Source organism: Pituophis catenifer, unplaced genomic scaffold, assembly GCF_029215685.1.
Source record: "Pituophis catenifer annectens isolate HBS135680 unplaced genomic scaffold, rPitCat1.0.hap2 SCAF_3, whole genome shotgun sequence".
In the NCBI taxonomy this organism is placed as follows: domain Eukaryota; kingdom Metazoa; phylum Chordata; class Lepidosauria; order Squamata; family Colubridae; genus Pituophis; species Pituophis catenifer.
In genome coordinates, this window is record NW_027256883.1 from 54,042,586 (window position 1) to 54,306,899 (window position 264,314).

General features: G+C 37.9%; 5 protein-coding genes across 10 annotated transcripts; 3 read left to right on the top strand and 2 right to left on the bottom strand.

Annotated features, from left to right (window-relative positions):
* The first annotated feature begins 87,601 nt into the window (after nt 1-87,601).
* GNAL (G protein subunit alpha L) lies at nt 87,602-194,177 on the top strand. Of its 2 annotated transcripts, none has more exons than XM_070942382.1 (12): nt 87,602-88,157; nt 130,368-130,440; nt 131,178-131,232; nt 131,351-131,470; nt 170,890-170,987; nt 188,531-188,585; nt 189,125-189,198; nt 190,265-190,323; nt 191,902-192,022; nt 192,500-192,630; nt 193,345-193,412; nt 193,865-194,177. In XM_070942382.1, exons 1-12 carry the CDS (start codon nt 87,602-87,604, stop codon nt 194,009-194,011), a joined length of 1,557 nt encoding a protein of 518 aa, XP_070798483.1. In that variant the 3' UTR covers nt 194,012-194,177. The 2 variants fall into 2 exon arrangements, with proteins under 2 accessions (XP_070798483.1, XP_070798484.1); XM_070942383.1 differs by lacking the exon at nt 87,602-88,157 and adding an exon at nt 129,844-130,088.
* A 2,965-nt stretch (nt 194,178-197,142) lies between these two features.
* On the bottom strand, nt 197,143-210,864 carry MPPE1 (metallophosphoesterase 1). Its single transcript, XM_070942384.1, has 10 exons — nt 210,740-210,864; nt 206,752-207,143; nt 204,896-205,004; nt 203,534-203,637; nt 203,258-203,338; nt 202,303-202,411; nt 201,145-201,216; nt 200,928-201,050; nt 198,742-198,882; nt 197,143-197,537 (listed from the first exon to the last, which is right to left on the bottom strand). The coding sequence occupies exons 2-10, from the start codon at nt 207,024-207,026 to the stop codon at nt 197,355-197,357; spliced, it is 1,197 nt and encodes a 398-aa protein (XP_070798485.1). The 5' UTR covers nt 207,027-207,143; nt 210,740-210,864; the 3' UTR covers nt 197,143-197,354.
* Nucleotides 210,865-212,341: 1,477 nt separating this feature from the next.
* Nucleotides 212,342-222,186, bottom strand: LOC139315895 (uncharacterized protein MCAP_0864-like). Of its 4 annotated transcripts, none has more exons than XM_070942389.1 (8): nt 222,087-222,186; nt 221,115-221,202; nt 219,922-220,064; nt 218,788-218,874; nt 217,118-217,208; nt 215,521-215,680; nt 213,272-213,369; nt 212,342-212,609 (listed from the first exon to the last, which is right to left on the bottom strand). In XM_070942389.1, the coding sequence occupies exons 2-8, from the start codon at nt 221,115-221,117 to the stop codon at nt 212,448-212,450; spliced, it is 744 nt and encodes a 247-aa protein (XP_070798490.1). In that variant the 5' UTR covers nt 221,118-221,202; nt 222,087-222,186; the 3' UTR covers nt 212,342-212,447. The 4 variants fall into 4 exon arrangements, with proteins under 4 accessions (XP_070798490.1, XP_070798489.1, XP_070798488.1 ...); XM_070942388.1 differs by having other exon boundaries at nt 222,031-222,186; XM_070942387.1 differs by lacking the exon at nt 222,087-222,186 and adding an exon at nt 221,784-222,020.
* A 7,572-nt stretch (nt 222,187-229,758) lies between these two features.
* On the top strand, nt 229,759-243,535 carry IMPA2 (inositol monophosphatase 2). Of its 2 annotated transcripts, XM_070942390.1 has the most exons (8): nt 229,759-230,298; nt 235,554-235,687; nt 235,845-235,949; nt 237,047-237,092; nt 238,496-238,604; nt 241,163-241,271; nt 241,773-241,924; nt 243,109-243,535. In XM_070942390.1, the coding sequence occupies exons 1-8, from the start codon at nt 230,191-230,193 to the stop codon at nt 243,222-243,224; spliced, it is 879 nt and encodes a 292-aa protein (XP_070798491.1). In that variant the 5' UTR covers nt 229,759-230,190; the 3' UTR covers nt 243,225-243,535. The 2 variants fall into 2 exon arrangements, with proteins under 2 accessions (XP_070798491.1, XP_070798492.1); XM_070942391.1 differs by lacking the exon at nt 235,845-235,949.
* Nucleotides 243,536-249,781: 6,246 nt separating this feature from the next.
* On the top strand, nt 249,782-257,168 carry CIDEA (cell death inducing DFFA like effector a). The gene is made up of 5 exons (XM_070942392.1): nt 249,782-249,916; nt 253,413-253,560; nt 254,034-254,180; nt 255,287-255,471; nt 256,662-257,168. The coding sequence occupies exons 1-5, from the start codon at nt 249,873-249,875 to the stop codon at nt 256,786-256,788; spliced, it is 651 nt and encodes a 216-aa protein (XP_070798493.1). The 5' UTR covers nt 249,782-249,872; the 3' UTR covers nt 256,789-257,168.
* Nucleotides 257,169-264,314: the final 7,146 nt, after the last annotated feature.

The window sequence follows — 264,314 nt, forward strand, 5'->3', positions numbered from 1 at the left end:
ATTTAATATCTTTTGCACTCTTTAATCTTTATTTATTTTTCCAACAATTTCCTAATAATACATGTCACTATAGAACAGGTAATCTTCCCCTCCCAAATATCTCTGATTCCATATGCAGAGGTTGGAACCCAACTATTACTACATATCATCTAGGGTATTTAATAAATGCATAAAATAATATTTTGTTGAATTAATGGCTTCTTTAGATATTTTAACATTCTTTAAAATGCTAACCTCTTAGCTTGTTGAAACATGATACCCTGATTCATTCTCCCAAATTGCCTGCATATTTGGTGTATCTATCCTGATACATCTTTTCCATCACAGATTAAAAAATAACTGTATAATTAGAAACATCCAAACTTTTCAGACTAATTTAATAGTTTAGAAGTTTCAGATGCTATTAATGCATCAATCCAAATTGTAAATGCAAGCTGTTTTAATTGATTAAATTAATATATTTAATTCTAATATATTGCTACTCAGCTACTCCCGGCAATCTAAATTCTTTTTCTAAAAATCAACTGTTTGATGACTGGTTAGCAATAAGCTGATCCAAAGCATTGGTGCCACATTTTCCCATTAATTCCAGAATTAAAATGTATTAGAAGTCTCAAGCTAGACTCAGCCCCATAATATCAGTTTCTCAAGAGAGTTAGGATCAAATTTAAATACTCTTATCGTCATTATCCATTATCCAAGTATGTCTTGCAGACCTGAATAAAGCAAAAATAATACTGATAATTAAACCAGGAAACAAATTCTTACTATTAAGGTGGTAAGATAATGATTCCTAGCTGCGCCCTTTTTATTTTTTATATGGATTGCTAGAAATCAGGGAAATCCTTCCCTGCTCCCACATTATGAAAATCAAAATGCTGACAAATGTAGAGAAGAAAACCTAACTTAACCTAACCTAAAAAAAGATTGGAAAAGCACCAGACCCAGATGTAGTAATTCCTTGCTTGAAAGTCTGTGCTGATCATCTGGGCCCCATCTTCACCCTCATCTTTAATAACTCACTGGAGATGTGTTATGTTTCTTCTTGCTTCAAACACTCAAACAGTCTACAAAAAGAACCCTTGCATAGGTCCTTGGGGATTCAAGATGTTGCAAGATGTAGAGCAGAGCCATATTAACAGCATCATGAGCCAATCTATTTGTGTTGTAGGCAAACTGCAAGAGGTCTAGCAGTGGATATGTGATGATTTTCGAGTGGGCCAGCACTAACCTTTCAAAGGTGTTCATAACTACAGATGTCAGACCAACTGATCTGTAGTCATTCTGCTCCTTGATGGAAGGTTTCTTGGGCACTGGGATGATAGTAATCATTGCAAACAATTGCAACCAATCTGCTTTATTGAAGACCTGTATACTGCACAGTTCAGAAAGAGGGCTGAGAAAATATCTACAGATCCTTCATCCTGGACATAAACTGTTTCAACTTCTCAACCAGGATGCCACTACAGGACATTGCAAGCCAAAACAAGTAGATACGGAGTTTTTTCCCCTTCACTCTGCTGAACAAATAATTCCCATAGCACTGTCTTATGTCTAAGGATATTTACCCTTGTAGCAAGGCTGTATTACTATTGTCCTTCTTTCATCTTTTCTACTACCTTCTCTTATTGGTATCATTATTATGATTATATTACTTTGTTGTTTGTATGTACTTTGAAAGTTTATGTACCAGAGACAAATTCCTTATGTGTCCAATCACACTTGGCTAATAAAGTATTCTATGCTATGCCATGCTATGCTATGCCATGCCATTCTTTTTCAATATCAAACCAATTTTATAGATATAAAAGCAGGGATCCTTTTTATTAGAAAATTTTAACATAATAAAAGATACCATACAAAAAGAACAAAGGTAGAAAATCAGAGATAAGCAAGAAAGAAATTTTTAAAAGCATACAACTATGCTTTTTGCCCTTTTATCTATCAAGTAATTATTATCTTAAACTCTTCCCCCAATCTCTTCATCTAATGTTTAATCCCCATTTACATAGCAATTCTCGAAAGAGTAAGAATTCCCCAATGATTTACGAAGATTTCTATCCATCTATTTACAATGCTATTAATTGAGACCGAATTAGAGATGCTAACTACCAACAACAGCCTTTCTGATAATAATTAATTATTCTAAGATATTCCAAATTGCTTAAATGTCCAATAAAACATCAGATCCCATTTCTTATAAATATTCTATTAATGGAATAACCTGAAAAATTACCAAAGTTTAGAAAAGTCAGCTATAAAGGAAGAACATAGTTAAAGTATGAAAATACAAGGAAAAATAGTCATTTCTGAAACAAATATAACTCAAAGGCTTTACATCACAATATAATTAAGCTATTTTTCTTAATTATTTTATGGCAATATGAATTATTTTGTTTCCTGTGCAAAACTGGCTGAATAGAACAGACCAGAATATAATCAAACTTTAATTTCATGGATCTTTAGATCATTTTTCCTATTATGTGTGTAAATAAATAAAGCTGTTTTTCTCTCCTCAGAGTCCAATTTCAGCTCTTAGTTCAATCAGAGCAATCAGCAGCCTGATCGAGCAAAAATACCATTCTATTGGATATTTTATTACTTATTTCTTGTTAAGCATTGCAAATAGCCTCTTAGGATACTTGTTGATTCGGCTGTTGCTCCAAGCTGAAGTGCTTTGGTGCAGAAGCCATAAAGTGGAATTATGCAGTTTTAAATCTCACAAGAGATTCCATTTCATCTTTAATTTAAAATATAGCTCTGCAAAGCACTACATTCTATCTTGCAGGAAGTTTGCAAACTGTTACATAATAGTGAAGCATATCTGAGTCAATACCAAGAGAAAAATGGTTTAAACTAGCAGAAAAGTAGGTTTAAAAAGCACATTTCTGAAGCCTGATTTTGTATGCACTATTTAACCACACAAATATCAAATCTGAATTCAGTTTGTTCAGCATTAATGTGGTAGGCTCAATTTTCTCCCCCTGAGGTTTATGGTTCATGCAGTCAATGTAAAAGAATATAGACAAATTCCTCAACCATTCCATTACTAAATTCTTTATCACATTTTTCTCTTTCTGAAAAGAATTTTTTGTATAACATCCAAATATTTATTGCACAGATAACATATCTACAACATATATGAACTTCTGGGTTATATTGTACAAATCTAAAAATTGAAAATGCAAATAACAAATTCAACCTGAATCCTAAAATAAGATTCACGTTGAATTAGCTATTGACAAGAAGCAATGGATGGAAATTAATCAAGGACAGAAGCAACCTAGAACTAAAGAGAAATTTCCTGACAGTTAGAACAATTAATCAGTGGAATGACTTGCCTCCAGAAGTTGTGGGTGCTCCAAGACTGGAGGTTTTTAAGAAGAGATGGAATTTATCTGAAACAGTATAGGGTTTCCTGCTTGAGCATAGGGTTGGACAAAAAGACCTCCAAGGTCCCTTCTAACTCTGTTATTCTGTTAATAGGTAAAGTATTTTCAAGGAACGTGGTATTACATAATTTGTTACACTGGTAACCCGAGATAAAGCGATTATTGGAATAATATGAATAATATCAGAACTTTAACATAAGGGTATTTCATAGAGGGTGAGAGAATTCCAGGACAAAACAAGAAGCAATAGATGCTCAATAAATCTTTTGATTGTGTCTTTTCCTTTCAAATACAGCTGAACAAAAAATCTTATTCACTTTTTTTCTCACATTAAAACCATTTTAAAAAATCCTCTATTTTTTATTTAAATATTGGCTTAATTCAGCATTCTCACCTGATTCAATTGTTACAACTAGGTATTGAACTCTACTTGGGAATGTAGAAACTACAGTATTTACCCCCAGCTAGTGATTCTCAACCTTGACAACTTTAAGATATATGTACTTCAACTCCCAGTTCAGATTTGGTTCCAAAAAGATGCTTCCAAGTACATTGAGCAGAAAATATAGCATCTGTCTGCAATTTATTAAAGCAACTGTGCAATCTCAGAAAAAAGTATAAGCACTTTAGAGCTGAAGACTGATGGTATGTCTGAACAAAATCTTCCCTCAACTTGATGCCCTCCATGTGTCTTGGACTTCAGTAATTCTCAATCAACATGAATATATATCTAGAATTGTTCAGTCCAACTATTCAATACACTAAGAATACAAAAGTATGTCTTGCAGTGCATACTTCTGAGGAATTCACTACTAGAAGGCATAGATTTAGGAATGGTGATTGTCAGAGTGCACACAGTGTGATTATGTGAGACAACCCAGGAGCAAATACAGTAAGCAGAGGTTTGTATTTAAATAGTGGTTTTATCTACAAAGAATATATACATACATGTACTTTAGTCAGACTTCAAACAAACAGCAATCAGCAATTAAAGCACAAAGCACAGAGAGAGAGAGAGAGATATGCCCCAACAGTCCTCTTATTATTACAGGCTCTTAAAGTGATATCAGCCAAAAAATCTTGCTGACTTATTCCCAGCATTACATCATCGTAGCAGCTGGTCAGCTCTTAAATTATTACCCTGACAGGACTTCTGGGTTGGCTCCGCAGCGCCATTGACGGTCTTTTTAGACCGCCGCCCCCGTGATTCCGTTGAGCCGTTCTGACAGCGTTAATCAGCTGTCAAATGGCTTGAAAATCTCCCCTTCGGGAAAAGAAGGGGAGGAGAGCAGGTGGGTGAGGGTAGAGCTCCCTGAAAACTCCTGGATTAATTCCAGGGGTTAGGAGGGTGAGAGCTCCCCGTTCAGCCCACTGAAGCTCCGGATCCGGGGGGACTCTGTTTTTTTTTTACAGAGCTAGGCGTTGCGTCCAATTTCTGCTGTCAAACAGAAGATTAAATGATTTCAAAAAAGCAGGCGGAACAGAAGCAGGAGGACAAGCTTTTTGCAAGTATAACACTTAACTCCAGGGATACAATGTTTCTAATTGGATTTTCTGAGCTGGAAGTTAAGATGGCGTTTCTTTGTTGCGATTTTAAAAGGGAAAGTTAGAAAAAGTTTTTGCTAATAGACTCGTGCTCAGAGACTGGCTTTAAGTTGCTGGAATAGATTTTGAAGAGCTGTTTGGGAAAAGATTGTTTATAAAGAAATTGCTGAATGCTGCTCAAAAGGATGGCTCTGACTTTATGATTTTATGGTTGTGGGAAGAAAGAAAATTTCTTTAAAATAAAATGGCTTCTAAGAAAGGAGATCTTGAAAGCGCTGGATGCTATTTGGAGGTGTCAGAAACGAAACAGTTGTCTGATTTACAGAGTTGTAAGGATTTTGATGCAGAATTTACAGAATTTATAAAAGAAGCCATGAATAATCATACTGCAGCTATAAGTAACCAAATAGCAATTCTTAAAGGGATAACAACAGAAATGACTGAGGAAACCAAAACAACTACGGAGCATGATGACAACTCAGGAGATATTGCAGCAGAGAGGGTGGAAGAATCTTCTCAAGAATTTTCGAGCTTACTCTCTGCTCTTTTCGGAAAAATTGATAGAATCTTTCAAAATTATGACTTGGTTTGGAAAAAAGTAGTAAATGACCAGACTTTCGAAGTTTCAGAAGATGAAGGAGACTTGTCAGTGGCATCTATACATTTAATAGAAAAGAAACAATTGAACTTTTCTTCACAAACTTTTGACAAACTTTGGTTTTACAGACGAAGGAATGAACTGATTTATATAAGCATGAAGAGGCGATTTGGGGGCTCTAAATCAGAGGAAACTTTCTTAAAAAGGGGACAATCTTTGCAGTTATATCAACCTCAAATTAAAATGAAAAACCTCCTCAAAATAGAAGTAGGAGGGATGCAGAAAGATTGGAAAAAATATAAAAAGAAAGCAAGAATGGAAGATTAACCTTTTCTTTTGGCTTTGTAGTTGTTCTACTCATGGTTAAAAATGATTATGTTGTAGGTATTATAACTACTGAGGGGGGAAAAAGTATAAAGTTAAATACTGATTTTTAAATATGATGTACTAATGGTTGATTAATCCTTTTTGTTTTTTTTAGTTTATGTATTAATGGTTAATTATGTTGTTGATTATCTTTCAAATTTTAAAAGTTGGAGGGAGGAATAATGAAGGGGGGAAATTTAGAAACTTAAAAAATGTAGAAATTTAATTAGTGAATATCTAAGGTTTATTTTTTGTTATGAGATTTCAAAATAAGAAAGCAAGAATGGAAGATTAATTTTTTTTTTTTTTTGGCTTTGCAGTTGTTCTACTCATGGTTTAAATTGATTATGTTTTAGGTGTTATAACTACTGAGGGGGAAAAAGTATAAAGTTGAATATTGATTTTTAAATATGATGTATTAATGGTTGATTAATTTTTTTTGGTTTTCTAGTTAATGTACTAATGGTTAATTATAAAAATGTAGAAATTTAATTAGTGAATATCTAAGGTTTATTTTTTGTTATGAGATTTCAAAATATCTGAACTTTGAGAAAAGTAGGAGGGGGGAAAATGTTTTTAGGTTTGAATGTTTAAGATTTGTTAATGGTTTTAAAATTCTTAGAGTTATTGGATTACATGTTACTTTGTGTTTATATAAAGGGAGGTTGATGAAATTGTAAAAGGGGAGTTAAGGGGTCTTGGGAGTTATTAAATCTTGCAGTTAGCTAGTTTATTTTAGCGAATGTTTGGTGAAATCTATGCCCTGTTTTTGTTCTGGGAAGTCGGGGGTGGGGGGTGGTGAGGAGGGGTTGAAGATTGAGTTTACCAAATTGATTTTTTTTCTTTTTTTCTGATGATAGTTTGAATGATTGTTTATATTGTATACTTGTTTGATCAGAAAATAAAAACTTTTTTATATAAAAAAAAAAAAATTATTACCCTGACAGTGATTATTCAATTAGTCCAAGAAGTGAATGAATTTTTGTGAATATAAAAGAAAGGTCTTATTTGATGGAACTGAATTTTAAAAGAAACAACTAATATGTCAGAAATGTTGCCCTTTTGTAGAAATTTGATAAGTAAAAGGGGTCTGTTGGAGGAATATTGCTATAAACGTTCATTTATATTCAGTTTATATAGACACAGATTTTAAAAACCACTGCATCACAGTAATGCTGTGTCATCTTATGTCATCCTTCTAATGATTCTGGATATTGGCTAAAGAAATTTCTTGCCACCCAGGAATGTAGTGCATGCATATATCGGTAATTTGTTCTGAGTGTAAAAAACTGTAGAAATCCTGGGGTTCAGGTTTCTTAGGAGAGTATTGGACTTTTCTCATATTTTTAGATTAACTGGTCTCAAGCATGTCTGGATCCAGTCCATTTAAATGGACTCCATTTCAGAAAGAAGAATGTGCTCCAGATGCACCCTCCCTTAACTCTGCAATTAGGGCCAAAGTAGACAAGACGTGAAAAATCTATGATCAGATTAACAGTGACTCACAATACCTCTCAGCATACATTTTCCTAGTAAGTTCAGAGTGAATTATAGCTGGGAAAGTTGCCCCACAGTATTTGAAAGTGGTATAACTCAAATCACACCATCATAGGTTCCAAGAGAGCTTGTGCCAATTCACAGATGTTTTCAAAACATACACTTCAGCTAAGATGCCCATTAGCTCTATTTACAATTGGCTTTGATCCAACAGAGAATTACTTGAGCAGATAAGCAGATAAACTCCAATCATTAAAAACAGCTGTAAAAGAATCCAAAGCTGAAGCTATCTGAAGTAAGCAATTTAAGACATTTGTAGCAATAGTAAGTAACACTGCCATAACCAACTACCCCATTTTGACAAGAAGATATTTTACCAAGCTCATTTTGTTTAGAAAGTTTGAGAGCCAGTTTGGAGTAGTGAGTTAAGGCATCAGGTTTAACATGAGTCCTAGTCCCACTTTAGGTACCAAGCCAGCTGGGTTATCTTAGGTCAGTCATTTTCTCTAAGCCCTAGGAAGGAGGCAATGGCAAATCACTTCTGAAAAACCTTGCCAAGAAAGCTGCAAAGATTTGTCTAGGCCACTGGTGTCAAACTCGCGGCGTCACGTTGCTGTCACGTGACGTTTCATGATGCTTTTCCCCTTCATGGAGCTGGGGTGGGCATGGCCTGCGCATATGCATCCAGCCCGCGAGTCACCAGTTTGACACCTCTGATCTAGGCAGTCTCCAAGAATTGGACAAGACCCAATAAAAAAAGCAAAAAGCAAAAATAACACTGCCATAATTAACCATGCCATTTTGATAAAATATTTTACAAAGTTTGTTTTGTTTAGATTTGGCAATTTATTGGACATTTAGAATTAAACCAAATTATCAGTTATTTAGTTGTTAAACTGATATGAACAAGACCTTCTTTTGTGTCAATATTATAACAGCTAATTTTAGTAAATGTGTTATTTTTGGAGCTCTAAAACGATGTTTGTTCAGTTTTTGTAATTTTAAAAAATTAGCCCCCAAAAAATCAGCTGTTCTGGGTCTGAACTACATTTAGAGTAGTTTTCTTGGTACTATCCTAGAGAAATATAAAAAACTATCTTTGTCCCTCAGGCAACAGTTACCATCAGCCCTAATCAGTTTGGCAAATAGGCATGATGGAAAATATAATTCTAAAACAGTGAGCACTCCACTACATACTGCCAGATCTTGAAGAAAAGGCATTACTATCCATACTTTCATGTGAAGAGATGCAGTTTGGCTTCTGGAGAAATTACATTCCCTTTTAAACAAATGAAATGAAATGAAATTAATTAAATGAAGAATTGGGAAAAGAGTACATAGGAATTCAGGGAAGACTACGTTTACATTTAGGATTCTGAATACTGTATAATCATCCTAACCAAACTAGTTATTTCCTACCTACTGCCTAAATCTTGGTTTAGTACAGGGGTGTCAAAGTCACGGCGTCACGGCAGCATCACATGACATATCGGAACTTTTTTCCCCTTTGCTAAACTGGGCCTGGGCATGGCCAGCGCGTGATGCATCCAGCCTGCGGTCCAGGAGTTTGACAGCCCTGGTTTAGTACATGCTCAAAATTCAAAGCAGAGAGGATAATTGGAGGGAGGGAGGAAGAACACCTGGGCTTCCCACTTGGACATTGTTATACAAGTTTTAGCTGCTGCTTTTGAGCAGTATTTTCAGCCTCTTTGGGGCGTCTGTCCAATCAAGTCAAATGCTCTGTCCTTGACATTGTGCATCTGATTAGCCACCTTGTTAAAAAATTGAAGCCACTTTTCTAAAAACCTTTGGTTAAATAGAGCTGAAGAAGCTTCTTGGATGAGAAGCGAAACATCTTCAAAGAAAAACCAGAAACCAGAAACCAGTTGTCTCTTGAAAAAGCGCCTTGGGACAACCATGACCTGGATTCTCAATCTCTATAAACCTTTGGTTAAATAATAAAGATTCTGGCTAGTTTTCAGTAGATACATAGTATATATTTTTAAAAAGAGTTTGGGAGGGGGAGGGGGTTGATGTCTTTTTTCTTTTGGAAAACAGAAGATGAATGTCATCTATTTGCACCTATTCTTATTAGATGCCATACCAAAAGCTAGGAGTCTGTCACAGAGCCACATCCCAGGGTCATTGGTAAAGTGATCTGGATGCTTAAAAGACCTCAAAAGAGCCTTATAGCAGCCATGCTGAGTCTTCCAGTGGCTAAGGCAGTTTCACAGCTTTGAGTAATGGATCCAACGAGCAGAGTAACTTAAACTATATAGCCTGGCCTGGTAAAAATGTATTTCTTGGAGAATCTCTTTCTAATATAAATAACAGATGAAATACAGTAGATATCTCTTCTAAACTCATTAGCAGAGGATGCAAAAAATAATCACAATAACATTCACTTCTTCTTCCTAGTAGTTCCTCAAGCTTTTTAGCATGGCTGTTTTTTTCTGAATCAAAATAGAAATTCTGAGCCAGGACATCTTGATACTATCCAAGCGAAATGTAAGAAACAGACTATGTAAGTAACAGAAAGCTAGTGCACTGCTCCTCCTTCATGAAGTGGTGAAAGGCTAGGTTCAAAAGCAAAATGGTATAAATTATTGATCGTCATTTCAAACTACTCTGCAGCCAAGTTTCTGTTGATTTTGAATTTTCAAGTATAGAGCCGCAAATAACTTTTCAAAGTTCAAAATCAAATTGGTTTCTGGTTTTAGACATTGGCCTCCAATGACTTTTGGTGGGTGCTTTCATTTGTTTATTGGCCCATCATCTCTAATATTGTGTATCTTCAAAGATGAGATATAAAATTGGGGGGAGGGGGAGATTAGGGAGGTTTAGGACAAAAAAAATCAACTGCAGTAATAAATCAGTGATAATGCTTTCAGAAGAGCAAGAGTTAATTGTGTTTGTGTGATATTCCATATGACCATACAATAAGGATTCCATCAACAATATATTAATTTCATTTAATATCTTTGAATAAACAGCTAAAGCAAATCTATCAGCAGCATTGTTCAGAAACTTGAAAACGTGACAAGAACCCAGACAGCTCAGATCCTTTAACATGTTGCTTCTTGTGCAATTTTTCAAAGAATGTGATCTCAGTATAAAAGGGGGTGCTGAGGCATCCTGAAACCAGTTACACAAGAACTGAGTGTAAATTTATATTGATGGAAAAAAGAAGACCAAAAAAAAAAAAAAAATCAAAACTGCAACAAATTGTCAGTTTTGGTTTTTTTACTATACAATTACTTTTGGCAAGAAAATTAGTTTAGTCTCCATGTTGTCTGTATATCTAATCCATAGTCTTCTTTAGACCAGGCCAAAGCTCCATGTTTCTTTCCTTTCTTCTTCCAGCCAAATCTGCTCCCACAGTGAGTGGTAGATCAAGGCTCTGGTCTTGGGAGCATAATGCCAAATAAGTCTGCTGGGAGAACTAAAAAAGAAAACTTGAAGGCACTACCAACAAGATTCAGACACAGTGGCCTCTCACTAACGCAACTACTTCCAGCCAGACTATTTGGGGCCTGTTGGCTAGAGAATGGTCTCGTCCTTCCTGCCTCCCTCCTTGCTCTTAGACTAGATCTTGGAGTAAGAAGCATATCTACCTGCTGACTTTCAAAAACTGCTGTTTTAGTCAAGGCAAATAACCTTTGCTGTTTTTTTTCTTTTTATATGAATTGTTCAACTGTTATGAGGGCAGGTGTGTTCTGTAGCAAAAAGGCTCTGTGGGAGACAGTTCTGTTTTTGGCAATCTGATTCCAGACAGCAGATCTAACTTAAGCCTCCTCGCTTCTCTAGTGGCTAGAGGCAAAACAGAAGGGAACAAAGATGAACAGATTAAAAGGGGAATTTTGGGAACAAAAGATTAAGTGAAAAGAGGAATGTGGAAAAGAGCAGTCTGGGCATAAGAATGTTTGAAAAAGTGAATAGAATGTTGGGGGTTGTTAAAATGGAGGAAGGCAGAATGAAAAAAAAACCCTTAGACACAGGCTTGTGAGCTCCACTTGCAAGTTATTATTGTAAGAAATGGCAGCTTTCAAATGAAAATATTGTGGTGCCACTATGAAATAAAACATGGTGTTGCTTCTGCTGCTGTCTGCTTCTGAGACAAAGACAGAACACAATATCCTCTTATGCATCTTTTTCAGGTGCAGCCTTTAAAACTTTCTATTTGCCATGCAAGCATGAATATATTATCAGTGTCTGAAACAAGAAGCACCTTTTAAATTCTAACAGACAGATGACTCCTTGCTTTATATTGTTTAGGCTTCTAATAAGCAGCCAATATCTTGGAGGAAATGATAAATGGATCTTGGATCCATAAAATAGTACAAGTTAGATCAGATCAAATGTAGGCTTCCATTCAGATATTTGCAATTTAAAAAGTCTTTGCCAGATGGTTTTTCAGGTGCATTTTAATCTTTACCAGATGCCTTGCATCTTCCTCCATCAACAAAGCAGGAGCACAAGAACTGGATAGATTTAGATTTTAGAGACATGTGGAAAATAGCAATTTTTATTTTTATTCTTTTTTAATCTTTGTCCTGTTGAGTGGCAGCTTCTGTTTGCTTTTGCACTGCATTCACCTTCTTTCAGCAAAGCTCATCAATGTGAAATGGGCCAATGGTTTTATTTTTCAGCCAGCTTGTTACAGAGTAGGGTTGTTTGGGTGGGACGGGGGAAGACCAAAGAAAAAGTCAAGATGGCACTCAAGAAGCCCTGCCCTTTTTTACCTTGCTTGAATTTGCATTGTGACTTATGCAAAAAAGGTAATAAGACTTTCATTTACATGACTGTGGTTAGCATCTTAACCTATTTTTGATATATACTCCTATTGTAGTATGTAATGCTGATTAAGGTTGAAGGCTTGGCTTCAACCTTCAGCCTAACCAAGGAACAGAAATGAAATATCCCTGTCCCTAGATTAGCAACTTTTCCATGACACCACACACTGGCTCTCACGGACAGCAACTGTGGTAGAATGGATAAAATTTGCTTTGTTGTTGGACTTACAGATGTTTTACTTACAGATTTCTAGTATATGGACACCATTTCACAAGGGTGGACATTCTGCTGTATTCTTTTGGATTCCACATTCCAAATTATTAACTTTCAATAACAAATTTGCCTTGATTTTCAAGTACTAAACTCATTAGGGAGGTAGCTGTAGCCCAGATATCTCCATGTTTAATATAGCTTAGGTATATTAAGGGTGAGTAAAGCAGCAATTAAAAACAAAAGAGAGAGAGAGAGCAAAGAAGACCTGGTGTTAACTGGATGAGCAACTGTAGTATAATCTCTATATTTGTAATATCAAAATATATGAGAAGTCTAGAATTACATTTCAGGGTTTATTTTGATTAAATATCATATCTCTTCTTCTTCTGAAGAACACAAAACATTACACCTATATTGTTGCAGAAGATGAAAGGATGAGAAATAGGATAGATGTATCATAACTGGGGAAATGAGATATTAATATCCATAGCCTGAAACAAAAAAGTTTGCTTTTTGGAACCTTAGCATTATAAATCTAAGAAAAATGTTAGCTGCATCAGCAACAAACCGATACAGGCGTTCAATGATATCTACAGAATAGCATTCATTACAACTCTTTGCCACCTTTTTACAACCACCAGAAAGTCAGTCTTTGTATTGAAGTAACAATAATGATATTTAATTGACTTTTTACAAGGCAATAATGCATTTGTCTTACAGAACCACATCCTTTTGAAGATTTAGCATTCTATGCATAGGACTGATGATGCAGTGATATTCCATTTATAATTATGTTTTGTTAACTACAGTACAATATGTCATACTGTTGCTCATTAAGATGATGCCAGAGCTAAGTTAGAAATCTTTCCAAAAGTTTTTTATTGCTTAACAATTATAGAAAATGGAGATTTTTATTTTATTTTTATTTTATTTCTAATTTATATACTGCACCTTCTCCCAAGGGACTCAGGGCGGTGTACAGCCAGCTAAAAACATACAATACAAACATTAAAAACAATTAAAAGGATATATTAATTTGGCCCCAATTTAAAATGGCAAACCAGTTAAAAATGTTTTAAAAAAATATTATGTTAAGCCAGCCCGGCTTGCTGGAAAAAGAAAGTTTTAAGGGCACGGCGGAAGGCACCGAGGTCTTGAATTCTCCTTATCTCTGGGGGCAACTGATTCCAGAGGGTAGGTGCCCCCACAGAGAAGGCCCTCCCCCTGGGGGGTCACCAGCCTACATTGTTTGGCTGATGGCACCCCGAGGAGGCCCTCTCTGTGGGAGTGCACAGGTCAGTGGGAGGTCATCGGTAGCAGCAGGCGGTCTCGATGATAACTAGGTCCTATGCCATGGAGCGCTTTAAAGGTGGTGACCAACACCTTGAAGCGCACCCAGAAGACCACTGGGAGCCAATGCAGCTCACGCAGGAGCAGTGTTATTACCTGCGCGGCCGCATTCTGGACCAGTTGGAGCCTCCGGGTGCTCCTCAAGGGGAGCCCCATGTAGAGAGCGTTGCAGTAGTCCAGGCGCGAGGTGACAAAGGCATGAGTGACTGTGCACAGGGAATCCCAATCAAGAAAGGGCCACAACTGGCGGATCAGGCGAACCTGACAAAAGGTCCCCCTGGCTACTGCCGTCAGATGTTCTTCTAAAGTCAGCTGCGTATCCAGGAGGACACCCAGATTGTGCGCCCCCTCCTCGGGGGCCAAAGACTCACCCCCGATAGTCAGTGATGGAGTCAACTGACTATATCGGGATGCCGGGAACCACAGCCACTCAGTCTTGGAAGGGTTGAGCTTGAGCCTGTTCCTCCCCATCCAGATCCGCACAGCCTCCAGGAACTGGGACATCACTTCAAGGGCATCATTGGGGTGGCCTGGGGTGGAGATGTACAGCTGGGTGTCGTCAGCGTACTGATGGTACTTCACCCCAAAGCCACGGATGATCTCACCCAGCGGCTTCACATAAATGTTGAACAGAAGGGGCGAGAGGACCGATCCCTGAGGCACTCCACAAATGAGAGGCCTCGAGGTTGACCTCTGCCCCCCTGCCAACACGAACTGCGACCGGTCAGAGAGAAAGGCGGAGAACCACCATAACACGGTGCCCCCCATCCCCAACTCAACCGGTGCGGCATGATACCATAGTCGATGGTATCAAAAGCCACTGAGAGATCTAACAGGGCTAGAACAGAGGAGCAACCCCTGTCCCGCGCCCTCCAGAGATCATCTACCAATGCGACCAATGCCGTTTCCATGCTGTGCCCAGGCCTGAAACCCGACTGGAACGGATCTAGATAAGATGTTTCCTCCAGGAATTGTGGAAACTGTCGCACGACCACACTCTCAACAACCTTCGCCACGAAGCGAAGGTTGGAGACAGGACGGTAGTTGGCTAATACTGCCGGGTCCAGGGAAGGCTTCTTGAGGAGAGGCCTCACCACCGCCTCTTTCAAGGCAGATGATTAAATATTTCATATTTCATATGACCATTTGTTCAACATTAAGTCATAATATAAAACATGGGAAATTGCTTTATGCTTAGACCATTGAGTATTTTGGTCATTGTAGAGTAGCATGGAGTTGTACACCATATAAATTTAATAAATTATTATGGCTCAGTCATTCAGATGTTTAGAGCTGCTTTTGCATTTTTATCCACCTATCAAGTCCTTCCCAAGGACATGGGGTAGGCAGATAGTGCTGTTTAGATAGTATTAAACCTACTGTTGCAGGATGTAAACAATTCGAAGTAAAGCTGACTTTTGTAATTGACTGGTGGTGATTTTGTCAATACCAATGGTATTCATGTGATGCTCCAGATGTTTGGGATTGCACCCAAGGTGCCTATTACTATTAATACTACCTTTGCTTTCTATTGCCACAGTTGTTCTAGTTCTATGTGCAGGTCTTTGTATCTTATGATTTTCTCCAGTTCTATTCATCTTATGTCCAGGTAGTGTCATATGCACTATCAGAATTTTTTTAGTTATTATTATTTGTAGCAATGAGTTTTAGACAAGAAACTTTCCTAGCCTACTTGAATGCAGAGATTGAATCTGGCTATAAAAATGATTTTAAATGTTTTTTTAAAAACATTAGCTTTTCAGTACTCTGTATAAGTCATTCAATCAGGTTAAGTATGTTCAGGATTAGAAACACAATTAAAGGAGAATATTTGTAGCTCAGGCTTGAAATGAGGAGTCTAGGAGCTTGGTTTTTTTCTTGTTGACGTTTCATTACCCAAACTAGATAATATCAACAGCACATTGATGATGTTACCTGGTTTAGGTAATGAAAGCTGCAAAAAAACAATAAAACTCAGACAGCACCAAAGAAACCTCAGAAATACAATTATTCAACGTTCATTTCCAAATGAATTTAATAATGTATCTGCTTTTAATTTGAGAGTACAGAATTCCTCATTAAATTAAGCTTTCGAGTTCTTTTTTTTTTTAGATTATTTTAATGTTACATCAGATATGACATGGAAAAAAAATCACTTTTGCTGAAATCTATTGTTAGCCATGAAACTGCAGCTATCTATAGAATACATATGTAGCAACTAAACCAGGATTATCACTGTGGAATCAATGAAGTAGTCCTGAAAGTTTTTGCACTATTTATACTTTATATGAACCTTGCATACCAATTTATACCAACAGAGATGGTATAAGTCCTATTTCTTCCAAGAAAGAAAAACGGTTCCTAATTCTTCCAAGAAAGAAAAACAGTTCAGCAAACTGTACTTTGTACAAACTGTACTTTGTACAAACTGTACTTTGTACAAACTGTACAAAGCTGAGTTAAAACAAATTTCTCAATGTGATTTGTGTAACCATTTTTTAATTACAAAGGTCACCTCCCTTCAGTTTAATTTTTTAATTATTTATTTATATATCTCATTTCTAAACCACCTATCTCTCACAAGCTTCCTCACACCTGTTATGTATCATTTAAATCCATTGAAGACAGCTATAATAGAGAGAGAATATCAGTTCATTAATAATTATGTCAGTGGGAAGTGTGAAAGGATACGAAATATAGCATGTTTGTCATTGCTTTCCTGAATATGTAGTCTCTTTGGAGCCTGTACTCTTTTGCACTCAAAGAACAAAGTTTACATTTAAGAACGTTAATAAAATTGGCATTATTCTCATAAGGATGAGAGTATTGGGAGAACAGTATTTTCCCTGATGTATTCTGCTCTCAAATGACTGTACAGATATGAAATGAAGTAATACATAAGCAGGAAGGTTTGTTCACCCTCTTCTCAAAACACATCTAGTCATTTCTGATTTTAACAACTGATTATTTCATACTCTTCAGATTTCTATAGGCTAGACAAAAATATTCTATGTGATAGAGGAGCCAAATAGATGTAAAATTAAATAATAATTAGGAAGCCTACAGAGATTTCTGTCAGGAGTTCAAGTCATCATGATTTCCCCATTATGAGTCCTATGAAAAATATCCTGCATTCACAAGAAACATCAAAGATTTATTAAGCTTTAGGTCTTATATGGAGTAAAGCAGTCTTCCATAACCCAACCCTTTCTCATAAATTCTGGGAGTTGCAGTCCCACTTAAGGAGTAGGGAAGAGTGCCCAGGTTGGGGAAGCCATGAAAAAAATATAGCCAAGTAGCTAGAATTATCTATTGTTGTTTATGTAACCTTCTGAGTGCTTTTTATTCATCTCAGGCCAGCCAACAATTGCCTCTGGCAGAAAAAGTCAGCTTCATCCCCAACAATTGATAGCTCAGCCTATCAAACATGATTAAACTACACTATTTTCTGTTTATTGTGGATCAGAAATAGTACAGCTGAAACACACATTGGTCAAGTTCTGCTTAAACATTGATGAAATAGAGTCCTCTAATATATGGGACTTGAATGTAGTCAAACACTCTGGTCATTACTCTGTGACTGGCAGAGAAAACCATTTTTCTTTCCTCATCTATTCCCATTTCCTCAGATTTGGGAGGAACCACATTATTTGAAGATCAGATTTCTGGTATGCATTGGCTTCAGTTTTTATACCTGATTGTCATACGAACAAATGAGATGCATTCCTGTTGGGAAACACTAACTGAAAAACCTCTTAGGCACATTCCTTGAAAAGATTGTAATGACAGGAATAGTCTGCAGTGTGTTTCTTGACAGATGAAACAATATGGCAGAGATTTCGTGGAGGGAAGAATATATGTCTGTGATAGTCAGAAAAAAACCCAATTAAAAGGATGACAAGGTGAACATTGGGAATTTATTTTTCAATTCATTCTAAAAGTGGCTGACAGTGGAAATAGAGCAGGGATCTGTTCACATTGAGAGGGTGGTGCAGAAGTGAAATTATGCAATCATACTTACTGATTAAATATGGAAGACATATACTGCAAAATATACCTTTTAAATATCTTTGTGCAATTTATACTTTAAAAATATGTACAAAAATAAATATATGAAGTTATGGAATTAATTGGGAAAGTTGATTGGATTAAATGATTGGAAAAGATGCCTAGAAAAAAACAAGAGCAAAAAAGAACAATATTGACAAGTTACATGAATAAGGTTTGTATATATGTTCTTCCTTTCTCCTTTGAACTCAAAAGATGTTAGATGGTGGAGGAGTTTACCAATACATTTTAATTAGGAAACTGAATAACTTTATAATTTCCCTATCTGATTTCCAAGAACAAAGTATTGAGAAAACAGAACTGGTTACAAACAATGTTTTCTCACTAGCTTAAACACTGCACTTTGTGCAAATTTATTCAATCAGTTATTCCTCTTTATTAATAAAATAGCAAATGTACATAACAAAGAAAGCACTAGACTTGTCTTTTTTTAATATGAATCTATAATTTTCTCAAATGAACAGTAAATATGGTTCTATAAGGAACATATAAAACACCCAACAAGTGCTTCAAAAAATGCCTCCTTTTGTGGAGGCTTTATGTGGGCAGATGCCTCCAAAAAAGACAGGAATAGAGACTCTCCTGGAATCTCAGTCAAAATCGCCACAGAAGACAATGCCCAGGAACTAGAGGGTAGAAGATGCTCACAATGTCCAAAAGAAGTTGAGCAGATCCCAGCCGATAAATGTATCATCACAAGCACTTTGAGGAAGCAACATAGATCATGTTCACAGCAAGAAAAAATGTCAAGAGAAAAGACAATTATAACTGTAAAATGTATGTCGCATTTTTGGTAGGCTGAGGATTAGATAAAAACATGTCCTGTAAAATGGTTTGTGAGGCATCTTCATGCCGCAGTTAGAGGAAACATAAGGATTAGCCCCAAGAGACTAGAATACAGTTGATGAGCTAGGAAAGTATACATAAAAAGCAATGATGCTATGGGAAATTCTAGAAGAGATACTATTTTGGATTATCTAGGATTACTGTAAACATAAATCAATATAAGAATAGTCGTTTCTGTCTTGGATTCTGATTGAACCTTTAATGCATTCTCAGTTAATGACACCACCATATTATATTGTACTTTTTAAAACTAATAGTTATTTATCCATGCAAGGAGGTTTATAGCTCTTAAGTATAGTACATTGTGCTTTGGCACTGTATCTGAGTCAAAATAATATTTAAAGGGTGTATTAACATTGGTTTTTCTAAGATAGTTTTCCATAATCTGGTGACCTTCAGATAAATTTAACTTCAACAACAATACTGTAATTTCCAGCCAATATGAGAGACGTTTTTCAGCTATTTTATCTCTTTCTTTTTGCTTCTTTTTCTTCCTTTTTTGTTTTGTTTTACTAAAGGCAAAAATGGACTAAAAGTTGACTAGAGAGTTACAGAAATGGAAGTCTGTAAAGGTCTGGATTGATCAAAGCGTGCCTTCCGCGCATGGGCATGGTATTGAAAAACCGGCGATTACATAGGATGTGATAGCGCCAGGGCGAGTTGGCAGGCCCAGCCGCTGGTCAGAACTACCAGTTTGCCTGAACCAGTCCAAACCAGCTGCAGCCCACCACTGGGCAGAAGTGATAGGATTTTGATGGAGGCAAAAAGCTAAAAGAAAAAAGAAAAAAGCCACACATACCATTGTGATCTATCTAATTCAGAGCACTCAGTTTCACCCATTGAATTCTTGGGAGGGGCTGGGAGGGGGAGTTAGGCTGGTTTGGTGCAAGCCCACTAGTTATGCAAGGCTGTCACAAGGATTGGTGCCACATTAGGCTGCTACTTTTCTCTTTTGCAGTCAGTGAAAGCCTTTCTCAACTGGACAGCCAGCAAACCCCCTCTGTCCTTTTGGCCCTAGGAGCCTGGCCACTCCTTAATGGAACAAGTGTGACAGAGATATCACCGTCACCTATGGCAGTGATGGTTAACCTTTTTGCCATCGTGTGCCAAAAGTGGGGGGAGCACTTTGGGGTCGTGCGCATGTGTGCCCATACCCATAATTCAATGCATCTCACCCCCCATGCTCCCCCCGCTTTTGGCACATGATGGCACAGTGGGCATGGTAGGCCCGTTTTTTCGCCCTCCCTAGGCTCCAGAGGCTTTCTTGGAGCCTGGGGAGAGCGAAAACAGCCTTCCCCATCCCCTGGAGGACTTCTGGAGGCCGGAAACAGCTCATTTCCCGACTTCCGGTAGGACCGGAAGACCTGTTTTTTGCCCTCCCCAGGCTCCAGAGCCTTTCTAGGAGCCTGAGGAGTGAAAACAGCCTTTCCCACCCCCCTGGAGGCTGGAAACAGCCCGTTTCCTGACTTCCGGTGGGCCTGGAAGGCCCGAAAATCAGCTGGCCAGCATGCACATGTGCCCTGGAGCTGACCTAGGGCAACGCTCATGTGCCCACAGATATGGCTCCGTGTGCCACCTGTGGCACACATGCCATAGGTTTGCCATCATGGACCTATGATAAGCTGGCACCAAAATTTATCCAGTGTGCCTTACCAAGGGAAGCCTGGCAGAGGGCTGAAATACAGAGGTGGGCGTCACATACAGTAACAACCAATTCACCCAGAACCGAAAATGTGAGAGTGCGTGTGCCTTCTGCACATGTACATGGCATCAAAGAACCGGCGATTATATAGGACGTGATAGTGCCAGGATGAGTGGGTGGGCCCAGCCTCTGGTTGGAACTACCGGTTCGCCTGAACTGGTCCGAACCAGAGCAGCCCACCACTGCATTTATCTACTTATCCATTTATCTACTTATCTATCTGTATTTTGCCTTTATTATTTTTTACAAATAACTCAAGGTGGCAAACATATCCAACACACCTTCCTCCTCCTATTTTTTCCACCTGTGAGGTCAGCTGAGCTGAGAGAGAAGGTGACTGGCCCAAGGTCACCCAGCTGACTTTCATGGCTAAAATAGGACTAGAACTCCTGCTTTTTAGCCTGGTGCCTTATTTATTTATTGGTTCGATTTATATGCCGCCCTTCTCCTTTAACCACTAGACCAAGCTGGCTTTCTCTCTTATACATGGATCCATAAAACAGGAAGAAAGTGGAAGAGAAGCAAAAAGTGGATGAGAGAGAAAACGATACAAAAATAAATGGAATTAAAGAAGAATGAGCTAGCCATTTGTAATATAAGCCTATAAATGTAAGCATTCACCAGTAAACATACCATATTTGTTACTGATAAAATACTTTTACATCCCTTTAGGAAACCTAATCTTTCTCTGTGGGGTTTTAATATTGCAATTTTATTCATGTGTGAGGGAGATGGATGGTTAAGAAATATGAAATATAAATAAACAAAAATAAATATGTACCATAAATGATTCCATGAAGCCAGGAACATTTTAATCTCCTAGAACTACTACTAAATGTAAAATCTCATTTTGTGTTCTTAAAATTTAAATATTAATTAATTCTGCAGTTTAGGTGTAAAATAATCCTCAGATGTTTAGTGCAGTGTGATACTTCAATGACAGAGCAAGAAAAATCAAACATATTACACTAATAATTTGTTGAACACCTCAAATCCTGGGGTCTTCGCTTATCCAACTTTGATTTCTATTACACTTCACACAACCAATAAAAATCAAATCTATTCAGGACTAGATGACATTTTGTTTTGTGGTTTTCCTAGACACAGTAAATGCTCCTTTGTATTATTTATTAAACTCTAATATATTTCAGGAAGATAAAAGTATCATATATAGGCAGTCCTCTACTTACAATCACAACTGAGCCCAGAATTTTGTCACTAAGTTGTTGTAGTTGTTTAGTGAGACATCTACATTTCTGCCTTGCTCACTACCACAATCCCAGTTCTTCCCATTGTAGCCATTGATCCCTCAGGAGGTGGGAGAGGCCTTGGAAAGCCTGGCACCCACTGGCATATGGATACCTGCCACAGGTTGGAAAGCTTTGGCGGCTAGACCCAGTAGTGCTCTGGTCTCCTTCCTCCCAACTCACTACTCCCAACACCTGGCCTCCTCCTTGTTCCACCATACCTGGAAAGCCTCAGCTGGCTAGGCCCAACAGCAAGTGGGCCCCCTCCTTCCCCTCCACTCCTGAGGGAGCTAACCTTCTCTAAATCTCATAAGTAAACCAATTCCACCATCATGACTTGAAAAATTCTGCCAATGTAGATTTGTAAAGTAGAATTAGCTTATCTGGTTATGATTCCTATCTGGTTTATCCCACAAGGTTAACCTCAATCTTGCAAGTCTGAAAGTCCAATTTTCCCTCTATTCCTATCTCATTTACAGCCTGAGAAACTAGGGAAGGTCACTTTTGAGCCTCTTGCCCCACCTAATATCCAGCTACTAGCTATGCTGTCTCTTATCTGACCATTCCCTTAGCAGTGTCTCTCTCAAGGTCTTTCCCGTATATCATTACAGAAACTGAAGGATTGTAATGCGCTCTATATGGAGCTATCTCTGAAAACCCCTAAACAGCTAATCCAGAATGCGGGAGACCAGCTGTTGATTAGTGTCTGTTGCCATGAGCATGTTAATCCTAAAGTAAAAGTTTTTACAACTGGATCTATTAAGATGCAATTCAACAATTGCCTGTATGTATATTTAAATCTCTGGCTCATATTCTCAGATAAACACAGCTGTGTTTATTCCAGTATTTTGGTTTCCAGATGTATGTGATCACATGTTCAAAAAGAGTTCTCTACCTTATAATGTTATACATTTCCCTCTACTGTATATTCTTAAACAAAATTTTAATGTCATAGAGATCTGCTCATCAACCTCAAATACAACATTGCCTATCTGAATTAAGAGAAGGGCAGTGATTTCTGCATCTCTAACATATTGTATACTTTGTGCTCCTTTTAACATTGGCATGAGGTATAGGATACTATACAGTACTGATATGAAGAAATTCATTCATTGCTTTCCAAATCTGAAGTGTATATAGTATAAACCTTAACCAAACCTTGCACTAAATCACTGTACTGCGTGTGTGTGTGTGTGTGTGTGTGTGTGTGTGTGTGTGTGTGTGTGTTTCCTCTAGCCAGGTTTTCCCTATGTAACCAAGGTTTTTCTGCAGCCCTAGCTCAGTAGAATCACATCCACTCGATTCTGGGCTTTTTTCTTTTCTGGTAAAAACCTTGAAAAGAGGTTTTTACCAGGAAACCAAGAAAAACCTTGGTTACGTAGGGAAAACCTGACTAGAGGAAAAACACACATAAACCCTACGAAGAAGTAAGAAAATAGATACTATACCTTTACAGGGAGGATACATAAGATGTGGGTGTGGCTTACTGATGAAAGCAAATGAGCTAGAAATAGATCTATATAAGTCTCCCACCTAGCAGGAAGAACTTTCTGGCTACCAGAAAAGAAAAAAGCCCAGAATCGAGTGGATGTGATTCTACTGAGCTAGGGCTGCAGAAAAACCTTGGTTACGTAGGGAAAACCTGGCTAGAGGAAAAACACACATAAACCCTACGAAGAAGTAAGAAAATATATATGTATATGTATATGTATATGTATATGTATATGTATATGTATATGTATATGTATGTATGTATATGTATATGTGTATGTATATAAAAGACTGCTGACATAAGCCTGATGATGGCAGATGGGATTCTGTCGAAACGTCACTTCTACCCTTTTAGGGATATATCCACAATTACACCAGAAGAAACCCGAAATATTATCTATACACACATATATATATATGATATATATGATATTTATGTAATTATGCTGAGTGAATTTATGAAAAAGAACTTTTTAAATTCATTTTTTAATTTTTAATTAAATTTAATCAGGATTATGCTAAATGAACTATTTTGACTTCAAGCATGCATTTTCTTTCACTTTCAGTGTGAAATAGTTCCTGATTCAAGACATTGTTTTGCTAATAAAACTTTTATGTTCAGAGATCAAGTGTGACTTTTTCCTAAGTAAAACTCTTATCTCCAGTGGTGGGATTCAAATAATTTAACAACCGGTTCTCTGCCCTAATGATTTCTTCCAACAATCAGTTCACCAAACTGCTCAGAAAGTTAACAACCGGTTCTCCCAAAGTGGTGCGAACTGGCTGAATTCCACCACTGCTTATCTCCCCAAAATATCCTATGGTGTAGCAAAACTTCCCCAATCTTGCTGCAATCTAGATACATGGACTTCCAATGCAAGTATTTTCAGTAATGATACATGGATTTTAAGGAATTACGGTATGCAGGGAAGGTTGGTATTGCAGTTTGATTTATTGACCACAGTGACTTATTCAGGAACTAGATCATACATATATATCAGGGTATTCATTGTAGCTCTCTCCTATTCTTAGGTTGATATTTTAGTAATTTGATAACAGCTTATTAGATCAAATGACAATGCCATGGGTTGAAACTATTAAATACTGGAAAATATTTGTAAATAATTCAGTCTTTATCATAAAATATTCCACAATATCATGCAAATGAACATTTTAGTAAAATCCTGAAACTTATATTTTAGAATAAATTAAATGTTAAAAAGTACTTTTATAAAAGTAAATTGTAAGTTTTAAAAAGTCACCTTGGAAAAATATTTAGAGCATGTGTTTTTGCATTTTGTTTCCTTTTCCAGGTCATTACAAGCTTTAGAAAAGTTTTACCTTTTAGCTGGTTACAGCTGTTAAAGTTACATTAAGCTACTTTTGCTGGAACTATTGAACCCATATCATGTGGAATTGTACTTAAAGAAAAACTAATCATACCCCTAAGATGTATTATATTTTCTGGAATGCATATTTGACACAAATATACTTTTCTTTTCTCCATTTAGAATAAAACATTTAACATACAGTATTTATTTTTCCAGTGAAAACCTGCATTTGAGCAATAATAACTTATGACATTTCCCCCCCAAAGAAACGATAGTAGAGATGAATCATTGCAACTGTCAATGAATCTACCCTGGTATACTGAAACTAAAATATTTTTATATCTTGGTTCCTTTAATTGTACACTGTTTCTGACATTTTAAACTACATTAAAGGCATCATCTACAAATGTATCAAATCACTCCTACTAACAGTCTTCGATTTGATAGTCCACTGAGAGAAAACTTGAGAGCATTCAATAGTGCCTCAAAATTTAAGTGCATAATGGAACCCTTAGAAGAACTTGATTTTTATCATATCAATATGGAATCTAGCATGGCTCATTAATCAAGCAAATCAAATAATAAATTATATGAAAACCTCTTAGTCTAATTCAATATGATGCAAGATTCTTTAATGACTTTGTTTTAAAGATGGACCTGTTAAGAAACTACCAACTTTCAAATCTACCATCTAAATGGCAAACTACTTGTTGAAATACTGTATATGATCGATTTAAGATTAAAGTATCAATAAGATTAAAGATTCTAATAAGATGATGGTGCCATATCATTTATAGGTTAATGTTGCTACTTTATAGTGAATCTAATGCTTTTGGAAAGTGCTGGTTTCAGTCACCGAAAGAGAATACTGGCTTCATAACTTTTTTATAGTATCTCCAAGCCATAAAGAAAGCTGGGACTTAACCGTTTTGGCTTTTTCAGCTTCTGTAGATGTCTAAGAGACTACAACCCCACTGTGACACTTTCATTTTCCATGTGGCAGCCAACAGTTCAACAAGAAGTTGAACTTGTGAATCTCAATTCTTATGTTTCTAGGAAACCCATGTTAATGCTTGACCAGTGACCTAAAAAATTCTGAGACAGATTCTAAATTAAGCTCTACATGCAACTCCATTCTCAATTAGCAGAAAATCATTGGTGCAAAAACCTAATAGGATGGGAAAACATTTTCCCACTGGAGCTGTTCTTTCATATATGCTAACAATGAGCCATAGCCAGTTTCTTGCTCTCTCTGCCTTGGGAGCTGCTGGGCAAACAATGTATTGGAAAACAGCATGGAATGGGTTGGTCCCACAAAGTAGGAATTCCCTGCTCTGGATTTTTCATTAATCAAACAAACCTGTTCAGCTGTTAAGATTAAGTACCCTTCCCTCCTCTCTCAAGTGTATTTCTAGCACATAACAGCTGATAACAATCATCTGCTCCTATGTATAAGCTTACCATTAACTTTTGTTATGTCCGAAAAGTATCCTGGCTTATTTCAATGTTAATCATAATTCTTGGTTTAGACAAAACAAACTGCAAAAACTAAGAAGTAAATGTTTTCCGAAGTGGTTTGCCATTGCTTCCTTCTTAATTAAGACTGAGAGAGAATGACTGGTCGGAGGTAACCCAAGTGGCTTTGTGCCTAAGACAGGACTCCATGATAATCTTCCTTTTCCCACCAGTATTAGGACTGGGGTGCTGGGTATACATTTAGAAATATGGGTGGTTTGTCAGATATCTCAGCACTTGTATTTATTACGTTTGCTTTGCTTTACTATTTAAAGTAAATAAAATATTTTACTATTAAAATAATTAAATAATATAAAAACCAAAATTCTACATTGGATTCTAATAATTGAATAACACAAACAGAAGCAACTGATAAGCATAAGTTAAAGTATGATAGGAAAACTTTCTAGTGACACATTCTTCTCCTCCCTTCCATTTATTTCTCCAGCTGCTAGGTACAATTTAGATATATATGCTTTATATTAAACATTAAAGATTATTGCCAGTATCTATTTAAATCCTTTCATGATTTATTTTTGATCAGTGTCATAATTTTCTTCCTAAAAACCATATTTAAATGGTTTTTAAATGGTTTGCTGTATAATATGTCATTTAACAGGAGATATTTTGCTTAAATTCTTGCTTAAACCTTAAATAGATTAGACTTCTATTATTGATATATACTGACAATTTTGTCAATATTCTCCGATTTTGGTTTCCCAGTTGTATGTCCTAGAAAGTGTTCTTGGTTTGAGTAAGTGTTTTGAATTCTGTCATCATTTATTCTTCCAGCAATTTATAAATATATCTACTGTGATTAATTCCTACTTTCATTTACTGTGTTTGCTTTTCACTATATTTATCATTTGGTTTTATATTTTTATTCATGCAGAATTGTTTAAGATGGGTTTCGTATACATTTCTAAATAAGCAAATAAAGCAAAAAATGAATATTTTACCATGTAGCTGTTATTGTTGTCCTTTAATGTTAAGAACAACAGATAAATTATCCTGAATGCTTTTGCCCTAGCAAGATCCATCAATTCCTACACACATTCTGCAGTACTGTTCAGCAGACAGAAGGGAATTAGTTAATGAGACCAGTCATTCAATGATTCATTATATTGCAATATATGGATTAATGGACAGAGATTCAACTGTCTACAATCCTAGTAAGCTTGACAAGTAGCTTCAGTTCCTAAAAAAGAGGTTGCCCCAGAGAAAAACACTGGGGTTGGTAGCGAAGGACCACACCAAGCCTTGATGTTTTTTCATGTATTCTGTGCACCCAAATGGGAGGGAGGAGGGGAAGGAAGGAAGGAAGGAAGGAAGGAAGGAAGGAAGGAAGGAAGGAGGGAGGGAGGGAGGGAGGGAGGGAGGGAGGGAAGGAAGGAAGGAAGGAAGGAAGGAAGGAAGGAAGGAAGGAAGGAAGGAAGGAAGGAAGGAAGGAAGGAAGAAAATACATCATTGTGGAGCAGCAATATCTTAAAAGTTTAGTCTCCAAGATAATGACTCTTATAATTGCTACCCAGCACATAGGCCAAATGATCCATTACTGAAGTTGCAACAAACACAGGTACTCAGATCTGTTACTTACATTCAAAAACTAAAGTGTTCCTAATGTAATTCAGAAGGGTGTGTTTATAAATGTTTGAAACTACTTTGAGGTTGACAGTTTCAAAATTTTTGATAAAAAAACATGTCAGTGTTTTTATATATGTCAACAAAAGAAAATCCAATGGTCTGTTTTGAGATTAATAGTGTTTTATTCTGGATTTTCTATCATTTTTTTTGAGAGGCTGGGAGATTCAAACCAGAGTTTCAAATTTTAATTTCAATAAAGTAGGAGAGTTTGGTACATAGTTTGGTGCAGTGGATGCATTTCAAGCACACCAGTAATTTCAATGAAAAAGGACGTTGACTTACCTGAACGTCCGTTCTGAGAGTGGAGAGGCCAGTGGTCACACGTGGGTTGATGACGCGATTCAGCCCAGATCGAGTCTGATAGTTGAAAGACTCCTCCTCCTGTTGCTGTCTCCCAGCTTTCGGACGAGAGATGATCAGACTGACGACGCTCCAGCTGAACTGAAAGAAAGAGAGAAAAGTACACCGGGCGAAACGGACCGGCGGAAGGGTGGGGGTGACCACTGGCCTCTCCACTCTCAGAACGGACGTTCAGGTAAGTCAACGTCCTTTCTAAGTGAGGGAGAGGCCAGTGGTCACATGTGGGACATGCCAAAGCCCACAACTTAATGGGAGGGACCCGCCCGGGACGTGGAGACCCCCCCCGCACATACTTGCTGGAGAACCCGGCGACCGAACGCCGCCTCCGCCGAAGCAAAGCTATCGATTTTATAATGGCGGATGAAGGGGGTTGGAGACATCCAGGTGGCGGCCCGACATACTTCCAGAAGAGGGGCCTGGGTGGCCCAGGCCGCCGTGGTGGCTGCACTCCTGGTAGAGTGGGCAGTCAAGCGGCGAGGTACCTGTAAGGATTGGGCCCCATAGGCGGTAGTAATCGTGGCCCTAATCCAGCGGCCTACTGTCTGAGGCGAGACTTTAAGTCCCAGAGTAGCAGGCTGGAACGATACCAAGAGGCTCTCCGAGCGACGGAATGATGAAGTCCGCCGGAGGTAGATTCGCAGAGCCCTGCGGACATCTAGTAAATGCCAAGTACGTTCCTGGGGCCGGGAGGGATGAGGGCAAAAATCGGGCAGGATTAACTCCTGAGCCCGATGAAAGTGAGTGTTCACTTTAGGAAGGAAGGTGGGATCTAGACGGAGCACGACCCGGTCGGAGTGGAAGATGCAGAGGTCGGCCCGGGCCGAAAGAGCTGCCAGATCGGATATTCACCGAGCGGATGTAATGGCGACTAAAAATGATACTTTGTAGGAGAGGAAGCGTAATGGCACCGTCCTAAGGGGCTCGAATGGACCTTGAGTGAGTGCCGAGAGGACTTTGGGCAGATCCCAGGATGGGTAACGGTGAATGGGAGGTGGGCGGAGGTTTGAGGCACCCCGGAGAAAAAGGCGGATGAGGGGACGATCCGCTAGAGAATTCCGGGAACCAAAACACAAGATGGAAGACAGGGCGGCTACCTGCCTCCGTAAGGTGTTGGGGGCCAACCCCGCATCCAACCCCTGCTGGAGGAACATAAGTACCTGTTTCGTCGACGCCAAACCTGGGTCCTGGTTCCGCCTCGAACACCAGAGGGCGAAGGATCGCCATGTGGAGCCGTAGATCCGTCTCGTTGTGGGCCTCCGTGCCGCCAGAATGGTGTTGATGATATGGTCCGGCAAGTGGGATCCTCTCAGGAGGCGCCGCTCAACCTCCAGGCGGTTAGTTGAAGCCAGTGGACATCCGGGTGTAGAATGGGGCCTTGACGGAGGATGACCTTCGCTGGTGGAAGACGCCACGGAGGAAGAATCGACAGCAGTTGGAGGTCGGCGAACCACGGGCGGCGGGGCCAGTGGGGCGCGATGAGGATCAGCTCCGCTTGTTCCGCTAAGAGTTTCCGGAGCACCTTGGGAAGAAGGGGGAGGGGGGGAAAGGCATAGAGGAGGCCCGGGGGCCAACTGCTGTGGAGGGCGTCCACCGCCTCCGCTCTCGGATCCGGATATCTGGAAAAGAAGCGGGGTGTCTGCCGGTTGTCGTAATTCGCAAATAGGTCCACCGTCGGATTCCCGAAGCGGGCCGTTATTTGTAGGAATAAGGCAGGGTCGAGCTGCCACTCGCCCTGGTCGACGAAGGAGCGGCTGAGCCAATCGGCTTGTATGTTGGCTTGTCCTGATATGTGGGAGGCCCGGAGGGACCTCAGGTGAGTCTCCGCCCAGGCTCCCAGGCTCTTGGCTTCCTCCAAGAGGTCGCGAGAGCGGGTTCCCCCTAGGCGGTTTACATGGGCCTTGGCGGCCACATTGTCCGTCCGGACAATGACATGACGATTCAGGATTTGTGTCTGAAAGATGCGGAGAGCCAGATGGATGGCTCGGAGCTCTAGCCAATTGATGTTGCGGCCCTGGTCCTCCTGGGACCAGTGACCCTGGGCCATGGTGGATTGAAGGTGAGCCCCCCAGCCCTGAAGGCTGGCGTCTGTCGTTACGATGAGGGGATTGGTCTCCCGAAATTCCCTCCCCTTGAGAAGTGCTGGGGACAACCACCAGTGAAGAGAATTTCGAACGAGGGGGGGAAGGGATACCATCCGGCTGGTGGCCGATAAGCGGCGCTTCTGATACGGGAGAAGAAACCACTGCAGGTCCCTGCAGTGGAGACGGGCCCATGGAACGATTTCTATACATGAGACCATCTTTCCCAGCAGTTGGGAGAGGGTCGCCAGAGAGACGGGCCGTCTCCGGGCGACCGACCTGACCAGAGACCGCAAGCTGATCAGGCGCTCCTGGGAAAGGTAGACCCTGCTCTCGACCGTATCGATGACAGCTCCCAGATGTTGAATACGGGTCGTGGGTACCAGATGGCTCTTGGCATAATTGATGGAGAAGCCGTGAGCCGACAGGACCTGGAGGGTGGAGTCCACGTCCTGTTGCGCCATCGCCTCCGAGCTCGACTGGATGAGGAGGTCGTCCAGGTAACATTGGATCCTGACCGGCCGAGCTCGGATGTGGGCCGCAAGGGCGGCCATCAATTTTGTGAACACTCGGGGAGCCGAGGAAAGGCCGAATGGAAGTGCGCGATACTGGTAATGCCGGCCCGCATGACAAAACCGCAGGAACTTGGAGTATGCCGGATGGATGGGAACGTGTAAGTACGCCTCTGTCAGATCTATCAACGAGAGGAGGTCCCCAACCCGAATGCCATCCAGAATGGATTGCAATGACTGCATTTTGAATCGTCGGTAGAGAACCCAACGATTCAAATTCTTGAGGTCTAGGATTGCTCTCCATCCCCCGGAAGACTTCTGCACGATGAACAGGCGAGAATAGAAGCCGTGTCCGCGCTGCTCCTGAGGTACCGGTTCGATGGCCCGAATTTCTAATAAATGCTGAATGGCCGATACCACCAGAAGTTGGTGCGCCCGGTCCCGGGGGGGAGGGCATCGGAGAAATCTGTCCGGAGGGGTGGAGAGGAATTCCAGGGAGAGGCCCCACCTGACCGTCTCCCTGACCCAAGAGTCCGATGTTGTCGACTCCCATTGGCTGGCAAAGAGAGCCAGGCGGCCCCCAATGGGAGAGGAGGACCTGCAGTCAGCGGGACCTGCGGAAGGGACGCCCCCGGCTCCCTCTGAAGGAGCGTCTAAACTGGCCCCTCTGGGCCTGGGGACCTTGGCGTTCCGGAGGACGGGAGCGGGGGGGGAAAGAATCTCTGGTTTCTCGGGCCCGAGAAACCAGGTTCGGGGCCGCGAAAGGAACGAAAAGGAGCAGCCGGGCGGTGCTCCGAGCGCCGGGAAATGTTAGGTAAGATCCGCCTTTTGTCCCTGGTTTCAATTAAGAGGGGCTCGAGAGGAGCCCCGAAAAGGGAAGGTCCTGCGAAGGGGGACGATGCCAGACGCCATTTAGACTTGGCGTCCGCCTGCCATTGGCAAAGCCAAAGCAGGCGACGGGAGGTAACAGAAGCCCCAATTGATTTAGCAGCAAACCGTGACGTATTTAATGTCGCATCTGCGGAATATTCCAGGGCGGCCAGGATTTTGTTAATGTCCTGCTGGGACCTGGAATCTGTTAGAGGGAGGCGTTCCTTTAATTGGCGGAGCCACAGGATTGAGGCCCTATTGAAGAAAGAGGAGGCCAAGGAGGATCGAACCGCCCAGGCGGAGGCCATGTGTGCCTTGACCAGAGAATGGTCAAGGCGCTTGTCCTCGGGGCGGAGGCTCTCCTCCGGAGGGGCTGCCACATTGGAGGGGCTCGAAAGAACCACCACAGGCGGGTCTACCGTTGGAACCTGCAAGAGGGACGTTAGGTCAGGGACTAAGTTGTACAGACGTCTGTCAAGTGAATTCGGGTTGGGGCCCGAAGCGGGATTAGACCATTGGCGGTGGATTACGTCCTTGAAGAGCTTAGGACCTGGTATCTCTTCTATTTCAGAGAGAGGCTCTTCGAATAGAGGAATCGAGGCCTCCGAGGATTGCCCCGGAGGCACAGGGTTACTAGGGAGACCCAAGCCAGTTGTGACCTTAGCCTTATGGAGAAGCGATCTAAACAGTTGTGGCTTAAATAAGCCCACAAATGAAGGCTGGTCTGGGGCTAGGTCTTCATCTTCAGATAAGTCCTGTTCCCTAATGTCCTGATCTAAGAGGGAGGGATGTTCTGAGGGAACGGAAAGAGCTACCCCCCCTGTAGGATTAGCGGACCCCGCATACTGGGATCCCTCAATGTCCACTTGAGAGGAATCAGATTCAGCCACCCAGGAAGCGGTACGCTTCTGTAGCTCCAGTTGGACCCCTTTTTGAATGGCCTGGTGCAGAAAAGCCGCTAACTCTGGTGTTAGGACGGAAGCGGAGGGGGAATCCTTGACAGCATCTGAAGGATGGGAAGATGCTTCAGGGGGGTCCAGTGGACCCGCCCCTTGCAGAGAAGAGACAGATGGAGCTCCAAAAAGGGCCTCCTGAACCTCAGCCTGTAAGGCCGGTACAGCAATGTTAGCATCAGGGGACAATTGGGAAATGGGGGTTCCAGGAGGGACCCTGTCTCCAGATGGGGTGGATGCTGTGGGTAGGGGGTCTGGGATTGGTGCTGGAGAGGTCCCTGATTGAGGAGGGGCCTCCCTGAGAGAGGTTTCCCTGAGGGCCTTTTGTATCGAGCGCTCAATCGCCTCATGAAGGCGCTTTTCTTCCTTGGCTTTCGCTGCTTGGGCTTTAGCCTCCTTAGAGGCTTGGGTCCCTTTGGGCTTCTTTGGAGGAACCGCTGAAGAAGGCCCTGGTAAGGGCTCCTCGTGGGATGCCCTCTTCGTGGCCTTGGTAGAGCGGGAAGCCATTAAACCTGTTGAAAAATGCAGCAGAATACGATTAAAATTTTTAAGGCCCAAGGGTGTTAAGCAAAATGGATGCCGTCTGCCTCGTGGAGCAGAGAGGCTGATGCAAAATGGCGGCCGCCTGCCTCGTGGAACAGTGAGGCCGTTACAAATGGCGGCCGCCTGCCTCTGTAGGCCAAGGGCGCAAGCAGGCTTTAGCCACGGAGAAGCCAGGAGGGGTAAAAGACCCAACGTCTTATGTTTCCACCCCCCCCAAGGGTTCACGCCCGCTCTGCCTTGCCTGAGGATATTGTCCCTCGAAGATCTGCGTTGGATCCTGTAGATCTAGCAAGGCAGGGCGCGTGGGGAGGAAAGCCCCAGGGGCGCCGAAGAGGCGTTGCGCTGAGGCGCTAACGCCGCCGCTCCGTCAGGGAAGGCAGGAGCTGGTAGGGACACAGCCAGCCGATCTCCGCAACCGCTGTCAGCTGGAAGGCGCCAAGATGTGGATTGCGCCGGCAGAGAGGCTTCTGAGGCGGAGAAGTGACGGGCGGCAAGCTCAGCCTGGAACCTGCTACCAGCAACGCTGGGAGGTTCCGCAGCGGTCTCGGGCGTGAGCCATTCGCACTGCTGAGGGGAGAGACTCAAAGGGAAGTCTCAATCCCCAATCGCTGAGCTGTCCCTGGGAGCGCAGGGCGCTGGCCGCTGGGCGCGAAGCCCTCGATTTTGCTCCCACTGTAATAGCTCTGGTACTGAGAAACTGCCAATTTGTCAAAAGGACCAGAAATTTGGAAGGAAATTGTTTAAGAGGCTCAGTGGAGCGTCCGATCTGGTTCAGATCGAGTCTGAAAGCTGGGAGACAGCAACAGGAGGAGGAGTCTTTCAACTATCAGACTCGATCTGGGCTGAATCGCGTCATCAACCCACGTGTGACCACTGGCCTCTCCCTCGCTTAGAAGCAAACTATTTCGTTTGTGATTTGCCCTACCAGAATGTGGGCTGAGCAAATTTATACAGAGGTAGCCGTATTTTATTTATTTTATTTATTTATTTCATCAAGCATGTAATAGGTAACAAATATAAGTATAAACATAATTATGAATACATGAAATGGATACATATAAAAGGGAATATTAGAATAGGGACGGTAGGCACGCTAGTAAACTTATGCATGCCCCATTAAAAAAACAAACAGCAAAACCTGACCCTCTCTGTCTGCAGAACTTTCCCATCCTGTCACACAAATGGCCTTTAAAGTTGCTTCTCATATTCTTTTGGAAAGGCATGGATCAACTCTGTAAAATTATACATGGAAAGTCCATTGTGTGTCTCAATTGCTACAACAGAGGGCAGCCATGTAAAATTCCTGGCAAGTGCTTCTTGCAGTTAGGGACACTTGGAGATGCAGTCTTACCCTCTCTGAATTGTTCAGCCTGTACTTACATGCAAATTAGATACAGCTAGGCTTACCTGAATCCAAAGTATTTATCTGTTACCTAAACAATAATCTATTGAGATAACACTGAAGGGTTCTTCCTAACAATATATTCCAAGCCAAACATACATGTTTCTCAAAATCTGATAATAAGCATCCTATAATGAGATATTACCTGAAGATAATATAATGGAAACAAAAACCACAAAAACATGACTGATAAAATCCTAAGAACAATGAACAACCACAATAAATATTTATTTCTGACTATTAAATGAATTGCACTGTGAATCTCCTTACATTCATTGAACTCAATAGGACTTAAATGAATATGATAATAATGCAATGGCTAAGGATCTTAGCTACAATTATCTTGTCAGTCCTACTGACATTAACGAAACGTGCATTGATTTTAAAATTTTTAATGTTCAGTTGCACTGACTATTCAAATATAAGTTTGTATAAGGAAAGGTGATATGTACATATATTAAATTTAATTATTAGTAAACTTAGTTTCAATAGAATATTAAATCATCCCTATCAGGATATATATATAAGGTATGAAAACTTACATATGCAAACAGAAAATAGAAAACTTTATTTCTGCATTTAATCTGCATATTTTCTATCTTAAATTAAAAGCAGGAAGTTTAAAAAGCTAAGATTTTACTATGAATATGCTTTGAATGTGCTGGTAAAAGAAATGGTGGTAGATTTTAGGAGAAACCACCTCTTACAATAATAGACAACACAATATCAACAGTAGAGACCTTCAAGTTTCTAGGTTCTATCATATCTCAAGACTTAAAATGGACACCTAATATCAAAAACATCGTCAAAAAAGCACAACAAAGAATGTTCTTTCTATGCCAATTCAGAAAGCTCAAACTGTCCAAGGAGCTGCTGATTCAGTTCTACAGAGGAATTATTGAGTCTGTCATCTGCACCTCTATAAGTGTCTGGTTTGGCTCTGCAACCAAACAAGACAGACACAGACTTCAGCGGATAATTAGAACAGCAGAAAAAATAATTGCTACCAACCTGCCTTCCATTGAGGACCTGTATACTGCACGAGTCAAAAAGAGGGCTGTGAAAATATCTACAGACCCCACACATCCTGGACATAAATTGTTTCAACTTCTACCCTCAAAACAACACTATAGGGCACTGCACACCAGAACAACTACACACAAGGATATTTTTTTCCAGAATGCCATCACTCTGCTAAACAACTAATTTCCACAATACTGTTGAATTATTTACTAAGACTATATTACTATTATTCTTCTCATCCTTCCTAGTACCTATCTCTTCCCACTTATAACTATAACCATGTTGCTTGTATCTTTACAATTTATATTGTTTTATTTGTTTCCTAGTACAACTTGATTGCTTATTAGTAACCTATGACTATCACTAAGTGTTGTATCTTTTGATTCTTGATGAATGTATTTTATTTTTCTTTATGTACACTGAGAGCATATGCACCAAAGACAAATTCCTTGTGTGTCCAATCACACTTGGCCAATAAAGAATTCTATTCTATTCTATTCTAAAAATAAATTACACTTAATATAATGCAGTGTTTAGCTTGATTAATATTAAACCCAGATGTATAAAAAGCCAAGTACAGACAGAGAAAATAATTCATTGATTTATTCAAATAATGTGGGAATTTCAAAGAAAACTTAATGGAAGAGCTTTTGTGTTTGTTTTGTATTCAAAGGGGGAAAACCTACTACTAATGCTGTTGCCATAAGCCTTAGCATTAAAGCTTCATCTTCCATCAACACACTGCATAATTAACTTACGGAATTCATGGCCACGAAATGTGGCAATCGGCCCTAAGTTGAATGCCTCTATAAATTATTCATCAAAATTATTTATTATTAATCATAATGTAATGGCTTTAAAAAAGGCATGAGAAGTTTGTGGAGAATAGACATATCAGTGGCTGTTAGCCATCAAAGCAAACACAAAAGATAAAAGATGGCCACCAGATTACCAGTTGCTAAGAATAAAGAGGGGGGCAAGGTTCCCTATATATACCTACCAATAGAGACTGAATGTATTGAAATTTTCTAGTGTATGTAACTCTGGATGAAGTATCTGAGAGCTGGACTTCCACATACTGTTCCAGATACCAGCATTTCTCAGCATTCAACAGCCTGGCCAATGCTTCTGGGGTTTACAATTCAGCAATATTTATTTATTTTTTTGTATATCATCATTTTAACCTTTTGTCTGAATTTTCTCAGATTTACTGAAGCCACTCAGAAGAAATATTTTTTGAAAATTACTTTCAGAGAAAGAGCAATGGATTCTAGTTCTCCAGAATTATATACAAGGAGTGCTTGCAGAGTTGAGCTGGGTTTCGTAGTTTTTAGCGGTGTTTATATTTTTGCTTTCTGTGAGACAGATTTATTCTGGACAGACAGAGAAAAATTAGGTACAACAATAATCACTGTGGTTATCCCATAGCCACTGAGAGCCAAGAGATAATGCTGATGATAGAATTTCTAAGCTGAATCCTATATGGCTAAATATCTCAAACTATCTGCTATGGCCATGTCTGGTGATAAACATGAAGCAGTTAGCAAAAAATCCAAAAGTTTAAACAAGGAGATTTAAGAAAAGCTCAGAAACCTATTGTGATTTTGTTACCAAGTAGAAAAGATAATAAACAAAAACATGACAATGTATTAGCATGGCAACTGAAGTTGAAGAGAAGCTGCCAAATGCATCATCAACTTCAAAGATTGCTCCAAAAATAGTCAGAAGCAGGACAGAGAGAAGTACTACAGCACATGCTTCAGGCTTGATCTGATTCAAAATTAATCCATGTTCAGATCTAGTTTATTGACATTGATGGAGACTATAGGTTCCAAGCAAAAAGGAAAAAAAACCCTGCTTTTGGTTTTGTCTTGGATTGATATTTACACGGTGATGTAAGATACTAAAATATTGTAAATATTAAAGGAGATCTCTGAAGTATGGGGCCATAAATTAGTAGCCACAATACTAAAAATTTCATTAACAATGACTGCTTCTATGAAGAAACTATGTTTAAAGTATATTAATGAAGAAATGATGGATACAAAACAATTCTTGCTTGATGCAAAAATAGTAGAATCAGAAATATTGGATTAAAAAAGAATATATGGTTGAAAGAATTGAAATTTACATTATGTTATAATCTTAAAGAGAATTTCTCGTCATTGCATGTCCCTGGAAAAATTGTCTAGAATCGTCCAGCTTCAGTTATATGCTGGAAATGTAAATTAACAAGACATTTTGTCATGCTTAGTGGATGTGTAAAAAAGCTAGAAAATGTTGGACTCAAATATAAGAATACAGAAGATTTTAAAGATTAATATACAATTAAAACCAAAAGGTTCTTTTCGGACTGATGGATAAACAGCTGGGAAAAAAACATGGAATTTTGTTTTTGTATATGACAACTACAGCAAGATTTGTACATAGGTGGAAAGATTCGACTTTACCGACAATGAAGGAATGGATAGCGAAGATGATGGAACTTGCTGAGATGCCAAATTCACAGCTTTAATTAGAGATAAGACATTTTCTTTTTCTTTATTTCTTCTTTCCTTTTTCCTTTTCTTTCTTATTTTTTTCCTTTTTCTCTCTTTGCACTTTTTAATACTTTAAAAAAAATTCTCTGAGTTTACTTTGTATGTTTTTATTATTGTAATTAAAAATTACTAATAAAAATTATATATTAAAAATGACTTACAAAATTATTTCAGTTTCCACAAAATTTTTATAGTTCGTTCCGAAATTCTATAATAAAACTTACAATGTTCCATATTTGTCTGAACCAGTGGTGGGATTCAGCCAGTTCTGTCTGGTTTGGGTGAACAGGTAGTGGCGAATGCAGGAGGCTCCGCCCACGCACGTGGATATGATGCATGAGCACTGTGCATGCGCAAAAGGCGCGTGCTCACATTTGTGAACCGGTAGGGAAGGTAAGTGAATCCCACTTCTGGTCTGAACCCTTAAATCATTTAATATTTTCTTATTCAAAATCTATTTTAAAACCTATATTATTTTTATTATATTTTTTATACCACCCTTCTCCCGAAGGACTCAGGGCGGTGAACAGCCATAATAAAACAATATACAAGACAAATTTAAAAACCATATTAAAATAATTGAATTTTGGCCAAATTTAAAATTCCCATTCTAAAACCCTTATAAAACCATATTAAAACCCATATTTAAAACCCAATTAAAATTATTGTCCCATCAGACCAGCTTGTTGGAATAACAGGGTCTTCAGCGCATGACGGAAGGCACGGAGGTCGGGGATCCTTCGTATATCCAGGGGCAATTCGTTCCATAGGGTGGGAGCCCCCACAGAGAAGGCTCTCCCCCTGGGAGTTGCCAGTCGACATTGTTTGGCCGACGGCACCCTGAGGAGGCCCTCTCTGTGGGAGCATATCGGTCGGTGGGAGGCAGTCAGTGGCAGCAGGTGGTCCTGTAAATATCCAGGCCCTATAGGGTTTTAAACTTACAGTTAATATTTCTTTTGATCAGAAATGAAGATAGACTCACCAGGTGACTTTTCAAACTTGTTATTCAGAAGATTCCTAATAGCTTTTAGAGGTTTAGATTAGGAATTTCCAAAAATCATTAGGAGCGAAGTTAGTATCCTTTAAAAGGCTGTGCTGTGGTTTTGAGCTTGATGATTGATCCCTTTGTGCTCCAACCCATGGGAGACCACTGTCCGCAGTCTCCTTGTGAGGAGCAGCCATCCAGAGCACATGTAGGGAAGCTCCCATTTTCTCCTTGTCCAGAAAGGTCCTGATGAAGCAGGCTGCTAACTGCCACAGTCATTGTTTTCTGTTCCCTTGGAGATGTGTTTAGCTCACAATGCTTCCATCAGAAATCCAACAACTGTATTATTTTCATGCTCAGAAGCCATTTTACTTCCCAGCCTCTTAAGGCAGGAATTTTCTCAATCTTGGGGAAGCTGTCCTTTTAACTGATATGAGAGAAATGCTCAGGTATATAAAATGGGAATGTTTCTTAGGCTCTGAACATATCATTTCAGTTACAGTTTATGGCATTTTCAAATTACTGAAAAATCTATGATGGCCATATTGGGTTGGCACCACAATGGCCATTTGTGTTACTCCCAATCCTGCTTAGTATATTGTGCAAAAAAGGTATTGGTTGTCCATAACAAGTGAGGATAAATGGTAATAATAAGGAGAACAACAACTTTGTGAGACAATTTTACACAATGATGAGCTTAATTTGCCCAGACAAAATCATTTTTAAAAAAACTGATTACAAATGCTAAAACTCTACTAGTTTGCATAATAAAGATGCAATTGTATAAAAAGAATTACCTTCAGATTTCTCCAGAGAAAACTAATGTATGTTTTCAAACCATTTGGGATGCTTTTTATGAGATATAAACAATTGGTATGCCAAAAAATTGAGTTTCATCATTAGCCAACAATAAGTTATCCCTTAGAGCTTTCCAAGCATTGTGGGATTGTGCATTTAAACCCTATTAAAACAGATTTCTTACAGCCACTTGTTTTAGATGAACATCTGAAAATTTTTATCATCTTTCTAGCAAAAACGTTTTCTACAGTACAATCATCTTCCTTATGTTCTTTTCGCAGCCAACCTCAGCAATGGAAAAATATAATAATAAAATGATAAGGTACATATTATAGAAATTGCTGAGGATAAAAGTTACTTTCAGGTTATTATTAGCTGAAGCCCAACCCTGAAATATAAACATCAAAATTCTATAAATTTTGCTCTAGCACTAGTAAATTCATACTGGAGATCTATAATACAAGTCTATATGATCTGTCATCACTCCTTTTATTTCCAATTGTTATGCCTGACACAGTCAACAAATATGCCCAGTTCTTCCTAAGTAAAAAAGAAATGCTCTGTTTATATTTGGTTGCTAAATCTTGAAACTTTTTTTGTGTACAAGGATATAGTAGATACCTTAAAAACAGATATAATTTCTTCAAAATTATTCTAAGTTGGATCATTACATTAGGGGGCATTTTTAAACTTCTCAGATGCATTATTGTAATTTGTTTTGTTTTTTTAATTTTAATCTATACTTTTATTTTAAATATATAATCATGGGAATTTTTTTAAATAGGAGGAGTAAAATTTAAAAGTAATTTTAAAAAACTCAAATAAATAAAACCAAAACCTACCACTTATTCTTCGCTGGTAGAAAGCACTTTCTAAGTGCCATAGCTCCCTCTAGTAATAAAAAAAAGCTGCAGAGTGTGTTGTCCTTTCCTTAGGAAAGGTGCAGCAACTGAGCTGAACAGGTAGGCCTGGCAGTTTCTTCTGTACCTCTATAGTCATGTGACTAAAGCATTGTCATCCCAGCCATTGTAGTTTGTCAAGCATGGTTTATGACTTAGTGTAATGCATAAACCAAGACAGTTCAAAAAAACAGTTGTAAAACAAATCTGGATTAGTGTGGTATGTGATAACTTGAAGTAGAGATTGCTTGTGGTTCATATCTCAGCAAGCCACATGTACCATATTCCAATAAAACTCTCTCCATTCCCTTTCATGATTTTCAATCCTTCTAACTTCAGCAGGCAGCCAGACTTTGAAATGGAGAGAAAATAGTAACACATTAAATTTCCCAAGAGTGATGCCATTTTTCTCTATTGCCTGCACCCCACTTCTACAGTGTCTATTAGCCATCATGATATTTACTGTTCATCCTTAGCAAACTACATTAAACAAGATGTCCGTAGCAAACTGCTAAATAAATGTCTTTGTGAGCATTGAAAATGGTACTTACTAGAATACTGGAATATATTTTCGTTGCTCTCTGTTTTCATCAGGCTCTGTTTGCATCCAACTTAGCAGTGCAATGGGAATGTTGCAGCCGCCTCTCCTTATTTATGTCTGTAGCAGTGGTGTTTTCCACAAGTATTTTTGGATCCAGTTGTAGATAAGGTGATAAGTGGACAGTAGTAGTTATATTATTCCTGTATGGTAAGAACTGGTTGTTACAATAGGCTAAAATTCAAAGGTATCCACTTTTATTCACCAAGATATATTTGCCAAAAAGTAGAAATAAATAGATTTAATTAAAACTATATGATCCAAAACCATATCACTTATATATCAATTCTTAGTCCTTTATTCAAAGGAAGTTTTCATTAATGAATGCTTTTTATACAGACAATTCTTTGCCAAGAGAAAATAAGACATTTTTACACAAGATTATAGTTCCCACCAGAAAGATTCTGAAATGTCATTAACTAGTTTGATTTGGAGGGCATTTGATGACTGATTTTCAATAGTATTATTAGAGTTGTTTTATTGAGGAGATGGATGGTATATAAATTTAATAAATAAATACATTATTATGTTGGTACGATATGCCTTTTTGGTATATGGCCTGATGATAGATAGATGATAGACAGAATAAATAAATATTCATTCACTAATACATATTCTCCATACATCCGTACAAATCAGCATTTATCAAACGAGAACTTATGTGCAATGATGTTATGACATAATGACATCAAAACACGAATGCTATTATTGCATGTACTTAAAATATATACAATATATGATAATATTTGCATGAAAATATCACATTTCCCCCTGTACCACCATCACTTGCCTTCCTTTGCAGATGTTGTTAGCATTCAGGATTGAAAGATTAGTTGGTGCATTTTTCAAACTGACCTCCATACACATTTTTAAAATAACTAAAAAAGAAGGAATGCAAAAAATATAGCTACTGTAATCCAATTTAATAAGCATTTCAAATTCTGAGAAAATATATTTATAAACATATATTATAGCTAGCAACCACCTATTTTGTGTGTGTGTGTGTGTGTGTGTGTGTGTGTGCATGTGTTTATCTGTGTAGATGGTTTTTATGCCTCTTAAAAGTCTTAATGACTGAAGTAGCATATATGCATTCATTTTATATAGGTATATAACTCATACACACAAAAACACACAAGCTATTACAAACTGTTATTACCGTGTTTCCCTGAAAATAAGACAAGGTCTTATTTTCTTTTGAACCCTGAAATAAGGGCTTGGCCTTATTATTGGGGGGTCCAGCAGAGAGAGGCTCCCTTCATGCGCCATGAAACCCCACCCCTCCTGCAGGGGGAGAATGCGAGAGGCCCGAAGGCACAAAGCCACGCAAGTGCCTGTTCCCTCCCTCGCTTGCACGCCTCGCAGGCCTCACCATGTCAATGTGGGTGAAGCCGGTGAGCACCCAGTTGGAAGCCGCTGGAAACAGAGAAGATGCCAGTTGGGCCAGCTACCTGCTGCCAAGTCTTCCAGCAGCCGGGGCAGAGAGTCTTCCAGCAGCCGGGGCAGAGAAGCGGCGAAGGGCAAAGTGAGCTGCAGCCCCACATGGAGAGACTGCACCGTGCCACCACCATCCAAGCACTGAGAATGGTTTCCTCTGTGGCTTCCAAACCCCGCTGGATGCCGCTGGAAGCGGAGAAGAAGCTGGTCGGGCCAGCCACCTGCTGTTGAGTCTTCCAGGAGCCAGGGCAGCCGCATGGAGTTGGCACCATAGAGCAGGAAGCGCGCTCCCAGAGCGGCTGCTGCCAAAAGACTCTGCGTTGGTAGTTCGAGAAGTTTGATTGAACTCACCAGAAGGTTTTTTTTACAACGTGTTTCCCTGGACACAACGGCAAGGAACGCGACGGAGCTAGAAAGGTAAGATGTGTGTCTCACTTCTCCCTCCCCACCTGCCACCCCCAAATTGCATCCCTAAAGAGGGCAGGTGGCTAAGCAAGGGGTAGGAGTAGGGTGCAAGACGCGTCGCTGGCCTGCCACTCTTTTTACAGTGGCCATCAGTGTTACTGGTAGGTACGGTAAGGGCGTGTGGGGTGCGTGGAGCATGTTCCCCCTTTCCCCGCCCTCTGCCCTTGCCTCCTCACATCATGTTGTTTGCGCAGCAAGCAACCAGAAGATGGCAGGACCAGCTGCACATGTGTTGGTGGGGGGCTTATTTTCCAGGGGGAGTTATTTTATCGCATGTGCTGAAAAGCCCAATTGGGCTTATTATCCGGAGAGGTTTTAGTTTCGGGGAAACACAGTACATATTCAGTATATACAGGAATAGTTGACCATTTTGTTGGCAACATGGGAATAAGGCTCTTCTGCTTCTCATATTCAATCCACACATTGATTAAATATCTGAGCAATGATTAAGGGTTGTAGTTGTTTAACTGAGAGACTTGAGCAAGGCTATTGCTCTGTCTTACTATCTCACACTTGTAATACTCTGCATCACATGGACAGTTCTTAAGATGAAAGAGCCTACATATCTGAAAGTTAAGCTCATGATTTACCCACATGTAAGCAGAGCTTTAAAAGGTTGCCACTGAAATTGCTCACCATTGCTTTTTACTTATCCTCCTGTTAATTTATAAATGCTATTTTGTACCAGGCTAACAACTTCACTACCAAGATGTGTACCCAAGAGCAGTTTTCTTTCTATGTGAAATTTATATAAGCCATATACATGCTGACTGAAACAGGAACCCATTCTGCAGATGTGTCTTTTGAATGTCTTACTGGCAGTGTAACTTTTTTTTAACTTCTGGTAATTGCTTTAGAAGAACAAAGCTCTTTGTTTAAGGAGAGCTCAGGGAGATCATAATTGCCATAAGGTACAATTCTGTTTCCAAGTATTTCTGAATTGCTTTTCTTTCTACATTAAATATTTAACATCTAATCTTGGGCCAAATTGTAGAAACTCACTAAGGTCCATGGGTGATGACATCAGGAAGAGAATGGAGACCTGCCAGTGAAATGCTCTCTGAGATTTTTCACTATATAACCACGACCGAAAAGTGTCTGCCTTAATTCAAAATAATATCCAACATCAAGAATATGCAAGGTTGCTGAAATTGAAAAGTGTGCCATTTTCTATTTGTTCCATATGTCTGTGAAGAATTAAGTGTTCAGAAATGGGTATTAAAATACAGCCAATCCGTTTTTTTCTTGCTGAACACTGTACAACAAATATTTATTGTTCCCTCCATCTACACTGTCTTCACCTCTTGTGGGTTTTCATGTGAAAGACATCATTCTTAGTACTTTCTTGCCAGGACTGGCTCTATCTAGAAATATCCAGCAGTGAAACTATAATTGGTACTGTAATTTTTTTTTTTAAAGCAAGCATTGACCAAAAAATTTTGCTAGGTCAGCTAAAGGGCACCTGTTTTCTCAACTGAGATCTTAGTGATTCCAGATGCTCTGCTTAATCCAGACAGAATAAGCTATTATGTTTTCCAAATGATAGCCTAGTGTGAATTTAAATGGTACAATGAAATCAAAATCCTCATGGATTGCCATAATTTAACACAGTTAAAACTGTGGGGTTGGATAATTTAAAATCTTACTGGCAAGCCCTTTCTTCAAGGATTCCAAGTAAAAGATACCGATCAATGGTGGGTTGCCTCCAGTTCGGACTGGTTCGCAAGAACTGGTAGTAAAACCGGCGGGAGGTCCCTCCCACTGCCCCGGATGCATCATCAACGATCTGCGCATGTGCAGAAGCAAGGCAAGTGCGCAAGCAAAGCGAGTGCAAGTGTGTCAGCACTAGAGTAAATGCAGCTTGAACTGCTGACATCGTGCATGATCCCGTTGCGAACCAGTGGTAAAGGTAAGTAGAACCCACCCCTGATACCGATGGTAGGTTGCCATTTTTTGGTGTTACCCGTCTAGATGGGGAGTTTTACTACCTTTAATGAAGTAATTGTCCATTCAGCCAGATACAGAAAAAGCAGGAAATCAGTTCTGGATTTTCCAGTCTAAAGCCTAAAATGCAGAATGTAATAACCTTGTACTAATATTGAAACCCAAAGGGCTCCTGTGCCGCTGTGCAGCCTTTGAATGGGGAAGATTTAATGAAAAGTATCCCCTTTAAATCAATGTAACCATGATAATAAAAGCATTATATTGGGAAAAGCAGAATATTGAGAAAACAATGGATGGCAACAATCGTCCGTTCAGAATTCTAAAAAGCGGGTAGTGAAACTACTTAGTTACCACCTGCTTTCCTCATACCTTAAGTTTCTGGCCATGTTCAGAGTTCATTGCAGAGAGGATAGCTGAAGCGGCATTATTTATTTATTTCTACAGTACGTATACATTATGTATACATTATACATTATATATTCACATTTATACACCACCTATCTCACCTAAATGACCTGGGTGGTTTACAATAAAAAACATAGCATTGTTCTGACCCAACCTTCACAAGCAATGAGAAACCACTTACTCACGAGTAAAACAAACCCCTTTTTTGTAAAACAGGGCATGAACAGTCTTTATTCACGTTGGACAGACAAAACCAAAAATAATTAGTCATAAATGAAAGTGTTTTCCCCTTATGAAACAGGGCACAGACAGTTTCTGTTCACATGAGAACTCAAGATCAAAAAGTCCTTCAATGATTAAGCCAAGCAGAAACAGTCCCTGTTCTCACCCACTGAGGCACATGCACTACCTATTGTTTCCAGCAGGGAGACTCAGTTGTCACCTCAAATACAGAGCAATTAGTCCCGACAAACCTTGTTCTGGCAAAGGAATCCAACTTGATTGATGTATACTGGAAAACAAACAGTTGTCTGCGACAATAGGCCACTCCCAAACCCCTACTATTTATTTCCCAGCCAGGGAGGAGCTGGCTAGTGTCTACGACTTCTTTTCTCTGAGAGCTGGCTTATTGCCTTCCGTTGCTCTCCTCTCCTATCTATGCATACGTGCACCTGGGATGGGCTCCACTTGTTCCTCCCCCTCACTCAGCTCAGGCCCCAAAGACAGCTGCCTCTCCACCTGGGGCCGGAAAAGAAGGCCCCAGCTCTGCATCTGCCTCTGCTTCTTCATCAGAGCCTTCCAAAGGTTCCGGAGCTGGCCCAGGTTCCCCTCCCCTTCCCCCTCCTCCTCAACTGACTCTGCTGCTAGCTCTGCTGGCAGCTGATGGGCCACAACAACCATAGTATAAAAAGCATAAATAAAAACAGTTAAAATAGAATTAACAATAAAGCTAAAAATTGAATTATTAAAAAGTTAAAGAGGCAGAGGGAGCACGCTCACATCATCAACCCTCCTGGAATTTCATATTCCTCTTAGACTGCCATGTCAATTGTCAGAGTCTGGTTTTAACACTCTTTCGAATAGCCAAAAAAGTGGGGGCCTGCCTCACCTCTGGAGGTAAGATATTCCAAAGGGCAGAAGCAATGGCAAAGAAGGCTCTTTTCCTGGATCATATCACTCAAAATTCTTTAGTCAATCCACAACATCTCCCTACCTGATCAGATAGGATGGGTGGATGTGATTAGGATGAGATGGTTCCACAGATAACCTGATTTTATGCCATGAATGGTTTGAAAAGTAATAATCAGTGTCTTGAATTGGATCCAGAATGCAACTCATGAAGCAGAGGTATTACACGGGCAAAGCTAGGGGGTGCCTAAGATTGCTCACAGTGCTGCATTTTGTATCATCTGCACTCTCCAGATACTCTTTAAGAATAGCCACATATAGAACACAGTCAGTAGTCAATACAGTGGATGACCAAGACATGGTGACTGTGGAAAGGGCTTCTTGATCCAAGAAAGGGTCCAGCTACTGCACAATACAAAATTGAGTGAATGCCCTCCTAGCCAAGATTGCAGGAGTCATAAATCCAGGAGGACCTCCAGATTATACACCAGGCCCATATAGGGCAGTGTAATCCCATCCAGGACCCAAGATACAGAGGAATTTCCTATCCAGAGTCACCCCATTTTACCCAGGGTTCAGTTGAAGTCTCTTGTTTCCCATCCAGATCCCCAAAACCTCCAAGCATCCACAGTATCACTTTTTCACTGGAATAGAGATATAAACCTGGATATCATCAGCATAGTAATCATTCCTCATGCCATGGCAATGAATAATCTTCATCCAGTGGCTTCATGTATGTGTTAAAAAAGCAGCAGAGAGAATATCAAGCCATGCAGCACCCTACAAAGCAAAAGCTGCAGGCTGAATCTCTTATTCCTTATCAAGAACAATTGAAACTGGTCTTGGAGGAAGGAAAGGAAACAGCCCAAAACAGTATTCCTACCTCCAATTCCAAAAGTCAACTACAAAGGATACCATGGTTGATAGTATCAAAGGATACTGAGAGGTCAAGAAGAGTCAAATGGATATATGGGATATATCCCATGGCAATACTCCCATCCCACTCCTGTCAGAGGTTATCCAAAAGTGCAACCAATGCTGTTTCTGTCCCATATCCAAATCTGAAACCTGGCTGGAAGGAGTCCAGATAATCCATCTCATCCAGAATTCTCTGGAGCTGTAGCACTCCACCTTCACCACCAGCTTCCTTTAAAAAGGAGATGGGACATGAGAAGAAAATTATTCAGAACAATTGAGAAGGTGTACAGGAAGTCTTTAAATGGTGTCAGGGACTTCCCCTCTCTCAGGGATGAATTAATCATTGCTAGAAGCAACCAACGTCTCACTTCTAAGTGTCCTTGACCAACCAGAAGGAGCATAGATTTAAACCACAGGAAGCTGCATTTACAGTCCCAAAGACTATGTCCATTTCCAACAGGATCAAAGATAACTGAGTAAGAACATTCCCTAGGCATCTCCATCAAACCTGCATTATACTTACTGTCCAACTGAGAACAGATCTGATCGATTTTATTTGCCAGGTAGATGAAAATTACTCTATGCATCTCTGAAGATGAAACTCAGAGTCCCCTTTATCCAAAAGGGATCAGGCTAAACAGGGCCACTAAGAGGAACTCTGCAGATGTTTTATCCTGGCACCTGCATAGTATTATTTGTGTAAATTTGGTCACAGTTTATTAAAATTGCTTGGAAGTGAAAAAAACAATAATTCGATAGGAAAGTTGCTCTTATAATAGCACAGTTAAGAGGTAGTTGAATGAAAACCTAAGACACTTTGACTAAGAAAATGCTTTCAGATTGTTTTCAGTTGCTTTAAGCAAAATGTTAATTCAAACAGTAATAACATCCATGATTTAAAAATAAGCACTGGGCAACAAATCACCATATAGGTTTTCTTTTCCCCACCTTGTAAGTTGTTCGGCGTCAAACTAGTTCCCTAGGAAACATTTTAAAAGTTGTAAATAATGTGAAGTAATTGCTAAATATAAATTCTAAAGTATTCTAGGTGGAATTGCTTGGAATGCTAAGTACCATATACAGACCATTGCTTATTGATTCTGAAATAATGGAAGCAAAAATGTTGGGCTGAATGATCAGCAATAGATGAAAGCTAGAATAGTTATGTAAACTAAGGTGATAAGCCTCTTCCCTTCCTTTCTACTTGAATGTTGAGTGGAAATTGAAGTGGCTTTCACTTTTCTACTCAACATTCGTCACAAATCAAGATCAGATAAGCTTTAAAGTAGATTAATGTTATAGCCATCTTGTTCCTTACAGCCATTCATTTCAGTGTATGACTATTCTTCAGCATCAGAACTTATTTAGTTAGCACATCTCACTTATTGCTAACATGTGTATGGGTGAGGTTTTTTTCCTAAAGAAAACTGAATCCAGAATATATTACAATTGTTCAAACCAACATACAAGGAAGAGAATTTGGATGCTAAGAGTAAAAACGGTGCGAGAGATTTTGTTCTGTTTTTCTAACAATACTGGATTTAAGATAACGCATTGACAAGTGTAGGGCATATTTATAACTACTGTATTTTAAACTGATCTTTTATTTTGTTGGGAAGTTTAAAATGTGTGCTGTGTCTAACTGTATTAATTTTCTGGCTTTGGGAAAGGCATGTCAGAAACATAAATACAATTTGAAAATGCTTTAAAAATATTCTATATAATGCTGGTAAAGTCTTAATGTCCAGTCCAGCTATCATGTACTAGCATGTTTTTTAATCATTAATGAAAACTGTTATTTTTAAAAAGATCATTATGTCTTTACATTTCTTGGCCAACAGACACTGTTTCTCTCAAATTTAATTTGATTCTCAATTTCGGTGTCCAGTTATAAGAAATTTTTTATACAGTTTCAAATTTGAAAACTAATGTTATCTTTACTATCATCTTTGAGTAAAGACCCAACAAAACTAATATAATATAATAATGTATGTTCTTAAAATAAAAATGAACTAATTTTTGACCGTGGCAAATTTATTTGCCACGGTCAAAAATCAGTTATTTTTTTATCTTAAATTCTGCCAAAAGTTCAATCAAAACTATCAAAATCAAATTAAATAAGCTACCAAGCAAATGTAGTTCTGTATGGACAAAAGTTTGCCTTAAGCCCCAGAGAGAATATATGCGTCAAGGAGAGAAAGATATTGGATTATGGCTCAAATAGTTTTGTAGGTTTTAGTGAAATAAAATGAGAGAAGTGGCTGCCAGCAACAGTAACCAGGAATCTACAGTATGCTCTGTGGGTTCTTGCCTAGACCTTGATTTTCATCCAGGACTATCACATTTGCTCCTGCCAGATGTTCGGGCTTAAGCCAAAAATCCCATATAGGCTCACAGGAAAAACAAACCTGTATCCTAATGCGTAACTATGAGATTCTGGCTTGGTTTACTATACAGCTTAAAGTTATCCCATGACTGCAGCTGGATCTGCAGTTTTGTTTGGCTTTTAAATCCTTTCTTAAATTTTAGTCTCATATCCCTTTATGATAAAGAAGGAAATTTCTGGTTCTCAAGTTGAGGTTCTAAATGGTATTGTTAAATTCTGGTTCAATAGAAGAGACAAGACTTTGTCAATAGCTTAAAAGGGAATAGATTTGTTTTTTATATCAACCAAACCCCTAAGTTCTTAGGCAGACAGGAAATTCTGCAGAATCCCTGAAGTTTTTTTTATTTTTCTGGTGCATAGCACTAAAATAGCTGCTTTGTCTATAAAGGCACAGGGGCAGAGGACAATGCAATTTACATTTTATTTAAAAGATTGTTATTCCGTTCTTCAGTAACACTGTTAAGGCATCACAATTAAAATTCAGCATTAATTAATACATCAAAATCACTAAAAATTATTTCATGGGAGAAAAAGAAGTAGAATTGAACTGTCAGCAACTTACATTAAGTGTTGTAAGTACTGGGGCAAATAAACTTGCTTTCTCTCAGAATATAAGTGACTTCATAGTTGGCTCCTAGACAAGATGCTAAACTCTTGACAACTCGATTAGATGATAGATAGATAGATAGATAGATAGATAGATAGATAGATAGATAGATAGATAGAGCGAGCAAGCCATTGCTGAGGAATGACTCTCTTTGGTCACTAGCAACCTAGAAAGACAGCTTATTCCACTGGAGAATCTAAGGCAATTGCCAGCCCAACCAGGTACATCAAACCAGAAAATCAGCTTCACAAGAAGACCAAAATTACACTGTATTGAAATTGACCAAAATGAATCTTGTAAGTCTGACTATGTTGTATTGTCTCCATCCCACTCCAGTAATTAGTTTCCCAGAACTTAATGTTTCAGTCCTCTTTGCCTAGGATACAATTCTTGCACATTTCTCTCAGGCTCACCTCCATTACTCTCTTCAGTAATGGACAATGTTCAGACAGGTTTATGTGCAAGGGCGGGTTTCAAAACCTGTTGCTACTGGTTCGCTTGTGGATGTGTGCATGCTTGCGCGCATGCAATGCTTCTGCATTGTACATACGCAGAAGCGTCCGGACAGGTGGGCGGAGCCTCCCGCTGCCGCTGCTACTGGTTCACCCAATCCTGGGCGAACCGGTAGCAACCCACCACTGTTTATGTGTCAGAAAAGTGTCAGTAATCAACCAAGGTCTTGATTGTTTAGAACTTTAACAGCAGCACATTTCCCAGAAATGGCCAAATGGCTTGCCTTTGATATGACTGATATAATTGGTTATATTATGAAAAAGATATTATTTGCATATTTTACAGAAATCAAGTGATTAGGCAGACATGATCCACATATTCACATTCTTGCCTACCCTGGTACCCTTCAATTAATGACCAGGTATTGGCTGAAGTCAAATATATTGGAGTATTCGATTGAGAAACACTGAGCCATCATGTAGTTGAATGACAGAAATTTATTTAATTAATTTCTCAAATTGTATTTCTAGCAGGATCCCATGAAAGAAAAATGTTTGCTTGTTATAAACAAAGAGATATATTGTAAACTTAAGCCGTAACCTGCTAAAGAATTCTTTCTTATTCACTGTACAGTTTCAAGTTGTTGTTTTTTACATTTCCTTTATGGGTCTTTTAGTCAGGACTGATTCTTGGCAACTGTCTCGATTAGTCCCTGCAGTTTTCTTGACAAGATTTTGGAAGTGGTTAGCCATTACCTCCTTCCAAAGGCTGAAATAGAGTGGCTGGCCTAAAGTAGCTCAGCTGACCATTTCCCAATTTCTAGCCTGGTACATTGACCACTAGACCAAACTGGCTCTCTTCAAGCGTATACACCTACTCAAAAATGAATGATTGACTTCAGTAGAACATTGTAAATATGCACATGCGATTGTAAATATTTTGAAAGTTTTAAAAAGATAATTAATAATTTACTAAATTTATATTCTGCCCAATTTCCAACAATGTTAATAATTACACCTTTGAAGTTTTTTTTAAACAAAAAATTACCATTTCTCCTATGAACAATGGAATTCTAAATAGACATGTAAAATTCAGTGAGATATCACTGGAGGCAAGGAAGAGCGAGCTATGAAGAAATCGTTTCATTAAGACTGAGAAAACACAACGCTAACATTCAAATCATGCCAGGAATTTGGTTTCAGTATACCATGGTATCTCCATGAAGCAAGGAAGTTTAAGGAATTTCACAGAAACTTCTTTAGGCATTTCTATTAAATATGCCTGATATTATTCATCCCTAATTATGTCTCTGTATCTTCAAGGTTTTTTTCTTCTTCCTTCATTTGTATATGTTCAAACGTGTTCATATATGTTAACGATCATCAATATTTCAAAATAGTGGTAGAATTTAGCATTTTTGGATGCTGCTGTTAGTATTGTTGTTGTTGTTGTTGTTGTTGTCCTCATGATGGTGACATTGTTGGTGGGTTTTCAAGAGCGGTGCATTGAAATTTCATTTTAATGTGTGTCACTATGTATACAGATGCATAAAATGAGATAACTATCAATAAAAGCCTGACTAGGTGACTCAGTGGCTAAGATACTGAGCTTGTCGATCAGAAAGGTCAGCAGTTCATTGGTTCGAATCCCTAGAACAGGTCTCCTGCATGAGCAGGGGGTTGGACTAAATGACCTCCAAGGTCTCTTCCAACTCTGTTGCTGTTGTTAAATTTTTTGTCAAGTAACTGAGGGTTCATCACTGCCATCTATTCCCAAAGCACATTGTCAGAAGAACTTATGAAATATAGACTCCTCCGTTACATGTCTCCTTGGCTACAAATGGCTGCAATTTTAAGTCCCTTCCTTCATTTGAGAATGGGACTGACCTCTACTGAACTGAGAGGAACTATTTAGTAAACATAGTTAAAAATATGTGGTATTTCAGTCTTTTTGGATGAATGGTTTTTCTCCCTTGCAAAACTGGGGGAAATTATAAATCTCTTAATGGAATCAGGAAACAGAATTAAACAAAGTAAAGACTTAAAGTGAGTCTGTTAATAATATAGAAATGATGTATGTGTACAGCTATTTATCAACTTGCAATCTCATTCTGAAAGATTGTTCACATTTATGTGATTAGCTGAAAGATTGTTCACATTTGTGTGATGTATTTTAGGGCTAGAGTACATAATATATGAAATAATTGGCATGCAGTTGTTGGTGTGCTTTTTCTTAAATCTCAGGACCAGTAGCTCACTTGATATGGATCAAGACCACCATGGTTAGATGAGGAAAGAAGCTTAATCCTTCTTTCCAGGCAGCTTCTTTTGCAAAAATGCAGCAGCCGTCAAACAGACCTACGTAGGCTTCTTTTCTTTTTTAACTTAACAGAACAGTGGTAGGTTTCAAAAATTTTTACTACTGGCTCTGTGGGTGTGGCTTGGTGGGCGTGTCATGGCTTGGTGAGCGTGGCAGGTGAAGGATATTGTAAAATCTCCATTCCCACCCCACTCCAGGGGAAGGTTACTGCAAAATCCCCATTTCCTCCTGATCAGCTGGGGCTTGGGAGACAGAGAAGAGAATTGCAGTAACCTTCCCCTGGATTGAGGAGGGAATGGAGATTTTACAGTATCCTTCCCCTGCGACGCCCACCAAGGCACATCCACCAAGCCATGCCACGCCCACCAAGCCATGCCCACAGAAGCAGTAGTAAAAAATTTTGAATCCCACCACTGACGGTATGTATAAACCCAGTTAGTTTGACTTTAGCAGCTGCCTGTTTATTCCATGTTTCAGCCTTACTAGATCCTTCTCTTTGAGTATAATACAAAGAGTTATATAAATATGAATAGCACCACAAAACTGAGGCTAATTGTATGCCAAATTCTGGATTCATAGTTGAAAAGAGGGTTAAGCTCATTTATGAGCCCTTGTTTTCTGGTTCATTTAACCTTAAAACAAAAGGCTGGTCCTCACATATCATCTATATCATAACCTTATGTATTTTTAATCTTTTATTTTTCAGGATACAATAAGCCTATCAGATTTAAATTGCATAAAGTTGGAGTTTCCTATGTTTCTTGGCTATTTTCTAGTCATCTGATAGCCCTGTAAAATGCTGAAAATGAACTGTAGCGTCACATGTCAAAATAATCCTGAATCAGGCTTTCTTATTCTGCTAGACTGGGCATAATTTTAAACAGAATCTACTACAGTGAGTATAGTAGCATACATACTGGCTGACCTTGTATGTCTTCAAAAGCAAAGTTCAGTCAGACCTGCTTAATACTTGAGTGACAGACTACAAGGGCTACAAACTACTATGAGAAGATGAAAAATATCCTGGAAAATGCCAATGAGGAATCACCTCCATATGTTGCCGATAAAATTGTGTGCCTGTTTTGAATAGTCACAAGGAGTTGAGTACAATTCAAGGACATATTTAGCTTTGTAAATGTCAGTGGGCTCTGACATTTATTGTGTTACGAAAGTTAATTTTAAATATACGATTTTGCAGGAAGGACTTGCATAGTACTTTATATTTTTAAAAAACATGTTTTATTTATTAAAAATCTGCATCATTCAGGCAATTGTTCATTTTAAATCAGCATTACTGCTACCTCACCATAGATGAAGGGATAGATACAGCTAGCTGTCATCAGCATGTTAACACTCAATTTCAAATTCCAAGGAAACGCGCCGTGGTACTTCCATGCAGAAGTTTAAAAGCTTTAGGGACAATACAGAATTCTACCAGTTTTTATACCACACCAGCAGTCCTGGAGCACCATCTTCTGGAACAGATTCTTTCAGAAGGAGTATCAAAGTTTATAACAAGAACTGATAAATGAATCAAAATCAGGATCACAGAAAAATTCTAAACGTCTGTAAATAGTTTATATTAGTCAAACAAAGGTGAAGTTAGAAACTAACATTTATCTGTCCTGCTTCTATTTCTTCAAGAAATAATGGAGATTTTGGCATTTATCTCAGAGAGTCAAATCCTTACTCACCCTGTTAAAATAATTTAATGTATTTTTTTAAATATCTCATCAACAATATATTGAGTTATAATTGTACAGTCTTGTGACACCTTTGTCCACCTATAGATATTATAGTTCTTTTCTCCTCTTCCTTACGTGTTCAGTCTTCTTTTTTTAAAAAAAACTATGATTAATATATAATACTTTAAAAAAAAACAAAAAGTACAAAGTTTTTCATGCAACATATGTACCATGGTATTAATGGAAGTAAGCAACTATATAAACAATTGCTGATGTCAGCAAAGTGATAATAAGTGCCAAAAAGATTCTCATGACAAGGTCTGATTCAAAGTCTAGAAATTGCTGTTTTCTAGCCAAATGTTACAATATTGAGCATAAGTGCTAAAAGCGTCTTTTTTTTCCCTCTGAAAAATATTTGTAATGTGATAGCAATATTTAGGGGAAACCCAGTCTCAAACTCCTTTTACAAATCAAAAGTCAGATTCCCATATAGTGTATATGAACTGTGGAGAAAGTGGAGGCATAATATAAAGCTAGAATCTAGGACATCCAGTGAAATTGAATGAAGACAGAAAAGAAAGTACTGTTTTATAAACCATTGTTAAACTGCAATGTGCTATCACAAGATGTAATCAAGCCCTTTTTCCTGGCAATTCTTAAGGAGTATTAGAGAAAATTCATGGAGTTCATGGCGAAGATATTTTTTGTGCTTTTTCAACTGGCAACCACAAGGAAAACACATGTGCTCTGTCCTGCTTGTGGACTTCCTAAAAACATCTGGTTGGCTAGGAAAAGAATGTTAACTTGATATATCGTCTTCTTATCTGACCAGCAAGGGACTTCTCTTATTTTTAACATCTCAATATAACATTTTTAGCACACCAGAACGTCCAACTTTGAATTTTTGGTCTAATGTGCTCCTTAGTAAATCTTGGAATTTTGAAATGAAAGTTTGACTTTAATGCTGTGGGGAATGCTTTTAATCCTGTGTTTATTTTCATATTTGTGATTTGGCATAGCAGGGCAGCACCCTCCAGTGATGCTTTTGAATAATACACATTGAGGCCCAGAAGTGCAGAGTTGTAAGTAAGTTCTGTCATATATAAATCACTTGGCTGACATGTGATGGGGAGGAGTGGTTAGGTTTTGTTCTTTACATATCACCTGAACTCAAAAGCAAGTTTCTCTTAACCAAAGGACTTTAGAGGAGCGGGGAAGGAAAAAAAAAACTTCAAAGAAAGAAATCGTTTTAAAAGTTGACCAATCATAATTTAGAATGACTTTATCAGATTTTTTTTTCAGGTGATTCCTTCTTACATGGCATAAAGTTGAATTTTATCAGCTTGAGATAAGGGCTTAGCTAGACATCGAACCAAGAGGTTCTTCAATTAGTTATATGACTTAGCATAAGAAAGGGGAAGATTAGGTATGACAAAGCATACTTTGAATGCCCAGTCCCTGTTTCAATACCTTGTATCTCAGAATTTCAAAGGTAGTCCTCAACTTACAACAACAGTCCTGGTTCCTTTTGTTCAGCAAGAACTGCACAGGTCATAAGTGAGGATTTGAGGACCAGTTATAAGTCCCCTTTTACTATTATAATTTTGAATGGTTGCTGAACAAAGGGACTTAACCCGAGGAAAACCTGTCAAAGTATAATGAAAGATTTAGTGCTGTAGAAATATAACTACCAGTCAAAGCACTCCACACTATATACAGGTAATCCTCAACTAACAATGGTTCATTTAGTGACTGTTTGAAGTTACAACATAGAAAAAAAGTGACTTATTACCATTTTTCACACAACTTTGCAGCATCCCCATAGACACATGATCAAAATTCAGATGCTTGGCAACTGATTAATATATTAAGATAGTTGCAGTGTCCTGGGGTCATGTCAACCCCTTTTGTGACCTTCTGACAAGCAAAGTCAATGGAGAAGCCAGATTCACTTAACAACTGTGTTACTAACTGAACTGCAACGACTCACTTAACAACTATGGCAAGAAAGGTCTTAAAATGGGGCAAACTCACTTAACTGTTTTTTTTAAACTATTAGCCAAGTCTTGGAACAATTTCATCTTAGCAGATCTCAACATGCTCTCCATGGAATAACTGCCTTGAGTTACCCTATTATTGATATGTGATCAGAAAAGCAGGAACTCTTTTACACGTGGCCCAAAACATGAATGCTACAATTGAGACAAATCCTTCCTTCCACTCTCTCCAAGAGTAGGCACTCCAATCAAGTCTATAAATTTATCTTGTTTTCCCTAGAATGCCATGCTATCAATTCACAAATATCTTATGAAATGTTTTCGGATGCTTTTGTAGATGAATCACTTATCAGAAACACGCTGTAGTTTCTTGAATAACTCATAGTGGCAGCATGCATAGGGTAATCAGTGCCATAAACCAGAGATGTAAAACCTGAGGCCCCAAGACTATGTTCCCAAGACCGCAAAAGATTGTCATCTAATTTTAGTTTCTAAGTGGTGGTGGTGGGAATTACTAAATACATGACTGGAGAGTCATCATATTCTTAGATTAAATATCTAAATGAGATTAGATAAACTTTTAATTTTTTCCCTAGTTCCGGCCATTAATATTAGAGTGTAAGGCTTTGATGACGTGAGGTTCTCAGCCTGGAAAAAGTTGTCTATCCTGGATCTAAACCATAGTTTGTAAATCACAATGACTTTACACATTATGCGACTTCCGGTTTGCTGTTCGTCGCTGCCAGACGTTCCTTTGGGATCGTCAGCTTCCACTGCCTGTCAGAGCCGCCTTCACAACGGAATGGCGGCTCGAAAAAACTCCGTTTCCATGAGGAAACGGAGATAGAGCTGGCAGGGGTGGGTAGAACTCTCTGCGGAGTCCCAAAAGTTTTTCTTTTACTTTTGGGACGGAGCGGATGAGATGCCCCATATCCCCAGCCGCTGCTCCGGGCTTTGGGAGACCTCTGCTAATGCAGAGCCAGGCGTCAAAAGCAAGCCTGCAAATTTAACAGATTACTCAAAGAAAATGTGAGCTGGACCTGTAATACTGAACCGCAAGTATTTTACTTATCTTTTAAAAACTACTTAAGAGAAAAGAGGAAAAGAAAGAGGAAAAAAAGCCTTTTAAAATGGCGCCTGCCGCGGCTGGAGGAGAGGCTGAAAGGGAAAGTCCTTCCGTTTTCTATTATTACAATGTAGCGGAATAAATACCACTGGCTACATTTGTAGACAAAACTTCGCTCCTGTGTCTTTTTCTCTCTTTTTCCCCTGGAGACTTGATATTGTTGTTGATTGGAAAGAAGTCTTTTTTCTTGTTTTTTTTTTTTTTTAACAAAGCCTGCCTGGGCGGAAACATGGCACTGAGACTTACAAAGTCAGATAAACAAGTAGGGGGGGGGATTCCCCCACCAACAATTTAAAGGAACAAGTTTTAACTCTTCAGTCTCAGAAACCTGATTTTAATATAATAGAATTTCTCTTAGAGGAGATTGAAAGAAGGGAGGAGATTGTGAATCAGCAACTTGAAAAATTTAAGCAGGAAATTAAAGAATTGGTGAAATCTAAGTTTGATTTTTTGGAGAAAAAATTCTCAAAAGTGGCTAATGGTTTTTCAGAATTTATGATACAGTTGGACACAAATACTAATTTACTAGAGTCTAAAATGGAAGAAATTCAAGATAAATTGGACAATAGAACTCAAAAAATTGAAAATGATCTGATAAACACTCAGGATAATAGCTTAGAAGAAAAACCTAAAATGGATGCTGATCAAAAGTTTGGTAATGTAGAAAATTTGCAACAGAGGATTGAAAAAGAGATTCTAATGGTACAATATAATTTTACAGAATATGCGATAAGATTGAGGGGTTTGCAGGAAAATAACAGAGATGATTTAAGGAAAATATCTTCTGAAATTCTAGCTGGGATTCTAAAGGTTCAACCTGAGGAAGTGTTTTGTAGGATTGACAGAGTTTATCGAATAAACTCCTGGATTGCCAAGCAAAGGCAATTGCCTAGAGATCTGGTGATTTATTTTACAGATAAAGAAATTAGGAATAATATCGTGCAAAATTCCTTCAATTCTAATTTGCAATTGTATGGAAGAAAGATTTGGATTTACAAGGAACTCCCACCTAAGATATTAATGGAAAGGAAGAAATTTGGTTTTCTGGTGAATGAGTTAAAAAAGAGAAATATCCCATTTAGGTGGGACGCCCCAGTTGGTATTATATTCAGATATCAAGGAGAAAGATACCAGCTAAATACTGTTGAAAGAGCGGAAGAATTTTATCAAAATAGGTTGAAAATGAACTTAACATCTTCAGGTATAATACAGGATAAGCAGAAGGAGCTGGAAATAAAGGTAAAATATCGAATTATAGAGACTGTACCAGATAAATTGCCTTTGGATTTATCGGACACCCCAGCTGGACTATCTACAAATTTGAGAGAAGTGGCATCTAACCTTAATGTGAAGACTTATCAAGGCAAGGACAAGCATGGAAACCAATTAGGGGATATACAAGGGATAAAAAAGAAACATGAGATACAAAAACAAAACCAACAAGACCAATCTACAAAGCAGAATGAAAACCGACCAGATGATACACAATTTGTAGAAAGGAAACCAGGATGGAAACCAAACCCACAAAAAGAAAAGAAAAAAAGAAATAGGTTGCATAAAAATAGAAATTTCTAAATCAAGCAACAGTGAAGCCAGTGACTTTAAAATATGAATGATTATGTGTAAACATAGAAGAGGCGACGTATTGGTTAATATCATCCTGAGGATTGTGGCAGATCTCTGCATGGCCATAATCTGGGGACGTGAAAAGAGCCTTAAACTGATGGATTTGAATTATCCACTTTGGAATTTCTTTTTGTGTTGATAAACATATTATAATTATCTTGAATCACAAGGCAAGAGAATTATGCTGGGGCATGCAGAAGATCGGGTTGTTACCCACTACGATGATGGGAATCAATAATCCTGATGAAACCCACAATTATTACTATATGGAATATAATTATAATGTCACTCGGGTGGTTGTTTTTACTTTTATACATATAAGAAGATATTTACTACTGATGGGGGCAGATATGATTGAAGATCCTGAATAAACTGTTGCACCAGCAAGCTATGTTACCCTATTATGGATGTTGGTTCTACCAATCCAGTGGAAAGACCTCAAAGAAGATATTATATGGACTATAAATTTAAAGTCATTGTCTTTTCTTTTTTTTATTTAGATATAATGGAATATATAGACATATATTTTTAAGTAGTGTGGGCAGTGAATCAAAGATATTAAGAATTGTTGTGTATGGTAATTTTGCATGATAGTGGGTGAATAAGCTAGTTAGTAGATTGATTAGTCTAAGAAAAGGGATTTTTAAGTGATATATTTAGGGGAGTGGAGGAAATGGATAGAGTGGAATAAATGTTAAACTAGATTTTATGGGGAAGGCCGCTTTGAAATGTTATAGTAATATATATAGAAGATTAAATGTTAAAGTAGGACTTATCGTATAGTTTTAAAGTGGAAGGTGGTCTTGAATTGTTGTAATAATATATAGATACAAGCTTGGGAGAGGAGAAAAAGGGCAGATTATTGACAAATTGGGAGTTATAATACTATTATGCTAAATTAGAAGTTATTCTATTATGTTATAGTATAATGTCTTTTTTTTTCTTTCTTTTCTCTTTTCTGAAATGTATGGATAAAGGGGGATGTCATAATATTAATAATATTTTTAGTAAGTAAAGGTCAATATTTAGAGGAGGGAGTAAGTAATCTGTTATGAATTAGGTTTTTTTTTTTTGTTACGAAGAAGTCACAGGGGGGGATGGGTGGGGAGGGGGGGTTAGGGAGGGGGAGGGAGAGGGAAAAAAAAAGGGGGAAAAATTTGTATTTGACTTTACACATTATGCAAAGCGAATATTAATTGAACCACATCAAGTCTTAATACGATATATGAATATGACTATGATTTGCTTCTCATTTAAAGGAGCAAATAGGTATATCTATTGTTTCCTTTTTTATAGACTATCTACAGTACTTTGGGGGTGGGGGGGGAGCTTGGTTTTATAAGTTAACTTTTAACTGAAAGCACAGATTCAGTGATTATCTGGACAAGTGCCTGAAGAAAATATTTTATCATATTTTATATACTTACAACACAGACTACATGTTTCAAATTTTCAAGTAATTTACCTTTCCAATATTTATGATGTACTTTTTGTCTAATGACAGAATGCACCAGTAAAGTATCTGCAGTTGCTTTAGAATTGCTGTGACCTTGAGTTTTGGTGATTGCAAACAACATTTAAGATCAATAAAAGAGTGGATAGCCAGATATTATAACTTAGAGAAGGTAATCAATATATCTTAAGTGAAGTCTCCATTTATCTGCTTTATTTAAAAAACTAATAAGAATACAAGCCTATAAAAAAACTTGAATACAAATATACTTTGATGCATTGCTTTAAACAATATGTTACAGAAAGAAGGAAGGCTTTGTAACAAAACACTTTCTAATTTCTAATTAATGCAACAAAATACTGTACTATAATGACAGAATCATCCGACCAATAAAAGGAGATTCCTTGCTGGCTACATATGATCTTCTCATCCTAAACTTTTCCCATTTGTTTTCTAAATCAACAAGCAAGACTTTTATAAAGAGAAAAGATCAGTGGTGGGCTACTGCCGGTTTGGACCGGTTCTAGCCAACCGGTAGTTCCTACCATCAGCTGGCTCTGCCCACCCGCCCCACCTATCCTGTCCTATATTTCCTTCTTTCTGGCTCATCTGATTTGCATGGCACAGCTGATTTCCGTGCCTCCACTTTCTGGGGCTGCCTTAGAAGGTAAGCAGCTGAGCTTCAAATTGCTGGTATTTTGAATGCTGTGTGAAAGTGCATGTGCGCATGTAAAGCGCGCGTTCACACCAGTTGTTAAACCAGTTGCAGCCCAACACTGGAAAAGATACACCTTGTATTTTACACGATCTCCTCTTTTTGTAGCTATTACAGATAGTCCTTGACTTACAACCACTCATTTAGCAACCATTCAAAGTTACAATAGCACTGAAAAATGTGATCTACAACCAGTCCTCACACTTACAATTGTTACAGCATCCCTATGATCAAGTGACCAACATTTGGGCACTTGGTAACCAGCATGTATTTACAATGGTTCCAGTATTACATCCTGGGGTCATGTGATCTCCATTTGTGACTTTCCTAGCTGGCTTCCAATTAGCAAAGTCAGTGGGGAATCTGAATTTGCTTAATGACTGCATGATTCACTTAACAACCATGGCAAAAAGTTGTAAAATCAGGTGCAACTCACTTAACAGCTGCCTCACTTAGTAACAGAAATTCTGGTACCAATAGTAGTCATAAGTTGAGGACTAGCTGTATGAAAGAGACTGCTTCATTCATAGAAATTCTTCTTTGCCATCTAGAAACCTTCTGGCATGAGAGAGAATGAGAAAGAGAGGGGGGAGGAGCTATGCAAGCTGCGAGGGCTATAATTCTCCACTTTGGTTAAATCTAAATAATGCTGAAATAAGGGTAGGAATAGTAATCCATAACCACTAACATAAAATAATGTAGTTAAGCCTGGATTCACAATTTAACGTCTGTTGCTGACGTCAATCTTTCTCTGCTTAGATTTTTATCAGTACTGGAGGTTAAGTATCAGTTTTCTCCAAAAATATCTTTGGAGTAAGACTTTTTCAGAACTAATCATACATATTATGTAAATGGGAAGATTTGTCAGTTAACTGTTGCTTGGTCAGTCTTTTTCAAAAACCCAGATCCTAATTGTTACATCAAACATTTCAAGAATCACTACACTAATATTAAACAAGTGTCTCAGCTCATGAAAATTATTTCTTTGCACGCTACGTACAGCCAGTTTTCTTGAAAGTTTACCATATTTGAACTGCAGCATGTTTTATAAATTTATAATATGTACATTGTATCTTGCTATATAGGAAAATGTAAAAGAATGAGTTTATAACCTCCATATAATAGCTGAAATAAATAATGCATTAAAGGCTGTCTCAAATACCTGGACGACCATTTGTCTTACTTGAATGTCGAATGTCTATAGAAGCTTTTAGATCCGTTAATGCATTAATCTTTAATTAGCTGAAATATACTACGTTGAGAGAGTTGCAGATGTATAATTCACATGCAATAGCATGATGGCATTACCACGGTATGTTGATTTGGGTCCTGGATTGAACTTGCAGAGGGGTAGAGTACAAAAGTTAACCACAATATGGACAATTCATCAAATATAGGCCTGAACGCTCAAGTGATCTAAATCAAAGTACAGACAGTCCTCAAGTTATGGAGCTTGCCTATTAGGGCCAAAGGTCAAAATAATGTTAAATGAATTGCCTTAAGTAACGACAAACTATACCTGTTCTCCCTAGTGCATTCATTAAATGAGTTCATCAGTCATTATGTGGAAGTGGGAGGACATCCTGGGAGGCTTAATGCAAATGCTAACCCACCTACCTCAGGCCTTCCCTACCCCAGGTAGCTGTTCGGCCAGCAGGAAACAATGAGGGAGGAAAACACTGGGTACACCTGCCTTTCCCAATTCTGCCTCTGTCCTTCCTCCTGCCAAGGTGCCCTCCTTTTGGAGCAAAAAAAGAACCAGTTCTTTAGGAGCCTTTTGGAGTTTTGTCTGCTAATCAGCTGTCCACCCATCGGTTGTCCTTGGGGACACTGCAAAGCTCTCCTGCCTCTCCTGCTTTGGGAAGAGGGCCCTTGCATAAAATGCAGTTTCAGGATGAGCTTCCCAAACCTTTCCCTTCCTTAACGGCCCCCTCCTTCCCTTAGAAAATCACATTTCTTCAATTAAAAACAAAAAACAAAAAAAGCTGGGAGGGATGGACTTCTTGATCTCCCCATCCCACCACAATTGGGTGCTAAAACTAAATTCTCCCCTCCAACTAATATCCCTTTTAAAAACCTTACATTGATGCAGGCTGAAGAGCAGAAGAACCAAGCAAGCAGCAAGGAAAGAACACCTTTCTGCAACTGTTTAACCCTGAAATAAAGAAAAGTTATCTCTAAAAGTTGTGCCACAAAATGGAGGATGTTGAGTCTTTGCAAGCTTTAGCTGTCCATTTGACTGCCTGTAGAGCCTAGCCAGGACTTAAAGGCTAGATGGGTAGATTTCTTTCTACACATCATTCATTTAAACGGAGAATAATAAAAGCTTAGAATTATGAGCTTTACTTATTAGATTTAGGAATGGAATGGAATGGAATTTTACTATAGTGTATATTTAATCTATTCTGATTATTCAGAATAAGTTATTATGGCAAAAAAATAGATCTTTTTCATTTCTTTTTTACATTTTCACTACTTGTTTGAACAATGCCATACATAATGTCGCAATGTGTCAGAAATCCATTACCTATATTTATAAGGTAGAAAGTAATAGTGGATGGGTTGTAAAGTTGTTATCATCTCCCTAAACATTTACTATAGTCCTTAGAATTTGGGGAAAGTTCTTCAATCAATAGAGTTGAATAAGGTATAAATTAATCAGTATGAAGTTATTATGAAGCTAAATGTCCTGATTTTTTTCTCAGGGCACATTGCTTCCCATCTATTATTAAATTATAATAGCTTAACATATTCGATACATAAATGTCAAAGCTCTCAGCATATATGAGATTGAACATTTTTACAGGTAAAATATTATGAGTGTTCAGATGACAGTCTTAATTTTTATTGTGTTTTTTTAAATCCTACCTTTATTATTGTTTGTAAATAACTCAAGATATACTCATTCCTTCTCTTTTTTTCCTCATAAACTCACTCGAAGTGCGTTTGGATGAGAGAAAATAACCAGCCCAAAGTCACCCCGAGCTTTCATGTGTAAAATGGGATTAAAACTAAGTTTCTTTCTTTCTAGCCTGGTGCCTTATCCACAAGAACAAACTGCACTGGAAAATTTGTAGTTTTTATGCTTTTTAGAGCATAACTAAGCAGTGCATGCATCAACTGTAATCTTAAACAAAATTTATTGACTCTATGAGTATATAAATAATTTGCAATGAATAATACAAACTTGGATCTAGTAACATATCTGCATGTTGGTATAATCTGTTTGGAAGTGAATCTTAACCAGTGCTAATTAAATTCTTAATATTGAACCCAGTGTGCTTTCTTTTATGTCAAGCCATTTCAAAAATGTGTTTTTCTTGTGCACAAACATTGGTGCAAGATGCTTTACAAGGTCTTTCTCAAGACCTTTGAATGACCTACTGAAGTTAATATGCTACAGCCGGTTTCTATATCCTCATATTTTAATATGAGACACTGCTATCACATTGAAATTAGCAGACCTATACTGCTCCCAAATGGAGCAGAATATTTTAAGCTCTATTTTATTTTTTAAAATTTGAATATGTAACAGCTCTCTGCTTTATGTTCTGTTAGATTCACTAGCCCTTGGTTCTGCTACAAATGGGACATGGCCTCTTTGCTCAATCTAGTAAGCAAGTAAGACTATTTTAGTCAGCATGGAGCCAATTTTTTGAAAAAACAACTCACTAGAGAAACTTTTTCCTATTTCCAAACAGATTAACTAGAAAATGTTTTGCTATATTCCTTTTAGCTGGCCACTTCAGCATTCTTTACACTGAGAAGAATAACAATATTTTTAATAAACTGAGTACAGTACCTTGCAAACTATTCCCAAAGTATCTCAGTTTTGATAGGATTTTCTTAAGCCAATTAGATTAAAGTTGCCATGAAACCACGACCAGCTTAAATATGAACAGTAAGTGCAGTTGTAGCCTTAAACATGAAAAGTTGTTTAAGGAAGAATCTTAACCTAAATACTTAAAAATAAAACCAACTGAAAACATAGTTTCTTTTAATGTTTGTATGGGCTTCAACATTACAAAGCAATGTATAGTATTATAAATTGTGCATACGTATTTGCAATCAGAAAGTTTTCTACAAATACTACTGTCAATATTTCAAATATTTAGGTAGCTTTACTTAACTCTAGATAAATTTGTAGATTTCAGTTCATTTCAGTTCATAGAATTAGAATTCTTTATTGGCCGTGTGTGATTGGACATACAAGGAATTTGTCTTTGGTGCATATGCTCTCAGTGTACATAAAAAGGAAAAAAAATACATTCATCAAGAATCATAAGATACAATTAGTGATAGTCATAATAAGCAATCAAATTACACTAGGCAACAAATAAAACAATATAAATTGTAAAGATACAAGCAACATGGTTATAGTCATAAGTGGGAGGAGACAGGTAATAGGAAGGATGAGAAGAATAATAGTAATACAGTCTTAGTAAATAGTTTGACAGTGTTGTGGGAATTAGTTGTTTAGCAGAGTGATGGCATTTGGGGAAAAACTGTCCTTGTATCTAGTTGTTCTGGTGTGCAGTGCCCTATAGCATTGTTTTGAGGGAAGAAATTGAAACAATTTATGTCCAGGGCAGTGGTGGGTTTCAAAAATTTTTACTACCAGTTCTGTGGGCGTGGCTTGGTGGGCGTGGCAGGGAAAGGATACTGTAAAATCTCCATTCCCTCCCCAATCCAGGGGAAGGTTACTGCAAAATCCCCATTTCCTCCCGATCAGCTGGGACTCAGGAGGCAGAGAATAGATGGGGGCGGCGCCAGTCAGAATTTTTACTACCAGTTCTCCAAACTACTCAAAATTTCTGCTACTAGTTCTCCAGAACTGGTCAGAACCTGCTGAAACCCACCTCTGATCCAGGATCTGTCGATATTTTCACAGCCCTCTTTTTGACTTGTGTTATATACAGGTCCTCAATGAAAGGCAGGTTGGTAGCAATTGTTTTTTCTGCAGTTCTAATTATCCATTGATAGTTTTGTCTCATTTGGAATAAAAGATTTTGCAAAAGTCTGAAACCTAGAAGTTTCTGTATACTGTACTGTAGAAAGATTCAGTTCTGAATTTATTATGAAGAACATTTTTTCCTCTGGAGCTCTATTGGCATTGGGACAAGAAAAGCCAGTTTAATATTAAAAAGAAAAAGATCCTTTATGTAAAAACATAAACAGAGAATAGCAAAATGCCCCCAACAACAGTATATCTGCAAAATTTCTAGATGAGCTAATCATTGTCAAATATTGAAGAGCTTTCCCACTTCTCCAATTTAATATTTTTTTCATCAGCAATTCTCAAAGTATATATAGAAAGATCCCCTACTGAGAAATATTCTGCCCATGTGGCTCTGGGGTCATTAAATCTTTTGAACTACTACTCCCTGTAATATTGCAATTTCACTAGAGATCTTAGAACCCCTTTATTGGAATCTGTTATAAAGTTATTCCCTGTCCACCCAGATTAACCCTATATTTCTCCTATTAGATATCGCCTATTAGATAAAATCCCAAAATAACATAAACAGATTAATAAATTTGCATTACTAACATTCAAAGCATGGATGTAGTTAGTAAAGGCACAGATAAAATACAATAAACAACACAGCATTACGATTTCTTTTTGTTCTACTTCTCATTCTGAATTACATAAGTCAAACTAAATAAAGACTATACCCATGTATCTATATGTATCTATAATTCTTTGTAACAACCCTTTTCTCTTTGAGGTATTAGACTATGTAAAACTTTTAATCAAAACCTTGTGTGGGAAGTGGATTAACACAACCCTATATAATGTATGGTCCCAAAGTTTGTATGATTTGTATAATTAGTAATTAATTTTAATCTCATAGTTTTTAACTTTGATTTCAGTACTATATTACTGATTTTTATATTTCTGTTGAAACCTCGAGTTGGTCAAAGATCATAATAAATATCTGAAATTGAAGCAGTGTAATCACTAGAAAAACATCCCTAAGGGGAAAAAAAAGAGGAGGAAAGTTTCAGTTTTACAGAAGTTGGAATCATAATATTCCAATTTCTGGATTATAAAAGCTCAGGTTTGAGTGACAAATGAAGTGCTGTAATAATATTTTTATGGAAGGTCAAACATTTACATAAACAACTGTAACTAAATTCCCAGAAATTTTCAGAGGCAGAAATACAGAAGAAATGAAAAAAGAGAAGCTGTTTATTTGACAGAGAATCAATCCTCTATTGCCACTAGCCACAGCGGCTGGAAATTCTATAAATTGCAATCCACTACATCTGGAGGTCAGCAAGTTTCTCTCAATTTATTCTAATACGGGATTTATTTTATGTTATGTTATTATTTAAGGCTGCCCAAATCCAAATGCTTGGGATTCATGAAACATAGTGGAAATAAAAGGAGTTCATTCATTATAAACCATTTATGCAGATATGAAAAATAGTTATTGTAAACCTGAACAATGCCTCAAATGCAGTGATAGGAATGCTTCTGGGGCATTGTGTTTCTGCCATATAACCCTGTTGCTTCAGGTGCCTCATTGGTTACTATTTTATTTTCAAGGACAATTCGAGGTGCTGGCTGTCAGCTGTAAAGCCCATAGAGCTTGCAGCTTGGATATCTGTAAAACTGCCTTTTTCAGATTGGCCAAATGAACATAAAACCATCCTAAGGGAGAGAGAAGTGGATATCCTATCTGGGTGCTCCTCTCCTTTGGGACAGCTTCTGTCCTCCCACTCAGCAAAACTAATCCCCACTCCTCTGGCCTTCCAGTGACCTTCTGAAGATCTATTTCAGAAGGTTTCTGGAGACAGTTTGATGTCAGTGCCACACATTATCTTTAGTGAATTGTTCCTAACTGGTATTTTATTGATTGATTGTATATTTTTTGCTATATAACAAAATTGTATTCTTATAAAAATACAGATTAACAATTGACTCTTGTAAATAAACAGAAATCAGGATTAGAGATAGCTTGAAAGGACAATGGTGTTTGAAAGCCTTTTTTTTTCTTTTTTAAAATAATTTTTATTACAGTTTTCCTTTACACAACAGACTGTGTCATTTTTATATACTTCGGATCAACATTCCATACAATATATACATTATATATATTCAATATCTAATCCTCAATAACCTTATGTATATTTCTAATTTTTATTTCTATTATCTATCTAGGTATACCATTTTTCCCAAACTGCATAAAATTCTGAATCATCTTTTTCTTTTAGTTCTAGGGTAAGTTTATCCATTTCGCATATTCATATATCTTCTGAATGATCAATCCCTCTGGTGGTGTATTGCGTTCCTTCCAGTATTGCGCGAACGCAATTCTTGCCGCTGTTAATATGTGTAGAATCAAATATCTTACCTTTCTATCAAATTTTGTTTTAAGTATTCCCAGGAGAAATGTTTCCGGGTTTAGTTCAATTTGACATTTTATTAGCTCTTGTAGTCATCCTTGTATCTTAGTCCAGTACTTTTTCACTTCAGGACATAGCCACCAAGCCTGAAAGAAGGTACCTTGACGTTGGTTACATTTCCAACATTTTGGGCTTAGATTCGAATACATTTTAGCCAGCCTTGCTGGGGCTAGGTGCCAACAGTAAAGCATTTTGTACTGATTTTCCTTATAAGCAGCAGATTTTGTTATAGTGTAATTTTTGTTCCAAATTCTTTCCCAATCATCTAAATCTATATTATGCCCTATGTTTTTAGCCTATGCAATCATCGGTTCTTTCACCACCTCCTCTACTCTATCAAATTCTAATAGATAATTGTATATTTTGGATATTAATTTTCCTTCGGGCCTATCAATAATTGGTCTAGTTGTTTTGGTTCCGTATCAATTCTGTATTCTTCCACGTCTTTCTTGTATCTAGATTGCAGTTGTAAATATGGCCACCAATCAATAGATATTCCCTGTTCCTTTAGTACCTGATTGTTTTTAAGCTTTCCCTGTTTATCTAAAATTTCTGAATATCTGGGCATTTTGCTTATATCTAATGTGTTGGGGTGGATCATTGCTTCCATGGTGGATAACCAACCAGGAATTTTTTTTTTTTTTTTTTTTTATTGAAAAAGTTTTCAAATACAAATTTTTCCCCTTTTTTCCTTCCCCCCCTCCTCCCTAACCCCCCCTCGCCACCCATCCCCCCGTGACTTCTTCACACCAAAAACCTAATTCATAACAGATTACATAATATTTTACCATCGCCTTACTCTCTCCTCTATATACTGACCCTTACTTACTAAAAATATTATTAATATTATTACTTTCCCCTTTTACCATACATTTCAAAAAAAAAAAAAAAAAAAGCAGTCTGCTATAACATTGTATGATAACTTCTAGTTTAGCATAATATTATTATAACCCCCAATTTAGCAATAATCTACCCTTTTTGTCCTCCCCAAAACTTATATCTATGTATTGTTACAACATTTCAAAACAACCTTCCACTTTAAGACTGTATAATAAATCCTACTTTAACATTTATTCTTTGTGTATATTAATATAACATTTCAAAGCAGCCTTCCACATAAGTCCTAATTTAACATTTATTCAACTCTGTCCATTTCCTCCACTACCCTAAATATATCACTTAAACATCCCTTTTCTTAAGCTAATCCATCAGTAGACTAACATATTTCCACCCACTTTCCTACAAAATTACCATACACAATTCAATTCTTAATATCTGCCCACTCTACTAATATATATATATATATACATATATTCCGTTATTTAAAAAAAAAAAGACAATAACTTTAAATTTATAATCCATATAATATCTTCTTTGATGTCTTTCCACTAGATTGTTGAGTCCCCCATCCATAATTGGGTAACATAGCATCCTGGTGCAACAGTTTGTTCAAAGTCTTCAGTCTTCATCTGCCCCCATCAGTAATGAATATCCTCATATATATATAAAAATAAAAACAACCACCCGAGTGACATTATAATTGTATTCCATATAGTTGTAATTGTGGCTTTCATCAGGATTATTAATTCCCATCATCGTAATGGGTAACAACCAGATCTTCTGCATGCCCCAACGTAACTCTCTTGCCTTGTAGCTCAGAATAATTATAATATATTTATCAGTACAAGAAAAGAAATCCAAAATAGATAATTCAAATCCAACAGATTAAGGCTCTTTTCACATCCCAAAATTACGGCATTGCAGAGGTCTGTCACTGTCCTCAGGATGATATTAACCAATACTTCGCCTCCACTATCTTTTCACATATTCATTCATTTTTTTTAAAATCACTGGCTTCACCGTTGCTTAGTTTAGAAATTTCTGTTTTTATGAGACCTATTTCTTTTTTTCTTTTCTTTTTGTGGGTTTGATTTCCATCCTGTTTTCCTTTCTACAAGTTGTATATCAACTGATCGGTTTTCATTCTGCTTTATAAACTGATCTTGTTGGATCATCACGTTGAAATCAGATGCCGCTTCTCTCATATTTGTAGATAATCCAGCTGGAGTATCAAGAGAATCCAAAGACAGTTTGTCTACCACAACCTCTGTAATTCGATGTTTTCCCTTTATTTCCAACTCCTTCTGCTTATCCTGTATTGTGCCTATAGATGTTAAGTTCATTTTCAAAATTTTTTGATAAAATTCTTCCGCTTTTTCAACAGTATCTAATTGGTATCTTTCTCCTTGATATCTCAATATTATGCCAACTGGGGCATTCCACCTAAATGGAATATTTCTGTATTTTAACTCAGTCACCAGAAAACCAAATTTCTTCCTTTCCATTAACATCTTGGGGGGAAGCTCTTTGTAGATCCATATCTTCCTTCCATACAATTGCAAAGTAGAATTGAAGGAATTTTGCACAATTTTATTCCTAATTTCCTTGTCTGTAAAATAAATCACCACATCTCTAGGCAATTGCCTTTGCTTTGCAATCCAGGAGTTTATTCTGTACACTCTATCAATCCTACAAAACACTTCCCCAGGTTGAACCTTTAAAATCCCAGCCAGAATTTCAGAAGATATTTTCCTTAAATCATCTCTGTTATTTTCCTGTAAACCTCTGAGTCTGATCGCATATTCTGTAAAATTATAATGCATCATTAAGACCTCTCTTTCAATCCGTTGTTGTAAATTTTCTACATTACAAGACTTTTGTTCAACCTCCATTTTAGATTTTTCTTCTGAGCTATTGTCTTGAGTATTTGTCAAATCATTTTCAATTTTTTGTATTTTATTATCCAAATTGTCCTCAATTTCTTCCACTTTAGACTCTAATAAGTTAGTATTTTCATCCAACTTAGTCATAAATCCTACAAGATCATTAGCCATTTTAATAATCTTTCGATTCAAAATATCAAACTTTAATTGCACTAATTCTTTAATTTCCTGCTTAAATTTTTCAAAGTTCTGATTCACAATCTCATCCCTTCTTACAATCTCCTCCAAAAGAAATTCAATTATATTAAAATCGGTTTTCTGAGACTGGAGCTTTAAAACTTGGTTACGTATTTTGTTAATGGGGGAATCCCCCCCCATTGCTTGTTTGTCCAACTTTAATGCCATGTTTCAACACAGACAAACTATTTTTCTTAAAAAGAAAAGAGAGGCAGCAGAGAAAAAAAAAAACCTCTTTCCAACCAAGATGAATATCAAATCTCCAGGAAAAGAAAAAACACAAAAGTAGAGCTTTATTTTAAAGTGTAGCCAAAAATATTTATTCAGCTACTTTGTATCTCAATAAGAAACGGAAGGACTCTCCCTTTCAGCCCCTTCTCAAGCCTCGGCAATCGCCCTTTTTAAAGATTCTTTTTTCCTTTTCCTTTTCCTTCTTCAATAATTGTTATAAAATAAGTGAAATACTTGCAATTCGAGGTCACAGATCCAGCTCAAATCCCTTCAAATGTAACCAGGAGCATTTATTCTGCTATTTTGTAACTTAATAAGAAACGGAAGGACTTTCTCTTTTCAGCTTCCCTGCTCCGGTTTCGGCAATCGCCATTTTAAAGGGTCTTTTTTACTTTGTTGAATATCCTTTGTAAAATAAGTATTAATACTTGCAATTTAGGGTCACAGATCCAAATCCAAATCTCATCATCTTTAGTTAATCTGTTAAATATCTTAAAAGGCTTGTCTTCGTAGCCTTGTTCTGCAAAAAGGCAGAAGTCTCCCAACGCCCGGAGCGGGCGGCAAGTGCTATAGGGAGCATTCCTCCGCCCGCCCCCAAGAGTAAAAAAAAAAAACCCCTGGGGGCTACGGAGAGCTCTACCTGCACTCACCTGCTCTATCCCACATTTCCTCCTGGAAATGGGGTTTTTCGAGCCGCCTTTGCGCTGTACAGGCGGCTCTTTACAGGCGAAGGGGCTGGCGGTCCCAAGAGACCGTCTGGTGGCTACAAAGAGCAAACCGGAAGTCAGGAATTTTCATGTAATGTTTTTTCCTTATATCTTCCCAAATTTGTAACAATGCATCTCTTATTTTGTGTCTATAAAAATATGAGTGTGTTCTATTCCCTTTATCCCACATAAAGGCATGCCACCCCTTTTGTACATCGTGTCCTTCCAGTGTTAGGATTCTTCTGTTGTTTAAATTAACCCAATCCCTTATCCAGACCAGAGTTGCTGCCTTGTGGTAAAATTCCCATGCCGGGAAAGCCTTTTCGGTCTATTGCAATGAGCTGTTATTTTTTGCTATTTGACAAAACCTATAATTCTTTAAAAGCAGGTCTAATGGCTTTAAAGTTTTTCAAATTGTAATAATGATTCAATGTTATGAACTTCTAATCAGAAATGAGACATGGTTAGCAGTCAGCAGAATTAGCCTGTAATACTGCATTCTAATCATTGCACCCCCACAGCTCTAAGCAGCAGCCCCAATGAGGGCACTTAGTACCAATGAGATGGGGAAATGCTAGCCAGTGCTAAAATTCAAATCTAAGCTGGACAGCCATTTATCTGAAATGGTATAGGGCAGGACTGTCAAACTCCTGGCCCATGGGCTGGATGTGTCATGCACTGGCCACACCCACACCCAGTTTAGCAAAGGGGGGGAAAGTCCTGATATGTCACATGATGCCGCTGTGATGACATGAGTTTGGTATAGGGTCTCCTGCTCAAGGAAGGGGTTGGACTAGAAGATCTCCAATGTCCCTTCCAATTCTATTATTCTATGCTCTATGGTCTAAATTGCTAAATAGCAGACTGAAACCCAAAGTGCCAGTGTTTTCAGAAATGCTACTTGTTCCACACAGAGGGACAATTAGATTGGCTCAACAGTCTCAAGGCATCATTGACACAATTATGCCAAAAAGAAGAGTAGAAACTTGTTAGATGCTGGGGGACCAGAGATGACCTGTCACATAGTCTTGATCTGTCCCATAGACATGGGCTCCACTGAATTGAAATGGAAGCACTCTGCTGGAGGAAGAACAGTTAGCCAAGACTGCATTGGAATCTGAATATTGTGAAACTAACCAGGCAAAAATCTTGGGGTTACAGTAGATGTTGACTTTCTGGTAGCTATGAAAAAGGAAAATTCTACACTTGTATGTTTCGGAAAGGGGCTTAAAAATAAAATTGCCCTTATAAAAAATATCTGGCAGGTCTTTGTCCTGTATACAATTCTAGTCACACATATTTGCAAAACAGATAAAACAGAGCTGGAAGAATTGCAAAAAAAAGGGGGGGGTGAACTTAACGAAACATTCAAATATCTATGTATAAGAAAGACTTAAAATATTTGGGAATCTTTAACTTAGAAAAACCATGACCAGGAGGAAACATAACTGAGATAAAATAATGCATGGCATGGATAGAATGTATATTTCTTAAAACATTAGGTTCTTGATTGAGGGATTGAGAGGGCTTTGCAGTATTTTAAAAGACACTGGAACACCAAGGCTACAATACAAAATGTGTTGTTTCCAAAGGAATTATATAGTCAGTGAAATCTCAATAAGCAATATTGTTATTATTCCCATTTAACAATTTATATTTGTTTTGCAGTTTATTAATAACTGTTTCCAACATGAATTAATAAACTGCAAAACAAATATATATGTGCATTTGAGGGAAAAACACTCTGCACTGCTTTACAGCATGCAGCAAGAATTAATTCTGGTGATTTAAAGGCCAACAGCTCCACCTTAAGGCCCAAACAATTACAGTTTGCTTTTAATAATGATCAGGGATGTCTGTGGAAATTCTCAGTCATCCAGGTCGTGGTTGTCCCAAAGGTGCTTTTTCAAGAGGCAATTGGACTTTTTGTTTTTCTTTGAAGATGCTTTGCTTCTCATCCAAGAAGCTTCTTCAACACTGACTGTACGGTGGAGAATGGAAGGCTTTATATTCCTTGCAGACAGCTGGTGATTTGCATTCTTTTAGAGCAGGGGTCAGCAACCTGCAGCTCCGGAGTCGCATGCAGCTCTTTGAGCCCTCTGCTGTGGCTCCCTGTCAGGTGATCCCACGACTGGCTGGCCCCATCCCTTGCCCTACCCTCCCAGTCACTCCTCGCCTGGCCTGAGAAGGTAAGGGCGACGGTGGGGGATGGAGAAGCGGCCAGGGCAGAGACAGAGAGATACAGAGAGAGGGGGAGAGAGAAACACAGAGAGAAATACAGAGAGAGAGGGAGGGGGAGAGAGGGAGGGAAGGAGGGCAGAGAGATATGTCAAAAGGATTTTGTGGTTCCCGGTGTTTTTTAACAACTGTTCTCTGCTCTAATGACCAGCTGGGTAGGCGTGGTGGTGGTGGGGGGTCATGTGACTGGTGGAAGTGAGAGGCATCGGGTTAGCCACACCCACTTAGGTTTTGTGGCTCCCGGTGTTTTCTTTTCTGTGGGAAATGGGTCCAAATGGCTCTTTGAGTATTTAAGGTTGCAGACCCCTGTTTTAGAGAGTCATTGAGGTCCCTTGGAGGTTTATCTGTGTCCTCAGGGTCACCTGAGTGGTGCAAATGGGCGTGGAGCCTTCTTGGAACTGCTGAAAGGACTGTGTTGTAGACTGGAGATAGATGATGTTGTATCCCTTCCCCTCTGTTGAGAGATGGCTGTTCAATTTTGATATAGATGGCCTCTTTGACCCTTCTTTCAAATCGGCTGTCCGTTTTGTCCAAAATGTGGACTTTGCTATCTTCAAAAGAGTGGCTTTTGTCTTTTAAATGCAGGTGGACTGCTGAATCTTGTCATTATGGGTTCATTCACAAATGTTGTGCCAAGCATTTATGAAGTGGTTGTTTTGTTTCACCAATGTACAGATCTGCACACATCTCACTGCATTGTACTGCATATAACATGTTGCTCAGTTTGTGTCTGGGTGTTTTATCCTTGGGATGGACAAGCTTCTTCTGCCTTAGTGTATTCTTGGGTTTAAAGTGTGCACGTATGTTGTGTTAGCTAAAGATCCTCCTGAGCTTTTCATGTTCAGAGATCTTAAAACTGTTTTAATCTTTGTCTGATGTTACTCTACCTCCTTTTCTTCAAATTACTGGTAAAAACAAACAAATAAATAGCAGACCCATGATGTGAATAATGCTTTGATAGCTGATAATTTGAAGGATACAGATATTACAGTTACATAGAGATCCAGATATAAAGACAATGCACAATCCATGTGAAACATCTGTCAGAGATGCCTCAAAGCAGATAATGTCTTTTCCTGTACTGATGCAGCTACCTTTTTGGACCCCAAGAAAATAGGTCTTTGGTTTAGGTGTTCCTGACAAGTGCTACATGTACACTCACATTTACTGTACTCTGAATCACATTCTGCCCTTTAAATCTAAATTGTGCAACCAGAAGAGAGATCACTTTCCTTTTCAGTCAGCACAGACCAGTCAAAACCATTAAGACAGCCCTTCTTCAACCAAATATAACTTACCTCTCTGGCTACCGTTGTAAGCATTTTCTCTCCAGCCAACATCAGAAATTGTTATTTAATATCTTTGACTGGGTTCTGGAAAAGGCAATGGATTCATATGTCAGATCCTATAATACATATCTTGCTCATGTTCCAGTGAACATTAGGCCATAATTAGCAGGGATTATGGCTTGAATGATAATAGTGGAAAGGTCTAATTAAATATAGTTACTGATAGATTTCCTCACCAAACATTTATCTGCTTTTGTTACTTCCACAAAATCTTTTACTGATGGTTATTTTCCAAGCAGTTTTAGACATTTTTATCCAGGTCAAAAGGTAAACTTCAGTTAAGTCTTAGTAGTACAGAATTATACTTCTCAAGGCACTTTGTAAATAAAAATGACCACTAACTCATAAGCCACTTTCATTGATTAAAAATATCAAGGCCATTATTGTTCCATTTGCTTAGACAGGCTTCAGTTGTGATTATAGTTCTTTTAAAAAATCTCTCCCCACTAAAATTTGCAGCCTCTTTCGATTCAAGAAATGGTACAGGTAGTCCCCATTTAGTGACTATTCATTCAGCTATCATTTGAATTTATGATGCTGCTGAAAATAGGGACTTATAGCCAGTCCTCTAAACTATAGCCGTTGTAGCACATGTTCACATGATCACGATTTGCTGCTTGGCAACTGGCATGCATTTTACAAAGGTTACCTGATTGCCATTTGCAACCTTCACAGCTGACTTCCAACAAGCAAAATCAGTAGGGAACCTGGCAGGAAGTCACAATTCAAATGACAACATGCTTCACCACTAGGGCACTTAGCAACAGAGTTGCTGGTCCCTAATGTAGTCATTAAGTAAAGATTACCTGTACCTAAGAAATCTTTCTTATAGTCAGGCACAGATGATTTACTTTCAGAAGGGGCTTAGATCATGCAGTTACAACTTCCATCTTGACTTTTTGCTATCCCTGCAGATCCCCTTGTTTAGGATTTTCATTTCCAAAACAGCCAAAACATTCATGTGTCATCATTCTCTTTGTTTTTGATGTTAAAACATCACAGGACAACAGCGAAATACCAACGAGTTCAAAGAACTCTTGAGGCTTGTAGATGAACAAAAAAAAAAAAAAATCCCAAACATCTCAGTTGCCCTAGAATGCTCATTAACTATAGCTGGGAATGAAAGCAATATGAATTATCTTGAAAGATATCATGACTTACTGAAACATTACTTAAGTGCATAGTGCAATGATGGCAAACCTTTTTGCCGTCACATGCCAAAAGCATGGGGAGTGCGGGGGGGCCGTGCGCGAGCGTACCCACACCTATATTTCAATGCCCCCCACGCCACGCCCCCACGCATGTGCACATGACCCCCCCCCCCCGCACCCTGTTTTAGGCCTAGCAGGCATATGAAGCCTCCAGAAGCCAGAAATGGCCCATTTCCAGACTTCCGGTAGGTCGGGTAGGTCCATTTTTCGCCCTCCCCAGGCTCCAAAAGCTTTCCTGGAGCCTGGGGAGGCTGAAAATGGCCTACCCTACCCCTCCGGAGGCCCTCTGGAGGCCAGAAACACCTTCCCAGAATCTCCATGCGAGCCCTGAACTTACCTGTCATCCAAAAGGGGCTGCATGGAGACTCCTGGGAGGGGAGGGGTAGCGTGGGCGGGGTCAACCAAAAATCAGCTGGCCAACATGCGCATGTGCATGTGCGCTGGAGCTGAGCTAGGGCAACGGCTCACGTGTCCACAGATACGGCTCCACGTGCCACCTGTGGCACGCGTGCCATAGGTTCACCATCACAGGTATAGTTCCTAGCGATACCATGTGGCAGATCCAATTACTTCTCCCTCATTCTGCAGCTAAAAACTGGATCCAGTCATTCCATAACAACATATGAGGAAAGCATGCCTGAAAACAAAGCCCACACCCCCACCACTAAATCTTAACGTGTTCCACAACTACAGAGTACCAACTTTGGGGGAAGATAAGTGGAAAAATAGGGGCTTCCTCACTTTAGCAGCAGGAGACCTCTATGGTGCAATATTTTGTTGCAAGTCTCCTTGTAATGATATATCTATTATGCAAGCTTGATAGTTGTATAGCAAAGGCCATTATATACCTGTCACTAAATATATGAATGGAAAATATGAGATGATGCAGACAAGCTATAAATATTAAAAGCACTATTGTCAAGATTATCTCAGTTATTAGGCAAAATATAGTGCCTGTCTCTAGTAACTAGATATGGGTATCTTGGAACAGTAGCAGAGGAATAATCATGTTGTGTTAATTATTGCATTTTCATTGTCAGGAGGAGCTCTTGTAAGATTTTCTGACTCAAGTGCCAGAATAACTGTACTAGCTTTTGGTTGTACATTCATCTGGTGGCAAGTCAGTAAAAATATCAACCCAGGGTGCAGCTACTGGAGAAGGGAAGGCAAATTCTGTGCTAAGACTTAATGGACAATAAATACAGCCAACACAGTAATATTCCAAAATAAATTTATGGTATGACTTTAAATATTATATACACTTCTAATCATATTTCAGGTTGTTGTTGTTTAGCTAGAATTATACAGAAAAGAGCAATCAAATGGGGTGGGGAAGGGTGGAGAGGAATCTGAATCACTGGTATTCACTTTTAATTTTAAAGCAACACTCATCTTTCCAATGAGGTTTTAATTTATATATATATATTCAGCATTCAAGTTAAATAAATGAGGGGAGAGTTTACAGCCTTATCTCATCCCTTTGCCAATTTGGAAACAATCTATTTTCCCATTTTCTGTTTATACTGGGGATAACTGACCTTTATATAGAATTTGAATGAGGACAATGAGATTTTCTGGAATTCGTGTTTTTCTAAACACATTCCGTGCTTGACATAATCTGCATCACTGAAGGTTTTTCAATTATCAATGAAGCACATAAGGATTTCAGTTTCTATACTCTTTTGGCCAATACCCAGTGTGCCTCAACAATAATGTCTCATGTTCCTTGGCCTTTTCGAAAGCCAGTTTGAACATTTGCCATCTCTTTTGCCATACTTGGCTCCAATTTGCATTGCAGGATCCTAAACATTATTTTCCTAGGGTGTGAAATTAAGGATATTGTACAATGCTTTGCACAGTGCCTTAAGTATCCTTGTTTGTTGCTAGAGTATAGATTGACCTCTTCCAGTTGATTGGGCATTGGCTTGTGATCCAGATTTGGATAAAGTGATTGTATTGTAGCTATGTACTGTTGTTCCTATAACCTTACCTATTATAAAAGCAATGCCATTCTTTGTTTTTCATGTCCAGAGTAAGAAACTATGTGACCTTATGACTGAAAGCTATTATAGCAAATCAGAAGCAGATTACATTGAGGCAACTTCATGTATAACTTTCAGCAGAGGTACCCATAAACAAAAGTAGGAAGTCAATGCAGTGACACTGACATGCTTAATATATAAAAGGCTAGAGAAAGACAAATGAAATTGTCAACTCTTTTATAGGACAAATAAGCATACTAATATCAAATGATATAACCAATCAAATAGAATGGTGCAAGGACTAACATTTGGTCAGATAATTGTTTGATTAATCATATTAATGGTTTATTTAATATGGCTTATTGTGTCCAGTAGCTTTCCATCTATCCAATCATACTTTCCATACATTTTCAAGCCTGTGATTTCCCCAAGTAAACCTAAGTATCAATCTTTCATCTCTTGTAAACCAACCCCAAAATAAGCACAAGCTCATTGGGGTCTTTACAGTTTCTTCATTATGCATGCTTGTGCTTCCCAACGTCAAGGCTTTGCAGAGGTTGTCGATAAAGCTGTACGAGACCTGATGGAGTACTTTAATGGAAAGATTCTCTGTCAGTCCAAATACCTGAGCCACATAGCAATTTGATGTTGGCTATGTCAACTTAAATAGCAAAAGTGCTAGCTTAAATAGCAAAAATGTCCATTATCCAAGATCAAGCAATTATCCCAGACAAAATAAGTTTAGGAATCTTTTTGTATCTGAGACATTTAAATGATAAAGCATCAAGATAACGGATTTATTTTTCTTTCTCATTGCATTACTCTGCTACTTTCTTCTTGAACTGTGGTGATACAGAGACACAGGTGGCCTCATGCTAATCCCTATTCTAACTGCTGGTGTTTTATAAAACACAATGCTAAGGAATAGACTTAGACAATGTGGAGGATTGCCACATTGTTTGTAGAAAAAAAATAAAGTAATGGAAAGTGTAATAAGTCCAGAACTAAATGCTCTTTAATTTTACATATCAAGTCCCACATCTATATTTGGAACTCATTAAGGAGAGTTGCAATAGAATAATGTTCATTAATCCATGAACGGAATTCCCATGGAATGCTTCCTGTTTTTGTTGGCTCTATTCCCTGGGTCCTGGTTCTGATCTCACAAAGAATGAGCCATGTGACAATTATAACTAAACTTTTACCAGTAAATAACGGAAGCCAGCCTTCATCTGAGAAAGATGGCCTTTCTGAAACCCAAATAATTTACTTCCATGTCCTACAGTAACAGATACAATAAATCCTCTAAATTGCATTCCCCAATTACAGGAATAGGAACAGAAAAGATAACTGCTAAACAAAGCTATGGAGATATCATTCTTCCCTTAGCTTTGCACCGTGCCTTGGTTTTGCAGGCAACAAGGCTGACATTCACTTACACCTGGATTCCTGAGAAAATTACACAGATGCTAGCAGTTTGTTCCAACTATTAATATGAATGGGGATTTCGCATAAGTGTCCTTTTCCCAATTACCCATCATCAAATTCTTATTGGTTTGCTCTAAATGCTACAGAGAATTCTTACTCTTTGGGGCTGATGGCCACTCATTGTAAGCCCTCTCATATAAAATCTTTATATGTAAACACTTCCATAAGAATTGGAACCACGGTGTTGAGAGAGCTCCAACTCACATAAAGGCCTTGATGTGTATGCAAAGGCTCCCTACCACGTTTATATTGTATCCATGGAAACTAGCTCTTCGGTGATATGCATGATTTGGAGAAGCGGATGTCTGCTCATTGTTCTTTCCATGTTGACTACTTCTCCACCATAACATTACACCTCTGAGAAGACCTGTGTGTGCATAGATAATTTTAACTTTCTCTCACTGTTAGTGTTATACTTCACCATTGCTGAGAGACGAATTTCAATATATTATCATTCCTAATGATTTTTCAGTATCTTCAATCACTTTTCCTAAAACCTGTATAGTACATGTGCATGGAAAACCAGTTTTCCGATGAATGGAACCATTTAAGACACAAAAAACATGGCCTTGCAATGTCTAGTTCACATAGCAGAAGGGCAGGAAGTAACCTCAGATTTACTCTACTATGTAATTACCTATCAATATGTATGCATGCATGCATCATTTTCCACTCCTTTCTGAAATGTATAAATGACCACAATTGAGCCCAAAATTTCTATTGCTAAGCAAGGCAGTTGTTAGAGAGTTCGGACTCATTTTACAACCTATTTGCCACAGTTGTTAAGTGAATCACTGCAGCTGTTCAATGAATCATGCAGCCATTAAGCAAATCTGGCTTCCTCATTGACTTTGCTGGTTGGAGGCCAGATGGGAAGGTTACAAGTGGTGATCACATGACCCCAGGACAGTGCAATTGTCATAAATACATGTCATTTGTCAAGCATTCCAATTTTGATCATGTGACCATGGGGAAGCTGAAACAGTTATAAATGGGAAAACTGGTCATAGTCTCCTCCAAAACAAACCTGATTCCAGATGAGTTCATTAACACTTCCAAACAGTTCTTATGGCAGCAATGCCAAGTGATTACTGCTGCCTTCTTCCAGGTTGTTTTCCGATATTTCAGCCTAGCCTAGAACCAGTTACAAACCAGACCCAACTCCAGTTAGCTTTTATAATGGGTTAAGTACTGACATGGCTGCAAATAGGCCTAATATGCTTTGCCTCAAAACACATTTTTAATATCTGACCTAAAATGTAAACTTTATAAAAATAAGCCTATAGAAGATTTTTTAAAATATTATTTCTGGTCAAGGATAATTTGAAAACAATGAAGAACTTGTAAAAGCCATGGACCTTAACCAGAAAATGATTTATATCGTATTGATCTTGACAGCCAAGATAGATTTCTAATTTTGGAAGCCCACTAGGTGACAACGGGATCATCATACTCCCTTTATCAATCCAACCTACTTAATATATAGGGATAAATTGGGAAGAGAGAGTATATACTATGCAACTTGCAGTTCAACAAGGAAGATATAAATCAAACGAATAAATTAAATGAAATGATGTTCAATCTGCTAATTTCCTCTGGGTTATATTTCTGATTTGTTTGAACAGATCACGTGCTTTATAATTTTAAAAAGATCTGTCCAAAATACCTTTATTTGGAGTTAAATCTCATACATTTATGTACAATTTATAGGGAGTATGTTTAAAATGGCAGTCTAAAAAATTAGCAATATTAGTGTACATTGTTAACATTAATCAATAATAATTTATTTTTAAAAATGGGATTATTTTGTAAAAATATATTCTGACTTTAAGAAGAATGGACAAATATTTCCAGGAAGAAATACTAACAAAGATTTGATTAGTGGGGAACATGTACTTTTTAGCTATAAAATTAGTTGGGCAGTGGAGGGAATCATGAAAAAACACACCATCAAACATTCAAGTAACTGCACAAATACCTTTGTAATACCTGCTTTGCACAAATACCTGCTTTGCAGGTAGTCCTCAATTTACAAGCATTCATTTAGTGACCATTCAAAGTTACAATGGCACTGAAAAAAAGTCTTATGACCTGTTTTCACACTTACGACCATTGCAGCATCCCCATGGTTACATGATCAAAATTCGCTTGGCAATTAACATACATGTATGACAATTACATTGTCCTGGGATCAGGGGTGGGTTCTACTTATCTTTACTACCGGTTCACAGTGGGGCTGCACACACGCACTTGCTTCACTCGCGTGTGCGCGCACTCTACTGTGCATGCGCAGAAGCATTTTGATGATGTCAGGATCAGTGGGCGGAGCTTCCCGCCGGTTTTACTACCGGTTCTATAGAACCGGTGCGAACCGGGGGCAACCCACCACTGCCTGAGATTATGTGATCATTGTCTGTAACCTTCCCAGTCCTCCTCCGATAAGCAATGACAATGAGGGAAACCATATTTGCTTAAAGATTATAAGATTTACTTAACAACAGCATTGATTCACTTAAAAACTGAAGCTAAAAGTCATAAAATGGGCAAAACACACTTAACAATTTGCCTTGCTTAGCAATTGAAATTTGGGGCACAATTATGATTGTAAATTAAGGACAATCTCTACTTCTTTACACTGCATGCCCTTATTATTACACTGTATATCAGACATTAACATGATTGAGCAGGTCCAGAGGTATTTCATGAGAAAAGTACTCCATTCCTCTACTCACAATAGAATCCCTTATGCCACCAGACTTGAAAATCTGGGCTTGGACAATCTGGAACTGTGCTGGTTCGGTCCGGTTCTTGTGAACCGGTAGTAAAAGTGGCGGGAGGCTCCACCCACCTGCCCAGACGTCATCATGGATGATCTGCACGTGTGCTCCCATTGCGAACCGGTAGTAAAGGTAAGTAGAACCCACCTCTGACCGATACATACACCTGACAGCTGTTTTTTGTCTGAGTATATGGCAGAAACTGATGTTTTTGCAGTCTCTTGCAAATAGATGGGAATCACAGGATTCCACCAAGCTCATAGCTGCTAATGAAGACTTTTATGGACTTAAAGGTTTGACCAAACCTCACATTTTAATCACTATGGAGTTTACCTGTTGTAGTTGTTTTTTTCTTTTTTACTGCTTGTTTAAAACCTTCATTCTGTTCTGGTCCTATTTGTTGGGTTAGTTTTCTTTCAATTCTCTGAAAGAAAATTACGATTTTAAAGTTTAATATTTTTTTAATACACACCAAAAGGAAGATTACAGTGTTGATTTTAGCTTTTAAACAGTTAAAGGGTTTAGATAGATTTCAAATAGTTAAATAAGGACTTTGAAGTTAATTAAAAGAATTAAAGAATATTTTCCTGTGGAAAATGGCTATGGAAACAACTGGTAAGATGACTTTGAAGGTTGGACACTAAAGGGCACTAGAAGAAGACAAAAATATCAATGGCTACCTTAAGGGAGTTCTAAGATGAAAGGGCCAAAGATGTATTTATTAATATTATCTGTTATTATAGAATTGGAAGTTGTTATAGAAAATTTCCACTGAAAAAAATTGAAATTGATTTGAAGGTGGATTTTAAAATGATAGTCAATAAGAAAGAGATGGAAGTAATAGATTTGCAAATGAAACTGGATGATTTAATAATTACAAAGTACATACAAATATTAAACCAGAAGAGTGATATAAATAACTTCTCTACATGAGATTTAGCAAAGGACTTGCTTAAGTTTCAAATATTTTATGAGAAGAACGAGTGAGAATATGAACAGGGATGTGAATAACTTTCTTTTATTTGAGTTACAAACGGTGCTTGTCAAAAATATCAATGATTCTGAGAGAAGAAACAAAAGACAGTATGAGAAAGCAGATGTTACAGTATGTCACAGAAATGAGTACACCCCCTCTCATTTTGTAAATATTTAAGAATATCTTTTCATGTGATAACACTGAAGAAATGACACTTGGCTACAATGTTAAGTAGTGAGTATACAACTTGTTTAACAGTGTAAATGTGCTGTCCCCTCAAAATAACGCAACACACAGCCATTAATGTCTAATCTGCTGGCAACCAAAGTGTGTATACCCGTAAGTAATAATGTCCAAATGGGACCCAAAGTGTCAATATTTTGTGTGGCCACCATTATTTTCCAGCACTGCCTTAACCCTCTTGGGCATAGAGTTCACCAGAGCTTCACAGTTGCCATTGGAGTCCTCTTCCACTCCTCCACGGCACAGAGCTGGTGGATGTTATAGACCTTGCACAGCTCCACCTTCCATTTCAGGATGTCCCACAGATGTTCAATAGGGTTTAGGTCTGGAGACATGCTTGGCCAGTCCCTCACCTTTACCCTCAGCTTCTTTAGCGAGGCAGTGGTCGTTTTGGAGGTGTGTTTTGGGTCGTTATCATGTTGGAATACTACCCTGCAGCCCAGTCTCTGAAGGGAGGGAATCATGCTCCGCTTCAGTATGTCACCGTACATATTGGCATTCATGGTTCCCTCAATGAACTGTAGCTCCCCAGTGCCAGCAGCACTCATGCAGCCCCAGGCCATGACATTATGTTTGATATGTTTGAACAGAAAGGGAAATATAAATTAATAGGAGGGATTCAAATTGGGTTTAGTAGATATAATTTGTAAAAGTTACGCTGTTATTTCTGATAACCCTTAATGGATATTTGCTAATTAAGATGGAAATGAGGCTTTACAGATTGGTTTATAGAGAATGGAGTGAGGATATGGGTTGAAGATATGCTTGGTTTTAGTTTTAGAGATAGCGATAAATTTTTCATTTTGATCCATGGTGAGATGGAGTGGGGGGTTTTCTTCTTTTTTTTTTTTTTTTTTGCATTAAGGTTTTTTTCTTTTTAATATATTTTTATTTTATGTAGATTATATTAGTTTTATTTGTATAATGTACAAATAATCAGTGGTGAATCAGTGAGCCCTATCTGAATTTCCTAAGTGACCAAGCAAACCCAAAATATCAGAGTCCATTGTCTTAAAATCTGTCAATGTTCAAGTCTGACTTTGATTGACACTTGATTATTTGAAATTACTTGAATAAGCACTATTAGAAGAGAAGACATAAACTGAGAATGACTTTTATTTGTTTATACACAGTACTGTTGATCAAAGCTAGCACAGTTCCTGGGGGTTCATCAGTACTTCTACCACTAAAAGACATTTAATGAAAATACTTCAAAGCTGGCAGGACATGCAAAAATTCATACAAAGTATCATTTTTTGAGGCTCCTGGAATCTATGAAAGAAGTATAATATTGGCAGTTCTAAATTAGTTATTAGAATATCCATAAAATGACTGAGAATTCTGGGCATGCTAATCGTACATACATGGAAGGCAAGGGGTGAGGAAATCATGGGTTTAGGAAATCATGGGGGGGCGGGTGAGGAAATCCTGACTATTGGGGAAAAAATAAGATTAAGCAATTCGCAATTTCTCATGTCTCGTTTGATAGTAGGAAGTAAAGGGAGAACATCGTAAATCTGTTTATTCTTCCTATGATTTGTTGGCTGGGAAGGACCACTGGGTGTAAAGCCTTTTGCACTGGGATGATTGCCTGTGAAAGGGACAGCCCTTGAGCGTGGAAGAAAGGGAAGGTTGTCCGCCTCTGCGACCATCTCAAGGAGCCAGCAGCTTTCTATACAGATAACAGCTCCGTCTCTGCGGGATAACACGATTTGGCCTACTAGTTCCGCCCGCGCGCGCGTCGTGTATGTATGTTTATGTGTGTATGAAGGACGACCCCTCCTTGAACAAGAGCTCTGCGCACGAGTTTACTACGCACATGTGTACACATCAGGTCTCCCCTCCAATTCTTCTGTAGCTTTTAGCTACGCGGTGGACACGCACCGGCGTTATTTACGGTAAGGTGGAGTGGACCCGACGGCGGCTCCGTGTCAGGTGATCTGAGGCGAGGAACTACCGCCGCCGCCGCCCAACCAAGACCGCCGCAGCTGCTCCTGCTCTTGTCCGGAGGAGAGGGGAGGAAAATGCAAAATGGCCCAGCAGAAGCTGCAGCGGGCTTATGAGGAGGGGCTGCCAGGCGCACCCCCACCCACCCCCCCGGCCCTGACGCGCGGGGACAACGCTAAGCGTTGAGTCCCTCCTTTCCCGCCGCCAGCCCAGACGTGCGCCCGCTTCCTTCGCTCCCCGAAGGGCCATCCAGACATGGGGCTCTGCTACAGCCTGCGTCCGCGGCTCTTTGGCGAATCCGGCACAGCAGCGGCAGGCGGCGGCTCCATCTCCAGCGCTGCCGCCACGACCACCTCGGAGACAGAACAACAGCCATCGCCACCGCCCACGGCAGAACCTTCGGCCCGGGTGCCGCCGCCGCTCCTGCCCGGAGCCCAGGCCGGGAGAGCCAAAGGCAGAAGCGCAGCGAAAGGAAGCGGCAGCAACAGCATCAGCGGCGAGAGCGAAGGAGCCGCTGGAAAGCCGCGCGCGGGGGAGGCGGATGGGCCGCTGCTGCTCCTGCAAAACGGAGAAGGGAACGGGGCGGCTCCCCGGGAGAAAGAACGGGAATCGCCGCAGGGGCTGCCGACATCTCAGGCCAAGCCCGCCGTTGGCAAACAACAGTCTCTGGCACTGCAGAGACCCTGGGAGAAGGGACGCTTGGAAGAGCGGGAGGCGGAGAAGGAAGCGAGGCGAGTCAGCAAGAGCATTGACCGGGCGCTCAAGGAACAGAAGCGGGAATACAAGCAAACGCACCGCCTGCTGCTGTTGGGTACGTACTACCCCCGCCTTGCCTCGCCTTAGCGCACAGGTGGCGCTGGCTGCTTCCAAAGATGACACATGACAGTGTAAAAAAATAAAAAAAATTAAAAAAAATCAGCGGGTGGCTGAATTGGGGGGTGTTGCTTTGTGATAGGATGGTATTTAAACCCAAATTTGCCTGCTCTGGCGCGGTGCACGCTTTGAACAAAGCACCTTTCTGCCATGCCTCGCCGAGTCGAAACTGCATTCTCGGGATTCATGCAGTTGTTCAATCATGTAATCTTCCAGCCTTGTCCCCCCACTTCTGTGTATTATTTCCGGGTCTCCAGTTTCTTTTCTCCTCCAAATGACCTGATGCTTTTATTTCTGTTCTGCTAGAAAAACGGTATTATAGGATGAAATTGTAGATGTCCTAGCCAAGCAGCACAAGAGAAAAGATGTGCCAGTTTATGATTGTTACCATAAAAGTATATGGTCTATGGTGACCTTATTGATCAGAAATCCCTGTGCTGTCATTTTGACAATATGAATAGATCAGATTGTTAATAAGAACAGGGTTGTTTTTAAATGTAAAATCTTAAATATATTTTTCATCACAATTGGTAGTGCCCTTTTGAGAAAAGATGGTGTGCATTTATAATGGATAAGCGAACCATGGAAATGTTAAGATATAAATGGAATAAATAAGTGAAATAATACTCATGTTTATTGTGGAAATATGACAAATTGATGAGCATAAAAGAATTCAAAGTAAGATTTAAACCAAATCTGTTCAGTGTTTTGGACCTCATCCCAAAATAGGACTTCGTACTAGAGCGGGATGAAAATGTACCCCTTCTCTGCAACTCATTAAGGCAGTCATATTTTTCCTTCAGGTTCACCTGACAGCTGTCACAACCTAAAAAGAGAGATACTGGTACTGGTACCTCAGTAGTCATTGTTAATTGGTTCTGGGAGGCACGATGAAGTACCAAAAACTGAGTACTAAACAAATTTTCCCCATAAAGAATAATGTAATGAGTAATAAGGCAGTAACAAGGCAGTTGACACCAACAAGTTCTAACTTGTGCATCTAGTACCAAACAAACAATGACAACATTTTCGCATCAAAATGCTCATGAGTACCAAATTTGATGAGTTTCAAAGTAGTTGAGTACCAAGGTACCAACCACTATGGTTGCTTTAAAGAGCACCATACTAGAGGTGTTATGCTTGCAGTGCTGTGCACTTCAAAGCATCTTTTCCAAATTATATCCAAAGCACTAAGCAGCCCTTACTTATAGCAGATTTTTTACATAACGTATTTAAAGTGTTTTATATAAAGCATTTAAAAGTATTACAGAGGACTGGAGAATCCATGTATGTCCAATTGGTTTAATAATCCTGAAGTTAAACTATGTAATCAAGCAATTCAAATTATTTGGCTACTTAGCAGTTGAAAATAGTTTTTTAGTATCGTTTTTGAGAGGAATCTTTCAGGTAAGCATCAGATCAGTTTGCTTCCTATAAGGCAATTTGCAACTCCCACAAAATTGACAAGAAACCTGACCTACTTGGAGATGCCTCCTTCTCTTCCTCCTCCTCCTCCTAGTCCTCCTCCTCTTATGGTTGTAATTACATCTTTAATAGACAAGGACTTTTTTTTAATGAGGGCTTTCACCAAAGAAGTAAGGGTAAAAGAAACTTAATTTTCTGAATATAGATATCATCCAGTATTTTAAAGATATAAAAGGTAAGCTATTTTTCTATAATTAGCTTGTTGATATGTTTTAATTAATAATTAAACTCTCTAGGAAGCTCATTATGCATGCTGCTTTTACAGCATGAATGCTACAGGGACAGTTAAATGAAGCTTCTGATTTCCCTGAAGAAATAATCTGCAATCACATGTGTTTGATTTGTTCATTTTAAGTAGTGAATCAGTGGCTGTGCATTCCAAAATAAGATCAGATCAGATATCTTTCAGTCATTATTCTATTGAAAAATAGTTAAAATTATATATCATTTTTTGTTCTCCAAAATTCCCTCATATGTCTAAAAGAAAGAAACCAGTTAAAATACTTTAATTTGTTATGGTGCAGAACCATAATTGTTTCTAAATCATAATCTCTGTGACTAGCTGGACATAATCCTGCATTATTAGGTGGCAGTAAGGGAGCAAATAGAATCCTTATAGCAGATTTTGGAGTGACAGTCACAATTTTCAATGCAAGTGAAAAATGTTAAAAATGTAGACAATAGCTGCTTTGGATAAATAGTAAAGTATGTGATGAAGCTAGCGAGGAGGAATTGAGCTAAAGTAAATAGTTGCAGAAGTAAAGAGCTATTCGCTTGTGTAATTAAGAGTTGCCCCAAGGTTACTAACCAAATCTAATTCTAAAAAGCTAATGACTCCTTAAGATTAAGTGGGGGAAGAAGACATCCTAAGTGAGTATTGAAACAAGACTGCAGTCTGTCATCAGTAAAATCCATCTCATAAGAGCTGGGGCGGAGTACATGTTAAACTATCTCTTTAGAACTCATCTGTGTTTATCTGAACTATGGGTCCAGGGTCACTAAAAACTATCAGTTTCTTCTAGAGTGCATTCCTGTTCAACACAGAGATTCTGCTATGAAGGCCATCTAAGGCCATTAATAGATGCTATTATATTATGCTGGCATCTGCTGCTCTTTATTTTTTGTACTCTGTCACAAGATTTGTGTGGCTATGAGGACCAGTCGTTTTAAAAATGGAAGATTTAGAGACAAGAATTAGGAAATAGTGGGGAGGTTCACTGGGGAATGGATTCAGTTGAATATGGTAATCCTTAGGGATGAAATGCAATACTGTAAAATAGATGTGGACATCTATGCATGCTCCAAGACTACTACTAATTCTCCTCTCTGGATTCAAATCCTCCAAATTTGTGTAGAAGGATTGAGGGGACCTTTGGAGGAGGCTTTGAGGGTATGGAAACTTACATGGAGAAAGCTAGATTGTTTCTCTTCTGTTCTATTATGGGTACAGAGTTGGCTTCCATTCTCATAAGTATACTCTAGTTGATCTTACTTTATGATTGCTGTGGAATGTGATTGTGCTCCTTACTTTATTGCTATGAATTGTACGTATGGGTGGAGCCATTTTAATTTCTTAAGGCAGGTATTTGGATAACAGAATTCACTATTAGTATAGTTGATGATCTGAAGGAATAGCAGTACATCTAGTATAAAGAATGTTTTATATTTTTAAATCTCTATGGAGATTCTCAGTCATCCAGGTCATGGTTGTCCCAAAGCTGCTTTTTCAAGAGGCAACTAGATTTTCTGGTTTTTCTTTTCTTTTTCTTTCTTTGAAGACGTTTTGCTTCTCATCCAAGAAGCTTGTTCAGCTCTGACTGGATAGAGGGGAATGATTTGATGTTTTTAGATAGCAGAATAAGGATTATTTTATACTTTGTCTGAGATTATTAACCAATAAAGAAAAATTGAGGGAGAATAGTATTAGGTATTTAAATTCTCACAGCATAAAGTACATTACCTTAGGATCATATCTATAGTTAGCCATTCATTTACTATGGGAATAATACTCTCCTTTCACTGGGTGCCTCTGTAAACACTCCTGCCAAAGTTGAATCTTGTAAATTTTAAATAAACTTTTCCATGAAGGGAACTACCTTCTAAAGCCTAACTACAGTTTGCTTACATTAGTTCATGAATTTTATTTCCACAAATAGATGCACATTTTAATTAACAATTCAAATATAAAATAAATGTATTTTGTCTGTTCACTTGTTGCCTTAAACACATTATTTTGTACAAAATATGTACAACTAATTTCTAAAAATCAGTTCTGAGAAAATTGTTAAAACTAGATGCTAATACTGAACTGTTTGTTGTTTACAGAGAAATATATTTTGCTTAGAGTATGACATAGATTAGTCTTAAAAACTGCTGTGAATTGAAGTATGCATACCATTCTTACAGGTGTAAGTATTAGATATTGTGGGATAGTACATATCTCATTGACTTCCTCGTGGGTAGATATAATTGTTCACAGTAAAAAAGGAAAATTTTCAATGAACATAATTAACTTCAAAAAAAATGTAATCTCTCAAGTACATTTTATTCTAAAAACAAGCCAAACTTTACATTTTTTTCATGGTTAAAAGTGGCACATCAATCAATTAGCAAGTGTGCTTGTATTTTTTAAAAAATTGACAAACGTATCCTGTTCTACAAATATTTAAGGCTCACAAAGAAATCTTGGAAAAAGATCAAGTATTTGGAGGATACTAATCATGGTAAAAAGCAGCAAATGTATTTATTTATTTATTCAATTTATATAGCTGCCCATCTCTCATGTGTGACTGCTACTGCTTGTAATTAAAACATATAAAAAACAAAAAACTAAAACTACTATAGAAGCAATACAAACATTAAAAACAAAAGAATTAAAAGCCATACCGTACCATTCCACAGCCTAAGTAAAGCAGAGATTTACTTATATATAAATAGCCAAAAAAAACACCCAATTTTATTGAAAATTCCTCTCTTTAGGAGACACAATGAGTTGAAGGACACTGGAGCACAAGATTGCAGGGAAAGGCTATCTAAGAAATAATGGTCTACTTGGGTGTTGGTGTTATTTCAGAAAAGACCTGAGTGCTGATCTGAGCAAATGTAATCTAACTGGTTAGAATAGGACTTGAGATATAAGCTCACATTTGGAGGTAATTCAGTTCTGGAAGTAATTTTTGAATGTGTGTTTTATGATTGATTACTAGAATTCCAATTTCATATGCTAGGACTGATTACTTAGACCAGATCAAATTTCTGCTCTGTTTACTCCTTTCTTCTACCTGATAGCACAGTATTTGAAATTTTCTTGATTCCAACTGGCAGATCTTATTTCTGCTATGCTCCTTGGCTGGAGGGTGCTTAGCTACAATAAGGTCTCAAACTTAGCAAATGCTGACATAATATAAGTTTCTTTGTAGGAACAGGATGAATTCAAAAACACACAAACCACACTACAGTATAGTGAGATGACTGAACCAATCCAAATTGCCTTTCTTTTGAGGGCATAATCTGAACTTCGTTTTATAATTGTTTGTTATATCCTCAGAAGTCTGGGAGTCGTGAGGCTTTGGCAGAAGTAAATTGCATGATTTCCTGCAGGCTTTGGAATAGGAGGGAGCACAGCAAAGAAACAGGTATCAGCTGTGTCCAGGAAGGTCTTTGTATGGCTTCATCTGGTTGTCAGTTGCTTTCTTTTCTGATTCAGGGAATCCTTCAATACCATGATCCTCACAACTGCAGTGGGACTGCCCTTGAAAGACCACCCAGAAGATTTGTTTGGTAGATAATGCAGCAGTGTAGGCAGAGATGGTCATGTGTTAATATGTCCATGCAGCACCTCTGCTCTGCAAACTGTTTGCTAGTAAGCTTCCAGTTGTGATTCCTGGTCATTACCTATAAAAATTCTAAATGGCAATAGGGGTTACATGAGTGCCTTACTCTCATAGTATTTCCTCTGCTAATTCAAACTTGCAGAGTCAGCATGCTTTTAATTAAAGAATTCCACTTATTAGGAATCCAGAGCTCTCAAAATCCAGAGCACTCCTAGATGGCAGCGGGCTGAGACTGCTGAAGTTAGGCAGTTGTCAGGAGTTTGGTATCCAAGAAGGTGATAGCAGCAAGCATGCATGCATGGCCCGCAACTGGCAATAGGCTTAAACTGCTTGAGCCTGGCAGCCAGGTAGGCAGTGGGGATATGTATGCATGCACGAACCCTGGCTAGCAGCAGGCTGAAACTCTGAAATGGGGTAGGCCTGCCAGGAGCAGTGGCCAGGGTTGTGGCAGCTAGCTGGCAGAGACGAGCCCAGCACCAACTGTGGTGTAGGGTTTGACCCCGGCTGGTGGAAACAAGCCCCAGAGAGGGCGGCATGGAGAAAAAGATGACGGTTACCTGGGAGCAGCTGCAGCAGGTATGCATTGGTGGAAGAGCCTCTTCATCTTGGTTCAGGATACCAAAAGGTCAGAGTTGGTGGGGAGATGGGTTTGGATAGTTGAAATGGAGTTCATGCAGGGTAGGAAACATGACTGTGGGATGCTACAATGGTCGTATGTGAGAACTGGTTATAAGTACATTTTTCAGCACTGTCATAACTTCATATGGTTGCTGAAGAACTATTCATAACTTGAGGACTACCTGGATGTGCTATGTCAGGCCTGTCAAACTGGCGGCCCAAGGGCTGGATATGCCTGCAAAGGCCACGCCCACCCCAGCTCTGGAAAGGCAAAAAAAATCACGATACGGCTCGCCAAGCAATTGGATTTGGTACCCTTATGCTACATAATACAAATATTTGGAGTTGGCTTTTGGAGGGGTATGAAAAAGGATGCCTGCTGAAATAATTTAATGAAAGAGAATGTGAGTGAGGAAAGATGCATATTAGGAAATTCATTGTTGCACAACTGAAGATGAAAGATACTGCAAGATGTCTGTAGTGAGAAAAATATAGCTTCCAAGAGGTAGTTTCATCAAGAAAATGGTGAAATTTGGGAGGAAACTGAAGTGAAGGAACACAATAGAAAATTTTAGAAATGTGTATGAGAAATATAGTAATATGTCAAAGAACTGAATTAAATAGAACATAGAATCATAGGGCTGAAAGGAACTTCAGAAGTCTTCTAGTCCAAGCCTCTACTCAAGCAGGACACCTTATATCATCCAGTCAAATGGTTATCTAAACCAGTGGTCACCAACCGATGGTCTGCGGACGACGGTGGTCCGTGAGAAAATTTTGGTGGTCTGTGGTGCACCCGAGCTGCTCCTGGATGAGCAATGGCCAGTCCTGTGACTAGAGCTCTGGAATATGGGACTGGCCAGGCAGCTCATGGTGGGGCTGTAAATCTCCGCTGTAGGAGGTTCGTGCAACTTGCAACTTTGCAGCACAGCCCTCGCCGACCAGAATGAGATAATGGTGCAAGGGAGGTGGCGGTGCAGGCGGGCCGAAGCAACAGGTGGCAACCCCGGCCTGTTTCTTCCCCTTGCTGTAGCTTCCTGTCAGCTGAACCCGCCAGTGGCTGTTCCTGCCCCTCGCCCTCCCTTCCCAGTCACTCCTCGCCTAGCCTGAGAAGGAAAGGGCAGGGGATGGAGATTCACTCCATATTCCAGAGCGGAAGCAAAGCTTCGTCTCTTGCTGGATCTCGCTTCGCTCCGTCTCTTGCTGGATCTCACGGCCGTTTCTTCTGGCCTTTGTTGGTGCTCCGTGGACCTCGGTCTCTTGGGGAGATGCTTGACTTCCTCTCAGCCCCAAGACACTGGCTGACCCATGAGATGAGAGAGAGAAAGAGAATGAGAGAGAGAGAATGAGAGAGAGAATGAGAGAATGAAAGAGAAAGAGACAGAATGAAAGAGAGAATGAGAGAAAAAGAAAGAGACAGAGAGAGGATGAGAGAGAGAGAGACAGAGAATGAAAGAGAGAGAGAAGGACAGAATGAAAGAGAATGAGAGAGAGAGTGAGAGTGAGAGAGAAAGAAAGAGACGCCCTGACATCCTATCACTGGGAGTCCAGGCACTTCAGCAAGCGACACGCTGGATTCGTATTAGTGATCTGCGGGATTTAAAATTATGAACTTGGTGGTCCCTGAGGTCCAAAAGGTTGGGGACCCCGACTAATCTATTTTTGAAAACTTTCAGGTATGGAGTAGCCCTAACTCCAGGAGGCTAGCTATTCCATTGATTAATTGTTCTCACCGTCAGAAAATTTCTCCTTAGTTCTAGGTTGGATCTCTGTTTAACAAACTATTACTTCTTGTCCTACCTTCTGGTGCTTTGAAGAATAAGTCAATCTCCTCTTCTCTGTGACAGCCCCTCAAATACTGGAAGAGAATTATCATATTCCCCTAATCCTTCTCTTTGATAGTCCAGACATACCTTGCTCCCTCAGCTCTTCATCATACGATATAGCCTTCAGACCCTTTATCACAGGGGTGTCAAATTTAAGGCCCGTGGGCCGGATCCAGCCTGCAAGGTCTTAGATCTCGCCTACAGGGCCACTCTGGAAACTGCAAAGGACCGACCCACGGTGCCTCTGCCAGTGTGGCCCTTCCTAGCTCCATTTTCGCTGGCAGAGGGTTGCAGGAGGCCATCCCAGCTGAAAACGGAGCTTGTGAAGACCGCACGTGGGCCCTCCCAAGCTCTGCTTTCTCTGGCAGAGGGTGCAGGAGGTTGTCCCGCCTGAAAACAGATATCAGGAGCCCATTTTCACTGGCAGAGCACTCGGGCCACCACAGGCACATCCAACACAAGTGATATTAAGCTGGCCACACCCACCCCAGCTGTCAAATACAATCCTGATGTAGCCCTCAATGAAATCGAGTTTGACACCCCTGCTTTATCATCCTTGCTGCTCTTCTCAGCACACTTTCTGGAGTCTCAGCATCTTTTTTGTATCATGGAGACCAGAATAGTACATAGTATTGCAAGTGTGCCCTCACTAGTGTGTTATAAAGCAGTATTAATCACTTCTTGTGATCTTGATGCTATCCCTCTGTTGATGTCGCCCAGGATTGCATTGGCTTTTTTTGGCATCTGCAGCACACTGTTGGCTAATACCTAAGTGGTAATCCACTAGGACACCTAGTTCCCTCTTGTAGTTACTACTGTTGAGCCAAATACCACCGATTCTGTACCTGTGCATTTGGGTTTTCCTGCCTAAGTACAGAACCTTATTTTTCTTACCACTGAACTGCATCGTGTTGGATAAGACCCAACAATGGTAAAGTCTGTGAAGATCCTTCTGAATCTTGAGTGTATCTTCCAAAGTGTTAGCAATCCCCCCCCCAATTTGGTGTCATCTGCAAATCAGAGTTCCCCTTCTAGATCATTTATGAATATATTGAAGAGTACTAGGTCTAAAACAGAATCTGGAGGAACCTGACTACATGCTTCCCTCCATGTAGATGTAGTTCCATTAAGGAGTGCACACTAGGTGCAGTTTGTCAGACAAATATATTAGCACCCAAGATAAATTTCATGTAAGGAAATGATATAGACTGAGACACGGGTGAAATGCTCCCGGTTCGGACCGGATCGCCCAATCCGGTAGCGATGGCGGCGGGCAGTTCGGAGAACTGGTAGCAAAAATCCCTGCCCCCCCCCATACCCAGCTGAGCCATGCGATCATGAGAGGCTTTTTTTTTTTACTTTTAAAAGCATTTTTTCTACAACCTCTTCGGCCGAAAAAATGCTTTTAAAAGTTAAAAAAAAGCCTCTGATGATCGTGCGGCTCAGCGTGGATCGTCAGAGGCTTCTAAAAGCATTTTTTTCTGCAACCTCTTAAGGTAACCTCATATCAGTAACCTAGTCCAACAGCTTAACTTTAAGCTTTAAAGTAGCCTTGAAAATTAGCCCATAGGATTACTAACCAGCACATTTTTCAGTAACCTCTTAAATTTTTTCATGCTGGTTAGGGAGTAGATGGTAATAATTTGTTCTATGTACTCTTAAGTCCTGCATGAAATTTATTAGTTATCTATAGCATTAGCCACATTTTAATTAACATTCCTTTAAATGTGTTTGTGCCTTTAAACTGTCAACATTTTTAAATTTATTAGGAAGCAATAAAATGGGCTGAACGCACTTTTTGAAATGACTAAAATCAGTTTCTGTACCCATGGTGATAAAGCTTGAATAGTTATCCCCAGTTACTTCTTTTCATTTTTAACAACAACGCCCTGCCATTTCATTATAAAAATGGAAAGAACAAAATTAGAGTGCAGTGTGATCATCTGCATGCCAACACAGAAATAAGCCTCACCAAACTCAGTGTTTTTTACTCCCACGAAAATAAAAATAGGGTTAAAAAAAAATAATTTAAGTCTCCCCTTGCTGGAACAATATCTTATTTTTAGGATTATTAAAAGGAGGCACTCATCTGAAATTAATTTTTACTTTCATTGTCTTGCTTCACACTTTGCTTTTCAGAAACAATAAAATGAAGTAAGGACCCTATCATTAACATTTCTGACAATTTTTGCTAAACATGATATAATGAAAGCTATCCAAAGATAGAGTTTGGGGGGGGGATTATTTATTTATTTAATGTTTTTCTGTCCCACTGCAATCAAAACCTCAGTGGTTTACATAGAATATAAAATCAATTAAACTATCCATGGTGCAAATTTCCATCAAAACAATAAAATAACAGCACCAAAAATAAGAATACAAACAAAAGGTAGAAATGGCATGATAAAATCAGGGGAAGTCTCTCTGAAATAGTTCGATCTTTATTATTTTCCAAAATATTAACAAAGAGAGGACTAGTTTGATCTTTGCTCAGCACTCCTACTTGAAGGGAGCACTTTCTCATTTTAGTCCCCAGAATCTGCTGAAAATGTGGAAAATGATGTTAACACGTTCAGCTTCCACTTTAGTCCTGCTTTAGCTAATTGTGAATTCAACAGCACTAAAAGTCATCTCTTTCTTTCCTGTTACATATATTATACAGGCATTTTTTTCTTTTAGATTCGTTCTATTTTCTTAAGTATAGAATAGTAATGATTATGCTATTTTATAACTCTTCTACTTTTTCCTAGTTTTTTTCCATTATTAAAATAAAATATATTGATTTTATATTGCTGTTATTTGCAAAGAAAAGCTTTTCTAATTTCAGTAACTTAGAATGTAAGTGCATCCATGTTTTTAATATCACAATATGCATTAATATATCTGTAAGATGCATAGACAGTTTACCATTTGTATGTATTGCATGAAAAGCATTTTTGAAAGCTATCAAATAAAATAGTTTAATCTATGAAATTAAGTTATGTTGCTTATATTTTATGCATTTAGTTTGCTTCATTAATTAGATCCTGATGGTGGCAGCACTTGTTAAGATATAAAGATCATACTTATATTTTCACTTGGAGAAATGCTAATGTAATGTTCTATTACTCAGAAATGTAGATAAACTAAAAAACCTCCAAGTGTGAATAAGGTACTTTTCTTTTTCTTTCAACAATTACTGTCACCCTGAAGATTTAATTAGAATTTCTAGCTAAGTAGGTATAATGTGAGCATTAAAATATGTCATGCAATATTAGCATAACCTTGGAGTTTTGATCCATAAAACCATATTCATTTTTGTGGTATTTTTTAAAGAATTGTAGATACGAAGTTAAGAAACCATATTTTCAAATACAGACTATTTGATGAACTAAATAAATTTAAGATTAGCTATGAAAACAGCCATGAGTGCTATTCTTTACCAAATGTTTGTTCAGGAAAGCTTAAGATATTTTGATAGGGAAAGTGCAGGACAGATACATATATCCTGGGTGCCAGACAAGTAAGCCATTTGGGCATCTTTAGAATGGTCTTTCTTTTAATACTCTTTCATCTTAAGAAGAAGAAGAGGCAGTCCTTCATGGAATTAGTTCCCAACCTGTTAGGAATTTTAAATTTTAATTAAATTGTATTCAAATAATACAATTTATTGCCAAGTAATACAAATCTTGTTATAGGTATCAAATGTCATCATTGGGTTTTGTACTACTTAATTGCTTATCTGCAGTTTTGTGTTAACTATACTTTCTGGACACTTTTCAAAGGGAACCCCCACATAAAATATGTCACGGCAGTGAAGACAAGGTATGACCAAAACACAGGTAATTATTGCCAAATCCATGCAGCTGAGGAACAGCCACTACCTATGCATTACGGTAATTGCATTTGTGAAAAAACACTCTTTGCCACAGCCACCACCTGTAAATCAAATAAAGAATAAACAAAGAGCACTCCCAAACTATTTCCTTGCTCTTTTATGAGGAATGCAACCATTCTAGAACAGAATCTCAGTTCCCAAGTCTAGTTTATTACTGTTGAAGAGCATTTCCATCTTATATGGATTTGATTTCAAACTGTTCTCCGTCATCCAAGTAGAATCAAACCTAGGTAAATTTTATAGGTGCTAATTGCTTCCTTAGAAATGAATGGTACTGGGCAGTAGAACTTGGTGTCGTATTCTCACCTTGCTAAAATGATGACATGTCCTTCAGTAACAGAGTTGGAAGGGACCTTGGAGGTCATCTAGTCCAACCCACTGCTCAGGCAGGAGACCAGTACTAGGGATTCGAACCACCGAACTGCCGACCTTTCTGATCGACAAGCTCAGTGTCTTAGCCACTTGAGCCACGTAGTCAATGCAATATTAATATATTAATGGGATCCTATTCTAGAGTTCTGACTGACCTTTACTTTTCTGTAAATTTTGATCAATCTTGGGTGGCAAGATAGAACTATCAAAGATTGCTTTGCTGTGTATTCATCAATAGATTGGAATTACTGCAAAATAGAACTCTTTTGCTGTCTATCCTATTTTAAATTTGGTTTGTATTCAAAACAATATGCAAACCAGTGGGGAAAAGGTAGAGGGATTTTATTAAATGAAATAGATTAAAATTAAAAATAATAGGCACAGCAAAGATCATCTTACGCCCAGTCTGCCTGCCACAAATCTGCAAGAATAGACCCCTGAAGCCGGCATGTTATTCCCAGGATCCAGGTCTTCACTGAGGTTCATCCTTGGAGAGATAATGAGAACTTGTAGAGTTGCATCAAATCTATGTCTAAGTGCTTTTTGCTACTCTTATTTCTATTTATTATTATATTATAATCACATTAAAATTGCAATAAAATACAAGTTATAATTAACTAACAATATATTAGCATAATATGAGGCAAACAGCATTTCTGTATTTTGTCATTTACTTTTCTAAGTAACCATAGCCTTTTGACAAAGAATATTTACTATGAATGATAAATCAATCTTAAAACTAAGGAACACATTAGAAACCAATGATGTGTCTATTTAATATACTGTGATATACTGCATAAGCTTGAGGAAAGGGGATATGCCAGACTAATCAGCAGTTATTGAAATATTTACTTGCAGCTATTGCTGCCCAAGGGGGAAATCACCAAATATTTAAAGCATCTTGCCCCCAACAATCTGGGTCCTCTTTTTACCGACCTCGGAAGGATGGAAGGCTGAGTCAACCTTGAGCCTGTCAACATCAAATTCCTGGCAGTGGGCAGAGTCAGCCTGCAGTACTGCAAACTAACCACTGTGCCACCACAGCTCTTACAGTTTTATCCTTGTTCAGTTCTTTAATTTGATGTCTTATATTTTCCATTGCGCTGCTTAGGCAATTCAAGCGTGGGTTTTCTCTCATCTGCTTGCTAGGGACTAAGTGTTTTATTTCTTTAAATCTGTTGTGACCATGCCTTCTTTGCTCTGCTGAGCTTCAGTTGTTTCGCTCAGTCTAGCAATAGGGACGTGTGTAGCACTGCTCTTGCAGCTAGTGTAGTTTAGTAGGAATTTTTCTTTTTTTGTTTTTAAAAATAATTTCTTTAGGAGTTTTTAGGAGGGAGCAGAAGAGGAGTTTACAGGGACTAACTTGTGGCTGCAGCTAGGTGCCCTTGGCTGCGGAGTGGGCAGATCTTCTCTGGGGCTTCAGGTAGATTGCCCACAGAGAAGATTGAATTGCAGCAGTCGAATATTTGTCCTTGGTGGGCAAGCTCGTGGGGCTATTATTGCTTCCTTTTTTAGCCACCAGCGGTTGAGCTGGTTACCCGGTGAGCCGGAACAACCGCCTCCGCCATTGCTCCCACAATTTAGGGCGGCTCCAGAGTCTCTGCTTGACACGTGGAAGCAGGCTCTGAGGAATTCCGACCTCGCGACGCCTTTTGGAGTGGTTTTTTTCGCTCCGGCACACTGAAAAGCAGCCCTTTGGTGGACAACAAGAAGGAGAGTCGCTGGAAGCTTCAAATCGCAGCGGAGGTGCTTCGGAGGCTTTGGAATCGGCCTTGCGCCATTTTGTAAGGTTTGCGAGCCGGCTGGTGGGGGTGGAGATTTGAATCTCCCGCCCATTCGTTTCTGGCAGGCTGCTCAGCAAGGCGGCTAATTAGGGGGTTTAAAAAAAACTCTTCCAAGGCCTTAATTAATTTGCTTTGAGTGGGAGCGCTGGGAGGAAGCTGGTCCTCACGCCCTTTTGGAGTGTGGAGCTGCTTGGCATTGTGCTTTCGCACCAATTTTGCAACAGCTGGAGTGGTCCTGGGATTGATTTCTGAATCTCTGCAACGTGTGTGGTGATAGAGTTCTACTGAGTTGTGACCATTTCAGTCAGTTTAAAAATTATAATGGGGGATCAGGAATTCTCTTCGGATATAGAGCAGCCTGTTACACCTCCCAGAGCTACTAGAGCTTCCAAAAGTAAATCTAAAAGCTCTGCTCCAGTGTGCAGGAAGGAGTCTGGGGACAACAGACCACCTACTCCCCTGCCTTTATCGAAATCCTCCATTGGAAACAAGGATGCCCAAAGGAGACATAATGCTTTGGAAAACCATTTTGCTAGAGCACAACAAAAGGCACAATCTTCCAGTGCATCTGTTTCTTTGCAGCCAGAAGTTTTGGATTCTTCTGTTCAATCCAATGTATTCCTGTCTCAACCCAGAGCAGATTTGCCAATTTCTAAGGTTCAGGATTCTTCTTCAGATCTCCACCAGTTAACCCTAGAGGGGTGCAGGTGGGACAAGCTTCAGGGTGATTAGCTCCTGAAGCAACATTTACCCCAACAGCAGCAGGGCTCCGCTTGGGGGGGGAGCAGGGATCTGCCCAACCTTTGGATTTTCAAGCCTTGTTCACGAATGCCTTAGCTCAAGCCCTAGCTTCAGGTTTGCACCAAGGGGGACATATGCAAGCAGTAGTGCCAGGGTGGCAACCCCAGCCTCAGGTCCAATCAGTTCCCAGACGGGTGTCACCTGTCCAGCAAGAATCAATTTGTAGTGAGGAGGCTTGGATGGAGGAGGATAACAGGGATCCTGAATTTTCAGAGGATGAAGGGGTGTTACCAGACAAACCGGCTTTTACCACACTCTTTCGCCCCTCAGTGTTTAAAACTTTACTTCGGAAAGCCAAAATGGCCAAAAGATCCAAAAGATCAGGTTTCTGAACCTGTTAAACCTCATGAGGAATTGTTTGCAATCCCTACCCCAGATCAGAAATTTATTCCTTGCCCAGAGTTGTTTTCAGAAGTTATCAAGAGACAATGGGACCAGCCAGGTGTCTTATCAGCACCTAGTGGTCATGATAAAAAATTATATTGTGCGGATCCTGTTTTAGACAGCCTGCTCAATCTCCCCACTGTTGACCCACTGGTAGTTAACTTTTCTTCTTCCACAGTTTTGTCTCAAGATGTCGGGGAAGTTTTGAAGTCAGAGGATAGGCGAGTAAAGGGTTCCTATAGGAAAACTCATCAGGTGGCAGCTTGGGCTAGCGGCCTCCTTTTTCAATCGCACCACCTTAATTTGGCTGCAACAGTTGAGGGATCGTTTTCCTCCGGAGAACGCCAGGATCCAGCAGGATATTAATAAGATGGTAGCAGCTACTGAGTATTCAGCTGACGCCTGTTTAGATGCGGCCAAATTTGTGTTGCGGGCTTTGGCTTCTACTGTAACTTCCCGTAGGCTCCTTTGGCTGCGTCCTTGGAGGGCAGATTTGAAGTCTAAATGGAAGTTGGCTTCAGCCCCTTATAAGGGATCTGACCTTTTTGGACCAGCTCTTGACCCTATCTTAGTAGAAGGTAAGGACAAAAGGAAGGTGCTACCTACTTCCTATCGGAGGCCGGACCGTAGATACTCTCCGTACTCCCAACGGCAGCCCTTTCGGCAGGAGACTGGACCCAGTGGGTCCTACTCTCACAGACCTTATTCCCAAGAGTTTGATAGGTCCTCAGATAGACAGTCCTTCAGAGATAGGGGTAGATTCAATCCCAATGCCAAAAGACCTTACAGAGGAACCGGGCAGCGGCCCGCTAAAAGAGGCAAGTGACTCACCGTCTCGACTTCCCATTGGTGGCCGCCTAAGTCATTTCCTCAGCCAATGGGAAGTCACATTGTCCGACGCTTGGGTGCTTCAGACAGGGGGGCGGAGGCTCACCCTAGAATTCCATTCCAGCCCTCCAGATTATTATGTTCAATGCCCCATTTCCAGAAAACAGGAAAAGTGTCAATTTATGGATGCAGAAATTCAGCATTTTTTGGACATAGAAGCCATAGAGCCAGTTCCCTCAGGGCAGGAGAGAACAGGGGTGTATTCAATTCTTTTCCTGGTACCCAAATCTTCAGGGGGCTGGAGGGGGATCTTGAACCTCAAATCCCTCAACAAATTTATTCAATACCGGCAATTCAAAATGCAATCCCTGAGAACAATCTTGGGATGCGTACGGGAGGCCAATGTCATGACATCAGTGGACCTACAGGAGGCGTACCTCCATGTCCTAGTCCATCCGGCACATCGGCTTACGCCAACAGGCATTACCAATACAGGGCCATGTCCTTTGGTCTGTCATTCACCAAGCTGTTGGCGGCAGTGGCAGCGTCCATCAGATTGGTTCCGGTATGCATTTTATGCTATCTGGACGATGTCTTAATTCTTTCACCCTCACATCAGCAGGCCAAATGGGACTTGGACACTGTTTGCCACATGCTCAATCTGCACGGATTTTCTATCAACCTGAAGAAAAGTCATCTGCAACCCACTATGTGTATCAACCATCTGGGGACGATGGTTGACTCAGGGAAAGGTCAAGTTTTCCTGTCAGCCGACCGACAGAGGGACATTGGGCCTGGTGGCACGCATATTGGCACAGAGACAAGTGACCTTGCTCAGCTTGTCTCAGTTGCTAGGAACATTTATTTCATGTATTTCCATCGTGCCTTGGGCACACAGACATGCGAGGCTACTTCAATGGTTCCTGCTACCATTCCAGAGGGCTGGTTGAGGCAGCTCTCAGTCCAAAGTGGTCCTTCCATCCAAGGTATGTGCCTCCTTCAAATGGTGGGACTCGGGGGCCATTCTGAAAGGGTGTGTGTTTCAGGAACCCAATCGCATCGTGTTAACAATAGATGCGAGTCTCTTCGGCTGGGGGGCTCACCTGAGTACTCAAGTGGTCCAAGGACGATGGTCCCAGGCAGATGCCAAGAACAGCATCATTTGGCTGGAGCTGAGGGCCATACACCTGGCCCTTCGCCATTTTCAGAAATTGTTGGTCCATCAACATGTCCTTGTCTTAACCGACAATATGACCATGAAAACCCACTTAAATCAGGAAGGGGGCACTCACTCTTGTTCTCTGATGTCAGAGACAGAGAGTTTGATGAGTTGGGCAGAGACTCACACATTGTCTTTGAAAGCGGAGCACATCTCCGGGGATATCAACCTCAGAGCGGGCTGGCTGAGCAGAATGCAGCTGGATCCGTCAGAATGGAGACTTCATCTGGACTTGTTTCAGGAACTAGCTCGCAGGTTCGGGCAGCCGACCATAGATCTATTCGCCCGGCCGGAAAACGCTCAGCTTCCAAGGTTCATTTCCTGGTATCCTTGCAGGGGGGCTCTGGATTGCAATGCTCTCCAATGCACGTGGCCTCCAGGCCTTCTTTATGCCTTCCCTCCAATTTCCCTCATCCCGAGGGTGATTTGGAAACTCTTATCAGAACAGGCAGAACTACTTCTGGTTGCTCCTCATTGGCCAAGGTGTCCCTGGTATGCTGACCTCGTGAGCCTCTCAGTGTCCCGTCCTTGGCGGATTCCTCAGGACAAGATCTCTCTCAACCAGGGGGTCATACTTCATCCAGACCCCCAGTGGCTCCAGTTAACTGTATGGCACTTGAGAGGATCCTCCTAAGGAAAGACAATCTTTCAGGGAAGGTGATAAACACCATCCAGGCGGCCAGGCGGCCTTCCACTACCAGGATATATGACGCATCGTGGAGGACCTTCTGTCTGTGGTGTTCTCAACGTTATGTGGATCCAACGTCGGCATCCATTTCCAACATTTTAGAATTTTTGCAGTCAGGACTGGACAAAGGATTGGCCCCAGCCACGCTGAGGCAACAGATTGCAGCCTTGTCAACAGAACATTCCCTACTCTCTGGCACAGCATCCGAGAATCAAGGGGTTCCTTCAGGGAGCCACCAATCTTAGGCCTCCTGTGATACATCGATAACCTACGTGGGATCTTGTTGTGGCTCTGTTACCGGAGCCTGTGTCATCATCAGGAGAGGACTCCGAGAGTGAAGGGGAGGAGTTGGCAAGGCCTCCCTCTCCAGGACCCTCCTCTCTGGCAATGCCTTCGGTCTCCACCGAAGGGCAAGAGATAGGGCCAGGGCCAAGCACGTCCACGCAGCCACAGATGGACAGTGATGAGGGTAATGAGTCTTGGCTGGACCCATGCCAGCATCGCAGAGATAAGCGCGCGCAACAGAAGAAAGGGCGTGCCTGAGATTAGGCTGAGTCACTGGACCACAACCCACAGGATATAAAAGGGAGCGTGGTGGCCAGTCAAACCTTGTGACGAACAAAGCTGAAAGCTTCCACGCCATTCTGCATTGCCGGACTTTTGCTTTAAGACTGGATTATCTCTGGACTTGATTGTAATTATTGAGCTGCTTTCCTTTGATGTATCAGAAGTGGGGAGAAGTTATCTCTCCTCTTTGTAAATAATAAACTCTTGGCAGGTAGCCACTAGGTTGTTGCCAAGTTCCGTTATCATAAGGAAAAGGATTTTGCCGGCTGGTTTGGTCTTTAACTCCTGAATGTCTGTTGGTGTGTGTGCGTGGGGTTGGGGACAGAACTGATTTGTCCTTAGTTCTACAAGCCCTTACGGTCTCTCCATTTGAACTATTAGCTTCCATTAGTCTACGACTTTTGTCATTCAAAATAGCCTTTCTCCTAGCGATTACTTCAGCAAGGAGAATTTCAGAGCTGGCTGCCCTGTCCATCAGAAGTGATCTATGCATTTTCCATCCAAACACAGTAGTCCTGCGGATGGATTCATCATTCCTACCGAAGGTGAATTCTAATTTTCACCGGGCCCAAGAAATAGTGTTGCCTGATTTTTGTCCGGCACCCAAACATCCGTTAGAAGTAGAGTGGCACACGTTAGATGTCAGGAGGGCTCTATGTAGATTCAGTCAAACGATTGCCTCGTTTAGGAAAACTGAGGCACTTTTGGTATCTTTTCACCCGTCTTCCATGGGGAAGAAGGTTTCATCCACGACTATAGCTCGCTGGATTAAGGCATGCATTTCATTAGTTTACAGCAGCAAGGACAAGCCTTTACCTGGGAGGGTGTTGGCCCACTCTACAAGGAGTGCGGCTATGTCTGCGGCCTGGGCCACTCAGGCCTCAGTGGTGGACATTTGTAGAGCTGCCACGTGGACGTCGTTAACACCATTTGTGAAGCATTATAGGTTAGATAGCTATGCCTCGGCTGAGGCATCATTTGGGCGTAGGGTGTTACAGAGTGTCCATTCAGCTAGATCCCCAGGGCCCAGCCAGCCTCCCTCCCACTAAGTTTGAGCTTGGATATATCCCACGCTTGAATTGCCTAAGCAGCGCAATGGAAAATGGACATCGGCTTACCTGAATGTCCCTTTTTGTTGCAATGCGTGGCAATTCAACCCACCCGTCAGGCTGTCTGGGTTGTTCTGGTCCGGGGATGGTGTTTCTGTTTGCGTCGTAGGACACGTTGGTGGACAACACCTTCGCAAAACAACTGAAGCTCAGCAGAGAAAAGGAGGCATGGTCACAACAGATTTAAAGAAATACTACACTCGGTCCCTAGCAAGCAGATGAGAGAAAACCCACGCTTGAATTGCCATGCATCGCAATGAAAAGGGACGTTCAGGTAAACCAACGTCCATTTTAATATCATTTTTATTTTGCTCCATAATGTAGTCCTATTTCCCTGAAGCTACATGTAGCAAAGCACTTTTTCCCTTATTATATCATGTAACTCATGCCCTCGTAACTTCCCGCCTGGACTACTGCAACACTCTCTACATGGGGCTCCCCTTGAGGAGCACCCGGAGGCTCCAACTGACGCAGAGTGCGGCCGTGCGGGTGGTTATGGGAGCGACATGGCGTTCCCATGTAACACCTCTCCTGCGCGAGCTGCACTGGCTCCCGGTGGTCTTCCGTGTGCGTTTCAAGATCTTGGTTACCACCTTTAGAGCGCTCCATGGCTTAGGACCTGGTTATCTACAGGACCGCCTGCTGCCACCAGTAGCCTCCCACCGGCCGGTACGCTCTCATAGAGAGGGGCTCCTCCGGGTGCCGTCGGCCAAACAATGTCAATTGGCAGCCTCCAGGGGGAGAGCCTTCTCTGTGGGGGCACCTACTATCTGGAATGAGCTCCCCCTGGAGATACGGAGGATCTCAGATCTACGCACCTTCCGCCGCGCTCTCAAGACCTTTTTATTTCATCAGGCTGGCCTGGCCTAATTTTTCCCTTTTCTCCCTTTTTAAAGCGCAAATTTTAATTCGTTTTTAATTTATTGGGGTGTTTTAAATCTGTCTTCGGCCAAATTGTTTAATTCGGTTTTATTCTGTTTTTAAATTTTGCATTTATGTGTTTTTATCTTGTGGCTGTTCACCGCCCTGAGTCCTTCGGGAGTAGGGTGGTATATAAATCAAATAAACTATAAATCAAATAAACTAAACTAATACTATTGCTGTAGAAATCCAGATAATTCAGGTATTATTTTACCAGTTGCTCCAGTGGTTGTAGTCTCAGGGTCAGTTCATCTCATCTGGGGCTAGAGATGATTGATTTGGAAATAATTTCACCTCTTTTTCATAAGTTATAAATAAGGTTAACTACCTTTGTTTTAATAATTTCCCTTTGGATACATTATTAAAATTGTTTCTTTTTTCAGCAATCCTGTGCAAAAACCAGAGCAGTGCTTAACAGTCTATTACAATAAAACATTCATTTGGTTTTTCGAGATTGCAACCGCTATTTAAACTGAGATGTTCCATGATAAATAGTTGCATGTATTTTATTAAAATAATATTTGTACTGATGTGATCTCGTACAGTCTTCAATATAAAAAGATTATGTTTACTAGCAAGGTCTCTTATAGATAGATATTGTTAATAAAAAGTGGCAAGAATTGGGCTGGATAGAAAGAACACCTAGAATTTTTCAGTATATTTTAAGTCCTTATAAACAAATTTCTGGCAGTTGATTTCTAAAAAAGATCAATAGCTTAATACGTCTTTTTGATCTGACTTCCCTTATCAACACCATTTTCTCTCATCTAAGTTTATCTATCCACATGTAAAATTTCAGAATCCAGTCCAAGATCTACATTTGGAATCTACTCAGCTGTGGATAAACATCTCTTCATAGCATCACAATATTGTCATAAGACCAAAATTATACAAACACCAATGATGTATTATAAGAGTTATTTTAGGAAAACTATCAGTTCTTTCAGAAGGTACAGTTGTGATTCACATCACAATTTATTTATTTGAAATTCTGCTTTTTCCTTCTAGAGGAGCTGAAAACCATTTAAAATGGGATAATGAAAACAAATCTGAATAAAAATTTAAAAAATAAATAAATATCAAAATTAAAAGAAAATTCATTTTAACAAATCAGAAATGCAAAATAAAACCAATCTAAAACATAGCTAGAATCTGGTATACTTGTTAGCTACAAATGACTGTGTGGACAAGCAGGTATTCAGTTGTTTTCTGAAGGAAGACAGTATTGAGCCAAGTTTCTTAGAAAGAGAAAAATTCATTTTGATGTGCTGCCAAAAAAAAAAAGTCTACTCACCACTGCACTGTGATCTAAATCCAACAATGGAAACATAAGCTGGGCTTCCCTAGATGATCTGAGTGCATGAGTTGGATGATGTTGGGCAAAAGCAATTTTTAAATATAATAATTGAGTCCTATATTATATAATATTAAGCAGATGGATGTGAATCTTAAATTGGGTTTAGTATCTTATAAGCCATGGGTCACCAACCTTTCGGACCTCAGGGACTACTAAATTCATAATTTTAAATCCCGCCAACCGCTAATATGAATTTTTAAAAAAGATAACTAGTATTTAATGCAATATTAAAAAATGCAAATAATTTTTCTGCAGACCACCAAAATTTTCTCATGGATCACTTGTTGGTGACCACTGTTATAAACAACCAGTACAATGCTTTCAGGATTCATTTATTGGAAGGCATCTCAACTTTTTAAAAAAGTCTTCCTTAGTTTTGGAAATTCCAAAGCTTTTGTACATGTCCTGGTTCTCTCCTTAACCCTAGACTAAAGGCATGCTAAATGATAACACTATTTAAAACAATATTTTATTTAAAAAGAAAGCTATGCATTGTGCAGTGTATTGACTTTTCGTGATCTGTGTCATGTTAATTTCCAGCGCGCTCAGTTGATATTCTTATCAATAACGGTATTTTTAGGTTCATTTTCTCTTTTGTGTATTTGTTTCCAGAGTTATTTTCCCAATACTGAATCAGGTATTTTGTAGTCAGCGCAGTATAATACCATCTTTTCTTTAGAGAACGTTTTGATTTCAGATTAAACAGTGTACTCCATTGTAAAGCAAAGACCTCAAAGTAATGGAAGTGCATTGTTGTGCAAGACAGATGCTGCTGCTATTCCGTTGCTGGGTAACAGGTGCTTGGTTACACAGTTGATGATTGTCATACATTCTCTCTCTCTCTCTTTCTCTCTCTCTCTCTCCCTGTCTCTTTCACCATTTCATTTCTAGTATGTAAGATTTATGAATATAATTGACATGATCTCAGTGGCAATTTGCAGGCCTATAATCATTTTAAAACTCAGACTTTGCTCAGGTTAAATGTAGCTATAAGTGATAATGGTCTGGGAGCTGCTGCACTCTTGAAACTATGTTGGTATAAATTTAAAGCAAGTAAAAGCAAGAAAGAGAGCAATCATTTTTTCTCCTATCTCCTATATTTCAAATTACAGTAAGAAGAAAAATAAGATAATTCAAATAAAATGTCATTCGTTTTTATTATAAAATATAGACAATTGTTCAAGTAAAAAAATATGCATGATTCATTAATTTAACTTTTACTTTCACTCAATCGCATTTTAAGACACTTCAGAGTATAACTGTGAAGATGTATTCAGAATTAAAGATGATAGTATGTTTGATAGTTAGGAAGCACATGCCAAGTAGAGTTCCCAAAATAGAACAAGTGTGATTGTTTTCATTTACTTCGGTTACACTAGTACATACTCTACATATTGATATATTAAATATTTACTGTTAGAACAATACTTCCATGTTTCACTGCTTGATCAGCTGGCCAAGAATGTGGCACATTCCTTTGCTTGGGTGTTCATTTTTTGTGATATGAAATCAGAATGAACATATATTTGTTTTTAATTTTGATGATTAATTTGACTACTTTTAATGACTTTCATAGCTACATCTAGTGTCTGTGCAGTTTTATGCTTGTGCAGTGATATTTTCCTGTCAATCCTCACTTCCCCCACATTCTCCTGCAGTACTTCACCAATTGGTACTCATCAGTTAATGGATGGTTACAATTTGGTGTCAGCATACACATATAAACATTTTTGCATTCTTAACCATTCTTTTTGATTCTTTCCTTATTGTATTAATTGATAAACTGATATTCATTGATAAATGTATTTCCATTAATTGCACTTAGAATATCTTTTCTTCCAATTTTGCATTCATTCGTTAGAGATTCATAAAAAAAATAAAAGACCACAGTTCAAAGAGTTTAGACCACAGTTACAGTAAGTAAGAACAAAGCCAAGTAATTGTAGCATCATGCATATGGGATAAATATTGAAGATAAAATAACATCTAATGAAGACTAATTAATGGCTTTTCTGATGTACAGAAATATAACCTATGAGTCTGCCTTTCTGTATGTTACTCTAGCTTTAACTAATCACTAGACAAACTATAGGTTCAGTTTTCTTTCCACAATAATATAGGCTTGTACCATTTCCTCTCTCCTTACAACTCTTGGAAGACCCCAATGAAGCTGTGACCTCTTCCTGAACTGCAAAACTGCCTGCCACTTTTTAATTTTTATTTTTTTTATTTATTTTTGTCAAGCGTGTATAAGATAACAGATATAAGCATGATTATAATATAAACATGATTATGAATACAGGAAATGGGTACAAATAAATGGGGACAGTAGGACAGGGACGGTAGGCACGTAGGTACGCTTATGCACTTCTTAGGAATGGAGTGAGGTCAACAGTAGACAGTCTAAGGTTAAAGTTATGGGGGTTGAGGATGAAACCACAGAGTCAGGTAGTGCATTCCAGGCATTGACCACTCTGTTGCTGAAGTCGTATTTTCTGCAATCGAGTTTGGAGTGATTTACCTAAGTTTGTATCTATTGTGTGCTCGTGTATTATTGCAGTTGACTGGAGAGGGGCAATAAGAGAGCAACAGACCACGAGGAAATCCCCATTCCAGGATGTCCCAAGGATCCCATCCCTCCATAGAAGAAAAAGGCCATAGAAGAAAAGCATCTGTTGACTGCTAGTGGCCCCAGCCCAGCCCTACCTTGCCAGAAGGCATCTGAGTCACTCCCTTGTTCTTCCCACGCCGGCCACCACCATTAAAAGATTTCAGATTTTGGCCTCTGTTCCAAAGCTGCCAATGGCTGCTCGCCCATCAGGCTTTGCTGCCAGCCAATTGGGCAGAGGGGCCAGAAGGAGGCAGGAAAGAGGATGGGAATATCTCCCCTCTTTCCTTGCACCACACAATCTATAGATTTCTGGAAAGCCTACCCCAGAAGGCATGGTGCTGAATTGGCCACAACTTTGCCAAATTTCAATTCTACAGAAATTATGGGTCTTGCATTTGGGATTCATTCAGTAAGTTAGTCTATTTGAGGGCAAGTTGATTCAAAAATTGTTGCTCTACGATAATCATTTTACCCAATCAATAGTCACAAAGTATCAAATAGACACAAATGCTTTAGTGCAGTAGTATATAGATAACAAATGCTTAGCTAAATATTTTTCTGGGTTTTTTTCTTTCTTCATTTGAGGAAAAGCTCTTTTTTCAGGGTTTGCTTGTTCCCAAGGAAAAATAACATTTTAAGGAGATTTGTGCAGTCCATGAGGAGGCGGAAAAGTGTCTGTATCTGTCTTTCATCATATATGACACTCCTCATCTGCGGCCTCTCATTTCCCATGCACTAATTAAATCCCAAAGAAAGATTTTGTGAGGGAAGTCTTCCCACAGAACTGCTTCATATAAAGAGCAAAAGTAATCAGGGAAGCCTATAGAGACATATAACAGAAAAAGAAAAATCTTTCAAGAATTAGAGAATAGATTTAGGATAACATTATTAAGATCAAAGTTAATCTCAAAGCTTAATTCTCTGAGCACTCCTATTCTATAAAGAACCTATCTAAGTATGCAGGAAAAGTTATAATGAAGATGCCCCATCTTTGGAGACCAGTATTACTTATGTTGTTATTCGTTTTTTTAAATAAAAAATTTATTAAAGTTTTACAAAACACATAAAAACTAACACAAACTAATAAAGTGCAGAAGCACTAATGAGAGAAATAAAAAGAAAAGCAAAAGTGCAGACAAAAAAATATAAAAAGAAAAAAGCTTCGTATAATAAATTTACAAAATTCTCTCTCATACTGTTCATTAATCAAGTTTATACAGCCGCCCATCTTACAAAAAGTGACTCCGAGTGGTATACGATAAATAAAATGAAAAATATAAACACTAAAAATATAAAGATATAAAAATCCATATTTAAAAGATGAATATTATAAAAACAAATAATACAAACTCTAGACAAAGAGAGGATAAAAATGACCACCAATAAAGACATTGAAGCATGTCCGTGATGATAGATCCAGGTGTTGAGGAACTTCTGAGGTATCACAAAGGATGGAGCTAATCTAATCTTTGGGGGAGTGGAGAGAGAATATTCTAAAAGGTGAGAGCCACAGCAGAGAAGTCACGTCTTCTGGAATCCACCAAATGTAGCTTCCAAGCTAATGGTATCTGCAGCATGTTTTCTCTGCCAGATCTAATGGGATGGACTAATGTAACTAGGGAGCAGTCCTTCAGATAGCCCAGTCTCATCCTCTGAAAAGCTTTAAAAGTTAAAAGCAGCTCCTTGATTTATTCCCATAAGCAAACTGGCAACCAATGCAACTTGCAGAGCAAATGTATAACATGTATTGTTCTGGGAGTGTACATAATTGACTGCGCTGCTGCATTCTGTACCAGCTGAAGTTTCCAGATACTCTTCAAGGGCAGCCCAATGTAGAACACATTGCAGTAGTCCAATCTGAAGGTGATTAGGGCCTGTGTGGCTGTAAGCACACCCTGGCCACATACAGGTGTTAAAGAGGAGAGGAGAAACCACCTAACCCAGCTGCACATCACATTGTAAAAGCCAAGGGCAGGATAAGCATGTAGGATAAGCTTTTTCTGTGGTCACCCTTAAGCTGTCATGCTCTGATTGAGGAATCGTCCTCACATAAGGAAGATTACCGTGACAAGTTAGGGAGCTGGGTAAAGAAAGCGCAAACTGAGACAACAGTGGGCAAGGTAATAGATATGCTCAAACCAAACAGTGGACCTTGGTTCAATTGACTCCGATTTCACCAAATATTCAGTTGGATGCAGGTTGGGCATTTCATTTATTCAAGGAAATGCCTGATTGCTGTACAGTGCTGGAACAATTTTATGTGATGGGGCAATCTTCTGTCCTTGCACCATTTTTTAAAATATGAAAATGTCTTTGGATACTTCATCCTTCTCTTGAACCTTGGTTTTCAGTGACAGATCCAACTTCTTGTGAATGTGGACTCTGTGTATTTGGGAATCAGAGTCAGGAGGAAGAGCCACAGACTGGACAATCATCGTGGTCCACACAATGAAAGGAGCATGTGGAAAGCATTTCAAAAGGGACCCTCTGTAATTTCCCCCCTCCTCCAGTAAAAGGAGAGGAGAGGGAAAATTTGAACATGAAGATTCTGTTAATGTAGCCTTGCAATAAGGATAGTTGTGCTTCTTGACTGGACTACTCCAAAGGGCTAACACCCTATCAAGCCTTTGATTTTGCCAGTTTTATTATTTAATTGCTTGAATTGCTTCTAGCCTCCAGCTAGAACAGCAGTTCCCAACTTTTGCAGCCTGGCAGTCCGGCAGAGAGGAAGAGAGGAACCAGGCTGCGCAAGTGGCAGGCCAGCACACACACGCACATGCAGCTCAATTTGTGCAAGCATTGGATGCAAATTTACCTGCATGCATGCGCATGTGCACAGGCCCCCAGTTGTGAATAGGCCACAGCCCGGTTGTGGGCCATAGCCCGGGGGTTGGGGTCCTCTGAGCTAGAAGGCCAGATCACAGGATGTGAAGTACATTTCATTGAGAGTTCTGTTTGGTCTGCACTCTGTCTTTAGATCTGAACGACAAGATGCTAGGCATTAAGTTTTTAATTTCATTAAAATTGCTTTCTAATTTTCATTTTGCAGTGCATATTTTAATTATTGTTAGCTATTTTGAATACTTGATTGAATAGAAAAACAATGAAAATCAAATCTAGTAATGTAAAGATAGACTATTATGTGTTCCATATGATGTTACATCTTCTCTGTGTTTAGTTTAAACCTAAATATTTGTTTCTCTAGCTTATGAAAGCTCTGACAGGGCTTCTTATTTTTCAATCAGGTGGACACATTTGGAATTTTGAGACAGCTATGATGGATATAGTCAGTCACAAGACTTTCATTTCTCAGAAAAGCAGACCTAATGAGGCTAAGTGTCAAGCAGCTTATCTAATTACTTCAACATAAAGCACCATTGGAATCTAAATTCGCTCCATTTATCCCAATATCCTTCCAAACATGCTGTAACAAACAATATTTCCACTACACAATGTCCACTTCCTCTCTTATTTCTTCATCTTTTCTAGGTTAATTTTTTCCCAATGGTTGTCTCATTTTCTCTGTCATTTCTCTTTTCCTAACCACTTCTGTCTTTAACTTTGTCCATGTCATCTTGCTCTCCTCATCCTAGTCTTGGTCTCCCTACTTCCTGTTCCCATTTCTTCAAGTCTGTCCAAACCAGGGGTGAAATGCTCCCGGATTGGACCGGATCACCTGATCTGGTAGTGATTTTTCCCTGTGGTTCAGCGATCCGGTAGTAATCGCCGCCCGGGTGTCATTACTTCCTGGTTTTAACCAGGAAGTATTTTTTTTACCTTCTGCGCATGCGCAGAAGGTGTGTGTGTGCACGGTGCATGCTCTTCCAAACTGGTAAGGAAGGTAAGTAGATTTTATCTGTGGTCCAAACCCTCAAAATTGGCAGCAATAATCAACTCCAGGTATCCATTTATCGTTATTGTTGATTGAGACATCCTCTTTGTCAAGCATTTGGGAACAGTTCAAAGCAAAATATTGTCAGCAATTATTTTGCATTATCTTAATGTCTGTTGATCCATCTGGGGACCCAAGACAATCCCAAGAATAGAAAGGATGTTTGAGACATGGACTTTACTTTGAAAAGTTCATTTTAGAATACTTTTTTAAAAATAAAACCCACAGAGATTAGCAGGGTGCTTCTGAGAAGCAAGGGGGAAATGTTTTTGCACCTGCAGCACCATATAGCTCTTAATTATTTAAAGTTGTTGTTATTGCATTCTTTTATATTTGTACCTCATGCTGGAATCACAAGATGAACAAATAATTATATAGTTTTTAAAAATTTTATTTATTGCATTACTGTTAACAGCAGTGGTATACAAGGAACATTTATAAGGTGCAAGTTTACTAATCACTGGATTAGTAGTTGTTTTTCCTGCCACCAAACTTTGCAATACCAGTTAGTGGGAAAGTTGCTAAACATTTCATAAAGAGGTGATTGTGCATCCATTTCTTAATCTGCCTCAAAAATCTTTCAATTTGAGAAAGAAAAGCAGCACATTTTAATAAAATAACATCTGGGAGGGACGAAGAGTTGTATGTGTAATGCTGAGTTGCGTTATAAGAAGAGTGAAGTCCTGGTACTAAAAGCCAAAAATAAAAAATAAAAACCCCACCCATGCTTTCACTACTTACAGTTTGCTGAGCATGTTGACTCAGAGAGAAAGTCCTCAGACAATTTGTTTGTTGTGCTTCCATCATCACGGGTCTATTAGATCATTTTAATTGAAAAAAAACTACTTTGTTTTGCTGGCATCTTTCCAGTAATTGTTGATGCTAGTGCCAAAACCCCCTCTTTTCCTGTAACAGAAATGCCAACTAGATTCTATTGTTGGAATGGGTCAGATATAACAGGTTATATCTGTTAACCTTAGACCTGTATACTTCCAGGGTTTGATTCTGGAATCAGATCATTTGCAAGTCAGGAGTAAAGCATACTTTCATATTAAATGAAGTCACTTTATCATGTTTTTTGGAACTTATACAGGAAGTTTAAATAGTTTCTTCAGAATTGGAGGTAGTTGTTAAAATCTTGCAATTCAATTCCTTTCCATTTACTATAGCTAGAGAATCAGGAAACTGTTTTGTTAGGAGGTTTTTAAAAACAAATTAAGGCAGTATTTTTTTTTACTGTATTCATATTATCTAGTTTGCATTTATCCTTTGTTGAAGACTTCTCTAACAGAGGCAAAATGATCTTTCTCTCAAAATCAATTTTTCCATTTTGACTACTGTTAAAATAGAGGACTAATGTTTTGCAAAGACTTTTATATCATTATGAAAAATTACCGTTGTTAGTGATTATTTTTTAATTCAAGTTTTATTTAATCCAAAAAGATGTTTTGATTTTAATGGGTAAAATATATCAGGAATATTATTTATGTATAAATTTCATTTAGTTCCATTGTGACATGATGGAAAATTATTTTTAATTTAACATTTGCAAATGTACCAGAAACATAATCATGTAGTACAATCTGGAAATCAAATAATTCAATTACCTAAGATAGGATTTATTTTATGAATTGGAGTTTGTTCTCTTTCTTTCTATCCCTTCTCTTTATTCCCTGTACAGTTAAAAAGTTCGTGTGGCCAACTACTTGCTCTGTGCAGGAGTCCAAATTATAATATTCCCTACAGATCAGTGGTGGGTTTCAAAAATTTTTACTACCGGTTCTGTGGGTGTGACTTGGTGGGCGTGGCAGGGGAAGGTTACTGCAAAATCCCCATTTCCTCCTGATCAGCTGGGACTTGGGAGACAGAGAATAGATGGGGTGGGGCCAGTCAGAATTTTTACTACCGGTTCTCCGAACTACTCAAAATTTCCGCTACCGGTTCTCCAGAACTGGTGAGAACCTGCTGAAACCCACCTCTGCAACAGATGCTTGTGTGCTCAACATCTCTGTAGGTAATTGGCCTGCCAAAATTCTCCCAAGATTTTGTCAATTAGATTTGCTCATTGCTTTCATTTGAGAGACTCTTAGACAGAAAGTGCTGTGTGCAGGCTTACAGTTAGCCTCAACTTAACAAACATTATTTTAGTGACTATTCAAAGTTGCAATGGCACTGAAAGAAGTAATTTGTGATTGGTTTTCACCCTTATGACCGTTGCAGCAACCCCATGGTTCATGATCAGAATTTGGGTGCTTAGCAACTCAACTGTATTTATGACAGTTGCAGTGTTCTGGGATCATGTGATCACTATTTGTAATCTTTTCAGTTGGCTTCCAGCAAGAAAAATCCATGAGGCAAAGCCAGATTCACTTAACAACTGCAGTGATTTGCTTAACAACTGTGGCAAAAAGTGTCATAAATTTGGGCACAACTCACTTAACAACTGTCTTGCTTAGCAGTGGAAATTTGGGGGCCAATTGTGATTGTAAATTGAGGACTACCTGTACCATAACAATCATCTGCCCAGGAGGGATTCCACACAAAATTGTTCTTTTCTATGGTGGAAGACGTATTGGATGGAGGATGTTGGTGCCCTGTTTCCTTACATTACTGGTGTGCCACACGGATAATGCTGATCTCCAATTGCACATATGATAGGAGAGCTTATCTAGCAATTCCTGAATTAAACATAATAAATAGCAGATATGCCTCTAAAGTGGCTAAAACTTGTACAAAATGAGGAAGTGGTGACTAATCATTCTTCCGTGAGAACATGGAGAATGGAAATGAATTGGGAGCAAAGTTAATAATTGTTCCTACTTCCTTGCTTTTTAAACAAAAGCCTGTAAACAGGGACCTCTATCTCAAGCAGTGTGAATTAAAGAATAAAGCTAGCTAAATACGTTTTAAAAATTCTGCTGGATTAAAAAAAATAGTTAAAAAGTTAAAATGCTGTAATTTGTCATAATGCATACACAATGCTGTATGGAAGTATAGAATGTTTTCATATTTACATAGTTCACAAACAGCTGCGATACAGTGTAATATATTCCTTTATATAACTGTATTGTTTGGTATTCAAATGGGAAAATAAACATATTGTATTTAAGCTATTTCTAATGTGTTTACTTTTTTCATTGCATATTCCTAGGGCCTAGGATATAGAAATACACATGAAGCAGTGGTAGGGAATCATTGGAGCATAATGAAAATGCATATAGATAATGAATCACTTGAACACTATTATCACACATGTCTTTTAAAAATTAAAAATGTAAAAAAATTGTAGGTACTAGTTTAAAAACAAAATAATGCTTTGAAATTAGCTACTCTGTAGAAGGATGATAACCTTTTTTGTTTTGAATGCTAGAGATTAGAATATAAAATAGTTGCATTGCTTTTAAAGATGAACATTTTATGTACAAGTTTAGCAATGTATTCCAGAAAGAAGAATATGCATTGGAGAAGTTTTAAAGCATTTATATTATCATAGTTTTCTTATAATGAGAACAATGCTATATATATGTTTGCTTTTGGGCATTTGAAACAAAATATTATAAAAGGAATGGGAAATATCAGAAGAGGAGGTTTGGGACCCAGAAAACAATAATAATGATAAATGGATCATTATCTTAGTTTAAAAGAATTTATTGTAGATTTGATTTCCATATTCCAAAAAAAAAAAAAACCCAATTGGAAGAATACTTAAGTAACCTAGGATAAAGTTATATTTAAGTATATTAAATATAGTACACCTGTGCATATATATGTACAGTACAGTTATTCTGATTACTTTTTTTTTTACAAATTAAAAAGTTTTCTCCTTGGCCATATAAAATGTTGACATTTGAGAATACATTTTTGAGGTGGTCTAGTGGTTAATCTGATGGTTTCTTTCTATCTTGGGACCTTAGTTCATGCTTCCCTGGTATTTGGTGAGCTATATCTATGTAGTAATAGGATTATCACAAGGCTGCATAGATTTTTCTCCCCTTTATATTACAGTATGTTCAGATTGGTTATTATAAATGAGAAAAGTCAAATATTCAATTTAGCATAATGATCTTATTTTCTTAATGTCCAGTATTTGTATATAACATGTGTTAGGTATGTTGTCTGTGCATGGATCAGGTATGGCATGTTGAAGCAGTGGACTTAAATTCTAAAACAAAATTGAAATGGCAGAGGAAAGGGGAAATGGAGGTGTGGATAAGCTATCATCTAACAGAATAAAATGATTAAAAGTTATAAAACTCATCTGTTATAGGTTGTGCATATAGCAGGTTTTTTTATTAAACCAAAGTTATTTATGCAAACCATCTGCAAGTCTTCCTCCTCCTTCAATAGAAATAAACTAGCCATTGAAGTGGTATAATCTAGTCAGTAATTCAAGTTAGATATCTGGCTTGATAATACACTTTGAAATTTGGTATTGCCAGTCTACTTTGTTCTTGCACGTCTTGTGAAATCTTAAGCTTAATCCTCTACTTTTTATTTGATAATATAAAGGGACTCAGTGGCTAAGATGCTGAGCTTGTCGATCGAAAGGTCGGCAGTTCAGCGGTTCGAATCCCTAGTGCCGCGTAACGGGGTGAGCTCCCGTTACTTGTCCCAGCTTCTGCCAACCTAGCAGTTCGAAAGGACGTAAAAAATGCAATTAGAAAAATAGGGACCACCTTTGATGGGAAGGTAACAGTGTTCCGTGCGCCTTTGACGTTTAGTCATGCCGGCCACATGACCACAGAGACGTCTTCGGACAGGACTGGCTCTTCGGCTTTGAAACGGAGATGAGCACTGCCCCCTAGAGTCGGGAATGACTAGCACGTACTGTATGTGCGAGGGGAACCTTTACCTTTATAAAACTAGATATTTGTCTCTACTGCTCAGTTAATACCTTGTTTTCTATTCTTACTTGAATCTTTGAAAGAGGAAGTTAATATTGGTAAAAATAGTCATTTTTACTGCTACTGTTTTGTGGATAGTTTTAGTTATTTCCCTTTTGAAATATCTGCCATTATTTTTTTCTATTCTATATTTTTAGTTAAATAAATTCCCTAAACTTTTTAATAGTAGAGTTAAACCTCTCATTTGCTTTTCTTTTTCAGATCCATTCTGTGCAACTATTTGTGTCTTTTCTTATGAATACAGTATACATACTTGTTTTATTAATACAGTGTCCTGATTTTTTGGTTGTTGAAATAAAAAAATGAAACATTGGAAAAAGAAACTTCTTCACATAATACATGAACTGGAGAAAATTCATAGTCAAAAGAAATATTGACCATTGGCTTAGTAGCTTTCTAAAGCTATCTGGTTTTACATTTCTAACTATAAAAAGCTATAGAAAATCAGTTACTCTGGGTGGAATGTTTTGTTTATCCTTATGTCTTTGATGCATTCCAATAGGGAATCTATTTTGAAAAGTATAGATGATTCTTTTGGAATATATATTTTGTTTTTCAGTTGATTCTAACATTTTGTGACCTAATAGAAATAATTTTGCTGGGATTATATTTCAATACAGGTAGTCCTCGATTTGTGACCACAATTGAGCCCAACATTTTTGTTCTTAAGTGAAACATTTGTTAAGAGAGTTTTGTCCCATTTTATGACATTTCTTGACACAGTTGTTAAGTGAATCACTGCAATTGATAAGTTAATAACCCAGTTAAGTGAATCTGGCTTCTCCATTGTCAGTAGGTTGCAAAAGGTGATCGCATGATCTTGGGACACAGCAATGGTCATAAATATGAACCAATTGCCAAGCATCTGAATTTTGCTCACATGATCATGGAGATGCTGCAAAGGTCATAACTCGGAAAAACGGTCATAAGTCACATTTTTCAGTGACTTTGCATTATCACTAAATGAACTGTTGTAAGTCGAGGACTACCTTCTTTGTGTTTTTGTAAATTTGTGCTTTTGTTATCGGTGATACTATCTAGCTACCTTATATTTTATAACAATGGACTTGGATCTTGAGTTTCAACGTGCTTTGGATAAGGTTGCTGTCTCTGGATCTTGAGCCTATTTTATAAAGTGTTGGCTATTCCCCCTAAGTTTGGTGTTGTCTGCAAGGCTGGATGAAGGAAAAATGTATTTGAGTTGGGGCAAAAAATATAGTAGAAAACCATCTGGATTGTAAGAAGAACAAAACATTCAATACTATTGGAAACACTAATAATTAAACTAAAGCTTAAATATTCAGGACATATAATACAAAGAAAAAGGTCACAGAAAAAGCCCTCAATACTAAGAAAAGTGAAAAAGAATCTTTTCTGCCTTTCATTTTCTTGGGTTACAGTTTCTATACCCTTTTGTGTGCTGCGTAATGTTGCCTATTCAAAAGGCATTGAGTGATAGTTGTGTGTATGTATGTAAAATGTCTGCTGGAAGGTATTCTGAAGCTGCTGACCCATATCTACATGTCAGAAATATGTTTTAATAAGATACTACTGTTCTGCACTTTGAGAAAAATCATATTTTTCTCTTTGAGTGAGGGTTTCCTGCCCCCCGCCTTGAAAGAGGCGGTGGTGAGGCCCCTCCTCAAGAAGCCCTCTCTGGACCCGGCTGTTTTGGCAAACTACCATCCAGTCTCCAACCTTCGCTTTGTGCGAAGGTTGTTGAGAGTGTGGTTGCACGACAGCTCCCGCAGTACCTGGATGAAACTGTCTATCTAGATCCATTCCAGTCCAGCTTCAGGCCTGGGTACAGCACGGAAACGGCATTGGTCGCATTGGTCGATGATCTCTGGAGGGCTCGGGACAGGGGGTGCTCCTCTGTCCTGGTCCTATTAGATCTCTCAGCGACTTTTGATACCATCGACCATGGTATCATGTTGCACCGGCTGGAGGGGTTGGGAGTGGGAGGCACCGTGTTACGGTGGTTCTCCTCCTATCTCTCCGACCGGTTGCAGTCCGTGTTGGCAGGGGGGCAGAGGTTGACCTCAAGGCACTTTTTTTGTGGGGTGCCGCAAGGGTCGGTCCTCTTGCCTCTCCTGTTCAACATTTATGTGAAGCCGCTGGGTGAGATCATCTGTGGTTTTGGGGTACAGTGTCATCTGTACGCTGACAACACTCAACTGTACATCTCCACCCCAGACCACCCCAATGATGCCTTTGAAGTGATGTCCTGGTGCCTGGAGGCCGTGCGGGTCTGGATGGGGAGGAACAGGCTCTGACTCAACCCCTCCAAGACCGAGTGGCTGTGGTTGCCGGCGTCCCGATATAGCCAGCTGGTGCCATCGCTGGCTATTGGAGGTGAGACATTGGCCCCCACGGAGAGGGCCCATAACTTGGGCGTCCTCCTGGATGCACAGCTGTCTTTAGAAGAGCATATGACGGCCGTGGCCAGGGTGGCTTTTTATCAGGTTCGCCTGATACGCCAGTTGCGCCCCTTTCTGGATCAGGACTCCTTATGCACGGTCACTCATGCCCTCGTTACTTCCCGCCTGGACTACTGTAATGCTCTCTACATGGGGCTCCCCTTGAGGAGGACCCGGAGGCTCCAACTGGTCCAGAATGCAGCCGTGCGGGTGATTATGCGGGCGACATGGCACTCCCATGTAACACCTCCTGCGCGAGCTGCATTGGCTTCCGGTGGTCTTCTGGGTGCGCTTCAAGGTTTTGGTTCTCACCTTTAAAGCGCTCCATGGTTTAGGGCCTGGATATCTATGAGACCACCTTCTGCCACCGATAACCTCCCACCGTCCAATACGCTCCCACAAAGAGGGTCTCCTCAGGGTGCCGTCGGTCAAGCAATGTCGACAGGTGACCCCCAGGGGGAGAGCCTTCTCTGTGGGGGCACCCGCCCTCTGGAACGAACTACCCCCAGGGATACGACTGATCCCGGACTTCCGTACTTTCCGTCGGGCTCTGAAGACTTTCTTGTTTCAGTGAGCCGGGCTGGCTTAAGATTTTAATTGATTAATTTTATGGGTAAGGGGTTTTAAAATTGGGTAGCCAAATTGATTTAATTATTTTTTAAATCATTTTAATTTTCATACTGTATGTATTTTAACCTTGGCTGTTCACCGCCCTGTGTCTTTCGGGAGAAAGGCAGTATAAAAGGGAAAAAATAAAAATAAAAATAAATAAATAAATAAATAAATAAATAAATAAATAAATAAATAAATAAATAAATAAATAAATAAATATTAAATAATAATAATAATAATAATAATAATAATAATAATAATACAGTAGCAGTTACTCAAATAAGAAAATTGAATATTCCCATTACCATTCATGAAAGTATTTCCTTGTAATTTTCACATTTAGAAACATTGGCAGGTGGAGGCCAAAAAAGTAAAGATGCTGTGTCTGTGTGATCAAAGGTCCACCTCTTTTTAAAATAGATATGATGCATGTATTTGGGTAACGCTGGACTGTGATTGGAGAAACCTACTCTTCAGAACTCTCCTCTCCCAACACCTGCCCCCCGCCCCCCATCGCCTTTATGTTTTAGAAGGATTGAAGCGATATGGATATGTTATTATGTACTGTGAATGTCTAATAGCTAATAGGAAGGGAAATGTTATCCTTTCCAAGGCAGGTGGATTCTAGCCACCCTGTAATTTATGAGATGTTCCTGTGTGCTAATTCCAAAATGGTCCTTGAGGACAGTAAATAAGATGTGCCGCTCATTAACAGGACAAAATAGATCTGCCTTATGATGTAAACATAAATCACTGGACTTCATAATAATAGCTGCCTGTGGGTGGGGGAACCTTTAGCTCTGACACACTCCACTTACCAAGGTTAACCATTGGTTTTGTTCTAGACAGTGATGAGTGTAAATCTAGTGCTTTGCTTACTCAGCAGGTCAACCTGAATGCTAGCTTGTTTGGTCTTGCTTTTGCTTTGCCTCTTTATTTGTCCTTTGACATCAGTTCCTCTTTTGTTATGAGCTCTGGTCCACCTATCTTCCAATTTGTCTTCTGAACCTAACTTTCACCCAATCCCTATCAGGGTTAATTCCCGCATCTAGTTTTGACACCATCTTAAGTCATATTTGCTGTTCTGAATGCCGAATCTATAAGAGAAATGTTTTGAAAAAACATTTTAAAAAAATTATCAGTGGCAAGGGGAACAATTACTTCTCCCAGCTGTCCTGGGTCAGGAAACAATTGGTTGTTAATTTGCTTATCTTAGATGGAGATTGTTCACTTATTTTAATTTCCTTATCAGACTAATTACACTTTCATTGTGATGACTGATTGAAAGGAAACAAGTCCAGAATAATCAATAGTATAATTTTCATTGTATCTTCCTGGCTCTGTCTTAACAGAGATCCTCCCAGAGAGTGTATCAAGCAAATTCCATGCCAAATGTATAAATGAATTGAATCAAGTTATATCCAAGATAATCAGGTTCAATGAGGAAGACTTAGAGTTGTCTGGCAACCACCTGTTCAAGTCTCTTGCCCACAAAGGGAATATTAACAATCTGATAGTTGTTTAGATCTTCTGGATGCATAAAATGATTCTTCAAAATCATAGATAAAAAAAAGAATAGTTATGCATTCATATTATGCAGGTAACTAATATGCATTTTGTATTACGTATATTAGTTATCTAATTTAATAAATTTAAAATTAATTACATGTCCTCATCTTTTCTTGATTAGACTCCTAGGATGTGCTCTACATTGGGTTGATTTTTAAACATCTGGAAATTTTGAACCTGTAAATACAGCAGCCTTGTTACTGATGGGCATTATCAGAAAAGAGCACCCACTTGTGCCTCAGACTTTGCATTGGTTATCAATAGATTAATAAGCATAATTCAGAGTCCTGATTTTGTCATATAAAGTCCAATATAACTTGGTGTTTAAGAACCTTCAGGATTGCCTTCTTCTACTTGAATCAACCCATTCAATAAGTTGGCAGAAGCTTTTTATCTAAACCTATACTTGTGAAGTAATAAATTGGAAGCCAGGAGGTGATATTTTTAGTTGCTGCTTCAGTCCTGTGGAAAATCCTCCGTTTAGAATTATGATTTCCTCCATTATTTCTAATGTTCGGTGTCTTACTGAAATCGGAACATTTCTGAGGAGAATTTGATTTAATGGTTTGGTCTCATCTTTATTTTACCTCAAGATGTTTTTTATTTATTTGTTCATTAGATATTAGTTTATTTGGTTGTGCTGTAATGTTTTAATTATTTTTCATTATCATGAAAAATGATAATGTCCAATTTCAGGCTGAGCAAACATACTAGCTTAATTTATAAGTGGTTTACTGATGAATAATACTGCAGTCAATTACAAAGGGAGGTAGAGAGCCTGCTGTGCAAATGCATACATGTGTACTTCAGAAAATATAGGGAAGTGAAGTCTTGTCTGATAAATGGGCACAACATAGGTAATGTAGACGTTCAGTCCAGAAGCATGCTATAGGAGGCAAATGGAGTATAAATTCAGAGAAATGGGCACTGCAGCAACAGAGAGGCATAGTCCACAAAAATCCAGTAATCAAACACCAGAGAAGTCAATCAGCCTGTTGAAGTTGAAAGGATGAGAATTAAGGAACAGAGCATTGCATACTTTCTGTGTATACATAGTTCCATTGAAGACAACCCACTGAATGTGGTTGGTCAGCCAATTGAGAATCCTTCAAGTGGTACTACTGACTATCTCATATTGCTCTGTCTTATCAAGAAGGAGGTTGCAGTCAACTTTGTCAAATGTCTTGCTGGAGTCTAAGTGTATTATGTCCACAGCAATTCGCTGGTTCACTAATTTAGTTACTTTATCAAAAAAGGCAGTAATGTTTGTCTGGCATGACCTGTTTATAACAAACGCATGGTGGTGTTTATTAATCACCTTGTTTGTTTCCCATGCTCCCAGGTGCTCACAAATGCTTATTTTCCCCATGATTTTCCCAGATCAATCAAGCTGATTGGCCTATAATTTCCTCAAGGTTCTGTCTTGGTCCCAGTAATCTTCAACATCTTCATAAATGATCTAGACAAGAGAATAGAAGGGGAACTCATCAAATTTGCAGTCAACACCAAGCTGGGGGGTGGGGGGGAGATAGCTAATACTTTGAAAGAAAGGCTCAAGATCTAGAATGATCTTGACAGACAAGCTTTGGGCTCTATCTAATAAGATGCAAATCCTGTAGTGAGAAAAATAAAATAAAAATAGTCCTTCACTTAAGCAAGAAAAACCAAATGCATAGGAACCCTGACATAGGTGTAGAATGGATGATATTTGGCTCATCAGAAATAACTGTGACAGGGATCTAGGTATCCTAGTGGACCACCATTTAAATATGGGCCAGCTGTGTGCTGCAGCTGCCAAAAAAGCCAATGCAGTCCTAAATTGCATCAACAGAAGGATAGCATCAAGACAACTAGAAGTGATAGCACCACTTTATATTGCCCTGGTGAAACCACACTTGGAAAACTGCATCCAGTTCTAGTCATCATGATACAAAAAATATTTTGAGATCCGGAAAGTGTGCAGAGAAGAACAAAAAAGAAAAAAAAAACGATAAGGAGCCTGGGAGCTAAATCATATGATGAATGGTTGAGGAACCTAAATAAGTCTAGCCTATCGGAAAGAAGGATCAGGAGAGACCCGATGTCTTCCAGTTTTTGAGAGGCTGTTGCAAAGAAAAGGGGATTGACTTATTATCTAGGGCATGAGACGTCAGGACAAAAGGTAACAGGTGGAAGCTTGTCAAAGAGAGATCCAACCTAGAAGTAAGGAGAAATTTTCTGACAGTGAGCGCAATTAATCAGTGAAATAGCTTTTCTCCTGGGATTGAGAGTGCTCCATCACTGGAGGTTTTCAAAAAATAGACTGAACAACTATTTGGTATAAGACTCCTGCCTTGAGCAGCATCTTGGACTAGAAGATCTCCAAGGTCCCTTCCAGCCATATGAGTGTATGATTTCTGTGAACATGTACTCAAGAATCCAAGGTTGTATCATTTTCAATGGAGAGGCAATTACTGGCAGATGTTCTTGAATAGGCCAGATTCAAGTGTTACTCAGTTATGGATATTGCATCTTTGCTTCTTGAGGAGCCAAGTAGCTTGCCTTTGTATGATTCTCCAAAGTTGCCAATGCATCTTCTACTTGGCACCCTCTTCACTTGACCCTTCCTGCTACTCCTGATCTGCCAAGTCAATTTCCATTGGTGCATTGACAACCAGTTCCTAAAAGTGGCAAATCTTCTGAGATTCAGAGACTGAGGAGCCTGATCCAGCAAGTTGCCAGTCTTAGACTCCTTATGAGTGAGAAGAGTTCGTAATTTATTAATACAAATTATAATAATAGTGGTTATTATGGAGTCCATAAAGTCACTTTTGTTATAGGTTATATTTATAATATAACCTAAGGTTGTAAAGAGCAGTTAACATCTACAGTATATCTTTGTCTTTATGTGCATTTGTTGTCATATTCTGGAAGATCTTACTATTTAGTAATATCACAATCAACACCTGTATTCTCATTCCTTCCCTTCCTCCCTCCAAATGGTAAAGAAACAATTACAGTTTTCATTCTGACATTACTAGTAATGATCTTAAAAATGAAATTATTTTACGTTTTTTATCTGAAAATTTACATCCACTGCAGCACATTAACATTTATCAGTAATCTGTTTGACTTGGGTGTTTAGAAATTTTATGCAGTCACATACCAGCTTTTAACACCATATATCATCTCCTGAAACACGAGAAGACACAGGAAGCAACTGTAAAAATGTCGCTGTTTCTACAAAGGCCAACATCTAAAGATTGTAAATCTATAATCTGTGGTTATAGTTAGGTTCATCTTTTGCACGATGGACTTTAATATTTAGAGAGGATGAATCTAACTAGAACCACATGCCAGCAGAAGCACATTTTTAAAATAACCACGCTATGCATGATTCGGTATGGATTTTTAAAACAGTAATTCAGCTACCCTCAGTTGTTTTTCTAATTCCCACTATCCCTTTTAAGGATTTGTTGTAAAGCCAACCAAAAATCATCAGGAGTTAGATCAGATCATGCAACCCAGCTCTCTTCCCTCCTCCTTTCCTTTCTGTCTTCATTTTGCAGTATTGTATTTCCACTATTTCCTGGTCTCACAGAAAGAGGCAGTGCTGAGTTAGAAAGACAAAAATAGACCTTTACAGAGAAATATAGGGATCGTAAGTGTGTGTGTGTGTGTGTGTGTGTGTGTGTATGCGCGTGTCCGCGTCTTTATGTGTGTGCGTGTTTGTGTGTGTGTGTGCACGCGCATGCTGGTGAGAGGAAGACAGCATTAGGCTGATTTCCAGGAGGAGCCTTCTCTCTTTTCACTGTGTGTTAGGCATTTTGTACAGATTTTCGTTCTGTTAAAAAACACTTACCTCTTCCGGAAGTTCTTTATATCTCTTTGGGGGAGGAAAAAGAAACCAACTGTGATCAGAAAACGGCCAGAAACCATTTTATTTGAACAACTGGTAGGAAGAAAAAGGAGAGATACCATCACAGGGATATAAATATCTTCTGATAAAAAATATTTGTTTGAATAGAATTATATATCAGTAGTGCAGCCTGACTTCCACCGTGAGGGAGAGCGATGGGGTGTTTGGGCAACAGCAAAACAGAAGATCAGCGTATTGATGAGAAAGCGCAGCGAGAAGCCAACAAAAAAATAGAGAAGCAGTTGCAGAAAGAGCGACTGGCTTATAAAGCCACACACCGTTTGCTTCTGCTGGGTAAGAAGAATGGTTTCTGTGGGGTGGGGGGGGAGGAGAGGGTGCATTAGTGCAGTTAGTTTTTCCGGGGAGACAGATATTATAGACAAACTGCTGTTTATGTGTAAGAGAAAATGAGATGGAAATAATGCAGTCTTGTTTTATTAACCAGAGGGGTTTAAAATGGAGAGATTGACTAAAGTATATGTAACAATATTTTGGGAAGAGAAAGATGCTTTCAACCTGTGTTTCTCCTCTCCCGAATGTATTTACATCATGCATTTTTCTCTTCATTTTCAGGGGCTGGTGAATCAGGAAAAAGCACTATTGTCAAGCAGATGAGGATCTTGCATGTAAATGGATTTAATTCAGAGTAAGAATTATTAATACGTATTTGGGGGGGAGGGAAATTTAAAAAGAGTCCAAATAGGCCATTTGGAACTCATTAGCCCAAAGAGAAGAACTGATATTTGTACACATTTTGTCAGTGTTTCCATTACATGATAAGCATGGACTTTACAATGACGCATATATATTCCAAGAATCATGAATTTGTATTCTGCCCCCCCCCCCCAACACACACACACAAAATCTGGTCTTTCTACCGTATTTTACACTGTTGTTACTGCAGTGCTTAATAGGCCCTTATATAGCAATAACATGGCGACTACTTACAACAAATACTAAATATTGACTGTATGCATGATTAAAGATATATGATCCATTCGTTTGAAATAACTATTACAGAAAAAAATGTAATAATTTTCATCTTAAAATAAACATGGTTTATTGTCAGTAATATTTATCTCAGATTTTTTTTTAGAATTTAATAATAATTTAGATATGATTGAACTTCTAGAACTGAAGTCATAGAACAAGATGAAGTATTTCTGTCCTACAAAAATTCTTTCATATTTAATTATTTGACTTGCAATATTTCATGTGACATTAATCATTTATTTTAGCTAATTTGTATGCCAAATACAAGTCAATACAATATCAAGATATGAGTATAGTGATTGGGAAAAATAGTTTTTGGCATGGCAAATTATTACTTGAATATTTCTGAAATAACTGGAGTAACCAATTGATTTTTGCTGTTGTACACAGAGAAAAGAAACAAAAAATTCTGGATATTCGGAAAAATGTAAAAGATGCAATTGTGGTAAGATTTTATTATTATTTTTATATATATACATTTAGCAATTGGATGAAACAAATTGCCAGATAAAGCTAAATTAACTTCTATCAGTATTTAATATGTCCTGTTATTTTTTTCCTAGACTATAGTTTCAGCAATGAGCACTTTAATACCTCCTGTTCCATTAGCTAACCAAGAAAACCAATTTCGAGCGGATTACATCAAAAGCATAGCTCCACTTTCTGACTTTGACTACACCCAGGTAACATTTCTTTTTCTTTCTCCTTTTCAATTCTCAAAAAGAATAGGAGTGCCTTATTTTCCATTTATGAGGCCTGGACTTGTGATAAAATTATAATTAAATTAATTAGTATTGCAATAAGGAAAAAGAATCTATTCTGATATAATGCTGCATTTTACTTTCCTAAAATATTTTAAAAGAGTATAATGTAAATAACAGGTATGCAAAACTGTATCAGTTTTCAGTTTTGTGGTTTGTAAAATTTGAGACTGGTTTTAACTTTGTGTAGAATGTTGGTGAAAATCAGTGATGCTTTATTATCAGAAAGATTATACTGCTTGTAGAAACTCCATTTTCATCCTTATGAAAACTTTGATCCAATATTTTGATTTAATTTGTGCTAGCCATTCTATAAACCATTGTACAGCTTATAATAATTTATTTAGAGCAGAGGTTACTTGCATATATTTCTCTGATATACACAAAAGTTAAGGTTAAAAATTTTCAGCTCACTCCTTTCTTTCAGTCACCTACGTCTATCAGTCTCCATTGGGGAGACCTGCTAATAATTATAGATAATGCATAGAGCAAGAGGAATTGATGATAAAAAGAACACCATATAAAATTCAGGGTATACCAGATTTTACTCTCAGAAATCAGAGGACGATCATAGACTCTTAGAGAATATATTTTCAAAGATTGTGTTTTTTTGAAGAGTATAGGAAAAGGCATTAGAAGGAGAAACAGGGCATAAGACTGAAGATTTGCTGGTTCCTATGCCCTGTTCCCCTTTCTTTTGTGTTCTGTAATACCATATACATGATCGTTTCCTTATCATTTTGCATAATGAAATGGAATAGAAAGGAACAGCTACTTCCTATTTCTTCATTGATGTCCTGCAGCCAATAAAATTATTGAATGATTGACAGAAATTTAAGATTGTTTGATTGTGTTCACAGTTGGCAAATAGCAGTAAAATGTTCTTTTCTTTGTTGCACTCATTATGTTCTAAATATAATCTGAAAAAAAATACATTCAGGACTACTACTAGTATTGATCAAAATGAATTATGAGGATTCATCTGTAATAATGGAGATTTTTATGTGTTTCTTTTCTTCTATATAAGTAACTATGTCATTATGTTGTCACTAACTAAGAATCCTGAATTATTTTAGTCTATTTCTCCTGTTTTTCTTTTGGGATAGTATGGGGTTTATTACTAGTTTTATTAAGAATCACAATATGTTTGTACAACTTCAGTAAGAGACACATTTGGTAGAGGACTATCTCTGGTTTAGGTTTGGGATATGGTAGAGATAGTCTATTTTTAAATAAATACAGTTTATATGTTATATATTTGCATTAAATGCAACTATTCAGAAAACTGTCCTCATATAGCTTTTTACTTGAAATAATTTATTAAGCATATAAACTTTTGTTCTAAGATAGCTAATATTTAACTACATAACTTTTAAAGCTTCAGTGTTGTACCAACTTGGGAAAAGCTACCACTGAATTCAGTGTGGGGTTTTTTTTTGGTACCAGTAATATAGAATTGTCTTTGGTGGTATGCACAACTCTCTTACAAATGTAAATGCCAGAGATACTAATTTGACTTTTAGTTGTATTTGTTTGGTCTAACAATGTTGTTCTCCTGTCCTTTTTATTTATTAAAGTTGGTAAATGATATATGGACTTGACCATGTCATTCTTGTAAAGAGGCAGATTGGGAATGTCCCTATGTCAAATATATTGAGCATTCAAATACTGCTGTATCAGAAAATAAGAGTTTTGGTTTAGACCTAATAATAGGAATGTTGCTATAAAGTGAACTTGTTGGTTTTCTAACTAGGAAAAATCAAGTATGCAGATTTAGTAGACCTCTTTTGGATTAAAGAAACATAGGAGTCCTTGTCAAAGAGTAACATGGCAAAGCATTTCTAAAAACATTCAAGCATAATATAGTGAGCATATTAAAAGCAGAGGCATCCGCAGGTGGTGGTTCAAAAAAGTCAAGATGTGACTGCATCATTAAAGCCCCACCATTTTTTCTTGTGTGTTATACTCATTGCTTACATATGAAAAGAGATAGAGCTTGATTGCACAGTTATATCTGCCATCTTGACTTTTTTGACCCATACTGTGGATGCCCTGAATAAAAGAGGGGGTATTGTAAGCCCCTTGACTCAACTAACACTCTTACGTTCTTAGCCAATATATATTGCATATAAACATGGGCTAATATTTTTGGGAAGGAATTCCAGAATATCTTAACTGCTTCTAATGGAGAATAACTGTTGTGTGATGCTAACCTAGAATGTAGACAGTTGTAATTTAAATGGGATAAATATATCCATTCTGTTGAACAACATCCTCAGCTTAGGTTTAAAGCAGTGGTATCTTTGATACAATAAACTTCCATTTTGAATCGTTCCCTTCATTTTAGATCTTCAGTAGTGTAGGTGGAGGTGGTGATATTACATTAATATCCTGGCTCTCCTTAAGGACCAAACATCTTTCACGATGGAGTCCCTTCATTTTAGTCTTACAACAACAGGCTTATAAGGTAGACTACCTCAAATCCAGTCCAGCTACATCAAAGTCAAGTGCAGGCTGAAACCTGCCCCATTACTGCACCTTAATCATTATTCAGCATTAGTATTGTGCATAGGTACAGTCTTTATGTATTTTAAGTAAAGTGCTTAACCACATATTTGTATAGGCACAAATATGTGTAAACTATGGGGAGTCAGATTTGAATTTCTATAGCAGGAAGGAATATATATATTTCCTTCGGTTATATAATTGTGCTGTCTGAATGCATGTCCAGGGGGAGAAGAGAAAAATCTGTATCTTTGTTTACGGAACCTTTGAATGCAATTGGATTTTTCCCCTACTAACTTTTTATATAAGTCTGCCACTACATAAATACAGATAAGATTTCAACCGTAATTGAAATTGTATCTCATTTAAATCAGTTAAATTTAATTTAGAGTAAAATACGGTAAGGATTAAGCTGTAGGAATAATCATTTGAAAATGAAGCTCTCCTAAATCATCAAAACATATTGGATATAGATTCAGATTATGTTACTAAGAAAACATTCATGTATATATAAAGTATTTCTATTCTAATATAAACAATAGTTTATAGAAGTAAACTGCAGAATTCTGACATCAGCAGAGGAGTTAGCATTTCTTTACTGCTGCTGTATTTTCACTTTATCAGATTATTATTCTGTACTTTGATGCTCATTGCTTCTTATTTTGGAGTTGTTAGTGAAGATGTCTGAATGTATTGAAAGGATGTTCTAGTATGTTTTGATACAGTAATTATAACTTTAAATTATATTTGTATGCATGTGTCTGTGTGTGTTTTCTGTGCTATAAATCTTTAATTTTGCAAGTGGTTTTTATGCTATACACAGCTCAGAGTCACATTGCTTGACTTGGTGTGCCTTATCAATCTTATCAATAATTCAGTGTGTTATGATTTGCAAAAATTAACAAAGAAAATTGTATGAGCTATGGATTACAGTAGATGAGTCATGATGGACTTGGATGGAGACTGCCATTATTGAAGTCTTAGATTTTTTGGAAGCTTTTGATACTGTTGGGAGCATAGCCTCTGACCTGCTTGCAAGAATCATTAATTGGAGACATAATATTGTGGTGGTTCCACTTCTACCTGAGTGGGTAGGTCCAAGCGGTGATATGGGATAGGGAGGTTGAACCAAAGTTACTTTATTATGGAGTGCCTTAAGATTCCCTATTTTATTCAATATCTACATGAAACCATTGAGTTATCTGTTGGTTGACTTGGTTTCAGGGGAGGTGTGATAATTATACAAGATGCAACACCTCATTTACATATCTCAATGCTTAGCCTATTGGGAGGTATGATGGAAGTCATAACCCAATGTTTGAAGTTGTACAATAGAAACAGATTGCATTTGAGATAGTCATTCATACCCTTGTCATTTAGATATTAAATTATTGTAACTTATTCTATGTAGGCTATCCTTGAAGACCACTTGGAAACTAGATAGTCTAGAACATGGCAGCATGTACACCTCACCTGCAAGACCTACAGTGATTACCAGTAATTTTCCAAGTGCAATTCAAAGTTCAGGTCACTCAGGGCTGGTTATCTTAGAGGCTACCTTTCTCCAAGTGTTTCTGTCTGCCATAAAACACCATAGACATATCTGAAAAACTAGGATAGCTTGTTAAGGGTCCAAACCTATCAGGTGATATGGCATGTGTGTGTGTGTGATTATGAGCATTCTTCGTAGCTATTCCCCTGATTTGGAATAGTTTCTCCTCTTCGATGAGTGTGGCCCCCACCCTCACAGCTTCCAGAAGTAGATGAAAACATGGCTTTTCCGAATGGTTAATTAAAACCAATAGTGACATGTTAGCAGATATATTTAAAATAATGGTAATCATTTTAATGTAGTAATCATGTGAAAATAATTAGAAAGGGTTTACAGTTTCAGTTAATTATATTGATTTGTATGGTGTTTTATATGTAAGTTCTGTAAGTCATCTAGAGTCCATTTGGTTATACTCTGATCTCAAACACAGAAGAGAAGAGTGTCTCAGCCATTATTAAGTACCTAATTAAAACTATGAATATAGTGCCTGAGTTCAAACATAAAAAATCACTGCAGGAAATTCAAATTACAGGTCTTCCACATTACAGAAAGGAAATAGAGGAAGTATATACAAGCCCAACAACGTTTCAACAATATAATGTTGAACATTGCGTAGTGTATCTGCTAATAGGCCTGCAACTCTCTTGTGTGAATATTCCATCAAGCAAATTCAATTGGGATAAGTTTGTATTACATCTTATTGAGTCACACTTTTAGTACCATAGCATTACATTTCTATCCCTGTGACTCTACATAGCTTTGATTGGCAGATTTACCAATGGATGATACCTTTCAGTCCCCACCACATTTTTCATTTCTTTCATCTTTCTTTTTTCCCCAAATTTTTTTTCTATTCTTATATTTTAAAATCTCTGATTCTGCAAAGGAGAGCTGAAGCTGTCAACATGTGGAACATATCTATAATCTTTTGATTTTTGGATAGCCTGAAAGCAGTAAAAGTGCACTGGTTTGTTGCCTAGCAGCAGCTATGCATATCCATACACAGGTGCTTCTGAAAGTGGGAGAGGAGTGGGAAGAAGTGGAGGAAAAAGAACCGCAAGATCAGGAGGGACTTCCTCTGTTTTTTGTTTCATAATACCAGTCTTTTTCCTAAGTGTGTTGCCTTGAATATTTACTTATGAAAAATGGGAAAAGTAGAAACATGAACCTTTCTCTGAGGAATCTCTTAGCAATAACATTTATGGATCAGGTTTACTTTCTTAATCTCTGCTCTCCATCTCTGGAGTCTAATTTTTCCAAGAAGATGACAGTGGCACAGTCTATTCTCTGAAACTGGCTAGGGATATTGTTAATATTTTTTTTCCAGATGGTAACATTTGGCTCATAAAAATTGCTTCTGGTCAGTTCCTGGTGGGGCCTAGATCTGATTCCTATTCATAAGGTTACCATATCTAGACTTCAGAAATCCAGACAATCAGTAGATGATACCTTAGAAATACACAAAAATCAAGGTTTTGCTACCATATAGTAGTGGAAAATTTTGTAGCCTTGATTTGATAGTCCTTTCTGAAAGATTAATGGGTTCTTATTTAATGTTATGCATATAGAGGTACCTTTCAATTTATGTCTGTAAACCACATTCCCAATTTCTTTGAGTTAACTGAGTTGTTGCCTCAAGAACAAAGATAGCACTTGAAAGCACTGAGAGTCACCTAAGAATTATGCCCATCCTCTATGGTTCAGTTTTCCTAAAAATTTCCTTCTTTATAGCAATAGTAAGTAGATCAAAGTTAATGAATATGTTAGTGCAGGCAAAGAGTATTTAAAGATAATTCTTCTAAAGAGAGTCAAATGTTCTGAAAGATTGAATCCAGTACACCTGTTTTATCTGGTTTACCTCCTTTGAAAGCATTCTTCAGCTTCAGATAACAAATTAAATCATTTGCTCTCTAGAGCAATTAACTCACCCCACCATTTTCTAAATCTTAGAGGCTGTCACAAAGAAAGCATTCATATCTGGCTCCTGGAGATAGAGAGCAGGGCAATAAAAAAATGAAGAACAAAGTTGGTATGTGTGTGTATGTGTGTAAATCTAATGCCAACTAAGATAATATAAAGTAAGAAAAAGAAATCAAAGCAAGCTAAAAATGCAAGAAAGAAAAAAGGAAAAGAAAAAAGGAAAGAAAAAAATACAAAGAAATTGCTCCCAATCTTCTTTATGGTAGTACAATTATGAATTCTTACTCTATGATTACAACATAATTCTCTTCTGTATAATCATCAAAACCATATTTTTTAAAAAGTTCTTTTTTTGTTTGTTTGCTTGTCTTATACAAAAAATATGTAAGTGGTTTCCAGTCAGTAACTAATGTAGATACTGTCTTTTCTCAGATCAAAGAAGTTAATTTAGCCATCTCAGCAACTTCCACCATATTTACCAACCATTCCTCTATTATGGGTAGCGCCAAATTTTCCAATTCTTGTGCATGCAGTAGTAGTAGTAGTAGTAGTAGTAGTAGTAGTAGTAGTAGTAATAATAATAATAATAATAATAATAATAATAATAATAATAATAATTTTATTTCTATACCACCCTTCTCCCAAAGGACTCAAGGCGGTGTACAGCCTATTAAAACACAAAAATATACAGACATCAATTAAAAAATAATTTAAATTATTAAATAATTTCGGCCCAAATTAAAACCCCAAAATTTAAAACACCCAATTTAAAATCATTTACATTGATAGCCCGACCTGGAGGAACAGTAGGGTCTTGAGGGCACAGCGAAATACACGGAGGTCAGAGATCTTGCGTAATTTGGGGGCAGTTCATTCCACAGGGCAGGAGCTCCCACAGAGAAGGCCCTCCCCCTGGGTGTCACCAGCCGACATACCTTGGCCGATGGTACCCTGAGGAATCCCTCTCTATGCGAGCGGACTGGCCGGTGGGAGGCTACTGGTGGCAGAAGTCGGTCTCGAAGGTACCCGGGTCCTAAGCCATGGAGCGCTTTAAAGGTGGTGACCAACACCTTGAATTGCACCCGGAAGACCACTGGGAGCCAGTGCAGCTCGCGCAGGAGAGGTGTCACATGGGCACAACGAGTCGCACCCATAACCACCCACACAGCCACATTCTGGACCAGTTGGAGCCTCCGAATGCTCTTAAAGGGGAGCCCCATGTAGAGAGCATTACAGTAGTCCAGCTGGGAGGTGACCAGGGCGTGAGTGACCATGCGCAAGACGTCCCAGTCCAGAAAGGGCCGCAACTGGCGAATCAGGCGAACCTGATAAAAAGCCCCCCTGGCCACGGCTGTCATATGCTCTTCTAAAGACAGCTGTGCGTCCAGGAGGACACCCAGATTACGAGCCCTCTCTGTGGGGGGCAAAGATTCACCCCCAATAATCAGCGATGGCACCAGCTGACTATATCGGGACGCCGGGAGCCACAGCCACTCGGTCTTAGCCACTGAGCCTATTTCTCCCCATCCAGACCCGCACGGCCTCCAGGCAGCGAGACATCACATCAAGGACATCATTGGGGTGGTCTGGGGTGGAGATGTACAGCTGAGTATCATCAGCGTACTGATGAACTCTCACCCCAAAACCACGGATGATCTTACCCAGCGGCTTCACATAAATGTTGAACAGAAGGGGCGAGAGGACCGACCCTTGCAGCACTCTCCAAGCGAGGCGCCGCGAGGTTGACCTCTGCCCCTCTGCCAACACAAACTGCGAGCGGTTGGAGAGGGAGGAGAACCACCGCAACACGGTGCCCCCTATTCCTAACCTTCTCAACCGCTGCAGCATGATACCATGGTCGATGGTATCAAAAGCCGCTGAGAGATCTAATAGGACCAGGACAGAGGAACAACCCCTGTCCCGAGCCCTCCAGAGATCATCCACAATGCGATCAATGCCGTTTCAGTGCTGTACCCCTGCCTGAAGCCCGACTGATACGGGTCCAGATAGATAGTTTCATCCAGGTACCAGGGAAGCTGTCGTGCCACCACACTCTCAACAACCTTCGCCACAAAACGAAGGTTGGAGACCGGACGGTAGTTGGCTAATTCAGCCGGGTCCAGGGATGGCTTCTTGAGGAGGGGCTTCACTACCGACTCTTTCAAGGCAGCGGGAAAGGCACCCTCACTCCGAGAAGCATTTATAATCCCCTGGAGCCAGCCTCGTGTAACCTCCCGGGAGGCCAGTACCAACCAGGAGGGACACGGCTCCAATAAACATGTGGCAGCACTAATCTTACCCAGAACCCTGTCCACATCCTCGGGAGCCACAGGATCAAACTCTTCCCAGATAATATTCTCAAGACCTACCCCCGTCTCCCCCCTAGACTCATCCAGTTTGCTCTAGTGGTTAAGATACCAGGCTAGAAATAAACTGTGAGTGCTAGTCCTGTGCTAGGCATAAAAGCCAATTGGGTAACTGTGGGCCAGTCACTCTCTCTCAGCCCAACTCACTTTACAAGGTTGTGATTGTGGGAAAATAGGAGGAGAAAGTAGTATTAGATACATTTGCCACCTTGAATTATTGTAAAGAAATAAAAGTGGGATAAAAAGCTAATTAATAAATTATATATTCATTTTTAAAAGCCTCTGAATCAGTAAATGTATGTACATCCAGAATTTTCTACTTTTTTACACTTTCACCAAACTTGTTATACACATTTCCAACATAAATATAAAGCTCCTTTATATATTTTAGACAATTTCCCTGTGACATATACCAATAGTACATTATTTTATAGAACTTCTCTTTTATAAGAAATGGATGATCTAGTGGTCAATAGATAGATAAATACTTATTTTTAAAATGGAAAATAATTATTTCAAATATGAAGTTAATTTTATAAACAGGAGGAAAGATGCTGAAGATTTAAGAGGTGACAGAATTATGGCAGAGTGGAACATTGGTGGCCCTAAGGGCAGCTGAGAGAAGAGAAGGAAAGGAAGGTGATGGGGAGCAGAAGTGACATATTCCAGACTTGTACAGATTTTGTTTTATCAAAAGCCAGGAATAGCCATATGTTTCCAAGATTTGCATGTATATGGAATACTTAATGTCAAAAAGTGCTATATAAAATTAGTTTACAACACTAGTGAGTTTCATATTTCCTGACTTCCAAACTCAAAGGACAATATATGGGGTCTACATCAACAGGGGAATAGTGTCTAAATCATAGGAAGTACAAGTAATGCTCAACATGCAACCACAGTTGAGCCTAGAATTTCTATTGCTAAGTGAGACAGTTGTTAAGCGAACCGTGCTCCCATTTTATGATTTTTCTTGCCACAGTTGTTAAGTGAATCTGGCTTCCCCTTTGATTTTACTTTTCAGAAGGTTACAAAAGGTGATTGCATGATCCCAGTACACCGCAACCATCATAAATATGAGTCAATTGGCAAGCATCTGAATTTTGATTACACAGCTATGAGAATACTGCAATGGTCATAACTGTGGAAAACAGTTATAAGTCACTTTTTTCAGTGCTGTTGAAACTTCTAACAGTCACTAAATGAACTCTTGTAAATCAAGGACTACCTATAATTGTTCCATTTTATTTTGCACAGGTTAGACCTCAGCTCCAGTATGGTATCCAGTTGTGGGTACCATTCAGATAAATTAGAATAAGAGGAGGGTGCCAAGGATGATCTAGATAGAAGTTAATTTCTATGGAGTCACAGCAAAGAAATTTGAAAGATCTGCCTGTGAAAAGAGAAAATGCAAGATAGCTGAAGTATATTACACAAAAGAAAATCAGAAATTGTTCTTTTTCATACTGATGTGCTGAACTTGAAGCAGTGAATTGCAACTATAGGAAGCCTGATCCCAGCTGACTGATAGGGGAAAAAATAACAGTAAGAGCAGTTCAGTGATAAAAATATTCAGAATAGTTATGGGTGTATTCATTGGTTATAATCAGGCAGAATAGCTATATCTCAGGGTTGGTTTAATTTGGATTCATGCACTTAGAATGATTGAACTTGATGATATCGCTGGTCTCTTCTACTTTATATCATATCTCATAACTTCTCCATTGGCCAGGAAGGCAAATATTGCTATATCCAATCAGTGTTTGAGAGGTACTGTATGTTGACAGTTTCTCTGCAGCTTCTTGGAAGACTAGGTTGGCAACAAAGATCTAGTTGGCTGGACTTAAGTGTTCCAAAAACATGATTGTGTGTAATGAATGTAATCTCTACAATTATGAATCTGTTTGGGTTAAATTCAGCTATTAGTTGACTGAGTCAATCAATCCCTTTTTGGGTGTTTCCATAACCCTTTCCGTAATGAAATGTACTCCAGAAATAAACTTATACTCGAATTTCTTTTGCTAGTTATTTTAACATTTGGTCCATTATTAGAGCTGTTAGAAAAATAATCTCAATTGATGCACAATACTGAAAAACAAAACTTTCAAATTCCTTTCTTAAGGATATTTATAAACATTCACTGTAAAGTGAACAATTCAAAACTAGGAATATTTTGCTGATTCAGTATTGACCATGAACAATATAAAGAAAAAATCAGGAGGAATATATCAAAATAAAATTATGACATATACCCTCTCTAGTTTTTTATGTTATTTTTTTTTTAATGTGGGATTTTTATATGAAAGCTTCTTACTTCAGCTGAGAAGATAACTAGATAGCAAAATGCTAGCTTTTGTTGCTAACTGTGGCATAGTGGAGGAAAAATAGTAGAAATCAGTAAGACTTTTTCATTGCTCCGAAAAAATTTACAAAAGCGCAGTATGTTACTGGATACACAATTAATATTGCTTTGTTAAAATTCTATAATGTAAAATTATCTTCTCCATTTTGCTATGATCTACCTTTTCTTTTTTTGCAGTAAATGCTTTTCTGTGATTTTGTGTGTTGCTGGGTAAAGTTATTTTTCAGCCTGTTTCTCCATTGGTAGTTGTTGCAAAGCAACTGTTCATGTCAACAACTTGTTCTGGATTTCTTCCTCATGTGCCCTCGATGCTCTACCATGGTAACATTGTTAGGGCTCTTCCACTTGAATCCTAGTGTAGCAGCTGGGGAGCACTATTGTTTAATAAATGGTGTTCACTAGAGAAACAGTGACGATATCAACTGCTAATACATTTACATGGGAATTTTCAAGTACACAGTGCTCTTTTATTTTAAAGCTAAACAGGTCTCATTATTCCCCAGGCAGAAGATTGCCTGTCATCAACATGTAGAGTTTCCAGTAGAAGGGTAAGATAGAAGTGAAATATGTATCACAGGTTGTTTTTTTTTTCTATTTAAGCTCAAACTGAATGTATTTATTTATACCATTTGTAGCATATTATAACCAATTCTAGGCAGCTTCCAATCTAAAGTAAGAACATAAAAACCATATTAAAACTATAAAACTAAGCACATGAAAAGGGATAATCGTCTGTAGAGATTCTCCATCATCCAGGTCATGGTTGTCCCAAAGCTGCTTTTAAAAAGGCAACTGGACTTTCTTGGTTTTTTTCTTTGAAAATATTTTGCTTCTCATCCAAGAAGCTTCTTCAGTTCAAAAAGCACCTTTTCAGTTCAAAAAGCACCTTCAAAAGCACATTTGAGACAAAAGGATGTTCAGAAACTTTAAGCAAGAAACCTCTATACAATTAACTATGGATTTGATTCAAATGTTATATGATACTGACTAGTTCAAAAGTTTTGGAGGTCATAAAAAAAGATTTCTAGGTTGTCTTTGAAACCCTAACGGTTGGAATATATAAAACCATTTCTATACAAGTTGTCTTCAATTTATGACCATTCATTTAACAACTGTACAAAGTTAAGAACACTCCACTCCAGGGGAAGGATACTGTAAAATCTCCATTCCCTCCCCAATCTAGGAGAAGGTTACTGCAAAATCCCCATTTCCTCCTGATCAGCTGGGACTTGGAAGGCAGAGGATAGATGGGGGCGGGGCCAGTCAGAGGTGGTATTTACCGGTTCTCCGAACTAATCAAAATTTCTGCTACCGATTCTCCAGAACTGGTCAGAACCTGCTGGAACCCACCTCTGATGCAAAGGGCAGAACACCAGGCCTCAGCTGAGTTTCTGAATGAAGAGTGGGGCCAGAATGTCCTGAGTGGTAGCCTATCAGCAGTCTCCATCTTGGCAATCCAATATAGTCCAATGGCTGCCATGCTCCTTGGCCATGCTTGCAAGCTGTCCCCATGGAAGTAAAGGCACAGTAGGATCTGGCCCTTTATAGAAATAGTTTGCTGACTCCTAGCTTAGAGACCCACGGACAATTCTTACCTAGTAATAATTGAGAATTGAAATGGAAAACAGGATTTTCTTGATCATGCTTGTCTTGCTGGGGATTTATTTCTATAAGAGAATAACATTTCCTCTTGGTATATGAATGTGCCTTAGTGATCTGGTTGACCAAAGCTATTCAAATAAAAGCAATAATTAAAAGAACTGCAAAAACAAGGAAGGATATTTCAACATTTAATTGAAATCTTATAATGGAAGGTTTTCTGGAGCTTATTTGTAATTATAGATGAAACAAGACTCAGAAACTGAACAAGTTAGATTATGTGATTAAATAGTTGCTAATTTATATCCTATAGTAGATTTGCAACTATGAGAATTTCAGTGAAAGAAAAGTATTAAATTCATACTGTATATTTTACTTAGAAAAAATGGCATAAAATGTTCTATCATTAGTATAGTATCCCAATCCTAATCACTAAAACGGATAGGTCATTTTCTAAAAATGACTGGAAGTGTAAAGATAAGGTCAGATCACTTTTTTCAAATCTGGTGGCTATGCTGTGAAGCTTAACAGATTTCGAAAGTGATTCATCTCAGAATGAAACAAATCTTAAAAGTAGAATTTACTTTTTAACCTCCAATATTCTTATTAAATTTTACTGAACAGTATATTCCCACAGTACTACTGAATTAGCTCTGTACATCATAAATATAGTGAGGATATTTTCTGCCTCCTGTTGCAGAAATTTGCAAAATCTGACATACAATTTAATTGAAATAAGAAACAATTTCTCGATTACAATTTAATACAGATTCATTTTATAATTAACATTTTGACATATTGTGTCTAGTTTACAATAATTATGAATTTTCAGATTTTTAGAATGATGTAATCAATTATTTACAATTAACTAATGATATATTGAAAAATTATAGTTTCTATAGTACGTGTAAACCCCTTGTTTTCTAACCTTGTATTTTTTTTTGTTCTTTGTTTATATTTTTCCCTTAAAATTGTCAATAAAAATATGTTTGAAACAAATATAATCTAAGGATATGCATAAACTATAGTATTTGGTTCATAACTTTGTTTTATCCAAAACCAGCCAGCTACTCTAAGTAATCAACTTATAATCACAACTAGGATCAGAACTGCTGTTATTAAGCAAAGTGGATGTTGAGTCACCTGATTTTATGACTTTGTTTGCTATAGTGGTTAAGCGAATTATTGCAGTTGTTAAGTGAATTGTGCAGTCATTAAATGAATCTGGCTTTCCCCAGATCAACTTTGTAGAAGCCAGCTGGTAAGGTTAGAAATAGTAATCACATGACCCTGGGACTCCACAACCATCATAAACATACACTGGTTGCTAACTGCTTAAATGTGACCAATGGGGATACTGCAACAATTGTAAGTGTGAGAACCCACTGTATATTTTTTTTCTATTTGAATCATTGGATAATTTCAATGGAGTATATCAAATTTACCAAAAAAAATAATCAGAATCTAATATTTTTGTGAAAATTAGAAAACAAGTGTCATTTGCATCATCATGGCACACACTAGACCCTCTATTATATGGAGGCAGTGTCACAATGCACAAGAAGGGTGGAGTTTATACTGTGATGGTGCAACACTCATTTTTTTTAATCTGGCACACTCCTCCGATGTCCCAGATAGGAAAAAAAACCTCCACAAAAGTCCCTTCATATAATTAGAACTAGTTCGATAAATTGGGGGAGATGTACATTTCCACTGCTTCCTCATTCATTTTTTTTTTAATGAAGGGTTTATCATACACTTGTAGCTAAATTTTGTTTTTGCTATTTATATTTTCATAAAGTAATGAATGGATTTTTATGCTTTATTTTAAAAAAGGGATATAATATTATTAATCTTACATAGAACCGAAATGGGATTTTATGAATAGTAGTTCCCACAAACAGGAACCTTTGTCCTGATATCACCAGCTCCCAGTCAAGGAGTGATCAGGTGATGGCAAAACTTTCCATCCATGTGGTTATTGGATGTAATTATGACTACAACTTTGATGGAAGAAATGTAAAAAGGCAACTCTATTGACTTAGGACATAAAATTGACTGTGTAATTTATCTGTTTTTAGTATTTAGAGTATTGTTACCCACTGACTGTATAATATGAACATGTTGCCTATAATATGCACAGAGAAGAACAAAACGTCAGAGTTATAATTGTAAACCCCCTTCCTCATTTAGTTAAAAACTCTCTGTTGTGAAGAATTATAATAAACTGAATTTGCATGTATGCAAATTGCACATTTGTTTTTATGGTTTAGGAAGGTCAGTTTCATATATCTGCATTATGTTACAAGATCCTGAAAAATAATAAGCTTCATTTTAACATTTCATTAGATGTGACAATAATTTTCCCCATAGAATAGTTTGTTTTTCAAAACAAGCTCTTCAGGGAATGAAGTTTAAAGCAGTTGGTAATTGTTCCTGTGGATACTAATGAACTTTGCCCAACACATAATATATTGTACTACTACTTGTTTAGAAACTTTTATTATACCAGGTTTTCATAAAGCTTGAACAGAATCTGTGGCAGACTGATCATCGTTACTGTAGTGCTAGCAAAAATGAACTGAATTTGATAAACTACTTAGTATGAGCCTTGAATTATTAACCTACATTTGGGCAAAGTGAGAGAAGGGAATACAATTTATATAATATATGACTTTAAGGGCCTTGGAACATATTATGATAAAATAGATTACATAAATAAATATGAATGTTTTCTAGAACCTAAATTGTAAAATTTCTACATATTCATAAGTAGTGGATATGAGTAACCTCAATTATTTGAATCATTAACTAAATAACCAACAATGTTTAAGCGTGCAAAAACTGTCAGCACATTCACTACAAATGTCTAAAGATGGAGAGCTTTCAGGTCTAAGGCTGAACATGCAGAAAGCTCCACTAAATTCAAGATTGAGTGGAGGATTCCATGGCTACAACCCAAGATAAGAAGTTCACCCATCCCTTTCTGGCATTTGTATGACTGCTGCCAGCAGCATCTATATGACATGCACAAAGGGGGATGCTTTAAAGAATCACAAGTTAAACATGAGTCAGGAATGTGATGCCACTGTTAAAAAGGCATTTGCTATCTTAGGACATTAACAAAAAGAGTTAATAGAATGCAGCTCACGGGAAGTAATTGTTCCACTCAATTCTACTGTGATCAGACCCTGCCTGAAATAGTATGTCCAGTTCTAGTCACCATAGCTGGAAAGGGAGAGTGACACATTAGAGCAAGTTCAAAGGAGGACTACCAGAACAATGGGAGGACTAAAAATCAAGCCTTGTAAGGAAAACTTGAAGGATATGGATAATAATGTTTAGGAGATGGGTATATGGTAGCAGTCTCCAAACATCTGAAGAACTGTCAGCTGGAGAAGGACAAGATCTGAACCAGTGGGCTAAAAGTACAAGATGATTCAGGTTAGATATGGGGAGGAGCTTTCTCACTGTTGGAGATATCAGGCAGTGGAACATGAAGTGCTGAGTTTGTCCTTTGCTGGAGATCTTTAAGCAAAGTCTGGATGGCCATCTGTCAGAATGATCCAGTGGATCTTGCGCTGAATAAGGGATTGGACTAGAATGACATTTAAAGCCCATTCTTTGCAACTCTTTGCAAACTCACTGACATTATTATTCTGTTAAGTTCCCAACTTTTTTTATTGAATTTACCCATTTCCATAATACCATAATTGAGGTGCGACTGGTTTGTATATTCCGGTGTACTATGTGAGAACCTGGAATTTAATCCTCTAAAATAATAGATTTTAACCCAGACGTCTTCAGTTATTCTAGCATTGACAGTCTTGTGCAACATTTAATCTTTGGACTCTGCTGCTCTCACTGAATTTATAGCTTTCTAATTAAATGCATAAGAGAAGTGGGGAAAAAATACTCTCTGGAAAGTCTCACATATTAGGGGAAAATAGTAGGAAAGATTGCAACTACTTGTTCTATTGCCTTAGATTCTTATTGGGTGAACAAATAATGTTAAAAAAGTGGATCAGGGATTTAGTCCATCTATTGAAACATTAATAGGCTAACTAAAGCAGATAAAACAAAGAATATTTTTCCTGGATTACAGGAAACAGCATAGCAACTGATTGTCAGTATATCACCACTTCAGTGTTATGTCCCCTACAGCCCTGGAAACTATATGAAAGTACCTCTGATTTAAAGATTCATCTAAACTGAGATTTTTCTAATACTGAGTCTACAATTAGCGTATTTTCAGTCAACAATTCCTGTAATAAAATAAAAACTTCTGTATGCTGAGATCACTATCTTGTTGAAAAGCATTTTATGATAGTACAAGAAGTTGTAATTCAAAATTCAACCAAAGATAAACAATTATGACCAACATTGATTTTTATATGAATGTTATAAAAACAAGCATTGTAACATCAGATAATATAATTTATTAACTCTGGCTGAATTTTGCACAATATTTATTTAGATAGTGGTATCTGGGAAAGATTTGAAAACACCATGTAAACCACTACACCCAAAATTTTATTAAAATTTGCCTTACCGTATCTTGAAGTTTGTAATGAGTAGTATGAAAACAAGTAGAATGTAATTATAAATGATTAGTTAAATAACTGTCCTGGCATCAGCCTCAGTCAAGTAGGCACAAGTTTGTAGCTGGTTAGTGATATAAATGTTATGTTTAAAAATAAGGAGGCACATGTTCAGATTTTATTCAGTAAGACGATAGACTAATTAGGTCTACATCCTGATAAACTATCGTTGTGGTAATTTTTTGTTAAGCTCTGGGATTTTGCAATGTGCAGTTTTTAATAAACTAATTGATTGGGTTATCTGGGATTCTTTTTAGCCAATGGACTCCAATTAAGTGGATGGGATGGTCTCTAATAGGACTCCTGCCATTTATAGGCATAATTCAGGGTTGGGTTGTAATTACCTATACTACCGGTTTGCAACGGAGCTGTGCACATGCGCAGAAGCTTCCTGATGATGTCGGGGTCAGTGGGCAGAGCTGCCTGCCGGTTTTACTACCAATTCTTGCGAACCGGTCCGAACCAGGGGCAATAATTCATGTCCCTCCTTGCTCTAATATGGGGCCCGGGTATGTGTGGTGACCTGGATTGGGAGAAAGCCATTGTCTCATAGCTTTTCAAAAGACAACTGGACTTCCTTAGGGTTTTTTTTTCTCCTTGAAAAAGTTTCACCTCATCCAAGAAGCTTCTTCTTTGCCTCTTTCATTACTTCTCTTTAAGATAGGGTGACGCTGTCAGCTTTGAAAGATATTGTGGTATGTCTCCTCCTTAAAGGATTCTCTTCAGTGTTTAATAATGATTGCATAGTCCCCATGCTGTGTCTTACAGTCTCTGCTCAGTCCACCAGGGAAGACATAGACTAAGTCCATTTTGTAAAACAATGTCATCTAATAGGATCCAGCAAACTCTACTAAGGTCCCTGACCTGGGGAACAGTACTCCTTTGAAATCTGGATGGTTTCAACCCTATCTGCCTTCTGGAAAGCTGTAACGGCCTGGCTTTTTCCCAGGTGTTAGGGTTGCTAGTGGAATCTCATGTGTGTATTAGTGTTGTGAATTGGTTCTTAAGGCCTCATGAAGTTATCTTTGAATTGCATTTTTGGCCTTGTTTCGTATTTGTTTTATAATATAATTATTGTCAGTACTGTTAACCACCCAAAGCAATTTGTTTAAGATGGATGGCTATATGCATTTTATAAATATAAATAAATAAGATCTTCCCCAGTGGGGATTCAGCTGAAAAATATCTAAATTGAGGTTTCAGGTTTGTGCATGGATGGAGGCAGCTGGCTGGTCTTATGAATTACTTTTGCAGGATCTTGTCAAAGGTAGAACACAAGTCTTGGTCCTGTTCAATCCTGTCCAATAGGTCCAGTTGCAGATTCCTCCTCTTGAGGGACTGTTGGGATTTGGATCAGATGAAGCCAACTGAAAATGAACACCAGGAAGATGGAGTTATTATTCATTCATTGTGATTTTTTTCTCAGTCTCCAGTTTTGCTCTTAAGTGAATGGCATAGCCCCTGAAGCAGCAGGCCAGGTAACTATTCCCTAACTAGAAGGTAACTGGATGTCCTGGCCAGGAAGGCCTTTATCCAGTTTTGACTGGTATCATAGTTGCAAGCATTCTTGGAACTATAAGCTACAATTTATTTTTATTTATTTATTTTGTCAAGTACGTATTAGATAATATATATCAGTGTAAGCACGAATTGAATACATAAAATAAATACAAATGGAACATTAGGACAGGGATGGTAGGCATGCTGGTGCTTTTATGCACACCCCTTATAGACTTCTTAGGAATGGGGTGAGGTCAACAGTAGACAGTCTTGGGTTAAAATATGGGAGGTTTTGGGATGAAATCACAGTCAGGAGTGCATTCCAGGCATTGACCACTCTGTTGCTAGTCATATTTTCTGCAATCAAGTTTGGAGCAGTTCACTTTAAGTTTGTATCTATTGTGTGATCGTGTATTGCTGTGGTTGAAGCTGAAGTAGTCATTGACAGGTAGGACATTGTAGCAGATAATTTTATGAGTTACGCTTAGGTCATACCGAAGGCGGCGTAGTTCTAAGTTGTCTAAGACCAGAATTTCAAGTCTGGTGGCATAAGGTATTCTGTTTCGAGCAGAGGAGTGGAGGATTCTTCTTGTTAAATATTTCTGGACACGCTCAATTGTACCGTGTTTCCCCCAAAATAAGACCCTGCCTTATATTTTTTTGAACCCTGAAATAAGTGCTTGGCCTTATTGCCATGCGCTCAAAAGCCTGATTGGGCTTATTATCAGGGGGTGTCTTATTTTGGGGAAAACAGGGTATTAATGTCCGATATGCAGTACGGGTTCCAGACAGATGAGCTGTATTTGAGAATTGGTCTAGCAAATGTTTTGCATGCTCTGGTTACTAATGTAAGATTACCAGAGAAGAAGCTACACAAGATTAGGTTTACAACTCTTAATACTTTTTTGACGATGTTGATACAGTGGGATTTGGCACTTAGATCTTAGATATGAGTACACCAAGGTTTTTGACAGAGTGAGGGTCATCTACAAGGTCATGTCCACTCAGCTTGTATTTTGTGTTCTGATTCTTTTTGCCAATGTGTAAGACAGAGCATTTGTTGTTGAGATTTGGAGTTGTCAATTGTTAGACCATTCCGACACAAAGTCAAGATCTTTTTGAAGGGTAGCAGCATTGTCGGCGGTGTTAAATAGTTTTACATCATCTGCAAAGAGAACGCAGTTGCTTATAATATGATCGCAAAAGTCATTTATGTATAGTATGAAGATGTTGGTCCTAGAATGCTGCCTTGGGGGACACCACTATTAACAGGTGCAGAATTTGATAGGGCGCTCCCTATTTTGACCACTTCTTGTCTGTTATCCAATTATGTAGGGGTCGGGAGATGCCATAGGATTTTAGTTTTAGAGGTAGTTTGTCATGTACCACTGAATCAAAGGCTTTATAGAAGTCTATGTAGATTGCGTCTATTGCTTTGCCCTGATCAAGATTTGTAGTCCATATGTTTTTGCAGTGTAGAAGTTGTAGGTTACAGGATAATTTTTTTCTAAAACCAAATTGTTTGTTAGAGAGTAGGTTGTTTGTTTCTAGGTGGAGGGTAATGGATTGGTTAATGATTGATTGCATGACTTTGCAGGTGAACGCAGCATAAAGAGATTGGTCTCTAATTTTCAACTAGGCTGGGGTCTCCCTTTTTAAACAATGACTCACAATTATTTCCCCATGGTTTAACTTCTGCAATGTGCTGTACATGAGACTTGGCTTTGAAGACAGAAATCGTAATGTCAGAAATTACATTAGTAGTGATCTTTATATTGATTGGTTACTATGATTATAGTACACCTGTTGTGTAGCCCCTACATTGATGAATTTGGGGTAACATTCAAAGTGCTAGTTTTTATTAAAAAGCACCTAGGCATATTTAGGACTGCTGCTCCAATAAAGTTGATCCCTCTGAGATCTTTCAGGAGAAACTGGTGCTTGTGGTATCAAAATTATGGGAAGGAGGAGGAGCATGGGAAGGGGGGGAGCATTGGAGATTGACGCTAGGAAATACTATTTTTCCATAATGGCACCTGTGAAGCCTCTCTTCACAAGCTAAGCTGGTATCCTTGATGATGGTCTCCTGAGAAATAGTGAAAATAGAACTCTTCCTTCAAGGAATGGTTATGTATCATCTGAAATTAGATTTTATTAGTGTATTGGCTTTGTGTATTATCTATATACTACAAAAACTGTTATGTCTGTAACCTTTATTTAGGCAAAACAGTGCATCGTAAGGCAACAATTTTTGAATCAAGGTACCTCCAGTGGGTCTCCTGTGGAATTGACATTTGGCAAATTGTTATGATGCAAAAATTATCATAAAGCAGCATACAAAATGTCCTAAACATTTCCTGTAATCAACTTCTGATGTTTGACTGCTATACAGCCCAGCATAGACTACTTTCAAGGGAGTTACATCTGTGAATATCTTCCTGAATGTGTAAGAACTTTTCACTAGAAACTCTGCCATGGTTGAAGGCATTGAGGAATCTGATCAGGAACTATCTCCTCAACAATTGCCCAAGAAGTCATGGACCATCAAGTTTATTATAGTTTTTTTTTTTAAATTCTGAAATTGTATATAGCACAGTTATAGTATAGTGAAATGTAGCGTAGTGTAGTGTTTTGTATTATTTATATTGTAAGTTAATACCTATGTCTTTGCTTCCATTTTTGGATTCAATAGGCTGTCATTGCTCTTTATAGTTTCCTAGAATGCTGAGGGTAGATTGCTGATACCCCTCCTGGCTTATCCAATATTGACTGGTCTTTCTTCTTGTGAAAGGGTTGTTTTTAATTTCTGCTTAAGTCCATTGTTAAAGAAACCTCCTTCTAACTCAAAAAGGTTGGCAAATTATCAGTGTGTCAAAATATATAATTTCTGGCTATGATAATCAGGAAAACAGCAATTTTATATTTTTTCCTGAATCTGAATTGTGTAAGAAACTACCACCAGCTTTTCCCTACTTTGTTGCGCCCTCCAATTTCCAGTAAGAATTTTCCTTGACTTGAAATTCTGGGAGTAGAGTTCAACTCATTTGGAGGACACCAAGTTAATCTAGACATATTCCAACAAGAGTTTTCAGCCAGGAAATGGGACTGCTAGGTGTTCCTTTGCTGGAATTGAATAGAGGAGTCCATGCTGCAGTTTACATACTTCTGTCAGACATCAAGATGCAGGTACATGTAATGAAATTTCTAATCATCTGTAGAATAGCAGAAGAGGAAAAATAATTGTTACAAAAGAGAGGTGACCATAGAAGTGCTCTGATAACAGTTGTAAGTGCGAGGACTGGTAAGTAATTTGTTTCAGTCCTGTTTAATTTGAATGGTCCTAAATGAATGATTGTAAATCAAGAACTGTCCGTATATGACATGAAACAATTAAACACATATTTCTGTTCATTTAAATGCCTACTTACTATTTATGTGTAGTTGTTTCCAGATTCAAAATAAGGAAACAGATGCTGTGGTTTGGACATCCTTTCTTAAGTCACTATTAACACTTCCTGTGGCAGAAATAAATAATAATAAACTTGCAAATGTTTCTTGTAATCAGCTAAAGGCTTTTCTATTCTTGGACATTTTTTTGTCTCGTCCTTGAATAACTTTTTACCTCAAAAATATTTTTGCCCTACATATTTTAAATCTAACGGTTTTTTAATAATATTCATAACTGGTTACCTTGAAAGCTATTCCAAAATATTTATTTTTCATTTCTGTAGGGACTTCTTGGTTGATCTTGGTTAATTTCAAAGTTTGTTTCAGATTGTCTTACTCAAATATTCGACTTCTTTTCATCTTCACTTTTGTCACTGTGTGCAGGATATTACCATCTAGAATAGATTAATTAATTAATTTAAGCTATTATTCCTTCTACTCAGATCATATTTCATATGTCACTGGCTGCCACACACCAAGTGGCATAAAGCAATCCTCACATTTAATGATTGCACCCTTTTTTTCCCCCCAAAAGTAACTTGTGTGCTTGTGAGCAACAGTCCAGTTTTTGTTTCATCAGCTCAAAGCACTTCTTCAAAAATACAGCTTATTAAGGTTTTCCTTTGCATACATTAGATAATGGATTTTGTGATAAAATCAGATAAAAAGCTTCTTTCTGACTTCCCCATACAACTTTTTGTTGTATAAGCAATACTGTACTGTGGACCTGTGGAAAAATGTCACCTAAACTTTTCAGCGAGTTGTTTGCAGTGATCCATGGTTCTGTTTTGCAGTTCTGAGCAATTTTCAGGCAATTCTAGGAGAGGTATTTTAATTTGAGATTTGTGTCCTCCCCTCCTCTTTTATTTTTCCAGATATTGCCTTGACTTCAGCAATCGCGCATAATTTTCTCACAATTGAAATTGCAACCTGGAAGCATTTTGAGATTTATTTATAGCCTTTTCTTGATTTGTTAGAGTGAGTTGTTTTCATTTTTATATGCTCAAATGGCTTCTTAAGGAGCCCTTGTTTGTTAAAAGTAAACAAGACAACACTCACAGCCGGAGAACTCAAAGGGTCAGAGTATTTGCTCACCTGTGGAATTATCTTCTAGCTAAGGGTAGTGAATCACCTTTTTGAGTAGTATTAATATTTTTAAAAGTGGCTATCTATCACTGGGAGAGTATTGCCATGTCTTATTTTGAATCTGCGCATAATTGAATACAAATATTGAATATAACTTCAAATTTGCAGAATGATGGCATGTTGGTGCCTAGAGTTCTGCATGCAAAGGCCTTTTGAATGCTAAGGGATAAAAAGAAGAAATACCTACTGAAATGAAATATAAAAAATATAGTTTGGACAAAAGCCAGCATTTGGACGGCTGTGGGCAGCCTTTTCAAGGTTAGTCTTTGTGAGACATATCAGAAAGTACACATTGACCTTTTTGAACTATATTTTTCAGAGGAATTTTTGGTTTAAAAGTGAAAAAATGAAAAATTACATTATCGATTTTTTTTTTTGTAAATAGTGACAGTGCAAACATAAGGGGTCCAGGGCAGTGGTGAAATCTTCTCTGGTTTGCCACCGGTTCACTGCCTGCGCGGTGGGTACTGTGCGCATGCGCATCCGCAGTGCGCACTGTGCATTCACACATCTGCAGTGCGCACCAAACGCATGCTGCACGCACATGTGCAATGTGGGCCAATGCATGCATGCACACTGCACACCAAGCATGCGCACACATGCACAGTACACACCAAATGCACACTGCGTACGGAAAAACAAGGCTTGGGAAGGTAAGTAGAACAGGGAGGGAGGGAGAACAGCTGTACCGCGCGATTTAGATTCACTAGAAAGCAGGATTTCCTGCTTTCTAGCGATTTTAAATCGCACGGCACAGCTGATCGTCGGAAATACCGGTTTGAAAGAACCAGTAGCTTTTTTTTTACTACTGGTTCACCTGAACTGGTAGTTTTTATCACTACCGGTTCACCTGAACCGGTGTGAACCAGTAGCATTTCACCACTGGTTCAGGGGATAGAGACGAATAAGCAACAGTGTCAACACTGACAATACAACAATATTGCTGATCTCAAATCACATAGCAGAGCATCTTAGAGCCAACTATAAGTCACGTATGAAAAATACAGTAGCACTAATTCGTTGAAGTAGGTAGGAGTGCATCATGAAGCAGTCCTGTCTCTTTTAGTAATCTTGACACTATCTCTCTGTTGATGCGCACCAAAACTGCATTGATTCTCTTGGCAACCATGATACATTGTTGGCTCATGTTTAATCTGACAATCTTTTCACAAGTACTACTGCGAACCAGGTGCCATCTCTTTTGAACCTATGCATTTGGTTTCTCCTGCTTAAGTGCATAATCTTACATTTCTCACAACTGAAGAACATTTTGTTGGATAAGACCCAGTGTTCTAAATTATCATTATCCTTTTGAGCCTACTTTTGGATGTTAGCTGTCTCCACCTCCAACTCTGTATTATCCACACATTTTATGAATATCCCTCATTTATGAAGGTGTTGAAGAATAGTGAACCCAAGATAGAATCCTAAGGCATTGCATACGGCACTGCTGGGTTTTGTTTTGTTTTTTAAATTAAATGGGATTTTTTTTATTTAAATCAGATTTTTTAAAATCAAATTTATTTTAATAAAATGCTTTTGGAGTTAAAACTCTATCTAAAGATAGTTTTCTATTTAAAATAGATTAATAATTTGGTTTATTCATTATGAAATGGAGCTTAGTTATGTAGCATGAGGCTTTATATTCTGCAATATTTACATTTTTGGTAAATTCATTCCATGAATCCAAGCTCTGCAAGCTAAATAGAAAACCTTTTTTTTTTTTTTTTTTGCAAATAATAATATTAATGATTCTAACTACCAGCAAGAATGAGCCTTACATTTAAAGAGCACCTGTCATTTCAGAACAATCATGGCAGCGCCTGTTAGCGGGCATCTACTCACCTGCTGCCTGCCATGTCCCTTACCTTGTTGTGTCACTGCCGCATCATCAGCCATCCCATTAAAGTGAATGAGACTATCGGTGAATCAACAGGGGGTCAAAGGAGGAGCCACTGCAGGACAGAGATGACAGTTGCTCTTTGAAAATTATGATTTAAGCCGAGTTGATTTAAATCAAGCCTTTTTACTAGTGATTTAAATCATGATTTAAATCAACTTGATTTAAATCACATCCAACCTGGGACGTAGATCTATTAAAGTCCACATATTGGCTATTTTTATTCAGCCAGATGTGATAGTGGGACTATCTATCCCACACTATTCTAGTTTATCAAAAAGGAAGCTATCGTCTGCTTGATCAAATACCTCACTAAAGTTTGAGTCTACTACATGCATAGCATTCCTTGGTACAGTAAGCTAATAATTTTGTCAAAGAAAACAATAAGATTTGTCTGGCACAGCCTGATATTAACAAAATCATGCTGGTTCTTGGTAATAATCATGTTAATTTTTAAGTGCTCACAAGCCCAGTGCTTGATTATCTTTTGCAAGATTTTCCAAGAAATTGATGTGAAGCTCATTGGTCTGTAGTTTCCTGTGTCCACTTTTTTTTCTTTTTAAAATACTGACACTGGCTCTTCTCCACTCTTCTGGCACACCTCTTATTCTCCAGGATTTCTCAAAGACTTCAGGAAATTTCTCTGACACCTGCTGGTTCATTTAACACCCTGAAAAGTAATCCATCCAGTTCAGGATGTCTTCATATAATGATGGAAATATTTTGGATTATTTTGCTGTGTATTTTTGCCAAATTGTTTGGAAAAGTACACACATTGTTGTGCTGCTGGATCCTTGAAAGGTCCTTGATCACAGTAAAGACCTACTGATAAGCTAGCTCAATTTCAAATCACTTTCTGATTCTGTGAAAGCCCAACTCTATGAAAATTATTTTCACTTATAATTCTGCTAGTCTGGATGTGTCTGAATTTACAGGATGATCTAAATCACGGGTGTCAAACTCGCAGTTTCATGTTGCCATCACTTGACGTTTCGCGATGTTTTTTCTCTTCGCGGATCTGGAGTGGGTGTGGCCTGTGCATGACACCCCTGATCTAAATTTTTCAGCATACTTTTGAAATCACATGGGAACATATTGCTATTATTTCTAAAAGAACAGTGTGAAAATAAATAATTTATAATGATAAAGAACATAATTGATTATACAGAATTATATAAACCAAACATATAAAAATTTAGATAATTCATCATCTACATTAGATAAATGAAGCTTAATGCCTTGTAAACCGCCCTGAGTCTCCGGAGAAGGGCGGCATATAAATCAAAAAAGCATGATTAATATTGTTTCCCTGTTTCCTATTTTTTAGTTCATTTACTGCCTAGTATTGCTTGTGACTACTATATTGAATTAAGTGGTTTCACGTAGGCAGAAGAATTGGAGAAATAGCAAAAATTTAGAAATGCTAATCATAGCTGGTGACCAAAGAGAGCTATTAATTGAAACTTTAATTAAATGCTTTATTTTCAAATAATAGTAGCTACAGCGAAACAGTACCCTTTTATTGAGCTATTGTGTATGAAATATTGTTGAAAATGTATATAAAGTTGTTCTTAAATATTACTAAGCAAATATTAAATGGCTTGCATCAGTATCTTCACCAATGTGAATAATTTTACATGAATGCAAGTTGTATTTTATCTAAAAAATAAAATGAAGTCTCAATCAAATCTGCTTGTTGGGAAAAGAATGTAAAAGATCTTAAGATGAATGTAATGAAATTACCAAAAATGTTCTGAGTATTGTTTCAAAAAATGTATTTAGCATACAGAAAATTGTTTTAGTGAGCACTTGGTATCATGGTGTAGAAAAATATTCTGTTAACTTTGTAAAAGATTACATCATACAACTGTCTAGGAGCTGTGGAATATATCTGAAAGAGAAGGAAGTGGTTTATCAATTTTCTATATTAAACAATGTTTTCTGCTAATAAAAGGTACAATTAGAATTAGATCCCCAAAATCAATGATGAATAATCAAATGAAATTGGAAAAATATTTCCCTTTTTTTTTTTAAATAAGAAAAAGAAATGCTCCTATGAAAGAAAATAACCCTTAGTAATTAGCAAAGTAATTGGATGATTACTGCATACCTAGAAATTATAGTAAAAAAAATACCTTGCCGGTGACCAAGATTATTTTCTCCCAAGGGTCACTGTCTTAATTAAGTGTACACTAAAGCAGGTGTACAGTGAGACTTTGAACATAATACTAAGCATGTCCCATGGCTGCTAAGTTGGCTATTCCTAAATGGATTTTAATGACTGTTATGCCTTAGGCTTTGTGCTAATGAAGGTTTTGTTGTAAGTTGGAGAGAGAGAGAGAGAGAGAGAGAGAGAGAGAGAGAGAGAGAGAGAGAGAGAGAGAGACTCTGCCCTTGTGAGAGATTTATTTGTGTATTAGAGTCCTCTTTGTTTGTCTTTGTTGCTAGTTTAGCACAACAAGCTGCTGTGTCCCCATAGCAAAATGATCTCCTTCTTTGAACAAATCCATGTACACAGCATGGAGAGATGCAAGTGTTAGAGCCATAAGGGTATATTCAGTCTCCTCAACAAAACATGATTATCATGGGACTAAGGTTGTTTATTTGAGCTCTAGGTGTACAAACTTTTATTTTAAATTATGTTTAACGTTGTGTTAAGCAAATAATCTTGAGAGATAGCATTAACATTTAGAATGATTATGTATTTTTCTGATGAGAATGCCTAAATTGATAATAGTATTATGTTAGATCCTGTTTTAACGTTCATTCCATTCTGTTCATATTATCATATAATTTAGTCAAATTCCTGTCCACATTAATACTGCAGATGTTTGAAACAATTGAATGAACTTGAAAAGTTAAAGTAGTTTTTTTATTTCAAGCTATTCTCAGCTAAATAGCTACCAAAGCAAAAATTGAAGTAAAAACACAAAATACTTGTATGATTCCACTTTTCTTCAAACTGTCAGTGATAATTACATTTGAAATTATTTCATAATTATTAAAATAAGTTCTGCTGTTTTTTAAAGTAAGTTTCTACATTTATTTCCTCACCATTAATACCAGAGCAAGAGAGAGAAACTCCTACAGGAATAACAACAATCTGTTTGTTTTGGATTATGGCACTTTTAAATAAACAAAAAGTTAATTCCTGTGAATTGCATGTAATGCTGTTTGTTTTAGAAAGCTGGTGCAAACAGTCATACAAAGATACTAGCTTAATCAATTTTCCAGTCAGAGAGCAGAATATGATACTGTATAGCCAAAAATAGACTGCTAAAGAAAACCCTAGAGAGGATTAGAAAGACAGGTTCAAAACACAGATTTGACGAAGTGCATTCAAAAATTCTGCAGAATTGAACTTTAGGGTAATTTCTTAAATTATTGAAGAGAGTATATTTCATGTGTCATTTTTTTAAATTTTGAACCAACTTGGTCCTAGTTATGAGTAGGAGCTGTACTGGAGATATTTATAACTTCATCACTTCTTACAAAATTCCTGACTACATTCATTACTCAAGGATTCTACTTGAGATTGAAAAAGTTTAGTGGCAGTACTAAAATATATTTTCCAGCAAGTCTATATTAGGAAAATTCATGGTTCTATTTCCTCCACTATATTTATCAAACCTCTTAGTCCATAGTTATAATAAATAGTAGAGGGTTGCAGTTATGTACATGATTTGAGATAGTTTGTTGCATGAATTTAAGCTTATGTGAATCAATTAAAGAGCTGTTTCCAAACATTTGAATGGTTGTCTCATAAATGATGGAACAAATGACTTCATGTTATAAGAAGAAGAAAAAGATTTAAGACTAATCACTAGGAAGAATTTCCCGAGGTTATGAGCTGTTCAGTAGTGGAACAGAATTTTTTTAAAGGAAGTAAACAGTGATTAGAGGTTTTTAAGTAGAAGCTAGGTGGTTACCTATCAATTCTTGCCCAGTAATGGATTTCCTGTACTGGCAAGGTTGTTGGATTAAGTGATTTCCAGCGTGATCATAAAATGTTATCCTGTTGACTTCAGAAGTGTATATTTCTGAATAAAAAATAGACAACATGCATCTTTCTTGATGAATCTTCATGAGTTTTAAAAAGTAAAAAAATAAAAGCATTTCTAGAATCACAATTCTTTGATTCTAATACTGTTTTTTTTTTTTTGTCACACTGATCATATTATATTGATTTTCAAATATTGAAGGTTTCCCTTCTCTCCCTATAAACCTGTGTGATCACCCATTTATATAGTTTTTGTTGGGACATTCTTCTGAATATTTTTACCTGCATTAAGTATTGATATCCTTCCTAGAAGTAAAAGCTTTTTGCTCAAGCCTACTTCTGAACATAATCTTTTCAGTTTTTCATGCAGTATTGTGCTTTCAGTATATATTTCCATCCATTCCAGTGAATTTTTTTTCCCTTTAGGACATGTTAAAAGTGATAATTTTGTGACAAATTGGAAATAGTTCCACCCCAAGACTTTTTATAACAGTGTTCAGGAACTCTCATGTTGTGCTTCCTTATTTTACCCATTCTTCTCAGATCAACAAAGGACACAGTGGCTAGGTGCTTAGGACACTGAGTATTAGACTATTAAAAGTCTACAGCTTGGAGACTTCTGGGGTGACGTCAGGAAAATGGGGCTCTGTTTCTTCTGTCCGAATTTTCGCATCTGAAGGCCTGTAATCAGATCCTGGAAGGGTCGGCAATATAGAGGGGATACTCCGGGGGTGATGGGGAGAAGAGCAATCCCCCACTGCAGCAGAAGGAACCTGTCAAATTTGACGCAAAAGAGACTGGCTGTAATGGTCGGGTCTGGAGGCATGATGGCGAAATCCTGAGAAGATAGAATTAGTAAACACAGCAGAAGGAGAAGAGGGTGCAATCTGACGATTCGAGCGGGAGCCGTGCTGGAAAACTGTACAACAAGATTAACCATTGAGATTGAACTTGTGACTATTGATTTCAAGTGACTAGAGTTTGCAGTGAGCGGCCAGGAAAGGAATAAGCATAAAAAAGTTTATTTTTTTCTGATTCAGACAGAGACGTTAAGGTTTTGGGAGTGAAGAGAAGTGACAGTGACTGTGCAAATTAGAGAGAAGCTGACATCTTGGATGGAGAACGGAGAAGTTGCAGATGAAATAGTGAGATTTAGGAGTAAAGAATCGATAGACTAGACAAAGCCCAAGAATTTTACGAACAATGTATAGCAATAGATGAGGAACAGGAGAGCAGAGAAGAGATAGGGGGTAAAGGTAGGAAGAAAAACATCTGGAAGAAAAGGAGTTGGACAAAGAAGAGAGAGGACTGAAAGAGAACAACAGGAAAGAGAGGGGATGAGAACGAGGACGCAATGAGGGATAAGACCAAGGAGAGGATTAAGGACTATCAATAAATGATAATATGGAAGAAGAAATTAAATTAATATCAGTTAATATAAATGGTTTAAACTCTCAGGCTAAAAGAAAGCAAATACTCTCTAAACTCCAAAAGCAAAATATGGACATCACATGTTTACAAGAAGTCCACATTAAAAAACAGCAAGGTAACATCTTAGAATCTCCTAAAATAGGGAAAGTCCATTTGGCTCTTGGCATCAAAAAAAAGAAGGGACATAGCAGTATACATAAAAGATTGGCTAAAGCCGAGGCAGATATACACAGACAATGAAGGAAGAACATTTTAACTGAAGGAACAATAAGGCAAAAGCAAATATTATTGGCAGTTGTTTACGCACCAAACACTAATCAGAGGGAATATTATCATAAATTGCATGGGAAAATAGTAGAATTAGTACCAGAGAATATTTGTCTATTAGGAGATTTTAATGCGGTTGTAGATTCCAAAAAAGATTACACAACTGGTAAAAAAAATAAGAACAGGAAAATACTACTGAATATGTTCTTTGATATAATGCAAGAGCTGAATTTAAAGGACATTTGAAAAGAATTAAATCCACAAAAAAGACACTATACTTTCTTTTCTAACCCGCAAAATTCATGGTCCAGGATAGATATGGTATGGATGGTAGAGATAGCACCAAACACATGGGCGGACCATAATCCATTAATAGTAAAATGGAAGGGAAGAGTAAAAAAGAGAGGGAGGTGGACCATGAATCAGAGGGTGTTAAAAGAAAAAAAGTATGTACAATGGATAGAAAAAGAATTGGCCTTCTTTTTAATGGAAAACATAAATGAACACACAACGTTACAGAATCTCTGGGATACAACTAAAGCTTATATTAGAGACCTAACAATAGGCTATGTGGCAAAAAGGAATAAAGAAAAAAACAATAACAAATAGAGTTACAGGAGAAACTGGAAGAATTGGAACTTAAAATGCAGGAATCCCCAAATGAGAAAATTAGTGGAGAAAAAGAGCTGATTAAACACAAAATAAATTTGATTTCTCAAGAAGAAATGGCCCAAAAACTTAGATTGATAAGACAATTTTTTTTTGAACATGCCAATAAACCAGGAAGATGGTTGGCTTATAAACTGAAGAAGGAAAAAGAAAAAAAGTTAATAATATAACGACAGGATGAAGAGAAGAATACTCATCACCAGATGGAAGAGAAAAAGAATATTGCCCAAAAATTATTTGAAATGTTGTATAGTCAGGAGAAGATAGAGGAAGAAGATATCAAACAGTATTTAAATTGAGGAGCCTCCCTATATTACCGGATGTAATAAAAGAAATGTTAAATGATAAAATTACTATGACAGAGATGAAGATAAAACAATAAAACCCCGGGACCAGATGGAATTCCCGCACAGTTCTATAAAGAAATACTAAAACCACTAGAGATATTATTATTGGACATATACAATGAAACATTAGAACAGGCAGAATTACCAAAGACTTGGACTGAGGCATTGATAACACTTACTCCAAAAGATAATACAGATACGCAGCAAATTAAAAACTATAGGCCAATCTCACCGTTGAATTCTGACTACAAAATATTTGTGACAATAATGGCCGAAAGAGTTAAAAATATATGAAACGAAATTATTCATTCTGATCAAAATGGGTTTTTGCCCAATAGATATATAAGAAATAATACACGGATTGTAATGAATACACTGGAATTTTATGAGGCTCATCCAGAAAAGCAAGCTGATATTCGTAGATGCTCAAAAAGCCTTTGATAATTTAAATTGGAACTTTCTTATTAATCAATTAAAAATTATGAATTTTGGGGGGAAATTTATGGGAATGATTAGGGCGATATATTCCAACCAATCGGCAAAAATAATAATAAATGGGGAAATAACTGAGGATATTAGTATAACCAAAGGGGTGAGACAGGGGTGTCCTCTATCCCTCCTTCTAGTTATATTATCATTGGAAACACTATTAATACAAATTAGGCAAAACTGGAAAATAAAAGGACTGAAAATTAAACAGGAGGAATACAAAGTACAAGCCTTTGCGGATGATTTGGCTTTTATTATAGAAGAACCTTTAAAGACGGGAACTATATTAGTACAGGAAATTGAAGAATTCGGTAAAGTGGCAGGGCTCAAAATAAATAAAGAAAAAACTAAAATACTAATGAAGAACCTTAGTAATAAGCAAAATGAGGAATTAGAAGAGAAATTGGGGATTCAAATTGTCAAAAAAGTGAAATATTTGGGAATTTAGTTAACAGCGAAATGCTCTTTGATAAAAGAGGATAATTACGATAAATTGGTACAACAAATACAAAAAGATCTAGATAATTGGGCAAAATTACAAATATTTTTAATTGGAAGAATTGTGACTATAAAAATGAATATATTACCTAAATTTTTGAATTTCTTCGAAACAATACCAATAAAATTGGGGGAAATTTTTTGAACAATTAATAGCAAAATTTATTTGGTTGGGGAAAAAAGCCCGAATAGAGCTCAAACTTTTACAGGATTCTGGATGTAAAGGAGGTTTTGGTTTCCCTAACTGGGAATTATACTACCAAGCAGCGGCCGTGACATGGCTTAAAGATTGGATCCAACTGAATAACAAAAGGGTATTAACATTAGAAGGCCACGATCTCCAACTCAGCTGGCACGCATTTTTGTGGGAAGGGAAAAACAAAACCCATGTATATTTTCAGATACCTAGTGAGAAATGCTTTGTTAAACATCTGGGAAAAAATTAGGAAAAATCATTATATGAAAGTTCTAATTTGTATATCAACAATGGAGGTGATGATTTATCCAAATGTATTAGACTTAAATAAGGTGGTGAGGTATTTGGAACTATTAGATGAACAAGGAAATTTAAAATCAGATCAGGATTTAAAGAATCAAGGAATAAAGATTGACTGGTGGCCATATCTTCAAATTAGAACAAGATATAAAAAGGATTGGGAACAATATGGCATTTATGGAGAACAATTGGAACTTGACAAAATACTATTAGGAACAGGGGGTAAAATGATCACCAAAACGTATACTTTCTTACTAAGATTTAAAATCGAGCTGAGGATTTTGTGCAGTATCTGCATGACAAGATCGTTCTGATTCGGGAAGGCCTGGCCTCTGACTGGGTAAGTCCAGATGGGATGACTGAGGCAGGTCTTGAGAGTGTTATCTGGGAGGAGTTCGATCCTGTGGCTCCTGAGGACGTGGACAGGATTCTGGGATGGCTGAACGCGACCACATGTTTATTGGACCCGTGTCCCTCCTGGTTGGTGCTGGCTTCCCGGGAGGTTACACGAGGCTGGCTCCAGAGGATTATTAACGCTTCCTTGAGTGAGTGTGTCCTGGCGGCCACCTTGAAAGAGGCGGTAGTGAGGCCCCACCTGAAGAAGCCCACTCTGGATCCGGCTGTTTTGGCTAATTATCGTCCAGTCTCCAACCTTCGTTTTATTGCAAAGGTTGTTGAGAGTGTGGTGGTGCGGCAGCTTCCACAGTACCTGGATGAAGCTGTCTATCTAGATCTGCTCCAGTCTGGTTTCAGGCCTGGGCACAGCACGGAAACAGCATTGGTTGCGTTGGTGGATGACCTCTGGAGGGCTCGGGATAGGGGTTGCTCCTCTTTCCTGGTCCTGTTAGATCTCTCAGCAGCTTTTGGTACCATCAACCATGGTATCATGTTGTGCCGGTTGGAGGGGTTGGGAGTGGGGGGCACCGTTTTGCAGTGGTTCTCCTCCTACCTCTCTGACCGGTCGCAATCTGTGTTGGCAGGGGGGCAGCAGTCGACCCCGAGGTGCCTTGTCTGTGGGGTGCTGCAAGGGTCGGTCCTCTCGCCCCTTCTGTTCAACATTTATGTGAAGCCGCTGGGTGAGATCATCCGTGGCTTTGGGGTGGAGTTCCATCAGTACGCTGATGATACTCAGCTGTACATCTCCACCCCAGGCCACCCCAACGATGCCCTTGAAGTGATGTCCCGGTGCCTGGAGGCCGTGCGGGCCTGGATGGGGAGAAACAGGCTCCGATTCAACCCTTCCAAGACCGAGTGGCTGTGGCTTCCGGCGTCCCGATAGAGCCAGCTGGTGCCAACGCTGGTTATTGGGGGCGAATCATTGGCCCCCACGGAAAGGGTTCGCAACTTGGGCGTCCTCCTGGGTACACGGCTGTCTTTAGAAGAGCATATGACGGCCATGGCCAGGGAGGCTTTTTATCAGGTCCGCCTGATACGCCAGTTGCGTCCCTTTCTAGATCGGGACTCCCTACGCACGGTCACTCAAGCACTCGTCACTTCCCATCTGGACTACTGCAATGGTCTCTACATGGGGCTCCCCTTGGGGTGCACCTGGAGGCTCCAGTTGGTCCAGAATGCAGCCGCGCGGGGGATTATGGGAGCGACGGGGCACTCCCATGTAACACCTCTCCTGCACGAGCTGCACTGGCTTCCTGTGGTCTTCAGGGTACGCTTCAAGGTGTTGGTGACTACCTTTAAAGCGTTCCATGGCTTAGGGCCGGGGTATTTACAAAACCACCTTCTGCCGCCAATAGCCTCCCACCAGCCAGTACGCTTCCACAGAGAGGGACTCCTCAGGGTGCCGTCGGCCAGACAATGTCGGCTGGTGACCCCCGGGGGAGAGCCTTTTCTGTGGCAGCACCTGCCCTCTGGAACAACCTGCCCCCAGAGATATGCACGATACCAGACCTCCGGAATTTTCTTCGGGCCCTGAAAACACATCTTTTTCACCTAGCCGGGCTGGTTTGATCCCATCCCTTCGATTTTAATTTGTAATTGGTTTTAACCTGGGTTGTTTTAATTGGATAGCCAAATTATTTAATGTTTTTAAATTGCTTTTAAATTTTATATGTTATATTTTACCATGGCTGTTCACCGCCCTGAGTCCTGTTGGAGAAGGGCGGTATACAAATTAAATAATAAATAAATAAATAAATAAGTAAGTAAGTAAGTAAGTAAGTAAGTAAGTAAGTAAAATGGAAGAAGAAAATGTGAAGGAGATGATGATAAGTTGGGCTAGAAATTTCGGATACAGTATTGAATTAGACCATTGGGATAAATTATGGGAGAAAAACTATAAATTAACGATGTCAGCTACCTACAAGGAGAACCTCTATAAAATGTTCTACTGTTGGCATTTACTACCAGCCAGATTGGCCAAGATGTTTTCAAATTGTTCACCCGATTGTTATAGTGTGGCTATAAACAAGAAACTTTCTACCACATGTGGTGGACTTGTCCCAAGGCCAGGAAATATTGGCATAAAATAAGAAAATGGTTGGAAGAAATAACTGAACAAAAAATTGAATTGAAGCCAGAATTATTTCTTTTGGGCATCTTAGATTGGAAAATGAGTAAAAAATTTCAATGTATAATATTACACATATTAATGGCAACCAGAATCATTTTTGCGAAGAATTGGAAACAGGCTGATATCCCTTCAGAACCAATGATAATAAGAAAAATATATGACTGTGCAGAAATGGATAGGCTGTCTATGGAATTGAAAGAGAGAGAAGAATCTGAGTACTATCAAATTTGGAACAGATGGTATACCTGGCTTGAGAATAGGAGTAAAATTAATGTATAAGATTTATAAAATGTAATATATAAATTATATAATATTGATGATAATATGATCGTAGATATTATTACCCTAACCCTAAAGTAAGTCACAACTAGTGGGGTAAAACCTGCAGGGACACTTTTTTTTTTACCTTTTCTCACATCAACTGCTAGAGTACATGATGGAATCAATGCATTTTTATGTTCTTCATCTAATATATTTATTTAATTCTGATTTTATAACCAGTTTTAAAGCAATTACTGTCTCTGTTCCCTTAATAAGTTTCTTATTTTCGTGGGTAGGCCTTTAACTTTCAACTTTACTATTTTTCTCAATAATTTTTCTTCTGTGCTTAGATTTAGAGGTACACCTCAAAAAAAACCACACAAAGTGCATTTCATGTAGTTAGTTTACATAATTTATCATCATCAAACTTTATTTGGTCAAAAATCAACTTGTTACAGTATGTAATTTATAACTTTGTGATTTCATACTAGTTCATTTTCATAATTACATAATTGACGTTTATAGGTCTTTGGTGTCAGTTTACATAATTTGTATAAATAAATTTACATAGATGGCATAAAAGATAAATTATGTAATTATACAAATTACATCTATGTAAATTCAAATATAAAAGATATTTGTATTGAATGTATAAACATTCCCCCATTGTCTATTAAATTAAGATTGAGGACAAGTGTATACAGTCTTGTCCCATTGATCACAGAGTTGAAAAATAAGCTGGTGAAAAAAGTTCTATCTTCAAGCTAAATTATGGGGAAGAGCCCTTTGTAGTTGCTATAAAGCCCTAAAATTGGTAATGTCTTCTTGGAAGGTCTCAAAACCATGTTTCTAGCATTCTGCTATAAAAAAAGGATGCATTTTACTTTCTTTGCATCCCTAGTGCCTGGTAGCTAAACTGATTGAAGGTTTATTATTTTAGATGCTCTACAAATTCAGGAAAATATAATTCCTGGATTGTCCATCTGTGTGATACATCCTTACCTACCTTGTATTATAATCCCACTCCTGAGAATGTTGCCCTCCATAAATGCTAAGTGTGACCTCAGAGAACAAAATATTGCCCATCCTTGTGTTAATTTTCAAATCTACCTTTATTTCTTGTTTCATTTCTTATGCTTTATTTATAGATTTTCATTTGCAAACATTCTAGGAAGTTTAACAAAAAGCTAACTTTAAATTTCCCAGGCAGTTTAATTCTTTTTGTTTTATTTTGTAACAAGTCTGTTCTGATGTTGGCTCTATTCTGATGTCATTTTTTATATATTGTATTTTTCAAGATTTTTTTACCTTTAAATTGCTTATATCTCTTTTTATTATTGTCGTATTACATAAGAATTCAAAATTAAATTTAAGGGAATTAAACTTAACCCAAAGGTGCTTTTCAAAAGGCAACTAAACTGAATCAGAGTGCAAATGGGAGTGGAACCCTCTTAGGACTACTGAAAGGACTGTATTTTAAACAGGGGATAAGTGATGTCACATCCCTCCCCCTTTGTTGAGAGAGGGCTGTTCATTTTTAATACAGATTTCCTCTTTATAAACAGGAGATAGTGGTTTTGCATCCCTCCCCCTCTATTGAGAGAGGGCTGATCAATTTTAATGACCTCTCTTTCAAACTGCTGGTCCTCTCTGTCCAGAATGTGGACTTTGCTGTCTTCAAAAGAGTGGCCTTTGTCTTTCAGATGCAGATGGACTACTGAATCTTGTCCTGATGGGTTTGTTCTCCTATGTTGTGCCATGCATTTGTGAAGTTGTTGTTTTGTTTCACAGATCTGCACATGTCTCACTGCATTGCACAGCATATACCACATTGCTCAGTTTGTGTTTTATCCTTGGAGTGGACAAGCATCTGCCTTATTCTTGGGTTTAAAGTGTGTACATATGTTGTGTTGAAAATCCTCCTGAGCTTTTCAGATATTCCTGCAACGTATGGAATGACAACGTTGCTTCGTTTGTTGTTTTCTTCTTTCCTTCCATTCCCCACCATTCAGCCAGAACTGAAGAAGCTTCTTGGATGAGAAGCGAGACGTCTTCAAGGAAAAACCCAAGAAAGTCCAGTTGCCTTTTGAAAAGCACCTTTGGGACAACCATGACCTGGATGATTGAGAATCTCCATAGGCAGAATTAAACTTAAGTTAGTAAGAATTTGGGATTAAAGTTTCAAAGCAAATATATCATGGCATGTGGCAAACTTTTAGAACTTTTTTTTAAAATCTGATACTGGAAATAAATAATTCCCTGAAATGTAACTGCAGTGATAAAGACTTTAAAAACAAGGGTCTAAAATTGTCACTTCATGCTGTTGAGATGAGCACTATCAAATAAATAAATAAAATTCCATTAAATTAAGATAACTTCGTCATGTAACAGTTTATATTGTAAACTAATTAAGTACTTTAGATTTTCTTAGAGTATTTTTAAAATTCAATTTTAAATTAAATACTCTGATTTTAAATATTTATGGACAAATCATCAGTGAAACGGTTTACTTCAATTAAGGCTTATTTGAAAATAGAACTGTAACTTACATTAAGACACAGCTATCATTGTAGTTAAGATTAGTATAAACTAACATTTGTAGCAGAATTTTGTGCTGGAAAAAGGCAGATTGTATTTTTACACAAAACTTTATAATATTTGTAAAAAATAAACTGTCATCCAGACATTCTGTCACTATTACGCTCTTTTGAATAGAATGTTTCACTGCTATTTTCATTTTTTGTACATTGTACATTTTAAAAAATATATGTCATAAAAAACTAATTTCAGTCTTCTAGAGTATTTTTAAGAGCAAAATCTATATGTACTTTCTATTTTCACTTTCATATGCTTTGAGGCAAGCAAAGTAATTTTGGAAGTGATAATATAATAATAATATTGGACCCTCTGAGCCAATGAATAATACTATATATGAAAATAACATTTAATTTTTTTGAAACGGGCATTTATTTTCTCCCCTTTCCACTTCCTTTTCCAACAGCATTTAAAATAGGATCTTACATTCTAATACCCATTCATGACTCAGGGAGAAGTTAAATTCTAAATGGGAATTGTGATACATAAAATCTATAATTAAAACAGTCTTTATCCAAATTGAACTAGTAAAATCGTCACCAAGTATATTACATTTTAAAGAATATACATGAAATTCATAAAGTAATATCTCAGCAATTTACAGTATCTCTCTATTTAAAACATAGATATATATCTAATGTAACTTTTAATAGATTTTTTTTTCTTTTTTGAAATAAAAGTTAAAATAACATTTGGAGAGGCAAATATCTTAGAAGGCTCCTTTGAAGTGTTAAATATGTTACATGATTGTTTGCATAGAGTCTCAAAGTGCTAATCAAGCTTCCTGCTTAAATGTTTTAATAATAGTGGAATGATTTATTTCAATACTTTATAAAATATATTATTAAATTTCCAATTTTCAGGAATTCTTTGAACATGCAAAAAAGCTCTGGGATGATGAAGGAGTAAAGGCATGCTTTGAGAGATCAAATGAATATCAACTGATTGACTGTGCACAATAGTAAGTACCACTTCTAGGAAAATCCTTTTAAAATTATGTTCTGGGTTTTATTACTGGAAGCCAATGGAAATATGCATAAAGTGTTCCTGTGTCTGGGATCCTGTCTTGAAAGGCAAAAGAAAATAATTTCCATTGTAATTTTGTCTGAATCATTCATTTAACTAAAAAAATCTATTAACCCCCTTTGTTAATAATTACCATTACTAATATAGCAGTATATAAATTGTAATGTGTTTTTGTTTATATAATATAGATTCAGTTTTCAGTTATAACACTGTTCAAAATCCTTGAGTTTAAATAAGATTGCATATGTAAGTGTAATAGATTTGGTTTATTTTCTTTCAGCTGATTTGAATTTTTTATTTGTATAGAAGCTATTTCCTTTTAAATAAGAAAATTAGGCAGTTTGATTTTATGAATACTGGAAAATATCTAATACAACAGATAAGCTGTAAAATATACTGAAATCTTTTAGAGAGGAAAATAACGAAAAACGTACAATAACATGGTTGCATAAAGATGCACATCCTTAAACTAATACTTTATTGAAGTTTTAGTTTCTCTTGTTGCAGAGATTAAAAACAAATATAAATTTCTCATTAAAAAATAAATTTTCCACAATATTATTGTCATCACTTCTGTTGTTGCTAATTACTGCAAGATCTATCTGAAGTGGTTTAAATAAGCATAAACTAGTGGTTTATGCTTATTTATGTCTAATTGTAATGACTAAATAATGGATTGTTTGCCTAGCTGTATGAATACTTTTTAAGATATATTATCCCTTACTACTAATACTACTGTAAGATACTATACTTTCTTAAAATGTTACGTGCATTAGGATTGTGCTGATTTATAGCTATTGTGAGTACCAGAGATTTCAAATAGCTCACAGTTGCCAAGGATGTTGGCTATTCTCATTTGTTGCCATAAAGAGGGGGCTGCGGGGTTTTTTAAAACTGTCCTTGTCTAAATTTGTAAGGGGTTTGGGGAGGGGGGAGGGGGGTTGGACAGGAACTAGGATCGTGGGTTTGGGGGATAACCCACTTAGGGGAGGGTCAGGCCAGGCTGGGATGTGTGGCAGGGGGCGGGGGGATCTGGGGGTAATAGGGGGGGGTCAAGCTTGTCCAGACTGTGTTTCTATCATTGGTACTGTGAATGGGAGGGGTAGATATGGCGGGAGCAGGGGGCCATATCATGTTAAGGGAGCGCGCACCCGCTGTCTCCAAGCGGTAGGGCGCTCCGGCCCCCAAAGCTCTACTCAATTTCCTGGTTGCACAGATCCTCAGGACCTGGGCCTTCGACTGATGTTGTGCAACGCCAGGTCTGTAGTAAATAAAGCCCCCCTCATTTGTGATCTTATTCAGGAGGGGGGATTCTGGCGCGTATTACGGAGACCTGGTTGGGCCCGGAGGGAGGGGTCCCTCTGGTAGAAATGTGCCCACCAGGCTTCCACGCATTCCATCAGCCGAGGCCTCAGGGGAGGGGAGGGGGAGTAGCGGTTATTATTAGAGAAGGTCTTAGCCCGAGGGAGACCACTGTTCCTCAGACGGCCGGTTGTGAGTCCCTCCTTGTGAAGTGGGGTCATGGGGTGCAGATGGGCTTGTTGATCACGTACCTGGTTCCCTGCCACGTGGCTGCAGCCCTGCCCGAGCTACTCAATGTTATCGCCGCGGTGGCGGTTGATACCCCCAGACTTATGGTCATGAGGGACTTTAATCTGCCGTCCGTGGGTGAGGCATCTGAGGTGGCTCAAGAGTTCATGGCTTCCATGGCTTCCATGACGGCCATGGACCTGACCCAGTTAATTCATGGCCCTACGCACAGGGGGGGAAACACACTGGACCTGGTTTTTGTCTCCGGACAGTGGTTGAGTGATCTTGAGATAGGGGACATAGTCACTGAGCCCTTGTCATGGTCGGATCACTCTCTCCTTCGCCTTGACCTTCGAACCGCGGTACCCCACCGCAGAGAGGCGGAACCGGTAAGATGGTAACGCCCCAGGCGCCTGATGGAACCCGATAGGTTCCAGTTGGAGCTTGGGCCAATCTCCGAGGATCTTGCACACACCTCGGCTGGAGACCTAGTGGCCGCCTGGGATAGAGCGGCCGCTGGAGCTCTGGATCGAGTCGTGCCTTTGCGGCCTCTGACCCGGCGCCGTTCTCACCTGGCTCCTTGGTTTACTGAGGAGCTGAGGGAGATGAAGTGCAGGAAAAGACACCTAGAGAGTAGTTGGAGGGCTAGTCTTTCTGAATCAGACCAGACACTGGTAAGATCTCATATTAAGACTTACCTAGTGGTGATAAAAGCAGCAAAATGTACTCATTTTGCTGCTCTTATTGTGTCATCAGATAATCGCCCGGCTACCCTGTTTAGGGTGACCCGCTCCCTGCTCCACCAGGAAGCGCGGGAGGACCCCTTGGAGGGAAGAGCTGAGGATTTTGTTCAATATCTGCATGACAAAATCACTCAGATTCGGGAAGGTCTGGACTCCGACTGGGTAGGTCCAGCGAGGGTGACGGAGGCAGGTCTTGAGAATGTTATCTGGGACGAGTTTGATCCTGTGACCCCAGATGACGTGGACAGGATTCTGGGTAGACTGAACGCGACCACATGTTTGTTGGACCCGTGTCCCTCCTGGTTAGTACTGGCTTCCCGGGAGGTGGCGCGAGGCTGGCTCCAGGGGATTATAAATGTTTCATTGGGTGAGGGTATCTTCCCTGCCGCCTTGAAGGAGGCGGTGGTGAGGCCTCTCCTCAAGAAGCCTTCCCTGGACCTGGCAGTATTGGCTAATTATCGTCCAGTCTCCAACCTTCGCTTCGTTGCGAAGGTTGTTGAGAGTGTGGTTGCGCGACAGCTTCCCCAGTACCTGGATGAAACGTCGTATCTAGATCCGTTCCAGTCGGGTTTCAGGCCTGAGTACAGCACGGAAACGGCATTGGTCGCATTGGTTGATGATCTCTGGAGGGCTCAGGACAGGGGTTGCTCCTCTGTCCTGGTCCTGTTAGATCTCTCAGCAGCTTTTGATACCATCGACCATGGTATCATGCTGCACCGGTTGGAAGAGTTGGGGGTGGGAGGCACCATATTACGGTGGTTCTCCTCCTTTCTCCCCGACCGGTCGCAGTCTGTGTTGACAGGGGGGCAGAGGTCGACCCCAAGGCCCCTCATATGTGGGGTGCCGCAGGGATCGGTCCTCTCGCCCCTTTTGTTCAACATTTATGTAAAGCCGCTGGGCGAGATCATCTGTGGTTTCGGGGTGAAGTACCATCAGTACGCTGACGACACCCAGCTGTACATCTCCACCCCGGACCACCCCAACGATGCCCTTGAAGTGATGTCCCGGTGCCTGGAGGCCGTACGGATCTGGATGGGGAGGAACAGGCTCAGGCTCAACCCATCCAAGACAGAGTGGCTGTGGTTTCCGACGTCCCGATATAGTCAGCTGGTGCCATCGCTGACTATTGGGGGTGAATCATTGGCCCCCACGGAAAGGGCTCGCAACTTGGGCGTCCTCCTGGATTCACGGCTGTCTTTAGAAGATCACTTGACGGCCGTGACCGGGAGGATTTTTCATCAGGTTCGCCTGATCCGCCAGTTGCGTCCCTTTCTAGATCGGGACTCCCTACACACAGTCACTCATGCCCTCGTCACCTCTCGTCTGGACTATTGTAACATTCTCTACATGGGGCTCCCCTTGAGGTGCACTCGAAGGCTCCAACTGGCGCAGAGTGTAGCCGCGCGGGTGTTTATGGGAGCAACATGGAGCTCCCATGTAACACCTCTCCTGCGCGAGCTGCACTGGCTCCCAGTGGTCTTCCGAGTGCGCTTCAAGGTTTTGGTTACTACCTTTAAAGCGCTCCATGGCTTAGGACCTGGGTATCTACGGGACCGCCTGCTACCACCAATAGCCTCCCACCGGCCAGTACGTTCCCATAGAGAGGGGCTCCTCTGGGTGCCGTCGGCCAAACAATGTCGGCTGGCGGCCCCCAGGGGGAGAGCCTTCTCTGTGGGGGCACCTACGATCTGGAACGAGCTCCCCCCGGAGATACGGAGGATCCCAGATCTTCGCACCTTCCGTCGTGCACTTAAAACATTTTTATTTCATCAAGCTGGCCTGGCCTAAATCATCTCCTCTTTTAAATTTAAATTTTAAACATAAATTTTTAATCTGTTTAATTATGGGGTATTTTAAAATTCAGCCTAAATTATTTAATTTGTTTTAATTTATTTTAGATTTTGTATTTCCTGTGTTTTATCTTCTGGCTGTTCACCACCCTGAATCCTTCGGGAGAAATTTAATAAAATAAAATAAATAAATAAATAACTATTCACTTAACAATCTATAGATGTAAAAGATTAAAATATTAAAAAGATATAAGCATTTTAAAACTTTCCATTTCCCTGCATAATGGTGAAAAACATTATTTTGGCTTGGTTCTACCAATTTTCAGGAACTGTCTTTTTAATTTTGTATGTTTAATATAACCAACAGGGGAAAAGAAAAGATATTCTAGGCCCAGGATTCATCAACTGCTCTAAAACCGGGATAATAGGAATACATCCTAATCAGTAGTGGGTTCCACTTACCTTCGCTACCGGTTCGGAACCAGGAGCGTGTGCTGCGCTTCTGCGCATACGCAGAGCATCCATTATGATGTCCGGTCAGGTGGGCGGAGCCTCCCGCCACCACCACTACCGGTTCGGCCAAACCGGGGCGAACCGGTAGAAACCCACCACTGATCCTAATGCAGCTATGCATATACCTCTAGAAATGGCACATCTTTTCTTTTTCTTTTTTTTTTTTCTTATTTAGATTAATTAATACAGATGATCTCTTATTCTGAGAATTTACATTCACCATTGGTCTTGTATCTTCTTCCTTTTTGGAAAGAGGACAAAAGATTCATTCATTTTTCCTTATCTCTTAGTTAGCAACATCTATGGAAATTTTAAGCTAGGTACAGATGCTAAGAGGCCAGAAGCCTGTTAAATTATTTAAAAAACTATTGATCCAGAAATCTTGAAGCTTGGCTTTTTATAAATTGTTTTGTTGTGTTTCAAGAAAATGTGCCTGTAACTTTATGTTTGACAAGATTAAATGACATTTGCAAGCAAAGTGTAAGATCCAGTGTTTTTCCACCCCTAAGCACTGCAATTGTGATTAGAAACTCTTTATTACTTTATCCATTGCATTAAAAGACAGAGCTGTGAGAAACATTAATAAGCACTCTCTTTTTGCATGTAACTGATTTAGTGCTGAACTCTCAAATACCAAAGTGTACACCAAGCAACATTGGCTACTGATTAGATTTGTAGAGGTAGTTGCTAGGCTCTTGTCCATCAAGGTTTTTTGACTAAAAAGAGTTTGACTTTTAGATGATTGAATTTTAAAGAGGGGTTAGCTCCTTTTATTTCTTTATCAATGCTGTTGCTGGATTACTTTTGCAGTCTGAAAATAATTTGCATAAAATAGGGTGTATTTGCAGGGTGGTATTGTATGACCACTACATTCTGCCTAGAAACTGATTATTAGTGCTGGATTGTATACCCAGAAGTGGAATAATAACATTTGAACTACAGTTAGAGGTACTTTTTAAGAAAGCCACATATGCAACTATTGGAGCTGTCTCATTTTTCTTCCTAAGCAACATGTGCTCAGGCAAAAAGCAACAAAAGAATGTTTGTTGTTTAAAGAATAAACTCTCCCAGATAAACCAGAGACAGGAAACCCAACTAAATCTGCTGTTTTATGCTATATTAATAGAATCTTTGAAGTCTGAAGGTAACTTTCCACCTTCACTTTTAATTATCTGATCAATTAGGGTAGTAGGTCCTTGGTTAGTTACTTTCTCTGACTGTTAAATGACTGCAGACTCCTGCCTTTCTTATCTGAGAGTTCCCTAAGCAGCATCTCACTCCCTCATTACTCAAGGTCTCCATACATTATACTACAGAATGATACATCTAACAATAAGAGATTGTGTTTTGGTCCTATATTCCAATTTCTATCTCATAACTATTTTAGCCTGAACCTTCCTCTGCAGATCCCTTGAGGGTCAGGGACTCTTGAGAACAAATTGATTTTGTTGGAGCAAGAGGGAGGAATTGCTGAAATTATATTTCTCCTTGCACAAAGAGAAGATTGTTCTCAATCGTATAGAAACCTTTATTTCTTAATGGCCTCTGTGAGTCACACTGTTGGGAATCTGCACCTGAGCAGAATTCATGAAAGAAGGAACTCATCTGAACCCAGACCTATTTCCTCCAACAACAACCTTGTGAAGTAGGCTGGGCTGACAAAGAATGACTGATCCAAAGTCACCCAACTGGCTTTTCATGCTTAAGGGAGGACTAGAACTCATGGTTTCCTGATTTCTAGCCTGGTACCTTAACTGTTAGGCCAAACTGGTTCTTTGTGCTTATTGGATTCTCCCCTTCTGCAAAAAAAACCTCTTGACTAGGATTAAGGATCTACTTTTGGAAGGAACATTTCTTTTTACTCTAGTCAGGTGACAGAGCAACATGCAAAAACTCTATTGTACAAATTTACTATAGTAATCTAGATTCTGAGCCCCAAAACCAGGGATATTATCTTTATATTTGCCCCTTGAAGATATGCCAGCTCACAGCAACTAAACTAAAGAAATTATTTCACTGCACATCTTCCAGATCTTGCCTATTTTTATCATAAAAATGGATTTATTTTATTGGGAACAAAATTCCCTGTTTGAAGACATAATTACCAATTTCTTAGCCCATTTGGTCCAATCATTGTTCATATCTATTGCAAACTCAGCAAGTTTTTTCCTAATGTACCCAGTTTGACATGAGCTTCAGACAGGATATGCTGCAAGGCACTTACCTATCTGAGTGTTCTAATGGCAGTAGGAACTCTGCTGTGGTGAAAGAGAATTTTTCCATTGTTCCCACAAAACTTTGGAATATTTCCTATGTTTGAATGGCTAGCGAGGCAGCCAGAAATGTCCCCACTCTTTCTTTCAAACTTTCCTAAAATATTTATTCTCTATATTTAATTAGATACACTATGTATACTGTATCGCTTCAAGGATAACTCCTTAAAAGGCAACTTTCAACAATGTAATAGAAAGCATCACACAATCTGTAAAAACAACAAAATTATATAAGCAACAGTTCAGCTAAAAGATAATCTCATAAATCATATCAGTACATCCACATTAATATTGATAACAAAGGGCCTGCTAAATAAATATTTTCTAAACAAAGTTGAATACCGAGACAGAGATAAATTCTGGATCTCCCAAGGAAGGGGACTCTGTTGTTTTTAACAGCTGCTACAGAAAATACCTCCTTATTAGTTTGTACATCTCTATTTCAATCTTATTCAAAAAATATTGGGACAAATATATCAAGTTCTCCTGAACACCATTTTATATTCTCAACTCTGAGATAAATAGGGTGAGAACTAATAAGTGGCATGTATGATTTTGAACATAACATTCACCTTGCATAGCATCCTTAAGTATTTAAATTGACCAATAAAAAATAGCAAAATGAATATATGGACTAAATTAAACTCATTATACATAGAAATTCATAAATTGCTTCATTGTTTAATTATTAAATGGTTGGTTGATTGGTTGCCATCCTGCAATTGAATCACCTTGCTGCTGTCCATCCTCTTCATCTTTTACCTTCCACTTTTGAATTTGTTCCAGTTCCACCCTTAAACAGCTAGATAGTATTTCCAGTATCTGAAAACTAGATGCTATAAAGGCTTTCTACCAACTTTAATATCCTATATCCTTCCCATTTCCATTCAGTTCAAGCCACAGAAAGAGGCAATGCAGGAAAAGGGAAGCTGGTTTATGGGTCCTGCTTTCTTATTTACTCCTCACTTTAAGTACGGTATAAGTTACTTGTACTTTTGAATTGTGCAGAAACAAGGTAAAGGAAAAAGTTGTGAGACATGCAGAGATCTCCTTTTCCTTGCAATACCCCTTCCTGCTGCTGGGATGGGAAGTAAAGAAAACCAGTCTTTACGTCCTGCAGCAGAAGGGCTAGTCTGCATAGCAACTGCATTAAAACCCTCAAATAGTTTAATTTTATAGCATTCAATGTATTACAATAATACAAAGTTGGTCCTATTTTTATATGCATTCTGAATATAGCTGATAAGAATCAAACAATTTAAGAATCGTTTCAGAAGAGAGACAGAGAGAAAATGTGTTTAAATGTATATTAGAGATATCTTTAATGATTCCTACTTTTGTGCCATAATCAGCTGCATTGCATCAACTAGCACGAACTAATGTTTACCTTCTAGTATTACAAACTGGGACTTTTTTTTCTTTCCTTGCATGTGAACATATGCCAGAAATTTTTGCAGTAGGAACATCAGAAAACCAGAATATTCCATGTGAACAGATATGTATTTTAAACTTAATACCGTGGGAGTCTGCTAAATTTGTTTTTTATGTGGCAGTACTGCAGATATAAATCTTAATATTGTTTGCACTAGGACAAGGGTTAATGATTTGACTTGGAAGCCAAAAATATCTCTTTGACTAAAATATGGTTCATATACTACTGTATTTACCTGGCAGGAAGACAACCCTGAATGAAGACAGTTTCTACCAAAACAAATCTATATTACCTTGTCCTTAATAAATCTAAGATTTTCCCATTTCTAAGTTAAAATATTTTAAAAACAAACCCTCATCTTCCTTTCACACAAATACAGTAAATACAGTTAAGAAAACTAACTTTCCTCAAAATCTAGACTGCTTATCAATGACACATTTCACTTCTTATGAGCATAATTTGATCTTCTGGATGAGGTCTTAATTACATTCCTTCAAAACTATTTTTTTATCAGAAAACTCCATAAATATCTTCTATTTGTTACACTCCCATAATTCCCTTTTTTCCCTTTCTTTTTTTCCTCTTACTTCTAACTATATGTCAAGAAATAAAATTCAGGTCAGTTATCCAGTTCCTTATATTAATGCTAAGAATTAAGTCTTGAGGAAAAAACGAAATTTATGCAAGCTTTTGAAAACTATATTTACCCAAGCCTGTGGGAAATTTATAGTTTGGTAACTCTTCGGTCTTGTGTCTGTAAATATTTTGTACATTATCTAATACTTAGGAAATGTCAAGCAACTGATAAATATGTATCAAAATATACATCTGGCTACTATTTATACTCACATGATTTCTAGCCCTTTTAAGACAAACTGAACACAGTAATCATTTTGGTGCAAAGTATGTTCGTTGCTTAAATAGCTTTAAAATCAGAATACTTTTGACTAATAACTACTAATAACTAATAAAAGGACACGAAACATTGCTCTTGTTATAACAGTTCCTACACTCCTACACATGTGCCATTTAAGGGTTGGAAGTACAGGTATGAAGTATTCAAATGTGAGGTGGCCAAGGATGTGTCAGAGCTGGTCTCACTATACCTACCGGCTGCTTCTTAAAGGAGCCACATGCTTTCCTGGGCTTATGTGATTATTGTGAGGATTCAGGAACATACAAAATTGGGTTAAGGAGGTAGCAACAGAATGCAATCTTGTGTCACCAAGATCTTAAACTCCTAAGTTTCCTAAGCCTGTGCAGCTACCTATGGTAACCCAGAAAAAAACCATTGCTCCTTTAAGAAGCAGCTAACTGAGTATCTATGCCAGATCTATAAAACATTTTATTGTTTTGGATCTAAATACTGCACACCACTTGTATGAATTTGGGGATCCTCCTGGACTTGCAGATACTGCTCAGAGAACAGGAGGTAGCCATGGCCTGGAGAGCCTTTGCACAACTGTGCATTTTTCTCAACAAGAGAGAAAACAGTCAGACAGTCACTCATGCCCTAGTCATCTCATAATGAACTCTACATGGGGCTGTCTTCTAAGACATCTTGATTCACTTAACAACCATGGTAATTAGCTGAACGAATGCCGCAAAAGACATAAAATCAAGTCATTTGATACCTCCCTTTATGGTTGTCATTTTATTTATTTATTTATTTATTTATTTATTTAAATTTTTATGCCGCCCTTCTCCCGAGGGACTCAGGGTGGTGCACAGCCAACAATAAAACACATATATCCATAAAATTTAAAAAACAGTTTAAAAACATATTAAATAATTTGGCCCCTAATATTATTAAAAATTAAATGGCATAAGTCAAAAATTAAATGGGCATAAGTTAAAGACCACCTGTAATTAAATTCAATTGCCTACAGAATAAGGTACTGATTTAATAAAAATTGTCTCCCATTTGCATATATCACACATTTTCTCTCTCATGCATATGCCCCCTTTCCCTTTAGAAATGCACACGCTTGCATACTGCTTTGAGCAGAAACAGCCAGTATAAGAAGAAAAAAACAAGCTAAGGATTGGGGTTTAAAGTAATATGAGAGGAGTAGTAAATAAGGAAAGCAATTTAAGCTTGGAAAAAAATAGGGGAAGGGAAGAAAAGAGACAAAAGTTATGTTTAGGCACTACAAAATAGTTGAATTTAACCATGGAAGCAATAGGGATTAGTCATCCCATAAATTGGACGGCAACAGCTAATAGCATTCTTAGATGCTTATTTTCAAAAGCATCTGTGCTATAGTTGTTTGCAGCCATTTGTTCCTTTTCAACAGTAATTATTGGAAGAAAATCCTCATCTTTCTACCAGGTAAATAGGATAATGTCAACCAACTGGCATTTCTAAGTCTGATGTTTATATCTATCTATCAATAAAAATTTATGACTGCCTTCATGGCTGCTCTTAAACTGGTCTTTCAGATGTCTCAGCACTATCTCCCTACATGATCCAAGCACATGCATCATGTTCCTATTTTGTTCAAATTATAAGCAAGAAAAATACAGGGGAGAAGAAGCTGCCTAGAACACTTTCCCCAAATTTAGTAGCCTCTCTATTGACTGGGAATTATACAATTTGTAGTCCAACACATTGAACACTCATTTCCTCTGGTTGGGGGAAGACTACAAGCTGTCTTCACTTAATGATAATTGGAATTGGCAATTCTGTCACTAAGCACATGTGGTTGCAAAATGTAACATTATGTGATTGTGTCCCAGTACAACATCATTTGCAGCAGTTCCAATGCCATCCAGTTCCCATTGACTTTGCTTGACAAAAACCAGCAGTGAAGGTCATAAAAAGTAATCATGTCATCATAGGACATTGCAACCATCATAATTGCAAGCTGGTCAGCAGGCACCCAAATCGTGATCACGTGCCTCCAGGGATGCTGCAATGCCACGACTACTACAAGGATCCATCATAAGTTCCCTTCATTCAGCATGATCCTAACTTCAAACAGTTGCTGAATGAGTAGTCATTCATCCAGAACTACCTGTACTTCAGTACCTCTGCAGTAAGTCCAGAAAAAACAGGCTTTTCTTGTTACAAAATTGGGGGCTGTCCTTGTAGATGTGGCCATATATCAAGAGGAAAATGAGGTGTGGGGGAGAGAGAGAGAGGTTCAAAGCATTCAAATTATGATTTAACAGGCTGGGAATTTTGGTGCAGTAAGTAGCACCAATGGGAACTGAGAAAAGGCTCTGAAAATCAGGCATGTACTAGGAATATCATGCCTGGGTATGATGATCAACAGCATATTTCGGGGGGGGGGGGCACTGCAACTTTTGCATGAAACAAATAATGGGCAGATTTAACAGACATTCATGTGAGGAGGTTGATGTCTTCTAAAAAAATTAAAAATGTGTGTAATAGGAAAATAATCCTGTCTGAAGGAATATATTAAAGTTGCCTTAAATAGTTTTCACTATTTCCTTATGTCCTTTGCATAGTCCATCTTTTCCTTTTTTTTTTTTCAACGATTGAAAATTGTTTTTAATACAGATTTTCTTTCAGCAGAGATTCCACAAGTTCTGGGTGTCCCCACATTTCTAAATAAATAGCTACATAGGTTTGTAGATAGTACCTGCCATCTGTAATCAAGTGATACAAATGACATCAATTTCAAAAGTCAAGGCTATGTACCCTGAGATTTGTATCTCTAGACTATTTAAATATTAAATTTTAATGACTGAATTTCAAAATGATGGTATTTTCTCAATTCATGGAACAAAACTTATGAAATATATAAACTTTGGGTCACTTGCATACATCGGTTTGAAACAAAAAAAAGTTTCAACTAAAACAGATTGATTTTGTTGGAAAGCAAAATCCCTTTAAGGCCTCTATTAACCTTGCCACTCCATGTGAAATGTTTGGAATACTGAATGATTAGAATCATTTGCCCACAGATTATGTCATCTATTATAGCGCATGGAGTATTCTCTGCCCTCTGCAGGCTGTTTCAGTCTTATTGAAAAGGCAGTTAACAAAAGATGCACAGCATTTTAAGCAGATATTTTAAGAGTTTTTCTAGGGGCAAGGTAAATTTTTTTAAAAAAAGATCTGCCACTTAAAACAGGGTGTTGCTTATAAAAATTACTGTTCTTGAGCGGTACATTGTCGTCTATGATTTATATATAAACAAAATCTACAATTGTGCCAAGCTTCAAACTTATTGAGTAAAAATTGTCATTAATATAGCACATTTAAAAGTGCTGGAAATTGATGGATTTATCTCCATTTTTGGAGGATTGTCAAATTTCTCTGAGATATTGAAGAAACTACTGATGTACTTCATTCTAATTTGTCAAGAAAGATGGTCCAGCTTTAACTATGTGATGTTCTAGACAATAGCTCAGAAACTTCAGCTTTCCTGCCCCATTGAAGCCTGTTTTGTCCTAGCTGGTGGCAGAAAAAGTATTTTGGGGTTTGCTTTTTCGTTTACACAACATTATTCTTCGAAAGCAATCAAGCAGTTAACATTTTGCAATCAATTTGCATTCAGTCTAAAAAAAGTAGAAAAGGAAGAGGGAAAACATAGAAAACTAAAAAACATCTAGCCCTTACCAAATCCTTCATATTATTATGTAATGAGTTTCATAAGAAAGGATATAGTCACTGCAAGACATAGTTCTGCTGAGAACTTCCTTTTAAAATAATCTGAAGAATCTGAAGATATATTTGATGTATTTACTAGCATTTGAACGTTGTGGTGTATATAACAACAGCTGCCAAAGAAGTAGTTGTTTAATAGTTCTTTTTAAAATTTCTTGAATGTAAAAAAGTTGCTGAGATGTATATAATTTCAGAATCAAGAGTATTCATGTTGAATTCAGTGTGATCATTTTAGAACAAAATAATTTACTATTCTACTCTAGTACTCTAATTTACTACTTTATTCCACATAATGTAACCATTTATTTTATTTTTGAACATAAATTCTATATTGTTATTGAATAAAACAAGTGTGCATCAAAATCAATACTTCTGAGTTGTCTGCCTACATAAGACAACATTTAGAGATAGCTTGTCAAAAAAAGTGTCTGCTGTATTTCCTAGGCAACTTGGCTAAAGATACTTATGAATCTAAAGATAGATTATAATATCAGTAACCAAAAATACATTTCATTCTACTTTTTTAATATTAACAGTATTATTAAATTTGTTTGCCCCCATCTTTATATTTGTATGTATGTATGTATGTATGTTTATTTGTATATGTGCATACACACACAAACACACACACACACACACACACACACACACACACACAAAATGTCATCTTGGCACAGGATGTCCCTTTTGTGATAGTTATTTAGTATTTTGGAAATTACTTGAAGGTTTTTGTTTATATTAGTTGTAATACTTAACGTTTTTATTTCTGATAATCCGTACTGAAAATTTGCTGTTTAATAGGGAGAAATAAGATTGTAGAGATGAACTTATAGAACTGGTATGAGATATTGAATGAAGAGATGTTTGGTTTTATTTTAAGAGATAGTAGTAAGTTCTTAGTGTTGATTATACTTTCTGGGGATAAAGATGGAAGTTTTCTTTCTTTTTCTTTTTCTGCATTTTTTAATTTTTAATGTATTTATTCTGTATTTGTATAATTTTACTAGTATAATACACTGCTCAAAAAAATAAAGGGAACACAAGCAGAAGACATCCGAGATCTGAATGAATGAAATAGCCTTATTAAATACTTTGTTCGTTACATACAGTAGTTTTGTGTTCCCTTTAGTTGTTTGAGCAGTGTATAAATTACTGTATCTAAAGAACGAAGTATTTAATAAGGCTATTTCATTCATTCAGATCTCGGATGTCTTCTGCTTGTGTTCCCTTTATTTTTTTGAGCAGTATATAATCTTTAAAAAAACATTGGAGAATTTTTCTTGTTAGCACAAAATACAAAGAAATTCCAATATCTGAGGGGCTGCCACAAAGAAGAGGGGGTCAATCTATTCTCCAAAGCATCTGAAGGCAGGAACAGAAGCAATGGATGGAAATTAATCAATAAGAGAACCAACCTTTCGTATGGAGCCAGCATGCACGCGAGAGAGGGATAGAAGCGAGAAGCAAAAGGACAGGCCCAGTAACGAGGGGCATACAGTCAGCGACCATGGAAACAGTAGCTCACTGATGTGGTTGTGTCCACAATTCAGACTAAAAAGAAGGAAGACAATATGACATGTCATGTTATTCAGCTCATGGCATTGTTGTGCCCTGATTTTCATAGATGTTAAATGTTTTCTGTTAATCGTTCTCATTTCCTCCTCTCCTCTTGAGATGGAAATGGCCAGATGATAAAGATATTTTTTTTCTATATCTTGTTCACTTTGAATATATTAGAATGAATCTATTAGTAGAAGTGGGGGGCATTTGCCTCTCTTTAGGCGACTTAGAAAAAAAGCATGCCACAAATTCTAATGGTGATCTCTGAGCACTGATTGTTCCAGCTATCTTTTAGGAAACCAAGCTTAGCCCTTCTTAAGTATCAGGTTATGATTTTCTTTCTATGGAGCTTGGTTAGCTTTGTGTATCAGGCAAAACAGTCAGTAAATAAATAATTAACAGGCTACATAAAATTCTGGTTTAAATATGCTTTTACTATCATTCTTTCTAGCACTTAGTCAATCATATGGTATACCATATGCAATTCATTCACTTGTGCTAATAACGGTGTGGCTGCTTTGTCACATAGCTGGTTACTTCCCATGAAGCAGTTTTTAAAAATATACTTCTGGTTCTATTGGTGAAGCTAATTCATACAGATTGCAATTATATTAGCAAAATAAATAAAACAGTGCAAAAAAGGCTTGCTATGCTGCTTGAAATATTTAAAGCCATAAACATAAAATTTGAGTAGAGAATTCAAGTCTTACTGTTTGCTTGTGTCTATATTTACTTGGAAAGAAGTCCAAAGGACACCCAAGGAATTTTCAAAAAACTTAAGCATGGATCAGTCACTTTTCATATTTTGTTTAGAATCCCAGTTAGTTATAATATACAGATTCAGATTGTGTTTTGCAATTTACTATCTAAGAGGAAAAAATTTCAGTTGTGTATATTTAAAAACTTCGTAAACTATAATTGCTATTATAACATCAGTATGGTATGCTAAACATATACAGTTATTTATTTATCTGAAATGCATGTCTTTGAAGTAAAGTGTAATTTATAGAGCATAATTTATACAGTTGTAGAGTATTTACTTTTAAATAATATTTTTACATAATTTATGTAATCAGATCATTTAATTTCACATCCTAAATATTATTTTAATGGATGCATACAAATATTAGTTATATAGATATTAAACTGTATATCAGCATAACAGCCAAATAACTATTGTAAATGTATCTATTTTCCTTTAAGTAATGTTACCCTCACTTGAATAGCTCAGTCATGATCAATCAATGTTTTACTTCCCTTTCATAAACATTCTTAAAATTAAAAGAAGAAGAAGAAGAAGAGAACCAACCTTAGAACTAAGGAGAAATTTCCTGACAGTCAATTGAAACAATTTGCCTCCAAAAGTTGTGGGTGCTCCAACACAGGAAGTTTTTAAGGAGAGATTGGACAACCATTTGTCTGAAATGGCATCGGCTTTCCTGTTTGAGCAGAGGATTGGACTAGGTCACCTCTGGTCCCTTCCAACTCTGTTATTCTGTTGTTGTTTTTTAAGGAAAACAGCAGAGGTACATGTGAAGGAGAGTTCCCCTATTGGGAGAGAGGATTAATTTGTATATCTTTCCCATGTAAATTGTTTGAAAATAATGTTTTTCTAGATTTTCTAGATTTTATTCAACCCAGAAGCACCTCAGTGCAAAAAAAAAAAATTGTGTTGACCACTAATCTACTTTCTTTCCTTTTTTTTGTTTTTTTTTTTTTTGTTTCCTGATGCCTTTTTAAAAATAACAGGATGTAGAGATGGGGATTGTAAAAATAAACATTGTCATGCTTGTAATGGGGGGGGGGGGGCTTTCTAACAGCTATAGTCAGCAACAGGATTTCTATGAACCACCCAAGGGGGAAAAAATGGCACAAAGATGTCAAAGAATATTCAGTACCTGCCTGGCTTTCAGTGAAAAGGTGTATTTCATAGCAGAGATCCAGATTGCTGGGCTTTGCAAAAAGGGGTCAGAAAGAGCAGTTAGAGTAGTTGGACATTTTAATTGCTATTGAGTCTCAATGTGGCATGAAGGCTGGTGTTTCTTTGTTAGTGAATTTTTTTCCTAGCATTTTCCCTTCAAGTGCACTATTTGCTTTTTTTTTAAAGAAAAAAATAATCAACTGAGTATTGGTCCATTGGTTGCAGTAGGAATGAACCAAGCAGTTTATCCAACCCTGAGATCATGGGCTAAAAAAGAGAGACTGGCCAGCTTTCATATCTAAAGCAGGATTAGAATTTACAGTCTCCTTTTTTCTAGCTGATGCTTTAACCATTGGACCAAAGTAGCCATGTTATTATCTAATAAGTGCCCCCTACATATTGTCTAGCCAATGCTCTAAATGTCTTTACTACTCTAAGAAACTGGCATCCCCAATTGTAATTGATTTTTATTTATTCTTCAAATACCTGGATGCTGCAATTTCCCCCCAGCAGCTTGTGAAGTGCTGTTAAATTGTTAATTTGGAAAAATACTAGAGCACTCTTTCCTGCTCAATGCTCTACTATTCATTAAGTCTTATTATCCATCTTATTGCCATGGTAATAGTTTTTGCATACTTAGGTAAATCAGATTCTGATCTTGCTGGTTCTTACATCTCCTCTAAGGAATTTATCACAGTTCCACTTCCCTGATGGACCTATATATTTTGTGAGAATAATATATTTTTCTAGAGTCCCTAGATTAGAAAGTAAGCATGAGCAAAAATCTAATGAGAGTCAATAATTCCTAAAATTTTGTCTGAACAGTGTTTAAAACATTGACTCCCTGGAAGCTATTGATTGGTTGCATCAAAATAGATAATCTGTCAGTGTGAAAAAAAACCCTCCTTAATATAATGTATGACAAGTAAAACTGTATTTTTGTGATTTATTATGTTTGTCCATTATGGCTGCAACTTTATTGCTCTTAATCTATAAAAATATGAATGGAGATGAAACTGCAGTTTTTGATGTTTTCAATGTTGGGTTTTTATGGTTAAAATGTATGTTTTCTTTCAGCTTCCTAGAAAGAATAGACAGTGTCAGTCTGCCTGATTACACACCCACAGATCAGGTGAGTAAAATGGAGTAACAAATGTGAATTAGTGTGAGAGTCACCTTTAATAAATTATATGAATTCAAGCAATTCAATAATCTTTTTATTCATTTATCCCAGCCATAGTTTAACAAGTCATATATGTTGTTCTTGTTAAAATTGTTCTTTATGATTCCAGTAGAAAAGAAATTTTGAGAGTAGCTTTGTGAGTCCACAAGGCTTTAACACTTCCCTTATTGTGTGCCAAGTTGTTTTTTAAATTGAGGAAAGGTTTAAGAGGTTTAAGAGGTGGAGTGGAATTTTGGGGTGAAAAAATCACCCCATTCCGTGAACAAAAAGTAAACTAATTCTGCTGGTGCCTGTCACATTATAATTCCGTCTATTATTTAAATAATTGTTCAGAATTATCTTCGACATTGTCTGATTTGAATTCATACAGTAGCATGTGCTCACTGCTTTAGTTATATGAAATTGTTGATATACCACATTTCTTTGCAGGCCAAATTTGCTTAATTAAAATGGAAAACTTCACAGGCCCAATTGTTTTTCATTTCTAGGATCTCTTAAGATGCAGGGTTTTGACTTCTGGGATTTTTGAGACAAGATTCCAGGTAGACAAAGTAAATTTTCAGTAAGTACAGTAATAATGATCTTTAATTTGTGCTTTATAAAACAGTGGAAACAATTGAATGCAGGCATAATTAACTTTTTTAATTATGAGGGTTTTTTTAAAAAAATTGCTCATTTATGATATATGAGGTAAGAGATCAAGACATATTCATTAGTCAATGCTGCCCAGAATGTTTCTAACATAGGACATTATTTAATATTTGCTAAGTATTTTTGTTTGATATATTGGTCTGTGGACCTTAAATTTAGTATAGAAAATTAGTAAAATACAGAATATTAATATAGAAACTAATGTTTCTATTAGTTCATATATAATGAGTTTAAAGAACAAGAATGCATTAGTTGATAGAGCTAATTTAATGGACAACTTTAAAATTTCAAATAAGAAAACTCTTTCATAAATAATATAGTGCACACAGACTATTGTTATTAATATTTCTATTCTTTTGGCTGTAGTAAGCTTTTTCTTACCTAATAATTTTAATAATATCAAAGCTGCCTGTTCGTTTTTGTCTAAAATATTCTCAAGGATAGTCACCTCTACGGATTATATTATTATATACTGTTGCTCATATCATTGTAATAATATTGAATACATTGCAAAAGTTTCTGAAATTGTCACTGAAATTGAAAAGCTCATCCATCCTTCCTTACACAGGAATCCCCCTCTATAAGTTGATTTGGCCAACTCTTTTTATTTAGCTTTGAATATAGCTTTAGAATTGCTGTTACATTTCTACTCAGCCACACTATTCCCCTCTATTTTCATTTGAGCTAATCAACACTAAATAGCCACCTATTATTTAGTCTGCCCTTTCCTAAATTTGACCAAAATGTAGCCCTAGATATGTTTTGGTCAAATGAGACTTAACTAAAGTTTGACAGCAGATACTGAAATGAGACTTAACTAAAGTTTGACAGCAGATATTACAAAACATTGTTCCATTTTGCTTTCATGCAGTATTTATTGCCTTTTCATTTCCATTTGCAAAAGTAAGTGCACATTAGGCAAAAGTGATTTTCTTTGTACATTCACAAAGAAATAATAGTCTCTGGCTTTTCAACAGCATGTTTGATGTAGGTGGACAGAGAGATGAAAGAAGAAAATGGATCCAATGCTTTAATGGTAAGAAATATTTTCACATTCTGTATTTGGTCTGAATGCTTGTTTATTTCTTATTGTAAATATGTATTATTTTTATTTATCGGGGCTTATTGTTTCATCCTTTATAAAATCTCATAATTTTGTTTATATCAGGGGTGAAATGCCCCCAGTTCGGACCGGATTGCCTGATCCGGTAGCGATGGCGGCGGGTAGTTCAGAGAACCAGTAGCAAAAATCCTTCCCCCCCCCATGCCCAGTTGAGTCGCGCGATCGTCAGAGGCTTTTTTTTTTCTTTTAAAAGCAAAATGCAAAATGCTTTTAAAAGAAAACAAAAGCCTCTGACGATCAGGCAACTCAGCTGGGATCGTCAGAGCCTTTTAAAAGCAATTTTTTTACAACCTCTTTGGCCAAAGAGGTTGTAGAAAAAATGCTTTTAAAAGAAAACAAAAGCCTCTGACGATCAGGCAACTCAGCTGGGATCGTCAGAGCCTTTTAAAAGCATTTTTTTACAACCTCTTCAAAGAGGCTGTAGAAAAAAATGCTTTTAAAAGTTAAAAAAAAAAGTTGGCCACGCCCACTCAGTCACATTACCCCCCACCAAGCCACACCCACAGGACCAGTAATAACAAATTTTACATTTCACCACTGGTTTATATGTATAATTTACATTGCATTTATCGTCATATGTGGGAAGCATAAGTGTTTCTGATTCTTACTCTTTATGTTCTATCTATGGCCGTGATGGTGAACCTATGGCACGCGTGCCACAGGTGGCACACAGAGCCCTCTCTGCGGGCACGCGAGCCATTGCCTAGCTCAGCTCCACTGCGCATGCGCAATTGCTTCCCGCCGGCCAGCTGATTTTCGGGTCTGCCCTGCAAGTGGCATGCGTGGGGAGACCTACCTTTCTCCTCACTTTCTGCTGACTGTGCCTTCCCAGATCTCCAGAGATTCCCCTCCCAGCGATGTTCTGGGAGGCGAGGCTTTTTTCCCTCCTCCCCCAGCCGTTTTGAGAGGCAAAGGCTTTTTTTCCTCCTCCCAGCTGTTTTGGAAGCTTTCCCCCCACTCCCAGCCGTTTTGGGAGGCAAAGGTTTTTTCCCTCTTCCCAGCCGTTTTGGAAGCTTCCCCCACCCTTCCTAGCCGTTTTGGGAGGCAAAAGGTTTTTTCCCCCTTCCCAGCCGTTTTGGACGCTTTCTCCCCCACCCCAGCCATTTGGGAAGCTTCTCCCCCCCCCCACTCCCAGCCGTTTGGGAAGCTTCCCCCCATTCCGCTGTTTTGGGAGGCAAAGGCTTTTTTTCCCCCTCCCAGCCCTTTTGGAAGCTTTCCTCCCCACCCCAGCCGTTTTGGGAGGTAAAGGCTTTGCCCCCAGTGCTGTTTTGGGATGTGAGGCCAAAAGCGGGGGTTGTGCGCACATGCAGAGGTCGCTTGTGCATGCGGGGAGGGTGTCACGCACATTTGCAGAGGGGAGGGGCATGCGGGAGGGGCATTGCATTATGAGTGTGGGCACGTGCGTGCGCACCATAGCGTGCACGTGCACGCTTTTGGCACCTGAAGGAAAAAAGGTTAGTCATCACTGATCTATGGTATGTTCTTCCTTAGATGTCACAGCTATTATCTTCGTTGTGGCCTGTAGCAGCTACAATATGGTCATAAGAGAAGACAACAACACAAACAGATTGCGCGAGTCCTTAGACCTCTTCAAAAGCATCTGGAACAATAGGCAAGATACATGCATAAATCAGCTGCATTGGTTTGGTAAAAATGTATCTAGGATGGGTGGAGGATTTTTGTGAAAAATCTGTTAGAACAAATCAAGATTTCTATTCTGATTTCAATAATTGTTGCAACCTTCAGATTAGTACCTGGTTCATTATAAACAGAGATTGATGGGGTGTAGTAAAATCTTGACTTAATGGACTTCCCATTCAAAAGCTGTTTGGACAATTGACTCAATGTACAGCAATTGCATCAGTTTATATTGTTTTTATGCCAATGATGTTATCTCAAAGAACATCAGTTACATCAATCAGATTTAATAAATATTTGGTTTCAATGTATATCCCTTAACTTCCAGTTGGTCCAAAAAAAGATTTTCCTCCTTAGATGGCTGTTTTCTCTTAGAAAATATAAAAGTCAGCAGATGTTATAGATCTGTTTAACTGTGTTGGACTCTGAATTAATTTTTGGGTCTTCACAGGTGGTTACGGACAATTTCTATCATTTTGTTCTTGAACAAACAAGACATGCTTGCTGAAAAAGTCTTGGCAGGGAAGTCTAAAATTGAAGATTATTTTCCCGAATTTATACGTTACACTGTACCTGAAGATGGTAAGTTTCTTAACTAAAGTCTCTTATGCTTAAATAATTTGAATATTTATGAGCTTGATTACTTTTGTGCCATCAAGTCAGTATGAGCTCTTAGATAGATATTTTTTTTCTGCATGATATTCTGTCCCTAAACTGGTCTTCCAGTGGTACAATCATTGACTCTACCCACCTTACTGCTGGTCATTCTCTTCTCTTTCCTTCCATTTTCTTAGCATTAGAATCCTCTCCAGAGAACTACATCTCCCCATAATTTATGCCTTATTTGTTCAATGATCAATGCTTTGTTTGTTCATAGTATTCTCAGGAGCGTAATCCAACATCACAGTTCAAAAGTATCAAGACTCTGACTTGCTTCTTCAAAGCCCAACTTTTATTTCCATTCACATGCCAATTGCTCCTTTGCAGTTTTGCATATCAGAGTCGTATCATCACCCTAGCATGGATTATTGAACTTTCTTTCTCTAATATTACAATCACACTCATCTACTTTGAATCCAGCTTTCCTTAATATAGATGGTAGCAAATAGGTTGAATAAAGAAGGGGAAGGTATTGTCCCACTTCTTTACCAACTTGAACCCAGTATGCTTCACTATATTCTGTCCATATTGTGACTTCCCGATATATGTATCAGTTTTGCATGAAAATAAAGGCACCATGCAAACATTTTTAAAATTTATATTGCATATATTTGAATAGATCTATGTTTATTACAGCAACACCAGATGCAGGAGAAGATCCCAAAGTTACAAGAGCAAAGTTTTTTATTCGGGATGAATTTTTAGTAAGTATTGGTGATTTTTTTAGCATTGTATTAACTTATAAATTTGTTTGAATACCGATACGTTTTATTTTTCTATAAGCTTTAATCGTTATAAAAACAACTCTATCTTGAAACCAGTCATCATTGAATTACAAACCATTATAGTTCATTTTTAAAATCATCACCTCTCCACCTTTTAGTGGAAAATCAGGCTAAGCTTACCTGGTGAGTAGGTTGCAAAGTTAATATATTCAGTTTACTGTCTGGTTGCTTATTCAGTTTTAGACAAGTTGGGGGTTTTATCTTTGGAACATCCAGGCATTCCTTGAATAAATGTGTTTAATGCATAATTTTTTGACATGTTAGCTTGAGGTGGTGCTACACTGATCAAGTCTTCCCGCATCTTGTTGTCATTTCCCAGAAATGCTTTTATCCAACTTTGTATTCAGCAACTTTTTCATTATCTCTTACAGCGAATAAGTACGGCAACCGGAGATGGAAAGCATTATTGCTATCCACATTTCACATGTGCAATTGACACAGAAAATATTCGGAGAGTATTCAATGATTGTAGAGACATCATTCAGAGAATGCATCTTCGCCAGTATGAACTATTGTAATTAAGGACACCATGGAGTCCGTGGTTTTAAGCATCTTTCTTTCTTGGCTTCCTCAGATGAAGTTGAGGAAGAGATACTAGATCCATCTGCCTCCTCAGTTCGTTTACGTTTATTAGACTTTCTAGCCAGCCCATGCTTTAGGGACAATATGTGTGTTTTATTTTTATATGCCACTTCTTTGTCATTCCACTGAAGTCTTTGGCTACCTCTGTTTCCTTTGGTTTGGTTGTAAATTTTTGTTTATGTTTAATTAATTGGACATAGTCTGCTAATTTTTTTTCAGCAGACTTGTTAGTTCAAGCTGGTATCTGCTAGTTAGATGACACTGTCATACCTAGAATGTTTTTGGAGGGTTCCTTTTGTGTCATGACACTGAAGAGTACTTGATGGACAGAAAGAAAGGGAATAATGCACTTTGCTTCAGAATTAGAAAATACTGTTGGGGATGTATACATGCATGATGTAGCAGCACTATGATATTTATTACATTGAGTTTTTAACGAACTGAGTTGCAGGTCAACTGATGAAGTGACCTCCTCTTCTAAGCCATTGCTGGCCCAGGAATAGAGTAGGTAAGCAATTTTGGGAGGTTTGGAGCTAAGAGTCTCTTTACACCTCAGGCTTTTGAATTTAGAGCTACTTTTTCAGCCTATTGCATTTAGGCAGAAAATTCACCTTCACATACCATATTTCTTCTGTCCACAAATGATTCAATTAATTTAGATCATTTTTGGACATCAGTCTTCTATAAAAAATATAAATATATATATAATATATATATAATATATAATATATATTTTTTTTGTTTTACTGCTGGTTTATTATATTGTACAGACTGTAAAGTGTAATATTATTTTGTACAATTTTATTGAAGAAAATACTTGTAGAAGATCTTTGTGCCTTGATTATGGCTGTACCTGTAAAATGAGCTAAGATGTAAGTATGTTTTTGATTGCGCTGTACAGCTTGATGTCAACTCTACCTACAGCAGTGACTGGAGGTTTGAAAAAAACTCTGTAGAGTTTAGGGTTTTTTTTCTGATTTATATAAAATGTTCTTTAGTATAAAAATTATAAATTATGCAAATTTTAGTCATATTAACTTTCCAAGTAAGTAATTGCTGCTACTGTGGCAGCAATAGCCTTTCATACTCAGCTTTAAAAATTGATTTAAGTGTCCAAATTGCAACCTGGTGTTAGTTTCATGGGAATATCTTGTTTTACCTTTAAAATTATGTTCAGTAATTCTTTGGTCATTCATAAACCGTTCACAATTGCAGATTGTGAATGTGTAAAGGCACCATTAGATAAGGTTTTTTTTTCAATCTTTGTTGCAACAGCTGCTTTTATTGTGCAAATTGCAAGAAAGAAAAAAGGTGTAATCCTTTTGTTTGGCCTAAGAGAATTACAAAATGACGTATTTATTTCTCTTAATAAACAGATCTTAGAAAATGGTTTAATTTTAAATATTGTAGAATCATAATGATTTTTCAAACTTGAATAATTTATGCAAATGACATTCACAAAATAAGTTGTGGTACAGTTCAGCATAAAAGCAAGAATTGGTGTAGCAATAAGGCATGCCTTTCTCGGTAACTATGAGATTGTTTTATATTTTATACATAGGCATTATGTCAGAGTACAGTTTCCAGTGCCTGAGAAAATCTGAACCAATATTTAAAATTTGTAGATGCAATAACAAATTCAGAACTTCATAGATTATAACACTTGGATTATCTTTGCCTTTTGCTATGGAGATAAATTACTCTTAAAATATTTTGATGGCATAATGTGAAACTATTTTTAAATTAGAAAGGCATGTTTATTGCATATATAACCCCAGATCACTTTTAGAAACTGAGAAACAATTGTATCTCTGCAAAAGAATCAGGCTAGTAATCTGTCAAGGTACTCTGATTTTGAAGCATTTTAGATCCACTCTGAAACTGGTACTTTGACATACTGTATTCAGTCATAACCTTGTTGTTTCCAAGATGATTGAAAGACACTTATTTTGATATGATGAAGACATACCAGTCTAAAGATTCATATTTCCTCTAAAAACAAAGCAGTGAAAATGTAAACTACTGCCTGATTTTTTTTTAAAAAAAAGAATGGTTCTGTTATTGAAAGGAATAGGGTAGAGTTATTATAATTGTATCCCTTCTTTGTTTGCTGCAAATGTCACAGATTATATTCTATCGTTCAGACAATTTTAATCTAATGCCCTCTAGATAGATTTTGTTTACAACTTCCAGAACTCTTTCCAACATGCCTGGGAATTTTGGGATCTGTTGTCTCAATTCTTAGGTGGGCAACATGCTGAGGAAGGCTAACCTAAACTCTTCTTTACTGAATAAAATTCTCTTTAAAGTTTATATAAGTAGATAAAGAAAACCAAGTCTATAAATTTCTACAGCTTAATTTATAATGCCTTTTTAAGTTGCATACTTAAGCACTTTTTTAATGCTATTAATCAGATAAGACTTAAACATTTAGGAATGGAATGCAAAGTTTTCTGATAAAGTTTATTTCTCTTGGGGGAAATAGTCAGTCACGCAAACTGAGTCATACCATAAAAACTCTGTGTGAATCTAACAGTAGTAGTTTACATCTTATTCCAGGGGAAATGTTCAACCAAGCTTCAGTCCATGTGTTCATGGATACAGAGTGCACACCCTTATTCTGAATGTGCAAGAGGCTTCTTTTCAGTTTTCTACCTGGTTTGCCAATACTCTGCAAACTTATTAGCAAAGGTTTTTTTGTTGTTGTTGTTGATGCTGTCACATGACTACCATCTAAAACTATTTACATCTAATTTAAAAGTGACTTGTGAGGGTAGAAAATTATGTCAGCTATTATAATTATGTTTTGCTTCTGTTTTGGTAATACCTTGCTGTAAAATAACTGCATCTTGTATTGCTGATATCAAGGAAATGAAGTACCACTTCAGATGGTCATGCAGCAATAACACTTTAAAATTCTTTTTCTATTACAAAGACTGAGCCTCTAACAGCATAGGGCACTAGTGCAGACACAAAAGGAGGCTTGTAGAGCTTAGTGTACAGTTACAAACTTTTAATATACATATTTGATACAAAAAAAAATTTAGCAAGAAAACCATTCGTTTGATTGTAGATTACAATATTTTTGTACAGCATGAAGCAGTTACTTTATCCTGTAGTTAAAAAAAAAGTCCTATCAACTGTCTAGAGCTTTCTGTCTGTAAGAGCAGTTTGCCTTTGGGCTAGCAATTCAAGTACGCATTTGCTGGCATGAATGTAGTCTGATGAATTGTTCTTTAGCTTTGGTGTGTCAGTGACTGATTCCAAGTGTCTGACTTTTCATAGTGCTTTATACTTAGTGATTAAACGCTGAACAAAATTGTAAGGGGAAAGATGGGGCTGAAAGTGAGCCAGAATGAGGACCACCAGCACAGATCCTGCTGTACAGTAAATGGTTATTACTGTGTTCTCATATGGAAGAAAGCACTTGTAGAGCGAGACCTCTGTTGATGTTATGCTGCCCTGGAAAATGGAAGCAAGAGTTTAGAAGGTCTGAGGCAAATGGCTGTAGATACTGAAGATTCTATTAAGGGAGAGGGAAGCTGAGTTCTTCTTAAAGTAGCAGTACTTTCAACTGTTCATGGTTCAAGAGATGCAGACAACTCTGAAACTTCTAAAGATAGTTGTTTTGCAATTAAGCACTGAACTGCCCTGTGGGAACATTTTGTGCCATGTGAAAAAGGACCTTCCAGAACACAACAGCTGTTGTTTGACCAGACAAGGGAAGACTTATATAGTTAACAGCTTAAAACCCTTAATTATACTAATGGTTGCTATATAATTGGGGAAACCAAGCATTTGAAATTGCATGAAATAAAATACAACATAGCTCTATTCTTATAGAATTGGGAAGGGAATGGGATTATGGATAATCTAGCCCCATAGGTAAGCATCCACATGTCAAGAGTGCTACAAACATGACCTGCTAGATTATTTGTTAATTAAGAACTTTAAGTAAAATATAGGTGAGAACAGTTTAAAGTCATGTTACCTAAAATGAGATAGATTTTCATCTATGAATTAAAAATTACAATAGAGCTATAATTGCTTTGCCTTTCCTGAAGCTCAAGGAGCCGAAAAAGTAAAGTTAGCGTAGAACCAGTTTTGAAAATAGCATCATTTAAAACAAGGCTTAGAAGCAAGATTTTTTTTTGTGCTCCGGGTTTATTAAGAATTGTAATCTAGTATACCCAAAGCAAACTGTGAATTAAGTTCCTCTGAATAGAATTTTGCTGCCCTATAATATAATTTGCACTTTTGAAAAACAAAGAATCCCAGAGAGAAAAGGTGGTCTTGTGAATAAATCAGTCAAGCAAAAACAAGTCTCGATACTGTTTGTTGCAGACTACTGATGATTGTTGTAGTCAGATTGTTTACACTGCATCCTCTTTATAGAAACGTACTAAATATGCTTGCATTTAGAATTGTAGACCATAAACCTTACTTTGCACTCTACAAGCTAGACGGCTCTCCATGTGTATGTGCTTTATAAAGCGGGTGCTTTGTATTCAACTTAAGTGTACTTTTGGAGAGGATGGAAGAAGCTGTTCTATTTTGCTTTTTTTTTTTTTTTTACAGGTAGCATCAGTCTGAGAAAATAGCTGATTGCTATGTTGATTTATATTATGAAAAAATATCTGATAAAATAAACATTATTTAAATTTACCATTATGAAACTAGGATTGTTTCTGTTCCTCCAACTGAATGATGGAACACTGATTTCATGAATGTTATCATTATGAAGCACTTCACAGGCACTATGGGTATGGCCACTCAGAATCAATCGAGGATGAAACCACCACAATAGCTATAAAGTGGAATAAAACAGCACTGTTACCATTTCTACTTTAAGAAATAACTTCACCACACAGCACATCTTGCTTTCAGTTTCCCCTCAGTCATTTTAATCAGTACTAATTTATTAGAGTTGTTATCAATCCATCCATAAAGTACTATCGGATCGCCTCAGTAATACCAGAAGTAACTCAGTTTTGACACATAGCTGATTCCAAAACACTTGTCCAACATGTCTTTGAAAGAAGAATGGTTCAGCATTACACAGGAATCTTTGACTTAGTAGGGCTCGGGGAACCATTACATAATGGTTGATTTCACTCTGGCATATCATGAACAAATAAGCATGCTAGGGGTGATATGCTTGAAGCTAAAATACTTTTTGCTTCATGGTACTCCTCAGATATGTTAGATCTCAGATTTCAAACTTTCCCACCCAGCAGAGCTTCGAGCCACAAAGACTGAGACAAAATTGCAGAAATGTCTTGCATGATTTTTTGGTTCAAAATTGGAGGCTCTGGCAAATGCCTAACAAGCATAGTTTAATCTTAGCTATTTAGGTTGTTTGGGAGAATGAAGTCAGGGACAATAGTTTCCACATCATAAATGGTTTATTTAGTCACTGCTTTCATGACACATCAGGAAGCAGTTGAACAGTATACCCAAGCTTCATTTACACTCAGTCACCATGAATGACACTACTTAGCCTGTTCCTTACCCTTTTGTCTATTTGTAGGCAGTGAAACATACAAGACCTATATTTAAAGATACAATATATATTTTCCTTAGGATATCCCTCAATAGATTCTTCATTATCAAGATTCTTCATTAGAACTCATTAGTAATGTGATGGCCTAGACCCGTGATGGCAAACCTATGGCACGTGTGCCACAGGTGGCATGCAGAGCCATATTAGTGGCCACGCCAGCTCAGCTCTGGGGCATATGCGCGCGCTGGCCAGTTGATTTTCGGGCCTTCTGGGCCCACCAGAAGTAGGGAAACAGGCTGTTTCCTGCCTCTGGAGGGCCTGGAGGTGGGTGGGGAAGGCCCGTTTTTCTTTCTTACCTGGCTCCAGATCCTTTCTATGCATCTGGGAAGGGCGAAAACAGCCTTTCCCACTCCCTTGGAGGCCCTACGGAGGCTGAAAGGGCCCATTTCCCGACTCCCAGTGGGACCGGAAGTGACTTTTTTGCTGTCCCCAGCCTCCAGAGACTCCTAGAGAGGCTCCTAGAGACTCCTAGAGAAGTTCTGGAGGCTGGGGACAGCAAAAAATGTCACTTCCTGTCCCACCGAGAGTTGGGAAATGGGCCCTTTCAGCCTCCGTAGGGCCTCCAAGGGAGTGGGAAAGGCTGTTTTCGCCCTTCCCAGTTGCATAGAGAGGATCTGGAGCCAGGTAAGAAAGAAAAATGGGCCTACCAGGCCATCATGTGCCAGGAACGGGGGTGGGTGGGGTTGCATGCGCATGGGCATGTGCGCGCGCAACCCTCCCCCGCCCCCCCTCTCCTGGCACGCGATGGCAAAAAGGTTAGCCATCACTGGCCTAGACAGATGGAGTTACAGGGAGTTTTTCAGGAAGCTGAAGCAGAATCCCTAACATGTACATCACCTGCAATCCAACAGAACAGAGGTGTACAATTTTGACTCCTAGTACAAAGTTACAAAGTAGGCTCTTTGGTTGCAAAGTAGACTCTACGCTTTGCACAAATTAGGTCTTCCTTAAATAGATTTGTATCATTGAAAACTGGCAAATGTTTTGTAAGCAAATACAGTAAAAGACAAAACTTCCTACATATGGTTCAGCATCTTTCTTTAACAATGCAACAATATGCCGTCATTTTTCATAAAAGAGGAAGAATGTCTCCCAAACTCAAGATGTCTTGAAGACAAAGGAAAGCCCCTCTTGCATAGATTACTTTGTGATTGTACTTGTGTGTAAATATTTCCTTAAAAAAAGAAATTTCACTGTGTACCTTCTAAAAAAAGGAAAAAAAAATTTGTTAACACAACTCAACAGTTAACTCTTAAGTAATGCAAAGCCTGTGGTGAAAACAAAAATACCTTCTGGGAAGCTTCCTGAGAAAGCACATCATATTTCTCTCTAAAGGGGTCATTCTTTTTCTCCAGGGAAACAGAATCTTCTCCTGTACATTCTGAGTCGCTTCTTCTGTAAAGAGGATAATGCTGAGAAGAAGGAAAAGTACAATATAGTTCCAAATAAAGTTTCTCAATATATCCATGGCAAATAAAGTACAGAGATCTCATTCTATCAACTTACCTGCAATAGAATTGGAGCCGAGATTGGGACCTTATCCACATTACTACAGCTTTTTTTATGTTGATTTTGTTCCTGCCAACAAAAATCAGAAATTATTTAATATGTACCTTACACAGAGCAACCAATAAAAATGTTGTCATGGTTTTTAAGGAAAACTTTTAGTATTTCATTAGAATTGAGGAGATGATGCAGCTATATAAAATTGGATGTTCTAAAAGAAGATTCTTCTTTCATGTTCAAAGAACGGGTGAGTCAGTTTTAGGTACCACTTGAGTTACATACAGAGACTGGCAGAAAATGTCTACAAGATGTATAAGTATATTTTAGCAGAAATCTCCCAGGAGGTTTTAGAGCAATGTCTATGCATACAATACACAAAAGAAGAAAGCAGTCATAAGCACTTGAGAGTGTCAGCCCTTCAAGATAGATCAGACTAGGAAATCAAATTTTTGAATTCTAATACTTTTATTAATGAGGTTAAGGTAATAAAATCTGCAAATGTGAATATGCTTCTCCCCACCCTCCCTTTATCTTCAAGGGAACTGGGGAAGGGGGGAGATCAGGCCTGAGATGCTTTCTTAAATTACAATTCTGTCTCTAACTCAAATTTCTTTTGTCTGACAATAGACTCAGTTACTGCTTTTCCTTCTGCTCAAAGTTACCCTCTCAACCTGTTACAGAGGAAAGAGCACTAAGTATGCCATCTTCAGTTCTTTATAAATTTAACAAATACCAAACTATCTGATTTAATTAAATAGTAGGTAAGCCCTGCTATATCAAAGATTTACTTTTGGAAGTGCTGTAGGGTTGAGAAATCCATAAATAAAATTAGTATAATTTAGAAAGGACTCTCTCTCTCCATCTACTAAATTTCTGAAGATGATTACAATACTAAAAGAACAGCAGGTTTGATAGCGCTGCTGTTCTATTGATATCCACAATTTCATCTTGATTTTCCCAATGCCCAAGGACAGAAACCTTCACCCATAAGAACTTTCTCATTCATTTCAATGAAGAGAACACATCATTTTTAGAGGAAAAGACTGAGATTTGCTGAAAGCTTGTGAATAATAATTTGGGAAGGGCTTAGTTTAAAATAATTCTGGAGGAGTTGTTCTTTACCTTGATAAGCTTTCCCAAAAATCAATATATGCCTACCTTCAATGAGCAATTCAGTTGGTGGGAAAGTTCAATGAGTTTGGCTTCTGCTGTTCTGCAAATTATACACCCGTCACCTTCAAGAGCAACACTGTTCACTATAAGAAAGCTAAAAATATAAGAAGGAAATATGCAAGTTACAGCCAATAAATTAGAAGATCCCATATCCTTATCTTGGAAAGTAAATCCACACATCATAAGAAGACTTCCCCACTGAATATACTTCTAATGCGCTCAAGTGGATTCCTATCCTCCAAAGAGGCCTGGGAAGATGCAGAAGAAAATTCCTTCCATCAGATACTTCTTTGTACTATACATAATACCTTTGGGTTACAATAGACAAGTAGGGCCATGTTACAAATAAGAGGAGAATTCTCCATGGGTTTGCTCAGAACCTGCCCAAAGTAGTGAATGATCAAGGAAGAAAAATAATCCTCACAGTGGATACATATAATCATAAATATTGATCTTAACACTGAAGCTTCATATGATTCTCTGTCATTGATTGGCAAAACCCAATCAATGTATCATTGGTTACTAGGCATTAACAGTGATATAAAAATGGAGTTTAAACAATGCAGAATTTTAAAATACTGTTTATAATAATAGGAAATGAATACACGTATCTATATAAAGGGCTGCAGTTCAATTAAAACCCAAACATTAAGAGCAGAATTACAACAAATTTTATTAATTAATTATTTTATATGGCTAAGAAATTAATACCAGATAGGGAAAAAAAACAGATCACAAGCAATAGTTCTTACCCTTTCAGCAGAAATACATTAAAAATATTTTCTGGATAGCCAAAAATTAACCTTAAAAATATGTTTATGTTTTAAATAAAATGTAATGTGATGCCATCATGAAACTAATGTTTTGCTGTAAATGCCCAGGTACAAAGACCAGGCACAATAATAAAAATCCCAGTAAATAAAAAAAAAGTTACACTCACTTTATCCCTTTCCGAGTTATTATTTTTTCTGAAGAGAAGTTGAAAACTTTAGAGAAACGTTCCAACTTGAATGATGTCATCCTAGGAGCGTATAATAAAAGACACAGCATTTCATTATACCGTAATAAACACCATAACTCCTAGCATGTAGAAAACATATTATGATTGAATTAGAGCAAAATTTCCCCATCTTCAATTTGGTTTGTAAAAAGTGGACCATCTTCACTACAAACCAATATTTTAATCTATATCCCACAATTTTAACACAATGCTCACTCATAATGAAAGCCAATGTCATGATTGCCAACAATACCAACTACTTCTGTGTGGTCTGGATGCCAAAATATTTTTTGATAGCGCCTCACATCATCTGACCAGGCCTGCAAAAAAACATGTTTAAAAATTTAAATGCTAGAATCTTGTTTAAATAAAAATACATACTGATTATTATTTTAAAGTTTTTGTTTTTATTATTCCTGAATTTGCTAAGAATAAAGGGCCAGTAGACAATGCCTTGAGATAAAGCAAGCAATTCCATAATATTTATATTGAAATTCATTTTTATATTTTAAAAATGAAAACAAACTATTTCCTACATTGTATTCAGAAAAAATAAATCTCAAAAGAAGATAAAAGACATCAGTTAATTTCTTTAAATACAGCAGCTTGCATTAAGTTATTTTTTTCCATGTAGGGCTGTTGAGTGTTTAGATACTAATATATTAGAGTAATTTTTAGAACCATAAAAAACCTTTTCAACTCAACATAAATTTCTACATATTTTATTTTTATTTATTAGCCCTATTTGTCCATAATGTGTCCAATTTATCCCAAACCACAATTCATTTTCTGAACAGTGTTCTGAATATAAATTTGGCTTCAATGCCATAAAAATAATCTACCCAAGACATCTACTGAATTTTACACTGATCATTAGGGAAAAACTAAAGAGTGTTTCACTTTAAAAGAAACACTTGGTCAATAACGTACAGGTATCCTCTTGCTGTTGAATTTAATCACTACTACTGGTAGGAATCGCAAATCTGTCAAATTCAATTTTATACAGTTGCTCTTTTTTCTTATTTTTCATTCTATTCTATTTCTTCATTAATTTGGTTTTTTCCTTCTCACAAACCTACAAACTTCATCTGCATTTTTCTTTGTCCACATTTTCCTAATACACACACACAAACATACACACACACACACACACACACACACACACACACACGTGTGTGTGTGTGTATTTGTACATGAATTATCTGAATACTTTAGTAAAATGGTTAATTAAGAAAATATTTCAGGTGCGTTTGAGTTGATGTGAAGGACCAGAAAATGGGAATTGTTAAGGCACATTTTAAAATGCAATTTATAGAAACTTGCAATAATACACAAAAGTTATCTGTGCTAAAAGAACAGATATCAACATTGCCAGTATTCTCTCAGTTGACATATCTATTGTGCAAAGTACCATCTATAAATATAAATTTAAATACTGACAATGCTTCCATAATTATAAACAGCTTTCATTTAGTAATTAAGATTCTAATAAAGAACTGTAACTACTCCTGGCCCTGGGCTTTTATTCACTTATTAAAAGCATCTATTTTGCTAGGAGACCAATTCAGGAACACAAACCTGGGAAGAGCTCCATTTTCCTTCATCAAAGATATCGCCCAGGATAAAGACTATTTCTGGCTGCAGAAGCCAGAGGGCAGTTTGGAAGGCCCTCTCCATTTGCCATTCCCTAGCAGGAGAAAAAAATATAAAACCACCATATTTTAATTAACATTACAAATATTATGAAGCAAGTATAAAATCTGGATTAAAAGTAGCTGGATACGGAGTGGCCTTCTCTTTTAACATTGTATGGGATATCATTTTTAATAACCTAAATGAACAAACATCTACGTTTTAGGGTTTTGCTTACTTTGGAGAACAACAAAGACTCACTCAAAAAGTGCTATTTTGAATCTAAGAGAAGGTTGGGAAAATTGCATTTGTCAAATAAGAAATAGAAGAAGGTACTTTGAAAATGGCCTGGTACGCCCAAAGACCAGTTAAACTACTAATATACTAATATAAGGGTGGAACATATACATTTTAGAGAAAGGAAATAATCACACCTTAAATTATTATAATCCCAGAGTTAGTCAGCAGAAAAAAAAATAGTGACTTCCATTATTACGACACAAATTCAAAAGGGAGCAAACATTCTCAAATTACTTGTGAATTCCTGACATCCAAAAAGAGCAGACCACCTACCTAGACTCTGTGACTTACAGCAAGAATGGGAAGACTGACGAAAAGTTTATTAGGGGAAAAACCTCACCATATAAAATGGAAACTTTTTGGACCTTGAAGACACCGGAGAAATTAACAGTGTAATAAAGAGATTGAGAAGGACAGTTAGACAAAATTATGTAACTTGGTGATGGGCTACTGTAACATGATTTATTTTTCAGGAAAATATACAACAACATGAATGATGACAACATGCTAGTAAATATAGTCCTTGATATACTACAACTGGGACTGGAAATGTGGTCATTAAGTGAAGCAGTCGTTAAGATGTGATTGCTTTGCTTGTTAAGCCCATGTGATTGCTTCACTCAACAACCACAATTTGAAACTAGTGTTTCAGGGCTCTGATTAGTAGAGGGGGTGTGAATAAGTAGAGGGGGGAGTCATAAGTGCACTAACGTGCCTATCGTCCTTGTTAATTGTATTTTTATTCTCTTATTCTTGTTCTCATTTTTGTTTGACAAATTCCAATAAATAAAATAAAATAAAATAAATTATGAGGCAGAGCACAAGGAATTGGAAAGCAACTTTGATACTAAACCTCAAGGCTGCTTTCCCCATGAGCAGTTGCCCTCTGCCTCCTGCATAACTCCCTCTCATCTCCTTTCAACTTTTATAAAACAAGAAAAAATCAGCATATATAAACTATTGTAAAATTATGAGAAATAACAATATTTTATTATGCAACACATGTATATTAAATATTTTCTTGGCTGTGCTGAGGGCTATTTTATGAGGCTGCTATGTGTTTTATATGTCTATAAATCTTTATTTGTTTTCATGTGAGCTGTTCAGAGCCATGTACTGAGATGGGTGACTATATAAATCAATTAAATAAATAATTTTAAAATCACAGTATTAAGCTGTTTCAAACATTGCAGAACACCTGTATTCTTGAACACTGTTTTGGTTTTAAAGCAACATGAAATGAATAAGAAGATATTTAAAATGATTGTTCCTTCAAATAATGAGTGGGAAATTTTGCTCAATGAATTATAAGATTCACTCTTCCCTTCTTATGAGAGCAACTACACCGAGATTTTAGCAATATTACACCGAATCAACATTCAATAAATTAGAAGGTAGATGATCAGCTTATAAATGTTTAGATTTGTAACTTTAATTATTCAGCATGCAGCAAATGCTTCCACAAACTAAGAGCAACAAGTTATTGATATTTTGGCTCCTACCTCCTTAGCTTGTCCAACCAATGTCCATTGATTCTACCAAGCAAATGAGGATCTGATAAAAAGATGGTTTTCAAAACAGAATGTGAATTCTGTTTGTTAGTCCCCAGAGTCTGGTTTTTCAATTTGGGCCAATGACATTGAATTATAACTACATAATAAATTAAAAATTCACAGAAAATGAATACTGTCAGAGTAAAACAAATAAGTTTCAGCATAAAAATGCCTCTTTTTCTCAAAGAATAATGGTTCATAGAACTTAAGCCTAGAATTGCCATCTCAGCCTAGTGCAGCGCATTTTCCATAGAAGTATCACCAATGTCCCTTTTTTCATGTCCTAAATCAAATGTACATTACTGTGTATTTCATGTGGTTCTTCTCATCAGCAAAAAGACCTGTAAGAAACAAGGAAATAAATTTTATAGGGCCTGTACTGAATACAAACTACATTATCAGCCTCATTCACTTATATATCCCAATTCAACAATGCAATAAATAAGAACGTATCACAATTGCTTAAAAGTGACTTGGTTAGAAGCCCCACTGAATTCAATACTGTATAGCTTCATTCTTCTAACCAAAGTGCATGGCATTACTCTATAATATTTTATAATGACAGGTTTTTAAAATTTACCAAATAAAATAACTGAATTATACTAAAAAGACATATCTATCACCAAAATGTGTATTTAAAAAAAATACTGAGAAATAGTAATATTTGTGATATATTTTTTTTTAATTGAAATTTTTGGCTTCAAAATAACTATTCTGAATGGATCAAAAGCTGATCAACTTTAAACCAGGCTATTCTGATCTCAAAATTGTTGACCATAAATTGTTTTACATACCAGACATTTTCTGATTCTGTACTATAAATCTCCATCATGTGAGCCCTTACTCTAGCTTTGTGCCCGTTTCTCTACCCAAAAGAGCCATCCTTCATTTCACACTTAAAGAGTTTTTCACTGAAATCCTGAAGGGTTTTTCAGTGCTTTATCTACTCCCTCAATATCTATGGAGATCCTCAGTCATCCAGGTCATGGTTGCCCCAAAGGTGCTTTTTCAAGAGGCACCTGGATTTTCTGGTTTTTCTTTGAAGACATTTCGCTTCCTATCTTCAGCTCTGAATAAGCTTCTTGGATGAGAAGCAAAAAGTCTTCAAAGAAAAACCAGAAAGTCCAGGTGCCTCTTGAAAAAGCACCTTTGGGACTATCTGCTCATCACTGAGCAATAGAACTGAAAGAGTAAAATTTACCATATTTTTCAGACTATCGGACACTCCAGACTATAAGACACACCTAGCTTTTGGGGAGGAAAACAAGGGGGGGGGAAATCTGCCTCTATCTCCCAGCAATTTGCCTCCTTGCAGCAAACAGCAAACAGCCTGGTCAGCTTCAGCACAGCCTGATTTAGCATGAACAGCTGATTGGCAGTTGGATCGGCCTCCCAGAATACCGATGATCAGCTGTTCCAGGCTGCAGGGATCCGTGTGCCCCATTTTCAGCCCGTTTCAGGCAGCGGGGATTGCTGTTGCTGCCTATCACCACCAAATGGGACGTGCAGAAAACGGGACGCACAGAGGCCAAAAATGGGGCACACGGAGGCCAGAAACAGGACACACAGAGGCTGAAAATGGGGCACACAGAGACAGTGATAAGTGGCGGCAATCCCTGCAGCCTGGAACAGCTGATCATCGGTATTCCAGGAGGCAGAGGCCGAAGGGTGGGGGCCTGCGGGTGGGTGGGGCATCAGCAACATTCACTCTATAAGACACAGACATTTCCACCTAATTTATGGGGGGGGGAGTGTGTCTTATAGTCCGAAAAATACGGTACTATTTCTGTAACTATCAAAAGAACAGTTGTAAATCATTTAATATTTAAATTAATACAATACTGCAACAATAACCATTTAATTTCTATTCATTACTATAGCTGTGGTACATTCCATTTTCTTTCATTTCATTTTATGCTTTTTATGTAGGTTGCAAGGATGTCAAAGGAGTCCAGCCAAATTGATAGTTATTTCCAGAGACCATCAAAAAAATCTCACCTTATTTTCTAAGGCAATTCTTATTCCATAACCATTAACCAAGATTAATAATGTAGATTGGATGGAAGGCCAACAGAAAATGCCTTCCTCCTTTCTGAGCAGACTCACTTCCTTGATGCAAAACTATGCCCCTTGCTTTGAACATTCTTTGTGTGTGTGCCTTTAATACAGTGCTTTCCCTTTTCAGACACCAGCATTCATGCTTGGAAGCCAGCTCTGCAGAGGGAATTGCAAGAGAGGGGGAAGGGACTGATAAGCAGCAAACCAGACTGCCAGGAAATTGGCTGTTACTGTTATATGGCAAATCTAGACAGCATACTAAAAAGCAGAGACATCACCCTGCCAACAAAAGTGCTATAGTCAAGGCTATGGTTTTCCCAGTTGCAATATATGGCTGTGAAAGTTGGACCATAAGAAAGGCTAAGCACCAAAGAATTGAGGCCTTTGAACTGTGGTACTCGAGAAGACTCCTGTAAGTCCCTTGGACTGCAAGGGGATCAAATTGGTTAGTCCTAGAGGAGGACTGCTCTTTAGAAGGCCAGATCCTGAAGATGAAACTCAAATACTTTGGCCACCTAATGAGAAGGAAGGACTCACTGGAGAAGAGCCTAATGCTGGGAAAGACAGGGCAAAAGAAGAAAGGGATGACAGAGAATGAGGTGGCTGGATGGAGTCATTGAAGCAGTAGGTGTGAGCTTAAATGGACTTCAGAGGACAGGAAGGCCTGGAGGAACATTGTCCTTGGGGTCGCAATGGGTTGGACATGACTTCGCGACTAACAACAACGGTAATAATATAATATAATATAATATAATATAATATAATATAATATAATATAATATAATATAATATAATATAATAATATAATATAATATAATATAATATAATATAATATAATATAATATAATATAATATAATATAATAATACAATACAATACAATACAATACAATACAATACAATACAATACAATACAATACACAGACATATAAGTACACATATGTACTTATTAAAAGTAAACAGCATTCTTTCTTTCCCAATTCTAACTCCTTGAAATAAACTATTTTAGGGGGGGTATCATTTTATCAGGTCACTGTATCACACCTTTTGACATTCTCTGGGTCAACTTAGTTCAGCATTACCATAATTTTCATTAGGACCAGCTAAACCAGGGTTGTCCAACCTTGGCAACTTTAAGACTTGTGGACTTCAACTCCCAGAATTCGCAAAGTCCACAGGTCTTAAAGTTGCCAAGGTTGGACACCCCTCAACTAAATCTTCACGAAGTAGAGAGCACACCTTGGGGCCAAACATAGTTGTCTTCCCAAAAGAAGATCAAGGAGCACAAGGCGATTGCTGGGCACAATTTCCAATATTTCATCGAGCAGCTCCTCATTTTCCTCCGCCTTGCTTTGAGTGGATGAACCACCCACCCCATTGAAAGCATTAATGCTAAACTCCAAAGCTTTTCTCGTTACTTCGTGACCTGTCACGAAAATGAAATCTGACAAAGAACACCCATCTTCAACGCCGGAAGCCCAAAAGAGATTTGCTTAAGTTCCGCCGTGATGAACTGCGGCAACGGCTTGGCAATGCAAAACGCGTGACACCGACCCACGCAAATCACGCCTCAGCGCCACGCGTGAACCCGACCCATTTCTCGCTTGGAGGAGCAGCATCAACAGCACTTCCTTAAGTTCTCCCAGCGAAGAAAGCTCGGAAAACAAAACTGAAATCATTTCGAATCGTAAATCGTGATCGAAAGGCGAATCTTTTTCAGCCAACAAGAATTCCTCTATTTTCCTTCCTTCGAGCCTGCAAACAAGGCAACCTTTCAGCGCTATGATGATGATGATGATGATGATGATGATGATGATGATGTCAAATTTCTTTGCGCCCATCTCGCTGTTCAAGGCGATTCTGAGCGTTGCTACAACTCACCGAGGAGGGAGGGAGGGAGATTGGGGCGGGGGGGAGCAGCGGATCTTCCGCTCCAAGAACGAAAGACGCCCGTGGGAAAGCTTCGCCTCCGCTTCGTGAGGCCGTCGGGAGCAGCTGACGCAGGAGCCGTACCACCAAACCCCGGAAGAAAAGAGAGGCGGCAATGAATGAAGGGAGGCAGGGTCACCCACCAGGCACGTGTGTGCGCACCCGCCGCATCTACGGAGAAGTCGTCCGTTTTGCGGAAGTTATACAACCCCGGCCGGGGTTGGAATCGAAGGAAGCTATTTTCCGCGTCTCTCATTCGCCCGCTCGAGTAGATCGTGGTCTGAGCGGGCATCCCTACCTGGATCGCGCTGGCCTCGCGGGGTGTTCGGATGAGTAATTCTTGCTGGCTCTTCACATCCCTAAGGTGCTGCTCTGCAGGTTCCTACCGGCTAGGCGTTTCCATGGCGATCGTGGCTTGCAGTTGGGCGAGCCGGGCTATTCCGATGCAATCGACGCAGCAGTGTCGCCTTGGTGCAAAGAACCGTTCCAAAATCAGGCAGTACCGAGCACAGAAAGCCCAGTTCCAATTGGGCCACAGCCCAGTAGTGGGCTACAGCCTGGGGGTTTGGGACCCGTTTTAAACTACTAAGATGATTTATCTCTTGATGGGGATAGATAAGCAAGATGATTCATTTGTAAGCCTATGATATACTTGCTAAATAATTTGCCTATAAAATAGCTCATATTTGTTTAGGTTTGGGCTCCATAGGGGCAGATCTCAATGAGATGACTGTGACAACATCTGATGTTATCTAGGATTTGGGTTCAAACAAGAGAATGTCCCATAGTTTTTAACAGCATTTTTAATCAATTGTTTGAATTGATAATGTCCCTTATCACACGGGTTACATAAAATGCTAAGAACCTTTTTAAAAATGTAAACGATGTAGCTTTTATTCTTTTATACATATATTCTGTAGGTATATCATCTTAAAAATGTATTTTTAAATATAAGAATTGCTGACCTAAATTATTGGCCCAATTGGAACTGGGCTATGTGAGCAGTTGGCCAACGCACACATGGTCAGCTCGACTTGCGCAAATGATGGTTGGCAGACGCACATGGGCTGGTTCCCCTCTCTCCCCCTGCTGGGCCACCAAGCCATAAAGATTGGGGACCACTGGTTGGTAACCACCTGTTACATGTAATTCTCTCAATAACTGTAAGGAAAAATGGGCTGAGAATATAGCCCAAAATTCTTGTTTTAACAATTACTTCCTGGACATATCACACACATTCATTTTCAAAAAAAGTTCCACACATCTAAGTTATAAAATAACCTTGAAATAGCTTCAGATTGAACAAGCCACAGTTTGAGCTAAACATAGGTCCCCAAGTTCAAACATAAAGAAGTGCTACAATTAGTTTAAAATCAGACTCAATTACTTCTATTTTCCTCTTTAGATATATGCCTCCAGAAGACAGAGAAAACGGATGAGCTTAAGTACCTTGTTCACATTCACTTACTGAATGCTAAACCAGTTAAGCATGGCATTAAAGCCAGTCCTAAATTTATTAAAAAATAATAAAAAATATACAAATTATGCAAAATGAAAAATGGGTGTCATGATTTTATTACACAAATTAAGAAGTTACTCTGTTGAGAGTTTATTTTTCTGTGTACTCAGTATACTTTAATAATCATCTTGATTGAGCATGTTATTTCCATAAAGATGTACGAGGATTGCCAGCTGTCAACGTTGACGTAAGAGTGATTCCATAAGTGGAACTTAACTGTTTTAAACACTTTTCATAGTGGGTATTCAGCTTTATGGCTTCTTGTAGAGCATATTTTAAGTCTTCTATTTCATCAAAGAAATCCTGAAAAGTTATGACAGAAAATATTTTACTTAAATTCTACTTCTGAATTACTTTGTCTCAAACTTTGCTCCTTGCTACAAAGAACATCCTCTCTTCGAATAATTACAATATTTGCTAATTGAAGAAATTGTTATCAAATCCTACAGCTGTAATAATGAATCCTACATTTGTAAGAATGAATTACAACTCCTGCCCTAATACTAACTCCTTAATTATAAAAGTCTGTGTTTTGTTTTTATAAATTGTACTTATGTGTATAAAATCAGTTAAAATAATGAATTCAACTGACCATATTTCTAAGGTTCCAAATACAAAGACATAAAACAAATTTCCTTTCTACAGATAAACATAGTGTCCAAATTAAATGATGTATACAGTATCTCTTAACAGATATATTACAATCTTAAAATAACAAGAAATTATTTGAAAATAGAATTGACTGTACATAGATGAAAGGATTATATATTTAGGACTTTTTATTATCCATCTTCATATTATAATCTATAGCATGAGTTCATCCTATACAGTATCACACCCTGCACTTAGAAGTTTTCAAAGAACTGTCCGAAATACACAGAACTTTATCTTCCATAGCAGACATTTTCCATTTGCAAATGGAAGCTTTCTCTACATTGCCTCAAGATTTTAAAAAAAGAACCCACCTTATCTAATGCCGCAAGCTCATTTTTTAACATTCTTCTTTCTTTGGAGAGTGTTTCATTTTCCATCTTCAGTCGCTGTGTCTCAAAAAGCAGTTGGTCTAAAGTACAATAAGTAATCTCTTTAAAGTCACTAAAAGATAAAAATTATGTTCTTATTTTTTTTAACTGTATCTTAGAATTGTTTTCACTTCTGAAAATCAGATTTTCCTCTTAGGAACTGTATCAATTTTAAGACCTGAGAATACAGTTTTTCAATTTCAGTTTTATGGTCTTACCATCATCTGATTTTATTTGCTGAAGAGTCAAAGTATCTTACAGTGAATTCAGAATAATGAGACAATCAAAGGAAAAGCAGCTGGGAAGAGAGAAAATCTCAAGACTCTGGAAACCCTAGATCTGCAAGCAGTGGTATAAAGCAGTTGTCAGTCTTAAAGTCTTGGGGGAAATGTTAACAGTATGAAGTTTAATGGCGTGGTTAAGCCAGGGGTCAGCAACCTGCGGCTCTGGAGCCGCATGTGGCTCTTTCACCCCTCTGCTGCGGTTCCCTGTCACTCAAAATATGCGTCACAACCACCAATGTGCAACACCTGCCGGCACGCGATTTATTGAGCTTTTCAATCTCCAATAGGCCAACCATGGATAAATCCAAGAAAAGAAAAGTTTCAGAAGAAAACAAAATGTTTAGTTCAACTACATATGCTAGTTTTGCGGCCACTCAAGAAATAGTCAGGCACAGGAAGGGTTTTGTGGCTCCCGGTGTTTTCTTTTCTGTGGGTATTGGGTCCAAGTGGCTCTTTGAGTGTTTAAGGTTGCAGACCCCTGGGTTAAGCAATCACACTATAAACCAAGACACTGGGAGTTCTAGTCCTGTCTTAGGCCAAAAACTAAGTCCTTCCCTTTGTTTTATGGGTTTCTGGTCCAAGTACAGAAAAACATTTTGGCTGTATAAGGCAAAGAATTCTCTACAGCAGCAAAGACCAGTTCATGTAATGCAGAGGCCAGAGAAGTAGTACAGATAAAATACGGGGGAAAAAATGATGTGGGTTAGCAACAGCACTTACAATATATTCAAATTTGCACAGAGGATATGTACCAGATAATTTAAAAATCTATTCAGAATTGCACATCATTAATTTATTGACAGCACTTTCTATAAGGTGATAAGAATAACACTTCTTCGCTAGCAATACACATCTCTTCTACCTACTCTTATTATAATATAGGTTACACTGACAGAAAGAAAGCCAGTAAACTTTATGAGAAGTGATGGTCTATTTCCTGGTTCTAGTCTGAAAATAAACACTACATACCATCAACTCTCCTTAACAACAGTAAGCATTCCTCTCATTCTAAATTTAAGTTTCTAAATCAGGGATGGGGAGCTATGGCTCTTTTATGACTTGCTGCTGGCTCAGGAATTCTGGGAGTTGAAGTCCACAAGTCATAAAAGGGCCATAGGTCCCCACCTTTGCTCTAAATAAAGGAGATTACACGAAATATAATTATGGTACTACTTCATTAAGCCATGTTTGCATCTTAATACAAAGTTTTTTTAATTGCTAAGTCTGTTTGGAGGGGGTTAATTATATGCATTTTCAATGCAAGAGCAATCTTGTACTCAAACTACTGGATTTCAATTTATAGACTCTAAGGTAGTATCTTTGGCTCAGGAGTGGCACATGGACTATCAAGGAATCAGGTGCAGCTCCTTAAATCCTGTGGATCCTGCTGCCTTGCCCCTTCCTTTCTATGAATATACATTACATCTCTCACTGAACAATGTACCTGTACATGCAGAGGTGAAATTTTTGTGAAATATGACCACAGCATACTAAGGCTCATATGCTGTCTCTACCATCTCATGAATAAGACTAGAAGATTTCCATTTCTTTTTTTGCTTTTAAATAAACCATACTTAAAAATCTGTACAGTACAGCACAGCAAAAATATATGAAATCTTTGCTTGTTTTTTCCTCTTATCATTGTGAGCTGGTATAAGTCTCCCCCCTCCCCCTCCCCCCAGTTTAGCAGCAGAGAAGAGAATTGGGAAGGTTCTTGAATCAATTTCTGCTCACCCAGCCCCAACAATCTGAACTGAGAAAGCATCTCTGTTTCTGGGACTCTGGGATTATGCAGTATAAACATTTAGAAAATTCTAATTTTCATTTAGTCATATACGAGAATATGTCAAAAAGTAACACAAGATCAAGAGCCAATGAACCAGATATATGAGGGGAAAAAAGTATTACCTAAATATTTGCAGGAACAGCTTCCCTTCTTTTTGCACATACATTTGTCAGATGACATTCTTCTCTGAATTGAAACAAATTTGTCCTTTTTTTTATATTCCAAGGCATTTATCTTTTGGTTTGCTAAATGAAGTTGGTGTTCCAGATCATTAATTTTACCCTGTTTAAATAGTTGAACAACTTTAAAGAACAAGAAAAGTAACACATTCTTAAACATACTTTTAAAACATAAAATTTTATTTAAAGGGTCACATATTCTTTAAGTCACAGAGTCATTGTCCTATTTAAACAAGCTTGGAAATGATAAATGCCACTAACATATTTTTGCAAAATGGCATGCATTATAAGACTGCCTCACTCATGGGCTGGATATGAGATTAAAGCAAGAGCATGACAAGAAGATAGATAAATAGATATATATATATATAGATAGATAGATAGATAGATAGATAGATAGATAGATAGATAGATAGATAGATGATAGATAGGTAGGTAGGTAGGTATACAGACACTGACAGAGACAGAGACACACTTAAAAATAAGACATGTATCATAAAAAGGTCAAATTAAATTATCCTACATCATTTCAATCCAAATGATTATCATGTTAACTTAAAAAGGGAAAGTTTATGACTGTTCTTTCAGTATTTGAAAGAATTAGAATTCAAGAACGCAATGCAATAAACATTGTCTGTACACAGATACTCCATGACATTGTCATTTAACTTTAATAGCAGTGATGGACAGAGATACTGTACATGTGACAATTTCTTATTAGAATGAAACCGCAATAGAATGAAAAACAGACCAATAAATGTATCTTGCAATATGCTTATGAAACACTAGCTGGATACCCGTGCTTCACTATAAAACTATGTGATCAAGCTTGATAAATCAATACTTACAGCTTGAAAATTAATGAGTAATTACGATCGGCTTCTCCTCTCCTTCTCTCCCTCAGCCTTGTCCCACAGAAGCCTCCCCTATCCTATCCCCTGGTTCCTGCTGTAAAAGTAAAACTGAAACTGAAACTCCTCTCCTCTGCTTGTTTTGCATTTGGAACAGATTTCTTTTGAGGTGGGGAGGGGGAGTAGAACTCCTTAGCATCAGAGAGCTGTTTGGAAAGTGAAACAGTATTTGCTGTGTGAGCAAGGAGGCGACAGGAAGGAGCCTGTCCATGGCTTAGCTCAAGTGTTTTGTATTAAAGCTGCTTCCTGCTGTGAAAGTAAAACTGAAAGTGAAATTCCTCTCCTCTGCTTGTTTTGCATTGGAACAGATTTCTTTTGAGGTGGGGAGGGGGAGTAGAACTCCTTAGCATCAGAGCGTGTTAATCATAATATAGGAAATACTAATGCTCTGATGGTCATTTCGAAAAATCCTTTCTTAATGAGCACCTAGAAGCCAAGATGAACATATGTGGCAAATTTCAAATTTGTAGGTTTTACGGTTCTGGAGATTTTGTGATTACGGCATGAATGGTTTTCGCTTTTATATATATATAGATACAAAAATACTGTACTACTAATATTTTATATATACCAAACAGATTTCATTTTTTTTTAGTTTATGTCAAAGTGATCAAATGATTAAAGCTTACAGACAGCATTGCAACTGTTTCATTTTGTCTTTGATTTGTTTTGACTTCTTTATTGTACCTTTTCTTCAGTTCATTATACATCTGAAGCACTCTGGAAGCAAAAGAAGAATCGTTAGTCTTCCAAAAATGAGTATCTATACAAACGTTCACTGAAAAAGAATAGAAGCTATTTATGTTTTAGCCACAGTGATGGCCTGGTGATCTGTATAGTGTGTGCTCAACACAGCCTCCAACTGGTAGAAGTTCCCTGCTTCAGCACCTCTCATGTAATGCAAGAATTGCAAGCAACAATCACTTTTTTATTCATGGTTAAGTCTCTGAATGCCTGAGATCATCTTCCTTCAAAATCAGTAATCTAATACTGGACAATTCACCACACTTTGGCTGCTTCTAATTAACGGACGTTCTGTGTAGGATCCCCATTGTGGACTCCCTTGCACTTGACTTGTTGTACTCTGTTCTTCAACATCTTTTCCTTCAGTGGATTGTTGCGGCAGTCCCCAACCTTTTTGGCACTGGGGACCAAACAGGTTTTCCATGCACCAGGAGGGGAAGGAAGAGTATACAACCTATATCCTTCACACGCAAAGTTTATAGTAGGGTTTGTGCTCCTATGAAAATCTCATGCCTGATCTCCATCTGAGATGGAGTGTCAGCGTTCCAAATTAGGCTCTCTTCCAGCGCTGACATAACAAGATGAACTTTTACCTAGTTTTGTATGTACAGATAGTGTTTCCTGGGAGACGAGGGTGGGGGCTACATTCCTGTGAAAAGAATGTGCCGGGAGGTAGAGATGGATTTGCATGATGGCCAATGGGACATTGGGGTTGGAGAGCGGAAGAGGAGGGGGTTGGAAGGAGGGGCCAGTTTGGCTGCAAAAATGAAATCAGGATTGTCGGCTTTTTATGTTCTTAAATAAAAATGTTTCATTAGAGAGATTGCGCTTGAAAATGAAACTCATTTAAGATAGCACCGAAACCTGACATGGAGATCAGGTGGTAGCACTGGGGAGCAGCTGCAAATACAGATGAAGCTTTGCTTGCTCAACTCCAGCTTTCTGGCCCAGCCCAGTTCCTAACAAGCCACAGACTCGGTTGGGGACCACTGGATTGTTGCATATCCATGTTTCTTTTCCTCTCATATTCACTGCACAAGCAATGGAATAGGGATATAATGTACCCACTGGTGTCCCATTGGGAGAAATAAAAAAACCATGCATCTGCTGCAGTCCACTGGTCCAGCAATGGACCAATAAAATATTGAGGGGTTTTTTTAAAGTGAGCATTTTACCAGTAATATGGTAATGTTTTACTATAAAACTTTATTTTTATAACTGTAGATGACTCGTCTTTGGAAGCTTTCTATTTGGCAATATGTAATTAAAAACATAAACTACAAATATAACTTTTGTTCTATCATCTGTTATAGAAGGGGGAACTAGCAGAACACTTTTATACAATCAAATAAAAGAATATAAAATATATTAACAAATGGTTCAACACTGAGCAGAAATAACTCGAAGATGGATCCATATATTTATGGATAAACGTATCAGGAGTGGTTGTAGTGTCATTAAAGGCTTTTGTTTGCAGACAATGTTGTATGAACTGTTAATCAAGAACCCAAATTATTTGCTAAAATGTATGCTTGACTAGGGTTCCAAAACTCACCTGGCATGTTCCTTTAGTACATCATGTTCCTTGTGATGAACCCCATCACCTTTATGGTACAAGTGAAATTCTGTTTGAATCTGCACACTAAAATAAACAGCCAATTACTCTTTCTTCAGACTGAATAAATATTACTAATGTAATGAGGTTATCTAATCCTCATAAAAATCCAATAATGTTGAGAAAAAATACTAAAATATTTTTTTAATCTCAAAGAAAATAAATACATCTATATAAAAAACACATAATCAGAGGAAAAATACATGGATAGTTATGTGATCATAAATTGAAGTATATAGTAGTCTCTAACTTGATAATCTGTGACTACATTCTCATTATGCCTTGACACTTTAGGCCTATGGCTACTCTACATTAAGATGATCGGAGTTGTAAAGCAAGACATTTAGGAAAGCTAGTTTAAAATTCGCCATATTTTCCAATTTAAGTATTGTATACATTGATTAAAAAGCCTCTGCCAGCTTCTCAAACTACTGTAATTTCAATTCTCATACATATGGTTTCCATTTAACTCTATAAACCCAAGTTCATCTTTCTGAAACTAAACATTCTGAAATCCAGTAAAATCTATTTATTGGACATACAGGATATCCCATCAAGTCAGGCAGAGAACCTAGTTCCATTTGCCTATATTCCGCAAAAACCAAGAATCCTTTCATCCTTTAATGAAAGAGCCTTTCATTAAAATAACAAAAGTACTAATCTGGCCTTGCAAATGCCACACTATGTCCTAATTAAAATAGGTCAAAACCTTTCAAGAATTGGGGCTACAACCTGTACAAATATTAATTATAGACCAATTGAATCTATCAAAAGTTAGTATTTTATGCTAAAATACTGTGTTGGGTAATGATACAGATATTTAGCTTAATGTTTAAGCATTATATTTCTATATGAATTCTTTAAAAAAATAAACTTTAGGAAAGAATATCTAAAAGTGCGTGGTGTGGCCCTCAATTTAAATTCATTCATCAATGATGCTATGTAAGCTTGAATCGAATATTGCTTTAATCAACAAACCAACAGACGAAAAGCTAAATCTTTATACATATTAGACTACTAATTGAAATCTTAGATTCTTAAGAGGCACGTGCTTAGAGGTATAGCCATTCTTACTCTTTTCTTGTGACACAGGCAGGCAAGCACTTCTTTTGCTCATGTAGTTTATCATGCAGCTGCACTACATCATATTCCAGCTGCTTGTTTTTTAGGCGTACATGCCTCAGCTTTTTAAGGAGCAGCTGATTTTCTTGATTGAGCTGGAAAAATGAAATATTTTTTCTTGTGTTTAAAAACACAGAGTTGCCCAGAATTGACTTATTGGAAAGATGGGTGACATATAAATTTAATTAATAAACATACAAGTAAATGCAGCTTAGTTATTTAATGTAATGTAGTAACCCTCATAGTATAAAATAACTCATCCTTCGTTGTTGAAGGCTGCCCTTGTTTTAATCAAACATTTTAAAGAACCGACCTACACATACTTTCAAAACTCAAAAAAAAAAAATGTCCCTACTTCGTAAAATTATCACTGAAGCCTATAATTGAAAGTTTTCCCCCAACAGGCATCTTTTAGTTCTAATTCTGACATTAATACATACATACATATATATATATATATATATATATATATATATATATATATATATATATATATATATATACACACACACACACACACACATACATACATACACATATATATAAATTTGATTAAGGTGAGAAGCATGTTGCAAGTCATCTACATATGTCTGTTACATATCATATAAAACTCTGTTTTTTCACTTTATTCCCACTTTTCAATCAGTACATCATCTGCTAGCCTGCTGCTTATCTAAACTTTGTTAATTTTAAATTCATTCCACTTTCATTCTCTATTCACATCATAAAGTATAAACTCTGCAGGTCTAGTTTATATGGGCATTCTGAGCTCCCCAAAGCCTATATGCTATAATATTTAATTAGTGTTTCTCAGATTAGCAGTAAAAACAGCCCCTTCCAGCTCTAAACTTTTACTACACATGTTTATATACTATTTTTACTACTGGTTTTCCTAAATAAAATATATATCCAGGAGTAGCATTACCCCTGAGAAACTTTGATGGAATCAGCTATGCAGCCATTTAATTTGAGCATGTATAAATTTTGGGAGATATAGGTCCCCCAAAATCCCCCCTTATCTTACTATTGCAAGAAATTGCAAGAAAAATGTCATTTTAGACTGGTTTGCATTGGGAATAATTTTTACTAGGAGTACAAATTTAAAAGGAGAGAATGGAGGCATTTTTAATAGCTATAAAATTTACCATAGGGTGGGGCTGGAATGGAGACTGCTGGAGAAGATTAAAGCTACCTTCCTACTAATCACGCAGCTATCCAAAGGCTGAAACACTCCTGATACAGGGAAAAAAAGAAAGCTGTACTGCTTTGGTGAAGTATATACCCCCAACATGACATTCCCAGCCCCATTTATCATTGGGGGGGGGGAGTACTGTTTCCTTCAGGAGGAAAGGAAAAGTATCTATTTTTTTAATTGCCTCGGACTTGGCTCTTTGAAGAGCGATGTCAAAAACTGAGCGCCTTGCGTGATCTGCAGAATAAGGATACACGGGAATTTCTGGGGTAAAAACCCTGGAGCCATCTTCCCACGGCTCGTCTTTCCCTCTCTCTCTCCCCGAAGTGGGTCTCCGGAGCAGCCTGCCCCGAGCGACGCCCTACATCAAACTTGTTTCTCAACCTTGGCAACTTTGGGACAGGTGGACTCCAACCCTCGCCATTTCTCACTTGAGCTCCCCTCCCGCTTGCCTCAAAATGGCCCAGACTGAGAACTTCTGCCCTGCCTACAACGGTCTGTCTTTCCCACCCAAAACGGTTGTGGATTAGGGGAACTCCAATCCAACCCTCTCTGGCTGGCGCAGGTGGAGGGAAACTCGGCTGCTCCAAGCGGCCCCGGCCAGACGCTCTTCCTCACTCACTTGGACGCATCTATGAACTGAAGGCAGCGCCATCCGCTTCCCTGCCACGGCCTCCCACACCGGGTAGAGGCCAAACATGCGGGAGCAGGGTCAAGCCAGCGCCCCCTCCAGAAAGAGACGCGCCCAACAAAGGAGAGCGGGCGGGATCCGCTCGAGCTCAGCCGCGGGGTTTCCCAGCGGTCCGATAAAATGCCCAGGCAACGGTCAAAAAGCCCCCGCAAGCGCGGCGTCCACTACCCCGCCTGACCCGAATTCACTAGCTCGAGTGTTTCTTCTTCAAAGCGGGGGGGGGGGGGTGTTAACCGGAAGCAGGGAAAGATTCACCACACGGGTTAAAACGGCTTTAGCGTATCCGAATGAGGAAGCTCCCGCCCTTCTCGCAGGCGGTTCCCACGCGCGCGCGCGCTTTCGTTGGGTGGGAAAGTATACCCACGTTTGTTTACGGAAAGAATTTAGTGACGCCATAATAACGCGACTATAGGATCAGGTCCCTTTCCAGGACTTCCGCTCCATGGTTCCCATGGTGACGGGATCCCGAATCAGCTGCATCTCCTCCCCTCTGGGTTAAATAGGTGATGTAAGAAACATGCCCTTAAAGAGTCAGATTTGAAATTACATTTTTCTACTCAAAGATTGTTAAAGTCGTGTGATGGTAACTTTTATGGAATGTGTATGTGTAAATTTTATGTCATATTTTTATGCTACAATACTCAATTTTATATTTAAACTAGCTGGATACCCGTGCTTCGCTACAGAACTATGTGATGGGGCTTATAAATTGACACTTAAGAGTTTGAAAATTAATGAGTAGTTATTATGGGCCTCTCCTCTCCCCTTCTCTCCCTCAGGCTTGGCCCCAAAGATCCTCTCCTATCCCCTTCTCTCCCTCAGGCTTTCTAGCCCCTTCTCTCCCTGAGGTTTGCCCCACAGAAGCCTGTCCTATGCTATCCCATTCTCTCCAGAGTTATTTTCAAGTTGGGAGGGGGAGTAGAACGTCTAACTAATTAGCAACAGAGCGTGTTATAATAATATAGGAGATACTAATGCTCTTGATGGTCATTTTGAAAAATCCTTTCCTAGTGAGCACCTAGAAGCCAAGAGGAACATGCGTGGCAAATTTCAAGCTTGTAGGGTTTACGGTGCTGGAGATTTCGTGATTAATATGTGAGTGGTTTTCGCTTTTATATATAGAGAGATAAGTTTGTCTAGAAAAATGTAAAAACCTAATGTTGATTTTGGTTAAAAAACACAATTCCATAAATAATTTTGACTGCCATCACTTCATCTGGCATTTTTTAAAAAAACAAACTGGGTTTGGGAGCCTGATATATTTGTAATTCCCACAAACTGCTTGGTTAAGCTCTTAAAAGTTGGAATCAGTCAAGGGGAAGATAAGAAAATATTTTATTCTATCAGAAGCTAAGTAGTAACATCTTGAATAATTATACTCTATGTTCTTATCAACTTGTTTAAGGTAAGATTTAGCTGCAAGGGAATATGTAATTCTTTCTTTGTTCTATACTATTTAAGTTTTGGAACTGGCAGCATTCATCATGGCATACATTTTGTGATTGCACAAAACTAAACAGTCTGTGAATGTTCCTACCCCTGCTCTCAAAGTTCTGATCATGTCTTCTGGTGCCTCCGAAAGCTGGCCATCCTTGTTGGAATATCCTTGTTCCAACTCCAATGTCACGTATCACAAGAAGTCTTACTCTGTAATGTGGAATATTATTTGATCCTTTTCTGAATTTAAAGAGGATCAGATATAAGCTATCTTTCAAGACAGAGCTACCAGTCTGGGCTGCCAAAAACCAGTTGATCACTAGATGGCAACAAAGACTGAAATCTGTTTCTTTGTTCAAGGACAGAAGAGCTTACTTTGAGGTTGCTGCACAATCATTTTAGTCCTTTAATTAAACCCCTTCCATACAGAGGCTGCTGATCTGGATTGGCACCATGCCCAATTTTCAACACAGTTGGTCTTGAGGGAATCTTCTTAGTTAATTAAATTCATTTCATTGGGTTTACCAGAGAAAACACTGCAAACATAGCACTGAAACATTTTCATTGCTGCTGTAGGGTGGCAGTCAAAATCACTTTGTCCTAGCCCATTGAATTCCCCCCCCTTCTTGAATTAAAAGTACCTGAGGGTGAATTTTGCCAATCACCTGCTTTAGGGGCAAGATTTTTCCACTCTTTCATAAAAACAAAGAAGTATGGTAATAGGGTACTGGCTGAAACACTTTTTTGTGCTGCTTCATTGGCCAGTTGAAGGAAGAACTTCTTAATTCATGAGATTCCTTGGCAATTAGCAATGAAAACAGTCCCAGTATTGCATAATTCTTTTTTTTTTTAACCATTTGACAGTGAAACTATGTAGAAGTGCCACTAGGGGGGTTATTGGAGGAGGATGAAGCTCTTTACAATAGTCACTTACTACAAATATGGAGACCTCTTGCACATTTTACTGAATTGGGTCATAGACTGATTTTATTTATATCCTGTCTTTCTGCCCAACGTTCTGCATTGTTAGCAGCAACACTGTAGCTCCTGAAAATTAGTCCTGTTGATACAAAACAATTTAATGAAAGCATATTTGCAGCTGGCCTATATGGTACACTGTATTTTAGTATATTTAGAGAAAGGGTTAGGGTTGAAAAGGAATAAGTGACCTGCTTAGTGTTGTTGAATTGCTATTAGCAAGATGAAATCAATTATTTTAAAATGATTTGCAATGAAAAGAGAGGAACTTCATTCCACTTCATCCCAAAACCTTCTGAAAATTGTTGGTTAGTGGTCAAGATTGCTTATGTATATGTGTGGCCCTCACCTCTAAATATTCCAAAACCATCATTTTAAGCATTTTATGGGGGGGGCACCATGTAAATACTCTGAATAACTATATTTTCTGGTCAAAGTTGTAATTAAATTAAAATTGTGGTAGCTAACAGCATGCAGTTTTTGTTTGCTTCCATTTTAGGTCTGGCATAATGCTGAAGAAGAATACAAACAATGTTTATATTTAAAACAAGTTTATGGATAGGATCTTCATTCTAGTTCAAAACAGAAAAAAACTTCATTCTAGTCAAACTACAAAACCTAATGGATCTTGAAATTTATCTATAGACTTTATACAGGAGAGCAATGAGAATTCCCAAATTTATAAATTTCAAAAAGAGATACTGTGGACTGGAGCAGGAAAAGGCTTATACATTAGATTCAAGGCCTTCAGTCATTCACACTAACATTTATATTAGCACTATCTAAATGTCTCCAATTGTTTGTATCTGATTTTTTTCTTCTTCACAATAAAAGAGTAGCAGCAAATCCTGCTTCCTATTTTCATTCTGCATTTGCAATTAAGCATTTGTTTAGTGATCTGACTTTGGAATACTTTGACAGGAGTGCTGAAATACTTTGCATGCCAAGTTATTCTTAATTTAAACACTAGTTGTAAAGATTACAGAGAAGTTAGTACATGCTTTAACTTGAACACATACACTCATTACCTTCCTTTTCCTCCAGGCAAAATACAAAATCCTAATGTTTACTCTAATGTTCTGTTTGAAACAAAGAAACTAAAGATTGCGTGCTGTAGCTTTCTATATTAAGATTGTCAATTGTGGCTTACATTCGGATATATCTCCTTTTGATGTCAAAAGATAGTTATCAGAGAAGAGAACTGTTTTTCTTACAGCTCCTGATCTATAATTATTCTTCAACTATCTTATTTTAGCAAGTCACTATATGAATTCTCCTGTTCTTCCAATTTACAATGCAATTATTAAATTCCTAAACTGTCCAGAAAAAAAGGGGGGGATCTTAGTTTGTGGCAACAACAAAAACATTATGGTACCATAAAGATTATTATGGCATAAACTTTCATGGATTGCAGTTTTCTTTCCTTTGAAAGAGAAAGTAAATATGAAGAGAAACAAAGTATGAAGCCTCCTTCCTATGTGGAGTCTCCAGTGCTCCATACCCTTGTTTGTCAACAGGTGACTTTGGCATATTGATTTGTTTGGAGAGGAGACTACTATTTTGGGCTCCAAGCAGCCACTTTAAATCAGCTATGTATTTTAAGCTCTATTAATGTACTTTTGAGGATTCTGAATGGCCAAATAACACACACATTTGATACCTGTTTCACTTATGTAACGAACCAAGCCATCCATGCAATGTGATAGTGTGAAACAATTGCCCCCGAGTCTCAATGCTTCTGCAAAAGCAACTAGACGGCTCCCCACCCCCTCAGGAAGACGATGTTTTGCTTCTCGTCCAAGAAGCAAAACATGACAGGATGAGGGGGGATTATATTTATTTGCAGTCATCTGGTATGGTCTGATCACTCTCAGAGTGCTAATGACCAGATGACTGCAAAGAAAGATGATCCTTCCAACCCTCCCCCTCCCCATCCTGTCAGAATTAATCCTTCCATTGTCCTCGCCATCCTGCCAAAACCGATGAAGTTTTTTGGATGAGAAGTGAAACATCTTCTTTCTCAGGGAAAAAAAGTATGACTGATGAACAGCTTGCAGATTTCTGGTATAATTTTGCAATTCTTACAAAATTATGCTGTGACTCTTGGGATTTTTTTGTCAAGGCAGTCACTCTTGAGAAAATTCACTGTTGTCCCATTTTCTCCATTTCATTTCACCCAGAATGGGTTGGTAGAGTTTAAGAGCTTTGTAATTTTTCCAAACTCTCAGGAATCTATTTATCTAAGCATTTATATGGCTGCTCAATTATAACTATTTGAGCCTGGGAAGGATACTAAAAAATCCACCCCCAAATCATAATTAACACATAATATTCATTACAATTCATTAAATAATAAAATGGTGAACAGAATTGAAAACTTCTATAGTTCAACCTGACCCCAAAACTGGGAAAAGAACAAAGTTTGACCACATTCCTAAAGGCCTGAAGAATTGGAGGACAGATTGTTCCAAAGGGCAGGTGCCACTACACAGAAGGCTACTTCCTGAGTTCATAATAATGGAATTCTTTTAATAAAGAAATCCAGAGTGTGTCCTTAACTGGAATATATGAGATAGGCATATACCCTCAAAAACAGGCAGTTCTGCAAATAACCTGGCCCTATGCCACATGGGAGTTTATAGATGATAACTAGCACCTTGAATTGCACTCAAAAACCTATTTGGAAGATTTCAAAAATGTTTTCCATGGAGCATGATCTGTCTCTAGAAAGCTTAGTATTAACCCAGCAGTTTTTTTCCCTTCTGTTCAATCATGTCCAATTCTCAGAGACTTCCTGGACAAGTCCTTTCAATTCTCTTGACAAGATTTTTCAGGAATGGTTGCCATTGCCTCCTTCCTAGGATTGACAGAAAGTGATTGGCTCATTCATCCATCCGGCTTTGTGTCTAAGGCGGAACTAGAACTTACAGTCTCCCAGTTGCTAGCCTGATGCCTTAAGCACAACACTAAGCTGGTTCTCATTAAGTCAGAGTAGAATCCCTTTAAAATCAGTAGCGTTCAAATGAAAGTCTTTCAGTAACAAAGATGTGCAATAATTGAAAATAACCTAGAAGGAATAGAATATATGTTCAATGTGTAGATTTTCTGCAGTGGGAAAACAAAAGAGGGTTACACATGACTACAGTACTGTATAGTATGGGGCTTTGAAAAATTCTGGATATGAGACAGAGTGATTGCATGATAAAAGCCCTACTTGGAAGAGCTTCCTTTAAAGGTTATTTAAATATAGAGTATGCTGTCATTGAGAAACCAAATTACTGAACTCTATGAAAGATATGAGCAAGTGATAACATATAGCACACCTTGGTGTATTTGGAAAAAACTAATTAGGGTCAGACCAGGTATATTTGAATATGAAATGATCAGGAAATTCCAGAGCTATAGGCTGGACTGGGAAGTCAAAAAGCATATTGGAAGAAATGAGACACAAACCCTTATTTATTTACATTTTTATCCCGTCTTTATTACTTTTATAAGTTAACTCAAGGTGGTGAACATACCTAATACTTCAGAGATGTGTCCATGTAGTCACTAGGAGCATAAGAAGTTATAAAAGACTCTGCCTAGCATTTGAAAAAGCACAATTCACTCTGAAATAAACAAAAGTACAGCAAAAGGTGGAATGAATATATAGCTTTGTCTGTAATTCTTATTCCTATTTTATAAACAATATTTAGAATCTTTTAAAAAATCTTACTTAACATTTATAAGATTGATAAAAATCCTGTAATTCTCAGTGCAACTTTCAACACGTAATTTCAAGACCAATATTATACTCTGTCATCTATGGAGATTCTCAATCATCCAGGTCACAGTTGTCCCAAGATGCTTTTTCTAAAAGGCAACTGGAGTACTTGAAAATACTGGTAACTCATGAAAAATTATCCAGGTTCCTAGAGTGGAGTGTAGATATAAGTGAAGTCCTGGTGAAACTTCCACTAGAAAAATTACAAGAGTATACCTACTTCAAAAGCAGTTTTAGTTCTTGTAATCTCAAAATGCCCCAGATTGGAACTTTTAAATGTGTAACGGATACAAAACCAGAATAAGAAAAAAAGAACTATTGATAAAGCATGAATAAAAATGCACTGCTTAGTGATGCTTTCCCTCCTTCCTCTCCCTTTTCCCCCTATTGCTCTTTTAATCTTGCCAGCCTAAAATTGGCATATTTAATTCCTCCCCACATGATATCATAGCAGTTGTCACCTGCCAGTACCAACTCATCTGAAGTCCTGTTTGCTTAAAATAGTCTAAATTAAATAGGTGCTCTCATGTTCCAATAGAAGAGAGAATGTGTAGTAGTTCAGAGTGAGTGGCTGAACACTGTAATCAGAATAGGTTAACGCTGATAATGTTACCTAGCCTAGTAAAGAAACGTCCGCAAGAAAACACCCAAGCTTGGGTATTGTAAACCCAAGAGCTGCCCAGATGGATTTAACAAGAACTAGGAAACAGTTTTAGCTTATTTTATAAACAGGTGAACAATTCTGGTTAATATATAAGCTATAGCAGAAAGACTAATCCTTAGTATTAGATTATCCAACAGGACCACTTCCTAGAGATTTGTTTTCCCTTTATAAAGGAAGGGTGGATTTTATTTCCTCCAACTTCACACTTCTTCTCCGTGGTCACTATTTGTAATAAATTCGTTTAATATATGAAAAAGAAATAAATCAACATTCCAACTAACATTGACTTGTTACCATTTACTACTTGCTTACCATTAATTTTAATTAATTTAAAATTAATTTAAGATAGTAAAAGACTCGCTTGCCATGTGCTCGTTGAACTCAGATCTTTTCTGCGCGCTGAATAAATGTCCTATAAGCCGATTTTGTCCGGAGGATCTGACCAATCACAGAAGCGGAGCCTTTAACTTTCTTAGTTCTTTTTTAGAAAGAACATTCTGATAGAAAATAAGGTGAATGATTTCATCGAGAGAAATATTATCTTACCCCTCAACTGTAAGTCAATTCCATCATACTTTAATCATTTTAGCAAAAAGCCTTGGAAGGACTACATTTGGAAGACCCGAACTCGCTTTTTGGCTGTCGGTTGGTCTTCCGCAGTTTGCTGGGGCGGGGAATTTGTATTTAAAAGGGTGGATATTGATTTCTGCAATCATAAATAAATGAAACGAACTGCCTTTGACGACAGGAACTCCAGCCTAACCTGACAATCGGGCAAAATGCGAATTTTCGAGAACTGCATTGCCAGTATCCGAAGATGCCTTGCAAAGAAAAGAAAAAAAAAAGGACCTGCAAAACAGCACAAACGCTGCTTCCCCGGAGGGTGAAAAAGCGAAAGAAAGACGGAATTCAAATTTTAAAAGGGAGGGGGGGGGGAAGTGTAAAAAAAAAAAAAAGCGAGGAACTTCCTGTGAATCACATCCTATTGCCCTAGAAACGCCCACCCGCGCCCATGATTCGCTAGCTACGTGAGGAACCAGCCTGAGCGCAATGTCCTAAAATTAGGTGTCAGCAAGAGCGCTGGGCGCGGAGAGGGGCGGTTTCTCCTCGAGACGGGCGGCAAGCATGGCCAGTCGGCTGAGGAAGGCGGGCTCTGTGTCAGTGGAGCTTCTCCCGCCTTCCTCTGTACCGGCGACCGAGGTGGCTGAGGGAAGGCGAGAGGGCAGCCAGGGCTAGTGGTGGTGGCGGCGCAGGAAGAGCGGGGAGGCTTCTTCGGCAAGTGGGGAGGAGACGCCCCTCCCGGGGCTGTGAAGTAAACACCCCCCCCCCTCCTTAGCCCGAGCGAGGGAAGCCCCCTCGAGCGCCGGAGAAAGTTCAAGGACTTGCCGCACCGACAGCCCCCTCCCCCTTTTCCTATTTCCGCGGAGATCCTCGCAAACGCCGGAGGAGGCGAGGATCCTGGGCGCGGAGGAGGAGAAGGAGCGGCGGTAATCATGAACCCCAGCGGGCAGCGAGGATTAGGCAAAGCGGCCGGCGGCGGAGACGACCCCTGGGAAGAGTGCCTGGAGGTGGCGGTGCAGCTCGCGCTCCAGGCGGGACAGGTGAGCGGGAGCTGCTTTGGCTGGGGGAGGGCGGCTGTCGCATAAGGGGCTTCTGGGTCAGGGCACACGTGGAGCCTTGTGGGGTGCAAGCAAATCCGAGGCGCAAAACTTTATTTCCTCTCTTCTCTCCCCCCCCCACCCTCTCCATTTTGGGGCATCGGTAAACGAAGGAGGCTTCCCCGCACCCCGCGCATTTTGTTCCTTCTGCCTCTTGTAAGATTTAGGTCGAGATTTCTTGCTAACCTGAGCTGCAGCTCCGTGCAAGATCTTGGGAACCTACCGGTGCACGAGCCAACATGGATCCCTTCAAATGCACTGACCCTGAATTTGAATTTGAATTGAAACTTTGTATTTGAAGGGGGATCAGGTTGGAGAAAAGAAAGTACATGGTTGCACATTGTGGTAATTCAAATATGCTGAATTGGGTGCAAATCCATCAAGTTCATTGGGTTTCAGTTACTCCTGAATAAGTGCAGAAATCTGCCCTCCTCATGTTCTTTTAGGATAAGATGTAAAAGAATCTGGTGATCGCATATCATGAGAAAAGAAGCACTTTTGCTCTGTAATAAACTTGAGTGTAGGCATATATTTTATCATTTTGGTGTCATCATGATTTGATACGGATACTCATTTTTATTGGATGTTTGAAATTTAGGAAATGCAGCTACACAAAGTAAGTAACAGAAAGTGAACCTAGCATATTTAAATTCACCTTTACACAATATTATTTGAAGGGTTAGCATCTCTAGATCTATAAAGAGGGATCTCAAACTTTTCACCGCATTGAGCCCTTCATGAAGTTTCAGCTTGTTCACTGACACACATTGATTAAAATAATTTAATAAATACTAATTTAACTAATAGAACTGAATTTACTGGAATAATACTGTGTAGTCTTATCAATTCTTGAGTGTTAGTATTAACCACTTTCTTCTAGGAGATAGGATGGTGAATTTCTCATGTTTTCCTCATGACAATGCTGAGAGCGCAAGCTTGTCTTATTTTCCATGGTCTTAGCATTAATGTACCAGTATAGACAATAATGACCATGAAGTTTATTCATCCTGATTTTTTTTAATGATTTAAAAGTCCCATTTCAGCAACATTGCTTCTTTTTATAATGCACAAACCTTTATATGAGGCCCTTCAGAATTTTTGTTTCTATCTATCATCCTTTGGTGAAACAGAATTTTACTGGTCCTAGTGAAATGTGACCCATCTTCCTCTAACAATCTCTCACTTAGATGATTCAGACAAGGGTCCCAGAAATAAAATAGCCCCTACTGATTCACTGATTTACAAGAGTCTTTCCCCTTAGTCTTTTTCATGAACTGAAACAATGGATATCACTGAGCCGTGGGGATCTTGAGCTTATTTCCAAGATTTTCAAACTCGTCATGCAATATAGTTGTAGCTGTTTTTTTTTTTGCAGAATTGTTTGTACTCATGTAATTAGCAGGAAAAGATAATTATCCGTGGATTTGATAAATCTTGTTTTGTCATGTCTTTGATCTTTGGGCCTGTGACTGTGAGATGAAACACTTCATGAGCCAAAGAGTCTGGTCAGTATCATTTGCTTTAGTTTCTCAACATGGTGAGTTGCCAACTACTGCAACTCCTTTTTTGTTACTTTATAGGGCAAAGTTTACTTGCTATTAATAGTATATGCTTAGAGTAGTTGCCTGAGGCAGAAACCTAATTTATGTTGCTACCTTTCTTTAGCAATAGTAGGAAGGAAAGAAAATGTGGTTTGCATATCCTGTATATTTCTAAGAAGTTCTTTTACCTCTTGAAACATAACAATAAAAATGTTTTTTAATTGTGATGATGACTGAGTATGAACTGGATTTTATTTGTGGCCTTCCAAATAGCAGTAGAATAACTTGAATATTCTATTTTGCACCTGTTCCTATATGTTCTATTGAGTTTATTACTGCGTACCTAAAAAGAAGCCAGCTTTCTCAGCCAGGAACTTTTTTGCTGGTTAATGCCAAATTTATACAGGATAAGATCATATTTCTCCACAATTTGGTTGTGGATAAGCATGCAAACCTGGTATGCACAACTGGCATAAATTTACAGTATTGGGACCTGGGGTTGACAGTGAGTTGTGATGTTGCCCTCTTGGAAATCTGCTCTGCCATGTTCCAGGCCCTGCATTAGCAAGTGAACCAATAGTAGGTGATTTGGGTAGCAATGATTGTCTGGAATTAATAGTGACTAGAGGGTCTGGTTTGGAAGTGACAAGTTGTGCATGCCTTTTTGTAATTTTGGACAACAGGGCAAATTAGAAACTTTCCTTGTGTACTGCATACCTTGCTGCACAGCAGAGTGTTTTTGTGATCTCTTGGAGCTTATTGGGGAGCAGGAGGTAGAAAGCTCATTGCTTTTCATTTGGGAGACTTCTGTCTCCGAGGGAAGTTTCCATGAGACTTCATAGCAACTCCAGGCAGTCTTGGTGCCATACTAGATAGGGTGTCTATCTACAAGCAGTCAACATATCATCTAATAATGGAAGATAAAGATTAAATCTTTGCTGTAATTAGATTGCTCCCTGTTCGTTATGAGCCTCATCACTGCCAAGAGGCTCTGCAGAATGGTAGGACCTACAGTATTTGGACAGTCTGGTCCAATGCCTAATGAATCTAAATGGATTCCAGAGAACACTTAGGGATATCCCAAGTAAGCTGGTAAGTGGCTCTTTTGAGTGCCTGAGCAATTTTTGGAATATTAAAGTAACCATAACATTATGAAATCACCTCCAATTCCATATTTTATGTATGAAATCCTGCCATCCTGGACTATTCCTGTGTGCTAGTTCTGAGGGATGAGGTGGCAGAAGACACACCTAGAGTATTAGAGGAACAAAACCAAGAAGAGATTGGACTAGATACAACTAACTGTTCATATTTGAGATTACACTGTATGAATAAATATGGCAAAATAATGCTTCTTATTGTGATTATAGATTGTACCTCTGCAGCCCTTGTATGGGTGTTTGCATTCTTTTGAGGGGTGCTCTTTCTGAAAGCCATGTGAGATTCTAGGGCGGGATTTCATATGTAAAATTACTTAAATTTCCTCTGGCCTGGACTCTGCACACAATGGGTCATGATTGGATTAGCTTTTTGAGGGTAACTGAGATTCACTTCGGCTTCTTAATTCTGAAGAACTGTACAGGATGATCTGTAGAAAATGCTCTATCACATGGCTGTCCAACGTTTTGACTTGCCTGGGCCACATTGAGTGAAAAGGAATTGTCTTGGGCCGCATATAAGGTATATAATATATTTAATGTACTATATATAAATAACAAACTTAAAAGTGATCTAGGCTTTTGTTCCTTTACCCTTCTGTGAATTTAACAACTACATGAATCTGCTGGAAAACCCATCGGTACAGGATCACCAAAGTACTGATTATTTCAAATTATACACACAACATTGGTTGGGCTGAGGATGCAAGTCCGGAGACTGTTGGAATTTGGACGTGAAAAAACAAACCAAGATTGAATCCCTGTAAGATAAACATGCTACTTGCCCAGAAACCATTAATGATCTACCTCAAGATGGGGAGGCACTTGGTCTAAAGGAGCAATTCAGTGATTTAGGGTCCTCCTATACTCACAGCTACAGCTATGTAGGCAAGTAGAAGCTAGGGTTACTTAGATTTGGCTGGTACATCAATTATAGATTTACCTGGAGCATGATGCCTTGGCAATGATCATCTATGTCTTCATCACCTCGTAGATAGATCACTACAATGGGTTTTCAGGTGACTGTCTTGGAAAGCTACCCCAAAACTGTAGTCCATGCAGAATGCAAAAATCTGTGTGCAATTGGATAAGAGCTTCTAGTAATCATCTAGTAGCTTTCTAAATACAATTCAAGGTGCTATTTTTAATCTGTAAAAGCTTTTATTGCATGGTTTCAAGGCAGCCACAGGACCACCTACTTAAGTTAGAATTGACATTATTTATTCATCCTGATGGAGAATACTGAGAGATTCCCCCTCACATGTGAGCTTAAAGGTGGGGATAGGCAAGAGTATGATGCTTCTCTGAGTATGTACCAGATTTAGCTCAGGAGTTTCCAATCATAACTTCCCTGACTGCCTTTTGTAGGGCACTTAAGACTATCCTATTTCACAGTTCTCTGAATCTCAAATTGGGAGTAGGTTTGCTGTTACTGAATTTTGAAACCATATTTATGCTTTTATGGAGCTTTGGCCATGAATCCAGAATGTCATAAATAAATATGCCTTGTTTGAAATCCATGGGAATATCACTGTATCAAATAAATATAAGTTCATAGGATTTTTTTTTAAAAAATAAGGATTTTAAATAAAGATTAGAGCCAAGCACTTATTTTACATTCTTGTGAAATAACAGATGCTTTCAGTCATGCTTAGCTTCTCCTTGCTCTTTTAAAGACATTCCTTTTTTCTTGAATTTACTTTAAAAATATTTCTACTTACATGCCTTTAGAATGGAATTTATACTGTAAGTCATTTCTGGATACTCTGCAGTGGTCATGTTTGCCTGAATTAATGTTTTACTCTGAAAGAAAGTGCAAAGGATGAAAAGATAATATTTGGCAGTATAAGAAGAAGCAAAAAATGAAGAAATTATAGGGTTTGTATTTTTGTATCATGTAGTTGGCCTATTTTTCTAGGCCTCTAGAAAATTGTCGATATAAAAGCTTTAGCAGAAACCAAAATTATTCTTATTGTAACAATGTCCGTGTGCAGATTGTATAAAATTACAGCATGTCACTTATTTTAAAGACCAAGTTCTGAACCAGTTCAATCTTAATTTAACCAGCTTAATTTATTTTAACTCAGTTTAAATAAGTCAAAAGCAGTCCATTTTATGTAGTTGTGATAGTGCACAAAATATTTTCTTCTGATAGTTCCTGTTAAAAATAATGTGTGATTGAAATACTAATATAGCAGTTACTGAATTCACAACATATACATTTATACAGTGATAAAGTGTTAGCATCCTAATTGTGAAGCAAAAATGTAGCATCTAAACAGCAGCCATTAACGAAGAAAATTTAACAGAAAAATAAGGTAATTATGTTAACACCAGAATCTTCTTGAATAAAATACTGTATTTTACACAAGATATCATTTTAGAAGTTATTGTGGGCACAACTAAGAATTGTATCATTTATTTCTATTTATTTCTATTAATGCAGTTTTTCAGAAAAATGGGAAAATCTATAAAGTAATATATAATATTTTCTTTCTAGATTATTAGAAAAGCTCTCACTGAAGAAAAGCAAGTATCTACCAAAACATCTGCAGCAGATCTTGTGACTGAAACTGATCACTTGGTGGAAAATTTAATTGTTTCTGCATTGAAAGAAAAGTTTCCCTCTCACAGGTATGTCTGGCCATGACATTATTCTACTGCTGATGTTTTAAATGAATGAAAATTATAATTATGTGAACAGATTTATTTAACAGTACATCTGCAACTGCTTCAAATGCACCTTTAATTCAAAGTTTTTTTATTTGAGTCTTGTCTATACCAATGTTAGGTTTATTGCGGAAGAAGCTACTGCTGCTGGTTCAAAGTGCATACTCAATGACAGTCCAACCTGGATTATTGATCCTGTTGATGGCACCTGCAATTTCGTACATAGGTAAAGACACGGTAAAAACCTTGCATCAAATGTCACAAGCCAGATTGTCAAGCATCTTTAAATGCCTGAAGTATCAATGGAATTTCTGTGTCTGTTGAATCCCTTCTAGTTTCATAGAGTGTGATAAAATGTAGAAGGATATTGATTCCCAGGAGGAAAGGGCTACATTCCAGAGAAGCAAGAAGCAACTGTGTGTGGGAGAAAGACAGCCCCTCCATAATAGCTACAGAGTATATTGTACATGCAAACAGTAAAATGCTCAGTCTGGCAAGATTTTATCTATAGGTGGGAAACAATAAAGAACTCACCTTGGAAGAATCACTATGTATCATTCTTGGTTTTGGGCCTGACATGTAGCTTACAACTCATCCTTCTGCATGTTTTCCACCAAGCAAATTTCTGCACAGGATTACATCAAATTTACTTGTAAAGTCTATGCATATTAAAAATATTGTAATAGCATTGCTTTAATATTTTTATACTACTACTGAACAACAAAAATCAGATCATTAATTTGACCTATAGTAATTGCTGTTCTTTTAACAAATTAGTTTGTGAGTATTAAATTGTCATATTCTGGATCATCTTGAATCATTTTCTTTTGGAGGGAATTTTCATTAGTTTGCAATCTTTGGTTCATAAAATACTTCATAATGGAATGTATTAGTTATGGAAGGAAAAATATTTATTTTCTCAAGTTATAAGGTGGCAGCAGTTGTTAGGAAATGACTTTTGAACTTATTTTAGAAAAGCAGCTGCTCCTCTCTCTTAGTCTATTCCTGGTGCAACAATGTCCTATGAAGGCAGCAGGGAATAAGAACAGCAGCTAATTGGTTGCATAGATTCCTAAAATTTAAAGAATAGGGAACTTTCTGAGAATCAGATAATCATTGGAAAAGTCACAAAACTGTCTTTAGGATCAGGATGCAAATCAGTTTTCTGACAATTAAAATTATATAAAAAGTTAGAATTTAACCTCTAAATATAAAAAAGTAAGTTTTCTCACCTGAGAACCAACAAATACTATCACAATGTTGATATGGTAATAGTTATTATCAGAAAATTTATTAACAAATATAATGTATTTATTTACACAGGTTTCCAACTGTAGCTGTTAGCATTGGATTTGCTGTCAACCAAGAGGTATAAAATAATGTTCTGTAAGTTGGATAGGCTTTAGTGGCAGCTGTTAAAAAATGGGGGGGGGATGGATTTAGTAAATACACCTGAATAATTCTTATGCAACACTTTTCCAATTTATCTTGTGATATTTGTGAAAATATAGGTTTTAATGCATAAACCTACTTATAATATTCAAACCATCTTTTTGATATTTTTACATAACAATTATAAATGATTCTTCTCTTAACTAAAAATGTTTTGAATACCCATTCTAGCCATGCAGAACACTGTGTTGCAAAAACAGTTACAGAAGTACCCCTTAACCTAAACCTTTTTCCTTACATTTAATTGCAATCAGTGGAATATACTTGCAAAGTATTTGCATTAAGGAATGGGCATAGTATTTAAGCAAATGATCAATCAATCAAATTTATTGCAATCATAGACCAGCAGTGCTGTCTATCCGTTAAATTACAGGATTTATAGTTCTCTGTGTAGTTCTCTATCTTTCCATGTTACTGTGGAGCAGGGGTATCAAACTCAAGGCCCGCGGGCCAGAACCGGTCCAGGGAGGCTTAGATCTGACCTGCTGGGCCACCCTGGAAACAGTGAAGGACCGGCCTGTGGTGCCCTCTGCCAGTGAAAATGGAGCTAGGGAGGGCCCATGCTCCATTTTCACTGGCAGAGCACTCAGACCACTACAGGCGCCTCCAACACAAGTGACATCGAGCTGGCCATGCCCACCCTGGCCCCTCAAGGTCAAACACAACCTGATGCGGCCCTCAATGAAATAGAGTTTGACACTTCTGCTATAGAGTATTTGTCTGGATTTCTAGAAACAATGTTGGTAACCAGTATATGGCTTTTACATTCTTCCTTTAGAATAGGTGATCCATTGAACTGGGTTTCCCTACAAAAAATAACAAGTGCTCTTTTTCCTTACTTCAATTTGGCAACTTTGTTTGGCTGACATCCAGCCTTGCTGCTAGACAATGATGAAAGCCATAAAAATGTTGCGGTAACAAAAATGTTGGATTGTGCAAACTTTGGAAACATACCCTTCATGTTATTTCTGTAAACTGACAATTGCTTTGGGGTAAATTACATATGATACATCTTGATAGAAAGTGATAGGCAATGGAGAACTCAAGAGAAGGATGATGGAACACTTCTGATAAGTGATTATACTTGCAGTGAGTATTCTGCAGAAGACATTTCTTGTATTTCTCATTTAGTAATTGTGATGTAAAAATTAGCCATTATATAAGAGGATGATATATTTAATTTGCTATAGCTTTTATTATAAGGAATATTTGGGGTAATCAATAGTGTAAACTGCAATCTTATGCAGTTAAAAGAGATTTGTTTATACTGATATAATGCAAATTGCATTCATGTTACTTTTCTTTTCTTAAAACCTAAAGCTTGAATTTGGTGTAATTTATCACTGCATTGAAGAACGATTATACACTGGTAGAAGAGGTCAAGGGTCATATTGTAATGGCAAAAGGCTTCAGGTGTCAAAAGTGACAGGTTGGTTTAGATTTTGTAAACACTATAAAATTTATGCATATATATATATATAATAATATAGAGTTGTCACTAATTTTAGATAAAATAAATGTATCTTCTAGGTAATTTTTCTTAATTCAGATTAATAATATTTTTGCTACATCACTATAAATTCAGTTACCCTAAAATTAAATTCTGTTTAATCCTATTGCTAGCTGTCTGGGCATCCAGAGTGGGGGATGGATGGCAAGTGACAAATCATGTGTTGTGACCTCATGATATAGAAACTGTAATTTATACTTTTGCATCAGACACTGGGACACAAGTACATAAGGGGATTCTCTTATTGATGTCACCTGCATTATTGTAGTCTCAGTTTGCTATGGATGCCTTCAGCTGGGCCTATCTTCAGTGGCAGACAAGTGAGCCAAAAGTAGCTCAAATATGACAGCTGAAAAGATCTGCCTACAGTTGGATCTAACTGGTTGAACCCTCCTATCAGATGCTAAGGTTGCTGCGAGGACATTATGAAAAGCAGGCTGTATTGTTTGGGAGATATAGTGTAAAACCACCTTTTAACAGCTTGCCCTGGCAGTTCAAAGAGTTCAGACAATTTCTTTAATGTTCACAACTTCTATTGTCTTATTAGTGTAGAACTTTAAGAGCATAATTACTGATTTATTGTGGTCTTGTAAGCATGAATTAGAAGACATTCCTTTTCTCCCAGGCATTTATGCATTAATTTGTTCCATATTTTGCATTTTACTGGCATATGTACCAGGGGTGGGTTCTGCTTACCTTTACTACTGGTTCGCATCATGCCCGCGCGTGCATGCGCAGATTGCTTTTGATGATGTCTGGGTCAGTGGGCGGAGCCTCCCGCCGGCTTTACTACCGGTTCTATAGAACCAGTTTGAACCGGGGGCAACTCACACTGGTATGTACATATGTAAATACAGATAGTCCTCGACTTACAACAGTTCATTTAGTGACTGTTCAAAGTTACAACAGCACTGAAAAAAGTGGTTTATAACCACTTTTCACACTTACAACTGTTGCAGTATCTCCATGGTCACATGATCAAAATTCAGATGTTTGGCAAGTGATTCATATTTATGACAGTTGCTGTGTCCTGGGGTCATGTGATCCCCTTTTGCGACCTGACTAGCAAAGTCAATTGGGAATCCAGATTCACTTAACAACCATGTTACTAACATAACAAATGCAATGATTCACTTAACAACTGTGGCAAGAAAAGTTGCAAACTCACTTAAATGCTTCACTTAGCAACATAAATTTTGGTCTCAATTATGGTCATAACTCGAGGACTACCTGTACATACATACAAATTGTAAAAAAATGCTTTTAAAAGAAAACAAAAGCTTTGACAATCAGGCAACTCAGCTGGGATTGTCAGATCCTTTTAAAAGCATTTTTTACAACCTCTTCAGCCGAAGAGAAAAAGCTTTTAAAAGTTTTTTTTTTTAAAGTTGGCCACGCCCACCCAGTCACATTATCCCCCACCAAGCCACACCCACAGAACCGGTAGTAACAACTTTTGCATTTCACCACTGCCCTAAAGTATTTCTAGAATACCGCTGGATGTTGTACAAAAGTTTATTAAGCTGTTGTGTTGTCTCACTTTTCTTTCTCAAAAATACATATCATTTGCATCTGAGATTCTCACTCTGTTTTATTATCTTTATTGCAAGTTCTAAAATTTAAATCACATGACCTTTGAATCTCAGAACTTCAAGTCCAAGTAAAAACCTATAGTTAGACTTGAGTAGTCAAATATTGGTAACTTTTGGGTTTATTGTGGATTTTTTTTGTGATATATAATGTGATACAGAATGGCAATTCTTTATCAATTCTAGAATGGCAACGAAAGGATATGTAGTCCTTGTTCATAACTGGGACTAGCAATGGTTGAGAAATCAAACAGTCACTAAGTGAAATTGCAACTGCTTACTATTTTCTTCATTTTCCTTTGCTTACAGATCTGCAAATGTCATAAATGTGGGGATTAATCATAAAGTTACTTTTTCAACACAATTGTAATTATGAACAGTTATTAAATGAGGTAGTTACTGAATAAGGACTACCTGTAATGTTAAGAAGATTTATTTTATTTAGGCTTTTTTAGTTTTCTTTAGCAGAAATTATTTAGATTTTTGGATAGGAGACCACTATGAAATCCTATGCAATAAAGTAGATTGTGAAGTAAAAAAAAAAAAACCTCATAGCAAAAGAAAACAATGGAAAGCTACTTCCAAATTGCAACAAAGGAAACAATGTAGACATGTCCATTTAATCAGCAGCCATTTAGTTTGACTCCCATGAAATTGTACTATTAGTATGGTTGTAAATATATTTACTTTAAATATTAAGATAAATGAAATCAGGTTTAGTGTCCATTTTTTGCTATGCGGTCTCTGGCATGCCACTCAAAGATCAGCTGTAGATTTTGCCTCTAAAAAGATTACTTGAAAACGATTTGTGCATCCAAAGATGTAGAATTTATAAAAGAAATTAGAGTAAGCTGTTGCATTAATATACATCTATCATTTTTCTTGCAGATATCACAAAAGCCTTGATTTTAACTGAGATTGGTCCAAAGCGAGACCCTGACACTCTGAAAGTTTTTGTTAGTAACATGGAACGACTGCTAAAGGCACAAGCACATGGGTAATTCTGTTTCCTGTAAAATTAATAAACTTAGTAACAAGAAAAATGTTAATATAATATTTTGGTTAAGTACTGCTGTCAGAAATCCAGTCAACCAAATTAAGAGTTTCATCGATATTCAAATGCATATATGGACTGTGCCATCAAGAGTGTCCCTCGTGTATCAAGAGAATTCTATCCCTGAGATATATCTTCAGTAGTGCCATCACAGTCTTCTTTTTTGCACTGAATTCTTGAATTCCATCACAAAAATAAGCTACATTAGGCTATAAAATGTGTTTAATGCATGCTTACTTCTTCATCTTTATTGCACTTGGCTCTTTAAGGAAAGTGTTTTCTGTCTAGAATACCATGTTCATACTGGGCATCATGGATAAAATCTGTAAAACAAGTAAAAATGTTGAATCCAATATTTGGAAATGTATGTCACTACACAATCACTTCCTTATGAGCAAACCTAGGCTTTAATGTTATTTGCAATTTTTTCAACATTTATTGCAGGGTTCGTGTTATTGGAAGTGCTACTTTGGCACTCTGTCATTTAGCATCTGGAGCTGCAGATGCATATTACCAGTTTGGCTTGCATTGTTGGGATTTGGCAGCGGCTACTGTTATTATCAGGGAGGCAGGTGGAGTTGTGATAGATACATCAGGTAAGCAAATATATTTTAAGAAGGATAAAGTATGAGTTGCACATGATACCACTCCTTCAAATTCAAAAGAGTTTAATTTTTTTGCCACGATCTTATTCTAGACTTCCCTGGAAGTCCAATCTTTAGGAAAGAATGTTCAGAAAAGTGTGAAGCCATATTTATTTATTTATTTATTTATTTAATTTTATTTTATTTATAATATTTATATGCCGCTCTTCTCCCAAAGGACTCGGGGCGGCTCACAACATAAAACAACAATAAATAGCACATTAAAAGGTTGATAAAAACCCCAACAATTAAAATAAAACTCCCAACATATCAGGCAATTTGATTAAAAAGCCATGTCTTCAGGTCCTTGCGGAAGGAACGGAGGTCAGGGGCCGTCCGGAGCCCAGTGGGTAGCTCGTTCCAGAGGGTTGGTGCAGCCACAGAGAACGCCCTCATCCTGGGCACCACCAGCCGACATTGTCTGGTCAAAGGCACCCAGAGGAGGGCAGTCCTATGTGCACGCACTGGGCGGTGGGAGGCCGGTAGGAGGTGATCCTGCAAGTACAATATTGGGGAATACAATATTCTGCAACTGCAATATTGGGGAGTGGTGGCCTTAGAAATGGGGAAGGAAGAAAGTTAACTTATGCATGAAAGCCATTCTCTATTCTAATGATTTAATGTACAGTTTTAAAAGTTTGCAAATACTGTGCTTCTTATTATACAGTTGCAGTCCCTAATGGCTTATTGTATTTATATGATGGGAAACTCAAGTTGGCTCAAAGCAAGACTTCCCACATGTATCCCACAAGTATTTTGGGTGATATCAAGATGGACTTTAGGACAGGAAATGTCTGTCTTACCTTTGAACCAGCCCCTGTTCTAATCATACTAGTTCTCTTTTCTTATGGAAGGAGAAAAAAAAAAAGACCAGTCAACACTCAAAAGAAAAAATTGGTATTTCCAAGCACTGCTAGGGAGCATAGGTGAAGGGGATTCTGGAGGGAGAAGGAACAAGAGTAGGATTAAAAAAAAGGAACAGTTAACACGAAACTTTACATATCAGAAAAGTTTAGTAATGTTCTTCCTATATATGTGTCCCAGTTAAATGCACAGAATGGACTACACAATAAATAATTTGTGTCTTCATCACAAAAGAAACATCTAAGCTATTTTTCAATAATTTTTTCTCCTAGGTGGACCTCTAGATCTGATGTCATGTCGAGTAATAGCAGCAGGTACCCAGGAGATGGCCTCATTCATCGCACAGGAAATACAGACTATTCACTATGGACGTGATGATGAGAATTGACCAGACATCCATCTAAAACAATATGAAATCTGGCCTTTTGGAAATATTTCACTTCTTTTAAAATGGCTTTTAGAAACTGTTATTTGTTTCTTGTACAGTTTGTAAATCAAACATATTATAAAAACAGTTGCATTTTAGAAAGATGAAAGAGGTATATTTGGGCGTGTGTGTGTGTTTGGGACCTTTCCCTCTTTTTAATGAGAATATTTTTCAGTTATTGTTTTTTTAATGTTAAAGCTCTTTGAGGCTGTAATAGAAGTGGAGATGTTTCTGGTTTCACATAGAATGAGAAATAAACCTTATGTTTCAGATCTCAGGAATTTTTTTTTGTTGTTGTTTCATGGCAAGGAACAAGTAGTGCCTCAAGTGCCCTCATCCAAAAATACTTGAGTGAAATTACTATTTTTTTTTCTAAATTTAAAACAGGCCTACTGAGTAGCTCTTGAGATAGATACATTTATTTATATGGTGCACACAAGCATGATGATAGTACATATTCTTAGAAATATGTATTATCCTTGGATAAGTAAACAGGTACTAAAAGAGCTGACTAAGGAATGAAAAAAATTCTTTTTGAAACATTCAAATATTCCTTAGCTTGGTTCAAACCCTAGACTTTAATAACATGTTTTTACCAAAAATAACATGTAAGATTCACCAAGATGATACTGTTCACAAATGTTTCTTACTAAGCACATAGGTAGCTTGAAACCTAGTATATAATCAACAGTAATTATGTGAATGGAGCAATATATATTTTGACCACTGCTGGATATCAATTTTCTTGATAACAATACAGAAGTGATTTTCTATTGCCTTCTCTAGGATAGTATGCTGACTCTGTAAATTGCTTAGAGAGGGCTGTAAAGCACTGTGAAGCGGTATATAAGTCTAAGTGCTATTGCTATAGTGTTGCTTTTCTTTTTTTACTTCTCAGTCTAATCTAAAGCTCTGATACTGGTATTTTCAGGTGGTTTTCCACTGCAATCTTAATCAGGCCCACCTCTGCTTAGCTTTCAAACCCAGGCAGGTGCTGTTATGTGCTGAGATGGCCATTGTGTATCCTTGAATGATTATTGTGGAGAAAATTCAAAACTAGCAGAGAGATTCCTGTAATGCTGAGTTAATATTCTTTGAAAAGTGCTTTGTAGTTTATCCTATGGAACAGAACTGAAAAAAAGTATCTCACTATTATACAAAAATTGTGGCTAGATATGTCACAAGAAATACTGCTTTCTTGGGTGGAAATGGGCATGACTTGGGCTGAGTTTTCATAAGCAGCATATAAGGTGGCAAACTTTTAGAACTTTGGTTTACATAATGAAATGTTGCATGATATTTCCAAATAAATACCTAAGAAACAGAAATTACAATGAAAGGGATCTTACCCTAATCTTTTCACTGACGGATTGTTTTCTATGCTTGAGTATTATAAATTGTTGTGATAAACTCTTATGAGCCCCCTCTTGGCATTCCTACTAATACAATTTAGGAATAGTTTACTATCTCCCTCATTGTCAAAATTAGGCTTTAGATTTATGTGAACTAGAGTTATTGACAATGAGTATGGATTAAGTGCTGGAATTGATAATCCATATTCTATCCAAATGCCAGAATAGGGGTGTCAAACTTGTGTTGTCAAATGACATATCACAGCTTTTTTCCCCTTTGCTAAACCGGGCCGGGGGCGTGACCAGCGCGTGACACACCCAGCCCACAGGCTGCAAGTTTGACACCCCTGTGCTAGAATATTACATTGGCCATAGTGTACTTTGTTTTCTTGATATCTTTCACTCCTAAATGCAGTGAAGATAAATGGCATTTATGATACTTCTAAATAAATATGTTTTTATGAATTTAATTTAAACATGAGCCATTATCCCTGTATGCATGAAGCTAAGAATTTGGGCCATTCTCTTAAATATTGAAGATACATTTTCTGAGAGGTTTAAAAATTGGATAGATTCTCCAGTTAAAAAAAAAAACTGTATAGTGGATTGGATCCAAATTCTAAGAATAGACCTATTAAAAGCAATAGGACCTCATTTAAATACACGTTTGAAATAAAGGATTTGCAGCTGACTAGTTTTTGTAGCTGCTATAGAATTTGATGATAATTAATAAAGAACCACTAACAAGAAATTCTTCCACTATTCAACATATTACCAAAAATTTGCCTCCATGAAATTAATCTTTGTATGTGTGCAAAAGTTCAAAGGTTTAACTGTGTGATGAGAACTTTGTTACTCATTGTTAATTGTGTTACAATAGCAGTTGCCAATGAATCACTTCTTCCCTTCTGTGCCACTAATGTGCTGTCTGTATGAATTGTTTCATTTTTCCATATTAAAGAGGTTTGTGGTTTGAGTACTTAGGAAATGTGGCATAACTTAAAAAATGAAATTTTGAAGATAATGTGTATAATAAAGCATGTATTGTGCAGTTAAACCAGAAGGGCCTAAGAATGCAGGTGAAAAACTACTAAAAACAAAAGATATCAGAGATCATTAATTCTACTTCAGTAAATTTATGTCAACTTCTTTGGTGACAGATGTCTTTCTTCACTTACCAACTAGTGAAGAAAACATGAGCATTCCCCTTCCATCTTTCCTTATGAATGGAAAATTCCTGCCACTTAATTTCTTTCCTGTCTGCAGTCAACAAGATACAGTTAAAAATCAGACAAACTTAATAACTGGAACATTAAATGAACTGAAACATTAAGAAGTAATATGTTAATAAGAGATTAGGACAGGATCATAAAATATGATAAACTGCCGTTGCACAAAAGTTTAAAAATGATAGCGTATGCACTTTTATGCACTGTTGATTTTATAATAGCATTTCTATAGCATTTCAGAATGTTCAAAAGCACTTCCTCAATATCACTTGCAAACCTTATGCAAAGATATTCCTTCTGTATAACAAAACATAACAGGATTAGAGTATAATCTGCCTAATGAGTAAATTAGTGGAGGGTACAAGATTGAAACAGAATTTGCTCATAGTAACATAGGGGCTAAACTGTATGTGATGCTACATCTGTAGTCTTGTGCACGTTACTTGGGTTAAGAATAAAAAAGATGCAAAATATGATCTGAAGCTACATGCCCATTTTTTCTTTAGTTACAAATGCAATGAGGAAAAATATTTTAAATGTGTGAAAAAAGATACATGCCTTTGTTGTATCAGTAATTATTGAAGACTAATTCACAAAACTTTGTGCATTGGTAGAATATAGGCACCAGATTTAGATTTGATTATAATTCATATTAACTGTCCCATTCATCCCTTTTAAAAAGTGGTCTTGTGGGTAGCAATCTGAATAGAAACCATGGAAACTAGGTTTTTGTTCCCATTCTGAAGATCAAAAGGAACATACCTGGTTGTGAATTGTTCTTCACGGAAGCTAATATTAAAGTCCATAACAATCTGAAGGAGTAATTTGTCTGAAGCAAATCTGGGTGAAAAATATCCATGTACCAGAGTTGCATTTTTTAAAAAAAGAATTACTGATACGAAGGCCTCAAATAAGGATTTCACATTTAGTGTTCTTAATTTTCCTACCCTTAGTTTTCCAATACAATGGTTTCTAGGAAGTTAATATCTTAGCCATTATTTTCTTATATATGCTTTATAACAGGGCAAATAACCTAAGCCTCATAGGCTAATTTCCATTTTTTGTGCAATGTCAGATGTCTGGGAAGAAAAGCCCCCCCCCCCCAAGGGCTACAGTATGTGGAAAAAAATGGATGTCCTTACCCACTTTGGGTTCTTGTCACAGCCCCCTGCTGTTTATCCCCGAGTAAATGTATGGTTCTTGAAAAAGAAGTGTGCCTGCCTGTTCTTTACAGAAAAGCTTTTAGGTGGAAAAATACAGCATAAATTACTTGGCTATCAAGTTGGTAAGGTGACCTATTGAGTATTTTGCATGTATAAGGTATTCAAGAGCTGTACAGTCATGAGTTTTTGTGCATCTTTATTGCAAGAACTCTGAAACTTAACTAGTTTATGGTGTTTATATATACCTTATGGGCCATTTGATGTTATGTTCTTGTTCAGTTACAAACTCTGTATTACTGGTTGTCTGCTATTAATCTGGACATTTCTACCTCATAGGGGGCTATGAGGAATAATGTGTAATTATTATTCGGTAGACTAAAAGTTGTTTCCAATGGATAAAGAACTATATCATGATATCTATAATTCTTATTAATGTATGTTTGTCAAAACAGCTTCATTTTCCAATAAAACCAAGAGACAAATGTGTAATATCCAACTGTTTTTCTGTTGTTTTTTAACTTGAGAGGAATTGTACAGAGGCCTGATCCAGATGTGTGTGGGAGTTTACCCATTTTCCTCAGTCCCTTTGTTCAGAAGAATCCTGCCTCATAAAAATGAAATTTAAAAAAAAAACTCAACAGCATACAGTACATTAATTTTCCTAAAGAAAGAAATAAAGAGTAGAAAGAGCATTAGAAATTAAGATCAGGATATGGCCAACATGTACTTCATTCTAAAGAAGAAAGGGTAGCTATAAGATATGTATTGTATAGCTTAGCCAGGATTAGCCAAACTGCCATCTTTGGAAAATACTAGTCTAGGTTGAGGCAAACCTCAATGTCAATTGTTTATATTATTTGTTTTTAATTCTTGCAAGCCATCCAGAGTCACATGGAAGTGGGCATCCATGCAAATTGAAGTGATGGATTATAATCCTTTTCTATCTGTCTATTTAAAATAGATCAAGAGAAATTTAGATACCCTTAATTTACTTGTCAAGGCTAACTTCTGTGATACTGTATCAGAATTCTTACACAATAAATGAGGTATTGGAAACTTGGCATATTTTTAAAATAAAATACATTGATAAATAAGAACTACATGGATTATCAAAAATAAGTCTTGCCAAATCAATTTTTATAGTTTCGTTTGATGAATCATAGTGTGTTCAGGAAATAGCATTACTTCACCTTCCCCTAGTTCTGACTGATTCCATGCCTCCCTATTTTGGCTTTACCTTAAACTGTCCACCATGCTATTAGATGTAGGACCTCTAACATCCTAAACTTCATTCATTCATTCATTCATTCATTCATTCATTCATTCATTCATTGGTTCGATTTATATGCCGCCCTTCTCCGGAGACTCAGGGCGACTTACAGTGCGTTAAGCAATAGCCTTCATAATTTTTTTTGTATATACCTGCTTAGTAAGGCTTCCCCCCCCCAAACGGTATTCTTTTTATACAATATCAGCTTATTGCCCCCACAATCTGGGTCCTCATTTTACCTACCTCGGAAGGATGGAAGGCTGAGTCAACAATGAGCCTGGTGAGATTTGAATTTGCAGTAATTGCAGACAGCTGGCAGCTAAGTGCTACTTAACAGCACTTTAGTCTGCTGTGCCAAGTCTCCTTGCATGGAAAGCTATAGTGATATACAAGTGAAAGTGGGTATCTCTTCTCTCCAGACCTTCTCAGAGGTTGGAAAGAAAAATAAGCATAGTGGAAGGGTCAAAAGGATGTAAGGATAGTGTAGGTACATCAGTACTTTCTAGACCTTTTTATTTCCCTGCATTAATCAAGAATGTCAGAAGTGTGAGGACTTATGAATATAGTATATATAATTTTCAGCAAAGCATTTGACAGTCTCTCAGAATTTTGTTGACAAGAGTAAATGTGACTCAGTTGATCCTGTTCTTTGACAGATCCAGATTGGTTGAATAACATCTATTAACAGCTCTGGGTCAATGTGGAAGAAAGTAGCACAGGAAGTACAATGTCCTCTAGATGTTTGAGTTTATCATAAACTGAGTTTGCATGCAATGCTACTGTAAACAGTTTGTTCAATTTTATACAACAGAAGCAGTAGTATAAGAGCATGAGAACAGTTCTAAATGCTACTCAGGTCATTCTGTATATCATAATTCAAGAAACTAGTATGTTGAATGTGCAGCCTGAGGAAGGGGAGTTATAATTCACTTACAGTACAAAACCTGGCATATTATCCATGCAGATCTGGAACTTTTGCCTGAAAATTTGGAGAACTGTTGCCATTATGTGTCAATAATAATGCTCTATGTGAATCAGCTGTCCATATAAAGTGGTTCTCTTATGGTCTTCAGGGTAGCAAGTAGAACAAACCAGTTTCTTCAACAACTTGGTTTGAAAGTTGGTTATGTGTAAAAGACAAAGCTTGGGCAAAGGGCGAGGGAATGATAGCAGTATTTAAGTGTCTAAAATATGAATGGTGGTCAAGAGCTTTGCTTTCTAGAATCAAGAATCAGATAGAACGCCTTCCCTGGAGAAGTAAATACGAAATATTGAAAGATGGATCGGCGTAAAGCCATCCTTTTTCTTGTAGTATTATACAGCTATCAAAGGTGAAGGGAAATGCCTTCCGATTATAAATTTGTAGATTTGCAAAAAAGATCCATCGGCCTTGTGCCAATAAAAGCATCGGGCACCACCCAAACGAAGATAAGCACCCTCTGAAATCACTTCCTTTTTGCGTGCCGGATTTCTCTCCCCTCTTTCGCCTCTGATCAATGGGCGGTTCTGCTGCGTAAAGGACAAGGAGGGCGGGGCGCCCTTGCTCATAAGGAGTAGCGGAGGGGCCCATAGGTGAGAAGGAACAGTAGCCGACGATGGCCGTGGAAAGCGCTCGTGATTACGCGGCGGTTTTGTTGCGGTAAGTACAGTATGCTACCACTTCAGCCGGCAACCATCCCGTTTGCCGAACTGGGGGTGTGCGCGCGCGGTGCGCGGGTATCTTTGTTACCAAGGCAACCTGTCAGGGTTTTTTGGGTTTTGTTTTGTTTTTGCCGCGCAGCTGAACTCGCCTCCCTGGTCGCCTTCCCACAGCGTTGAATTTTCTAGTCAGGGAAGCGCCTTTTTCTCGCATTTCTCTGTTGCACGGCGCCACACCTCGCCCCCCGTGACTCAGCCATGACTGCAGCTTTGGTCCTCAGTCCGCGGTCGACCACCAACTTGTGGTCCTATAACTAGGCGCTTTCCGGCTCCCGCTCCTCTTAGTAGCTTCGCCGCCCCCTCGTTAGCTTGTTAATCGAGAAGCGAATGGGGGAGCCCCCGGGTGGCGTCGCCCTAAGAGGAGCTCAGCTCCCGGGAGGAAAGGAACCTACCTTGCCCCCTGCCTATGCCTGTATACTCGTCTCGCCTACTTTTTACACTGTGAAAAAAAGGAGTAGACCGCAAGTAGCGCTTCGCTGCCTTATAGTGACTTAAGAAAGTAAAATGGCTTGTTGCAGTGGCTGTGACCCTCATCTGAAAATTGCAGTTTCATCTGTATTCCAGAAAAAACTGTCCAGTTTTTGGCATAAGCTAGAAAGCATGGTATATTTGGGAAGTCTTTTTTTTTCTTTATTGGAATGGGATTCTGAGCCAAATATTGAGTTTTTAACTGTTAAGCCATTTAGTATAAACCAAAGCAGCTGACAAAGTTAGGGTACATGTCAATGTGTTGCAGGAACCCAGGGACTTTTGTTAATCCAACAAACTAGGTCAAGTGTTAATCCGCCACTTTTGGTGAAAAGACTAAAAGAAAATTGAAACAATACAAAGCTTGTGGGGTAGAAGTGTAAGACAAATAAGACTGGTGTGTTGGACAAGCATACATTGGACTCACTAAACTTTTACTGAGAATACCGAAAGCACTTCAGGTAGTCCTCAATTTACAACCAGTTGTTAGCAACCATTTAAGTCACGACAGACCCCCCCCCAAAGGTATTTACCACTCTGTTCCTAACATCCAAATTCCCCCTTGTCATGCAACTGCATTTTGGGCATTTGGCAACCAACCATTTGCAATGCCCTGTAGTCATGTGACTACAATTTACAATGCTTTTTTCCCCTGGAAACGAATATATTTCTAGTTTGTGGGGAGGGAAATGCCCCATAGCAAACTGGGTTTGTTTAATGACCACTGCAAAAAAGGTTGACCCACTTTATGACTATCAAGGCTCAATTATGGTCATAAGGGCTCTGTACTAAATCTGTATCACTAGTGTTGACATCTAAAAACTTTGAAAATGCTTCACTTAAAGCTGATCCATTCAGTTGAAGATTGGATATCATGTTGTGAGCTTTAATTACAATGTGATTTTATATCTATTTAACATTTTTTCCATTGAAAACCTTTGCTACAGTTAATCTGATCCATGAATTGCACTGTTTTTTAACATAAGGCCTTCAGGGACTTAAAGTCTTTCTGTAGACAAATGTCACATAACTCAAGATGAATTGAAATAGACAGCCTTTGTACTTGGAACCACACTGAAATTTGCGCAAACTAGTAATGCAATTTGGTACCACTTTACTCTAATAAACTGACTGAGTTTTGAGCATATGGTATTAGGTCAACTGGTGATGAGGTTCTTTTTTTTTTTCTTATTACCGTACAGAAATGTTAAAGGCAACAGCAGCTAGAACTCAAAGGACATTTAGGCAAATAGGTTGTTGATATGCTACTTTAACAGGGATGCAGTTTTAGTCATATACAGTAGATTGCTTCTCAATAATGTCCCATATTGCTGCAGATTTGCTTTGGACTAACAAATAGACATGGTGTTATTAAGAGGCTTAAGAAATATGGGGCAATATAAGGAAGAATGTTTAAAACAATATTGCTTCATTGACAAAGTCACGAGTGATCTATCAAAAGATATATTCCTCTGACTTGAATCTTATTGCTGTAATTGGCATCAGGTTTGTCTGAACCTAGTGAAATTTTGGCTAGGTCCCCACTGGCAATCAAGTGAGGACTAAAACCAACCTTCTCTAACCAAGATCTTTCCAAATATGTTGAGCTAAATTATAAATTAACCAGATGCAAGAGTTCAGTTGATAACTTAAGCTGTATCTTACTATAGAAATTACCATTAGCTAATGTAACTAGTTGGCCAACTTCCTACATATAATAATTCAACTCTCCTCTGACAGTCCTCTAAAAGTTGACAGATTTTTTTGGGTGGAGGGAGGTAGTTTCCTGAAAATGGAAGCAGTGTTTCTTTGGGATTCTTTTTAAGATATATGAACTTTGTTTTTGTTAGGGTTTCCTGTAAACTTTAAATAGTAGAACATTTTTCCTTAAGTATCCTGGTAAAAACTCCTGCAAAAGCTACCAGTTTTGACAATCTGCAGCTGGATTTAATGTCATTGTTGCTATGCTCTTCAAATCTACTAAGAGTTTAGGCTGTGTGCATTTGGTAATTCCCTGCCCCGCATTAGAAAATAAAACTATTGCTGGTGGTACTTAATGTTAGCTTCATTCATTAAACTATTTTACTGGTTGCCAATAAAAAGCTGGTGAATTTTCTAACTTTAGTTCAAGTTATATATATTTTGTAGAGAGAACCTGCTGAAGTCTTATGCCCAAAATAAAAATCATATAATGTGCCGGTATTAGATATAGTTACAATCCACTTGCCTCTTTAACTGGACACTAAAACTAGGTTGGAGAAATATAGTATGGCCTCAGATCTTTGCTTTCTCAGCTGCTGGGTTATCATAACTAAGCTGGCAAGGCCTCCAGATATTACTATTCCAAAGATATAAAACTAACATGGAAACTCCCCCAAATTAGATTTATCTTTAAGGAATCTAAATACAATTATTAGTTAGAATAAAAATAATAAACTTGCCAGCTGGATCAAAAGTTGCCTTCATTTCCTCTATAAAAAGAGGAATAGGAATTCAGGTTAGGACTTTCAGACAAAGATTGTTCTTGGCTTTTCTGTCTCCTAGAAAGGGTGGGCCTAAAATAGAAATTAAATTTGAAATATATATTTTGAAAACCAAAAAGCATTTGCCACACGCTTCTGGTCTTTTAATTCAGCAAACAGTTTGAGGAATGAGCCATATTTTTAGCAATAGTATTTTTTCAAACTACAGCCTACTTTTCTTCAAATATTTCTTCAAACAATAGTATCAGTATTTTTGGAAAACTACTTCAAATATTTCTGGAATATAAGGAAGTATTTTCTGGAATACAACTCTCAGAATTCCAAGTCAGCCTGTCCGGTTCTTGCTGGCTAAGAATTTCAGCAGTAGGAATTACAATATATCATTGGCTCCATATTGGTAAAGGCTGCTTTTGAAACTTTTTAAACTGAAACTTCCATAGTCAGTAGGAACATTAAGTAAAAGAAAGTACTGTATTTCTCTTTCAGATCTCTAGTATCAGTGGGAACATCGGTGGGATCAGTAACAAAACAAGCACTGCTTCCATGTGCAGCTCGGCCTTTTCGTGTTTGTAACCATGACAGAAGCAGCCGGAGAGGACTTGTGGCAAGCAGTTTACAGGAGCTTATCAACAAGGTTGACTCTCTAAAGAAACATAAGCCTGCCAATCATGCTTAAGTATTCTTGTTCCAGCTCCATTAAAAGTTTCTATTTTGATCCAAATGTGTGCAATAGTTTCTGCGTATATGCTCTACATAGCCTACTGTACCTATACAATATGTTCCTGAAGATACTGTCAGGGAGAATTAAGATCTTTATTTTCACTTCCTGGTAGATCAGGGGTGTCAAACTTGTGGCCCGCAGGCCAGATGCGTCACATGCTGATCCTTCCCCACCCTGTTTAGCAAAGGGGGGGAAAGTCCCAATATGTCACGTGATGCCGCCATGACAACACGAGTTTGACACCCCTGTAGTAGATGATGAAATGCATCTTCTACTTTACAGGAAAGATTCACTTTGAGTAAATCAGAAATGATTCCCACCTGACTTATGATAACTTTCATAAAAGGAATTTCAAATTAAGTTTTCTTGTATTGCTTCATCTGTAGACCTTGGATGCTTTAATGATAACTGCTGGATTAATAACACTGGTTCTAGAGGAAGATGGAACGGTGGTGGATACTGAAGACTTCTTCCAGTCACTAGGGGATAATACACAACTCATGCTTTTGGAGAAGGGACAGAAATGGAAGCCAGTAAGTGTTTTGCTCTTAAGGTACTCCATTCCAACCACCAACTAGTATGGTTATATTTCTCTTCTTCGGCATGAGTCTCCAAAGCTATACTGCAAATTTCATTGAGTGAGGAGAATGAGGAGAATTGGCCCCTTCACTTTGTCAGTTCAGCTTTTCTGAGGACAGAGGATAGAAAGGTTTATATAAATAAATACTGGTTTCAAGGTCTATTCAAGTATTCCCAGAACAATGCTTCTACTATAATAGTTTATAAAAGTGATCTACAATTAGTCTTTTTCCAAAAACTTTTATGAGATTCTTTTTTGTTTCTTTGACATTTTTCTCAGCTCATCTTTAGCATTCATTTGATTTATTCCACATAAGTCTGTCTAGGTCTAAAGGAAAGCATAAATTTTCTTATATTCATTACTACTTTTTCTTACCTAGCTGAGTAGCAGCAGCAGTAGTAGTAAAATTGTATTGCTATTGATACTACTATTATATGATCTAAATAGGATTAGAAATTTTTCAGCTTTCTTGTCTCACTGTTTATCTATACCAGCTGCTGGGATCTGTTTCTACTAAATATTGTCTCCATAAACCATAATATATTTTCTCAGTATTTCTTTTATAGAATTGCCTGAATTTACACTTGTAAATTTTTGCATATATTTGCTATAGTTTAGTCTGTTGGTATCAGAGACTTTAATATATTAAAACATGCCTTGACAAATACATCTGTTAAAAACATAATAGCATATTATTACAGAAATCGTAACTAATGCATGAGGTTTCAGTCTTGTTTTTAATAAAAAAAAATTACTAGTTAGCAATGTAAACAAGCCTTGTTTTAATGATGGTGTTGACACTGGGTCTGCCATTGTCTAATAATATAACCTAATTCACTGGGTTATTGTAGTTAAGGGAAAATTAACTATGAATCAGTCTTCTGTTTTTGAAGGAAAGATGAAATCTACATCCATATCTCCAAGTTAAAAGAAGGGAAAACTTGTCCCAAACTTTCAGTATGGACTTGTCCCAAACTTTCAGTATAGTTTAACAGGTATTACAAATGTTTGGGTAAGTAGTCTAATATTTAATGCATATTTTTCTGCATCTTGATATAGGGATTACATTATGGTATTGCAACAATACAGCAACCAAAGAAAATGGGAGTAGCAAATTTCACTCTGGATTTGTACAAACTGAATCCTAAGGATTTCATTGGTTGTTTGAATATTAAAGCTACCTTCTACGAAATATATTCTGTGTCCTATGACATCAAGTGTATGGGAGCAAAAAGTATTCTAAGGTAAGTATTAAATTTGTTTGCTGCCTTTCAAAACAACACTAGTATACATTTATACATTTACAAATATACATTTCTAGTGTTATATATGGAACAAAATGATCATAGATATTCTAACAAAACTCTTCTAAAAGCTTATGCAATCAGAAATATAGCATATTCTACTTTTTACTTTAAGAAGCGCTTATTTAAGGTGCTGAGCCTTTACAACTTAACTAGGACAAAGTGTAGCCTTGTTTTTATTAACTTAAGCAGGTCAAAGTTCATAAGACCAGCCCTCCTGGATTAGAAGCCTATCAGGCATAGGTGCTTATGAAAGACCACGAATAAAATTGAGCACATTTCACTGAACAGGAGGAATCAAAGTAGATGATCGCCCCCATAAACCATGAAGGCCATTCTATGACATCTCGGTCTAACCTTTTTCAAGGGTGATTATAAGGTGACAGTGATTTGTGAATTTAGATAGGGTGCATTTAACTTTTTAGAGGAAGTGTAGAATGTAAGGGTAAGAAATGGCTATCTCAAGTAGAATCACTGGCTTATTTATTTCCATATTTTAGTTGAGTAATATTGGACATTTATCATTAAATCCAAGTTCTATTACAATAGGAAGAATAAAAATTCTTTGAAGATAGAAATAATTCTGATAAGTTTCAGTTTATTGAAAAGTAATTCCATATTTGTCTTTCTTTAAACTAAGTATTGAAAACACAATAATTTATTAATTTGTGCTTGCCTAACTCTATAATATCAAAAATTAGTTCCAGCCTATTCCTCCTTTAATTCTTTACAAATAGCAGAATTATCCACTGTGTGGATAAGTTTTGGATATTGAGGCACTAGTTCAGGGGTGTCAAACTCAAGTTGTGGAGTCACGTATCAGGATTTTTTTTACCTCCTTTGCTAAACCGGGCGTAGCCAGTGCATGACACATCCAGCCCACAGACTGGGAGTTTAACAGCCCTGCACTAGATGGTAGTAGTGTCTGGAGTTTCTCATATAAGAATTTAATATGTAATGTTTTAGCATTTTAAAATTAACTTTAACTGAAAAAGACAGTAAAAATGCTAATTACAATAGCACTACTTTGTATAAACTGAACCATCTTTGTCAGATAAGTCATTGCTGTAATCCATACTCTGATGATCACAGTTTACATTTGACTCAGCCAAATGTTATCTTCTTCACAGGAGGATACTTCGTTTTCTGTCACAGATTGCCCAAGTAACAGGGCAACTTCTTCTCCATACTGGAACATACATACTACAAGTAATGGGTGATTATGAAGATGGTATGCTTACAGATGCCAAACACTAAAGGAAACATAAGAGCCCTTTTAACTGCTTGTCTGTCCAGCTAACACTGTAAATTGGGAAATTTTGGGAAGGAGAGATTGAGTTACACCTTAATATATTAAATATCTTAAGTTTAGCTGGGTACATAAATATACTTCAATGTTTAAGCTTTTTTTTAAGATAATGATGTCATAATTGTAAATATGGCCGGAATCTTTTTAGTGTACTAAATTATTTAAGTAAAAGAACTCTTCTGCCATCAACTTCCAGTAGAAAGTTCAAACAGCAAAACATACTAAGAACTTTCTTTGATTACTATGTGAACAGTCATATTAAACCTCGGAGAATTTCAACATTAATTTCATGTCTGTTTACAACTTCCTCGTCGTTGTTAATCTATAAATAAACGTCACATCTCAGAATTAAAAATGATGTCTTATTTTTCAGGAATCGCCCCTCAACTTTTAATCTTAGTTGTTCAAACTCTGGTTACAATTGTTAAAGGAAGCTGATTTTGCCAACAAAAAAAAGTTGCCTAAGTGGATTTGACTTAATGGTTAAAGCCAAGATGCTGTGTCTAACATTTGTGCTAAGGCATAGCCCCATCTTTCCTCCTTATTCAGTCTCGCAAGCTGCTTATCAGCATCAGAACAAGCCTTGGCCTCAAAACTGCTAGATTAGCAATGGACTGATAATATTTCACTTGACAGAAAATATCAAATGTTTTCCCTTTCTCCTCCTTGATGAGTTGCATGGTAAAGCACAGAGTGAGAACATTCCATTTTCCTCCTATTGTTTGTTATTTAAACAAAAGAACAATTACTATCCTGGTTCAAGACCATGGGAAGCTCCAAAATATCTATGGAAAATAATTATTTCAATTGACAGGAAGTTAGCTGAATTAATGTAAGGTACTAGAGGTTTTCCAGGAAGCAAGTGTTTTTTAAGGAATGACCGGAGAAACCTGAGTCAAGAGATTTGGATGTAATGATCCTATGGAAAAAAGCTAAGTGCTTAATAGTGAGCACATCGGATCAATAGGATTGTTCTCAAACTTGCTTATCCAGAGTTACTCCAGATTTCCAAGAATAGGGTTGAATTGCAATAGCAATAACTTCCAGAAATTAAAAAAGCACCCAATGGCTTATCACCATCTACTGATAATATAACAAAAGAAAGAAGGTCCCTTAGTCCTGCAAAGAAAAGTAAAAGCTTTCTGGCTGCTATGAAATGTGGATTGAGTGTTCATATTGACTAGACTAGATTTGCTCAAGTGGGGTTATGTGAGAGGTCATGACTAGGGGAAAAAATGTTTGAACATCATATACTGTGCATTGCTAGCTATGGATATAAATTTTATGCAGGGTTCCCTGAGACCTGAAAATTATTTCAAGGGTTCCTCCATAGTAGAAAAAAATAAAAAATTAGAAAGGTTGATCTAGGTTGAAGAGCCATGATGGCACAGTAGTTAGAATGCAGTATCGCAGGCTAATTCTGCTGACTGCCAGCAGTTCAATTCTCACCGGCTCGAGGCTGACTCAGCCCTCCATCCTTTCTAAGGTAGGTAAATTGAGGACCCAGTTTGTGGGGGCAATAAGCTGACTTTGTATAAATATACAAAAGTATGAAGGCTATTGCTTAACGCATTGTAAGCCGCCCTGAGTCTCCGGAGAAGGGCGGCATATAAATCAAATTAAAAAAAAAGGTCAGTAAAATGAGGACTCAGATTGTTGGGGGCTATATGCTGATTCTGTAAACCACTTAGAGAGGACTGTGACGCGGTATATAAGTTTAAGTACTAAGTGCTTGCTATTATGCGTTGCTTCACAACATAGATGACTAGTTCCAAACAATGTATTAAGCCTAAATCAAACAAGGCTTCAGTGGCTTACATTGTATCCTATGTAAATCCTATTGGTGTGGTTTGCTTGTTTGGGGCTTCAGGCAATGTGTGAACCCAGTCTCTCTGGTTTGTAAATCACTGTTAGCAACTGGTGTGTTGAACAACTTGGGCAAATTATGGGTTAGCTTAAATGAATCAAGTATAATAATGGTCCAGATCTTCATCTTGCTGTGACTTACATTAAATCCTTCCCAACATAACTCAAATGAACAAAGGTTTTTGAAACAATTTCACTTCCTCATCTAAAATGACAGTTTGAGTGTAAAGGGAAGGTTTACTGAGGTTTTCAATAGATATTGTTATTATCTGTATTATTTCTTTGTGAAATATATTTATTTGAAAAGACAATGCAAAGTGAAATCTGTAAATGTCTCACATGCTGTTGACAGCTAATGGAAATAGAATAATGGAAAATAGAAGTATGCTGAAACAACTAAATTTATCAGCAGTCTGCCTTTTGTATTTATTTGCAGTCTTCAGCAGTGTTTCCCTATCTAGTAAAAAAGCATGTGAAATTAAATTGAAACAATTTAAAGTAGAATATTCAATCTCTGCATTGTCATGCATTTATCTGAAACGACACAGTTTTAGATAACAAATGGGCACTACATATAATTATAACAACTCTTCTGTAGTTCATCTGCTCCATGAAACAAAGTAACAATTACACAACTTCAACAGAATTTACTTCATTCCACAACCACCACCACCCCCAACTGAACTGAAAGTGTGTTCTGTAGTTAACAACAAATAAAGGCGATAATTCTGCACAATATATCATTTCTGGCACATCAAAAATAAGCAACCTGAGACCCAACACTGTAACCCCAAGCCCTCAGATCTTTTTGTAGCCTCTGAAGTTCTTTCTGACTATGGTTGCTGACTGAGTGATGCGATTTCTTGATGTTTGACAACATCAAACAACATGAAACTAGTATAAACCCTGATGCAGGGTAAGTAATGCAGAAAACCCACACACTTCTCAAAAGCATGTCTCGCCAACATATATGATGTGCATCATGGTTCAAACCAAATGTTTACTTACCTTCCAAAAACGTAAGGGTGATCTCCCACCTCTAGTCAGTTGTTCAGTCATTCAGTCACTTTCAATATGGGTCTTCCTCTGAACAGCATTCAGAAACTAAGGTTAATCCAGAATCTGGTGGCTTGAATATTTATGGACGAACTTTGAGATACCCATGTAACACCTCCATCTAGAGAGGTGTACTGGTTCCCAGTTGGCTTCTGGATGCCATTCAAGGTGTTGGTTGTCACCTCTACAGCCTTTCATGGTACTTGATATTTATGGGACTGCCTTCTCCCAGTAATATGATTGACTGTTAATAATTACTTCTTTCAGTTTTCTAAGCGGATGGTTGTGTCACGGTGGTAATATAAGCCATCTTGTCTTCTAGTTGCCTCCTTTTCATTACCTTCAATTTTTCTAAGCGTTGGAAAAATTGATTTCCTCTTCTCTGCCTGTTCTTTCTTGCAATATGCTACCTCTTTTTATTCACTTGCTTAAGTTTACAAAAAATAAGATAATTTTAAGAACAAATACACTCCTATTCAACATAAAGATGGCGTATAAGTGAAGGTTAATTCTGCATTCTGACTTTTCTGGGATAATTGATTCCTGTTAATGATGGAAAGATTTAAAGTATCTGTTGGAATCTCAATTATCATGTAAATCACATCTCCCCATTTAGCTGCTTCAAGTAAGTTTTTTTTTTTAATTTTCAAATTATTTTCTAATCTAATCTGCTAATTATTTTCTAATTATTTAATATTCTTCATTTTATATGTTTAATGCATATTGCAATGTTGTCCTTTATATAGATATATAGTGCCAATGATTTTGCATGGCTTTGAAATATATTTCTATATGCACTATTCCTGGTACAATTCTCCAAATATTATATTACTAAAGGAAAGTAGGACATTAGAACCCATACAAAATATTATTTTGACAAGAATAACCTATTAATTTCAGGTACTGCATATTTGTTTAAAGGATTTGGTCTTGGGCATATGGTAGGAATGAACAAGCAATTAATTGGGAGTTCACAGAAATGATCCCATGGTCTTGAGAAAGAGGGAAGTATGAGAAAGAAGCTAAAAAATACCCTACATTGATTTTGTTTAGTATACATGGGACAGAGAAAAACTTGGACAGGCTTTCAAGATTGACATCAGCTCTTCAAGATAGGCAAAGTTAAGAAGCAAGCACAATGGGAATTTCAGGAATGGAATAATAAAAACTTGAAGAACTTCAGCAATAGAAATAAATCAAAATAAAATAATATCAGTAACTATAAATTCTTCTTCACCAATTCAATGTAGCTACAATTGAAAACTGACTGGCATGGATACAAGACACAGGATCATAGGATAATGGTATTGAAAGATGATAGTGGCTAATTGCAAACGAGGCAGATTTTAAGCTGTTGCTATTTCCCCAAAAGGTCCCTTATAGTTTAGAGTCTGAATATTTAAAGGATTGCCTTTTCTATTACAAAACTATCCAGTTGTTGAGATCTGCAGGGAAGCCCTTTTGAAAATCATCCCTATGGCAAAGTATACTTAATGTCACACCTGAAAGGGGGGACCTTCTCCTACTGTCCTTCTAAGTCACAGGTGTCAAACTTGTGGCGCCATGTTGCCATCATGTGATGTTTTGTGTCATTTTCCCCTTCGCGGAGCTGGGGTGGGCGTGGCCTATGTGTGACACATCCGGCCTGCGGGCGGGCCGCCAGTTTGACACTTCTGTTAAGTTTAAGTTATGGAATGAGTTAAATTTGGCTCCCTCTCCCTCTGTGTTTAGGAAATCTGTATAGTCATTTCTCTTTTACCAGATCTGTCATTATTAGATTATTTTAGTATTTTACTTTATAGTTCATTTTAATCAGTATTTTAATTCTTTCTATTATGTTTTTGTTTTAACTTTTGTTAACCATCTTGATTTAAAATATAGAGCATAATCTAATAAAACCTAATTAGTTGTCATCTGACTTGCATCTATCCATCCACTCCTGTGCCTTACAATGGATCATTCAAGATCTAAACATTTAATAGACCATTTGGGTTCATAATAATTGCTGGGTGTACCTGAATGTAACTAATAGTAGATCAGTTGTTCAGAGTCTAGGATCTTCAGGACGAGCTGGAAGAAATTCATCTGAAACTCAGCTACTGCAAGTTAATGGCTGAGTTCACACATTGCACTAAGGCATGTCTTATTTAATCTTATAGAAGGAGTCACAGTGGATAGCATGACATGGAATGATAAGCAGCGGTGAAATTCAATTTTTTTTTACTACCGGTTCTGCTTGGTGGGTGTGATGTGGCTTGGTGGGCGTGGCAGGGGAAGGATACTGCAAAATCTCCATTTCCACCCCACTCCAGGGGAAGGATGCTGCAAAATTCCCACCCCACTCCTGGGGAAGGATATTGCAAAATCTCCATTCCCACCCCACTCTGGGACCAGCCAGAGGTGGTATTTGCCGGTTCTCTGAACTACTCAAAATTTCCGCTACCGGTTCTCCGAACTACTCAAAATTTCCACTACCGGTTCTCCAGAACCTGTCAGAACCTGCTGGATTTCGCCCCTGATAATAAGCTACAAAGCATGTTATAAATCAGTGACTAGCTTTACCATCATGCTAAGACAGAACCCAAAGAACCACACTTCAATAGGGTTCACACATTAATTAACTCATTGTGTAGTTTCTTTTGTTTTCACTTAGCATTCATCAATCTGATTAATACTAAATTAGATGGATTAATTAGTTGACTCAAGATGGCAAGATCCTGACACCAGCATGAATTCCCAGCAAATAGTTGGACCAGTTCCACCAAACCCCAGAAAAAAATGGAAAAAACCAACGCCAATGCTGGTTTTAAAAATGTGTAATCTCCCATCAGAAAGATTCTATTTCTGTACAGAGATGTAGCCTTAAATCCAAATACAAATCTATGAACAGCAAGAGATATGTATAGCAAACAACTTCACACAAGCAAATTCTAAGCTTTTTTCCCTTCTTCAGTATCAAAATGAATCTTTCACTGTTTAATTCTGTAGAACAGTGGTCCCCAACCCCCGGTCCGCGGACCGGTGCCGGGCCGTGGAGTACCTGGCATCGGGCCGCGCAGCGGCCGGGGGACATGAATGCTGCAGCGCAAAGGCTCCTGGGCCGTGCGCAAAAGCTCCTGGGCCGTGCGCAAAAGCTCCTGGGCCGTGCGCAAAGGCTCCAGGGAAGAGAGCCCCGCGCAGGTACGCACGTGTGGCCCAAAGCCCCCACCCCTGCGCGCGCTCAGCGGGCCACGGTAAAATTAACAAAGGCTGATTGGTCCGCGGCGATAAAAAGGTTGGGGACCACTGCTGTAGAAGAACAAGTAGAATAAAGAATAATTCATTTATTTTAAAGAACATGGTAATGTTTTGGCAAAACATGTACTTGGCACAGTGAGTACAATTGTGCACTTGCTCTCTTTCCTCAAAGTTCTTAATTCTCTGGTGCACTTGTCATATAATGCAATCCCAAATTCTGGGCACAGTGTAACAAATGTACTTTGACACAGATTTTTTAATTTGTGGGTGGGCTGTAAGGGTGGGATAAAGAAAGACTGTCCTGACCTCTTTACATTCTTGGCATTCACATGCCTTTAAATCATGGGGTGTATGGTATTACAGCGCACAGAGTTTTCATTTGTGCATTAACAATTAGCTTCATCTCTGGAAAAAACACATTTTTCAATAAATAAGATGCAAAAATGTGACAATTTGTCCTTTGGGACTTTTTAACACACTCTTTTAGTTTGCTGCTGAAAGACACAGCTTTTGTCTTTTTGTCAAAATGGAGTAGTCTTGTTTGAGTCAGGAGATGCTGATTAGGGTGTGATTACCACTTGTTTTTATATGGCCACATAATTGGAATTTTAAGGAATTATATTGCCCCACTGCAGACATAACTTGACTTGAACAGTCAAAAATCTAAAGAGCATGTGACACACATACTTAAAGATTATGTCTCTCCAGTTTGGGGTTGAAATTATGACAAAACTCATGCTGGAATTATGGGACCTGACATCCTGTATCATACCAGCAGAAAGTTTCTTAAGTTATATAAGGTGTTGCAACAGAGGGAAATGATCATGAAAAATAATGTTATTATTAATAAACATGCCTGACTGAAAGCCAAATAGAAAAATAATCAACTGATATGTGGACTCAGTCTCTTTTTCTGATTTTAAATATATACTTCCAAATAAAATCCCTCAATTCAGCTTTGATTTTTTTCATCACAATACACAGCAGACAGTACAGTGGAAACTAAGTGCCCTTGGTTGACCTAAAAAAAAAAAAAAGCTAAGCAGAGATTGAAATGATACCTATGCTTGAAAGTTATATAGTGCTTTTCAGTGACCTACTTTGTGGCAACTTTGCCATCCTCTGAATGCATAATACTCAGTTTTAAAAAGGCAGAGCAATTGTCTCAGTATATTTCATTTGGTAACAAATTCCTGTTGTAATTTCCTTGGCTCCTGTCCTGTCTATTTATCTTACAATGAAAGAATTTATTCCTTTCAAAATTAATATTTATTTTGTCATCAAACCTTTTGATTCCATCCTCCAGTTAAAGCAA

Excerpts from the sequence above, each read along its gene's own strand:
- MPPE1 (XM_070942384.1), bottom strand. The coding sequence starts at position 207,026 with ATGGCAATTCTAGGCTTAAGTTCTATGAACCATTATTCTTTGAGAAAA. Across the intron at positions 202,412-203,257 it reads ATAACTCGGAAAGGGATAAA|CTTTCTTATAGTGAACAGTG; the intron begins GTGAGTGTAACT and ends TTATATTTTTAG. Across the intron at positions 198,883-200,927 it reads CTCAGGAAGCTTCCCAGAAG|CTATTGTGGTGGTTTCATCC; the intron begins GTATTTTTGTTT and ends TCCACTTTATAG.
- LOC139315895 (XM_070942385.1), bottom strand. The coding sequence starts at position 221,861 with ATGTTTGGCCTCTACCCGGTGTGGGAGGCCGTGGCAGGGAAGCGGATG. Across the intron at positions 218,875-219,921 it reads GCCTGTGTCACAAGAAAAGA|TGTGCAGATTCAAACAGAAT; the intron begins GTAAGAATGGCT and ends TGTTTATTTTAG. Across the intron at positions 213,370-215,520 it reads CTGTTCCTGCAAATATTTAG|ACCAACTGCTTTTTGAGACA; the intron begins GTAATACTTTTT and ends ATTGTACTTTAG.
- GNAL (XM_070942382.1), top strand. The coding sequence starts at position 87,602 with ATGGGGCTCTGCTACAGCCTGCGTCCGCGGCTCTTTGGCGAATCCGGC. Across the intron at positions 189,199-190,264 it reads GTAGACAAAGTAAATTTTCA|CATGTTTGATGTAGGTGGAC; the intron begins GTAAGTACAGTA and ends GCTTTTCAACAG. Across the intron at positions 192,631-193,344 it reads TTACACTGTACCTGAAGATG|CAACACCAGATGCAGGAGAA; the intron begins GTAAGTTTCTTA and ends TGTTTATTACAG.
- IMPA2 (XM_070942390.1), top strand. The coding sequence starts at position 230,191 with ATGAACCCCAGCGGGCAGCGAGGATTAGGCAAAGCGGCCGGCGGCGGA. Across the intron at positions 235,688-235,844 it reads GAAAAGTTTCCCTCTCACAG|GTTTATTGCGGAAGAAGCTA; the intron begins GTATGTCTGGCC and ends TACCAATGTTAG. Across the intron at positions 238,605-241,162 it reads TCAGGTGTCAAAAGTGACAG|ATATCACAAAAGCCTTGATT; the intron begins GTTGGTTTAGAT and ends TTTTTCTTGCAG.
- CIDEA (XM_070942392.1), top strand. The coding sequence starts at position 249,873 with ATGGCCGTGGAAAGCGCTCGTGATTACGCGGCGGTTTTGTTGCG. Across the intron at positions 249,917-253,412 it reads TACGCGGCGGTTTTGTTGCG|ATCTCTAGTATCAGTGGGAA; the intron begins GTAAGTACAGTA and ends TTTCTCTTTCAG. Across the intron at positions 255,472-256,661 it reads GGAGCAAAAAGTATTCTAAG|GAGGATACTTCGTTTTCTGT; the intron begins GTAAGTATTAAA and ends TCTTCTTCACAG.